General features: G+C 31.9%; 13 protein-coding genes, 1 long non-coding RNA gene and 7 pseudogenes across 18 annotated transcripts in view; 6 read left to right on the forward strand and 15 right to left on the reverse strand.

The window, feature by feature from the left end:
* The window catches only part of LOC123202768 (geraniol 8-hydroxylase-like), a 2,523-nt gene extending 603 nt beyond the window's left edge, over positions 1–1,920 (forward strand). Inside the window, exons 1-2 of the mRNA XM_044618887.1 lie at positions 1–304; positions 924–1,920. The exon at positions 1–304 is cut by the window's left edge and continues 603 nt beyond it. Coding sequence (XP_044474822.1) covers positions 1–304; positions 924–1,532 — 913 coding nt within the window. The 3' untranslated portion in view covers positions 1,533–1,920. The remainder of the gene's footprint in view (positions 305–923) is intronic.
* Positions 1,921–2,994: 1,074 nt separating this feature from the next.
* Positions 2,995–5,776, forward strand: LOC123203487 (flavonoid 3'-monooxygenase CYP75B137-like). The gene is made up of 4 exons (XM_044619837.1): positions 2,995–3,091; positions 3,883–3,948; positions 4,421–4,495; positions 5,523–5,776. Exons 1-4 carry the CDS (start codon positions 2,995–2,997, stop codon positions 5,774–5,776), a joined length of 492 nt encoding a protein of 163 aa, XP_044475772.1.
* Positions 5,777–12,130: 6,354 nt separating this feature from the next.
* Positions 12,131–13,290, forward strand: LOC123203489 (annotated as a pseudogene).
* A 9,169-nt stretch (positions 13,291–22,459) lies between these two features.
* On the forward strand, positions 22,460–23,702 carry LOC123203709. The gene is made up of 3 exons (XR_006499338.1): positions 22,460–22,873; positions 22,981–23,212; positions 23,296–23,702. It is a non-coding gene; the product is annotated as an uncharacterized LOC123203709 (long non-coding RNA).
* Positions 23,703–52,594: 28,892 nt separating this feature from the next.
* LOC123203729 (geraniol 8-hydroxylase-like) lies at positions 52,595–68,412 on the reverse strand. 2 transcript variants are annotated; one of them, XM_044620190.1, is made up of 3 exons: positions 68,280–68,412; positions 53,466–54,010; positions 52,595–53,338 (listed from the first exon to the last, which is right to left on the reverse strand). In XM_044620190.1, exons 1-3 carry the CDS (start codon positions 68,410–68,412, stop codon positions 52,730–52,732), a joined length of 1,287 nt encoding a protein of 428 aa, XP_044476125.1. In that variant the 3' UTR covers positions 52,595–52,729. The 2 variants fall into 2 exon arrangements, with proteins under 2 accessions (XP_044476125.1, XP_044476124.1); XM_044620189.1 differs by lacking the exon at positions 68,280–68,412 and having other exon boundaries at positions 53,466–54,382.
* On the reverse strand, positions 66,827–86,829 carry LOC123203730 (annotated as a pseudogene).
* Positions 85,036–86,081, reverse strand: LOC123203733 (cytochrome P450 76T24-like). The gene is made up of 2 exons (XM_044620191.1): positions 85,982–86,081; positions 85,036–85,674 (listed from the first exon to the last, which is right to left on the reverse strand). The coding sequence occupies exon 2, from the start codon at positions 85,628–85,630 to the stop codon at positions 85,205–85,207; it is 426 nt and encodes a 141-aa protein (XP_044476126.1). The 5' UTR covers positions 85,631–85,674; positions 85,982–86,081; the 3' UTR covers positions 85,036–85,204.
* A 1,270-nt stretch (positions 86,830–88,099) lies between the features above and the next one.
* LOC123203732 lies at positions 88,100–90,397 on the reverse strand (annotated as a pseudogene).
* An 11,429-nt stretch (positions 90,398–101,826) lies between these two features.
* Positions 101,827–106,489, reverse strand: LOC123203734 (annotated as a pseudogene).
* Positions 106,490–110,498: 4,009 nt separating this feature from the next.
* On the reverse strand, positions 110,499–128,338 carry LOC123202840 (annotated as a pseudogene).
* Positions 128,339–132,943: 4,605 nt separating this feature from the next.
* On the reverse strand, positions 132,944–134,733 carry LOC123202949 (geraniol 8-hydroxylase-like). Its single transcript, XM_044619097.1, has 2 exons — positions 133,815–134,733; positions 132,944–133,686 (listed from the first exon to the last, which is right to left on the reverse strand). The coding sequence occupies exons 1-2, from the start codon at positions 134,697–134,699 to the stop codon at positions 133,078–133,080; spliced, it is 1,494 nt and encodes a 497-aa protein (XP_044475032.1). The 5' UTR covers positions 134,700–134,733; the 3' UTR covers positions 132,944–133,077.
* Positions 134,734–154,304: 19,571 nt separating this feature from the next.
* On the reverse strand, positions 154,305–155,904 carry LOC123202841 (annotated as a pseudogene).
* Positions 155,905–158,610: 2,706 nt separating this feature from the next.
* LOC123202820 (geraniol 8-hydroxylase-like) lies at positions 158,611–159,860 on the reverse strand. Its single transcript, XM_044618969.1, has 2 exons — positions 159,569–159,860; positions 158,611–159,440 (listed from the first exon to the last, which is right to left on the reverse strand). The coding sequence occupies exons 1-2, from the start codon at positions 159,824–159,826 to the stop codon at positions 158,802–158,804; spliced, it is 897 nt and encodes a 298-aa protein (XP_044474904.1). The 5' UTR covers positions 159,827–159,860; the 3' UTR covers positions 158,611–158,801.
* A 10,535-nt stretch (positions 159,861–170,395) lies between these two features.
* LOC123202821 lies at positions 170,396–174,269 on the reverse strand (annotated as a pseudogene).
* A 10,627-nt stretch (positions 174,270–184,896) lies between these two features.
* Positions 184,897–185,461, forward strand: LOC123202709. Its single transcript, XM_044618752.1, has one exon. The coding sequence runs from the start codon at positions 184,941–184,943 to the stop codon at positions 185,241–185,243; it is 303 nt and encodes a 100-aa protein (XP_044474687.1). The 5' UTR covers positions 184,897–184,940; the 3' UTR covers positions 185,244–185,461.
* A 4,061-nt stretch (positions 185,462–189,522) lies between these two features.
* Positions 189,523–190,495, reverse strand: LOC123203684 (protein DMP2-like). Its single transcript, XM_044620129.1, has one exon. It carries the CDS (start codon positions 190,400–190,402, stop codon positions 189,761–189,763), a length of 642 nt encoding a protein of 213 aa, XP_044476064.1. The 5' UTR covers positions 190,403–190,495; the 3' UTR covers positions 189,523–189,760.
* A 2,059-nt stretch (positions 190,496–192,554) lies between these two features.
* LOC123203501 (putative 1-phosphatidylinositol-3-phosphate 5-kinase FAB1D) lies at positions 192,555–202,399 on the reverse strand. 3 transcript variants are annotated; one of them, XM_044619857.1, is made up of 14 exons: positions 202,133–202,399; positions 200,714–201,008; positions 200,575–200,608; positions 199,800–200,486; positions 199,214–199,358; positions 198,798–199,139; positions 197,859–198,054; positions 197,161–197,783; positions 196,537–196,871; positions 196,051–196,177; positions 195,766–195,921; positions 193,785–195,209; positions 193,426–193,692; positions 192,555–193,174 (listed from the first exon to the last, which is right to left on the reverse strand). In XM_044619857.1, the coding sequence occupies exons 2-14, from the start codon at positions 200,943–200,945 to the stop codon at positions 192,875–192,877; spliced, it is 4,869 nt and encodes a 1,622-aa protein (XP_044475792.1). In that variant the 5' UTR covers positions 200,946–201,008; positions 202,133–202,399; the 3' UTR covers positions 192,555–192,874. The 3 variants fall into 3 exon arrangements, with proteins under 3 accessions (XP_044475792.1, XP_044475791.1, XP_044475790.1); XM_044619856.1 differs by having other exon boundaries at positions 197,161–198,054; positions 202,137–202,399; XM_044619855.1 differs by having other exon boundaries at positions 197,161–198,054.
* Positions 202,400–212,204: 9,805 nt separating this feature from the next.
* On the reverse strand, positions 212,205–216,960 carry LOC123202662 (angio-associated migratory cell protein-like). 2 transcript variants are annotated; one of them, XM_044618661.1, is made up of 13 exons: positions 216,590–216,718; positions 216,124–216,240; positions 215,993–216,043; positions 215,806–215,847; positions 215,295–215,414; positions 214,943–215,088; positions 214,719–214,866; positions 214,542–214,622; positions 214,178–214,293; positions 213,705–213,763; positions 213,510–213,600; positions 213,162–213,389; positions 212,205–212,550 (listed from the first exon to the last, which is right to left on the reverse strand). In XM_044618661.1, the coding sequence occupies exons 1-12, from the start codon at positions 216,645–216,647 to the stop codon at positions 213,162–213,164; spliced, it is 1,257 nt and encodes a 418-aa protein (XP_044474596.1). In that variant the 5' UTR covers positions 216,648–216,718; the 3' UTR covers positions 212,205–212,550. The 2 variants fall into 2 exon arrangements, with proteins under 2 accessions (XP_044474596.1, XP_044474597.1); XM_044618662.1 differs by lacking the exons at positions 212,205–212,550; positions 216,590–216,718 and adding an exon at positions 216,778–216,960 and having other exon boundaries at positions 212,999–213,389.
* A 2,046-nt stretch (positions 216,961–219,006) lies between these two features.
* On the forward strand, positions 219,007–219,942 carry LOC123202705 (ATP synthase subunit delta, chloroplastic). Its single transcript, XM_044618744.1, has one exon. The coding sequence runs from the start codon at positions 219,143–219,145 to the stop codon at positions 219,839–219,841; it is 699 nt and encodes a 232-aa protein (XP_044474679.1). The 5' UTR covers positions 219,007–219,142; the 3' UTR covers positions 219,842–219,942.
* Positions 219,943–225,282: 5,340 nt separating this feature from the next.
* Positions 225,283–232,245, reverse strand: LOC123203347 (somatic embryogenesis receptor kinase 2). Its single transcript, XM_044619689.1, has 11 exons — positions 231,704–232,245; positions 230,675–230,807; positions 230,503–230,574; positions 228,546–228,689; positions 228,020–228,091; positions 227,846–227,917; positions 227,650–227,762; positions 226,999–227,130; positions 226,578–226,919; positions 226,027–226,421; positions 225,283–225,881 (listed from the first exon to the last, which is right to left on the reverse strand). Exons 1-11 carry the CDS (start codon positions 231,786–231,788, stop codon positions 225,567–225,569), a joined length of 1,875 nt encoding a protein of 624 aa, XP_044475624.1. The 5' UTR covers positions 231,789–232,245; the 3' UTR covers positions 225,283–225,566.
* Positions 232,246–246,649: 14,404 nt separating this feature from the next.
* LOC123203028 (ethylene-responsive transcription factor LEP-like) lies at positions 246,650–247,093 on the reverse strand. Its single transcript, XM_044619185.1, has one exon. It carries the CDS (start codon positions 247,091–247,093, stop codon positions 246,650–246,652), a length of 444 nt encoding a protein of 147 aa, XP_044475120.1.
* Positions 247,094–251,523: the final 4,430 nt, after the last annotated feature.

A 251,523-nucleotide genomic window follows, 5' to 3' on the forward strand; every position in this document is an offset into this window, starting at 1 on the left:
TTTAGCCGCTAACAAATCAGAGTTTAGGGAGCTGGTGTGGAATATTATGGTAGAAGCAGGAAAGCCTAACGGGGCCGATTATTTTCCTGTGCTGAAAAAGATTGACCCCCAGGGAATAAAACATCGCTTGACCATTCAAGTTGGGAAGATGTTGGAGCTCTTTGATCGCGTGATTGATCAACGCTTGAAGCTGAGAGAATTCCCTGGTTATGTTAAAACCAATGACATGTTGGAGACTCTTCTTAACATCATGGAAGACAAAACTGAAGCTACCAACAGGGATTATATCAGGCATTTATTTCTGGTTTGTATTTTTTTAATTTAGCTTGTATTTTTTATGCTTATAAGTCCATATAATATTGTTCTGGCTAGAAATCTCTCGATGTGGATTAACATTAATTATGGGTTTAGTTTAATAAAATTGAGTAATTAAATAGTTCAAATTCAGTTTATAGATGAACTTGGGTGATCAATAAGGATAAGTCTAATACACTTAAAAATTATGATCTGGGTGGATAACATAAGTGTGAACCTTAAAGTTTATTAGATCTTGATGGGGGTTCAATTAACTTATTATAAATTGGCTAGGTCTTTGCTCCAAAACCTAATGTAGTATGATTATGTTTACCCATACAAAATTGTCATTCAAGAAGGTTTCTAGAGTAGAAGATCAAGTCAGGTTGAGAGGTGATCTCGATAGGTAATTTAAGCAGTTGTATGAATTCAATTTGCATGGCGATTCAAATATTTTTAAAACCTTAAAGTTTAATTCATTATTTTATAATCTATGTGTTGATCTTGTGCATAATAATTGTATGATTTAATGTTTGTTCGTGCATAATAAATCTTACGGTTCTCACTCTTTAGTCCTACAATATCTTTACACTGGAATGAGGAGTTATATATTCTCTGTCTGTTAACAGGATTTGTTTCTTGCCGGTACTGACACAACTTCCAACACACTGGAATGGGCAATGGCGGAGCTCCTCCGTAGTCCTGAAGCCTTATCAAAAGCCCGATTAGAGCTGGAGCAAACTATAGGCAAAGGGAACCCAGTTGAAGAGTCAGACATCCTTCAATTACCTTACTTACAAGCAATCATCAAAGAAACTTTAAGATTGCATCCACCAGCTCCCTTTTTGATTCCCCGCAAATCCTCCATAGAAATGGAAATCAACGGCTTCACAATCCCAAAGGACGCCCAAGTTTTAGTGAATGCATGGGCAATTGGCAGAAACGAAAACATATGGGACAACCCCAACGCTTTTCTCCCGGAAAGATTCTTGGAGTCGAACATTGATGTCAAGGGGAGAAATTTCGAGCTCATTCCGTTCGGTGGGGGGCGGCGAATGTGCCCTGGATTGCCACTGGCAATCAGAATGCTGCATTTAATGTTGGGTTCGCTTCTTCACGCCTTTGATTGGAAGCTTGAAGATGGCAATACGCCAGAAGAAATGGACATGGAAGACAAGTTTGGTATCACTCTACAGAAGGCAAAGCCACTTCATGCCATCCCTATTGCGTGCAATTAGAACAAGTTTGACTTCCTAGCAAATAAATAATCTTCATATTTTCAAGTTTAATTAATTCATTGTAGTTTTTCTTGATTTTGGGGTGTGTAGTTTTGGTTTAGTATAGTTTAAGAATTTTTTTAAACCAAACTGAAAAACAAAATTTGAACAAAATTTTGATATAAACTGATCCTGAAAGTTAACGTGCTGGAAGATATGGACATGGAAGACAAGGTTGGCTTCACTCTACAGAAGGCAAAGCCGCTTCTTACCATCCCTGTTGCGTGCAAATAGAATGAGTTTGACTTGCGTGCAAATAAATAATCTTTATATTTTCATGTTTAATTAAGTGATGTAATTCTTCTTGATTTGAAATATAATCACATATATTATGGATTAGTGACTTTAATCAGCCCCACTGGTTTATAAAAATACCATAATTGAGGATTAATTAATATGTAAATAGAAGAGATATGACAAAGTTTATGTGATAATTATGTTTGCAAATTAGACAAGTTGATAAATAATTAAATTCTGTACTTTAATTTTTAATAAGTCATTGTGATTCTTTTCTTTTCCCGATAGTCATCAGGCTTTCCTCTAAGATCGAGCATCCTTATGTGCTCATTGTCACGTGTTAGAGACTTAAATAAAAAGAAAAGAAAAAAAGTCTCACATCTAATGAATAGAACATAAAAGAGTGGCATATAAGTGTGTGGATTAGACTTTAACACTAGCTAATTGGTTTTGTGTAATATGAGTTTCAATCTACATACTTGTAAACCAAATATATCTTTGTAACATGGTATCAGAGCATGAGCAAAAGGTTTAACAACGTAAGTGTTCCTAAATACAAGTGACAATGCATCCAGCCAAAAATCGGCTGAACCAAATGATAGGTCTAACAACCTAGGTGCTTGCACTTAAAGCGGGGGTGCTAGAGACTTAAATAAAAAGAAAAGAAAAAGAGTCCCACATGTAATGAATAGAACATAAGAGAGTGGTATATAAGTGTGTGGATTGGACCTTAACACTAGCCAATTGGTTTTGTATAATATAAGTTTCAATCTTTATACTTGTAAGCCCAATATATATTTTCGACATCACGGACACCAACCTTCTTTCCTATTTTATCGAGTTTTTGAACACCTTCTCAAGTAGTTGAGCTTCTTCTCTTGTTTAAGACTTCTTCACTAGCACAGATAAGCCTCTGGCAATTCAAACAATGTTCTTCTATAGTTGATTCAAAAATTCCTCTTATTACAAAAGCTCTTGGCAATCCACCTCTTGAATTTCCCTGGCTAGCAGCCACTGATCTTGGATTTCCATTGGTGACGGTTGCACCTCCTTTGACACCACTATAGTTTCCAACCATGGCTTCTAGTTTCGTCACTATGGTTCATCTTCTCCACTGCCCTCATTAGTTACAATGTTTAACACTAGAAGCTATTTTTCTTCTCTTATGATATGCGATACTTATTGCATGTGGAAGTCCCAGTTTCTTGATGTTTTTCTCATTCACAATTTGCATAATATAGTTATTGGTGATGCACCACCTCTACCACCTTTTCTTCACAATGGTACTTTTAATTCGAATCATTCTCATTGGTTGCGAATGACAAATTAGTTTTGACTTGAATTAAATCAATGATCACCTAAAATTATTTAGTATTTCTTGTTGCCATGTGTTATTGTTGTTGAAGCATGGTCTCTTCCTGACTGACGTTTGAATCTAGTTTATGGGATTCATCTTTGGTCCATTTGTGATAAGTTACGCATTCTCCAGAAAGCTTTGGATCAGACAACAACTAATTACCTCATTGATTGCAAGTCCATATTTGATTTACTTGCTAAAACTAGGTCTCCTATCTAAATACTGATTTTGTGGACTATGTTATTGATGGTTTTGGTCTTGAGTGTAGTTTTTCATCACTTCCATGCATGTTTGTCCGTCTATTACTTTTGATGAACTATATGATCTTTTCCTTCGAGAAGAAAACCTTCAACAAAAATACTCTGGTACATTTTCTCTAGTTGTTGTTATGGTTATCACTTGATCCTCCCAATAATCATTTGGTTAATCTAACTCTTTTGGCAAGAATAACTCTTGCTATTTCGTTGTAATAATCGTGGTCGTGGTCGTGGTGGTAAATCTAATGATCGACAACAACCATGTCCCTCATATCATCCTCCTCTACTTCCGACTTTGGCTAGTGTTTTTCGTCAAGGTACTTGCCAAATTTGTGACAAACATGGGAACTTTACTTGTGTTTGTCCATAGCACGAAAATTTTGCCTATATAGTAGATACAGTGAACACTCTTTTTGTTGCTATGTTTGTGTGTGCTTCATTTGACTGAATTGCGTTTTAGACTCTAGTGCTACACATCATATGATACCAAATGCTTCTATCTTGTCCTCTCCTCCACCTCATACTGGTATGTCTTATGTGATTTTTGTGAATAGTCATTCATTTTTTATTCACATCAAGGGTTTGTGTCTATCTAAATCTCCTCATTATGCAGTTATCTTATTTGATGTATGGTGTGTCTCATCGTTACACAAAAATTTGCTATCCATTCAAAAATTTACCTTTGATATTAATTCTATTTGTATTCTTGACTCGTTTGGTTTTGTGATTAAGGCCAAATAGATGGGACAAATTCTTCTTTCTGGTCGTAGTTGTAGAATTATTAATTGGGTTGTGAACCAAATTAATATTATTGATAAAACATTGTATAATATATAGTATTAAAGTGTAGTCAAAACTAAATTCTAATTCTATGAAATAGGAAAAATAAGAAACAACAAATAAAATTCAAAATCAATCAGAATTAGATTAAATTAGAATCAGATTTGATCATATTCAGATCAAATAGGAATATATTTAACACTTTTTTGTAATTGCAGCGAGAGAGCTCTCGCTGTTGCAATTGGAAATAGAAGCTGAAAAGTCAATGGCATCAAGAGAGAGAGAACACATCAGTGAGAAGGCCTAAGTTGATGTTGGCTCAAGCTTGAGTGGCCAAAGATGAAGGAAGAATGTTGTCAAAAAGAGAATCACAAACCATTGAGACAACGGGGATAATGGGAAAATAGAACCATAGCAATAGAATTAACATTGACTGGAAAAAGCTTCGAATCAACCATCAAAAGAAAAAATAGACTAACAGTGAACATAAAACGTGGTCAAGTTTGAGAACAAAGAAAGGTTTGGATGTCACCGATATAGACTAAAAGAATGCCAATAGGAGAGAGACGAGAACAAGTGCTTAATCATTTAAGAGATGAGAGTAGATACTCAATTGTGAGAGAGATGAGAGTAGGGGCTCAATCATTAGAGAGACGAGAGCAAGGACTTAATTGTGAGGGATACGAAAGCAAGGGCTCGATCATCAAAGAGACAAGAGCAGGGGCTAGGGAAAAAATAGTTCTCAAAACTACAAGGTATAGGAGGATATTAACTGCTTTAATACTATGTAAAATTATGAATTGAGTTATGAACCGAATTAATATTATTTACAAAACATTATACAATATATAGTATTATAATCTAGTTAAAATTGAATTTCTAATCCTATGAAATATGAAAAATAATAAATAACAAAACTAGAATCATAATCCTATAAAATAGGAAAAATAATAAATAGTAAATCAAAATCAAACAATAAATCAAAATCTGACTTAATCAGAATAAGATCAAATAAGAATATGTTTAACAAGTAGTAATTATCTCCTCTTGTTATTGTAGTGTATTTGTTTGTTCATGTTTCGTCTAATGTCTAGCACTGTTGTCTTGATCATCCACTTCCATGGTGCTTAAGATTGTATTTGCTTTCGTGTCTAGTCCAATTTGAAGTTCATAGGATCTTTCATCTGAATGTCCAGTATGTCCTCTTAGGGAAAATCATCCCCTCCCTTTCACCAAACGTACTTACACTGCTCGGGAGCTTTCTTGAGCTTCTTCGCCTTGATGTATGAGGTTTGGCTCCAACACTTTTCTCCTGGAAAGATTCTTGGGGTCAGAATGTTGATGTTAAAGGCAGAGATTTGGAGCTCATTCCGTTCAGTGGGGGACAGCGAATCTGCCCTGGATTACCACTGGCAATCGAAATGCTGCATATAAAGTTGGCTTTGCTTCTTCATGCCTTTGATTGGAAGCATGAAGATGGCATTACGCCAGAAGAATTGGACATGGAAGACGAATTTGGCTTCATTCTACAGAAGGCAAAGCCGCTTCTTGCCATCCCTGTTGCGTGCAAATAGAATAAATTTGACTTTCTAGCAAATAAATAATATTTATATTTTCATGTTTAGTTAAGTGGTTGCAATCCTTCGTGATTTGAAATATAATCACATATATGATGGATTAGTGATGCTAATTAGCCTCATTGGTTTATGAGAATACCATAATTGAGGATTAATTTGTAAATAGAGGAGATGTGACCAAGTTTACGTGATAAATATGTTCACGTTTTAGACAAGTTGACGAATAACTTCTGCTCTTTAATGTTTAATAAGTGATCACAAATCTTCTCTGAGTTGAATAATGAATGTTTTTATTCGGAAATTGAGCAATCCTTTTCACCTAATTCGACCTCAACCTAATACTTAATCAGGTTTGATAATGTCTGATGACAAACTCCACTCAGTAATAACCCAATAATAACTTCTTTTTTTTTTTACCTGAATGATAATATATTGAATCGTTAATAGTAATATTTTTTACAGTGGAAGGATAATTGCTAGTAACAATCTCTTATTATTTTTAGTCACATTGAACAAATTTTATATTATATTTATTACTTTTTTTTAAGTGAATTATTATACATTAAAAAAAGCGTTAAATCCGAATAAATATTGGAAATAAAGTCAACTTAATTTAAAGATGTTCAAATTAGTCCATCACTATGAAGATTTGAGTAGAAGATCAGAAGTTCAGAAGGTTCAAGGGAGAATGAGAATGTAGTCTTTCATAGTTTTAGGAGGAGCTGCTTGGGGTTAGAACTTAGCATTTAAGCTATGTGAATGAATTTTCCATAATATTTTGAGTGGGAATATTATTAATTAAGATACTTTGACAAACAAAACATAGAAGTTACAAATGATTCAATTAATAAACCTCTAATGATTATTTACCCTTAACTTTGATTGAAAATAATAAGTAATTTAAGTGCTATAGAATCTTTTTTCTTCTTTCAAAGTTAATTTAGTTCATGAAAATATAAATCTTGTGAATAAATCTAAAAAAAATAGAACCAATATCTTTTTAAGGGAAATAAAAATTAATAAACTAAACATTTATTGGAAAATAATAGTGCGTAATTTTTTGGTTTATTTTTTTTAATTCCTTTTTAATGTTTTCATTGGTTTGATGAAATAAAATCATGTAAATTCATTCAATCACGACTTTATCCTTATATGAAATTAAATCAATGCTTAACTAAATGTAATTTTTCCCTATCTTAATTGAAGGATTGACACAGTATACTTGAAAAAGGAAATTTCAAACCTTGTGTATATGCATTCTACGGTTAACAATTCAAGGTTAATAGATTTATACGAGCAAGAAACAATTGCATCATAACTTCAATTATTTTCTTTTGGCATTTACTTTTCCTTTCGTTTGCATGCTTGGATCAAACTATTTTATATGGCGCTGATTTTCTATTACTTTTAGATGCGGACAAAATTTTAAGTTGCAATCACAAGCCTTTTTTTTTTTTCCTCTCAATTCTGCTCGTTTGAAGTTCATTATGTACTTAAATTCTTTAAATACGGATTCAATTAATCACTTGAATCATGGCCTTCTGGTCTGTGTTGTTTTTTTTTCTTATCGGAACCCTGTCCATTTAATTGGACAGGTAAATCAAAGATTGATACTGAGATTTTTTTTTTTAAGTTTTAAAGTTCCACAAATTTTGTTAATATCAAAGTCTGTTTTTTTTCATTATTATTAGTTATATTTTTTTTTCTTTTTCAAAAACTAGGTTCTTTCTGCTTGAGGAGTTATCGATTAACCCAATAAAATTTAACGTTAACATTAACCCGGCACAAAAAATGTTGGGTTAGGATTATATTTTTTTACATAAAAAAATAGTTTAGATCTAGTTTTGATTGACCCCAACAAAAATAGTTGTATTCAAATTGACACAAAGCCAATCCAAAAACCCGAATTAACCTGAAAATTGGTAATGCTATTATTTAATTATTATTATTATTAGTAACACAATTACAAAAAATTAGTATTTATAGTTAAAACAATGTAGTTGAAACACTTACTTGCAATAGAAATTTGTTATTTGATCAAATTGGTAATCCTACTATTGAACTATTATTATAGTTTCAAATATGATTTACATATTTATTTTCACTATTTCCTTTTTATGTTGATTAATAAGATAATGACTTTAATTTGAATTAGTTTACAGAGAATATTACTAACACTAATATAAACAAAGAAGATATTCAATGGAGACAATACTCTAATACTTTTCTGTATTAGGATTTTTCTGATTAAAATTTAATTTTAATTCTTTTATTAGCTTAGTTATGATAGTTGATTTAAATTAACCTTTTAAATGGTTTTGCTCCTTAAAACATTGTGCAAGTTTACTGGATCTCTACTTGGAGGAGCTAGTCTTAGGCTTTTTGGCATAAATTTATCATCTTCAACTTTAGATATTCGGTTGAATATAACAACTCTTTCTAGCAAACTTATAAAAAACTATTTGGAGTTTATTTATTTTTTGGTTAGTGCGTTATAAATACTACTAATTTGAATTTATTATGTTTGATATATCATATTTATATACTTATTAATAATTTTAGTATTTATGATAATAATATTCATCATATGGATTGAAAATTAAATTTCATAAATATTTGACAAATTGTTAATCTCGTTTATTATCGATAACATGATTTAAAGTTGAAGTTGTTGACTTATTTGAGTTATTGATCATGATATTTTTTTTATCCCGATAATTAATCATATAAAGAAATAATAAGCATACTGTTAATATTAACGTAAAATAGAACCGTTTTATTCTGACAAACTATCGTTTTATTTCAAAATATTTTTGTGTGTGTTTTTTTGTAAGAATTGTGTTATTCCATAAATATAGTACAAAGTATATTATTTCATAACAAATCATATTGTTGCATGTTGTATTTTGACACAACTTTGTTTGTTATATAGTTTGGGTTAATTCATATCGGGCCAGGTTAACCTGAAAAATATTTAGATTTGGTTTAGAATAGAAAAATGTTAACACGATTCTATTTTGAATTGAATATGTATATATTGTTTATATATATAATGTTAACGCGATTCTATAATTTAAAACTACCTAATTGTATATATTGTTTATGTATATAATACTACTCTTATTAACACATGAATGCTAACCAATAAAATCGACATTTGGTAACTAAAGCCATGAACTGCACTTGGCTACCATATCCAACTAGAGTTTAGGAGAAGAAAAAAGTTTGAAGTTTAAGAAATTAGATTTTTTTTAATTTCGCTGAATTAAGCCATTTTCTAAGTTCTCACTTATGATGACACCTTCGTAAGAGATGAAGATAGAATAAATAAATAATTTCGTCTTTTCTATCTGTTTGGGAAGAGTGAAAAAGAAAATATCGTTCTTAGCATTTTTCTCTAATAAATATTATACTACTTTACTTAGAAGTTCTATTGTCTTGAATAAAAATTTAAGCGATATTATATATATTTTTTGTATACAGTTTGAATATATAAATGATATATCATCATATAAATGAATATTAATTTATTTTTAATTTAAAATCATCAGATTATATAATAACACATTATCTATATACTTAAATTGTGTATAAAAAATATATACGCATAATTGTATTGTATAAATTTTTGCACCTTTTTTTATAGATTTATTTTATGCTGTTATAAGTAATTCTCATGCAAAACACATTGCAATAAATGTCACTTAAAAAGGAAATTCTTATTGATTATAGTTTTAAGTGTAAACAATTTTGTTTATAGGAGCAAGCAAATTCAAGTTATCACCATCTAACATTAAATTGTTATTTAGGAGCCAGATAAATTAATCCTTAACAAAGGTATGATAAATTTTCACTTTTTAAGTTTTACAAAGTCAAAGTCACACTCATCATATATTTTAGTTAGTAAATTTTGTTAAGTAAAAAGGTAATAAGGTTATTTGATATAAATTTTTCAATTCACTTTTTATCTCTTATTTTTTTGTATATTCTCTTTTTCTCCTTATTCTTTTTATTTTTTCCTGTTATTTTTTATTTATCCTTTTAAAAAAGTTTTGAAAGTAAACTATAATTTTTAAAAATATTAGAAGTGTTAATAAAAATTTATAGTGATTGTTGGAAATTTGAAAGAAGTTTAGGGTTGTTTTTGCTTTGTCAAAATCTCAATAGGACCATGGTAGTTCCAAAATGACCAAAAGACTTATTCCCACCCAAGGTTTGATGTTTTCCCAAACTATCACCCATTACTTTTTGAACCCAAAGTTTCATCCATTAGTTATTAAAGTTAACAAAATTTGTTAGTACTGAAAGTATAACCGTCACTTAACTAGTAATATTAAAAAAAATAAAAATTTATTTTATTTTCACATCTTATATTAAAAACTAATAATTTTCTCTGATTTAATTTTGAAAACCAATGATTTGAACAACAATATGGTATTCCAAGGTGAAAATCACAGATTTTAGATATATCTTTCAAATCATCCATTGATGATGTAAATGTTTCCACAATTTCCCTCACTTCAGGAGAATTCTCAACAGCAACAGTGAGATATTCTTTACCCTCTTCACTAGGTTCCTTCGCAACAGTCAACTCTTCACAAGCAAAGTTCTAGTTTTTCTTCATTAATTATGTATGTTTATCTTTTCATGAGTTTAATCTTTCTTTCTTCCTTCCTTTTTCAGTTCGTGGCTCTTTGCACGTTTCTTCTTGTTTTTGTGCTCAGTTATTCAAAATATCTAATTTGTTTGTCTCGTCTTTCAATTATCTTGTTTTCACTTTTTCTTTTGCACGGCTCATTTGGATTTCTTTCTTTTAGGACTTTCTTGATGTTTTAATTTAACAGGTAGAACATCAAGATTAATTCGCATACTCTTCTTTTATTGCTTAAATTATTCTTTAAAATTCATAATTAATATATGCTAAATCTTAGAGTTTTTCAGTAGAATTAATTTTTAAAATATTATAATTATTTTGTGATTCTATATAAGCTTCATTGGAAAAACCGGAAATTCCAAGAATTCATGAAACTTGAACTGAATTTGATCACTTAAGTCCCTTGGACTATTCAATCATCTGATTTAATTAATGTTAGCATAGATTAATAAGTTTTCTAACAAACCAAAATTTTATGATGATATTTTTGAAGAGTCCTAATTTGTTTGGGAGCTTCAAAGAGTTTAATTTTGAGTCTATGTCCTAATATGGTTCATTTTTAGTTTTTCAAAGAGTGCTAATTTGTTTGGGAGTTTTATTGAGATTAGGAAAGATAAGTTTTAATAAAAGTATATGTCTTAGAGTTTTTTCTACACTTGTGCTGCATGACTCTATTTCGTATTGAAATTATCAGATTATCACTTAACTTCCAAAATCATTAAATGTTTGTATTCTGATGTAGCCACTTGCAACCACAAAAAAGAAAACCCTCCAATTATACTCTTTTTTTTCAAATATATTTTCACAAAAACAGCAAACACATGCTAAGAATAGATCAATCATATCCAAAATAAGCAAAACTTAATGAAATTAATTTTTTGTTTTGTTTTTAATAGGAGGGTTTCTTGATTCGATATTTGGTAACCTGAATTAGGTAATTAAGTGTGCATGAGTTTTAATTTTAGTTGAGTTTTGCTTATTGTGGCTAGATTTTGTTTATTACTAATGGGTTTTGCATAAATAAATTTGGAGGAAAAAAAATGTTAATTTGAGACTTTTGCGGGCTGTAATTATCTTTATAAACTTTAAAATTGTGCACATTAGTCCTAAATTGTAAGTGAACCAAGAATTATCACCATTTATAAATTAATAAAAAAATTAATGTCATTAATTTTTTACGATATAAGCGGTAAGACTCATTTTTTAATGACAAAATATATGTTTGATCCCTTAAATAAAAAAATTGAAAATTTTGAATAATTTAATAGTAAAAAATTAAAATTTAGTTATTTTAATAATAAAATGTGGTAGTTTAATACTTTCATGTGCAATTAAAAAAAATTTTGAGGTTGAATTTTGACATTTAAAAGAGAAAAATCCTCCTCTCAATTAATATTTTACCTGAACATTTGTTAAATTTCAGAGATATAAATCCTATTTTTTCAGAACATGAAACCTAACCGACTTGAGATATAAATCTCTAAGTCGACAAACGAATAATTTCCATGAATATACAACATGAATGCAACAAATTAATGAAATATCTCCAACTTCAATTTGCTATTTGCTGTTTGCTGTTTGCTCCAACTTGTTTGATGATGACCGTTTGATTACGGTACGTTAAAAAGATAACAATTGTGTGAAGGAAGAGAATTCAATTTACAGTTTTCATCGCTATAAATAATCAAACCTCGTCCATTTGATTTAATCTGGTATTTCTCTAAACAAGAAAAAATGGATGTCATATTTAGCTGTATAATATGGCTTCTCTTCACATGGCTTTCAATAATAGCTCTGAACTCCATTTTCAGAAGAACCAAACAAGCTTCTACGAAGCTTTCGCCTGGACCGTACAAACTCCCCATCATTGGCAACCTCTTAGCTCTTGGTAAAAACCCTCACAGGTCTCTAGCCAACCCTCACAACTCTCCATAATGAGTCTTCAACTGGGCCAGTTGACCACTATAGTCATTTCTTCCGAATCCATAGCCAAACAAGTCCTTCTAACTCACGATTCAGCCTTCTGTAATCGTTCCGTTCCAGACGCCCTGCTCGCTCACCGACATGATGTTTTCAGCATGGCATGGCTTCCGGTGTCCACCCCGTGGAGAACTCTCAGAAAAATCAGCAACTCGCATACTTTTGTTACTTAAAAACTTGATGCCAATCAAGACCTCCGGCGCAAGAATGTGCAGCAACTCCTTTCTTATGTTGAAGAGAATTGCCATGTCGATAAAGCCATAGATATCGGCAGAGCCGCTTTCAGTACTAGTCTTAATTTGATATCAAACACTATGTTCTCCATTGATTTGGCCGATCCCAAATCAGAGTTTAGGGAGCTGGTGTGGAATATTATGGTAGAAGCAGGAAAGCCTAACATGGCCGATTATTTTCCTGTGCTGAAAAAGATTGACCCCCAGGGAATAAAACGTCGCTTGACGATTCACTTTGGGAAGATGTTGGAGCTCTTTGATCTCATGATCGATCAACGCTTGAAGCTGAGAGATGTCCCTAGTTATGTTAAAACCAATGACATGTTGGAGACTCTTCTCAACATTATGGAAGACAAAACTGAAGCTACCAACAGGGATTATATCAGGCATTTATTTCTGGTTTGTATTTCTTTAATTTAGCTTGTATTTTTTATGCTTGTAAGTGCTTATAGTATTGTTCTTACTCTTAAGTCCTACGATATCTTTATGTTGTAATGAGGTGTTATATATTCTTTGTTTGTTAACAGGATTTGTTTGCTGCAGGTGCTGACACAACTTCCAGCACACTGGAATGGGCAATGACTGAAAAAGAACTTCACTTCTTATTCTTTAGAAATATGCAAGAGTTAACTTTTATACAATAAAATTCCCGCCAAACAATTGCTAGCTGTTGACAGCTGTCAATCTTTAATCTTTGCCATTCACTGGAGATCATATCCAACGATGACCTGACCTTTACATCTGAAGAACCACAAACGGTAGTAACTGCATGTGGAAATCGCATTATTAACTCTCCAAAAGGCACCATATCGCTAAAGTTAAAACTCTGCTACTAACACTACAACTTCACTCTACTTCTGCTACTACAATCAAAATTTGCTCTTTTACATCCTCCCTCAATTCTAACTAAGAAATAGTTAGAATTACAACAAAAGAGTAACTCAAATCTTCCAACAGCTCTCTTAATTCTGCTTAACTCAACTTCTTTACAAATAATCCTCCCTCAGCTCTCCTGAATTTCTGTAATTTTTCTTCCAACAGTTTCAGTTTCTCCTGTAATTCTCACTACTTGAAGTCTATCTCTGAGTAACTCAAATCTTGCAGTTGACAGTGCTTTAGTAAACACATCAACTACCTGATGTTGTGAAGGCACATATTGAATTGCCACAGATTTAGAAACCACTTGCTCATGAATAAAATGCACATCCAACTCAATGTGCTTTGTCCTTCCATGAAACACAAAATTCGCTACCAGTGAAGCAACACTCATATTGTCACACCTTATTACTACTTGACCAAACCACTCCAAATCCAATTCACTGAATAGAGATCTTAACCATGCAACTTCTGTAACTGCCTGACTGAGTGCCCTATATTTTGATTCAGTGGAGGATAGAGCCACCACTCTTTGTTTTTTAGAGCTCCACTGAACCAGATTACCTTCAAGGTAAATGCAATATCCGCTTGTGGATCTTCTATCCTCCAAATTTCCATTCCAGCCCAATCTGTATCTGAAAAAACCTCCAAATTCAATATCAAAGAAGGCCTAAACATCAAGCCATACTCTAGTGTACCTTGAATATATCATAACACTCTTTTTACTACCTACCATTGAGGTTGTGTTGGCTCCTTCAAGAACTGACTTAGCTTATTTATTGCATAAGAAAGATCAGGTCTAGTAAGGGTCAAATATTGCAGTGCACCAATAACACTTCTATACATCGTTGGCTTATCAAATACAAGACTGTCTCCAAGAAACAATTTGCTACCTACGACTATAGGTGTGGAAACAGATTTGCAATCCTGCATGTTCACCTTATGCAAGAGATCAGAAGCATATTTTGTTTGGCTCAATAGCAAACCTTTCTGACTTCTCTTTACTTCCAGCGCCAAGAAAAAATCCAATTCACCCATTTCTTTAAATGCAAATTGATCATTTAGATCAGTTATTAGCTTTCTAATAAAATCAGAATCTGGCCCTGTGAGCAATTTGTCATAAACGTATATGAGTACATATATTACTGATGTGCCTTGTTTAAAAACAAATAAACTAGAATCAGCCACTGAGTTCTTGAAACCTTTATTTATTAACACCTGTTTTAGCTTGTCATACCAAGCTCTTGGGGCCTGTTTTAGGCCATATAGTGCCTTCTACAATTTGCAAATAAAACCAGGTCTCAACTTGTCTTCAAACCCTTTTGGTTGAGTTATAAACACCTCCTCTTACAAATCCCTATTGAGAAAAGCATTGTTGATATCAATTTGGTGAATTCTCTAGTCAAAAACCACTACCAAGGTGAGCATAACTCTTACTGTTGTTGCCTTTATCACTGGACTAAATGTATCAAAAAATTCCACTCCTGGAGTTTGCTGAAATTCCTTGGCAACAAGCCTGGCTTTTAGTTTTGTAGAGTTCCATTAGCATTCATTTTTTTCTTAAAAACCCATTTGTGATCAACAACATGAGTAGCCTGAGTAGGTGGCACTAACACCCAAGTTTGGTTCTTCATCAAAGCATCAAACTCTGCTTGCATTGCTTGAACCCATAATGGATTAGCAAGAGCATCTGCTACTGACTTAGGCTCTGCAATTTGTGACTCTGCTGTATAGAGTTTTGGTTGAGGCAGACTACCAGTTTTTGGTTTGGTGACCATAGGATGAATCGAGCAACTTGGTGCTTGAACAGGAGCTAGATCATGACGACTCTTATAATCAGCATTATTATCACACCTAGATTTGGCTGTTGAACTCTCATGTACACCATGAACATCAACTTCCAAATTAACAATGGTAAAAGTGTCATTCGAATCAAGTGTTTCAGGAGATGTATATGTGTAAGAGATACTTTTTGAACAAGATTTTTCTGAATTTGATAAAGAAATGAACAAATCTGGTGACATTTCAGAGGATATGTGTTGATCCTTAGAGGTGTTTTTGATACTATTAGAAGAAGGATCTGTGACAGCAATGATTTGTGAACTAACAAGAGGAATTACTGAGATGTGTCAATAGCTTTAGAGAACTTTTTAGTGCTTTTCGAATTCACCTCAAGAGCTATATCAGAAGAGTATTCAGGAATAAACGTACTCAAGGTTGGAACAATTTTAGTAGACTCAAACATATGGTTATTGGCACACTTGGTTGCAAAAACAGAATTAGATTTAAAAAGATACTCAGACTCATCAAACCTCACACTAGCAAAAATATAAATTTTTCCACTTAGACTTAAGCATCGATACCCTTTATGACTCAAACTATAGCCTATGAAAACACACTTTTGAGTATGGAACTCTAGTTTATGCTTATTATAAGGTCTCAAGAAGGGATAACAAGCACACCCAAAGGCTCTCAGTAGTTTATAATCAGGAACTTCATTAAACAAGGCTGATAAGGAGACATAAACTCAAGAACAGAAGATGGTTGCCTATTGATTAGAAAAACTGCTGTTTGGAAGGCACACCACCAATATGACAAAGGCAAGAAAGCTTGGGCTAATAAAACAAGGCCTAACTCAACCAAATGTTTGTGTTTCCTCTCGGCCCTCCTATTCTGTTGTTGGGTGTATGGACATGGATGTCTAAACTCTATCCCATGAGTTTGCAAGTAATTCACTAATGGTCTATACTTTCCCCCTCAGTCACTCTGAATGACTTTAATTTTTTTGTCAAACTGTTTTTCAATTTTTTTGTGAAATTGGGCAAAGACTTGATAAACCTGAGCCTTGGATTCTAAAGGATAAATCCAAGTGAATCTAGAAAAGTTATCAACAAAGTGTATGTAGTACTTGAACCATTCTTGAGACAATACAAAGGCTGGTCCCCATACATAACTATGAACTAAATCTAAAGGTGTTTTGGCTCTTGAATGAGAAACAGGAAAACTTGACTGGCAACTCTTACCATATTGACAATCCACACAAAAAAAACTTCTATTCTCAACATTAGTAGTACATATATATATATATATATATATATCTTTGTTTTTCTTTTGTAATTGCTTTTTATATAACCCACACACATACATTTCAACATATACATTTAAAACTAGAAATTTCTCAACGTAGGACCAAAAGACACAAATACCCTTAGCATGTACCTAAGGGTATTACACATGTGTAGAGTGGCTTAGGCTAGCTTTAAGAAGAATACACTTGTCATGGCCAAATTGAAACAAATGGGTTAAAACTTCATCTCGTTAGCTTTCTTTGTAGTTTGTTGATTTTTGTGGAGGTTGACCAGTGGTGATGAAGTAAAATTCCCATCATCCTTCATGAGTTAAAGAGGATTTGCCCTAAAAAATGTGGTTATCTTTCAAATATGGAGATAAGCCACCAACAAATGAAAGCGATCAAAACATTCTTAAACTCAGTTGGCAAGTCAACCTTATAAGCATTGTCTCCAATCTGGCCTCTTAAGGACTTCAAATGGATCATCAGTTCTTGGGGTAAGTTCACTCTTCCTATTAGAAGGAAATTTTTTATTTCTTAAAAGAACTCAAACTAAGTCACTAGGTTGGAATAGGTTGGCTTTCTATGTTTATTAGCCCTTTTCTTATACATTTTATTGGTTTTCTTAATTTGAGCCTTAATTGATTCATGCAACTTTTTCACGGTCTTAGTCTTCTCACAGGCATCAATACTAACTTGAATGTCTATAGGTAATGAAGATAATCCAATGAAAGTGAAGGAATTAAGACCATACATTACCTCAAATGGTAAGTCTCCGATTTTAACGCTTGCACTCCTATTGTAGGCAGACTTAGCATGAGCAAGTTTCATATCTCAATCTCTCATATGCTTAATTGCCAAAGTCCTTAAGAGAGTTCTCAAGGTTCTATTAGTGACCTCAATTTGACCATCAGTTTGTGGATGGTGATAAGTATTAAAAAAATGCTTCATTCTAAGTTTTTCCCATAATGTCTTCCAAAAATTATTTTAAAACTTTATATCTCGATTGGATACAATATTCTTTGGAACCTCACCATCTCTTAAAGAAAAAATCAACTACCTTCAATGCATCATCAATTTTGTCGCATAAAATGAAGTGAGTCATCTTAGAAAATCAAACCATAACCACCATGAGAGTACTATAGAGAATTTTCCCACTAAAAATTGATGGTCGATTTTATAGCTTATGAGCCACCTATGATTGATGTACTTGTAAAACTCCAATAACAAGATTTAATAGAGAAGAATGATTTGCCATTATTAAGTATTACTATGTATTTCTCAGTAAAGAAGATTATAATATTAGTTAGATTGTTGAGGACAATGATCCATTTTGAAGCTATCATGAATTATCAATCTGACAAGCAATAAAATACCATTAAAGAAAAAAGAAAGTATATAGCTAATAATGAGGTAATGGATCTTATAAAAAAATTTGATAACTATAAACTTGAAGGTTGTGAATGTGTTTACAAGACCAATAGACACTTCAAAGGTAGAATAAATAGGTCTAAGGCAAAATAATTTGCAATGGACTTCACTTGGAGAAAGTATATTGATGAGACATTCCCTTTAGTTTCTATCAAAGACTCATTTAGAATTATGACTATATTGATAGCTCATTTGGATTAAAGCTTCATCAAGCAGTTCTGAGTGACAATCTTTGTGAAAAAGTCTATAAGGTGCAATTAAATTACTATAAAGCATAAGGAAAAAAACTTTTGATATAAAAAATTAAAGAAGTCTATCTATGGGACCAAATTAATCTTCACATGACTCATAAAGAACACACTGATATAAAAAACTTTTGTAGACTTTTTGTATCTCAGTTTTGATGAAGTTGTAACTTCATATGACTCATAAAGAACATATTTGGATCAGTATGTGCATAAAAAGATCAGTGGGAGCAAATTAATCTTCACAGTTTAGTTTTTGTCCAAGACTTTTAATGTAAAAGATTTTGGAGATGCATCATCTATTTTTGGTATTAAGATCCACTACAACAAGAATCATAAATTTATTGACTTATCTCAAATGTATACTTGAAACGTGTGTTTAAGAGGTCTAACATGCAGAATTGCAAGACAAATTGTGTGTCTATTATTTGAGAAGATAAGTTTAGCATCAAACAATATCCAAAGAATAAGATTGAAAGAGAATCCATGTAAAATATCTCTTATAATGGTGTTATTGAAAGTCTGATGTATGCACAAGCATCATGCTTAATGTATACACAAGTATTCAAGGTTGTGTAGCACAAGTGTTCAAGGTTATGTAGTTCAAAGATTACATTTTTGGGCTACTTGATGTTAATTTTATTTATTGTGGTAGTAATGCAATTGTGTTGAAAACCACATGCAGTTTGAGACATATAGAAATAAAATATTCTAGAGCCAAGAATTTCATAAAGAAATGAGACATTAGGATACAATACATATAAATACAAAGTCTTTATAGGCTAAGCCCTTGACCAAAAGACTAAGACATGTAGCCCTAAAGTCATATTAAAAACAAGAAAGTGCTTATGGTTTTTGGATATTAGTGAGAGTTTTATACTATGATTTGTTGACATATTTTTATCATGGTCATATCAATATATTTATTTGTATGTGGATATATATGCATATATATAGTTAAAGTATAATATGTGTCAAGACTTAACTTTTCTCTTGAGTATGACAATTGTAAATGCATTTTTCATAATATCTTCAGTAAAGTTGAAATATACATATTTCATTGAAAGTCACTAGCGATGTGACTCTCACAAATGAACTATAAGACCCTACATGAAAGAACGCTAAGAACCCAGAAAGGCTAAATTAGATTTCAAATTAAAGAAAACTTTGACCCAATGCCTATGATTATGGATAATCACAAACCAAAGCTACAAAAACATTGACCCAAAGTCTATAATTAATATGAACCAAAGGTATAAATTGACGTTATACTCTATAATAGAAAAGAGAGTGACAAGTCATATTGAAACGCTACAAGAAAGTATTCTTGACAAATTCATGAGTTTTCAAAAGAACCAAGAGAATAGATCTCCAATTTCATTATACCAATGTGTATCCTCTATGTCAAGGCTTACACGTTTATTTATAGTCATAGTCTAAATAGAATAATAACAAATCTAATCTCTAGGATAATAACAATCCTAATCTAAATAATAATCCTAATTTAAATAAGATAATAATAATCCTAATGTAATTATAATTACTAAAAAAACTAAAACTAAGACTTTTAAAACAAATAAAACTCCTAAACAACTAGAAATAGGAAGTTAAACTTCAATTGAATTCTCTTGCTTTCTTCATATGAATTTTTGCCTATTCAAGCTTGCCCTTCGTCTTTTGACAAGTAAAAACATCACAAAGGATATGTCATATCATTTCCCATGTGTTTGATGGTCTCTACATTATTTGTTATGTCATCCTTTGAGTGTCACATTATGCTACTTACCTTTAGCTTATGTCTTAACGTTTTCAGTGTTATCCAACCTACCACACTCTTGTTATAGTTCTTCATTATTGGATCACATGTTTTTGGTCTTCTATGAATCACATCAACTAGTTTCATTAAAAGTGAAAGGTTTTCTCTTGTTCTTTTGAAATATGAATGTTAAAGGAAAATCATAAAGAGGACAGATAAAGAGATAACATTGTTTGTGATCACTTGATTAGGTTTTATTATGGCCACACTCCCAGGTCACTAATCCGTATTTGTATTCATATTAACTAGATAAATTATTATAATATTATTTATCTTTAGACTATTTTGTTTTCTAAATTAGTAGTCACTTTAAAGTTAAATATTAGTTACCCGAGAATCAAAAATTGTTTTTCCTTAAAAATAAAATAAAATAAAATAATCAATGATACCAAAATGGGAGAATATTAGAAACTTTCCTACTATGGGTAAATAATAATTATAATTTTAGTTTAATAAAATCAAGTAATTGAATAGTTCAATAATAGTTTAGAGATGAGAATGAGTGATTAATAAAAATAAACTCAATACATTTAAAGGCTATGATCTAAATAAATGGAATAAGTGTGAGTATTAAGATTTATTATTGATTTCGATAGGTCTAATAACCTATAATATATTAGTTAGATCCCTTCTCTAAACCTCTAACAATACAACTTAACTAATTAAAAATTATATTTCAAGGAGGTTTTAAGGGAAAAAGACTTGTCACTTTAATGTAAGAAAATTTCAAGAAGTTGACACTGTTAAGATAAATTAGCTAGTCTTTTATATGGGAAAATTTTAATGTGTATATACTATAACAAGGTTTATGTCATATTGGAAGGCAACGTTACCCTACACTAACAATTAGATTTCTCTGATGATATTTGATTGTTTGAGGATAAGAGAAATTAATCTAACGGTTTCTAGAGGGTAATTAATATTACAAAGTGAGTTATCGGTATAACATGCAAATGTTATAAAGTAGGATGAAGAAAAATTATCTTATAATAGATAGGGCTGGATTTGAGTCAAGCCGAGCTCGAGCTCGACTCGATTTGCATGTAATTGAGTTCAAGCTAGAGCTTGCTTCACATGAGCTCAACTTGGTTCATCTTAAGCTCAAGTTCAGTTCGAGCTCGAATTTTTAATTAGCTTGTTATTAAAATGATCTCATTTTAATATACATTGGTCAAAATAACATCGTTTTATATCAAAATTTTTAGTTAATGAGTTGGATGAGCTAAACACTCCAAAGCACAAGCTAGAAAATGTTGAATTTGCAAGCTCGAGTTTAAGCTCGAGCTCGTTTGAGCCGAGCTCAAGCTCGAACGAGCTTGGTTCAAATCCAGCCCTAACAATGAATGTGTTATGTAACCAATGAATCATGAGTCATTTATATCACATTTGTATTGATAACTCGCACAAGATTATCAGGGATATCATAAGAGATCTTGTCTCCAAGGGTAATTTTTTAAATAAATTGATCATAATATATAAAAGTACTGTTATATGCATAACTTTTGTGCACAAATACAAACGTATTATCATATGATTAGATAATTAAAAATTAAAAATAAAATAACACCCAATTACATGGTGACATATCATTGTTTAGATACAAAATTATACTCAAAAGTTATGCATATAGTCTTATTCAATATATAATCACTTCATTAATCCAAAAGGATTTTTCAATTGATTGGACTAATATTTTTACAGGATTTAATTGTGTGCAGAAGGAGCATTCCTGTTTTCTTTGATGGGTTATATCCAATAGAGACTGTTAATAGGCAAATAGCTAAAAAGACTTTGATTCTTATAATAAGAGCTGAAGTTTATCCCATTAATGTCATAGCACTAGCAAAACTTTAGAATTCTCCTCTCATTAATTCTGTTTAATAGTCAATGTTGCAGCAGATGTTCATGGTTTGTAATGCTTTTCAAAATTTAATTAATTTAGCCATCATCCTTATGGTTTCATATATTGGTGTGTAATGTTAAGTATACCCAATCACTGAGAAACACGCCACATATCATGCAAAGCCTGTTCACATTCATGTTAATTTGTGATTAGTATTTTTTTAAACCAAATAAAATGGCAATTGATCTTTTATTTAAATGCATATTGATAAATAATAAGTGATAATTGAAATCAATCTTTCCAAGTATTTGGGACAAATTAATATAAAACACCGCCCATTTCATTATTTGGTTCTTGTTATCATTATTATTATTTTATGCATACATTAACTTATTCAAATTTGACTTCACTTCTTGTCAAAATCAGACTATAAATAGCATTAACAAAATTTGACTTTGCGCAAGGAAAAGAGCGTTCTTAATCTAATTGCTACCACACACGATTTATATATAAATCCCCATTTGTTTTCCTTTATTCTCCACCCATAATTCAATCCAAAATAATGACTACTGATCTTCTTCTTCTTTGCCTCCCTCTCTTTACCAGTTTCTTGCCACGCAATTGCCAATCCAACAAAGATAATGCCTCTAAAATCAAAGGGATGTTCGTGTTCGGAAGCTCTCTAGTTTCCAATGGAAACAACAATTTCTTCCCATCACATTAAGAAATAAACTTTCTTCCATATGGAAAAGACTTTCCCGATGGACCTTCTGGTAGAGCCACCAGTTGAAAAAATGTAATTGATTTTTTTGCAGAAAATTTTAAGCTTTCTCCTTTCAGTCCACCTGCATTTTATGACCCTTCCACAAAGGGACCTCAAATACTCCATGGTGTCTCCTTTTCTTCTGCAGGCTCTGGCATACTTGATAATACAAGGCCATTTGAGGTATGGATACTCAATCTTAATGTGATACCCCCGCCCATTACCCTAGATTTTGTGATTACAATTCATGATGGATTTAAGACTAACTAATACAATATTTGTTGATGCAGAAGTTGTACAATTTAGGAGCAAGAAAATTTGTGTTGATCTCAATGTATCCAATGAGTTTTCTGCCTCTACTCAGAGAATGCTTTCCTATTTTGAACATGTATGTACAACTCTTCAATGCTCGCATGAGGCAAGTCGTGGATTCCTCCAAGACACGATTTCCTGGTTCTACTTTTGTTTATGTCAATTCATACAAGATTCTCTATGATATCATTAATGACTATGCCTCCCAATGTAAATTTTCTTTCTCTTAATCTCATCAATTTATGTATTTCTTATTAATGATTTTAAAATGCTCGTTTTATAATGATCTGCAGGTTTTGAAGATGACAGAAATGCTTGTTGCGAAACGCAATTCGTTAAATGCAAAAAAGATGGCAAGGTTTGTGAAAACAGGGACAAATATGTATTCTTTGATGGTCTGCATCCAACAGAAGCTACAAACAGGATCATCGCAACCAAGGCCTTTGATTCGCTTGATCAAAGAGAAGCTGATCCCATTAATTGCAACCAACTAGCTCGATCTTAATGTGGCTAATGCATAAGCATTACAATAGACATATTATTTCATATGTATGGATATTGTAATAAAATGTTCAAAACGTGTTGAGAATGTTATTAGATTTTTTTTAATTATTTCATATGTATGGATATTGTAATAAAATGTTCAAAACATGTTACATTTTTGAAAAAAATTAGTAAGATGAAATGGATGATTAAATCATATTATGTGATAGCTTACATAATGTAAAGACAGATTTTAGTTACCTTCTCAACCTATACTAAGAGGAAACAATTGTGTATGATTAATATACATATTAAAATTTTTACTTTGACAAATTCTTTGATTATATGAATCCTGATAGATTATAATTTATATGCCTAATCAAACAATTATCAGACAAAACCCCTTTTAAAGATGATGACACTTCTGAAAAAAAATACTAGAGATATAAATAGCACTCATCTACGGATATTGAATTCGGAAATTATATTGATTGAAGATTTATGGTTTATATATTTCAACATTATTATGATGAACTCCAAAATTTTAGCTTTGTCAATCCTGTGTAATATATCAACAACAATAAGGAATATTATTTCTAGAATGATTGTGTATTAAACAAAGAGTAATTATATATATATCCACTTGAATACACACACGATGTGTCAGCATATAATTGAATATTATTTTATTATTAATTCAAAATAACTCAATTACTTTATGACACATATGTGTACACCCATTTATTTCATATCGATATAGCTTTCCCGTTAAAAGTTTATTTTTTGTTGTTGTAGTTTCTTCCGTTAAAAATATTAACAATAACAATACTATTATCAGGGAAAACAATAGCGACAAACAACAATAAGATCTTTTTAATCGTTAAAACTTTTTGATAATAATGAAGAGATTTTTAACAATTATTTTCTCATTATTAAACTCATATATTTATTTAATTTTTAACAAGAATATAAATAATTAATTATTAAAATTATGAAAATAACACTAATAATGATTAGATAAATTATTTTTCTCTCGCTAATACCAGTTTTTTTTTTTTGTAGTGTGAAGCAATATGGGACAGTATCACAACTCACTTCTAATATACATCAATATAATGATATTTTTTAAATAAGAAATCAAACCTTGATAGATATGTTTTGATCAATGATGATTTTAACCAATCTACTTGCATCATTTTGAAGTCATGACCTCGAAATTGCAGTACATAAACCTTGTATGAGCAAAAGTTCAATTTGACTTATTTAAAGGTTCGGCCAAATATACAAGCAACTAATCTAAATGACAAAATTAAATAACCCAATACCCAACTTAACCACATCTAAATATAAAAGCAACTATTTATTTCATATCGTTATAACTTTCTCATTAAAAGTCTATTTTTTGTTGTTGAAGTTTCTTTCGTTAAAAGTATTAACTACAACAATACTGTTAACAAGGGAAACAATAGCGACAAACAATGATAAAAATTTTTTATCATTAAAGCTTTTTAACAATAAAAAATAGATTTTTAACAACTATTTTTTTATTAAAATCATAAATTTATTTAGTTTTAATAAAAGTACAAATAATTAGTCATTAAAGTCATAAAAATTGCACTTATAATGATTGGATATATTATTTTCCTCCCGCTAATGCCAATTTTTTTATAGTGTAAATCAATGTGGGATAGTATTACAATACACTCATCCTAATATACATCAGCATAATGGTATTTTTCAGATAAGAAATCAAACCTTAATATATATGGTTTGATCAATGATGATTTTAACCAATCTACTTACATCATTCTGAAGTTATGCCCTCAAAATTGTAGTACATAAACTCTGTATGAGTTGTAGACTAAACAAAACTTCAATTTAACTTTGGTCAAATATTAAAATAACTAATCTAAATGACCCAATTAAATAACCCAACACCCAACTTAACCCCATCTGAATTAGCTGTGGCCCAAAAAAGTTCAGCTCTGAAGTGGCTCAAACTGAAATGCCCACAAAATAATTTAGACTTGTTTTAATTCAAAGGGACATGAGCTAATACTCAACATGGATTTACCTAAAAGAACATGGGCCAACCAAGCATAAAATTAATTAGAAGGGAAATGAGCTGATTTAATATAAATTTACTTGAATGAGACATGAGCTAAACCCATCATAAATCTACTTAACCCATTAAAAAAAACATAATGAAAAATTTTTTAAAAACAGCAATTAGTTCATCTAGATATGGCAATGGATTGTGCCAAGTCAAGTTGGAGAAATTTCAATGTGACTCACCATGCCTGTGGGTTATGCAAAGCCAAGGTCGCACAATAGGGGGCCTTATGAGCGAGACTAACTCACAAAAATATTAGAACCCACAACACAACCCGCTCTTTCGGAGGTTGTGCTATGTCAAGCCCTTAATGGGCTCACCAAAAGACTTTTAGTGGGCAAAGCCCATGGGTCAACCCATTAATTTTATTAATAAAATAATTTTTTATTTAATAAAATTTTTAAAAATTATGTTTTTTTAATAAAAGAAAACATGTTAGAAATCAGTTTATTTATAATAAGTGAGTTGAGTTCTTATAAATAATCTCACTTATGAGGGATAATCAAAACTTAAATTGGTTGAAAAAATAAAGTTAGTACATAGCCTGTATATAAATTTTTAATATATTTGTTTTTAATTCCATTAAAAATATATTGGTTCTAACTCTTTTTTTTTAAAATTTTTTTAACAAGATTCAGATTTTTATAAATTAAATTAACTTTAAAAAAAGAAAAGAAAAATCAAGAATATTAAAATTATTGGCCAAAGGACTTATTCCCATCCAAAGTATGTTGTTATCTCAATTTTACCCCATTAACTTTGAAAATCTCCTTTACCCAACTATGGAAGATTAAAATTATCTAAACTTTAACCACTTTAAAATTTATCTCTTTCGCCCCCCCCAAACCCTAAAAACTAACAATTTTTTCCTAGGCTAAGTTTTAAAAAATGACATTCCCCCTCCTTTGGGTTTAGTTTTCAATCCTTGACGTTAAATACAGTGTCATCTCTGGCGATGAAGCTTCCTCGATGTATCACCATGCTCCGACGGTCTCTCTCCCCTCCTCTGAAACGTCGACTGATGTAAATTCAGCTTAGAAAGATGAAGAGCTTCGTTAAAAGACAAAGACAAGGTTTTCATTTTTGTTTGGGAAGATGAAGAGCTTTGTGACAAAGCTTTTCGTCTTTCTAGGCCAGATTTATATTTGTCAACATTCCAGAGGAGGGGCGAGAGACCACCAAAGTATAGTGATGCATCATGGAAGCTTCGTCGCCAGCAATGGCACCAGATTTGGAGCCGCGAATTAAAAATTAAACCCTAGGGGGAGGAATGTGATTTTTTAAAACTTTGCCTAAGAGAAAATGGTTAGTTTTTATGGTTTTGAAGGGAAAAGAAAATTAAATTTTAATTTATTTTTAATATTACAAATAAAATGATAATTTTACCTTTAAAACCATTAATTTTAACTATTTATAGTAGATAAATGGAATTTTCAAAGTTAAAAGGTAAAAACTTGAGATTAGAGCATACTTTGAGTGGGAAATAGTCCTTTGGCCAAAATTATTTATCATTTTCTGTTAAATTTGTAACTTGTACCTTTTTTCTTTGTTAAAGTATTTTAATTAATAATATTCCTGCTGAAAATATTGAGGAAAATCCATCACATAGCTTAGATTCTAAGTTCTAACCACAAATAGCTCCTCCTAAACCTATGAAAAATTACATTCTCATTCTCCCTTAAGCCTTCCAAACTAGTAATCTTCTACTCAAAAGTTCAAAGTGATGGCCTAATTGAGTAATTTCAACTTCTTTAAATTAATTTTATTTTATTTCAAATATTCATTCGAATTTAAGACACTTATTCATGTATATGTCTAAATCAATTTGCTATCAAACTAAGTAATAAATATAATATAAAATTTGTCCAATCTGACCAACAAATAAAAAATGGACAGATTGTTAGCATTATCCTTTCGCTACAAATATATATATATATATATATATATATATTATATCTTTCCTGTTAAATTTCTTTTTTAAAAAAAAGAAGTTGCATATTCTCACTCAAGTTTTGATACGCTGTCAAAATTCTATCTATAAAGTTTAAAAAACTCAAATATCTATTCATAGAGTTGGATACAAGTCGAATCGAGCCCGAACAAGGCCCAACTCATTTTCGACTCATTTTTTATGAGCCCAAGCTTAGGCTCGGGTTCAAGCTCATCAAGCTCGTTAAACACATGTTCATGTTTGACTCATTTCATAATTTTAGTGTTCAGGCTTGTGTGTTCTGGCTTAGGCTCGCATTTCAAGCTCGGAAGCTCGGCTTTAAAATGGTGTCGTTTATTCCAAGTTAAATTTTTTTTTTTCATTTGAGTATGCGGCTCACGAGCCAAGCTCAACTCACTAAATCCATGTTCAAGTTTGGGCTCATATTTGTTTTTCACTTAAAATCTAAGTTCGTGTTCGTATTCGAATTCATTTAAGGAAAGCTCAGCTCAGGCTCAAAGCTATTTTCAAGCTCAAATAAGCTCACTTCAAATCCAACCCTACCTATTCATTAGCTCTTAACCTTAACCAAAACCCTTGGTTATAAGGAATAAAATTGTTATTTTACCACTAAACACTAAAACTCTAATTTTGAAAACTAACAATTTTCTCTCACCCAGAAGTTTGAAAAATTTATCTTTCCCCATAAATTTTTTTCTTCATACTCCGACAATGGGAATCCATTGCTACCATTGGCTAACCACCCCAGCATCTTCATCTCCAGCTGTCAGCCTTTCCACCGGAGCAAATTCATTAAACGAAGAGATGAGTCTTATCGTCTCTTCGGTTAGACAAAAATGATTTATCTTCATTCAGCTAACAAATCGGCATTAGGCAATTCTTCTGATATCGATCCATTTGTTGGACAAAGACAAATCGTCTTTGTCCATTCAAAGAGACTCTTTGTCTCTTCGTTGGACAGAGACGATTTGTTTTCATCTGACGAACTTGCTCTAGTGGAAAGGTCGACAGTCAGAGAAGAAGATGTTGGGGTGGTAGGCTAATGGTGACAATTGATCCTTGTTACTAAAGAATGGAGAAAAAATTTTAGGAGAAAAAGTGAATTTTTCATACTTTTAGATAAGAGAAAATTATTAGTTTTCCAAACTATAGAGGGGGAAAATAATATAAAGTCTTAGGTTTTCAGGTTTAGTAATAACATAACGATTTTATATCTTTTTTTGGTTAAAGTTAACAGTCTATGAGTAAGTATTTTGGTTTTTAAAACTTCGTAGATAGAATTTTCTAAAAGCATCAAAACTTGAGTGGTTACAAGTGCTTTGGCCTATTAAACCTGGAAATTGTCCTAATAAGAACAATATTTGGTGCTCATTTTCCCAATAAAAACATCCATTTACCTATTTATTTGTCGTTATTAAACTCTCAAAAAGATTTGTGATCACTTATTATGCATTAAAGGACAGAAGTAAATTAGTCAACTTTTGTCTAAAACGCAAACACATTTATCACGTAAACTTTGTCGCATCTCTTCTATGTACAAATTAATTGTCAATTAAGGCGTTCTTATAAACCAGTGGGGCTGACTAGCATCACTGATCCATTATACATGCGATTATTTTTTAAATCAAGATAAGAGTATGGATAATTTGATTTAAATTATAATATAAAATAAAATAGTTTAAAAATTATAATTTGATTTAGTTAATAAAATGATTCAATTTGGCTTGATAATTTTAAAAAAATAGTTTACCGTTTTGGTTGGGGTTTGAAGGGTTTTCTAACTAAATTAAATCATTAACTGCATTTCTTTAAATACATATATGTACAACTGCATTTAACAAAAATTTTCAATAAATAATTAGTGTTACCACTTGTTTATATATATATATATATATATATATATATATATATAGTGAATGATTCTTAATAGATTTAAATCATAATTCAAACCTTACCAAACCATTTTTTTTATTTGGTTTGGGTTAAAACCTAAAATAATTTCATTAGAAAAACTACAATGACTTGATTAAACTTGAAAATATGAAGATCATTTATTCGCTAGCAACTTCAACTTGTTCTATTTGCACACAACAGGGATGGCAAAAAATTTTAACCCAATAAAAATTTATTAAGAAAATTTATAAAAAATCACAACCAATAAAGTAAATTCAATAATATGATCAAACAATTAAGCAGAAGCTATATTCAAAAACTTATTAAGCATACAACGCATATGTAAGCATAACATTAAGAGAGTAAGGAAAGTAAATATTCAAGATTTATAGTGGTTTGAAGCTTTCTCTTCCAAGTTTCATACACCTACTTTTTCAAACAAACACTTAAAGTTCTACTAGTAAAGAATCCTTTTTTACAATAGTTCTCTGGGATTTGACCTATGTACACTAGTTGCTCTAGGATTACACCTACCACAATAGTTTATCCAAGATTTCTCCCAAAAGAGTTTGAATACAAAAAATAGTATTTGTGAATGCATCTACAAGGCTGATAAATGAAAACGAGCACAATTATACCTCTCAAGAATTTGAGTTATGAGCTTGTAAGAGAAATTGGAGAAGAAAATGAGTATAAGATTTTACATAAATGATATCTAACCTATTCCCCACCAAAGACTGTTTAATTTATAGTATTGGATGGTTAGAATGGCTCATATGACCAGTGGTTAGGATAATAGATCCATTGAACATTAAAATTAGCATTTTCTTCATGAATCTATAAGGCACACGGTCATGTTTTCAAGGAAAACAAACGTGTGTCATTTAAAATTTTGCTTTTTGTGTTTGGTCATTTCTTTGATCAAAGCTCCCAACAATAGGATTTTCTTCTTGAAAGACATATGCACAGGTGGCACTTTCTTGGCATAGGCAGCTTGCGTCATTTCTTTGTTTTTGTAAAAATTCCATAAGCTTAAATGGCTTGCATGTTGATTTGTGCACAATTGAAGTACGGGTTTGATTTTACAAAAGGCGTGGTTGGCATAATTGAAGCACGACTAAACAAGACTTTGATGAAGTCTTAATTTCATAGGTGGAATCTTTGCTTTTTAGGAAGAAGCGTGATTGGAACTATAAAGAGCATGACTAGAATGAATCTTACATGGTTGGCATGATTTGGCATATACACGCGTATGTGTCTTGTTTGACTATGATTGACTTTGCCCAAAATTGCATGTGAAGGCTACACAGTTACTTCTCATCGTGTTTAGCTTGACATAAGGGCACGTATACTCTATTTTCTACATTTTTCAATTCATGTTCACTTGGTAATGTTTTTCACACATTCTTTGGACAATATTAGGCATTCAAACTTGTGTTTTTAGCATCACCAAAATACTTAGAAGTCCAACAACCATGAAATTTTTTACTGAATAAGAAAATCTTGTAATTGTTTAATGCATATACATGTGAATTTTCAATAAGCCTACGCATTATTATAGATATTGGGTAACTTAAATGATCATGCCAAAACATAAAGAATTTTGGTTCAAAGAATTTTTAGTTCGATATTACGTATGTTTAAATTATCTTTATGATTGTATAATACAATCCAGGTGATAAAGCAAATAATTTTTCTAGTACAAGCCTTCTTCCAGAGTCATTATCAGTTATACAGAGAAATTTTGCACTATTTTCATTTATGATTTCAATGTGATAACCATTATTTCCTATATCTTTAAAATAAAGTAGATTTTTACTGTATATACTTGAATATAATGCATTATCGATGTTTAATTTGGTCCTATTTTTCAGCAAAATTGTAACTCTTTCAAAGCCTTCAATAAGATTCATTGACCTTGAAATTATGTTTACTTTAGTATTAAAGTTAAGAAAAAGTTTTTTTCCTTAAGAACTATGTTCTTTATTGCACTATCCACTAAACACATATCTTTATCATTAGCTTTTGAAGTCAACGCTTCAATTTTTAAATTCATTTTCTTTCATTTAGAAATTATGTTAGTTATAATATATACAAAATAATAAAAGGAATTAGTACATGATAATAAAATAATATTCATGATTCCAAAACAATTACATATGATAGATTCTAATTATAAAAATATTAGTATTCACATCATTAGTCAAGTGACCTATATTTTTATTCTTGAAAGAAGTCTTTGATGGGGGATAAAGTCATTCAGCTCAAGGAAGGAAAACAAGGGTAAGACATGGAAATAAAATAGGTCAATAAAAGAGCAAAGACAAGAGAGAGATTGGGTAGAAGAAACGAATGAAGAGAAGATTGTTGTTAATGACATTAAAGACCCATGACAAAAGGGTGGTAGGGTGGAAAGCATTGAAGATAGTGAAGAAACAAGCCAAAGTCGAGATCATGATGTGCCACATGATGTGATAGCCAAGAATGACATGGTAAAGTGAGGTGGCATGAGGTGAAATATTTCTTAGTTGTGAAGAGTTTAATTTAATTAAACTTTTCTAATGTTATTGAATCTTTAATTTAAAGTCAATTTACTATTATTTTGGGTTAATTATTAAGTCTTGAAAGAATCCTATTTTTATTTAGGAAATAAACAGTTTTTTACAATTATTTATTTAGAAAAGCTTAATTTTAATTAGGAGTCTATCAATATTATTCCTAGAATTTAGAAATAATTAATATTCTTAATTCTAACTAAACTATTGTCCTATTTTAGTAATGTTTCTATTCTAATAGAATTAGAATTTATATTTTAATTAAAAGAGTCAATAACCTATATAAATAAAGGGCTTAAGTCTTTAAATCAATCAATTCATCAATTATCAATAAAATTCTTATTTGAGTTTTCTTTGTTTTAAATTGTTTTTCAAATTGTATTGAATTCTTGTTTATCTTTTTGTGTCTATTAAACAATATCAACTCTAAGCGTCCTTGTGAATGATATAAAATCCCCATTAATGCTTGTCTTGTGTCAATCTTGAAACATCAAAATTCGATAGGTCGACAAGATCTAAATTATTAACAAATTTAATTCTATTTTTATATATGTTTAATTAGATCCACTGAATGTTTGTGCGTACGACAGGTACGCATCTAATGGCATTTATGACAACATATGTTATTTTGTTATTTACTCTGTATTACTCTTTATTTTGTTTTAGTCTTAGTCTACTTCTAGTGGTATAACTAAGATTTTTTATTATAATCATCTTCAGATCAAAAATTAATTAATTCATGACCTTAATCACACTTTTGATAATTACTATTGGTACTTGCATTCACTTAAGAGAATGATGCAGTACCGATGAGGCAAGTTTGATGGTTTTTCATCAAGGAGCAAACATGATATTAATTTATAATTTCTTTTCCCGATATTTCTACTACAAAAGCATATTTTAAAGATGAAAAATAGAAAATATTTTCTTTAACATATTCTCAAATATTTTCTCCCTACATAACTTCAATTGGGGGGAAATTCTTAATATAGTAGAGTTATACTAAGTTACAAAGCCATTGACAGTTAAATCTGATATTCAAATCTATTTTTCAAATTTCTCCACAATTTTATTGGGTCCACTATTATATTTACATATTCAACTCACAATTCTTCAGAGGTGTAATACCAAAGAAAAAATAGTAGTTTCGGATTTATCTTTCTAGAATTTTATTTAACTATTTTTGCAAGGCTTATACATTCAAGGCAGACATTTTATTTAATTGCTTTTTTAAGGTTTATATATTTAAGGTGGTGAATTGAATCAAAAACTCATTTAATATTATTTATTCAATTTTGAAAATTTTAAGTTCAAATATTATCTTACATTCACAAAACTTTTAGTTTTATAAAGAATCTGTTAGGATTAATTTTTGAAGATTATTATCTCATATTTACAAAACTTATAGTTTTGTAATTAATTTTCAAAATATTATCGTATTTAAAACTTTAATTTTGATTATATTTTAGACTTTAAGTATATAATTTTCACAATTTATACAAGTTTCAAGTTGCAAATGAGATATAATTTTTATAAGACAAATAAATATTTTGATGAAATTTGGGACTTCTTTTATATATATTCCCCTCAAACCTCAACACCAATGTACTAATATGAGCTTCCCTAGGCAAATCTAGAAAAGGAATGTCAAGCTTAGGATCTTTGTCCTCTACAAGATCAAAAACTAGTGGATGAGGTACATTTATAGCGGACACAACATTGATCACAATAACTTGTTGGGTGTGACATGAACCACAATGAAACGTTTTGGCTCCTAACTAGTAGCATGGACTACGAGCTTCCACCTCTCGACTATTAGCCTTACTACATCTCTCTTATACTACAACATTGGGTAGAACATATGACCCTTAAAACCATTCGTAAATATTTTGTTTTTGCCAAGCACCAAAAACTTGCATCTCTCCTCCAAGGAGAGCACCCATTTGGGATCTCGCCTATGCCAATCTGTGAGCAATTCAAACACAGCAAAATTCTCACCAAAATGAAGGACATCTAAATTTGGAATTTTATCAAGCTTTATTTATGTCATTTCTTCCTTATCATTTTACACATAAATGACCCTTATTGAAGACCATAAAATATCATTTTTTTCATTTATCTCATGAAAAAATATCTCTACCATAGAAAATGAAGGTGATAGCTCTTTCAAGAACTTTACAATGTCAGCAAACTCCACCACAATAGAGTCAACTTGACCTATGGAAGAGGAATTTGAATCTGAACTCAAACCTTTACACCTTGTAGCATGAAACCAGACATCTACACATAAGGCATACATGTTTACACCACTAAAGTCTGGTGAGCATTTCTTTAACATTGAATAGAGAGATACATCTATTAGAAATTTCCTGATGTGGGAATTAGAGTTTTGGTTTTATAAAATTGGATAATTGGATAGTCTAATGCCAGTTTATAGATAGACTTGAGTGACCAATAAAGATATGTCCAATACACTTAAAAGTTATTGATCTGGGTAGACGGTTTAGTATGAGCCTTCAGTTATTAGACTTTTAATGGGAAGGTCTAGATAATTTCTTATAAATAGCCTAGGTCCCCACTCCAAAACCTAATTTTTTATATGCTTACTCATTCAAAGCCATCATAGGGAGGTTTCTAGAATGGAAGAACTGTCATAACAAATTTTCAAGTTTCAAGTGGTATTCTGAAGATCTTTGGTTTCAGAGATATGACTCAAACAAGTTTTTTTATATCCCTAATTATTAATTCTATATTCAATTTAATATAAGAATTCAGTATTCTATAGTCTATGCATGTTTGTATTAAATTTTGTTCTTAATTAAAGTTTTACATGTGGTATTAGAGCCAATCAACATAGATATAAAATTTGGATTTATGATAATTGAAATTAGGGTTGTTTTTTTTAAATTCAGTTAGGGTTTATTATGATCATTATTATTTTTGTTTAATTATTATCTTGATTAAATTATATCTTATAGAATAAACCCTAAGCAATCTGTAATAGTGGACGTCAGCGATGGCACTGTAGTATTCTTTACCGATGTGAGTCACAGCAACCACGGTGACCTTTCCCTATAATTGGAGCGTTGTCAATGACTATTCCCCATGTCAGATCTTCAAGTTTGGATCTTGAATGCTATCGTGAAATCATGGCTAAATATTGTCAACAGTGGCTTCCATGATGCTTAAAAAGTGACGGTAAAGTGATTTGCTATCTTCAGGAATCCGTCTGGTGGATGATCGTGGCAAAATCAAGAAGCAAGAGTGAAGAATTTGACGATTAGGGTTTCTGCAATCGTGGGTCAGATCCAGGTTTTTCAAACTCGATTACTTAACCCGTAGGGTCAAATGACCTGTTTGAGCAAATTTGGTCAAACTAGGTCATTTGACCTAAATAGCTGTTGGGCCAACCTGGACCGGCCAAATCAGGTATCGCACATGCAATCATGGGCCATAAAGGTGTGCTAAGAGTGTGAACATGCGCTTGGGCCCGTAATGGCACGTTTGAGTGCATTCGAGCATATGAAAGCACGTCTGAGCATGTGTATTATTCTAGTGGCACGTGAAACTTTTTCCCTACTGAGTGGTGGCACATGTAATAGTGTTTTGTTACTGTGTTGGCGTGTTTTACTTTGTTAGGGCTTGAAATTGTTAAAATTCAAATATTCTAGATAAAAACTTTTTTATTATTGTTCACAAAATTAGATGCAACAAACTTAAGAAGGATTGTCAAAGATCATAAGGTATTAGGTCTCATGAAATCTTAAAACTAGAGCAACATGATTTTGTATCAGGGAATAATTTGTGAGTTCTTAAAATATCGATCGCTAAAATGACACATTTTGAGGCTTACAAAATGTTCCCTTTAGGAATGATACATTCAGTAATTTTTAATACATATAATTTCTTGCCTAAAGTGGTTATTGTGTGTATTAAATATAAAGGAAACATAAGGTTAATTTTTGAGGTCAATCAATCTTATAAATTAGAAGATGAACTATGATCTAGAAAATATATCTATTTAAATGTGATATTATTTTCGAACATCATATATTCAAAAGGTCCTCATAAAGTTGTTACCCTATCAAGAAGAAGATGAACTATGATCTAGAAAATATATCTGCCCAAAAGTAATATTATTTTTGAACATCATATGATTTAAAGGTCCTCATAAAGTTTATATATATATAACCTTGTGTTTGGGACCTTTATTGCATGTCATTTTCTTTGCCCAAAGGTGAGTTAATGATGATGCCAAGGAATCCCTATAAGGTGTAGTTTATCAAGTTTCATTATTTATTTTAAAGCTACTTTAATTAATTATTGCTCATATTTTAATTTGTTGCATTATCTTTTTTTAGTCTCCATTTCTGTGAACAATAGCAATGTTACCATTGAGGTCTTGACTGGAAGTAATTACAAGTAATGGAAGCAAGATATTGAGTTTGCTATAGCTATAGGTGATTGGAATATGGCACTTGTTCAAGATAAGCCAACTGATACTATTGATAAGAGTACTATTGAAGAGAAAGATTTGTTTGCTAAGTGGGAGAGGTCGAATCGTTTATGAATGATGGCTATGAAAAAGACTATTGTTTGAACATCTTCTTAGTGGACTACCAATTGATGGGACTGCCAAGGAATTTTTCACTGTTATAGGGAAACGATTTCAGATCTCTAACAATGTTGAAGCTTCATCTCTTGTTACTAAGTTGATTAGTATAAGATACACAAAATATGAGGGTGTTAGGGACTATGTATTGAAGCTTACTCATATCCAAGACAAATTGAAGAATCATAAGATCTCTTTACCTGATGAGTTTGTTGTTTGTTATGCCCTAACTACCTTACCTTAAACCTTTTCCCAGCTCAAGACAACTTATAACACTACAAAAGGAACTTAGAGCTTGGATAGTCTTATTACTAAGTGTGTTACTAAGAAGTGTAAGATCCAGAGGGAAAATAATGATGTGGTTCTTTTGGTCTTTCATTCTAAAGATGATTATGGTAAGAAAAAGTATAAGAAAGGCAAGTTTAATCCTACTGCTCTTAAAAATGTTTGGAATAAAAGGCATAGTCAAGGCCAAAAAAATTCAAATGCAATATAGGAGAAAGATCTTGGTAAGTGCTTCTTTTGTAAGAAGAAAGGTCATATGAAGAAGAATTGCATGAAATATAAGTCTTGGTTAAAAAAGAGAGGTAGCCCACTAAATCTTGTGTGTTTTGAATCTAATTTTGTTGATATATCTCCAAATTCTTAGTGGCTTGATAGTGGAGCAACTGTGCACATTGCTTTTACTTTACAAGGGTTTAAAAGCAAAAGGAGACCAAGTGAGGTTGAGATAACACTTAGAGTTAGAAACCATGCAGAAGTTGAAGTTAAATATATAGGAGTTGTTTGCCTTAGGTTGAAAAATGGTTTTGAGTTAATTTTAATTAATACATTTTATGTACCTTCATTTAGAAGAAATTAGATTTCGGTTTCAACTTTAGATAAATGTGGATTTTGTTTTAACTTTGAAAAATCTTTCGTTGCATTATCTTTAAATTCTAAAGTTATTGGTGAATGTGTTATGGACAATGGATTATATTGTATGTGTCTAGCTCCAGCCAATACTCCTACTTTTATGAATATTGAAAAGAATGCGAGGAAAACATCCTTGATTGATGAAAAATCCTTTTTAGGGCATATCTTTAAAGAAATGATAGAAATACTGAAAAGAGATAATATTCTTCCCTCATTAAATTATGATGATCTAGAAGTTTGTGTTGATTGTATTGAGGGGAAATTAACCAAGACTAAAAAGAATGGGGTAACTCGCAGTTCAAATTTATTAGAAGTAATTCATACTGATATTAGTGGGCCCTACTCTACTACAATTTGTGGTTGTCAATATTTTATCACTTTTATTGATGACTTCTCTCATTATGGTTTCTTCTATTTGATTAAAGAAAAATCTATCGCTTTGGAGAAATTTAAAGTCTTCAGAATTTAAATGGAAAAACAATTGGAGAAAGTTATTAAGATAGTAAGATCTGACCGAGAGGGTGAGTACTATGGAAGACATGGAGATTCAGGCCAACATATAGATCTGTTTGCCAAGTACTTACAAGAATACGGTATAGTTGCTTAATACACTATACCCAGGAGTCCTGATCAAAATAGTATGGCTAAAAGGTGTAACTGTATACTTATAGATATGGTAAGGAGTATGATAAGTAGGCCTAACTTATCTGAATATCTTTGGGGAGAGTCAATCAAAACAACCTTATACTTTTTTAATAGAGTTTCTAGTAAATCAATTCCTAAAACACCTTTTGAATTATAGGTTGGTAGAAAGCCTAGCCTTAACCACTTTCGAGTTTGGGGTTGCCTTGCTGAGGTTAGGATTTATAATCCTACTCCATCAGGTGTTACTTTGTTGGATACCCATCTCATTCTAAGGGATACAGGTTTTATTGTCCTTTTCATGGCACAAGCATAATTGAGTCTCAAACTACTAAGTTCCTTAAGCTTGATATTTATGATGCTTCAGTACTTGCTAAGATTCTTGCTATTATTGGTTCCTCGGTCAAGGATCATAGAGAAGTTGTCACATTCCCCCTGCCTCCTTCCTCTGGGATTAATGATTATGTGATAAGACAAACAACTAAAACTCAAGAAACCCCTATACCATAAACTGAAATTTCTGAAAATATAACTCAAGATCCTATGGTTGAGGTACCCCTTAGGAGATCATTAAGACAAAAAAGGGCTACCATTTTAGATATATATATATTTATTTGGCTGAAAATGCATATGATATTAGAGATATGACTGATCTAGTTTCATTTCCTAAAGCAATTAAAAGCTTAGGTGCAGACATGTGGATGAAAGCTATGGAAGATGAGATGCAATCTATGAAAGAAAATAAGGTCTGGGATCTTGTGGAGCTACCTGAAGGTTTCAAGCCTATTGGTTGTAAATGGGTCTTTAAAACTAAAAGAGATCTTAAAGGAAAAATAGATAGATTGAAAGCAAGATTTGTTACAAAAGGGTTTACTCAGAGAGAAGGGATTGACTTCAAGGAGACATTTTCACCTATATCCTCAAAAGATTTGTTCAGAATCATAATAGCCTTAATAACACATTTTGATTTGGAGCTTTATCAGATGGATGTAAAGATAACTTTTCTGAATGGTAATCTTGATGATGAAGTGTATATGAAATAACCAGATGGTTTTATGGTTGATAGGAAACAATATATGGTATGTAAACTTAAAAAGTCTATCTATGGTTTAAAACAGGCCTCTCGACAATGGTATCTTAAGTTTGATGAGGTTATGACCTCATATGGCTTCACTGAAAATAAATTTGATTAGTGTATGTATATGAAGATCAGTAGAAGTAGGTTTATTTTCTTGGTACTCTATGTTGATGACAGTTTGCTTGCAAGCAGTGATCGTAGTATGCTTTTGAGACTAAGTAGTTTTTGTCAAGAGCCTTTGACATGAAAGATCTTGGGGAAGCTTCCTTTATTCTTGGCATTGAAATCCACCAAGATAGAAATCGTGGTTTGCTCAGCTTATCTCAAAAGACATATATTGAATGTGTTATTAAAAGATTTCAAATGCAAGATTGTAGAGCTAACGATGTACCTATTATAAAAGAAGAGAGGTTTAGTAACAAGCAGTGTCCTCAAAATGACATTAAAAGGGCATTCATGAAAGATAAACCATATGCCAGTATGATTGGGAGTCTGATGTATGCTTAAGTGTACACAAGACCTGACATAACTTTTGCTATGAATGTTCTTGGTTGATATGTTATTGATCCTAGTTTTGATCATTGGGTAGTAGCAAAGAAAATCATGAGATATTTGCAGAGGACTAAAGATTTCATGCTTGTGTACAGAAGAATGGAAACTCTTAAAGTGGTGGAATATTCTGATTTAGACTTCAGTGGATGTTCTGATGACTTCAAATCCACTTCAGGGTATATCTTTATGCTTGTAGGTGGGGCCATACCTGGAAAAGTGTTAACCAGACATTAGTAGCATCTCCAACCATGTATGTAGAGTTTATTGCTTGCTATGGGGCATCTACCCATGCCACCTGGTTGAAGAATTATATTTATGAGCTTTGAATGGTTGACTCCATGTTTAGACCACTTGTGATCTACTGTGATAATTATGCAGTTGTGTTTTTTTGTAAGAACAATAAAGTCAGTAGCAAGTCAAAACATATAGAGCTAAAATATGTTACAGTCAAGAACCTCGTACAGAAAAGAGACATCATGGTAGAGCATATTAGTACAGATGCAATGTTAGCCGATCCCCTAACCAAAGGACTTAGACCCATTATTTTTAAAAGTCATGTGATGAATATGGGTGTGTTAGAATCTTTTGATGTCTTAGGTTAGTGAGAGTCTTAAAGTAATTTCTGGTTATTTTCTGTTTGACTTTATAACATTGTTTTATTCGGTGATTTATTATAATTATGAGTTTTGCAAAACTTATTATATGAATGCTTGATTATATATTTATCTGTGTATAGATATATGTGCATGTATAAGGTTCAAGTACAACATGTGCCTCAAGATAAAGTTTCCTTAAGAATGACAGTTGTATGAGTATGTTTCATTAATCTCGAGCAAAATTGAAACATACAGGCTTCATTGGAAGCAAAGAGATTTCTTTTGTTTCTTTCGAAACATAAAGGTTAGAGAGAAATCATAAAGATGACTGATAGAGATATAACACTATTTATGATTACCTTGTTGGGTGCTATTCTGCCACACTCCAAGACTTGATTTGCATTAATTTGATGATTAGTAATTGTAATCGAGGATGATCTTGTGTCGATATAGTGCATAAGTGATGTCTTGGTTCGTTATTGATGATCATATCAACTAGATTGTTTATTATAATGTAATTTATCTTTGGACTATTCTGTTTTATAAAATAATGGTCACTTAAAGTTAAAATCATTGATTACCCAAGAGTCAAAATTGTTTTCTTTTCTTAAAATAAAATAAAATAATTAATGTTGCCCAAGTGGGAGAATGTTGAAAATTTCCTAATGTGGGCTAACATTAATTATAGTTTTGGTATTATAAAATTGGGTAATTAAATAGTCTAATACTAGTTTATAGATGGGCTTGAGTGATCAATAAAGACATGTCTAATATACTTAAAAGTTATTGGTCTGGGTAGACGGTTTAGTATAAGCCTTTAGTTATTGGGCCTTTAATAGGAAGATCCAGATAATTTCTTATAAATAGGCTAGTTCTCCACTCCAAAACCTAATTTTTTATACGTTTACCCATTCAAAGTCGTCATAGAGAGGTTTCTGGAGTAGAGGACCTGTCATAACAAATTTTCAAGTTTTAGGTGGTATTCTGAAGATCCTTGGTTTTAGAGATATGACTCAAACAGGTTTTTCTATATCCCTAATTATTAATTCTATGTTCAATTTAATATAAGAATTCAGTGTTATATATTCTATGCATGTTTGTATTAAATTATGTTCTTAATTAAAGTTTTACAACATCCTCATGCAATTTAAACTTTTCGATCATGTCTTTAAGGACCCAATCCTTCTTGCTTGCACCAATAATAAATAAGTCCTACGTAGAATCATTTAGACCATCAATCTTAGCAAGTCTTTGAGAAGCTGTTTTATCCATAACATCCCTAGAATCCCTAGATGCACCACGAGCCAGAGCGAGCGAATTACATTTGTCAAGAAGATAACACACAATTGAGTTGATTCGACCAATTGGAAAATGTCTCTCATCACCACAACAATACTGGTTGCACTAAATTCACTAAAAGTTTTTGGCAAATCTTCTTCAATCATTGCTTTTGAGAGGTTTTGCTTCAAGTCATTCCTATTAGAAAATGGTTGTCATCCCTTTCGCCATTGCAACAAATTTTGAGTAATACCTTTTCCTATTAGAGTATCATCAATGAGGATTAGAAATTCTAGTCGTGGGTGGGATGGGTCCGCACAGTTACCTTCATGCCTCTCTCTACTCATCTTTGTAAAATGATAAAGAAATTGGAAGGTCAAAGTGATATTGTTTACTCAAGTATGAGTTAAGGTTGATAGATGACCAGTTGGTTGTGCTGCTAATAGGTGGATTTTGACTAGGAAAAATTTAGTTTTTATAACTGCTTTGGTTTAAGAAAGAAGAAGATGATGGATTGTGAAAGATTCAGGGTGTGTTAAATGGAATGGGGTTGTGATGTTTAAAATAATTAGGTTGGGTCTAGTCAAAGAGATTGGGATTGGGTTAGGTAGAATTAAGTGAGTTTAGGTAAGAGTTTTATTTGTAATTGGGTTGGATGGTGTAAGTGGGCTAATTTTAGTGTTGGTTAGATGGGTTAAAAAAATAAATTTAAATTGGAGAAAAAGTAGTCTCATAGTTGGTACGAGCCAAATGGGTTTGGGTTTGGTATTGGACTTGATTTTTATTAAGTTTGATAGATTAGGTATTGTGATTTGAATTTATTAGTGCAAGGGTTTTTAGGTTGGAATATACAGTGTATAGGTTTAGTTAAGTTTGGACTGGATTGGGTGTTTGAGAATTGGGTTGTAATGGATTTTGTTTTAATTGTAATGGGTTTGGATTGTGGACGCTTGAGTTATTCTAATTTGGTTTTAGATCAGGCCCAATAGTTGGGCTTGATTTTGAGTTGAGTAAAAAATGTTTTGGGCTAGAATCAATTAGTGTGGGTGTGATTAGGTATTGGCCTAAGTTTAATAGTGATGGATTTATATTTAATGAGTTGAGTTTGGATTGGGTAAATGGGTTATTGGGTCGATTAGGGTTATAAACCTTTTTTCCTTCTTCTCTTTCTTCATTAACTCTTCGTTCTCTACATTTCACCATCTTCATTTTAGAAACACTACAACCAGGTGAGAAAGTGAACTCTAACGGCTAGATTTCATCGGAATCATCCACTTTTTCATCGTATCCTATAGATTTCTTCTCTAGTTGCTAGAATCAACTATTTTCTCACTAAAAATTTCAATCTCAACTTATTTCCTTTTTTTTTCACTATCAAATATGATTAGGACGCCTTTATCATCTGAATCATCTTCTTCTACCATAATAGCAACCTATGACTTATGTTTACAATCATGGTATAACTCCTTTTTGTCTTCATAACATAGATACATTCTATTCACCCTTAGTTCTCAAATTTCCAACTGTGTGAGTCGTCAGACAACTCATAATTGTCCACCATCTTTTATGATATTGGTTTTTTCCATTTTTAGAATCAGTGCTCTAATACCAAGTGTTAGGAACCTAAAGCAATTCTAGCAACACTTCCTACTATAAAATGGCCTATTGTAATATAATGAAAAACTCTAACTCCTTTATAATCACTTTACAGAGCAATAAACTGAGTTTCTCTTCTTTTTATCCAATTTCTGGTTCAACAATATCAATAACATAAATTTCCAGCAACTCAAGGCATAATAATGATTCCAAAGAAACAGTACAAAAATTATCCAAACCCAGCAACTCTTGCAAAAATCAAGAAATATTCATTCTGCATTAATGAAAAATAATAACAAACCTAATCACCAGTTCAATAGTTCTTGGATCAACAACTTACATCAAAATCACTGTTCCAAAATAGCAAGAAAACATAAATGACAATTAACATAAACTCTAGGCTTTCGAGAGGCCTAGTCTTTCTCTATTTCCTACTAATCTTCTATAATTTTTCCTCCCCTTGCTACCTTTCTTTTTTCATTTTTATATACTGCTTTTGTGCTCCTTCCTTTACCTCTAATGGTCCTAGCAATTGTGAGTTTGCCATTTGTTTAATCCCATGTTGTCATGTGTCTTTAGTTGCTCCAATTTGTTGCTACCATCTGTCTCTCTTACTTGGGTTTCTTCTTGTGAGAAAAGTGTATGTGAGACCTAATATTACCCCTTCCATCAAAAGGCATCTTGTCCTCAAGGTGAAAGTCTAACAATTGTTCAATGTTTAAACAATATACCCAAGAATCCTTCCTCCGACTTAACTCCTGAATTACTACTTTCATCCACATATTGTCCTCTAAAGTCGTAATAGGGCACTTGCTCATAGCAAAACCCAATTAAGATATAATTTGATGTAGTAGAATATAGAGATAACTCATATAGCCAAGGTGTCAAATCTCTGTATTTGATCTAAACCGATCAGCTTAGTATACTATGCCAATTATAGTTATGCTATATAGAAATCTGGGGAGTGATTCTTTAGTGATCGAGTGAGACATAGTTCAAGACAAGAGTTAAGAAATGCAACGTAGACCTTCCCTAGAGTTCAACATAAACACAAAGATTATAGTACTTATACATATATCTGTATATATGTGTGTGTGTGTGTGTGTGTGTGTGTGTGTAAGGCACCATGATTATACATTCCTTGCACCGGCTATAATAGGGCACGTCCACAACAGAACATAAAACCAGCAATAGAGTACTTGCTCACAATAGAGTCCAATATATATATATATATATATGTGTGTGTGTGTGTGTGTGTGTGTGTGTGTGTAAGGCACCATGATTATAAATTCCTTGCACCGCGTATAGTAGGGCACGTCCACAATAGAACATAAGACCAGCAATAGAGTACTTGCTCACAATAGAGCCCAATATATATATATATATGTGTGTGTATGTGTGTGTGTGTGTGTGTGTGTGTGTGTGTGTGTGTGTGTGTGTGTGTGTGTGTGTGTGTAAGGCACCATGATTATAAATTCCTTGCACCGCGTATAGTAGGGCACGTCTACAATAGAACATAAGACCAACAATAGAGTACTTGCTCGCAATATAGCCCAATATATATGTGTGTGTGTGTGTGTGTGTGTGTGTGTGTGTGTGTGTGTATGTATATATATGTGAAAATTTGCAAACTTCCAGTTGCAAATTAGGTAAAATTACTATAACACAAATAAATATTTTAATGATATTTGTGACTTCGGATTCATATTTATGATTTTGCAAACTTGAAGTACGAATGTGATATAATCATAATTTGAATTTGCAAATGTAAAATAGTTAAAATAACATAACTACAATGTCTTTTTCACAAATAGAAAAATAAATATAGAGTAATATTATGTATATCTATTTTAAATACACAATTGTATATGTATTTTTATGTGTCATCACATGGTTGAGATTATTTTATCTTTAATTCAAAATTATCCAATCATGTGATGACATATAAATGTGTGCATATTTATATATTCAAAATAAGTACACAAAGTTCTATTGATAAATATAATAGAATAATAACTAAAATATTTATAGTTTATATTTTACAAATACGACAATATCATAATTGAAATATTAATATTTGTATTATATAAATAAAACAATAATATAATTGAAAAATAACTAGTCTTAAAATATATTTGAGCGAATTATACTGATAACATATAGTAAATATAATTAAGAAAAAATTAAAAAAAGAAAGGCGAAAGATGCAATAGAAGCAAAGCGGAGGAGAAAATATACAGGTAGAAGCAAAGCGTTCAATTAATTTGATAAAAATGATGTGTCTATGAATAAAAGCAAATGGGCGTGTCTTTCTTCAGTATCAAAATGAGAGAAATACAAGACTATTTATAATACCTCCTTCCAAGACTTTTTAGTAACACTCGATTATTGCCTTGGTGGAAAAACACATGGCTTAGATTCTAACCACAAGTAGCTACTCGTAAACCTATGAAAAATTACATTCTCATTCTCCCTTAAACCTTCCAAACTAGTAATCTTCTACTCAAAAGTTCAAAGCGATGGCCAAATTGAGTAATTTCAACTTCTTTAAATTAAGTTGATTTTATTTCAACTATTCATTCGAATTTAAGACACTTTTTCATGTATATGTCTAAATCAATTTGCTTTAAAACTAAGTAATAAATATAATATTAAATTTGTCCAATCTGACCAACAAATAAAAGATTGACAGATTGTTGCTATTATCCTTCCACTAAAAAAAAAAAAATATTAATATTAATATTATCTTTCCAGTTAAATTTAAAAAAAAAGAAGAAGAAGAAGATGTTAAATTTTAGGTTATTGATGACTGAGTTTGTCATCAAACATTATTAAACCCGAAAATTGTCCAAATAAGAAAAGTATTTGGCGCTCGAGCCTCGAGATTTAGGTAAAAAGCATTGCTCATTTTCAGAATAAAAACATTCATTTGTTATAAAATAATGAAATTTATTGAATTAATAGAAGAAAAGCTTCCGAAATTATGACAAGAAGCAAAGGAAGAAGCAAGGAGAAAACTTTGTGTGAAGAAAGTGTCTCCATTACATGAAGAGAGGGGGGTATTTATAGGAGAATTGCCGCCCCTCCAGCCAGCAAAAACGGTTTCCTTCTAAGCCAAGTTTCCAATGCCATTAATGTTTTCATACTCCTTTAGTCAAAATTTCTTCTCCTACGTCAGCCTCTCCAATAAATGTTTTCCCACCCATTTTCTTGACTTTATTGGTGGAAAGTCACTGCATCTGTAACACTTCCCCTTGGATTTTCACCACTTACAGATAATTATATTAACCTTGCTAAGAAAAAACTCAATGGGATAAAAACCAAAGTAAAGAAACATAATTATTAAATGTTCTGTAAGTTGGTGTTGGACATGCTTAAACTGCCTAATTAAAAACCTTACTAGGAAAACTCAGTGGGATAAAACCTAGTGAAGGAAAAAAGAGTACAGTGCATCTTTTGTTCAATATTTAATAAACTTCATACTTTTGCCTGATGAATGCTCCCCCTGATGAACGCTCCCCTTCTTTTTAGTAGGATTAACTTGGTTGCTTATTGAGCTGCCGCATACCGATATTATACACTAACTTCTCAAAGGTCGATGTCGACAATGTCTTAGTGAACAAATTTGCAAGATTCTCACTGGATCTTATTTGCTTGACATCAATCTTTTTACTCTGCTGGAGCTCATGAGTGTAAAAGAACTTCGGTGAGATATGTTTGGTTCTATCTCCTTTGATGTATCCACCTCTAATTTGGACAATACGCGCTGCATTGTCTTCATATAATATGGAAGGAATATCTGTTGTCGATGGAAGACTACATGTATGTTGGATATGATGGATGATAGACCGCAATCATATGCATTCTCGGCTAGCTTCATGGAGAGCTAGAATTTCTGAATGATTTGAGGAAGTTGCAACCAAGGTCTGCTTAGTGGAGCGTCATGATATAGTTGTGTCATTATAAGTGAAAACATATCCCGTTTGTGAACTAGCCTTACAGGGGTCAGAAAGATAACCAGCATCTGCATATCTAACCAAACTAAGATTTTTAGGGGATTTAATAGAATAGAATAATCTCAAATCCCTAGTTCCACATAGGTAACAGAGTATATGTTTGATTCCATTCTAGTGGCGATGAGTTGGTGCAGAGCTAAATCGGGCCAATAAATTAACTGCGAAGGATATATCCGGTCTCGTGCATTGGGCCAAATATAATAAAGCTCCAATGGCATTAAGATATGGTACTTCAGGACCAAGTATCTTTTCATCTTCTTTTCATCTTCTTTTTTAGGACGAAATGGATCCTTTTTTGGATTAAGAGACCGAACAATCATTGGGGTGCTCAAAGGATAAGCTTTATCCATATTAAAGCGTTTTAATAATTTTTCAATATACATTGATTGATGGATAAGTATTCCATTTGAATTGTGCTCGATCTGCAGGCCGAGACAATATTTTGTTTTCCCTAAATCCTTCATTTCAAATTCTTTTTTCAGATATTCAGTAATTTTTGAGAGCTCTTTAGGAGTTCCAATTAAATTCATGTCATCAACATAAACTACTACAATAGCAAATCTCAATTCTGACCTTCTGATAAAGACACATGGGCATATAGGGTCATTCACATAGCCTTTTTTTTTCAAATATTCACTGAGGCGATTGTACCACATACGTCTGGATTGTTTTAATCCGTACAATGATCGTTGTAATTTAATTGAGTACAAGCCTCTTGAATTGACCCTTTTTGCTTCAGGCAATTTGTATCCTTCAGGGAGTTTCATGTAAATTTCAGTGTCCAAATTTTCATACAAATAAGCAATAACTACGTCCATTAGACGCATATCCAATCCTTCAGAGACTGTTAAACTGATTAAATATCTGAATATGATTATATCTATCACAGGTGCATATGTTTCATCAAAGTCTATACCGGGCCTTTGGGAAAAGCCTTGGGCTACAAGCCTGGCTTTATATCTGGCAATTTCATTTTTTTTATTTCTTTTTCTCACAAATACCCATTTATATCCAACCGGTTATACGTCTTGAGGTGTTGGACCTACAAGCCCAAACACTTGACGTTTTGCTAGAGAAGCTAATTCTGCTTGAATTGCTTCTTCCCATTTAGGCCAATCATGTCTTTGTTTGCACTCAGCCACAATACGTGGTTCAAAATTATCATCATTCAGAATTTCATTAGCTATTGCAAATGAGAATATATCATCAATTATAATTGTTTCACGATTCCACATCTCTCGTGTATGAACATAATTTAAAGATATTTCAATATTCTCATTTTCTTGTTCATCAGGATTTTGTACTACTTCAGGGGTTTGTGTCACTTCAAGGGTTTGTGTCACTTCAGGGACTTGTGCCACTTCAAGGGCTTGAGTCTCTTCAAGGACTATAACCTCTTCTGGAGGAATATTAGAGAGTGTAAATTTTTCAATTATCTTAGGATCATCATGATTGATATTTGTTTGATTATTTGTCTTTCTTTTTCGAGGAACAGTGTCCTTCAATCCAACAGGTCTACCACACTTCTGACGTGCAGTAGATTGATCAGTCACGGCTCGAATAGACTGTTCAACAGTCACATTGATTCTTGCTGGTGCATTAGCAGTTGGAACATGTGATCTTGTCACTTTTGTTGTATCTACAAATGCATCAAGCATTTGGTTGACAATAATTTGTAATCGCACTATTCGTTGTACTTCAGTTTCACTTTAGGATGTGCGAGGATCTAAATGAGACATGGTAGGTACATACCAAGTAAGTTCATGCCTAACTTCATGAGACATTTTCTTTTCCCCTAAAGATGGGAAAATTGTCTTATCAAAGTGACAATCTATAAATCGTGCAATAAAAAAATCACCTGTTAATGGTTCCAGATACCTAATAATGGATGGTGAATTATATCCAACATATATTTCCAAACAACATTGGGGTCCCATTTTTGTGCGTTGAGGAAACGCAATAAGGACATATACAGCACAACCAAATATTCTCAAATGAGATACATCAGGTTGGTGACCAAGGACCAATTGTAAGGGAGAATATTGATGATAAGAAGAAGGTCACAAGCGAATTAATGTTGTAGCATGTAATATAACATGTCCCCACATAGAAGTAGGTAATTGACTTTTTAGTAATAAAGTACGTGCAATTACTTGGAGTCGTTTGATAAGAGACTCAGCTAATCCATTCTGTGTGTGGACATGCGAGACTGGATATTCAACCTCAATCCCCATAGACATGCAATAATCATCAAATGTTTTGGATATAAATTCACATCTAGCTGTATTGACTTGATCGAATAATCTGCGAAATGTGCTTTTAATTTGATAATTTGTGCTAACAGTTTAGCAAATGCAACATTTCGAGTAGGCAATAAACAAACATGAGACCATCGTGCAGATGCATCAATTAAGACCATAAAATAATGAAATGACCTACTTGGTGGATGAATGGGTCCACATATATCCCCTTGAATCATTTACAGGAATGATGGGGATTCACCTCCAATTTTAGAGGTAGATGGTCTTATTACTAATTTGCCTTGAGAACAGGCAGTGCATAATTGTTCACTAGATAATAAAATTTTATGATTCTGTAATGTATGTCCATGTGAATTTTCAATAATCCTACGCATCATTATAGATCATAGGTGGCTTAAACGATCATGTCAAAGCATAAATGCTTTTGGATCAACGAACTTTTGGTTCGATACTGCGTAGGTTTCAATTGCCTTTATGATTGTATAATATAATCTAGATGATAAAGCATATAATTTTTCTAGTATAAGCCTTCTTACAGAGGCATTACTAGTTATACAGATGAATTCTGCATCATTCTCACTCATGGTTTCAAGATGACAACCATTTTTTCTTATATCTTTAAAACTTAGTAGATTTTTTCTAGATCTACTTGAATATAATGCATCATCGATGCTTAATTTGGTCCTATTATTTAACATAATTGTGGCTCTTCCGAAGCCTTCTATCAGATTAATTGATCCTGATATAATATTTACTTTAGCTTCAATTAATGCTAAAGTTAAAAAAATTTCCTTTCTTTGAGAATTGTGTGCGTTGTTGCACTGTCCACCGAACACGTGTCTCCCATATTAGCTTTTGAAGTCAACGCTTCAATTTTGAAGTTCATTTCCTTTCATTTAAAAATTATGTTAGTTATAACGTACACAAAATATTGAAAGGAAGAAAACATGATATTGAAAGACAAAATAATATTTATGACTCCAAAATAAATATATATGATGGACTTATAACAATTTTGGGAATCTTTGTCACTATACTAATGGATTTATTATTATATTCATATTTCGGCTTGTAATCTGTCAAGGATATGACGCCGAAGAATAATAGCCTTGTATTTGTCCTTCTGGGATATTTATTTAGTTAGTTTTCAAGGCTCATAAATTTTTATGTGGAGATTCATGCAAAAGCCCATTTAATATTATCCATCCAATTTTAAAAACTTCAGGTTCAATTATTGTCATATTTACAAAATTTCTGGTTTTGTAGACAACATATGTGAGTTAATCTTCGAAACTTCAGGTTCAAATATTATCTCATATTTAACATAGCTGATTTTTGTAGGAGAAATATTGAGACTAATTTTGGAAGCTTCAGGTCCATATATTATCCCATATCTACAAAACTTCTGGTTTTGTAATTAGTATTTATAATAGTATTCTGACTATATTTTGGACTTCAAGTCCGTATTTTTCACACTATATGCAAACTTCAGGTTGCAAAGGTGATATCATTATTTTAAAATAAAGATTTTGATGAAACTTGGGACTTCTGGCCCATATATATGTATTCTCATGGTTTTACAAACTTCAAGTTGTAAATCGTAAAACTTGAGACTTCGCCCATATATATATTCTCACGATTTTACAAACTTCAGGTTGTAAATCGGATATAAATAAAAATAAAGATTCAAATAAATATGCGAATAAATAAATATTCAAATAAATAGAAGACAGTAAAAATAAATATTTAAATAATATCAAGACTTCTGGCCCAGATTCTTGATTTTTGTAAACTTCAGGTTACAAATGATATTTATGACTTCAGGTCTAAATTTATGATTTCGTAAACTTCGGGTTACGAATGATATTCAAGATTTTAGATCCAGATTCATGATATTCAGGACTGCAGGTTCAGATTCATAATTTTGTAAACTTCAAGTTACAAATAAGATTCAAAACTTCGGGTCCAGATTTATGATGTTCTAGACTTCAGGTCTAGATTCATAATTTTATAATCTTCAGGTTATAAATAGTATTTATGACTTCGGGTCCAGATTTATGATATTCCAGACTTCAGATCTAGATTCAAGGATTTCAAGACTTCAAGTCCAGATTTACAATTTTACAAACTTCGGGTTGTAAATAGGATACAATTATAAAGAAAAAAACATAAAAAGATAACCGAGATATCACAACTGGGATATTCATATTTATAATATTTAAGTAGCATAACGATATAATGGAAAGATATAATATACCTGAACTGATCGTACTGATAACGTGTTATAAAATAATGAAATTTATTGAATTAATAAAAGAAAAGCTTCCGAAATTATGACAAGAAGCAAAGGAAGAAGCAAGGAGAAAACTTTGTGTGAAGAAAGTGTCTCCATTACATGAAGAGAGGGGGGTATTTATAGGAGAATTGCCGCCCCTCCAGTCAGCAAAAACGGCTTCCTTCTAAGCCAAGTTTCCAATGTCATTAATGTTTTCATACTTCTTTACCAAAATTTCTTTTCCTGCGTCAGCCTCTCCAATAAATGTTTTCCCACCCATTTTCTTGACTTTATTGGTGGAAAGCCACTGCATCTGTAACACATTTACCTATTTATTTCTCATTTTTTCAACTCTCAACAAGATTTATTATACATTAAAGCATTGATGTAAATTAGTCAACTTTTGCCTAAAACTTAAACTTTGTCACGTCTCTTCTATGTACATACAAATCGTCAATTATGTTGTTCTTATAAACCAGTGGGGCTGACTGGCATCACTAAGCCATTATACATGTCATAGTGGGGTTTTTAAAATGAACCAAATTATAAATCATATTTCTTTAAATATATATATATCCAACTATATTTAACAAAAATTTTTAATGAATAATTAGTGTTACCACTTGTTATATATATATTAATTTTCGTTATATATTTATTGAATCTCATATTCATTTACACATTTATTTCATATATTTCATGACTGTAACTCAATCATTATTTCTAAAGTGTAAAATATTTGAAAGTAAATTATTTTTTATAAATTTAAATCATAATTTAAACTTAATTAAACTGTAATTTTTTTATTCAATTTGGTTTTAAACTTAAAATGGTTTCATTAGAAAAACTACACTGACTTAATTAAACTTGAAAATATGAAGATTATTTATTGGGAGCAACTCCAGCGTGTTCTATTTGCGCGCAACAGGGATGGCAAGAAACGGCTTTGCCTTCTGTAGAGTGATGCCAAATTTGTCTTCCATGTCCATTTCTTCTGGCGTAATGCCATCATCAAGCTTCCAATCAAAGGCGTGAAGAAGCGAGGCCAACATTAAATGCAGCATTCTGATTGCCAGTGGCAATCCAGGGCAGATTCGCCGCCCACCACCGAACGGAATGAGCTCAAAATTTCTGCCTTTGACATCAACATTGGACCCCAAGAATCTTTCTGGGAGAAAAGTGTTGGGATCATCCCATAAGTTTTCGTCTCTGCCAATTGCCCATACATTGACTAAAACTCGGGCGTCCTTTGGGATTGTGAAGCCGTTGATTTCCACGTCTGTGGAGGATTTGCGGGGAATCAAAAAGGGAGCTGGCGGATGCAATCTCAAAGTTTCTTTAATGATTGCTTGTAAGTAAGGCAACTGAGTGATGTCTGATTCCTCAACTGGGTTCCCTTTGCCTATAGTTTCCTCCAGCTCTAACTGAGCATTTGATAAGGCTTCAGGATTCTGGAGGAGTTCGGCCATTGCCCATTCCAATGTGTTGGAGGTTGTGTCAGTACCGGCATCAAACAAATCCTGAAACAAAGAAATAATATATAACACCTCATTCCAGCGTAAAGATATCGTAGGACTTAAGGGTAAGAACAATAATATATGCACTTATAAGCATAAAAAATACAAGTTAAATTAAAGAAATACAAACCAGAAATAAATGCCTGATATAATCCCTGTTGATAGCTTCAGTTTTGTTTTCCATGATGTTGAGAAGAGTCTCCAACATGTCATTGGTTTTAACATAACCAGGGACTTCTCTCAGCTTCAAGCGTTGATCGATCATGCGATCAAAGAGCCCCAACATCTTCCCAAAGTGAATCGTCAAGCGACGTTTTATTCCCTGGGGGTCAATCTTTTTCATCACAGGAAAATAATCGGCCACGTTAGGCTTTCCAACTTCTACCATAATATTCCACACCAGCTCCCTAAACTCTGATTTGGGATCGGCCAAATCAACGGAGAACATAGTGTTTGATATCAAATTAAGACTAGTACTGAAAGCGGCTCGGCCGATATCTATGGCTTTACCGGCATGGCAATTTTCTTCCACATAAGTAAGGAGTTGCTGCACTTTCTTGCGCCGGAGGTCTTGACTGGCGTCAAGTTTTTGAGTAATGAAAATATGCGAGTTGCTGATTTTCCTGAGAGTTCTCCACGCGGTGGAGGCCGGAAGCCAAATCATGCTGAAGTCATCATGCTGATGAGCGAGAAGGGCGTTGGGAACTGAACGATTACAGAAAGATGAATCGTGAGTTAGAAGGACTTGTTTGGCTATGGATTTGGAAGAAATGACTATGGTGGTCAACTGGCCCAGGTGAAGACTCATTATGGAGCCATGAATCTTGGCGAGCTTGGCTAGAGACCTGTGAGGTTTTTTACCAAGAGCTAAGAGGTTGCCAATGATGGGGAGTTCGTTGGGTCCAGGAGGAAGCTTCCTAAAAGCTGGTTTGGTTCCTCTGAAGATGGAGTTCAGAGCTATTATTGAAAGCCATGTGAAGAGAAGCCATATTATACAGCTAAATGTGACATCCATTTTTTCTTGCTTAGAGAAACAATAGATGAAATTAAATGGACGAGGTTTGATTGATTGATTATTTATAGCGATGAAAATTGTAAGGCCAAAGGATCTTATGATTTTATTTTTCCGCTGGGCTGCCGATCTCAGGTCATTTGGTGGCAAGGGGCAACGATTTCTTATCCAAATTAGGAATTGTTTTGACTTGTGACTAAAAGGATGGGCCGTGTCGAGTTGGGATCATAATTTTTTTTTTTTAATTATTGTGGTGGGCCATCTGAAACCGACCTATGGGTTTGATTTTCAAGCCTAAACGTGACCTATCTTTCATTGTGGTGGGCCGTGACTACAAGGAAGGTTGTAGTGGCCTAGCCCCTCTTTCATTTTTAATTCAGACCATTTACAAACCCCATGCTAGGGCATCGGTAAGCCAAAGCATTGCTATCACAAGACCAAAAATAGTCCCTCATTAATTTGCTGTTTCTCGAGCGTGTTTGATGATGACCATTTTATTATGATAGATTAAATTAAGAGATAACAATTATATTCAGTAAGAGAATTCGATTTACAATTTGGCCAAAGGACTTATTCCCACCGAAAGGACTAATTTGACAAACCTTTATAAACCTTTTAACTTAATCAAATTTTTACAACTCTAAATATAGTAAAAACGTGTATAACATTATTTATCTTGTATAATTAAATTTATTAAATGAGAGACACATACAATATAAAATAATTTATCATTAAAAGGTAGATTTAAATGTCACAACTTTAACTTGATAGCTTCATCATTGATGATGAATAATGAAATGTGATAGAAAAAATTTACTTTTCTGTTACACAATTAAAAATTTTATAATTTAAAATACATAAACTAAGTGATTTTGTCAGAAAAATAAGATTGTATTGATAAATATTATTTTTATCAATTAAATTAGTTAGAGGGTCAGTAAATCTACTAAAAAAATTTATTAATCAGATATAATTAGAGTTAAATCCGAACTGAACTGAGTCAAACTCGAAAATTAATTCGATTTGATTCAAATTTGTTTACTTTAAATAAGAACTTAGTTCAAATTAAAAGGTTTGACGCATTTTAAAACTAAATCAAATTTGAACTACTGAGATTTTAGTTCATGAGTTAGATAGATAATTTAATCTGATTTAAATATAAATTGTAATTCAATTTGAATTATATTAAATAATTATAAATAATACTATTTTATTAATATATTATAAATTAAAATTAAAATTTTTAATTATATATTTAAATTATAAATTGGAGTTAAAAAATATTTAAATTCAATTCTATTCATGTCTGAATGTACCACGTGCATCATTAATTGAGTCTAGCTTCAATGTAAGGGATCTCCTTCACGCAACTTCAATGGGAATCCGTTTAAAACAGGCAAAAATTTTATATTTTTAATAAATTTTTATGAAATGTATTGGGTATAATTTCGTGGATATCTACAGTTTACCCTTTTTTTTTCTTTTTTTAATATCAAATTTATAACATATGTCATACAAATTTTATATTATTTTTTTCTTTTAATATATAATAAATTTAAATTTATCCTAAAAATTAAAAATTTATTATATTAAAAACAAATTTAAAAAATATGAGTATTAAATACTTTGTTCTAAATATTTATTTCGATAGATCTATCAATACTAAAAAAAAATTTATCAATAAAATCTTAATTCTCCAAATAAATCACAGAATTTTTGTACTTTTAAATTCTAAGATTTTCAATTATGTAACAAAATATATATAAGATTAAGGGTTTTGATCAATACTTACTTAAATTAAGATAACTTGTATGTAAGATTTTTCTTTAAATAAATGTTATTTTGTAGTGAAAAGCCAATTGAAGCTTGTGTTTTTAAGGTTGAAGGCGGAAGTAACCTCGGTATTATAACTCACTTTATGGTAGATATGTATAATGAGAAAAATGTTGAGTAAAATTGAATAAGGAGGCTTAAAAATGGGTATAAATTTCAATTTTCCATTGTTTTTATTCCAATGATAACTAAGGATGAGCGGGTCTTGAGACTTTACCGAAAAAATAGGAATCAAAATCGAAACCAATTAGTTTCGAAGATTTAACAACTGAAACTGAAACCTATACATATATGTTCCTACCTAAACCTATCCGATCAGTTTTGATTCCGAGTACCCGATAAATATTTATGAATATAGTCAAAACAAATTACCATTTATTTATTTATATATTAATTAGAAAAAATCCCTAATCTCAGAGTTCTCTTTCTTCTCAATGAGAGAAACGGAGAAATTTTCATTTTTCAAAAACAGTTCTGAAACCAGCAAAGCAAAAAGACACAACTAACAACGAAAACAAGACAAATAAAATTCTATAGAATTCTCACTTTTTTTTTTTCTTTTTCTCTCCTGATGAAACTCTGCAACCAGGCATAAGTAAATATGGGGTGGCTCAGAATTCTTCGTGTCAATAATCAGAATTAATCCCATCAATGAAAACAACTATCTGGACCTGATGAAACTCTACCTCTTGTTTCTCAATAAATTAAATCCTTTAACATCAATTTTCTTGTTTCTTACTTTTCTTTCCCCTTCTTTTAGCCCAGTTTTCTTTGGAATTCCAAAAAAATTATTATAAAATATAGAAACAGGATAGAATTAGATTGGATTCATTATAAAAAAATGGGTTCTAGTTCCTATTCTGGTTTTTTTTAAGACAAAATCGAAGTCAGATTTAAAATCAGAATCAAAATTAGTTGGTTTCACAAAATTGGAATGGAACCTTACCCTTTATAGACTAGTTCTGGATAGAAACAGAAATAGAAAGGTGTATACCCATGATTTTGATTCCAATTCGATTTTTTTCTCACCCATGGCGCTGACAGCTATGAGTGTGGCTCTTCATTAAAGTATTGATTTTCTTTGTTGTTGAAATAATTTAAAAATAAAATTTATTTGAATTATAAATCGCTTTGAAATAAATTTGAGGAAAGAGGATAAATTATTAAATTAAATAAATATAAAAATAAAGGCCAAAGGACTTAATCTCACCTACAGTATGATGTTTTCTAATGTTTCTCTTCATTAACTTTAAAAATCTCATTTACCTACCCATGAGTAGTTGAATCAATTAGTTATAAAGACAAAATCGTTTTTTTATATTTAATATTAAAAATAAACTTAAATTTCATTTCATTTCCTCTTCCTAAATTCTAAAAACTAACAATTTTTCTTTAATCCAAGATTTTAACAATAGCATTTTTCTCCCTAAGATTTCCAAACTTTCAAATTCAATCTTTTCATCAATGACAAGACTTCTCTAACTATCTCCAAGCAATGTCTCTTTCTCTCTAGTGTCTCCTCCTTCTAGTCATCCTCTTTCTGATGTAGTGCGACATCATCTTCTTCAGAGATGAAGATAATGTCTTGCATTATCGAAAGGAGGATACATTGGATAGGAAAAAACATTATCTAGAGATTGTCAAAAAAGTTTTTTCGTTGATGAAAAAATTAAATCTAAAATTTTGAAAACCCTAGATGGAAAATACTGTTTTTGAAAACTTAGATTGAAAAAAAATTATTAGTTTTTAAGGTTTTAAGGGAAAAATGATATAATTAACGGACTCAATTAATTTTAACCACTCATAAATAGGTAAGTAAGATTTTCCAAATTAATAGAGGAAAATTTAAGAAAGCAACATTTTGTAAGGTGGGGATCGGTTGTGGTGGCACAACGTGGTGGAATAAGCCCTTTATCCTAAAATAAAATAAAAATAATTGAGAAATTAAGGGAGATTACCTGAATTTGACTTAAGAAAGAGTTGAAAGATTGAGAAGGTTGAGAGAATTGAGAGCTAACTTTAATAAATTTAGTGTTGTAATTATAGAAAAAAATTTAGAAAAGTTAAAGAAAAAAGAAAAAATTAGAGTAGTCATTCGCAAGCAACAACTATTTGATCAAGAGGTGATAGTTCATATCATTGAATCGTATTTATATCTTATTAATTTGAGTATTATATCGAAGACTCTAAATTCTAACATACCCAAAATAGAATTATGTCAAATTTTTAATCCTAAAAGAAACCGAAATATTTTTGAAAAGGTTGAGAGAATTGAGAGTTGACTTCAATAAATTTAGTGTTGTAATTATAGAAAAAAATTTAGAAGAATTAAAAAAAAAATTAGAGTCGTCATTCGTAGGGGACAACTATTTGATCTAAAGGTGATAGTTCATGTTATTGGATCGTATTTATATCTTATTAATTTGAATTTTTTATCGAAAACTCTAAATCCTAACCTACCCAAAATAGGATTATATCAACAATTTTCAATCCTAAACATAACTGAAATATTTTTAGATTGACTTAATCTGATTTGAATTAACCCAAACTATGTAATTAGTAAAGTTGTGTCAAAACAGAACATATAACGATACAATTTGTTGTAAAACAACATACTTTGTCAAATGTCAAAGAATAATACAATTTGTTATGAAATAATGGATAAAAAGACATTTTGATATAGAATGACGTTTCGTATAAAAAGACATAATATCATAATCAAGTTAATATTAATTATTTGTTTGTTGTCTCTTTATATTGTAAGGATAAAAAGACATAATATCATAATCAAGAATCTAAATAAATATACAATTTCAACTTCAAACATAATACAATTGATAATTAACGTGATTAATAACGACTTGTAAAATATTTAAAAAATTTAATTTATAATTCATATGATAAATGTGACTATTAAAAATTAAAATCATGGAGGGGCATTTGGTTGGGGTCACCATTTATTATTATATTGGTAATATATTTTTTATTATTTCTATTACTTTGTTTTATTTGTAAAGTAACAAATGATTTTGATAATATTTTATTACTAATAGTGATGTAATAGATCATATAAGAGATAATATGATTACTATATTTACTTTATTTATTAAAAAATTACTAATATACTATAAATTTTGTCATTATTTTATCTTTTTTAAGACAAAAATTCTCTCAATTTTCAATTAAAGTAATAAGTAATATAAAAAATATTTTTATAACCCTTAATTTTTCATATAATAAATAAAATAATATATTAGTATTTTTTTATTACTTTCAATTAAATATAATAATTATTTATACATCAATTTTATCAATTATAATAATATATTTATACCTAGTAATTTTTTAAATAATTTATCTTAATAATAATATTTCATTTTCAGTAATAAAATATTAGCTACACCAAACACCACCTAACAAGTATAATGTTACCCAAACTCACACATGTTAGACTAGATTTGAAATGTTTTACAATGTATATCAAAATATTTTACCATCAATATTTCTTTTGTACAACTAAAATAATCTCAAACGTTAACTATTGCTTTTGGCAAAATTTAAATTTTTATCATATTATTCTCTCATCTATACAAATATACTCACATTTTTACTCATTAAACATTAATACCACAAAGTCTAGTATAATACCAATGTTACCTTTACATTCAATTTGATAAGCATAAGCTTCAACCGGCTTTTCACTACAAAATAATAACTATTTTATAAAGATCTTATATAAAACTCATTTTAATCTAAATAAGTGTTTATTTAAACTTTTAATCTAATATTTTTTTTGTTATATAATTAAAAATCTTAATGTTTAAAATACACAAATTTTTGATCTTATTAAACAAATAAGATTTTATTGATAAATTTTATTTTTCTTAATTAAATTGGTCAAAATACCGATAAATTTTAGATATTTAAATTTATATTTGTAGATAATAAATTTTTTTTGAATAGATCGGGAATGTTTAGGCTACCCATGGATCATTTTTCCTTTTTATTCATGTTCTTTTTTTTTTTAAATATCAAATTTATAATACACTCAATATAAATTTCATATATTTTCTCTTCTCTTTACATAAAATAAATTCAAATCTATCCTAAAATTAAAAAAATTATCGTATTTAAAACAAATATAAAGATTATAAGTACTAAACACTTTATTATAAATATTTATTCCATATTTAATATTAAAATTCTTCAGACCTATAAAAAAATTTTTATAATTTGAGATAAATTTTTGTTCCTCTATAAAATATTTATGTACTTGAATAGAGAAATATTAAAAATTATGAAATGAATACATTAAAATATAAAAATAAAAGAGAAATAATAATAAATTAATATTAGGGAGTTACCTGCTAGTCTACTTGTATCAGCATGCCCAAGTACAGATCTTAGAAAATATTACTCGCATAACTCGATTCGTACCCGTTTTACCTGCCCCTTATTGACACGACCTACACCCAGCTCAACATGCCTATTTGCCAGGTTTACTCCTTCGTCTAACTCTCCAGTCTTAGTTTCTTTTCCAGCCTTGCCTACCTGCCTAGGTGAAACTCACCTAAGCGTGGCTCACTTAACTTTCGTTCTTCATCGGTCACCTTTTTGGCATCAATTTCATGTCAAACACATCATAAATATGCATTCTATCTAACTAATAATTTTTTTTGGTAAATCTCATTTATCAATAAAATCTCACTTCTTCAACAAAATCACAGACTTTGTGTACTTTTAAATTCTAAAATTTTATTTGTGTAACAAAATGTATACAATACTAGGGGTTTGGATCAACACTTACCCAGATTAAGATGAGTATTATGCAAGATTTTATGTAAAACAAATTGTTATTGTCAGGGGTAAAATTATTATTTAGCAAATATATTTAAAAAACTAAAAATCTATTAAAAATTTTCCCTAGGTTTAAAAACTAACAAATTCCCCCCCCCCCCCCCCCCCCCCCAACCCAAAGTTTAAAAAATAAGTAATTCCCCTTAAGATTTTTCTAACCACCGTTGCCCGCGGCTAGAGATAGCAATAACAATGGCCGCATTCTCTCTCCCTCCCAACTTTTCTTTTAGTCTTCATTTCATTCCCAACCATCAGTAACCAACAAAACCAATCGATGAAGACTTGTCTTCATCTTCAGTCGAAAACGATAAGGGTGCTCTATTCTTGATGCTTCTCTTGTTATGTCAGTGTCAATGCAAATTGAGCCGAATTTGAGTGAAATCTCTAGCTTGATTTTGTTGGATTTTACGTCAAACGAGAGAGAAGTGGGGGCGGTAAAGGGAGGATGCAATGTTAGCTAAGTCTCGGTAAAGGAGGATGCCAACAACAAAGGGAGAACAACGCTGGAGCTAATCTAGAAACTGATGTTGTAGGGGGGGGGGGGGGGGGGGGGGGGGTTGAAACTGCCATTTTTTAGAAGGTTGGGGGGAAGGCTGCATACAAGAAAAAGATGAGAGATTGGAATCCCAGACTTTGGGGTAGGGGGGGGGGGAAGCAGTTTTTAACCTAAAAAATATGATATTAAAAGGAAAAAATAAAATTTTAAAACTTAAGGATAATTCTAAAATTTGAGTTTAAATAAAATTCTTCAATAATGATTTTACTCATGATAGAAACAATAAAATTTAATAGGTGAGTAGGTATTTGAGTTTTCAAAAATTAACGGGTAAAAGTTTGAGTTTATACTAAACCTTGAATGGGAATAAGTCTTTTGACCTATTATAAAAATAAAATTGTCTCTATTCCAACTTATTTTTAAATTTTATCTTTATCCTATATTAGTTTTAAATTTAAAATTATATCAACTCTTTGATATTTTCTAACAATAAAACTCACCCTAAATATGGGGATATTAATTATTTTCGCCTTTTTTTTGTTTTTTATACATATGTAATCATTTTTTTTTCTTATTATACAAATATACCTACTTCTTAGTTTGACTTTATCTTTAGAATGAGAAAAATCACTTGATAAAAAGCAAGGTTTAGCAAAACAAAACAAAAAAAAACAAAAAAAGTTGTTAAAATATTGTTTCAAAGTTAAATTAGATAAAATACTGATTAAATAATCGGAAAAGTTTAGTAAATTAAGTAAAAAGAAATGTTTTTGTAATATTATGATGTTTGATAATGAAAATGTGTCAAATTATGGGTTTTGGGTTTGGCCGAGTGGCTCAACCGACTGGCCAAGTTTGCATAAATTTATTTTTAAATATTATTATATTTAAACTTTGAGGCTTGGTCAAATGGATTGATCGGGGTGACTTGGCTAGATGGGTTGGTCAGGTGGCTTGGCTAGGTGATTTGACTGGATGGGTTGATCGAGTGGCTTGGTTAGATGGTTTGGCCAAGGGGTTTGGTTGACTTACTAAGTTTGTATAAATTTATTTTTAAATATGATTAAATTCAAGCTTTGAACAACAAAATCTTTGGATATCTGATTTGATCCAACATAACAGTTACAACAATAGATGGAGTTGACATGATATATTCAAGCGTAGAGACACATTCCATGTACCTTGAAGGGAGTTAGGATCTGTGTCACTTTGAGATAGCAGAGTTTGCAACGCTTCCACATTTTTACAGCGCATTTCCTTTGGTGCATGCAAGAAAGTAAATTTGAAACAAGTAAAAAAAGTTGGCTAAAATAATTAAGGGTAATCAATAATGGGTAATTCACCTTTTCCCACCCAAATTTTGGTGCAAAAACCCGTTTCCACGGTTACCATTAATAACATTTTCCCACCCAAAACACTTAGTTAATAGAATAGTACACTAAAATATACAATTACTACAATACCATTTTGGGCTTTTTATTATTTTACATTCTTATTAATATAAATTTACTAAAATACCCTTAATTTGTATTTTACTTTCCCTATTTATCCTTATATAATATGTTTTTTTTATATAATTAATATAATGACTTAAATTTCCTTAAAAGAGGCATTTATTAGAGAGGGGTATCATTAGAATAAATATTAAATTTATTTAAAAAATTAAATTCATTAAATATTTACTTTAAAAAGTTTATATGTTAATTTTTATGTCTATTTTAATTAATATTCCTTTTTGACTTCTATATTTTTTTTTAAATTAAAACATGTTGTATCAACATTGGATCACAAGAATCTTTCTGGGAAAAAAGTATTCGTTTCTGCCAATTGTAAATGCATTCACTAAAACTCGGGCGTCCTTTCGGATTGTGAAGCCGTTGATATCCACGTCTGTGGAGGATTTGCGGGGAATCAAAAAGGGAGCTGGCGGATGCAATCTCAAAGTTTCTTTGATGATTGCTTGTAAGTACGACAACTGAGTGATGTCTGATTCCTCAACTGGGTTCCTTTTGCCTATAGTTTCCTCCGGTTCTAACTGGGCTTTTGATTAGGGATGACAATTTGAACCCGACTTTAGGGGTCCCGACCCTCTCTGACCCTAACACAGAGGGGATTCTCCGATACAAACGGGAAAAGGGGCAGGGATGGGGATGGAAAAAAATCTTCGTAATCGGGGACGGGTCGGGGATAGGGATACATATGTCCCCGCCCCGCCCCTCCCCTCCCCGCCCCGCCCCATCCCCTCCTCACCCCACCCCCTAAATCTAATATATTAATATAATAATTTCTAAATTATTAAGTTTTAGAAATTTTTACATTATGATTTATTAAAACTATAACTTTAATTTTACTAATTTTTGAATTATCAATTATCAGTTTTTACTAATTTCTGAACTATTAATCTAATATATTTAAAAAACCCCAGAATCTCATTATCATAAAATGCAAATGTACCAAATTAATTCTATTTCAACTTCAAAACTTAGTTAGTCAATCCACGAGGTTTTACACAAAAAAAACAAATTATAAACTTGATAAAATCAATTGAAGTGAATAAAAAGTGTTAAATCTAATGTTATTATAAAATTACCTTAAATCACATACATGAAGAACTACTAATGAAGAGATTAATTATTGCATATTGTTAAATTTTATGAAAACTTTGTATTTGAACTAAAATAACAATGAATATTTTGTAGCTCTTGTAACAAGTGATATTTTGGGAAAATATGATTTATTTTATTTATTGAAATACATAAAGGAATTAAAATTTATATTTACGGGTATGAGGAGGGGATGAGGAGGGGATTTTTCTTCGCGGGGAGGGGACGATGATTCTTTTTTATCCCCGAAACGGGGACGGGGCGGGGACGAGGATTGATATCCCCTACGGGGACGGGGATGGGGATTGCCATCCCCTCCCCGCCCCTCTCCATTGCCATCCCTACTTCTGATAAGGCTTCAGGATTCTGGAGGAGTTGGGCCATTGCCCATTCCAGTGTGTTGAAGGTTGTGTCAGTACCGGCAGCAAACAAATCCTGAAACAAAGAAATAATATATAACATCTCATCCCAGTGTAAAGAGATCGCGGGACTTAAAGTAAGAACAGTACTAAATGCACTTTTAAGCATACAAAATACAAGCTAAATTAAAGAAATACAAACCAGAAATAAATGCCTGATATAATCTCTGTTGGTAGCTTCAGTTTTGTTTTCCATGATGTTGAGAAGAGTCTCCAATATGTCATTGGTTTTGACATAACCAGGGACTTCTCTAAGCTTCAAGCGTTGATCAATTAGGTGATCAAAGAGCTCCAGCATCTTCCCAAAGTCAACGGTCAAGCGACGTCTTATCGCCTGGGGCTTACCGGCTTCTACCACAATTCTCCACACCAGGTCCCTAAACTCTGATCTTGGTTCAGCCAAGTCAACGGAGAACATAATGTTTGATATCAAATTAAGACTAGTTCTGATAGCGGCTCGGCGATATCTATGGCTTTACCGGCATGGCAATTTTCTTCAACATAAGAAAGGAGTTACTACACTTTCTTGCGCCGGAGGTCTTGACTGGCGTCAAGTTTTTGAGTAATGAAAATATGCGAGTTGCTGATTTTCCCGAGAGTTCTCCACGCGGTGGGGACTGGAAGGCAAACCATGCTGATGAGCGAGAAGCGCGTCAGGAACGGAACGATTACAGAAAGATGAATCGTGAATTAGAAGGACTTTTTTGGCCCTGGGTTCGGAAGAAATGACTATGGTGGTCAACGGGCCCAGTTGAAGGCTCATAATGGAGCCATGAATCTTGGGGAGCTCGGCCATGGACCTGTGTGGTTTTTCACCAAGAACAAAGAGGTTGACGATGATAGGGAGTTTGTTGGGTCCAGGAGGAAGCTTCCTAGAAGCTGGTTTGGTTCCTCCGAAAATGGAGTTGAGGGCTGTTATTGAAAGCCATGTGAAGAGAAGCCATATTTTACAACAAAATATGGCATCCATTTTTTTCTTGCTTAGAGAAACACTAGATTAAATTAAATGGACGAGGTTTGATTATTTATAGCGATGAAAATTGTAAATCGAATCCTCTTACTTCACATAATTATTGTCTTTTGACATATTACAATCAAACGATCATCAGTCATCGTCAAACAAGCTGGATAAAACAGCAAATTAACGAGGGGTTTGTGAATGGCCTAACTTGATATGGCAGACGGCTAGGTCAGCCCGAAGCCCGGCTCGAATGCTTCTTTTTTGACCCGATCAGCAAAATTATAAATTGTACTGAACCGATAGATTAAGTGGATCGTGCTTAGACTTGAAAACTAGATTTACAAGTCAGTTCAACATGGCCCATCATTGTAGCCATAGATTTTTTTTAAAAAAAAAAATCATGATTACCCGACGGCTTGGAGGCCAATGGCCATTAGAAAAAATTACTTTAAGGGGGTATTTGGTTTGGATAATATTATATTACCAAAATAGAAAGATTACCTTGGAGATAGATTATTTTGAAGATTATTAGATATAAATGAGTATTATGTTTGATAAAATTTAATAGGTATACATAATTATTGTATTCGGCTAAAGGTAACAAAATAATACTAGTAAATCATTTTACTTAAATGCCTTTAAATATTTTTATTTTAAATATTTTTTATATTATTTGTTATATTAATTAAAAATAAATGTATTTTTAACATCAGATGATATACGTCTTTTTGGCCTATATTTCATATGGAGGTATATTTCTAGGGAGGGATGTTACATATCCTATGTTGTAAGTGTTACAAGCAGATTTAAGGCCAGCCCAAAGGAGAAACATTGGTGGACTATAAAATCGATTCATAAAAACTTAAGAAGATCTATGGATTTAATTCAGAGTTACGAATGTTTAGAGTAAAACATTCAGGGATACTAAAACTCTAATTTTTAGTCAAACATTGATAATAGAAAGTCTACGTCATGATTCATATTCATATATAATGGAGCCACAGTTAGTTAAAAAAGTTTCAAACAATCAACCATAGTTGATTCTACTACAAAAGTTGAATATATTATTGTTTTAGAAGTAGCAAAAAAAGTTGCATGAATGCACAAGTTTGTATTTGAATTTGGTGTGATTTCAAACATAATTTATCCAATAACTATATTCCCTGACAATACTGATACTATTACATAGGCAAAGAAACCAAAACCATATTAGAAGTCTAAACATATTAAACGAAATTATTATATTTTGAGATAATTTGTTAGAACTAAGGGGATATTAATACATAAAACACCTCCACTTACCAAGGTCATAACATCGAAGTAGTTGGACCATTTTATTGAAAAGATAGATATGAGATACAACAAATGCCTATTTAATAGTTCAATTTTGAAGATTATTAAATAGTCTTTTTTCATAGTCTCTCCAAATTTTGCAAGAGTTGATTAACAAATGACTGTTTTTTTTGTTTTTTTTCCTGTTGGGGACTCAAACTTGTTCTATTTGCACGCAAAGGGCATGGCAAGAAGCGGCTTTGCCTTCTGTAGAGTGATGCCGAACTTGTCTTCCATGTCCATTTCTTCTGGCGTAATCCCATCTTCAAGCTTCCAATCAAAGGCGTGAAGAAGCGAGGCCAACATTAAATGCAGCATTCTGATTGCCAATGGCATTCCAGGGCAGATTCGCCGCCCCCCACCGAACGGAATGAGCTCGAAATTTCTGCCCTTGACATCAACATTGGACCCTAATAATCTTTCTGGGAGAAAAGTGTTGGGGTCATCCCATAAATTTTCGTCTCTGCCAATTGCCCACACATTGACTAAAACTTGGGCGTCCTTTGGAATTGTGAAGCAGTTGATTTCCATGTCTGTGGAGGATTTGCGGGGAGCCAAAAAGGGAACTGGTGGATGCAATCTTAAAGTTTCTTTGATGATTGCTTGTAAGTAAGGCAACTGAGTGATGTCTGGTTCCTCAACTGGGTTCCCTTTGCCTATAGTTTGCTCCAGCTCTAACCGAGCTTTTGATAAGGCTTTAGGATTACGGAGGAGCTCCGCCATTGCCCATTCCAGTGTGCTCGCAGTTGTGTCAGTACCCGCAGCAAACAAATCCTTTTAACAATCAAAGAATATATAACACCTCATTGCAGCGTAAAGATATCGTAGGACTTAAGGGTAAGAACAATAATATATGCACTTATAAGCATAAAAAATACGAGGTAAATTAAAGAAATACAAACCAGAAATAAATGCCTGATATAATCCCTGTTGATAGCTTCAGTTTTGTCTTCCATGATGTTGAGAAGAGTCTCCAACATGTCATTGGTTTTAACATAACCAGGGACTTCTCTCAGCTTCAAGCGTTGATCGATCATGCGATCAAAGAGCCCCAACATCTTCCCAAAGTGAATCGTCAAGACGTTTTATTCCCTGGGGGTCAATCTTTTTCAGCACAGGAAAATAATCGGCCACGTTAGGCTTTCCAGCCTCTAACATAATATTCCACACCAGCTCCCTAAACTCTGATTTGGGATCAGCCAAATCAACGGAGAACATAGTGTTTGACATTAAATTAAGACTAGTACTGAAAGCGGCTCGGCGGACATCTATGGCTTTACCGGCATGGCAATTTTCTTCAACATAAGTAAGGAGTTGCTGCACTTTCTTGCGCCGGAGGTCTTGACTGGCGTCAAGTTTTTGAGTAATGAAAATATGCGAGTTGCTGATTTTCCTGAGAGTTCTCCACGCGGTGGAGATCGGAAGGCAAACCATGCTGATGAGCGAGAAGGGCGTTGGGAACGGAACGATTACAGAAAGATGAATCGTGAATTTGAAGGACTTGTTGGGCCATGGATTCGGAAGAAATGACTATGGTGGTCAACTGGCCCAGTTGAAGACTCATTATGAAGCCATGAATCTTGGCGAGGTCTCACCAAGAAGTAAGAGGTTGCCGATGATAGGGAGTTTGTTGGGTCCAGGAGGAAGCTTCCTAGAAGCTGGTTTGGTTCCTCTGAAAATGGATTTCAGAGCTATTATTGAAAGCCATGTGAAGAGAACCATATTATGCAGCTTAATATGACATCCATTTTTTTTCTTGCTTAGAGAAACAATAGATTAAATTAAATGGACGAGGTTTGATTGATTATTTATACCGATGAAAATTGTAAGGCCTAAGGATCCCATGATTTTATTTTTCCGCTGGGCTGCTGCGCTCCTGGTCATTGGGTGGCTATGTGGCAAGGAGCAACGATGCCTTGTCCAAATTATGAATTTCTTTTGACTTGTGACTGCAAGGATGGGCGTGTCGAGTTGGTATCATAATTTTGTTTGTTATTATTGTGGTGGGCCGTATGAAACCGACCTATGGATTTGATTTTCAAGCCTAAACGTGACCTGTCTAGCCTATCGATTTGACACAACTTATAATTTACAAATTGTCTCACTCAGGGTTTGAGCCAAAAAGGAAGGTCGGAGCGGCCTAACCCTCTTTCATTTTTAGTTCAGACCACTCACAGACCCCATGCCTAGGGCATAGGTAAGCCAAAGTATTGATATCATAAGACCAAAAATAGTCCCTCATTAACAGAGGTGTCAATGGGCCAATCTAGCTCCGGCTCGATCCATCGAACTAATGAGTTAAGTCAGACCCGAAGTCTAAATAGTAATGAGTTTTTGGGTCGGGTCGGCCCATAATATATAAAAGCTCAAGACCTGGTTTATATAATAATGGATCTTATCGGGTCGGGCCAGGGTTTAAATGGGCCAACCAAGCCCATTTAATCAATATTTAAAAAAGATCATTTAAAATTTTTAAATATAAATTATTTTTTAATTATTAAAACCGAGAATACTATTTCAAATATTTTATTTATAATCTCTCACTTATAGTAGAAGAATACAGTAGTTACATCATAAAAAATATTATAAATTGATGACATGGTATAAATAAATTAATTTACATAGGTATAAATTATAAAACATAAATAAATATATACTATGATAATATTCAAATAGATTGAATTTATTTGATACCTAATCCATTTGTAATATTTTGTAATGATAAAATAAAAATAAAAATAAAATTATAAACACAAAAAATTATTATTTGTGAATTCATATATTTTTTGAAAGAGAGTTGATGAGAAAAAATAAAATTAAAAATATAATAAATTAATTGAGATTAAGAAATTTGTAAATAAAAGTGAAAATAAAAAAAATTGAATGAATTTATATAAAGAAAAAAATAAACAAATTAAAAAACTTTAAAAAATAATTAAGGAGGCCAAGGCTTCTACCACATAGCAGAAGGAAGCACATAAGGAGAGGAGCAAGAAAAAAAATATTTTTATTTTTAAACAGTATCAAGTCAGCCAGAGTTAGCCCATGGGTTTAATATTAAACCCCGAGACCTAACCCAATAGGCTCATGGGCCTAGCCCGATATGCTACAATAACAAACCAAGTCTTCTGGTGTCGTGTATTTTTTTTTTTTGTAATTCGTGCTAGATTTCTATTCGATCTGACTCAATTGACGTGTCTACTCATTAATTTGCTCTTTTTCGAGCATGTTTGATGATGACCATTTGATTATGATAGATTAAAAGACAACAATTACATTGAGGAAGAGAATTCGATTTACAATTTGGCCAAAAGACTTATTCCCACCCAAATTTTTAAGGAAATTAAAAGTTTTACCACATTTTTCTCTCACTTATACAAATATACTCATCTTTTTACTTGTTAAACAATTATACCACAAGAGTATTCTTACATTCAACATTAAAAACACAAGCTTTCGGTGGATTTCTACTACAAAATAGCAGTTGTTTTATAAAATTTTGCATAAAACTCATTCTAATCTAAGTAGGTGTTTATCCAAACCCCTTAATATCTGCCCATTAATAGAATGCATATTTATTATATTTTTGACAGAACCCACCCAAGCCAGCGAGCTGAAACGACCAAGAAAAGAAACTGGACCTGGAGAGCTGGACGAAGGAGCTTCAATGTCTTACGCTACAATGATATATATTAAAGCACTGCAAATGTACCAAATGCATCATTAATTGAGCCTACGAAGAAAAGGAAAGAAAGTTCTGCAAATGTATGTACCGCATCCATCATTAATTGAGTCTAGCTTCAAGGAAAGGGATCTCCTTCACGCAACACACACCATTACGGTCTCTTTCAATTTAACTTTACGTCCCTTTCTCGTCAGTGAGGATACCCTTGATTAGCTCCTTATCCGACCTACCCAAAAGAATGGGTTGCCTATGATGGGAATCCTTCTAAATAAAGGTATAAATTAGTTGGTTTCACAAAATTGGAATGGAAACTTACCCCTTATAGACTAGTTCTGGATAGAAACTGAAATAGAAAGGTAGACACCCGTGATTTTGATTCCAACTCGATTTTTTTCTCGCCCATGGCGGTGACAGCTATGAGTGTGACTCTTCATTAAAGTATTGGTTTTCTTTGTTGTTAAAATAATTTAAAAATAAAATTTATTTGAAATATAAATCACTTTGAAATAAATTTGAGGAAAGAGGATAAACTATTAAATTAAATAAATATTAAAATAAAGGCCAGAGGGCTTATTCTCACCAAACATATTTTGTTTTCTTAAGTTTCTTTCTATTAACTTTTAAAATCTCATTTACCTATCTATGAGCAGTTGAATCTGTTAGTTTTAAAGACAAAATCGTTATTTTATATTTAATATTAAAAATAAACTTAAATTTCATTTCATTTCTCCCCTTAAACCCTAAAAACTAACAATTTTTTTTCAATCCAAGTTTTAAAAATAGCATTTTTCCCTTTAGGGTTTCCAAACTTTCAAATTCAATCTTTTCATCGATGACAAGACGTCTCTGACTATGTCCAAGTGATGTCTCTTTCTCTCCAATGCATCCTCCTTCTAGTCATCCTCTTTCTGATGCAGTGCGACATCATCTTCACAAGAGATGAAGATGATGTTGTGCATTATCGAAAGGAAGACGTGTTGGAGATGAAAAGACGTTACCCAGAGATCGTCGAAGAAGTGTCTTTATTGCCTAAAAAATTAAATCTAAAAGTTTGAAAACCCTAGAGGAAAAATATTGTTTTTGAAAACTTAGGTTGAGAGAAAATTGTTAGTTTTTAAGGTTTTAGGGGAGAAATGATATAATTAACAGATTCAGTTAATTTTAACCACTCATAAATAGGTAAATAAGATTTTCTAAATTAATAGAAAAAAATTTAAGAAAGCAACATTTTGTAAAGGGGGTGTCAGTTGTGGTGGCACGACGTGGTGGAATAAGCACTTTAGCCTAAAATAAAATAAAAATAATTGAGAAATTAAGAGAGATTATGTGAATTTGACTTAAGAAAGAGTTGACAGATTGAGAAGGTCGAGAGAATTGAGAGTTGACTTTAATAATTTTAGTGTTTTAATTATAGAAAAAAATTAGAAAAATTAAAAAAAAATTAGAGTAGTCATTTGCAAGCAACAACTATTTGATCTAGAGGTAATACTTTATATCATTGGATCGTATTTATATCTTATTAATTTGAGTTTTATATCAAAGACTCTAAATTCTAGCCTACTCAAAATAGAATTATGTCAAAAATTTTCGATTATAAACAGAACCGAAATATTTTTGAGAAGGTTGAGAGAATTGAGAGTTGACTTTAATAAATTTAGTGTTGTAATTATAGAAAAAAAATTAGAAGAATTAAAAAATAAAAAAAATTAGAGTCATCATTCGTAGGCAACAACTATTTGATCTAGAAGTGGTAGTTCATGTCATTGGATCGTATTTATATCTTATTAATTTGAGTTTTGTATTGAAAACTCTAAATCCTAACCTACCTACAATAGAATTATATCAAAAATTTTCAACCCTAGACAGAACCGAAATATTTTTGGATTGATTTAACTTGATTTGAATTAACTCAAATTATGCAATTGGTAAAGTTGTGTCAAAACAGAACATATAATGATACAATTTATTATAAAACATTATACTTTATCAAAATGTCAAGGAATAATACGATTTGTTATGAAATAATACATAAAAAAGACATTTTGATATAAAATAATTTTTTGTATAAAAAGACATAATATCATAATAAAGTTAATACTAACTATTTGTTTGTTGTCTCTTTATATTGTAAGGATAAAAAGACATAATATCATAATCAATAATCTAAATAAATATACAATTTCAACTTCAAACATAATACAATTGATAATTAACGAGATTAATAATGACTTGTAAAATATTTAAAAAATTTAATTTATAATTCATATGATAAATGTGACTATTAAAAATTAAAATCATGGAGAGGCATTTGGTTGGGGTCACCAATTATTACATTGGTAATATATTTTTTATTATTACTATTATTTTGTTTTATTTGTAAAGTAATAAATGATTTTGATAATCTTGTATTATCAATAGTGATATAATAGCTCATATAGGAAGTAATATGATTACCATATTTACTTTATATATTAAAAAATTACTAATGTACTATAAATTTTGTCATTATTTTATCTTTATTTAATTTTTAAGACAAAAATTCTCTAAATTTTCAATTAAAGTAATAAGTAATATAAAAAATATTTTTATAACCCTTAATTTTTCATATAATAAATAAAATAATATATTAATATTTTTTTATTACTTTCAACTAAACATAATAATTATTTATACATCAATTTTATCAATCATAATAATAAATTTATACCTAATAATTTTTTAAATAATTTATGTTAGTAATACTCTTTCATTTTCAATAATAAAATATTTGCTACACCAAACACAACCTAACAAGTATAAGAATATAACATATCCAACATAATTATACTCAAATAAGTAAAACTTATTACACACTAAAAAAAACAAAGGGAAATTATATTAAATGGCCAAAATTAAGGGGGTTTAAGCGAAATTGCCTAAAACAATCAGGTTTAAGTAAAAATGCCCTTATTTTATGAAATGACCAAACTACCCTTATATATAAACCAAGGATTTTACTTATTTTCCACATAATTTTCCCACGGTTTCATTGTGCAAAATCAAAAATTTTCACTGGTCCCACGGTCATTTCACAGGCGACAATCAAAAATGGCAATGAAGGTTAGTAAATCTTCCCTAATGTTGTTTGAATGAATTTATTGTTAAGATTATTGAGATTTGAGGGAGATTTTGCGGATTGAAATTCTAAGGTTCCAATTTTGAACAATGCATAAAATATTTTAATTCTTGGTTGTTTTGATTGAATTTCTTAAGGGTTTTTATGTCATAAGATATGGACATTTGATTTGTGTTGAAATTGGAGGCAAAAACAATGATTTTTAGTTTGGAAAAGGGGTTAGAACAGTCGGCACTCCTGCTGTGGGAACAGTGGACCCATGGTCAGGATGAATTCCCTTACGGTCAAGAGATTGACCATGGGTTAGAGGGTGAAGAAGCTATTTCAAAACATTAGGGAGCTAGGGGAGAGAAATTAGTGCACGACGGGTGTTTGTGAAATTTGGCATGGCACAGTGGGTGAATACCATGGTTTGGGGGAAAATTTACTTTTTTGAAACTATAGGGGCGCTAAGAGATTAGAAAATTGTTTAGGGGGTAAGGGATAAATATTAGCCCTGATTGTAGTAGAAATTTTCTGAGAGAGTAAATTGATATTTTTCATATCTAGGGTTTCTCAACTTATAGTTTTTAGATTTTAGTACCGTTTTTTCTGTTTTAGGGATTTTCGATGTGTAGTTTTCGAATTTGAAATTGGGTTCTTCGATTTTTGTGCTTTTTTTGGTCATATTTTATGATGAAATGACATAATTTCAACTCGATATTTTGGTTTTTTCGTTTATAGGATATATTGATTCGTATTTTCGAATTTTAATTTCATTTTTTCGAATTTTACCGTTTTATGATATATCGACTCATATTTTCCAAATTTTCGAATGATTTTTTGATTGGTGACATTCTAACGTATTTCAACTTATAGAATTCGAATTTTAATTCCATTTTTTGATTGTTGTTGTTTTATGATAAATCATTCGTATTTTTCAGATTTTTTAACAATTTTTCAATCATTGACATTCTAGGGTATTTCGATGTATAGAATTTGAATTTGAGTTCTGTTTTTTCAATTTTTACAATTTTAGAATATAACGACTTGTATATACAGATTTTCGAACGTTTTTTTTATTGTTGACATTTTAGGGTATTTGACCCTATAAAATTCGAATTTGAGTTCTGTTTTTTTATTTTCACCTTTTTAGGATAAATCGACTCGTATTTTTAGATTTCTAAATAAATTTTTGATTGTTGATATTTTAGAGTATTTCAACGTATAGAATTTGAATTTTAGTCCCCTCTTTTTTTTTATCTTTGCCGTTTTAGGATATATCAACTCGTATTTTTAGATTTTCAAATGATTTTTTTGATTATTAACATTCTAGGGTATTTCATTATATAAAATTTGAATTTGAGTTTCATTTTTTTTATTTTGACCTTTTTGGGATAGATCAACTCGTATTGTTAGATTTCTAAACGAATTTTTGCTTTTTCACATCCTTGGGTATTTCAACGTATAAAATTCAAATTTTAGTATCTTTTTTTCATTTTTGTCATTTCAGGATATATCGAAATGTATTTTCAGATTTTTCAATGATTTTTTGATTATTAATATTCTAGGGTATTTTAATGTATAGAATTCGAATTCAGTTTCATTTTTTTGTTTTTCATCCTTTTAACATATATCAATTCGTATTTTCAGATTTTCGAATGATTTTTTGATTGTTGATATTCTAGGGTATTTTGTTGTATAGAATTTGAATTTCAGTTTTATTTTTTCGATTTTTGCCTTTTTAGGATAGATCAACTTGTTTTTTTTCAGATTTCTTAAAGATTTTTCTATTATTAACATTCTAGGGTATTTTAACGTATAAAAATTGAATTTCAATTTCATTTTTTTGATTTTCGCCATTTTTTATTGTTTTTCTATTTTTTATCTTTCTATGTTTTTTTCATTTGTCATTTCTGCATTTGTTTACAAATTTGGTTTTTTATGAATGTCTTACGAATTTTTAAAAGTTTTTGTAGGACACTTCTCGCAAAAGGAAACGTGTCGAAGGCGAGCTATGAATCCTCAATGAGTCCACATGCTTCTATGCAGAGGTTATATGTCATGCATAACATGCCATATTGTCAAGGATTACTTCTATACTGACCTTGGCTCAGCTTCAATTATTTGAAATACATGTTTTGGGCATCTACTTCGTGTACTCGAAACCAAATTTTCTAGAGTGTTAGTTCATGCACTTCTCCTATGACAACTACATCAACCCTCTGTCAAAGACGAGTTATGGTTTAGGGTTAATAAGGTTGCCATGAGATTTAACCCGTTTGAGTTTTCTTTGGTGACAAGGCTATCATTTAGCTGATACACTGCTCTTTCATTGTATATTCCCTGTTTATCTAGATATAGGATCAGAGATACATACTTTCGGGATTGTCAGAAGGTCTAAACATAAGATCAGACATAGAATGTGTCTTTTTGGCCAGGCCACCGGGGGACGACGATATTGACACCATTAAGATGGTCTTGTTGTACTATCTTCATATGGTGTTATTAGGGAATGATTGACAAAAGAAAGTATCTATCGAATACTTATAATTGACTGATCATTTGGACGGGTTTAATTCCTACCCTTAAGGCATTGTCGTTTGACAAATGAAATATGAGTCTATGTCACAAGCTATCATTTGACAAATAAAATACGAGTCTATGTCACAGGCAAGTGACAAAGTCTACTCCGAACGGATGCCTGAAATGTTTAAATATGAACTCTATGGATTCCTTTCACATTTAAGATAAGTTTAAATTTATTGATTATATATAATAATTGACAAAAATAGAAATTGATTTATTTTAATCATTAATGGTTATATTGCAATATTTGATATATGAGACCGCTAGAGACCTTGTATGATTGAGTTGATATGATTGATATCCATACATCTTTACGGATGTTTAAGTGACGTACACGAGACATCCCTAGTTGGGGTCATTTGGGCACTATTTTCACTGGTGATCTGATATGTAATCGTTAATTAGTTAGTTAATTGATTCTGTAAATATTACAATTATTTTGAGTTATATATGTTTATGAATAAGATGATGTCACATTCCCATTCCCACTTCATCTGTCACCAATTGAGGATGGTCTACTATGATATGCAAACATCTGTGAGTATACTGGTTTGCCAAATGTGCATTCCTTTTCATCCTTTTCGATGCCTCCCCCGATAAAAGACGGGGCTCTTCCTATCACGCCACTTTCAGATATACCCGATGATACTCATGGGACACTTGAGAAGCCACCTCTGCCTCTTGTTATGGATCAACCTTCATGTCCCTTTGTAGTTTAGAGCCTAGTGGCTGAGACCGTAGATGTACCTGGGGTTAAGGATCATGCTACTCATTCTATCACAGAGGAGTGTCCCCCTGTCTATCCATAGTAGATGCTATATTGACACACTCAGGTGCTATAATTTTATGTGAGATTTCCTATTTTTGCAATGAGATGTCTTCATAGATGACTCAATTATGTGACGATATGTCTTCTCAGATGACTTAATTAGAGGATCATCTAACTCGTTTGGAGAAAATCGTCACATATACATGTTTAGCCCCAGTTAATGAGGTTGTAAAACCACATCTCATTTATTACTTATAAAAATTATATTTTGTTATTACTCTGACAACTATATTAATTTCGTACAAGATAGGCAAGACGGTGTTGGGACGACCTCTCCTATTGACAGGTCAATACCATCCCATCAACTATATGAGGTTTGTATTTATTTGCTTAGAAATATCCAAATGTTAAATGTTGTTACTATATTTTGATTTTGTTTTATATAAAATGTCATTGATCAAGTTATTATTACTATTACTTTAAGGTAGTCACTATGATAGGGTATCGGTTAGCCCATTTGTTGTATCACCTTTCCAATTTGAGGCATGCACTTATCGGTGGAACTCTATTTTTCAATTAATTGTCATCGATTAATTCATTTTATATATTCGTATAGAGTTTTCCTCATAAAGGCCTTTCAATCAGATCTTCGATTACTTCAAATCCCCCATCTGAGGTATGAAAAAATTGTAGTTATTATATTTTATATAAAATATCATTTACCATTTTATTCTTTTCATGGGTACAGGGGATTGGCATTAAGGTATTATCGATCGAGGATTCTCCCCGAACACCTTCCCCGACCGTAAAAGTAGTGTTTTTTTAGGAAATGTCACTGAATGATTTGTCTTTATAGTTGTTATGTTTATTTAACAATGTTTTGTCTCCTTTTTCATGATGAGTGATTATGGTTACTTACTGATATCCCCAATTCCAACAAAAAGACAGTGGATATTAGTTCACAAAAAGAGGACGTACAAAAGGACGTTTTTGATACAATCTATATTGAAGTATATCCATTATAATTAGTATATAAATATTCAAATATTAACAACACGTGTGTTAATAACAAACATAAGGGAATAAGTACATGATCAAATACATAGGTATTAACAATTGGGTACATATTTTTTGCATGGTTTTTCCTCTTGTAAAACCATCACTGCATAGTATCACGAATGAACTCAACAAGCATTGTGATAGGTAAGCCTCATGCATGTCTAACGATGACATTAAATGACTCTGCAATATTAGTTGTCATGATGTTGTATCGATAGCCCGGAAAGTGTGCTTTGCTCCAGTTTTCAAGTCTGACCTCACGTAGATAAACCCCAACTTAAGGGTTCATCAAATCAAGAGATCACATCATAGCCTCAAATTTTGCTTTTATGTATGATTTCGCGGCGTTCCAATATGTATATGTAACCTATAAGGTGGTAAATAATATGAGAACTTTATGATCAAAATGTATGAAAAAGTTAAACATTTCAGAATTTTCATACTTGTTTGAACACGTTACCTTTAAGTCTCGTTTGTACTTTGCTTGCATATTACACAAAAAGTGATGACAACAATATCTATGGTAGACATCTGGAAAGATTTCAGCCATTATAGAGTATATAGCATGATATGATGTTGATATGAGATTATCATCAACTCAGAGAGATCATAGATGCATTCTTTAATCTTCTTAAGAAAGCAACACCATGTGTCATGATCTTTTTTTTTATCGATACCAAAACCAACGGGGTATATCTGGTTATTATCATTGAGGGCCACCGTAAGGAATAAATGACCTAGATATCGACATTTAAGGAAAACAACATCAATGCAAATAACATGTCAGAGATATTCTCTGAATGCATGAACGAAACATTCTAATGTCATGAAAAAATACTTAAATTGATGGTCATCGTCTATTTCAATAGTTGTAACGGTGCTCAGATTAGTATGCTATAAATTGTAACAATACTCTGGTATGTGCATAAATGATTCCTTTAGTAAGCCCTTTAATGAATTTAAAGCCTAGTTTCTTACCCGTCAAGCTTGTGAATATGAAATGTTAATTTTATACCAATTAGCGATATCCATAATTATTTCCTCAGGCTGATAAATTCAATCAATCAACATAAACTTTGACCTCATTAATTGACCTAAAGCTCGGGCCCTAGTTTGTCTGTGATGTGGCATTATTTGATCAATTGAATATATGTGGATTGGATTCATTTGGTTGATTTGAAATACTTTACCGACTTTGGACTTGCTTGCATGTGTATACCACTGACAACTTTCAGCCTTGCACTTAATTTCCCATCGCCCTATGTCAAACTTCTTGACTATGAATTAAAATCCTTTCAATAAGGAAAATTGTTTCACAACATCTTTCAGTTGTACTTTATTATGAAAAATATCACCAAGTTTTATACTATTCTCCTCTCGGATCAATCTTGTATCACCTAATAATGTTGATGGTCATAGAGGAAAATCAGAAAGCCACATAAACTGATCAGTCAGGATATTGTCAAAAAATAGGCCAAAATAATTTCTACTACTTGAAATAAGATCTTCAAGCTATAAACTATTCATACCCTCGGTAACAGGTGACATATTAGGCATATCATTTCCATCAAAGTCACCCCAGTTAGGAACCTTATCTTTCTTTCCATAAGCTGATGAGTTTACAATGTACAATGGATTATTACTGAACTTCTTCTTCCGCCTGTCTTTCAATTGGGGTATATGTAACAAAAATAGGAATACATTCCTATAAGTATTAAGACATATCAATAAAACCCTAGACATTTTCATCATTTTGGATCTGTACAGGGCAATCGAGCTCAATTTTTCTTGGCTTCATTGATAGTTGAAGATAGTTTTTCATTGGATCAAGACCACAAATCTCCTTCAAAAGCTGAATAAATTCCTCAAATGTTGTTCCATAAGGAATTTTAATCAATTGTTTGGATCCTCCAACATATTTCATTGTGCTGTCATCACCTTCAATCCATTCTCCTTGATAACGAACCGATGTATAACCATCCATTTTAATTATCAATCCTGCAATGACAAGTTTTTGGAAAAAAATATTCATTTATAACAAAAAATCTGTAATAACTATTTAAAATAATCTTACAATTATTAATATCAAAATACCCCTTATATTTTTTTTAATATTTCATTTAATCTTCTATAATTATGTAACATTCTATAATTATTTAACATTTTATATAACACCTTTGTATATTATCTTGTATTAAAATATATCTATTTATTCTTAACATACCATTTAAAACGCTTTTACAGTGTTTAAATCAAAATACCCCCTATACTTTTTAATATTTTATTTAAAACCCTATAATTATCTAATATTTTATTTAACACCCTTGTATGATATCTTGTATCAAAATGTATCTATCTATTCTTAATATTTCATTAAAAACGTTCTTACAATATTTAATATTAAAATACCTCTATATTTTTCTAATATTTTTTAACTCCCTATAATTATCTAACATTTTATTTAATAACTTTGTATGTTATCTTGTATCAAAATATATATATATCTATTCTTAACATTTCATTTACAAAGTTCTTACAATGTTTACTATTAAAATACCCCCTATATTTTATAACATTTTTTTAGCCTCCTCATACTTATCCAATATTTTATTTAATACTCTTGTATATTTTTTATTATTAAAATATATCTATTTATTCTTAACATATTATTTAAATCCTTCATATATTATATACTATCAAAATCCCCCATAATTTTTTTAACATTTTATTTAACCCCCTATAATTATCTAACCTTTTATATAACACCCTTTTACGTTGTCTTTTATCAAAATACATCTATCTATTCTTAACCTATTATTTAAATCCTTTATGTATTATGTAATACCAAAATACCCCCATATTTTTTATATTTTTTAGCCCCTATAATTACCTAACATTTCATTTAACACCCTTGTATATTGTCTCATATCAAAATACATCTATCTATTCCTAAAATTTCATTTATAATTCTCTTAAAATGTTTAATATCAAAATACTGCTCATATTTTTATAACATTTCATTTAACCCTCTATAATTATCTAACCTTTCATTTAACACCTTTTATATTGTCTTGTATTAAAATATACCTATCTATTATTAACATGTTATTTAAATCCTTTAAATATTGTATAATGTCAAAATGTCCTCCATATTTTTTTAACAATTCATTTAACCCCTATATTATTATTATCTAATATTCAAATACCCCCTTTATATAATATACAAACTAGATTTAATAAATAAAATTATGTTTTGAGTTAAGATTCGTATAAATACTTTTTTTTTTACGAATTGACTTTTTTCAATTCGAATTTAGAAATACAAACTTTTTTCGTCCAAATGAATCCTACTAATTGATATTGAGTAAAAATGAGAGTAGGTGTTTGAGTGATATCAGAAGTGTGCGTAATAAAAGTAAGTAAAAATGAGAGTGAGAGTGACTGTTTGGTATTTTAAAAAAATTTAGGGCATTTTTTCTTAGGAATAGGAAAATTGGGCATTTTTGCTTGAAAATAAGAAAATTGGGCTTTTTTGCTTAATAGAGGGGTAAAAAGGGCATTTAATGAATAATTATATTTAACAAAATTACCCAATTTTTAATGAATATACATATATCCAATTATATTTAACAAACTAAATCATATTTCTTTAAATATACATATATCGCATTATATTTAACAAAATTTTTTAATGAACAATTAGTGTTACCACTTGTTTTATATATATATATATATATTTACTGAATTTCATATTCATTTACATATTTATTTTATATATTCCATGACTTTAACTCAATCATTATTTATAAAGTATAAAATATTTGAAAGTAAATTATTTTTAATAAATTTATATCATAATCTAAATCTGACCAAACTGTATTTTTTTTATTTGATTTAGTTTAAAGCCTAAAATGGTTTCATTAGAAAAACTACGCTGACTTAATTAAACTTGAAAATATGAAGATTGTTTATTGCTAGTAACTCCAGCTTGTTCTATTTGCACGCAACAGGGATGGCAAGAAGCGGCTTTGCCTTCTGTAGAGTGATGCCAAACTTGTCTTCCATGTCCATTTCTTCTGGCATAATGCCATCATCAAGCTTCCAATCAAAGGCGTGAAGAAGCGAGGCCAACATTAAATGCAGCATTCTGATTGCCAGTGGCAATCCAAGGCAGATTCGCCGCCCACCACCGAACGGAATGAGCTCAAAATATCTGCCCTTGACATCAACATTGGACCCCAAGAATCTTTCTGGGAGAAAAGTGTTGGGATCATCCCAGAAGTTTTCGTCTCTGCCAATTGCCCATACATTGACTAAAACTTAGGCGTCCTTTGGAATTGGGAAGCCGTTGATTTCCATGTCTGTGGAGGATTTGCGGGGAACCAAAAAGGGAACCGGTAGATGCAATCTTAAAGTTTCTTTGATGATTGCTAAATAAGGCTTGTTATTTAGCAGATATATTTAAAAACTAAAATTCTATTAAAAAATTTTCCTAGGTTTAAAAACTAACAAATTCCCCCACCCCACCCAAAGTTTAAAAAATAAGTGTTTCCCCTTAAGATTTTTAGATAGCAATAACAATGGCCGCATTCTCTCTCCCTCCCAACTTTTCTTTTAGTCTTTGTTCCATTCCCAACCATCACTAACCAACAAAACTGGTCAATGAAGACTTGTCTTCATCTTCAGCCAAAAACGATGAAGGTGCTCTATTCTTGATGCTTCTCTTGTTATGTCAGCATCAAGGCAAATCAAGCCAAATTTGAGTGAAATCTCTAGCTCGATTTTGTTGGATTTTACATCAAACAAGAGAGAAGTGGGGGCAGTGAAGGGGGGATGCAACATCAGCTAAGTCTTGATAGAGGAGGATGCCAACTACAAAGGGAGAACAACGTTGGAGCTAAGCTAGAAACTGGTGCTGTAGGAGGGGTTGAAACTGTCATTTTTTATAAGGCTGGGGGGAAGGCTGCATATGGGAAAAAGATGAGAGATTGGAATCTAGACTTTGGGGTGAGGGGCGGAAGCAGTTTTTAAATCTAAAAAATATGAGATTAAAAAGCAAAAATAAAATTTTAAAACTGAAGGATAATTCTAGAATTTGATTTTAAATAAAATTTTTAAAAAATGATTTTACTCATGATAGAAACAATAAAATTTAATAGGTAAGTGGATATTTGAGTTTTCAAAAATTAACTGGTGTAAGTTTGAGTTTACATTAAAGCTTGAATGGGAATAAGTCTTTTGACCTATTATAAAAATAAAATTTTGTTTCTATTCCAACTTATTTTTAAATTTTTAAATTTTATCTTTATCCTATATTAGTTTTAAATTTAAAATTTTATCACCTCTATGACATTTTCTAACAATAAAACTCACCCTAAATCTGGGGTTATTAATTATTTTCGCCTTTATTTTGTTTTTTATACATATGTAATCATTTTTTTTCTTATTATACAAATATACCTACTTTTTAGTTTGACTTTGTCTTTAGAATGAGAAAAATCATCTGATAAAAAGCAAGGTTTAGCAAAACAAAAAGAAAAACCAAAAAAGTTGTTAAAATATTGTTTCAAAGTTAAATTAGATAAAATATTGATTAAATAATCGGAAAAGTTTAGTAAATTAAGTAGAAAGAAATGTTTTTGTAATATTATGTTGTTTGAAAATGAAAATGTGTCAAATTGGGTTTTGCGCTTGGCTTGGTGGCTCAACCGACTGACCAAGTCTGCATAAATTTATTTTTAAACATTATTATATTTAAACTTTGAGGCTTGGTCAGATGGGTTGATCCGGTGACTTGGCCAGATGGTTTGGTCAGGTGGCTTGGCCGGATGGGTTGGCTGGATGGCTTGACTAGATGGGTTGATTGAATGGCTTGGTCAGATGGTTTGGCCAAGGGGTTTGGTTGACTAACCAAGTCTGTATAAATTTATTTTTAAATATGATTATATTCAAGCTTTGAACAACAAAGTCTTTGGATATCTGATTTGATCCAAGCATAACAGTTACAACAATAGTTGGAGTTGACATGATATATTCAAGCGTAGATACACATTCCAAGTAGCTTGAAGGGTATTTCCTTAGAGATAGCAGAGTTTGCAACGCTTCCACATTTTTACAGCGCATTTCCTTTGGTGCATGCAAGAAAGTAAATTTGAAACAAGTAAAAAAAGTTGGCTAAAATAATTAAGGGTAATCAATAATAGCTAATTAACATTATCCCACCCAAATTTTGGTGCAAAAACCCTTTTCCACCCTAAGCATTAATAAAATTTTCCCACCCAAAACACTAACTCTGTTGGTCGAAGTGGAACAGAATAATGGGTAATTAACATTTTCCCACCCAAAACACTAACTTAGTTAATAGAAATAGTACACTAAAATATACAATTACTATAATACCCTTTTGGGCTTTTTATTATTTTACATTCTTATTAATATAAATCTACTAAAATACCCTTAATTTGTATTTTACTTTCCTAATTTATCCTTATATAATATGTTTTTTTTTATATCATTAATATAATGACTTAAATTTCTTTAAAAGAGGTATTTACTAGAGAGGGGTATTGTTAGAATAAATATTAAATTTATTTAAAAAATTAAATTCATTAAAAATTTACTTTAAAAAGTTTATATATAAATTTGTATATCTATTTTAATTAATATCCCTTTTTAACTTCTGTAATTTTCTTTTAATTAAAACATGTTGTATCAAACTAATTAACAATTTTACCGGCCTGGCGCAACTCGGGCCGGGCTTTTTCAATAGGGGTCTTGTCCGCCTTTGACAGCTCTAATTCCATCCCACTAACAACTTTAACCAAAACCCAAAACAAAAACGAGTTCGGCTTTCAGTGTTGGACTGTTACCGAGTCCATGTCCAACACCAACACAGATTTCTTCAACTCGTTAATGCAGGCAAAATCCATACGAGGCCAAATCCATCCCAATTCCAGTTCAAAGCGTGTTTCTGTATTTGGAAAAACTACAATGACTTATAAACTTGAAAATATGAAGATCATTTATTTGCTACCAAGTAAAACTTGTTCTATTTGCACGCGGCAGGGATGGCAAGAAGCGGCTTTGCCTTCTGTAGAGTGATGCCAAATTTGTCTTCCATGTCCATTTCTTCCGGCGTAATGCCATCTTCAAGCTTCCAATCAAAGGCGTGAAGAAGCGAGGCCAACATTAAACGTAGCATTCTGATTGCCACTGGCAATCCAGGGCAGATTCGTCGTCCCCCACCCTTTGACATCAACATTGGACCACAAGAATCTTTCCGGGAAAAAAGTATTGGGGTCATCCCATAAATATTCGTCTCTGCCAATTGTAAATGCATTCACTAAAAATCGGGCGTCCTTTGGGATTGTGAAGCCGTTGATTTCCATGTCTGTGGAGGATTTGTGGGGAATCAAAAAGGGTGCTGGCGGATGCAATCTCAAAGTTTCTTTGATGATTGCTTGTAAGTAAGGCAACTGAGTGATGTCTGATTCCTCAACTGGGTTCCCTTTGCTTATAGTTTCCTCCAGCTCTAACTGGGCTTTTGATAAGGCATCAGGATTCTGGAGGAGTTCGGCCATCGCCATTCCAGTGTGTTGGAAGTTGTGTCAGTGCCGGCAGCAAACAAATCCTGAAACAAAGAAATAATAGATAACACCTCATCCCAGTGTAAAGAGATCGGAGGACTTAATGTAAGAACAATACTATATGCACTTTTAAGCATGAAAAATGCAAGCTAAATTAAAGAAATACAAACCAAAAATAAATGCCTGATAGAATCTCTGTTGGTAGCTTCAGTTTTGTTTTCTATGATGTTGATGATACGAACATTAGGAGAACCATACTTCAAAATCTAGCTATTGAGATGGGAGAGTCTAAGGTCATATCAACCTCACTCTAGTTGTTCATACTTCCAATGTGAGATCCAAGTCTCATACCTTACACTGGGAATCCTAACAGTTGAGAAGAGTCTCCAATATGTCACTGGTTTTAACATAACCAGGGACTTCTCTAAGCTTCCAGCGTTGATCAATTAGGTGATCAAAGAGCTCCAATATCTTCCCAAAGTGAATGGTCAAGCGACGTCTTATCCCCTGGGGATCAATCTGTTCCAGCGCAGGAAAATAATCGGCCACGTTTGGCTTACCGGCTTCTACCACAATTCTCCACACCAGGTCCCTAAACTCTGATCTGGGTTCAGCTAAGTCAACGGAGAACATAATGTTTGATATCAAATTAAGACTAGTTCTGATAGCGGCTCGGCGATATCTATGGCTTTACTGGCATGGCAATTTTCTTCAACATAAGAAAGGAGTTACTACACTTTCTTGCGCCGGAGGTCTTGACTGGCGTCAAGTTTTTGAGTAATGAAAATATGCGAGTTGCTGATTTTCCCGAGAGTTCTCCACGCGGTGGAGACTGGAACCAAACCATGCTGATGAGCGAGAAGGGCGTCAGGAACGGAACTATTACAGAAAGATGAATCGTGAATTAGAAGGACTTTTTTGGCCCTGGATTCGGAAGAAATGACTATGGTGGTCAACTGGCCCAGTTGAAGACTCATAATGGAGCCATGAATCTTGGGGAGCTCGGCTATGGACCTGTGTGGTTTTTCACCAAGAACAAAGAGGTTGCCGATGATAGGGAGTTTGTTGGGTCCAGGAGGAAGCTTCCTAGAAGCTGGTTTGGTTCCTCCGAAAATGGAGTTGAGGGCTGTTATTGAAAGCCATGTGAAGAGAAGCCATATTATACAACAAAATATGGCATCCATTTTTTTCTTGCTTAGAGAAACACTAGATTAAATTAAATGGACGAGGTTTGATTATTTATAGCGATGAAAATTGTAAATCGAGTCTTCTTACTTCACATAATTATTGTCTTTTGACATATTACAATCAAACGGTCATCCATCATCATCAAACAAGCTGGATAAAACAGCAAATTAACGAGGGGTTTGTGAATGGCCTAACTTGATATGGCAGGTGGCTAGGTCAGCCCAACGCCCGGCTCGAACGCTTCTCTTTTGACCTGATCAGCAAAATTATAAATTGTGCTGAACCGATAGATGAAGTAGATCGTGCTTAGACTTGAAAACTAGATTTACGAGTTAGTTCAACATGGCCCATCATTGTAGCCGTAAATTTTTTTTTAAAAAAATCATGATTAACCGACAGCTTGGAGGCCAATGGCCATCAGAAAAAATTACTTTGAGAGGGCATTTGGTTTGAGAAATGTTATATTACCAAAATAGAAAGATTATCTTGAAGATAAATTATTTAAAAGATTACTGAAAATAAATGAGTATTATGTTTGATAAAATTTAATAGGTATATATAATTATTGTATTCGGTTAAAAATAATAAAATAATACTAGTAAATTATTTTACTTAAATGCCCTTGAATATTTTTATTTTAAAATATTTTTATATTATTTATCATATTAATTAAAAATAAATTTATTTTTAACATCAGATGATATACATCTTTCTGGCCTATATTTCATATGGAGGTATATTTCTAGGGAAGGGTGTTACATATCATATGTTGTAAGTGTTACAAGTAGATTTAAGGCCAGTCCAAAGGAGAAACATTGGTGGACTATAAAATCGATTCGTAAATACTTAAGAAGATCTAAAGATTTAATTCAGAGTTATGAATGTTTAGAGTTAAACATTTAGGGAAACTAAAACTCTAATTTTTAGTCAGACATTGATAATAGAAAGTCTATGTCCTAATTCATTTTCATATATAATGGAGTCACAGTTAGTTAAAAAGTTTTAAACAATCAACTACGGTTGATTCTACTACAGAAGCTGAATATATTATTATTTTAGAAGTAACAAAAAAGGTTGTATGAATGCACAAGTTTGTATTTGAATTTGGTGTGATTTCAAACATAACTTATCCAATAATTATATTCCCTAACAATACTGATACTATTACACAGGCAAAGAAACCAAAACCATATTAGAAGTCTAAATATATCAAACGAAATTATTATATTTTGAGATAATTTGTTAGAACTAAAGGGATATTAATACATAAAACACCTCCACTTACCATTGAAGTAGTTGGACCATTTTATTGAAAAGATAGACATGAGATACAACAAATGTCTATTTAATAGTCCAATTTTGAAGATTATTAAATAGTCTTTTTTCATAGTCTCTCCAAATTTTGCAAGAGTTGATTAACAAATGACTGTTTTTTTTTTTTTTCCTGGCGGGGACTCAAACTTGTTCTATTTGCACACAAAGGGCATGGCAAGAAGCGGCTTTGCCTTCTGTAGAGTGATGCCGAACTTGTCTTCCATGTCCATTTCTTCTGCCGTAATGTCATCTTCAAGCTTCCAATCAAAGGCGTGAAGAAGCGAGGCCAACATTAAATGCAGCATTCTGATTGCCAATGGCATTCCAGGGCAGATTCGCCGACCCCACCGAACGGAATGAGCTCGAAATTTCTGCCCTTGACATCAACATTGGACCCTAAGAATCTTTCTGGGAGAAAAGTGTTGGGGTCATCCCATAAGTTTTCGTCTCTGCCAATTGCCCATACATTGACTAAAACTTGGGCGTCCTTTGGAATTGTGAAGCAGTTGATTTCCATGTCTGTGGAGGATTTGCGGGGAGCCAAAAAGGGAACTGGTGGATGCAATCGTAAAATTTCTTTGATGATTGCTTGTAAGTAAGGCAACTGAGTGATGTCTGGTTCCTCAACTGGGTTCCCTTTGCCTATAGTTTGCTCCAGGTCTAACCGACTTTTGATAAGGCTTTAGGATTACGGAGGAGCTCCGCCATTGCCCATTCCAGTGTGCTGGAAGTTGTGTCAGTACCCGCAGCAAACAAATCCTTTTAACAATCAAAGAATATATAACACCTTATTCCAGCGTAAAGATATCGTAGGACTTAAGGGTAAGAACAATAATATATGCACTTATAAGCATAAAATATACAAGGTAAATTAAAGAAATACAAACCAGAAATAAATGCCTGATATAATCCCTGTTGATAGCTTCAGTTTTGTCTTCCATGATGTTGAGAAGAGTCTCCAACATGTCATTGGTTTTAACATAACCAGGGACTTCTCTCAGCTTCAAGCGTTGATCGATCATGCGATCAAAGAGCCCCAACATCTTCCCAAAGTGAATCGTCAAGCGACGTTTTATTCCCCGGGGGTCAATCTTTTTCAGCACGGGAAAATAATCAGCCACGTTAGGCTTTCCAGCTTCTACCATAATATTCCACACCAGCTCCCTAAACTCTGATTTGGGATCAGCCAAATCAACGGAGAACATAGTGTTTGACATTAAATTAAGACGAGTACTGAAAGCGGCTCGGCGGACATCTATGGCTTTACCGGCATGGCAATTTTCTTCAACATAAGTAAGGAGTTGCTGCACTTTGTTTCGCCGGAGGTCTTGACTGGCGTCAAGTTTTTGAGTTGCTGATTTTCCTGAGAGTTCTCCACGCGGTGGAGATCGGAAGCCAAACCATGCTGATGAGCGAGAAGGGCGTTGGGAACGGAACGATTACAGAAAGATGAATCGTGAATTTGAAGGACTTGTTGGGCCATGGATTCGGAAGAAATGACTATGGTGGTCAACTGGCCCAGTTGAAGACTCATTATGGAGCCATGAATCTTGGCGAGATCAGCTAAAGACCTGTGAGGTTTTTCACCAAGAAGTAAGAAGTTCCCGATGATAGGGAGTTTGTTGGGTCCAGGAGGAAGCTTCCTAGAAGCTGGTTTGGTTACTCTGAAAATGGAGTTCAGAGCTATTATTGAAAGCCATGTGAAGAGAAGCCATATTATACATCTTAATATGACATCCATTTTTTCCTTGCTTAGAGAAACAATAGTTTAAATTAAATGGACGAGGTTTGATTGATTATTTATAGCGCTGAAAATTGTAAGGCCTAAGGATCCCATGATTTTATTTTTCCGCTGGGCTGCTGCCCTCCAGGTCACTGAGTGGCTATGTGGCAAGGAGCAACGATGCCTTGTCCAAAGTATGAATTTTTTTTTTACCTGTGATTGCAAGGATGGGCCATGTCGAGTTGGTATCATAATTTTTTTTTATTATTGTGGTGGGCTATATGAAACCGACCTATGGGTTTGATTTTCAAGCCTAAGCGTGACCTATCTAGACTATCGATTTGATACATCTTATAATTTACAAATTGTCTCACTCATGGTTAGAGCCAAAAATGGAAGGTCGGAGCAGCCTAGCCCTCTTTCATTTTTAGTTCAGGCCACTCACAGATTCCATGCCTAGGGCATAAGTAAGCCAAAGTACTGATATCATAAGGCCAAAAGTAGTCCCTCATTATCAGAGGTGTCAATGGGCCAGTCTAGCTCCTGCTTGACCTGTCGGACTAATAGGTTGGGTCCAATGGTATATATAAAAGCACCGCAAATGTATCACCTGCATCCGTAATTGAGCCAATGAAGAGAAGAAAAGAAAAGAAAGTTCTGCAAATGTATGTACCACATCCATCATTAATTGAGTCTAGCTTCAAGGCAAGGGATTTCCTTCACGCAACTAACACCATTACGGTCTCTTTCAATTTAACTTTACGTCCCTTTCTCGTCAGTGAGAATACCCTTGATTAGCTCCTTATCTGACCTACCCAAAAGAATGGGTTGCCTATGATGGGAATCCTTCTAAAAAAAGGTATAAATTAGTTGGTTTCACAAAATTGGAATGGAAACTTACCCCTTATAGACTAGTTCTGGATAGAAACTGAAATAGAAAGGTAGACACCCGTGATTTTGATTCCAACTCGATTTTTTTCTCACCCATGGCGGTGACAGCTATGAGTGTGACTCTTCTTAAAGTATTGATTTTCTTTGTTGTTAAAATAATTTAAAAATAAAATTTATTTGAAATATGAATCGCTTTGAAATAAATTTGAGGAAAGAGGATAAACTATTAAATTAAATAAATATTAAAATAAAGGGCAAAGGGTTTATTCTCACCTAAAGTATTTTGTTTTTTCAAGTTTCTTTCTATTAACTTTTAAAATCTCATTTACCTACCTATGAACGGTTGAATCTGTTAGTTTTAAGAACAAAATCGTTATTTTATATTTAATATTAAAAATAAACTTAAATTTGATTTCATTTTCTCCCCTTGAACCCTAAAAACTAACAATTTTTTTCAATCCAAGTTTCAAAAATAGCATTTTTCCCCCTAGCGTTTCCATACTTTCAAATTCAATCTTTTCATCGATGACAAGACGTCTCTGACTATCTCCAAGTGATGTCTCTTTCTCTCTAGTGCATCCTCCTTCTAGTCATCCTCTTTCTGATGCAGTGCGACATCATCTTTATAAGAGATGAAGACGATGTTGTGCATTATCGAAAGGAGGACGTGCTGGAGATGAAAAGACGTTACCTGGAGAGATCGTCGAAGAAGTGTCTTCGTTGCCTAAAAAATTAAATCTAAAAGTTTGAAAACCCTAGGGGGTAAATATTGTTTTTGAAAACTTAGGTTGAGAGAAAATTGTTAGTTTTTAGGGTTTTAGGGGAGAAATGATATAATTAACGGATTCAGTTAATTTTAACTACTCACAAATAGGTAATTAAGATTTTTTAAATTAACAGGGGAGAATTTAAAAAAGCAACATTTTGTACCGGGGGGGGGGGGGGGGGTGCAGGGTGTCAGTTGTGGTGGCACGACGTGGTGGAATAAGCCCTTTAGCCTAAAATAAAATAAAAATAATTGAGAAATTAAGAGAGATTATGTGAATTTGACTTAAGAAAGAGAAGGTTGAGAGAATTGAGAGTTGACTTTAATAAATTAAGTGTTTTAATTATAGAAAAAAATTTAGAAAAATTAAAAAAAAATTAGAGTAGTCATTCGCAAGCAACAACTATTTGATCAAGAGGTGATACTTTATATCTTTGAATCGTATTTATATCTTATTAATTTGAATTTTATATCGAAGACTCTAAATTCTAGCCTACCTAAAATAGAATTATGTCAAAAAATTTCAATCATAAACAGAACCAAAATATTTTTGAGAAGGTTGAGAGAATTGAGAGTTGACTTTAATCAATTTAGTGTTGTAATTATAGAAAAAAATTTAGAAGAATTAAAAAATAAAAAAAATTAGAGTCATCATTCGTAGGCAACAACTATTTGATGTAGAGGTGGTAGTTCATGTCATTGAATCGTATTTATATTTTATTAATTTGAGTTTTGTATTGAAAACTCTAAATCCTAACCTATCCAAAATAGAATTATGTCAAAAATTTTCAACCCTAAACAGAACCGAAATATTTTTGGATTAACTTAACTTGATTTTAATTAACTCAAATTATGTAAAGTTGTGTCAAAACAGAACATGTAACGATACAATTTATTGCAAAACAATATAATTTATTAAAATGTCAAGGAATAATACGATTTGTTATGAAATAATGTATAAAAAAGACATTTTGATATAAAATAACTTTTTGTATAAAAAGACATAATATCATAATCAAGTTAATACTAATTATTTGTTTGTTGTCTCTTTATATTGTAAGGATAAAAAGACATAATATCATAATCAATAATCTAAATAAATATACAATTTCAACTTCAACATAATATAATTCATAATTAACAAAATTAATAACTACTTGTAAAATATTTAAAAAATTTAATTTATAATTCATATGATAAATGTGACTATTAAAAATTAAAATCATTGAGAACATTTGGTTGGGGTCACCATTTGTTACACTAGTAATCTATTTTTATTACTTTTATTACTTTGTTTGATTTGTAAAGTAATAAATGATTTTGATAACTTTTTATTATCAATAGTGATGTAATAGGTAATATAGAAGGTAATATGATTACCACATTTACTTTATATAAATAAAAAATTACCAATGTAATATAAGTTTTGTTACTATTTTATCTTTATTTAATTTATAAGACAAAAATATTCTCAATTTTCAATTAAAATAATAAATAACATGAAAAATATTTTTATAACCCTTAATTTTTCATATAATAAATAAAATAATATATTAATATTTTTTTATTACTTTCAACTAAACATAATAATTATTTATACATCAATTTTATCAATCATAATAATAAATTTATACCTAATAATTTTTAAAATAATTTATGTTAGTAATACTCTTTCATTTTCAATAATAAAATATTTGCTACACCAAACACAACCTAACAAGTATAAGAATATAACATATCCAACATAATATACTCAAATAAGTAAAACTTATTACACACTAACAAAAAAACAAGGGAAATTATATTAAATAGCCAAAATTAAGGGGGTCTAAGTGAAATTGCCTAAAACAATAAGGTTTAAGCAAAAATGCTCTTATTTATGAAATGACCAAACTACCCCTATATATAAACCAAGGATTTTACTTATTTTCCGCATAATTTTCCCACAGTTTCATTGTGCAAAATCGAAAATGGCAATGAAGGTTAGTACATCTTCCCTAATGTTGTTTGAATGAATTCATTGTTAAGATTATTGAGATTTGAGGGAGATTTTACGGATTGAAATTCTAAGGTTCCGATTTTGAACAATACATAAAATATTTTAATTCTTGATTGTTTTGGTTGAATTTCTTGAGGGGTTTTGTGTTATAAGATATGTACATTTGATTTGTGTTAAAACTGGAGGCAGAAACGACGATTTTTACGTTAGAAAATGGGTTAGAATAGTCGGCACTCCTGCCATAGGAACAGTGGATCCCATGATTAAGATGAATTCCCCTACGGTCAGGAGAGATTGACCGTGGGTTAGGGGGTGAAGTAGCGTTTTCAAAACATTAGGGAGCTAGGGGAGAGAAATTAGTGCACGACGAGTGTTTGTGAAATTTGGCATGGGACAGTGGGTGAATACCATGGATTGGGGGAAATTTTACTTTTTTAAAACTATAAGGGCGCTAAGAGATTAGAAAATTGTTGAGGGTGTAAGGGATAAATATTATACCTGATTGTAGTAGAAATTTTTTGAGAGGGTAAATTGATATTTTTCATATCTAGGGTTTCTCGACTTATAGTTTTTAGATTTTAGTACCATTTTTTTCTGTTTTAGGGATTTTCGATATGTAGTTTTCGAATTTGACATTGGGTTTTTTGATTTTTGTGCTTTTTTTGGCATATTTTACAATGAAATGACATAATTTCAACTCGATATTTTGGTTTTTTTGTTTATAGGATATATTGATTCGTATTTTTGAATTTTGCCGTTTTATGATATATCACCTCATATTTTCCAAATTTTCGAATGATTTTTTGATTGGTGACATTCTAACGTATTTCAACTTATAGAATTTGAATTTGAATTTTGTTTTTTTGATTTTTGTTGTTTTATGATAAATCGACTCGTATTTTTCAGATTTTCTAACGATTTTTCGATCATTAAAATTTAGGGTATTTCGACGTATAGAATTTGAATTTGAGTTCTGTTTTTTCAATTTTTACAATTTTAGGATATAACAACTCGCATTTACAAATTTTCGAACGTTTTTTTGATTGTTGATATTCTAGGGTATTTCACCCTATAAAATTCGAATTTAAGTTCCGTTTTTTTTATTTTCACCTTTTAAGGATAGATCAACTTGTACTTTTAGATTTCTAAATAAATTTTTGATTGTTGACATTTTAGGGTATTTCAACGTATAAAATTTAAATTTTAGTTCCCTTTTTTTTATCTTCATCGTTTCAGGATATATCAACTCGTATTTTCAGATTTTCAAACGATTTTTTGATTATTGACATTCTAGGATATTTCACTGTATAAAATTCGAATTTGAGTTTCATTTTTTTGATTTTGACCTTTTTGGGATAGATCGATTCATATTTTCATATTACAGAATGAATTTTTGATTTTTCACATTCTTGGGTATTTCAACGCATATAATTCGAATTTCAGTACCATTTTTTTATTTTTGTCATTTCAGGATATATCGAAATATATTTTCAAATTTTCCAATGATTTTTTGATTGTTGATATTCTAGGGTATTTCAATATATAGAATTCGAATTCAGTTCTATTTTTTTGTTTTTCATCCTTTTAGGATATATAAACTTATATTTTCAGATTTTCGAATGATTTTTTGGTTGTTGACATTCTAGGGTGTTTCATCTTATAGAATTCGAATTTCAGTTTTATTTTTTTGATTTTTGCCTTTTTAGGATAAATCGACTCGTTTTTTCATATTTCTTAAAGATTTTTCTATTATTGATATTCTAGGATATTTTAACGTATAGAAATCGAATTTTAGTTTTATTTTTTCGATTTTTGCCATTTTTTATTGTTTTTCTATTTTTTATCTTTCTATGTTTTTTTTATTTGTTATTTCTACATTTGTTTACGAATTTTTTTTTTTATGAATGTCTTATGAATTTTTAAAAGTTTTTGTAGGACACTTCTTGCAAAAGGAAACGTGTCAAAGGCGAGCTATGATTCCTCGATGAGTCAAAACACTTATGTGCAGAGGTTATATGTCGTGCACAGCATGCCATATTGTCAAGGATTACTTCTATACTGACCCTGACTCAACTTCAATTATTTGAGAGGACATGTTTCGGGTATCTACTTCGTGTACCCGAAACCAAATTTTTTGGAGTGTTGGTTCATGCACTTCTCCTATGACAGCTACATCAACCCTCCGTCAGAGATGAGTTATGGTTTAAGGTTAACGAGGTTGACATGAGATTTAGTCTGTTTGAGTTTTCTTTGGTGATAGGGCTATCATTTAGCCGATACACTGCTCTTTCATCGTATATTCCCTGTTTATCCAGAAATAGGATCAGAGATACATACTTTTGGGGTTGTCTGAAGGTCCAAACATAGGATCAGACATAGAGCGTGTCTTTTTGGCCAGGCCATGGGGGGATGACGATATTGAGGCCATCAAGATGGCCTTGTTGTATTGTCTTCATATGGCGTTGTTAGGGAATGATCGATAAAAGAAAGTATCTATCGAATACTTACAATTGGCTGATCATTTGGACGGGTTTAATTCCTACCCCTAGGGCATTGTTGTTTGGCAGATGAAATACGAGTCTATGTCACAGGCGGTCATTTGGCAGATGAAATACAAGTCTATATCATAGGCGAGTGACAGAGTCTACTCCAGACAAATGCCTAAAATGTTTAAATATGACCTCTACGGATTTCCTTTCACATTTAAGATAAGTTTAAATTTATTGATTATATATAATAATTGACAAAAATATGAATTGATTTATTTTAATCATTAATGGTTATATTGCAATATTGGATATATGAGACGTTGGAGACCTTGTATGATTAGGTTGATATGAATGATATCTATACGTCTCTACTGATGTTTAAGTGGCGTACACAGGACATCCCTAGTTAGGGTCATTTGGGCATTATTTTCACTGGTGACCCCAGTATATAATCGTTAATTAGTTAGCTGATTGATTTTGTAAATATTACAATTATTTTGAGTTATATATCTTTATGAATAAGATGATGTCACATTCCCATTCCCACTTCATCTATCATTGATTGAGAAGGGTCTACCATGGTATGCAGACATCTATGAGTACACCGATTTGCCAGATGTACATTCCTCTTCATCCTCTTCGATTAGGCCACCTTCAGATATACCCAATGATACTCATGGGACACTTGAGGAGCCACCTCTGCCTCTTGTTATGGATCAGTCTTCATATCCCCTTATAGTTTAGAGCCTAGTGGCTGAGACCGTAGACATACCTAAGGTTGAGGATCGTGTTACTCATTCTATCACAGAGGAGTGTCCCCCTCTGTATCACCTTGTCTATCCATAGTAGATGCTACATTGACACACTAAGATGTTATGATTTTATGTGAGATTTCCTGTTTTTGCAATAAGGTGTCTTCACAGATGACTCGATTATGCGATGATATGTCCTCTTAGATGACTCGATTAAAGGATTGCCCCAGTCAATGAAGTTGTAAAACCACATCTCATTTATTACTTATAAAAATTGTATTTCGTTTTTACCCTGACAACTATATTAATTTTGTATAGGATAGACAGGACAGTGTCGGGACGACCTCTCTTATTGACAGGTTATTACCATCCCATCAGTTATATGAGGTTTGTATTTATTTTCTTAGAAATATCCAAATGTTAAATGTTGTTACTATATTTTGATTTTGTTTTATATAAAATGTCACTGATCAAGTTATTATTACTATTACCTTAGGGTAGTCATCATGGTAGGGTATCAGTTAGCCCTTCTATTACATCACCTCTCCGATCTGAGGTATGCACTTATCGTCGGAACTCTATTTTATATATTCATATAGGGTTTTTCTCATGAAAGCCTTTCAGTCAGATCTTTAGTTACTTCAGATCCCCAACCTAAAGTATGAAAAAATTGTAGTTATTATATTTTATATAAAATATCATTTACCATTTTGTTCTTGTCATGGGTATAGAGGATCGGCATTAAGGTATTATCGATCGAGGGTTCTCCCCGAACAACTTCCCTGACCGTAAAGGTAGTGTTTTTTTAGGAAATGTCATTGAATGATTTGTCTTTATAGTAGTTATGTTTATTTAACAATGTTTTATCTCCTTTTTCAGGATGAACGATTATGGTTACTTATTGATATCCCCAATTACCAAAAGGATAGTGGATATTAGTTCACAAAAGGAAGATGTACAGAAGGACGTTTTCGATGCAATCCATATTAAGGTATATCTATTATAATTACTATATAAATATTCAAATATTAACAACACATGTGTTAATAACAAACATAAGAAAGAAGTACATGATCAAATACATAGGTATTAACAATTGGGTACATATTTTTTGCATGGTTTCTCCTCTCGGAAAACCATCACTGTATAATACCACGAATGAACTCAACGAGCATTGTGATAGGTAGGCCCCATGCATGTCTGACAGAGGCATCAAATGACTCTGCAATATTAGCTGTCGTGATGTTGTATCGATAGCCCGAAAAGTGTGCTATACTCCAGTTTTCAAATCCAACCTCACGTAGATAAGCCCTAACTTGAGGGTTCATTAAATCAAGAGATCGCATCATAGGCTCAAATTCTGCTTCTATGTATGATTTCGTGACTTTCCAATATGTACCCATAACCTATAAAGTGGTAAATAATATGAGAACTTTATGATCAAAATATATGAAAAAGTTAAACATTTCAGAATTTTCATACTTGTTTAAACACATTAGCTTTAAGTCTCGTTTGTACTTTGTCTACATGTTACATAGAAGGTGATGACAACAACATCCATAGTGGACATCTGGAAAGACTTCAGCCATTGCAAAGTATATAGCATGATATGATGTCGATATGAGATTATTATTAACTCAGAGAGATCATAGATGCATTCTTTAATATTCTTAAGAAAGCAACACCACGTGTCGTGATTTTTTTTTTATCGATACCAAAACCAACAAGGTATATCTGGTTATTATCATTGAGGGCCACCGCAAATAATAAATGACCTAAATATCGACATTTAAGGAAAGCAACGTTAATGCAAATAATAAGTTAGAGATATTCTCTGAATGCATGAATGAAATATCCTAATGCCATGAAAAAATACTTAAATTGATGGTCATCGTCCATTTCAATAGCTGTAATGGTGTTCGGATTAGTACGTTGTAAATTGTAGCAATACTCTAGTATGAGCATAAATTATTCTTTCGGTGAGCCCCTTAATGAATTTAAAGCCTAGTTTCTTGCCCGTCAAGCTTGTGAATATGAAATGTCAATTTTATACCGGTTGGCGATATCCATAATTATTTCCTTAGGCTGATAAATTCAATCAATCAGTATAAACTTTAACCTCATTAATTGACCTAAAGCTCGGGGCCCAGTTTGTTTGTGATATGGCATTATTTGATCAACTGAATATGTGTGTATTGGATTCATTTGGTTGATTTGAAATACTTCACCGACTTTGGACTTGCTTGCATGTATATATCACTGACAATTTTCAGCCTTACACTTAATTTCCCATCGCCCCATGTCAAACTTCTTGACTATGAATTGAAATCCTTTCAATAAGGCAAATTGTTTCACAGCATCTTTCAATTGTACTTTATTATGAAAAATATCACCAAGTTTTACACTATTCTCCTCTCGGATCAATCTTGTATCACCTGATGATGTTGATGGCTATGAAGGAAAATCAGGAAGCTACCTAAACTGATTAATCGGGACATTGTCAAAAAATAGGCCAAAAATAATTTCTACCACTTGAAATAGGATCTTCAAGCTATATACTATTTATATCCTCGGTAACAGATGACATATCAGACATATCATTTCTATCAAAGTCACCCCAATCAAGAACCCTATCTTTCTCTCCATGAGCCCATGAGTTTACAATGTACAATGGGTTATTATTGAAATCAATCAAGTTTTCCAAATCATATTCTTTTTTCACCCTACTAATTTCTTTTTCACCATCATCTTTCTCTTCTTCTTCTTCTTCTTCTGCTTGTCTTTCAATTGGGGTATATGTAACAAAAATAGGAATACATTCCTATAAGCATTGAGACATATCAATAAAACCCTGGATATTTTCATCATTTTAGATCTGTACGGGGCAGTCGAGCTTAATTTTTCTTGGTTTCATTGATAGTTGAAGATACTTTTTCATTGGATCAAGACCGCAAGTCTCTTTCAAAAGTTGAATAAATCCCTCAAATGTTGTTCTATAAGGAATTTTAATCAATTGTTTGGATCTTCTAACATATGTCATTATGTTGTCATCACCTTGAATCCATTCTTCTTGGTAATGAACTGATGCATAACCATCCATTTTAATTATCAATCCTGCAATGACAAGTTTTTGAAAAAAATTATTTATTTATAACCAAAAATCTGTAATAACTATTTAAAATAGTCTTACAATTATTAATATCAAAATACCCCTCATATTTTTTTAATATTTTATTTAACCTTCTATAATTATTTAACATTTTATGTAACACCTTTATGTATTATTTTGTATCAAAATATATCTATCTATTCTTAACATTTCATTTAAAACACTTTTACAGTGTTAAATATCAAAATACCCTTTATACTTTTTTAATATTTTATTTAACCCCCTATAATTATCTAATATTTTATTTAACACCCTTGTATGATATGTTGCATTAAAATGCATCTATCTATTCTTAACATTTCATTAAAAATGTTCTTACAATGTTTAATATTAAAATACCCCTATATTTTCCTAATATTTTTTAACCCTCTATAATTATCTAACATTTTTTTAACAACCTTGTATGTTATCTTGTATCAAAATACATATATCTATTCTTAACATTTCATTTAAAACGTTCTTACAATGTTTACTATTAAAATACCCCCTATATTTTTATAACATTTCATTTAGCCCCCCTCATACTTATCTAATATTTCATTTAATACTCTTGTATGTTCTCTATTATCAAAATATATCTATTTATTTTTAACATGTTATTTAAATCCTTCATATATTATGTACTATCAAAATACCCCTATAATTTTTTTAACATTTCATTTAACCCCTTATAATTATCTAACCTTTCATATAACACCCTTTTATGTTGTCTTCTATCAAAATACATCTATCTATTCTTAACCTATTATTTAAATCCTTTATGTATTATGTAATACCAAAATACCCCTCATATTTTTTTATATTTTTTACCCCCTATAATTACCTAACATTTCATTTAACACCCTTGTATATTGTCTCATATCAAAATACATCTATCTATTTCTAAAATTTCATTTATAATTCTCTTAAAATGTTTAATATCAAAATACTGTTCATATTTTTATAACATTTTTTTAACCCCCTATAATTATCTAACCTTTCATTTAACAGCTTTTATATTATCTTGTATTAAAATATATCTATCTATTCTTAACATGTTATTTAAATCCTTTATATATTGTATAATGTCAAAATGTCCCCCATATTTGTTTAACAATTCATTTAACCCTTATATTATTATCTAATATTCAAATACCCTATTTACATGACATACAAACTAAATTTAATAAATAAAATTAAGTTTTGAGTTAAGATTCGTATAAATACTTTTTTTTCATGAACTGACTTATTTCGATTTGAATTCAAAAATACAAACTTTTTTCATCCAAACGAACCCTACTAATTGATATTGAGTAAAAATGAGAGTGAGAGTGAGTGTTTGAGTGATATGAGAAGTGTGCGTAATAAAAGTAAGTGAGAAGGTTTATATAGATGTGGTGAAGGGTAATTTTGGTATTTTAAAAAACTTTAGGGCATTTTTGCTTAAGAATAGGAAAATTGGGCATTTTTGCTTAAAAAATAAGAAAATTGGGCTTTTTTGCTTAATAGAGGGGTAAAAAGGGCATTTAATGAATAATTATATTTAACAAAATTACGCAATTTTTAATGAATATACACATATCCAATTATATTTAACAAACTAAATCATATTTCTTTAAATATACATATATCCAATTATATTTAACAAAAATTTTTAATGAATAATTAGTGTTACCACTTGTTATATATATTTATATATATATTAATTTTTATTATATATTTATTGAATTTCATATTCATTTACATATTTATTTCATATATTCCATGACTTTAACTCAGTCATTATTTATAAAGTATAAAATATTTGAAAGTAAATTATTTTTAATAAATTTATATCATAATCTAAATTTGACCAAACTGTATTTTTTTAATTTGATTTAGTTTAAAGCCTAAAATGGTTTCATTAGAAAAACTACACTGACTTAATTAAACTTGAAAATATGAAGATTGTTTATTGCTAGTAACTCCAGCTTGTTCTATTTGCACGCAACAGGGATGGCAAGAAGCGGCTTTGCCTTCTGTAGAGTGATGCCAAACTTGTCTTCCATGTCCATTTCTTCTGGCATAATGCCATCATCAAGCTTCCAATCAAAGGCGTGAAGAAGCGAGGCCAACATTAAATGCAGCATTCTGATTGCCAGTGGCAATCCAAGGCAGATTCGCCGCCCACCACCGAACGGAATGAGCTCAAAATATCTGCCCTTGACATCAACATTGGACCCCAAGAATCTTTCTGGGAGAAAAGTGTTGGGATCATCCCATAAGTTTTCGTCTCTGCCAATTGCCCATACATTGACTAAAACTTAGGCGTCCTTTGGAATTGGGAAGCCGTTGATTTCCATGTCTGTGGAGGATTTGCGGGGACCAAAAAGGGAACTGGTGGATGCAACTAAAAAAGGCTTGTTATTTAGCAAATATATTTAAAAAACTAAAAATCTATTAAAAATTTTCCCTAGGTTTAAAAACTAACAAATTCCCCCCACCCAAAGTTTAAAAAATAAGTGTTTCCCCTTAAGATTTTTAGATACCAATAACAATGGCCGCATTCGCTCTCCCTCCCAATTTTTCTTTTAGTCTTTGTTCCATTCCCAACCATCACTAACCAACGAAACCGGTCAATGAAGACTTGTCTTCATCTTCAGTCAAAAACGATAAAGGTGCTCTATTCTTGATGCTTCTCTTGTTATGTCAACGTCAATGCAAATCAAGCTGAATTTGAGTGAAATCTCTAGCTCGATTTTGTTGGATTTTACATCAAACAAGAGAGAAGTGGGGGCAGTGAAGGGAGGATGCAATGTCAGCTAAGTCTCGGTAGAGGAGGATGCCAAGGATAGAGGGAGAACAATGCTGGAGCTAATCTAGAAACTGATGTTGTAGGAGGGGTTGAAACTGTCATTTTTTATAAGGTTGGGGGGAAGGCTGTATATGGGAAAAAGATGAGAGATTGGAATCTAGACTTTGGGGTAGGGGGTGGAAGTAGTTTTTAAACCCAAAAAATATGAGATTAAAAAGCAAAAATAAAATTTTAAAACTTAAGGGTAATTCTAAAATTTGATTTTAAATAAAATTTTTAAATAATGATTTTACTCATGATAGAAACAATAAAATTTAATAGGCAAGTGGGTATTTGAGTTTTTAAAAATTAACGGGTATAAGTTTGAGTTTATACTAAACCTTGAACAGGAATAAGTCTTTTGACCTATTATAAAAATAAAATTTTGTCTCTATTCCTTTAAATTTTTAAATTTTATCTTTATCCTATATTAGTTTTAAATTTAAAATTTTATCACCTCTTTGACATTTTCTAACAATAAAACTCACCCTAAATCTAGGGTTATTAATTATTTTCGCCTTTATTTTGTTTTTTATACACATGTAATCATTTTTTTTCTTATTATACAAATATACCTACTTCTTAGTTTGACTTTGTCTTTAGAATGAGAAAAATCACCTGATAAAAAGCAAGGTTTAGCAAAACAAAAAGAAAAACCAAAAAAATTGTTAAAATATTGTTTCAAAGTTAAATTAGATAAAATACTGATTAAATAATCGAAAAAGTTTAGTAAATTAAGTAGAAAGAAATGTTTTTGTAATATTATGTTGTTTGAAAACGAAAACGTGTCAAATTATGGGTTTTGGGCTTGGCCTGGTGGCTCAACCAACTGGCCAAGTCTGCATAAATTTATTTTTAAATATTATTATATTCAAACTTTGAGGCTTAGTCAGATGGATTGATCGGGTGACTTGGCCAAATGGGTTGGTCAGGTGGCTTGGCCGGATGGGTTGGCTGGGTGGCTTGACTAGATGGGTTGATCGAGTGGCTTGGTCAGATGGTTTGGCCAAGGGGTTTGGTTGACTAACCAAGTTTGTATAAATATATTTTTAAATATGATTATATTCAAGCTTTGAACAACAAAGTCTTTGGATATCTGATTTGATCCAAGCATAACAGTTACAACAATAGTTGGAGTTGACATGATATGTTCAAGCGTAGAGACACATTCCAAGTACCTTGAAGGGTATTTCCTTAGAGATAGCAGAGTTTGCAACGCTTCCACATTTTTACAGCGCATTTCCTTTGGTGCATGCAAGAAAGTAAATCTGAAACAAGTAAAAAAAGTTGGCTAAAATAATTAGGGGTAATCAATAATGGCTAATTACATTATCCCACCAAATTTTGGTGCAAAAACCCTTTTCCACCCTTAGCATTAATAACATTTTCCCACCCAAAACACTAACTCTGTTGGTCGAAGTGGAACAGAATACTGGGTAATTAACATTTTCCCACCCAAAACACTAACATAGTTAATGGAAATAGTACACTAAAATATACAATTACTATAATACCCTTTTGGGCTTTTTATTATTTTACATTCTTATTAATACAAATTTACTAAAATACCCTTAATTTGTATTTTACTTTCCTAATTTATCCTTATATAATATTTTTTTTTTATATAATTACTATAATGACTTAAATTTCCTTAGAAGAGATAGTTACTAGAGAGGGATATTGTTAGAATAAATATTAAATTTGTTTAAAAAATTAAATTCATTAAAAATTTACTTTAAAAAGTTTATATATAAATTTTTATATCTATTTTAATTAATATCTCTTTTTAACTTCTGTAATTTTCTTTTAATTAAGACATGTTGTATCAAACTAATCAACCAACAATTTTACCGGCCTGACGCAACTCAGGCCGGGCTTTTTCAATAGGGGTCTTGTCCGCCTTTGACAGCTCTAATTCCGTCCCACTAACAACTTTAACCAAAACCCAAAATAAAAACGAGTTCGGCTTTCAGTGTTGGACTGTTACCGAGTCCATGTCCAACACCAACACAGATTTCTTCAACTCGTTAATGCAGGCAAAATCCATACGAGGCCAAATCCAGCCCAATTCCAGTTCAAAGCGTGTTTCTGTACTTGGAAAAACTACAATGACTTATAAACTTGAAAATATGAAGATTATTTATTTGCTACCAAGTCAAACTTGTTCTATTTGTACGCGGCAGGGATGGCAAGAAGCGGCTTTGCCTTCTGTAGAGTGATGCCAAATTTGTCTTCCATGTCCATTTCTTCCGGCGTAATGCCATCTTCAAGCTTCCAATCAAAGGCGTGAAGAAGCGAGGCCAACATTAAACGTAGCATTCTGATTGCCAGTGGCAATCCAGGGCAGATTCGTCGTCCCCCACCCTTTGACATCAACATTGGACCACAAGAATCTTTCCGGGAAAAAAGTATTGGGGTCATCCCATAAATATTCGTCTCTGCCAATCGTAAATGCATTCACTAAAAATCGGGCGTCCTTTGGGATTGTGAAGCCGTTGATTTCCATGTCTGTGGAGGATTTGCGGGGAATCAAATAGGGTGCTGGCGGATGCAATCTCAAAGTTTCTTTGATGATTGCTTGTAAGGCAACTGAGTGATGTCTGATTCCTCAACTAGGTTCCCTTTGCTTATAGTTTCCTCCAGCTCTAACTGGGCTTTTGATAAGGCTTCAGGATTCTGGAGGAGTTCGGCCATTGCCCATTCCAGTGTGTTGGAGGTTGTTTCAGTACCGGCAGCAAATAAATCCTAAAACAAAGAAATCATATGTAACACCTCATCCCAGTGTAAAGAGATCGGAGGACTTAAAGTAAGAACAATACTATATGCACTTTTAAGCATGAAAAATACAGGCTAAATTAAAGAAATACAAACCAGAAATAAATGCCTGATAGAATCTCTGTTGGTAGCTTCAGTTTTGTTTTCTATGATGTTGAGAAGAGTCTCCAATATGTCATTGGTTTTAACATAACCAGGGACTTCTCTAAGCTTCAAGCGTTGATCAATTAGGTGATCAAAGAGCTCCAACATCTTCCCAAAGTGAATGGTCAAGCGACGTCTTATCCCCTGGGGATCAGTCTTTTCCAGCGCAGGAAAATAATCGGCCACGTTTGGCTTACCGGCTTCTACCACAATTCTCCACACCAGGTCCCTAAACTCTGATCTGGGTTCGGCCAAGTCAACGGAGAACATAAAGTTTTATATCAAATTAAGACTAGTACTGATAGCGGGTCGGCCGATATCTATGGCTTTACCGGCATGGCAATTTTCTTGAACATGAGAAAGGAGTTGCTACACTTTCTTGCGCCGGAGGTCTTGACTGGCGTCAAGTTTTTGAGTAATGAAAATATGCGAGTTTCTGATTTTCCTGAGAGTTCTCCACGCGGTGGAGACTGGAAGCCAAACCGTGCCGATGAGCGAGAAGGGCATGAGGAACGGAACGATTACAGAAAGATGAATCGTGAATTAGAAGGACTTTTTTGGCCATGGATTCGGAAGAAATGACTATGGTGGTCAACTGGCCCAGTTGAAGACTCATAATGGAGCCATGAATCTTGGCGAGCTCGGCTATGGACCTGTGTGGTTTTTCACCAAGAACAAAGAGGTTGACGATGATAGGGAGTTTGTTGGGTCCAGGAGGAAGCTTCCGAGAAGCTGGTTTGGTTCCTCCGAAAATGGAGTTGAGGGCTGTTATTGAAAGCCATGTGAAGAGAAGCCATATTATACAACAAAATATGGCATCCATTTTTTTCTTGCTTAGAGAAACACTAGATTAAATTACATGGACGAGGTTTGATTATTTATAGCGATGAAAATTGTAAATCGAATCCTCTTAGTTCACATAATTATTGTCTTTTGACATATTACAATCAAACGGTCATCAATCATCATCAAACAAGCTGGATAAAACAGCAAATTAACGAGGGGTTTGTGATTGGCGTAACTTGATATGGCAGGGGGCTAGGTCAGCCCGAAGCCCAGCTCGAACCCTTCTTTTTTGACCCGATCAGCAAAACTATAAATTGTGCTGAACCGATAGGTTAAGTGGATCATGCTTAGACTTGAAAACTAGGTTTATGAGTCAGTTCAATATGGCCCGTCATTGTAGCCATACATTTAAAAAAAAAAAAAATCATGATTACCCGACAGCTTGGAGGCCAGTGGCGGTCATACAAAATTTACTTTGAGAAGGCGTTTAGTTTGAGTAATGTTATATTATCAAAATAGAGAGATTACCTTAAAGATGGATTATTTAGAAGATTACTGGGTATAAATAAATACTATGTTTGATAAAATTTAATAGGTATAAATAATTATTGTGTTTGGTTAAAAGTAACAAAAGAATACTAGTAAATTATTTTACTTAAATGTCCTTGAATATAATTATTTTTTAATATTTTTATATTATTTATCATATTAATTAAAAATAAATTTATTTTTGTCTCAAAAAATTAATAAATAATAATATAATTATAATAAAATCAAGATTACCTTGGTAATCTTTTAATATTTAAAGTAAAGGTGGTAATGAATGTGGATATTACCTGTCACGTCAACATTATTAATAGAAGATTATTGTAATTTTTTATTAATGACAAACCAAACAAGATAATAAAAAATAAATTACTAAGGTAATCTTTACATATTAAAACTAAACTGCCTCTAAGAGTTGTTTTAATCAGGTCGTTTATTTTGGAATGAAATAAAGTCGTGATCACATCCCTTTTATAGAATTTTAAATCATCTAATTTTAAATCATCTAATTGTTGGAACGGACGTTATCTTATATATCTGTCTAGCACCTACTAAATGAGCATTCACCCCCCAAGAATTATTGTTCAACTGTCTAATTTTATAAACTTTTTAACTTAATCAAACTTTTATAACTCTACACGTCAATATAAACTCAACTTAACATAAAATGACAAATTATAAGTTGTTAAAATAACTTCATTAATTCACAAAATTCTTTTATAATTTTTAATTTTATTAGTTCATAATTTCTAACAATATTATATCTTAACGTGTTCCTAGAAACTCATTCAAAAATAAGTTGTATACTTTACATAAACCATTCCAAATGACCATCATCACCAAATGTAAAATGTTGATCAATTGTGATAATGTACATAGTTATATAATCTCTCATGTTTTGTTAACCATATATGAAATTAAATATCTCACTTATCGCCGAAGTGGATGGACTAGCAGAAAATGACTCACATGCCTATCTTGACCATGTAAAAGAAATTTATTATTACCCTTTATGACATTTTTTTACAATTCTTGTTAATATGCATACTAAGATGTTTTATACTACCCAAGTGGACACATGTTAAACTGGATTTATAATGTTTGTACAATGCACGTAGAACTATTTTACCACTAATATTTGATTTTGTTTGACTAAAATGGTCTTACACTATTTATTATTGTTTTTTTCTAGCAGTGCAATTATGAATGTGGCATTTTATCAAAGTATTGGTTTTTCTTGTTATCAAAATAATGAAAAAGATTAAATTCATTTGAATTATGATCCAGTTTGAAATAAATTTCAAGAAAGAAAAATAATTGATTATATTAAATGAACATTAAAATAAAATAAAAATAAAAATTATTGATAAATTAAGAGAGATTATGCAAGCTTGACTTAAGAGTTGATAGGTTGTGAGAGTAGGGTCCAATTCTTGTTAATGTGCATGTCAAGCAGCTACATGAAGGTGAGTGACAAAATCGTTATTTTTGGATTTTGTGTCATTTATGTATTTATGTTTCAATCATTCACTTCATGGATTTCAGTTTGATCTCAGACACCAATTGGCATTAATGAAGGATTTCTTTATGCATTTAATGTACTTATTAAGTTACACTTTTTTGCAAGCCTTATGTACCTATTCAATATTATGCATTTAATTCCACTATTTTTAATTAAAAAATCATATGATGCACGACTTTTTGCCCTATATTTCATATGGAGGTATATTTCTGGGGAGGGGTATTACATATTCTATGTTGTAAGTATTATAAGCAGATATAAGGCCAATCCAAGGGAGAAACATTGGTGGACTATAAAATCGATTCTTAAATGCTTAAGAAGATCTAAGGATTTAATTCAGAGTTACGAATGTTTAGAGTTAAACATTCATGGATACTAAAACTCTAATTTTTAGTCAAACATTGATAATAGAAAGTTTACGTCATGATTCATTTTCATATATAATGGAGTCACGGTTAGTTAAAAAAGTTTCAAACAATCAACCACTGTTGATTCTACCATAGAGGCTGAATATATTGTTGTTATAGAAGTAGCAAAAAAGGTTGTACGAATGCTCAAGTTTGTATTTCAATTTGGTGTGGTTTCAAACATAACTTATCCAATAACTATATTCCTTTACAATATTGATACTATTACATAGGCAAAGGAACCAAAGTCATATTAGAAGTCTAAACATATTAAACAAAATTATTATATTTTAACCGAATTTATTAGAACTAAAGGGATATTAATACAAAAAACACCTCCACTTACAAAGGTCATAACATCAAAGTAGTTGGTCCATTATATTGAAAAGATAGATATGAGATACAACAAATGTCTATTTAATAGTCCAATTTTAAAGATTATTAAATAGTCTTTTTTTATATCTCTCCAAATTTTGCAAGAGTTGATAAACAAATGACTAGGGATGGCAATGGGGAGGGGCGGGGGAGGGGATATCAATCCCCATCCCCATCCTCGTTGCAGGTATAATAAAGAATCTCCGTCCCGTCCCTACGAAGGAAAATCCCCTCCTCATCCCCTCCCCATCCGTGTGGGAAAAAATCTCCTCCCTGTCCCCAAGGGGAAAAATCCCCTCCCCATACCCAAGTAAATAAATTTGCTTTATTCTCTTGGATGACCAAATTTATGTTTCTTTTTCCCTTTGGTTTTTTGTTTCTGCATATTGTGAGGCATTAAATATTTTTTTAACCAATGCATGATCTGAATGATATTTGTTTTCCATTCCACTGGAGTGGCCAATAGTTTCTGACTTTATGAGAAGTTGTGTATGCTTCAACTTTGACTTATCTCTGTCTTCTTCTTGAAGAAGCATCTGTATATCTTTTAATTGTATTTATATGTTTGACTCTGTAGATGAAGGCTCTACCTTTGACGCCCTGCAGACATTGGCAGATCTGTCATTGATGATGCCCGAAACAACTGTTGACACTGGTAAGAAAGATATCAAGGGAGAAAAAATTAAAAAACAAAGGTATCACTGGATCATGTTTCAAAGAAAATGTTAAAGAAAAAAACTGAGAAATAGAACTCCACCGAGGTAATCATAATACTTTAATTTACATATAGACAAACGAAGAAGAATTAAAAGATGGAAGGAAGAAGCTTACCTCCAACTACAAGACAAAGAAGCTTTGGCTGGGAGAAGGAGTGTGCGGCTTTGGAGTGAAAATTGGAAGCTTTCGCTGGGAAAGGGAGTGTGCGGCTATGGAGGCAAAAATAGAAGGAAAAGGAGATTTAGATTTAGGGTTAAAATATGGGTGGGAATTTAATAATTCAAAAATAATTATATTAATATGTTAGATTTAGGGGACGGGGCGGGAAGGGGCGGGGATATATGTATCCCCGTCCTCGATTATGGAGATTTTTTTCGTCCCCATCCCCGCCCCTTTTCCCTTTTTTAACGGGGAATCCCCTCCCCGTTAGGGTCAGGGCCCCTAAAATCAGGTCCAAATTACCATCCCTACAAATGATTGCTTATTATTATTATTTTTTTCCTGGCGGGGACTCAAACTTGTTCTATTTGCACACAAAGGGCATGGCAAGAAGCGGCTTTGCCTTCTGTAGAGTGAAGCCGAACTTGTCTTCCATGCCCATTTCTTCTGGCGTAATGCCATCGTCAACCTTCCAATCAAAGGCGTGAAGAAGCGAGGCCAACATTAAATGCAGCATTCTGATTGTCAATGGCATTCCAGGGCAGATTCGCCGCCCCCCACCGAACGGAATGAGCGCGAAATTTCTGCCCTTGACATCAACATTGGACCCCAAGAATCTTTCTGGGAGAAAAGTGTTGGGGTCATCCCATAAGTTTTCGTCTCTGCCAATTGCCCATACATTGACTAAAACTTGGGCGTCCTTTGGAATTGTGAAGCAGTTGATTTCCATGTCTGTGGAGGATTTGCGGGGAGCCAAAAAGGGAGCCGGTGGATGCAATCTTAAAGTTTCTTTGATGATTGCTTGTAAGGCAACTGAGTGATGTCTGGTTCCTCAACTGGGTTCCCTTTGCCTATAGTTTGCTCCAGCTATAACCGAGCTTTTGATAAGGCTTTAGGATTACGGAGGAGCTCCGCCATTGCCCATTCCAGTGTGCTGGAATTTGTGTCAGTACCCGCAGCAAACAAATCCTTTTAACAATCAAAGAATATATAACACCTCATTCCAGCGTAAAGATATCGTAGGACTTAAGAGTGAGAACAATATTTTATGCACTTATAAGCATAAAAAATACAAGCTAAACTAAAGAAATACAAACCAGAAATAAATGCCTGATATAATCCCTGTTGGTAGCTTCAGTTTTGTCTTCCATGATGTTGAGAAGAGTCTCCAACGTGTCATTGGTTTTAACATAACCAGGGACTTCTCTCAGCTTCAAGCGTTGATCGATCATGCGATCAAAGAGCTCCAACATCTTCCCAAAGTGAATCGTCAAGCGACGTTTTATTCCCTGGGGGTCAATCTTTTTCAGCACACGAAAATAATCGGCCACGTTAGGCTTTCCAGCTTCTACCGTAATATTCCACACTAGCTCCCTAAACTCTGATTTGAGATCGGCCAAATCAACGGAGAACATAGTGTTTGATATCAAATTAAGACTAGCACTGAAAGCGGCTCGGCCGATATCTATTGCTTTACCGGCATGGCTATTTTCTTGAACAAAAGAAAGGAGTTGCTCCACGTTCTTGCGCCGGAGGTGTTGATTGGCGTCAAGTTTTTGAGTAATGAAAATATGCGAGTTGCTGATTTTCCTGAGAGTTCTCCACGCGGTGGAGACCGGAAGCCAAACCATGCTGAAGTCATCATGCCGGTGAGCGAGAAGGGCGTCGGGAACGAAACGATTACAGAAAGATGAACCGTGAATTTGAAGGACTTGTTTGGCCATGGATTCGGAAGAAATGACTATGGTGGTCAACTGGCCCAGTTGAGGACTCATTATGAAGCCATGAATCTTGGCGATGTCAGCTAAAGACCTGTGAGGTTTTTCACCAAGAAGTAAGAGGTTCCCGATGATAGGGAGTTTGTTGGGTCCAGGAGGAAGCTTCCTAGAAGCTGGTGTGGTTCCTCTGAAAATGGAGTTCAGAGCTATTATTGAAAGCCATGTGAAGAGAAGCCATATTATACAGCTTAATATGACATCCACTTTTTTCTTGCTTAGAGAAACAATAGATTAAATTAAATGGAGGAGGCTTCATCGATTATTTATAGCGATGAAAATTGTAAGGCCTAAGTATCCCATGATTTTTTTTTTTCCGCTGGGCTGCTGCCCTCCAGGTCAATGGGTGGGCTTTGTGGCAAGGAGCAACGATGCGTTGTCCAAATTATGAATTTTTTTTGACTCGTGATTGCAAGAATGGGCGTGTCGAGTTGGTATCATAATTTTTTTTTTAATTATTGTGGTGGGCCGTATGAAACAGACCTATGGGTTTGTTTTTCAAGCCTAAGAGTGACCTATCTAGTCTATCGATTTTACACAACTTATAATTTACAAATTGTCTCACTCACGGTTAGAGCCAAAAAAGGAAGGTCAGAGTGGTCTAGCCCTCTTTCATTTTTAGCTCAGACGACTCACAAACCCCATGCCTAGGGCATAGGTAAGCCAAAGTATTGATATTATAAGACCAAAAATAATCCCTCATTAACAGAGGTGTCAATGGGTTGGTCCAGCTCTGACTCGACCTATTGGTCTAATGGATTAGGTCAGACCCAAAATCTAAATAGTAATAGGCTTTTGGGTTAGGCCGGTCCCATAATATATAAAAGCTGAAGGCCCGACCTATATAATAATTTCTCAGGCTAGGCTAGGCTTTAAATGGGCCGACCAAGCCCATTTAATCAATATTAAAAAACAAATTATTTAAATTTTTAAGTACAAATTACTTTTCCATTATTAAAATCGAGAACAATACTTCGAATATTTTATTTATAATCTCTCACTTATAATGGAAGAATACAGTGATTACATGATAAAAAATATTATAAATTGATAATATAGTATAAATAAATTAATGTACATATTATATAAATTACAAAACATAAATAAATATATACTATGATAATATCAAATTGATTGAATTTATTTGATACTTGATCCATTTGTAATATTTTACAATGATAAAATAAAAATAAAAATAAAATTATAAACACAAAGAAATATTATTTGTGAATTCAGATATTTTTTTAAAGAGAATTGATGAGAAAAAAATGTAATTAAAAATATAATGAAATAATTGAGATTAAAAAATTTGTAAATGAAAGTGAAAATAAAGAAAAATTAAATGGATTTACATAGAGAAAAAATAAATTATTTTTTATCACATTTTTCTCTCACTCAGACAAATATACTCGTAGTTTTACTTGTTAAACATTTATACCACATGATATAGCATAATATCAAGAGTATTCTTACATTCTAACATTAAAAACACAAGCTTTCATTGGATTTTTACTATGAATTAGATTGGATTCATTATAAAAAAAAAAGGTTCTGGTTCCTTTTCTGGTTTTTTATAAGACAGAATCAGAGTCAGATTTAAAATCTAAATCTAAATCAGTTGGTTTCACAAAATTAGATTCGAAACTTGCCTGTTATAGACTAGTTCTGAGCAAAAACTGAAACAGAAAAGTAGATACCCATGATTTTGATTCCAATTCGATTTTTTTCTCACCCATGGCGGTGACATTCTATGAGTGTGGCTCTTCATTAAAGGATTAATATTCTTTGTTGTTAAAATAATTTTGAAAATAAAATTTATTCGAATTATAAATCGTTTTGAAATAAATTTGAGGAAAAAGGATAAATTATTAAATTAAATAAATATTAAAATAAAGGCCAAAGGGATTATTCCCACCTAAAGTATTTTGTTTTTTCAAGTTTCTTTCTATTAACTTTTAAAATCTCATTTACCTACTCATGAACCGTTAAATCTATTAGCTTTAAGGATAAAATATTGTAGGCATGTTTCAACTTATGCGAGTATCCCAAAAGAAAAACTTAAAAAAATATAGTTTTTTTAATTAAAAAAATTGTTAATTTTTTAGTTAGGAGTATGTAAACTATCTTACTAATAATAATTTATTAAATATGATTTTGATATTAAAGATCTTCTAGGTCAAACTTATAAAATAAAATATGAATACCTTTTAGAAATTTTACACTTCAAATAATTAGTTCAAAACAAGGTATTATACAGAGAAGTTCATAAAATAATATATTTAAATTTCTGTAAGTTTTTTTTTAGGCCAGACGACTATTTCCCACCCAAGGTTTGATATTTTCTCAAGTTTCCACCCTTTAACTATGAAAACACCAAACACCCACCCATGGCCGGTTAAATTTAACAAAACTCTAACATCTAAAACTTTTATCTCTTTTTGCCCTCCTAAACTTTAAAAACTAAATTTTTTCCTCAACCTAAGTTTCAAAAAAATGGCAGTTTCACCCTAGGGTTTGGTTTTGAAATCTCCGGCGACCTCTCCGGCTCCGTTGCTGACAGCATCTCCCTCCCGAAGCATCCTCTCCTTTCGGTGATCCTTTTCCTCCCATTTGGAGGTCCGATCGGTGTCAGAGACGCCTTGGGAAACGAAAAACTTCATCTTCCCCGACAAAGTTCTTCGTCTCCCAAGATGTCTCCAACGTCGATCGGACCTCCAAACGGGAGGAAAAGGATCGCCAGAAGGAGAGGATGCTTCGGGAGGGAGACGTCGTCGGCAACGGAGCCGGATAGGTCACCAAAGATTTCAAAACCAAACCCTAGGGTGAAACTGCCATTTTTTAAAACTTAGGCTAGGGGAAAATTTTAGTTTTTAAAGTTTAGGGGGGCAAAATTAGTTTCTATTTTAGTTTATTTTTAATATTATAGAATATATGATAATTTTACCCTTACCACTGTTAGAGTTTTGTTAAATTTAACCGGCCATGGGTGAGTGTTTGGTGTTTCCATAGTTAAAGGGTGGAAACTTGAGAAAACATCAAACCTTGGGTGGGAAATAGTTGTTTGGCCTTTTTTTTATTACAAACAACTAGTATAAATTTATGCACAGACAATGATATGTCACTATATGATTAAGTGATTTTGAAATAGAGATAAGACAATTTACAATCACATAATGATATGTCATTGTTTGTACACAAATATATGTTCATGGTTTATACACACAATGCTATTCATACTTTTATAATGTAAATAAATAATTTAATTTTGTAAGAAGAATTTATAACTTAAAATAAGCTCATTTGATTAGTACTTTAATCTAACTAAATACACTATGTTTTGCCTAAAAGAGTATGCATACCATAAATGGCTTTGCATTATCGAGTTTGTCAGAGCCTGCAAAAGAAAAAGTGACACCATGGACAATTTGAGGTCCTTCGATGGAAGGGTCATAAAATGCGATTGTACTGAAAGGAGAAATCTTTAAATTGTCTGCAAAAATATCAGTCACATTTTTTCCCTTGGTGGCTCCACCAGAAGGTCCATTGGGAAAGTCTATTTCATATGGAAGAAAGTTTAGTTTAGCATGTGATGGGAACAAATTGTTGTTTCCATTGGAAACTAAAGAACTTCCAAGCACAAACATCCCTTTGATTTTAGAGGCATTATCTTGGTTGGACTGGCTATTGCATGGCAAGAAACTAGTAAAGAGTGTGGAAGGGTCATTATTTTGGACTGAATTTTGGGTGGAGAATAAAAGATAACTTATGAGGATTTATATATCAATTGTGTGTGGTAGAAATTAGTTTAAGAGTGCTTCTCTCCTTGCGCAAAGCCAAATTTGTTAATCCTATTTATAGGTTGATTTTGACAAAAAGTTAAGTCAAATTTGAATGAATTAATGTATGCATCACATTTGCTCCCCTCACTCCCCCCCAAGTTTAAAAACTAACAATTTACCCTACCTTCCCCAACCTAAAGTTTGAAAAACTTATATTTCACCTTAGGATTTTTGCAGTAGCTATCAACAACTGAAGATGATAGCATTCTCCCTCCCTCCTACCTTCTTTCTCAGCCATGGTCCATTTCGAACCATCATCAATCGTCTCCTCCCCTCATCGGCTAATGCATGAAGAGACCAAGATCTATGTCTCTTCATCGCATGATGAAGAGACCTAAATCTCAGTCTTTTTGTATATTGGCTGGTGAGGAGATAGAATGGTCGATGATGGTTGGAAATGCACCACAACTGAAAGAAAAGCTAGGAAGGAGGGAGAATGTCATTGTCACCATTGTCTCCAATTGTCAGCAGCTACTACAAAAACCCTAAAGAGGAATGAAGGTTTTCAAACTTTAGGTGGGGGGACTTTGTTAATTTTTAAACCTTGGGGTGAAAATATGATAAATTTTTAGTTTTTAAAATATTTTTGTTAAAAAACAGTTTTACCCTTAACAATAACAGTAAAATTTACCAAAATTATAGGTATTTGTAGTTTCAACAATTAACGGATGAGAAGTTAAATTTGCACCAAATTTTAGGTGGGAAAGAGTTGTTTGGCCAAATAATAATAATAATGACAATGAAGTAACACTATAAAAAATAACTGACAATTGCGAGAGAAAAATAAATATATGATCATTATAAGTATTATTTTTATAATTTTAATGATCAATTATATATACTTTCATTAAAAAATAAGTAGATTTATTATTTATAACTTTAATAAGAAAATAGTAGTTATTAAAAGTGTATTTTTCATCATGAAAATATTTTAATGAGAAAAATTTTATTGTCATCAGTCGTTATACTTTTAACGATAGACGACAACAATTATACTTATAACAATTAGATATTTATCCACTTGTTATTTTACTTTCACTATTTTCACTTTTTTTAAAAATATAATTAAGTAGGAAGTGTTTTTATATTAATTTGTTCTAAATACTTGGAAGATTGATTTCAATTAGGCCAAAAGACTTATTCCCATCCAAGGTATAGTGAAATCCCAAACTCCCACCCTTCAACTTTCAAAAATCCAAACACCCACCCACAACCAAATTTTCATTAAAAATTTTAATTAAGGTTATGGGAAAAATTGTCATTTATCAAAAAATTAAGTTTCATTACATTTTCCTCCCTTATATTTAAAAACCTATATTTCCCTCAAACTAAAGTTTGCGAAGTGACAAAAACCGCTTTAGGGTTTATTCCTCTTCCTTCGATGTCAAATTCTCTTTCCATGACCGTCTGTCGTCCTCTCTTCCTTTCTTATCTCTCTTTCGGTCTATTTCCCTTGCCTCTCTAATCATCTTCAGTTAGAGACAAAGATGACCGATCTCCATCTCTTAGACGAAGATGATCAATCTTTGTCCCTTAAATGAAGACGCGTCGTCTTCATCTCTCAAATAAAGACGTATCGTCTTCATCTCTCAAACGAAGACGATAAGTTTTCATCTCTCAAACAAGGACGATGAGTCTTTGTTAGAGAGATGAAGAAGATGTGTCTTTATCTTAGCAAAGATGATTTCATCTTTTTCTCCTGCTAAAGACAGCAAGAGAGGCAAGGAAGAGAGATTGGAGGAGAGATAAGAGGGGAAGAGAGGACGACCGACAGCCAAGGAAGGAGAATCGATGTCAAAAGAAAAGGAACAAACCCTACGAGAGTTTTTATCACTTTTCAAACTTTGGGTTGGGGGAAATGTAAGTTTTAAATATAGAGGAAGAAAATGTGATGAAACTTTAATTTTTTTGGTAAATGACGGTTTTAACCCTAACATTAACTGAAATTTTTAACAAAAATTTGGTTGTGGGTGAATATTTGGGTTTTTGAAAGTTAGAGGATAGTTGTTTGAGATTTCACTATACATTGGGTGGGAATAAGTCTTTTGGCCTTTCAATTATCACTTGTCATTCATCAAGTCATTTTCATCTCATTTAAAAATACTATTCACAAATCAACATGTATGTGAACAGGCTTTGCATAATATGTGGCATATTCTAAAGTTTGGCTAGGATTGTGACATTAATGGGATAACCTTCATCTTTATTATAAAAACCAAAAGCCTTTTTAGCTATTTGTATGTTCACAACCTTTGTTGGATATAACCCATTAAAAAAAAACATAAAGGTTTTTTCTGCACTCAATTAAATCCTCTAATATAATCAGTCTTTCATGCTAATGTCAATATTATAAAAATTACTCTTGGAGATAGGATATCTTATGATATCCTCGATAATCTTATGCGAATTAGCAAACAAGAAAAGAACCAGATATTTATCGCCTGATGAAATCAATTGTGAATCTCAAAGGATCATTGAAGATGTGAGCTGTTTGATTCAAAACCTAAATGCAGTCACTCTTACCTATTGGCTTAGATGCCCTAACCATAGTATTGCACCTAGTGGATTTACTAACATTAACACAAATTTTTAGCCTCCTTAGTTATACAACTTCTGCATGAACATAGGATTGATGAATTCAAATAAATGTCAAAAAATAGGCAATGATATAATGAGAAAATTCAGCGTGACATATAATTATTCTTATATATAACATTTTACAAGTCTGTAAGATTTGTATTCATGTTATGAGAAAGAAATTTCTTACAATGAATGCAAATATAATCAACCAATAATAAGGTATTTTATCAATATGTACATGAAATAAGTGACTCATGATCGATTGGTTACATAATACATCCAATGTAAGATAATATTTCTTCATGCTATTATATAAATTAAATATATTTACATATTATACATATAACTCGTGTAGTAATATTGATGTGAAATTATGTAAACAAGAGTGAGTCTAATGTAATCTAGTATTAATCATAGTCATCAATCATGCAAATTTACCAAACATCTCATAATCCTTCTCTTCCAATGCAGAATTGCGTCCTACTTCAACCTAATCATCATCAACATGCATAAACAATCAACAAACTATCATTTATAGGATGACTGAATTTGTTCAAACTCAAAAGAATTCATAATAATGGTAAGTGGCAAGTTACAACTCAATACGACATAAATGCAAGCTTACAAATAAAAGCCAAATAATCCTCCAAGCATAAAGGTTGGTCCACCAACTTGGAATTCACTGTCAAACCCATGGTAAAATCTGGATAAAGGAAGACAAATTCAAGAGAAAACCTCTCAAGAAAAGTTTCATTCAAATTTTCATAAAACTACTTTTTCCATGAGAAAGAAAGAACTTCATATAGATCTTACATGGGATGTGCCACTTATATGATATGCAAAAATTGATTACAATAAAATATTACAAGTCCCTTGAAAAATGGTTAGCTATTATGGAATACTTCAATCTTACTAATTATTCCTTAAATTGAAGAATATTCTCTCATTGACTTTATCAACTTGAATATCACTTTTCCTCATAAATAAAGTATATCTGAAAGAAAAAAAATGTGTTCTAGGCTACTGTTGTCATGTGTAGAGTGGCTTAGGCTTGCTTTGAGAGGAATGCTATGGCCAAGTTGAAACAAATGGGTTAAAACTTTATCTCGTTAGCCTTCCTTGCACTTCGTTGATTTTCATAGAGGTTGATCAATGGTGTGGAAGTAATATTCCTATCATCCTCCCCAAGTTAAAGAAGATTTGCCTTAAAATCTGTAAGGTTATCTTTCAAGTATGGAGATAAGCCATCAACATTGAAAGTGATCAAAACATTCTCAAACTCATTTGGCAAATCAACCATATAAGTATTGTGTCCAATCTGGCCTCTGAAGGACTTCAAACGGATCATCAGTTCTTGGGGTAAGTTTACTCTTCCTATTGGAAGGAAATTTTTTTCTTTCTTAAAAGAACTCAAACTAAGTCACTAGGTTGGAATATGCTGACTTTCCATATTTATTAGGCCTTTTCTTATACATTTTATTGGTTTTCTTAACTTGAGCCTTAATTGATTCATGCAACTTCTTCATGGTCTTAGCCTTCTTATAGGCATCAATACTAACTTGAATGTCTATAGGTAATGAAGATAATTCAATGAGAGTGAGGGAATTAAGACTATACATTACCTCAAATGGTGAGTCTCTAGTTGTAACACTCGAACCCCTATTATAGGAAAATTTAGCCTAAGTTTTTGTGCCAATCTCTCATATGCTTGTTCACCTAGGTCCTTAAGATAGTTCTCAAGGTTTTATTAGTGACCTCAGTTTGACCATTAGTTTTTGGATGGTGATAGGTACTAAAAAGACATTTCGTTCTAAGTTTTTCCTATAATGTCTTCTAAAAATTATTTTAAAACTTTATATCTCGATAAGACACTATTGTCTTTGGAACCTCACTATCTCTTTAAAGAATAATTAACACCTTTGATGCATCATCAGTTTTTTTGCATGAAATGAAGTGAGTCATCTTAGAAAATCTAGCCACAACCATTATGAGAGTTCCATCAAGAATTTTCCCACTAAAAATCGATGGTCAATTTTATAGTTTATGAGCCATCGATGATTGATATAGTTGTAAAACTCCGATAACAAGATTTAATAGAGAAAAATGATTTGGTATTATTAAGTATTACTATGTGTTTCTAAGTAAAGAAGATTATAATATTAGTTAGATTATTGAAAACAACAATCCATCTTAAAGTTATCAATTTGACAAGCAATTTAATACCATTAAAGAAAAAAGAAAGTCTATAGCTAATAATGAAGTAATGGATCTTATAAAATTATTTGATAACTATAAACTTGTAGGTTGTGAAATTGTTTACAAGACAAATAGACACTTTAAAGGTAGAATAAATATGTCCAAGGCAAAATAATTTGCAATGGGCTTCACTTGAAGAGAGTATATTGATGAGACATTCTCAATAGTTTCTACCAAAGACTCATTTAGAATTATGACTATATTGATAGCTCATTTGGATTAAAGCTTCATCGGGTTGTTCTGAGTGATAATCTTTGTGAAGAAGCTTATAAGGTGCAATTAGATTAATATAAAGCTTAAGGAAAAAAACTTTTGATATAAAAAATTAAAGAAGTCTATCTATGGTTTGAAGTAGACTTTTTGTATCTCAATTTTGATGAAGTTGTAACTTCGCATGCTCATAAAGAACATATTTGGGTTAGCATGTGCATATAAAGATTAGTGGGAGCAAATTAATCTTCATGGTATAGTTTTGTCCAAGAATTTTTATATAAACGATTTTAGAGATGCATCATTTATTCTTGGTATTAGAAACCACTATAACAAGAATCATAAATTTATTGACTTATCTCAAATACATACTTGAAGCGTGTGTTTAAGAGGTCTAACATGCAAAATTGCAAGACAAATTGTGTGCCTATTATAACATGCAAATGTTATAGAGTAAGATGAAGAAAAATTATCTTACAATGGATGTATTATGTAACCAATGAATCATGAGTCATTTATATCACATTTATATTGATAACTCGCACAAGATTATCAAGGATATCATAAGAGATCTCATCTCCAAGGGTAATTTTTAAAATAAAATAATAATAATATATAATAGTAATGTTATATGCACAATTTTTATGCGCAAATACTGACGTATCATCATGTGATTGGATAATTAAAAATTAAAGATAAAATAATATTCAATTATATGATGATATATTATTGTTTGTATACAAAGTTATGAACATAGTCTTGTTCAATATATATTCACTTCATTAATCGAAAAGGATTTTTTAATTGATTGGACTAATATTTTTACAGGATTTAATTGTGTGCAGAAGGAGCATTCCTATTTTCTTTGATGGGTTATATCCTCTATAGGCTGTGAATATGCAAATAGCTAAAAAGACTTTGATTCGTACAATAAGAGATGAAGTTTACCCATTAATCTCATAACACTAGCAAAACTTTAAAATTCTCCTCTCATTAATTATGTTTAATATTCAATGTTGCAGCAGATGTTTATGGTTTGTAATGCTTTTCAAAAATTAATTAATTTAGCCATCATCCTTATGGTTTCATATATTGGTGTGTAATGTTAAGTGTACCCAATCACTGAGAAACATGCCACATATTATGCAAAGCCTATTCATACTCATGTTAATTTGTGATTACTACTTTTTAAACCAAATAAAAATGGTAATTGGACTTATATTTAAATGCATATTGATAAATAATAAGTGATAATTAAAATCAATCTCCAAGTATTTGGAACAAATTAATGTAAAACACTAGCTATTTAATTTTTTGGTTCTTGTTATTATTATTGTGAAAAGAGATATTTGTGGAATAATTTGATGTATTGATTCAAAGAAAAGAATAACATTATATAGGAAGTGAATTCGACTAATCTAAGAAAACTATTAGTTACATCTATCTAACGTAAGAAAGATATCTTAGCATTCCTATTTCACACAATGTATTCCCTATTTATATGATATTACAACAGATATTTCAACACTCCCTTTCAAGCTAGAGCATATAAGTCATATGCATCAAACTTGTTATAAATATAATTAATTTGAGATCCCAAAGAGATTTAGTAAGAATGTCAGCAAGTTAATTGTTTGAACTGACATAACTTGTGGTAATGCTTCATGACATAATCTTCTCACGAACAAAATAACGATCAATTTCTATGTGCTTTGTCATTTCATGAAAAACTAGATTAGAAGAAATGTGAAGTGTAGCCTGGTTGTCATAAAGTAATGACATTTGTGAGATATCTACAAATTTCAACTCCTGAACTAACTACTTCAACTAGACAAATTCATAGGTAACTAAGGCTATAACATGATACTCTGCTTATGCATTTAATCTAGCCACAACATCTTGTTTCTTACTTTTCTAGGATATGAAATTTTTTCCAATGAATACATAACACCCAAAAGTAGATCATCTATTTGATGGTGAACTTGTCTAATCAGCATCTGATTATCCAACAACTTATGTATGACCCTTATTTTCACATAATAGACCTTTTCCTAAGGCTCCGTTGATATACCATAGAATCCAAACAACTGCATCTTAATGATGATCACATGGAGACTGGAAAAACTAACTCATAACACTGATTGAAAACGAAAGGTCAGGTCATGTAATGATGAGATAATTGAGTTTACTAACTAACCTTCAATATCTCTCGTGGTCTGCAAGAGGCTCTCTTTGTCTAGGTAAGAGCTTAGTACTAGAATCCATAAGAAAGTTTATGGGTTTTCAGTCTAACATTTCTATTTCTTCCAGAATATCAAAAGTATACTTCCTTTGAGAGATAACAATTTCAGACTTAAATTGTGCAACTTCTATGACAAGAAAATATCTTAGTGACCCTAGATCTTTTTTTCTAAAAGTGTCTAAATAGGTGTTGCTTTAATTATTCAATGTCATTTTGATCACTTCCTGTTATAACAATATCATCCACATAAACAACCATATAAATGCATTGTCCTTACAAGGTATGTGGTAAGTGTTGTCATCGACACCCAAATAAAAATCTTAAATTCCTACAACAAAAATGTAACAAAGAAAAGTATGGATCATTCCCTCAAAAAGTTCCAATTATTATGTAGCCACAAATCACTCAAAACAAGGAAATAAAGAGGTTTTGAATTGAATACAAATTATAATTAAAAATAGTAAATAAAATTCAACAAAATAATCTAATCTAAAATAAATATTCAATTGAACAAACCTTGATCTACGGCCACATCCACCATTGAACTACGATTGATCATCGACACCCAAAAATATCAAATTAATTATTCAAATATTCGTTGTGATATTAATTACCTATCATTCCTTATGATTAGTTAACCAAAAATATGTATTATAGTTAACCTTTATTGATTAATAATTCAGATACGATCTCAAATTTAATTAAACAATAGTATTAAGAATTAGAAAGACCAACGAAACAAGACAACACAAACATACAACGTTGCATTTAATCTAGTTGATGATTTTCCTAGGAATTATTGTTCCTGATGTAGCAAACAATAAATCCTAGCTGCCACTTCGATTAGACAGATTGAACAATTATAGAATCAACACCTAAATTAGCAGTAGAGTATATTAATTGATAAACTAATCGCATGCCTTAGCACTCAACCAACACAATCATGAAAAATAATTTAGAAAGATAATTAATACTTGAATAATTAAAAGATGTATTAAAGAACAAAAATCTCACAACTTGTAGTTCATGGTTTTAGATTCCTTCAACCAAGAGAAAATATTCAGCCAGTGTAAACCATATTCAGCTTTCTAATCCTCCAATTATGATAATGATGGTCAAACAAAATAAAAATAAATATATAAATATATTTTCCCCCCACTCAGATCTGAAAATAAAAGTTAATAATAATCTTTTAATCCAACCAAGCAAATAGGATATCTATCTTCCCAAAAAAGAAAGGAAAAGATATATATCTTGATATATATCATTCCTTATTTATCTAAAATAATCTTCTTTTCTAGCTAATAATCACCCCTTTTTTAGGAAGTAAATCTTGACTTTTGTGGAATATCTTAGCTAATCTGGACATCCAGATTTAAATTTTGAATTTTGCTCTCGTCATTTCACGTGCCCACGCCTAATCAGCATCACAAATTTTGTTAACTGGTAAGCCTACTCCAATTTTAGTCTTTTTGGCCTAAACTTCACTCCAAAAATATTCAAAGCTTCCTAAATACAAAAAGATAAATAATTCAATTAGATTAAATTAAATTTTCACACAAAATAAGGGAATTAGAAATCAAAATAACGATAATTAACAATGCTATCAGTATGTCTATAGAACATAGAATGATCAGACTCACTCCTTCGCATGCTAAACTCTTGAATCACAATGTTGAAACAATCAAACTAGACATGAAGAGACTGTTTTGAGCCATACAAAGAACAATGAAGTTTATATACCAATCCGGACTCCTTCTGAGCAACAAAACCAAGTGGTTGCTCCATATAAGTTTCCTCTTGTAGTTTACCATAAAGAAAAACATTCTTAATATCCAACTGATATAGTGGCCAATGCCAAATAGTAGCCATAGACAAAAAAAGATGAACAAAGGACATTTTAGCCATAGGAGAGAATGTATCATAATAGTCTAGGCCATATGTCTGAATGTAACCCTTGACAACTAACCAAGTTTTCAATCTATTAACTTTACCATCCCAACCAACCTTAACAGTATATATCTATCGACAACCAATAATTGAGTGTCTAAGAGGAAGAGGAACCAATTCCCAAGTACCATTGTCATGTAAAGCAGTCATCTTATCAACCATTACTTGTCGCCACCCAGGATTAGAGAATGCCTCACAAACAGTGTTGGGAATAGAGACATAAGACAAAGTAGACACAAAGGCATGAAAGATAACAATAACCAATGAAAACTAAAGAAATTATAGATAAGATAAAAATTTTGAGTGGAACGCATACCTTTATGAATGACGATAGGGAAATGATTAGCATGTTGCAAGACCTCAGTAGTGGAAGAGGTTAGAGAAGGAAATGGTTGCACAAGATCAACACGGTCATCTAAAGGTAGAGGAACAAAATCAAGACCAAGTAGGGAAGAGAGTTTCATAATGATAAAAGACACAAGAGATGAAGGAGCAGACTGAGAAAGGAAATTTCAAAAAAAGACAATAGCTAGTAACAAAAGGATTTCTTTAATACATGGACCATCTAACGAAGAAGAAAAGTAAAAAGATGACTTAAAAAATGTGACGTTAGTAGAATAGTATCGATAACCTTTCTGGAGATGAAAGTAACTAACGAATACACATTTGAGAACACGAGTGGTTTACTTGTCATAACCAAGAGATAAGTCATGAGCAAAACAAATGCACCCAAAAACACAAGGGGAAAAAAAATATAATGGTTGTTCAGGATATAAAATAAAGTGAGGCATCTAGTGTTGCAACACTGAAGTAGGCATATGATTTATCAAAAAACAAACAGTGAGGACTATGGCCAACCAAAATTGGAGGGGAACATTATTATGGATAAGAAGGGTGTGAGTAGTCTCAATGAGATATCTATTCTTACTTTCAATAATCCTATTTTGCTAAGGGATATAAACATAAGAAGATTGATGTAAAATACCCTAAGAAGACATGAACTTGGTGAAGGGAGTAGAAAAGTACTCACGAGCATTATCACTACGAAGGGTACATATAGTAGCAAAAAATTATGTTTTTATCTCAACATAAAAGGATTTGAAAATAGAAAATAACTCAGAACGATTTTTTATTAAAGACCACCAAGTGCAATAGGAATAATCGTCAATAAAAGTAGCAAAATATTGAAACTCTAAAATAGATGTAACTCAATTAGGATCTTAGACATCTGAGTAGACTAACTCAAATAGAAACGTGGCCTAATTATTGACTCATTTAGAAAACAATTTTCAAGAATGTTTTCTAAGTTAACATGACTCACATTGAAAAGACAATAAAGAAGGAAGACCAAGAACCATATTTTGTAGTTTGAAAATACTAGGGTGTTTGAGATAATTGTAAAGAAGTATCAGAGACTCAATAAAGACCCTATGACTTATGTCTTATGCTAATCGTCTGGCCTGTACTATGATCCTGTATAATAAAAGAGTCATTAGTGAAGGTAATGACACAATTTAAGGAACAAGTAAGTTTACTAACAGAAATGAGATTAAACGGACATGTAGGTAGATAAAAATTCAAGTTTAAAGGTAAAGAAAGAAAAAGATAAGCGTGACCAAGGGTTGTTGTGTGGGTGATTGATCCATTAGCTAATTTAGTACAACAAGAGAATAAATTAAGGTTACTAGAAATGTGCTCAAAAGCACCAAAATTGAGGATAGATAGGTCAGGAGGGGAAGATTGACTAAGACACACTACTCGAGGACTCGTGTGTAACTGAAGCAACATTGGGAAAAAACTAGTTGGAAGCTCAATATTTGAGGTATTCATCATAATCGACACCTGTAAGAGTCAAAGAATGTTGAGATGGAGAGTTAGAGGTAACAAAAAGGTTTATCTAAATCACATTGGCTACTCGAAGAGGACGACCATATGTGGCAATAATTACACTATGGCTGATTTCCTTAACTAGCACGATCTCTTATTATGTCTGAGAGGCAAGAATAGATGTGTTGAGGTTGGAAGAACTCGAGGAACTTATTACAACACCTAGAGAGGACACAAGGAGCAATCAAGCAAAGACCTTATCAAGGATCTGATCCTAAACAGAATCAAGTTTAAGATTGACAACATCTAAAGTCAACACCATAAAGCATGTGCGTGTATATATGTATATGTGTGTGTGTGTGTGTGTGTGTGTGTGTAGACATACATACATACATATATATATGAGATTTTGTGAACTTCCAGTTTGTAAATTAGATACAATTACTATAATACAAATAAATATTTTAATATTATTTATGACTTCAGATTCATATTCATGATTTTGCAAACTTCATATTGTGAATGTGATATAATCATAAGTTAAATTTGCAAATGTGAAACAGTTAAAATAACATAACTAAAGTTTGATTTTTGTAAACGGAAAAATAAATATAGTCATAATCCAACCTCCTAATGGCAATTGTTGCTTGAGTAGAGTCATTAAATATAGCTAATGCATGATGTCATTCAACCATACTAATTCATATTCCCCTCCAAACCTCAACACCAATGTACTAATATTAGCTTCCCTAGGTAAATCTAGAAAAGGAATGTCAAGCTTGGGATCTATGTCCTCTACAAGATCAAAAGCTAGTAGATGAGGTATATTTGTAGTGGACACAATATTGATCACAATAATTCGAGGTAAGGGCTTAGATTTGGGTGTGATATAAACCACAATGAAACATTTCAACTCCCAACCAACAACATGGACTACTAGCTTCCACTTCTCAACTATTAGCCTTACTATATCTACCTTATACTATAACATTAGGTAGAACATGTGACCTTTAAAACCATTCGTAAATATTTTGTTTTTGCCAAGCACCAAAACCTTGCACCCCTCCTCTACGAAGAGCACCCATTTGGGATTTCACCTATTCAAACACAACAAAATTCGCACCATAATGAAAGACGCCTAAATTTGGAATTTTATCAAAGTTTATTTATGTCATTTCTTCCTTATCATTTTGCACATAAACGACCATGAAATATCATTTTTTTCATTTATCTCATGAAAAAATATCTCTGCCATAGAAAGTGAAGGTGATAGCTCTTTCAAGACCTTCACAACGTCGGCAAGCTCTACCACGACAAAGTCAACTTGATATATGAAAGAGGAATCTAAATCTAAACACAAACCTTTATGCCTTGCAACATGAAACCAAACATCTGCACATAAGGCGTACATGTCTACACCACTAAAGTCTAGAGAGCATTTCCTTGACATTGAATAGAGAGATGCATCCTCATGTAATTTAAACTTTTTGGTCATGTCTTTAAGGACCCACTCCCTGTTGCTTGCACCAATAATAAATAAGTTGGTGGAGGCATTATAGGAGCACCAAACCATCAAGGAGATCTACTACACATTCTGGTTGGGCCAACTATGAGGAGCGAAGTTAAGAAGATTAAATAAGTCTTAGTTGGGCTCGTGGAGGGCTTAGAGATTAAAACTAACTCACTAAAGGATGATTGGCTGGTTGAAGGAGCTAACAAAAAGGTCAACCTGATTCAAGCCCAAGCCCATGGAGAAATCGAATCCAAAACACGCAAACCAAATTTGAACGACCATAACTTTTAATCTGAGAGGAGTTACAAGGCTTATAACCTATCAACGTGAAGCTCATTTTGAGCTTCATAAAACAACCAATTTTTCTGGTGCACCCAATTTGTAGGCCCAAATAAAGGCCATTTAAGTGTGAATTACGCAATTTTGTTTTTACCAATTTAAGATTTTTGGGTTTTTATGAAGTCTTTCTTGTGACCGGGCTAGACTTTAATGAGCCTAATTGTCATATTACATTTTAACTAGTGTTTTGGATAGTTAATTAGGTAATGGGCTTTGGAAGTTTGGAAGTTCATTGGGTTGTGGGTAGTTTTAGGGTTAAGTTGGCACTGTATTGTAAATACTTAATTTTTTATCATGAATGGAACTTTGGCCGACTTTTGCATAATATTGAAATTACCAACCTTGAACCTATTAAGATTCATCTTGTGGCATTCACCATTAACGATACCAAGGTTCATTAGATTTCATATCAATTCTGGTCAAGGGTCATCTAAGTGAGGAAATCAATTCAATTCTAGGAAAATATCTTCTTAAACATTGGGTTTTGCGTCACACATCAAGGTTCGCGTATAAGTCTTGTGTAAAATCATTTAGACCATCAATCTTAACAAGTCTTTGAGAAAAAACTTTATCCATAACATCCCCGAAATCCCTAGATGCACCACAAGCCAGAGCGAGCAAATCACATTCATCAAAGAAGATAACACATGGGCAAGCTGATTTGACTAATTAAAAAATGTCTCTTATCACTACAACAATACTAGTTGAGCTAAATTCACTAAAAGTTTTTGGCAAATCTTCTTCAGTTGCTTTTGAGAGGTTTTACTTCAAGTAATTCCTATTAGAAAATGGTTGTTGTCTTTCCCACCATTGTAGCAAACTTTGAATAATACCTTTTCTTACTGAAGCATTGTCAACAAGGATTAGAAATTCTAGTCATGGGTGGGACGAGTCCACACAATCACCTTCATGCCTCTCTCTACCTCTCGTCTTTGTAAAATGATAGAGAAATTGGAATGTCAAGGTGATATAGTTTACTCAAGTATGAGTTGAGGTTGACAGATGATCGACTTGTTATGTTGCTAATAGGTGGATTTTGACTAGGAAAAATTTGGTTTTTATGGCTGTTTTGGTTTAAGAAAGAAGAAGATGATGGCATATGAAAGATTTAGGGTGTGTTGAGTGGAATGGGGTTGTGATCTTTAGAATAATTGGGTTGGTTCTGGTCAGAGAGATTTGGATTGGGTTAAGTAGAATTAAATGAGTTTTGGTTAGAGTTTTATTTGTGATTAGGTTGGATTGAATAAATGGGTTGATTTTAGTATTGGCTAAATGGGTTGAAACAGTGAATTTGGATTAGAGAAAAAGTGGTCTCATAATTGGTGTGAGCCAAATAGGTTTCGGGTTTGGTATTGGGCTTGAATTTTTATTAACTTTGATAGATTGGGTATTGTGTTTTGAATTTATTGGTATAGGAGTTTTTAGGCTGGAATATATAGTGTATAAGTTTAGTTGAGTTTGGACTAGACTGGATGTTTAAGAATTGGGTTGTAATGGATTTGGTTTTAATTGTAATGGTTTTGGGTTGGGGCCTCTTGAGTTATCCCAATTTGGTTTTGGATCAGGCGTAATAGTTGGGCTTGATTTTGAGTTGAATAAAAATGTATTGGGTTGGAATCAATTAGTGTGGGTGTGACTGGATATTGGGCTATGTTTAATAATGATGGATTTATATTTAATGAGATGGGTTTAGATTGGGTAAACAAGTTATTGGGTTAGGTAGGATTGTAAACCCTTCTTCCCTCTTTTTTTCTTTCTTCATTGACATCTGCTTCTTCAGAATTCACCATCTTTATTTTAGGCACACTGCAACCAAGTGAGAAAGTGAACTTCAGCAACTGGATTTCATCAAAATTATCCATTTTTTCATTGTATCCTGTCGATTTCTTCTCTCGGTTGCCTAAATTGACTATTTTCTCACTGAAAATTTCAATCTCAACTTCTTTCCTATTTTTTTCACCATCAAATACAATTAAGACAACTTCATCATATGGATCATCTTTTTCTACCACAAGAACAGCCTATGACTTATGTTTACCATCATGGTACATCTCTTTTTTGTCTTCACAGTGCAGACACATTTTGTTCGCCTTAGTTCTCAAATTTCCAATTATGTGAGTCGTCGGCTAACATAATTGTGAGCATGTGAGTACGTGCTCACAACAGAGCCCAATTGAGATATAGTTTGGTGTAGTAAGATAGAGAGATAGCTCACATGGCCAAAGTGTCAAATCTCTATATTCAATCTAGAGTGATCGGCTTAGTATACTAAGTCAGTTATAGTTATACCATATAGGAATCAAAGGAATGATTCTTTAGTAACCGAGCGAGACATCATTCGACTCAAAAGTTAAGATATGTAGCCTAGATTTTTCTTAGAGTTCAGCATGAGCACAGAGATGATAGTTACACACACACACACACATATATGTATATGTATATGTATATGTATGTATGTATATGTAAGGCACCATGATTATATATTCCTTGCATTGTCTATATATATGAGATTTTGCAAACTTTCAATTGCAAATTAGATACAATTACTATCATACAAATAAATATGCTAATGATATTTGTGACTTTGGATCCATATTCATAATTTTACAAACTTCAGGTTACGAATGTGATATAATCATAATTTGAATTTGCAAATGTGAAACAGTTAAAATAATATAACTATAGTTTATTTTTCACAAACAGAAAAATAAATATAGAGTAATATTGTATGTCCATTTTAGATACACAATTATATACATATTTGTATGTATTATTATATGATTGGGTGTTATTTTATCTTTAATTCAAAATTATCTAATCATGTGATAATACATATAAATATGTATATATTTGTGTGCCTAAAATAATTATATAAAGTTTTATTGATAAATATAATAGAATAATAATTGAAATATTCATGGTTTATATTCTACAAATGTGATACATCATAATTAAAATATTCATATTTATATTATATAAATAACACAATAACATAATTAAAACATAATTAGTTTTAAAATATATATGAGCAAATTATACTGATAACATATAGTAAATATAATTAAGCAAAAGAAAGGAGAAAGATGCAATAGAAGCAAAACAGAGGAGAAAATATATAGGTAGAAGCAAGGCGTTCAATTAATTTGAGAAGATGATGTGTACATGAATAAAAGCAAGTGGACGTGTCTTTCTTCAATATCAAAATGAGAGAAATGCACCCAAGACTTTTTAATAACACTCGATTATTGCCTTCTTGATGGAAAACCACCTTTCATTTCAGGCATCAAAATTTAGGATATTAAAATTATATATCATTTTAGTTAGTCAGCCGCAATAATTATTAGAGGTTCATTAATTTAATAATTTCTTTGTCAAAGTATTCTAATTATTAATAATAATAATCGGCGCTCGAGCCTCGAGGTTTCGGTAAAAGGCGTTGCTCATTTTCTGAAAAAAAAAATATTCATTTATTTCTCATTTTTCAACTCTCAACAAGATCATACATTAAAGCATAGATGTAAATTAGTCTTTGTCACGTCTATTCTATGTGCATGCTAATCGTCAATTATGGTGTTCTTATAAACCAGTGGGGCTGACTAACATATTTCTTTAACAAAAATTATACATGTCATAGCTGGTTAGATTTAACAGAACCCTAACGCCTAAAATTTTCATCTTTTTTTGCCCCCCTAAACTTTAAAAACTAAAATTTCCCCTCAGCCTAAGTTTAAAAAAATTGCAATTTCACCTTAGGTTTTGGTTTTGAAATCTTCAGTGACCTCTCCGGCTCCGTTGACGACGGTCTCTCCCTCCCGAAGCAATCTCTCCTTCTGGCGATCTCTTTCCTCTCATTTGGAGGTCCGATCGGCGTCGGAGACGCCTTGGGAGACAAAGAACTTCGTCCGACGCCGATCGGATCTCCAAATGGGAGGAAAGAGATCGCCGGAAGGAGAGGTTGCTTCAGGAGGGAGAGGTCGTCGTCAACGGAGCCTGAGAGATCGTCGGAGATTTCAAAACCAAACCCTAGGGTGAAACTACGATTTTTTAAAACTTAGGCTGGGGAAAATTTTTAATTTTTAAAGTTTAGGGGGGCAAAATTATATTATATTTTAGTTTATTTTTAATATTATAGCGAAAATGATGATTTTACCCTTACCACCGTTAGAGTTTTGTTAAATCTAACTGGTCATAGATAAGTGTTTGGTGTTTCCATAGTTAAAGAGTAGAAACTTGAGAAAAAATCAAACCTTAGGTGGGAAATAGTCATTTGGCCTTTATTTAATTTAGTTTAAAGCCTAAAATGGTTTCATTAGAAAAACTACACTGACTTAATTAAACTTGAAAATACGAAGATTATTTATTGCTAGCAACTCCAGCTTGTTCTATTTGCACGCAACAGGGATGGCAAGAAGCGGCTTTGCCTTCTGTAGAGTGATGCCAAACTTGTCTTCCATGTCCATTTCTTCCGGGATAATGCCATCATCAAGCTTCCAATCAAAGGCGTGAAGAAGCGAGGCCAACATTAAATGCAGCATTCTGATTGCCAGTGGCAATCCAGGGCAGATTCGCCGCCCACCACCGAACGGAATGAGCTCAAAATTTCTGCCTTTGACATCAACATTGGACCCCAAGAATCTTTCTGGGAGAAAAGTGTTGGGATCATCCCATAAGTTTTCGTCTCTGCCAATTGCCCATACATTGACTAAAACTTGGGCGTCCTTTGGAATTGTGAAGCAGTTGATTTCCATGTCTGTGGAGGATTTGCGGGGAATCAAAAAGGGAACTGGTGGATGCAATCTTAAAGTTTCTTTGATGATTGCTTGTAAGTAAGGCAACTGAGTGATGTCTGCTTCTTCAACTGGGTTCCCTTTGCCTATAGTTTGCTCCAGCTCTAACCAAGCTTTTGATAAGGCTTTGGGATTACGGAGGAGCTCCGCCATTGCCCATTCCAGTGTGCTGGAAGTTGTGTCAGTACCCGCAGCAAACAAATCCTGTTGACAAACAAAGAATATATAACACCTCATTACAGCGTAAAGATATCGTAGGACTTAAGAGTAAGAACAATACTATATGCACTTATATGCATAAAAAATACAAGATAAATTAAAGAAATACAAACCAGAAATAAATGCCTGATATAATCCCTGTTGGTAGCTTCAGTTTTGTCTTCCATGATGTTGAGAAGAGTCTCCAAGATGTCATTGGTTTTAAAATAACCAGGGACTTCTCTCAGCTTCAAGCGTTGATCGATCATGCGATCAAAGAGCTCCAACATCTTCCCAAAGTGAATCGTCAAGCGACGTTTTATTCCCTGGGGGTCAAGCTTTTTCAGCACAGGAAAATAATCGGCCACGTTAGGCTTTCCAGCTTCTACCATAATATTCCACACCAGCTCCTTAAACTCTGATTTGGGATGGGCCAAATCAACGGAGAACATAGTGTTTGATATCAAATTAAGACTAGTGCTGAAGGCGGCTCGACCGACATCTATGGCTTTACCGGCATGGCAATTTTCTTCAACATAAGAAAGGAGTTGCTGCACATTCTTGCGCCGGAGGTCTTGATTGGCATCAATTTTTTGAGTAACGAAAATATGCGAGTTGCTGATTTTCCTGAGAGTTCTCCACCGGGTGGAGACCGGAAGCCATGCCATGCTGAAAACATCATGCCGGTGAGCGAGCAGAGCGTCTGGAACGGAACGATTACAGAAGGCTGAATCGTGAGTTAGAATGACTTGTTTGGCTATGGATTTGGAAGAAATGACTACGGTGGTCAACTGGCCCAGTTGAAGACTCATTATGGAGCCATGAATCTTGGCGAGCTTGGCTAGAGACCTGTGAGGTTTTTTACCAAGAGCTAAGAGGTTGCCAATGATGGGGAGTTTGTTGGGTCCAGGAGGGAGCTTCCTAGAAGCTGGTTTGGTTCCTCTGAAAATGGAGTTCAGAGCTATTATTGAAAGCCATGTGAAGAGAAGCCATATTATACAGCTAAATGTGACATCCATTTTTTCTTGCTTAGAGAAACAATAGATTAAATTAAATGGACGAGGTTTGATTGATTATTTATAGCGATGAAAATTGTAAGGCCAAAGGATCTTATGATTTTATTTTTCCGCTGGGCTGCTGCCCTCAGGTCATTGGGTGGCCATGTGGCAAGGGGCAACGATTCCCTCTCCAAATTATGAATTATTTTGACTTGTGACTACAAGGATAGGCCGTGTCGTGTTGGTATCATAATTTTGTTTTGACTATTGTGGTAGGCCGTATTAAATCGGTCCCTCAGTTTGATTTTCAAGCCTAACCGTGATCTATTTAGTCTCTCAATTTGACACAACTTAAAATTTACAAACTCACGATTAGAGCCGAAAGAGAAAGGTTGGAGTGGCCTAGCCCCTCTTTCATTTCTAATTCAGACCATTCACAAACCCCATGCCTAGGTTATCGGTAAGCCAAAGCATTGATATCACAAGACCAAAAATAGTCCCTCATTAATTTGCTGTTTCTCGAGCGTCTTTGATGATGACCATTTGATTATGGTAGATTAAATTAAAAGATAACAAGTACATTTAGTAAGAGAATCCGATTTACAATTTGGCCAAAGGACTTATTCCCACCCAATGGACTAAATTTACAAACCTTTTAACTTAATCAAATTTTCACAACTCTAACTACTATTATAAACTCAGCTTAACATAATATAGTAAAAATGACTTTATTATACGCAACTACCTATATAACATTATTTCTTCTTGTACTAATCTTATTCATCTTGTATAATTAAATTTATTAAATGAGAGACACATGCAATATAAAATAAAATATAGATTTAAATATTGCATCATTAACTTCGTAGCTTTATCATTGATAATACATAACGAAATGTGATTTTTTTTTTGTTACACAATTAAAAATCTTATAATTTAAAATACACAAACTCTGTGATTTTGTCCAAAAAAAAATAAGATTTTATTGATAAATATTATTTTTTGTTAGTTAAATTAGTTAGAGCATTAGTAAATTTATCAAAAAAATTTATTAATTAGAAATACTTAGAGCTATATCCAAACCGAACTAAGTCAAACTCAAAAGTTAACTCGACTCTATTTGAATTTATTTACTTCAAATATGGATTTATTTCAAATTAAAAAGTTTAACTCATTTTAAAACTGAATCAAACTTAAATTATTAAGAGTTTGACTTATAAATTAGATAAATAATTTAATTCAGTTTATACTTAACTTATAATTTGATTTAAATTATATTACTATCATTTTATTAATATATTATAAATTTGAATTATAAATTTAAATGATAAATTTGAATTATAAGAATATTTAAACCTCATGTGATTCATGTCTGCCCAGCAATGGAACTGTAGCACGTGCATCATTAATTGAGCGTATGAAGGAAGTTCTGCAAATTTACCACATCCATCTTTAATTGAGTCTAGCTTCAATGTAAAGGATCTCCTTCACGCAACAAACACCTCTTTCAAATTAATTTTACGTCCTTTTCTCGTCAGCGAGCATGCCCTTGAATAGCTCCTTATCCCACCAGCCCAAAGATAAGTTGAAGCTCTCATACTAGATATTTTTTTGAAAATTCAAACCTCGAACTCATAGTTTTATAGTTTAAATTTTAGAATTTAGAACACCACTATTACAACAAAGTGCTACAAAACATTGATATTATTTTGTAGTAACAATTATGATGCAGCCGGCCGGGGAATCAATAAACTGCATTTTGGGATCAAAGTGTAATTTTTGAAGAATGAGAGGATCAATAATATTTAAAATTACATATATCAATTAATGACAAAAAATTACCTATATATTTAATAATTCTAAAAAAAAAATTATTTGGAATTCCGTATTACACAATTATAAATTGGTATGGTTAATAATAATAATAATAATGATATTTCCATGAGCTATAAAAATCAAATCTAATAAATTCCCCTAAGTCCATAAAAATCTAAAGGTAACACTTAGCGTCAGGACGAAAATGTAGTTTTCATAAACCTAAGGGATGGAAATGTAATTTTCAAAACATTGTGCGCTCACATAAGGGCCAAATGAGAGAGCTGGCCAGCCCTTGCTCTACAATATACTCGAATATTTTAGCGGAAATGCTACTGAACAAGAAGATGAAGAAGAATCTAGAACTACTCCTACTTTCATCTCTTTTCTTCCCTTGCGTTTCCTCTGAAATCTTCTCGTCAATGATGGGAATCCGTTTAAAAAGGGATAAATTTTATATTTTTAAACTATATTTATATATAATAAATTTTTATGAATGAACTGAGTATAATTTTCATGGGTATCTATGGTTTACCTTTTTTTCACTTTTTTTTTTTTAATATCAAAACATATCCCATATAAATTTTAAATTTTTTTTCTCCTTTAATAAAAAATAAATTAAAATTTATCTTAAAAATTAAAATTTATTATATTAAAAATAAATTTAAAAGAATATAAACATCAAATACTTTATTCTAAATATTTATTTTGATAGATCTATCGGTACTCTATTTAATTTAACTGACCAAAAAAATATTTATCAATAAAATCTTAATTCTCCAAATAAATCACAAAATTTTTATATTTTTAAATTCTAAAGTTTTCAATTATATAATAAAATGTATATAAGATTAGGGGTTTTGATCAATACTTACTTGGATTAAGATAAGTTGTATGTAAGATTTTTTCTAAAATAAATGTTATTTTATAGTAAAAAGTCAGTTGAAGCTTGTGCTTTTAAGGTTTAAGGCGAGAGTCACCTTGGTATTATAACTCACTTTATGGTAGATATGCATAATTTAAAAATTATGAGTAAAATTGAATATGCAGATTTAAAAATGGGTATAAATTTCAATTTTTCATTGTTTTTATTCCGGTGATAATTAAGGATGAGTGGGTCTTGGGACCTTGCTAAAAAAATGGGAATCAAAACCGAACCAACTAGCTCCTAAGATTTAACAACCAAAATTGAAGCCTATACATATAAGTTTCTACCCATAACTTATCTGACCAGTTCTGATTATGAGTACTTGATAAATATTTATGAATATAGTCAAGACCAGTTACCAGTTACCATTTATTTATTTATATATTAATTAGAAAAAATCCCTAATCTCAGAGTTCTCTTTCTTCTCAATGAAAGAAAAGGAGAAATTTTCATTTTTCAAATACAGTTCTGAAACCAGCAAAGCAAAAAGACATAATTAAGAACGAAAACAAGACATAAATAAAATTCTATAGAATTCTCACTTTTTGTTTTTTTCTCTCCTGATGAAACTCTGCACCCAGGCATAAGTAAATATGTGGTGGCTCAGAATTCTTCTGATTTCTTCATGTCAATAATCAAAATTAATCCCATCAATGAAAACAACTATCTGGACCTGATGAAATTCTGCCTCTTGTATCTCAATAAATTAAATCCTTTAACATCAATTTTCTTGTTTCTCACTTTTCTTTCCTCTTCTTTCATCATCAGTTTTCTTTGGAATTCCAAAAAAATTATTATAAAATATAGAAACAGGATAGAATTAGATTGGATTCATTATAAGAAAAAAAAAAGGTTCAGGTTCCTATTCTGGTTTTTATAAGACAGAATCGGAGTCAGATTTAAAATCCTAATCTTAATCAGTTGGTTTCACAAAATTAGATTCGAAACTTGCCTGTCATAGACTAGTTCTGAGCAGAAACTGAAACAGAAAGGTAGATAACCATGGCGGTGACAGCTATGAGTGTGGCTCTTCATTAAAGTATTGATTTTCTTTGCTTTTAAAATAATTTAAAAAATAAAATTTATTTGAATTATAAATCGTTTTGAAATAAATTTGAGGAAAGAGAAATAATTATTAAAATTAAATAGATATTAAAACATAGACCAAAAGGCTTATTCTCTTCCATAATATGTTGTTTTCTTAAATTTCTTTCTATTAATTTTGAAAATCTCGTTTACCCACTCATAGATGGTTAAATTTATTAGTTTTAAAGACAAAATCGTCCTTTCATATTTAATATTAAAAATAAACTTAAATTTGATTTCATTTTCCCCTCAAACCCTAAAAACTAACAATTTTTCTTCGACCTAAGCTTTTAAAAATAGCATTTTCCCCCCTAGGGTGTCCAAACTTTCAATTTCAATCTTTTAATCGACGAAAAGACTTCTTTGATTATCTCCAAGCAATATCTCCTTCTCTTTGGTGCATCCTCCTTCCAATCATTCTCTTTTTGATGCAGTGCGACATTGTCGTCTTCAAAGATGAAGACGGTGTCATGCATTATCGAAGGTAGGACGCGCTAGAGAGGAAGAGACGTTACTTGAAGATCGTCAAAGAAGTCTCTTCATTGTCGAAAAAATTGAATCTAAAAGTTTGGAAACCCTGGGGGAAAAATACTGTTTTTGAGAATTTAAGTTGAGAGAAAATGGTTAGTTTTTAGGGTTTTGGTGGAGAAATAATATAGTTAACGAACTCAGTTAATTTTAACTATCCATAAATAAGTAAATAAGATTTTTCAAATTAACAGTGAAAAATTTAAGAAAACATCATATTTTTGGGAGGGGGGTGGAATAAGCCCTTTAGCCTAAAATAAAATAAAAATAACTGAGAAATTAAGAGAGATTACATGAATTTGACTTAAGAAACAGTTGAAAGATTGAGAAGGTTGAGAGAATTGAGAGTTGAGTTTAATAAATTTAGTGTTGTAATTATAGAAAAAAAAATTTAGAAGAATTAAAAAATAAAATAAAATAGAGTCACCATTGGCAGGCAATAACTATTTGATTTTTTAAAACCCCAAACTTTAGTCTTGTTTGTTGTAATGGGGTAACTTTGAGAAAGAAGAGGGAAAGAAGAAAAAAAATTAAAAAGAAGGAAGAAAAGAATAAAGTGGTTAAATGAAAGGAAAGTAAAAAATAAATAAAAACCTCTAAAAAGTAATTTAAGTGGTAAAAGTGGATAATAAAGTATAAGTTAGAAATTAACTGACAGCATATCAAACTTTTGACGTTCTTAGTATAACGGTTATAAAATTCGGGGTTTTATTTAATTGATACGATTAATATCATCTTTTGTTGAACAAAAAATAAATAAATAAAGTTTTTATTTTTAATTTTTTGAATTATTGCAATATTTGTTGAAAATAGCCAAAATTTCTGTAAATTAAATTCATAATAACATACCCAATGGTTGATTCTTGTCTTTTTCAAATTGAATGCGATCCGAGACATGATTATAAATTTTTTTTGCTTGATAATAGCATTTGGATTATGTGGATGCCTTTTAGGAGCACTTCTGTATTAGCATTCTCTAAGTATTTGCGTTAGAATGGAAGAGAAGAAAAAACTTCCATTCTATAATTTTCAGTTACAACTATTGAATGCGATAGTTTTTGTACATTAAATATATTCTCAATTGTCACGGACTACCTCCATTCAATATTCAACTGCTTTTCAACTATCACCAAGACACTTCATATATATTAGGTCGAATCGACTTATTATGAGTAAACCCAAACCTAAAAATACCCTTTCATATAGTTGAGAGTATCGTCATTTATTAATAAAATAAAATAGTCATGTCATTAGATCGTATTTATATCTTATTAATTTGAGTTTTGTATTAAAAGCTTTAAATCCTAATCTACCCAAAATAGAATTATATCAAAAATTTTAAACTCTAAACGGAACCGAAATATTTTTGGATTGACTTAACTCAAACTATGTAATTGGTAAAATTGTGTCAAAACAGAATATGTAAAGATATGATTTGTTACAAAACAACATGTTTTGCCAAATGTTAAGGAATAATACGATTTGTTACAAAATAATGCATAAAAAGACATTTTGATATAAAATGACGTTTTGTATAAAAAGACATAATATCATAATCAAGTTAATACTAATTATTTGTTTGTTGTCTCTTTCTATTGTAAGGATAAAAAGACATAATATCATAATCAAGAATCTAAATAAATATACAATTTCAACTTTAACATAATACAATTGATAACTAACGAGATTAATAATTACTTGTAAAATATTTAAAAAATTTAATTTATAATTCATATGATAAATGTGACTATTAAAAATTAAAATCATTGAGGGGCACTTGGTTGAGGTTACCATTTATTACATTGATAATTTATTTTTTATTATTTTTATTACTTTATTTGATTTGTAACATAACAAATGATTTTGATAATATTTTATTATCAATAGTGATGTAATAGAGAATATAGAAGATAATATGATTATCATATTTATTTTATATATTAAAAAATTATCAATGTAATATAAATTTTGTTACTATTTTATCTTTATTTAATTTTTAAGACAAAAATATTCTCAATTTTCAATTAAAATAATAAAAAAATATGAAAAATATTTTTATAACCCTTAATTTTTCATATAATAAATAAAATAATATATTAATATTTTTTTATTACTTCTAACTAAACATAATAATTATTTATACATTAATTTTATCAATTATAATAATAAATTTATACTTAGTAATTTTTTAAGTAATTTATCTTAGTAATAATTTTTCATTTTTAATAATAAAATATTAGCTACACCAAACACCACCTAACAAGTATAATGTTACGCAAACTCACACATGTTAGACTAGATTTGAAATATTTTACAATGTATGTCAAAATATTTTACCATCAATATTTCTTTTGTATAACTAAAATGATCTCACACCGTTGACTATTGTTTTTGGCGAAATTTAAATTTTTATCATATTTTTTTCTCACCTCTACAAATATACTCACATTGTTACTCATTAAACATTAATATCACAAAGTCTAGTATAATACCAAAATTACCTTTGCATTCAATCTGATAAGCATAAGCTTCAACCGACTTTTCATTACAAAATAATAACTGTGTTTATTTAAACTTTTAATCTAATATTTTTTTGGTTATATAATTAACAATCGTAATATTTAAAATACACAAATTTTTTATTTTATTAAAGAAATATGATTTTATTGATAAATATTATTTTTCTTAATTAAATTGGTCAAAATACCGGTAAATTTCAATTTTCCATTGTTTTTATTTTAAGGGTGGCAACTATGAATATGGTTTTTCATTAAAATATTGATTTTATTCCTTATTAAAATAATAAAAAATAAATTTATTTGAATTATAATTCATTTTGAAATAAATTTAAGGAAATAAATATAATTATTAAATTAAATAAAAATTAAAATAAAATTAAAACAAAAATAATTGAGAAGTTAATGGAGATTATGTGAATAGAACTGGGAGTTGATTTTAATAAATTTAGTGTTGTATTTATAGAAAAAATTTAGAAAAAAAAATTACCGTAGTCATTGGCCAGCCAACATCTATTTGATCATTGCTTACCTAAAAATTAAAAAATAACCTTCAGGACTTTTACTTCAGCGATTGAAAAGATTATTTTGAAAATATATATTTTATTTGATAATAAAATATTCTGATAATCTTCTATCATCAATAATGATGTGATAGATAATATAAGAAGTAATCTAATTGTCACCTTTATTTTAAGTATTAAAAAGTTATTAATATAATTTTGATATTATTATAATTATACTCTTATTTATCAATTTTTTAGGATTAAAATAATCTTATTTTTAATTAATATAACCACTAACATAAAAAATATTTAAAAATAATTATACTTAATGATATTTAAATAAAATAATATACTAATATTTATACTTACCAAATTTTATCAAATATAGTAACTATTTATATTTAATAATCTTCTAAATAATCTTGTAATTTTGGTAATAAAACATTAATCAAACCAAACACCTCCTTAGTCTTAAGGTTAGATTCGAACCGAACCGTTAGCTCGGCTCTACTTAATAATAATATAGCTCAGGCTCGTTGAGCTCATTATGCTTGAACTCAAACTCAGCTTGAGTTTGGCTCAGCTCGTTTCGAATTTGAATATTTGTTATTAAAACGATGTCGTTTTAATATATATTAGTCAAAACGACATCGTTTTGTATAAAAAATTTTAATTTACAAACTTTGACAATTAAGCTCGAGCTCGAAAACATTGGCTCGAGTTCGCTTAGGGCTGGCTCATTTCGAGCTCATTCTTGACAAAATTCTACTGACTTAGGGCTAAGTTAGTCTATTGACAAAATTCTATTAGTTAATTTTCAAAAATCTTTACTAAATAATAATTTTACCCCTAACAGTAATAATAAAATTAAACATATGTGTGGGTATAAATTTAGATTTGTACTAAACCTTTGGTGGGAAAAAGTCTTTTGACTTCTATAATGTTACTGAGTTCAATGACAATTATACTTTTATTGCAAACTCTGTAAAAATGTGGAAGCGTTGCAAACTTTGCTATCTCTAAGTATAAAAAGATGATTAATATCCCCAGATTTAGGGTGAGTTTTATTGTTAGAAAATGTCAAAGAGGTGATAAAATTTTAAATTTACATCTAATATAGGATAAAGATAAAATTTTAAATTTTAAAAATAAGTTGGAATAGAGACAAAATTTTATTTTTATAATAGGTCAAAAGACTTATTCTCATTCAAGGATTAGTGTAAACTCAAATTTATACCCGTTAATTTTTAAAAACTCAAATAACCACTCATCTATTAAATTTTATTATTTCTATCATGAGTAAAGTCATTATTTAAAAATTTTATTAAAACTCAAATTTTAAAATTACCTTTAAGTTTTAAAATTTTATTTTTACTTTTTAATCTCATATTTTTTAGGTTTAAAAACTGCTTCCGCCCCCACCCCAAAGTCTAGGATTCCAATCTCTCATCTTTTTCCCATATGTAGCCTTCCCCTGAACCTTATAAAAAATGACAATTTCAACCCCTCCTACAACATTAGTTTCTTGATTAGCTCCAGCGTTGTTCTCCCTCTGTCGTTGGCATCCTCCTCTACCGAGACTTAGCTGACGTTGCATCCTCCCTTCATCGCCCCCATTTCTCTCTCGTTTGACATAAAATCCAACAAAATCGAGCTAGAGATTTCACTCAAATTCTGCTCGATTTGCATTGACGCTGACATAACAAGAGAAGCATCAAGCACAGAGCACCTTCGTCGTTTTCGACTGAAGATGAAGACAAGTCTTCATCGACTGATTTTGTTGGTTAGTGATGGTTGGGAATGGAACAAAGACTAAAAGAAAAGTTGGGAGGGAGAGAGAATGCGATCATTGTTATTGCTATCTAAAAATCTTAAAGGGAAATACTTATTTTTTCAACTCTGGGTAGGGGGGCAATTTGTTAGTTTTTAAACCTAGGAAAATTTTTTAATAGATTTTTAGTTGGGAAATTAAAATAAATGCCCTTTTTATTGGGGTAGTAAAAAATTTACCCTAAATTTTGGGGTTAAAGTAAAAATACCCTTAAATTAAAGTATTTAAAAAAAATGCCCCAAATATTTCCTTAAATACCAAAACTACCCTTCTAATTTAAATTACTATTTTATTTAAGGGTAATAAAAAATTTACCCCTAATGTTGGGGTTTAAACAAAAATACCCCTAATCTAAAGCATTTAAACAAAAATGCCCCAAAATAATACCAAAACTATCATTCCTCTATTTCTATATAAACCACATATCTTCCTTCATTTTTAACATATCTGAGAGAGATTTTCGAAGAGAGAAAATAAGTTCGTGTTCAAGATTTTGGGCGTGAAGAGAAAAGTTCATCATTTCGAGGTATTTATCCCTGTCATTACTTCAATCGTTATTATTTTATTAATAATGCAATTATATGTGATATTTTATATAATAAATTATATAAAATGTGTAATATGTAAAATAATAAAAATTAGATAGGTTATGTTGTAAATATTATAGTAGCATAGGATAACATGATATTACTTCAATCGTTATTATTTTATTAATAATGTAATTATATGTGATATTTTATATAATAAATTATAGTTGTGTGTAATAAGTAAAATAATAAAAATTAGTAGGCTATGTTTAATAATATTATTCTGTCAAATTGAATTATGAAATAGGTATAATTGTGTAATAGACATCTATAAATAGTATTTTCAATCATATTATTTATGTTGATTATATATTTTATTTGGGCGATATACAAATTTACCCCCAAATTTTGAGATTTAAGCAAAAATACCCTTATATTAAAGTATTTAAACAAAAATGCCCCAAATATCCCCTTAAATACTAAAACTACCCTTTTAAATTAAATTATTATTTTTTAAAGGGTAATATCAAAACATGATATATTTAAGTAGTCACAATATATAATTGAATTATGGAATAGGTATAATTATGCAATAGACATCTGTAAATAGTATTTTTAATCGTATTATTTATGTTGATTACATATTTTATTGTATGATTAATCTAAATGGCTGGATATGTTTCAATTAGATATGGGAAAAATTGGATAGAAAAGGGTGACAATGTTATAAAATATGTTGGAGGTAATAGGAAATTGATTAAAATTCCAGAATACACATCATTCGAAGAATTAATCGAAATAGTGAGCTTCAAGTGTAATATAGATCGACGGATATTTAACATTCAGTTAAGCATGAAACTAAGGCATCTCGACGACGGTGTTCAGGTAAAAATTTTGAATGATGAAGATGTTGAGGTTCTTAACGGTCTATCTAACCTCTTCAAAGAATGTATTCCAGTTTTTGTTATAACTACAGTTACTGATGATAGTTATAAGGATCAACAAGCAGATGAAGATTTTCAAGGTGGTGAGCCAAGCAGTTATCCAGAAAATCAAACTATTGGTATAGAAGAGATTCAAAATATCGAGATCAATCCGAAACAAGAATTCTTAGAGGAAGATTTTGCATATATAAATGAAGTTAATGTTGATGCATTGTATCACACAGAAGAATTTCTTAATGGGGATGAAACAACTTTTCCAAAGTGGAGTGAATTTAATGGAAATGTTGTACATGATATTCCAATTGAAAAACCAGAAATTGAAGAGAATACCTATGTTAATAATGATATTGGAGGTACAAGTTATTTTCCAGAAACAAATTCTGCTGGTGGGAATGTTCGTACTGATGCATTTCATTGGTTACCATATTTTCCTGATCAACCATCTACATCTAGAAACTCTAAAGCATCGATCGATACTAATTCTCCAAAAGTTGGTACATTATTTCCTAGTAAACAACATGTCATTAATGCGATCCATCAAGACGCGCTTCGTAGGGGATATCAATTTTTCGTGGACAAATCCGACACGATTAAATAGGTGATTAAATGTCACAACGAAGAATGTAAATTGCGTGCATAGGCAGTTAGGGTGGGACAAAGTAATAACTTTGAATTACGTCATATGGATAGCTGTCACACATGTTGCAGAGATCAGATATTACCTAATCATAGGCAAGCAGGTGCTCGAGCTTTGGGACAAATTTTGAAGACCAAATTCATTTTAGTTGATCGTGTTTATCGATCGAAAGAGATCATTGCTAATATCACCGACCGATATAAAATTGATATATCATACGCACAAGAAGGGAGGGCGAGAAATTGAGCACTTCAATCATTGAGGGGGACACCAGAAGAGTAGTTTATGTTGCTGCCGGAGTATTGCCTCAATTTAGAATGTTGTAATCTGGGGACGGTGACACATACATTAACGAATGAACACGATCGATTTAAATACTTTTACATGGCATTCGATTATAGTATCTGTGCATTTTAGCAACATATTCGACCAGTTATTTGTATTGATGTTGCTTTCTTAAAGGGTAGATATCTAGGTCAACTATTTATTGTTGTTGCATTTGATGGGAATAATAAGATATATCCAGTTGGTTTTGGGATTGGTCCCAGGGAAGACCATGACACATGGTGCTGGTTTTTAACAAAGCTGAGGGATTGTATTGGTGAAGTACCTCATTTAGCCATCATTTTAGATCGACATGTCAACATATTTTCTGCAATGGTTGAAGTATTCCCCAGTGTGCACCACGGTTATTGTTGTCACCATCTCTATTGTAACATGCGGTAAGAAGACTACCAAAGTCACATAGATGTATTGGAAAACAACTAAGGCATACACAAAGTATGAATTCCAGCAAGTAATGAAGTCACTGGCGCGTATGCACCCTGAGGCAGCTATGTACCTGTGCGAGGTTGGTTTCGAGCGATGGGCATGAGCATATTTTTCAGGGCATAGGTACAATGTAATGACTACCAATATTGTTGAGTCATTTAATGCCTTGGTCAGACACGCTCGAGGCTTACCTATTATGATGTTGATCGAGTTTATCAGAGGTACATTGCGACAATGGTTTTATGAAAGAAGAAATCATGCCAGTAAGTTCATATTCAATAATATAATATGTTATAATTGCGTGTTACTAAACTTATACTTGATTACTAACCAAATGTGTTTATATTTATATGATTTACAGATGTTTGTACCAGCCCAGTCACACATTGGGTTGAAGATAAGATTGCAAAACGTGTACGGAAGTCTTCAAACTTGAAGGTGCATCCAATAACATCTTATCGATACCAGGTCCTTGGTAGTGGCCAATATAATGCCCTAGTAGACCTGATGGAGCATAAATGCACCTGTGGAAAATTTCAATTATCACAGATTCCCTGCATGCATGTTATTGTTGTAGCCAGATATATGAAGCTCACAACCTGCATTTAATGGGTGTATTGATACTACAACATAACTTTTTATCGTACAGTTTATGCGGACGTAGCCAATCTATTGGGAGATCAGTCAGAATGGATTTATCCTAAGGAGGCACGTGTTATCCACCCATCGTATGTGCATCATCGTCATGTAGGTCGTCCAGCTAATAAAAACAGATGTCCTTCTCATGGAGAAGTTGTTGAACAACTTATCTATAGCTGATGTCACCAACCAAGACATACAAGACAAAATTGTAGAAGCCCTATTCCAGTACCTAGTTCTATACCATCAAGTTCAAGAAGAAAGATGGAAAATAGTTGCACCTATCAATTGTACTTGTTAATTTTAATATAGATGTTGTTTTTGTACTTGTTTTTGTAACTCTAATGTTTATAGCTGTTAATTTTAACATAAATGTTGTCCTTGTACTTGTTTCTGTAAACCTAATGCTTGTAATTGTTATAGAGGACAAATTCTGACTATAAGATGTTATCTTTTTATGTCATTTTTTTTCCATTATATTTGTCGCTTACAGTAACTATATAAAAGACAAATGCATATAAATGAATCAATATATGGATAAACATAATAAACATATATACAAATACAAATAACATATAAAATAATCGTCAATTAATATCTTGAAAATATAGTTGCATGTCTAAACGAGTGCGCAGGCGTAATGAGTCCTCCCCCTCAAAGGACAACGATCGGTGAAAGTGTTAAACACTCGATGTATAGTAATATGAATACCCCACAGTCACCTGATAGGGGTGCTTGTTACGGTATATCTATCACTCTATGCAATGCAAATGGATCTTCCCGTAGACTCTGGCGGTCTCAGCCCAAAATGATGTCACAGCTAACAAATATGGTATCATCGACGTATATCCCAACATTTTTTGCCTAAATAGCTCCGGGTCAATAGTGAAACTCTATAAGGAGTCGTAAACCATAATCTTCCACTTATTCAAATCCAACACCTTTGTTACCCAATGAGCATTATCGAAGTTTATTGGAATAAAACCCTGCACACGTTGATATAATTATACTTAGATCTTAATCAATTATTCTTCGAAAGGTACTTGAGATTCAAATACTAATCTCATCGATCATACCCTAAGGTTGCAAATGCAACTCAGATGGATAATTTGCATCCACCATACATGTTAAGAGTGGAAGGAACTGGTAGCTATCCGGATCTCTCGTCTAGGTCGTATACTCATGATGGATGTATCCAACAAAGTAACTCAAAATCGTCGTCCAGTTCTGCCAAACATTCATAGTATCATCATGCTGGCGTCGACATAATAACCCCAAGAACGAATCAACATGCTGAAAAAACAGAAGATATAATGTCATCAGACCATAAAAGGATTATCTAACCAAAATATGAAATTCATTTGTTAAAGTGAACTCACCTCATCAACAACCATCCGGAGGTGTCCATGAGTAAGGCTAGATTCAAGCTGAGCCAGCTCGAGCTCGAGCTCGACTCAGCTCGGTTCGAGCCAAAAATAAGTCGGGCTCTGCTCGGCTCGATCAAGCTTGAACCGAGCTCGAACTGGCTCAGGTTGGCTCGGTAATTTTTGTAAAAATTTTTTTATACAAAACGATGTCGTTTTGATCCATATATATATACAAAATGGTACCGTTTTGATATGAAAAAATAGTCGAGCCGCGTCATAAAAGAGCTGAGCCAAACTCGAGCCGAGCCGAGTTTGGCTCATGTCGAGCTCGAGCCGGCCATAAAAAAATCGAGCCGAGCCGAGCCCGAGCTGGCTGTGAGCTGAGCTCGGCTCGGCTCGAATCCAGCCCTATCCATGAGTGTACCCCAAAATGCAATTTTGGTCCTCTCACCTATATCATACACATGACATTTCTCAAATAGGTTCGACTTTGCATACCACTTCTTGAATATTTTCTCATGCTTAGTGCTCGATAACTGCACAAGTGGTCTCATTCGTTGGCTCCATGGTTTAAGAGGATTCGTGTATGGACTACGAATGAGGGGTCCTTTCTTGACAATCCTACCATGAATTGTACGAAAATACTATACCAAAACAAATAATATGTTAGGTAAAATGAATAATAAATTATTCCAACCAAACTTAATAAATTTATTAAAAATCTAAACTTTTTAATACCTTCTGTAACACTGAAGTTATAGTTGGAGAATTCGCAAGTGAAGCTATATCAAATACATTTGCTTTCGGGACCGACTGCATTCAAATACAAGAATTGACTAAATGAGATGATATATTATTTCAATTGTAGTTATTAAATTTCTTGAAAATTCAATTACCTGCTCCTGGTCCTCGTATGTAGGGATTTCAACAACATCATCATTAGTGACCTCATCATCCTGAGAGACAATATCGATCACCTATTTTCCTTTGCTTGGAGTGTTGAGATAGACCAAACGGAGATTCTATTGTAACAGGAAAGAAAGGGTAAACGACTGTTGAACTTAACAAATGTAACAATTAATAGATGAAATTTCTGACACTTCACCTCAACCTCCTCCCAACTCGATACTGGAGCATCTGCATGTGGTGATCAATTGATATCGCCAATATCCTATGACAACATTAACATTTAATATTAGGAAATCAAACTATTGAACAAAAAAACAACAAAGTATTCATTACATAATGTACGTACCTCTAATGTCGAAATAGACGTCACAATGGGATCTACAATCGGTGTAGCCGTAGAAACGTCAGGCCGCTGGCACAATATCGATAATAACAAGTTTAGAGAAAATCAAATCGTAGATGTATAAATGAGATATAATATTGTATATCCATGTTATACTAACTGGAATAATCACAAAAGGTGTAGACGGAGAAGACCTCATGTGAAGTGATCCATCGTCACCGACATCCTGTATCAATATTAGCAATTAATATTAATTAATCAAGGAGTTATATTTAACGGGATTATTAGATGTACAATCAAAGAATCCAATATAACATTTATTTTAAAAGGACGTTACAATTACTTGAACCATCGTAGAAGGTGTCATCAAGAAAACCTCATGCGATGATATATAATCATCGATATCAAGAGTCAATATCTGATCTTCTCGGGATGGTCTCTCATCAAACAACTGACGCTGTAATAATTTTAACAGATTAAAATTTATTTCGAAAATAACATTCTTAAAACACTTGAAACAATTAACACTTATATCGATAACAAGTGGAGACGGGAATGTCAGAGCCCCTGTCGATAGTCTATCACCATCGTCCTAAGAAGACTATAATAACATGTACAATTATTATAAGGTTACAGATGATTGCGTATATAAATAGATGAAATATCTTATAAAGTATTAACTTTTTTACCTGTCCGACAGTATCTGTATGGTGATGAGAGTGTCTGGCCTCTGTATGAGTCATCGTATCCACTATACGACTCAATCTATCCTCCATCAGAGTCATCCTACCATCAATGCGACTAAACCTATCCTCCATCCTAGCCTCTAACTTAGTAAGTCGAGTTAAGATAAGATTTCTCCATCGAAGTGATGAATGGAGAAATCTGGTCCAGTGACAGGAGGATTATCTGATATCTGCTCAGTGGTAGGGGGCATATACACAGGATCCGGTGATATGTGCTCGGTGGTAGGAGGCATAGACATGGGATCTGGTGATATGTGCTTGGTGGTAAGGGGCATAGACATGAGATCCGATGATATATGCTCGGTGGTAGGGGGCCTAGGCATGGGATCTGGTGATATAAGTTCCTTGATAGGGTCGTTAATAAGGCACGTGGAAGGGGGCTGAACACGAGCATCAACAAGAGAAAGAGCAACGATCAGAGAACTAACGTCATAAGGACTCGATGATGCATCTCTTGACGCCAAAGAAGATCGACTATCTAACACTCCTGTATATTAGACGATATCCTCATACCACTTTGTATCTCTCTCAACCGGAGATAAATCTAATAGAAAATTAACATCATCATACAAAATATTTATTTTCAGTATTCATTATTGTTATATCCAGAGTATATGTTAATGTTTAATAAATTAGTACTTATTGTATCTCTAGTGAAGATAGTTGAGATAGAATCCCATCCCGAAATTTTCTTCATGTGCCATCTCAACATTCGGGCGGCTCCTACAATCGGCGACATATCTACCCATCGAAATAACGAGTCCAATGTCTCATAAATCCAAAACTACAATATCAATATAAATCGGTTATTGTATATATTTACAATCATATTAAACTAATTTTATTTTAAACACAAATTTTTTGTTTGAATTAATAAATACCATAATTATTTGAAACGCTAGTGGAAATCTCATGATGCCATACTGCTTAAGCTGGTTTTCCTTTTTCTTTTTTAGGCTGAAATCTATAGAAATTCGAGAGATGTTATCTCATATAGAGCGATATGTTATCTGCCACACTCGTACTCCCCACGGGTATGCATTAAATCCATCAAAATGATCAGCTAATTGTAATATCTTTTGGGGAATTGTTTTTCTCAAATCACTCCCTAACAACCCTATGTGAAGATAAAACAACAGTGCTAACTTCACTGCATCAGTGTCATCCTCCCTCCATAGTCTCTACTAGAAAACACGACTCAGATCAGCATATGTAACTAATTTACACTCGTGAAAATATATTTGAAGGATCCGATCTGTGGCCTTCAATGGAATGTAGAGGTCGATATCTACCAGATGACTGAATCGAAGGCCTGTCATAATAGCAAACTCATATGCACTGAATCTGACATCTACATCATTAACCTGAAACCATAACTCCTCTCCTGAGGTCACCTTATTTACCGCTTGAAGGATGAAGGAATGTATTAGAACCTCATTAAATCGACTATCCTTCAAGTTCAGGAAGTGTCTGAAACAGGTACGCCGAAACATTTGTAATTGCCTCTCTGTTAATAATTTTTTGATCACGACTCCCATATCTCTATATCCACGTATAGTAACTTGAGCCTTGAAGTGTTTTTCAAGAGGAAATCGCAATTCATCTTTGCTTTACAGCTTCTTGTATGAAAATTAAATTACAATTATATTAAATTTATATAAATTTTAGAGAATAAATTATTCAATTCTATACATAGAGGCCTTATTCGAAAAAACAGATATCAAATTCGAATTCGACACGTCAAAAAACCTTAAGATGGATAAATTTTAATTTGATCCCATATGGAAAATATCAAAAAAGCCCTAAAATTTAATATAATCGCATTCTGCCCCCCTGATTCCAACCACAGGAAACGCATGCTGGATAACTCTAGAAAATCGTAATTTGCCCCCTCCATGCGAATTCGCACGTCAATCGCACGAATTCGGGGGGTTGATTGTAATTATGCAAGTCCACAAAGTTTTCTAATTTTTATTATGCCTTACCACACGATGAAAACGAGCAGTTTCACCCCCCAACCACATGATTACATGTAGTCCACGAAGTTTGAAAAGTGTAAAAAACAACCCTGTCTTCAACAATTCTCACCACACGAATTCGTGTGGTCATTGTGCCATTCGCGTGGTGACTACCTAATTCGTGTGGCCACATTTCACCCTCCAAATCTACACCTAATATAACACAAAAGCCCTAAGAATATTCATCAAAATCACAAAGAAATCAAGCATTTTCGTCAATCATACCAAATTGAAACCCTAATGCTAAACTGGGTAATTTCACATCAAATCGCTCAAATCATCAACCAAAATGCATGAAGAGATGACAAGGGTTGTTTTACTAACCTTTTTGTCCATCTTCATTGCCAGAAACGTCGCAAAAATCGTCGGAGAAAATCCATGTTACCGAGTACGCGAAACGCGCATTCGAAAATTTTGTTTTCGTGTGTTTGGCTGAATGCGCGTGGTTAACGCCCGTTTCGTCTCTGAGGGGCAAATTCGTCTCTTCTGAATTTTGAGGCATTTTTGTTTAACAGTGAAATCCAGGGATAATTTCGTTTTAGTGCCTTAATTTTGGGGTAATTTATTAATTTCCCTTTTTACAGCGCATTTCCTTTGGTGCATGCAAGAAAGTTAATTTGAAACAAGTAAAAAAAGGTTGGCTAAAATAATTTAGTGTAATCAATAATGGGTAATTAACATTGTCCCACCCAAATTTTGGTGCAAAAACCCTTTTCCACCCTTAGCATTAATTGCATTTTCCCACCCAAAACACCAACTCAGTTAATCGAAGTGGTACAGAATAATGGGTAATTAACATTTTCCCACCCAAAACACTTAGTTAGTAGAAATAGTACACTAAAATATACAATTACTATAATACCCTTTTGGGCTTTTTATTATTTTACATTCTTATTAATATAAATTTACTAAAATACCTTTAATTTGTATTTTACTTTCCTAATTTATCCTTATATATTATGTTTTTTTTTATATAATTAATATAATGACTTAAATTTCCTTAAAAGAGGTATTTATTAGAAATAGGTATTATTAGAATAAATATTAAATTTGTTTAAAAAATTAAATTCATTAAAAATTTACCTTAAAAAGTTTATATGTAAATTTTTATGTCTATTTTAATTAATATCCATTTTTTACTTCTGTTTTTTTTTTTAAATTAAAACATGTTGTATCAAACTAATCAACCAACAATTTTACCGGCCAGACCCATCTCGGGCCGGGCTTTTTCAATAGGGGTCTTGTCGGCCTTTGACAGCTCTAATTCCATCCCACCAACAACTTTAACCAAAACCCAAAATAAAAATGAGTTTGGGTTTCAGTGTTGGACTGTTACCGAGTCCATGTCCAACACCAACACAGATTTCTTCAACTCGTTAATGCAGGCAAAATCCATACGAGGCCTAATCCATCCCAATTCCAGTTCAAAGCGTGTTTTTGTTTTTGGAAAAACTACAATGACTTATAAACTTAAAAATATGAAGATTATTTATTTGTTACCATGTCAAACTTGTTCTATTTGCACGCGGCAGGGATGGCAAGAAGCGGCTGTGCCTTCTCTAGAGTGATGCCAAATTTGTCTTCCATGTCCATTTCTTCCGGCGTAATGCCATCTTCAAGCTTCCAATCAAAGGCGTGAAGAAGCGAGGCCAACATTAAACGTAGCATTCTGATTGCCAGTGGCAATCCAGGGCAGATTCGTTGTCCCCCAACGAACGGAATGAGTTCGAAACTTCTGCCTTTGACATCAACATTGGACCACAAGAATCTTTCCGGGAAAAAGGTATTGGGGTCATCCCATAAATATTCGTTTCTGCCAATTGTAAATGCATTCACTAAAACTCCGGCATCCTTTGGGATTGTGAAGCCGTTGATTTCCACGTCTGTGGAGGATTTGCGGGGAATCAAAAAGGGAGCTGGCGGATGCAATCTCAAAGTTTCTTTGACGATTGCTTGTAAGTAAGGCAACTGAGTGATGTCTGATTCCTCAACTGGGTTCCCCTTGCCTATAGTTTCCTCCAGCTCTAACTGGGCTTCTGATAAGGCTTCAGGATTCTGGAGGAGTTCGGCCATTGCCCATTCCAGTGTGTTGGAGGTTGTGTCAGTACCGGCAGCAAACAAATCCTGAAACAAAGAAATAATATATAACACCTCATCCCAGTGTAAAGAGATCCTAGGACTTAAAGTAAGAACAATACTATAAGCACTTTTAAGCATAAAAAATACAAGCTAAATTAAAGAAATACAAACCAGAAATAAATGCCTAATATAATCTCTGTTGGTAGCTTCAGTTTTGTTTTCCATGATGTTGAGAAGAGTCTCCAATATGTCATTGGTTTTAACATAACCAGGGACTTCTCTAAGCTTCAAGTGCTGATCAATTAGGTGATCAAGGAGCTCCAACATCATCCCAAAGTGAATGGTCAAGCGACGTCTTATCCCCTGGGGATCAATCTTTTTCAGCGCAGGAAAATAATCGGCCACGTTTGGCATACCGGCTTCTACCACAATTCTCCACACGAGGTCCCTAAACTCTGATCTGGGTTCGGCCAAGTCAACGGAGAACATAATGTTTGATATCAAATTAAGACTAGTTCTGATAGCGGCTCGGCCGATATCTATGGCTTTACCGGCATGGCAATTTTCTTCAACATAAGAAAGGAGTTGCTACACTTTCTTGCGCCGGAGGTCTTGACTGGCGTCAAGTTTTTGAGTATTGAAAATATGCGAGTTGCTGATTTTCCTGAGAGTTCTCCACTTGGTGGAGACTGGAAGCCAAACAATGCTGAAGTCATCATGCTGATGAGCGAGAAGGGCGTCAGGAACGGAACGATTACAGAAAGATGAATCGTGAATTAGGACTTTTTTGGCCATGGATTCGGAAGAATTGACAATGGTGGTCAACTGGCCCAGTGGAAGACTCATAATGGAGCCATGAATCTTGGCGAGCTCCGCCATGGACCTGTGTGGTTTTTCACCAAGAACAAAGAGGTTGCCGATGATAGGGAGTTTGTTGGGTCCAGGAGGAAGCTTCCGAGAAGCTGGTTTGGTTCCTCCGAAAATGGAGTTGAGGGCTGTTATTGAAAGCCATGTGAAAGGAGTTGCCATATTATACAACAAAATATGGCATCCATTTTTTTCTTGCTTAGAGAAACACTAGATTAAATTAAATGGACGAGGTTTGATTATTTATAGTGATGAAAATTGTAAATCGAATTCTCTTACTTCACATTATTATTGTCTTTTGACATATTACAATCAGACGGTCATCAATCATCATCAAACAAGCTGGATAAAACAGCAAATTAACGATGGACTGTGTTTGGTCCTGTGGTACTAATAATTCGGCTTGGCTAGCCATGGCACATGGGGTTTGTGAATGGCCTAACTTGATATGGCAGGGGGCTAGGTCAGCCCGAAGCCCAGCTCGAACCCTTCTTTTTTTACCCGATTAGGAAAATTATAAATTGTGCTACACCGATAGGTTAAGTGGATCGTGCTTAGACTTGAAAACTAGATTTACAAGTCAGTTTAACATGGCCTGTCATTGTAGCCATAAATTTTTTTTTAAAAAAAATTATGATTACCTAACTGCTTGGAGGCCAGTGGCCGTCAGAAAAATTTACTTTAAGTAGTTTTAAGTCAGGTCGTTTGTTTTGGAATGAAATAAACTCATGTAATCACATCCCTTTTATAGAATTTTAAATCATATAATTGTTGGAACGGACGTTATCTTTAGTAGAATAATCATTCAACATTTAATTTATTTATATCATGACACGTTATCTTATTTATCCGTCTAGCACTTACTAAATGAGCACTCACCCCCAAAAATTATCGTTCAACTATCAAATTTTAAAGACTTTTTAGCTTGATCAAATTTTTACAACTCTACATGTCAATATAAACTCAACTTAACATAAAATGACAAAAATGATTTTGTTACGAACTTGTGGGAATTACATGTTCCTCTTTCTTCTTGTACTAATTTTATTTCATCTTGTATAATTAAATTTATTAACTGAGAGGCATGATTAACATGAAATAATTTACCATCAAAAGGTGGATTTAAATGTCACAACATTAACTAAATAATTTATCATCTAATAATGCATTATGAAATGTGATTGAAATATTTTTCTTTTTTTTTAATTATCAATAAATATGGGAGCTAATTCTCCATGAATGGTTACCACTATATAAACATTCTAAAACTTGAAATCCCAAAATTTTCTTTTGCAATTGCTAATTAGACTTAATATAATGATAACCTGCACAAATATATTGTAAATCTTGGATACTAGATATTTATAAATTAGAAGTCGTTAAAACAATTTCATTAATTTACTTAGTAATATTATATCTTAATGTGTTCCTAGAAACTCATTCAAAAGTAAGTTGTGTATTATTTTATATAAACTATTCTAAATGACCATCATCACTAAATGTAAAATGTTGATCAATTATGATAATATATATAGTCGTATAATTTCTCATGTTTTGTTAACTATATGTGAAATTAAATATCTTACTCATTACTGAAGTGGATGGACTAGCAGAAAATGACTCACATGTCTATCTTGACTATGTAAAAGAAATTTATTATTATCTTTTTAAGTGTTATGACATTTTTTTACAGTTCGTATTAATATGCCTATGAAGATGTTTAATACCACCCAAATGGACACATGTTAAACTAGATTTATAATGTTTGTACAACGTAGAATTATTTTACTACTAATATTTCATTTTGTTTGACTAAAATGTTCTCACAGTATTTATCAAAATAATGAAAAAGATTAAATTCATTTGAATTATTATCCAATTTGAAATGAATTTCAGAAAGAAAAATAACTGATTTTATTAAATAAATATTAAAATAAAATAAAAACAAAAATAATTGAGAAATTAAGAGAGATTATGCAAGCTTGACTTAAGAGTTGATAGATTGTGAGAGTAGAGTCCAATTCTTGTTAATGTGCATATCGAGCAGCTTCATGAAGGCGAGCAGCAAAATCATCATTTTTGGATTTTGTGTTATTTATGTATTTATGTTTCAATCATGCACTTCATGGATTTCAATTTGATCTCAGACACCGATTTGCATTAATGAAGGATTTCTTTATGCATTTAATATATTTATTAAGTTACACCTTTTTGCAAGCCTTAAGTAACTATTCAATATCATGCATTTAATTCTGCTGCTTTTAATTAAAAAAATCAAATGATACACGTCTCTTTGGCCTATATTTCGTATGAAGGTATATTTCTAAGGAGAGGTGTTACATATCCTATATTGTAAGTGTTATGAATAGATATCACGCTAATCCAAGGGAGAAACATTGATCAACCATAAAATTGATTCATAAATACTTGAGAAGATCTAAAGATTTAATTCGAAGTTAGGAATGCTTAGAGTTAAACATTCGTGGATACTAAAACTCTAATTTTTAGTCAAACATTGATAATAAAAAGTTTACATCATGATTCATTTTCATATATAATGGAGCTACGATTAGTTAAAAAAGTTTCAAACAATTAACCACAACTGACTCTACTATAGAAGCTAAATATATTATTATTTTAGAAGTAGCAAAAAATGTTGTATGAATGCACATGTTTGTATCTGAATTTGGTGTGGATCCAAATATAACTTATCCAATAACTATATTCCCTAACAATACTGATACTATTACATAGGTGAAAGAACCAAAGGCATATTAGAAGCCTAAATGTATTAAACGAAATTATTATATTTTGAGAGAATTTGTTGAAATTAAAGAGATTATAATATAGAAAACACCTCCACTGACTAAGGTCATAACATCGAAGTAGTTAGACTATTATATTGAGAAGATGGATATGAGATACAACAAATATCCGTTTAATAGTCCAAATTTGAAAATTATTAAATAGTCTTTTTTCATAGTCTCTCTAAATTTTGCGAGAGTTGACAAACAAATAACTGTTTATTATTTTTTTTTTTTTTTCTGGCGAGGGCAATTTTGAAGATTATTTATTTGCTAGCAACTCAAACTTCTTCAATTTGCACGCAAAGGGAATGGCAAGAAGCGGCTTTGCCTTCTGTGGAGTGATGCCGAACTTGTCTTCCATGTCCATTTCTTCTGGTGTAATGCCATCTTCAAGCTTCCAATCAAAGGCGTGAAGAAGCGAGGCCAACATTAAATGCAGCATTCGGATTGCCAGTGGCATTCCAGGGCAGATTCGCCGCACCCCACCGAAAGGAATGAGCTCGAAATTTCTGCCTTTGACATCAACATTGGACCCCAAGAATCTTTCTGGGAGAAACGTGTTGGGGTCATCCCATAAGTTTTCGCCTCTACCAATTGCCCATACATTGACTAAAACTTGGGCGTCCTTTGGAATTGTGAAGCAATTGATTTCCATGTCTGTGGAGGATTTGCGGGGAATCAAAAAGGGAACTGGTGGATGCAATCTTAAAGTTTCTTTGATGATTGCTTGTAAGTAAGGCAACTGAGTGATGTCTGCTTCCTCAACTGGGTTCCCTTTGCCTATAGTTTGCTCCAGCTCTAACCGAGCTTCTGATAAGGCTTTGGGATTACGGAGGAGCTCCGCCATTGCCCATTCCAGTGTGCTGGAAGTTGTGTCAGAACCTGCAGCAAACAAATCCTGTTGACAAACGAAGAATAGATAACACCTCATTACAGCGTAAAGATATCGTAGGACTTAAGAGTAAGAACAATACTATATGCACTTATAAGCATAAAAAATACAAGGTAAATTAAAGAAATACAAACCAGAAATAAATGCCTGATATAATCCCTATTAGTAGCTTCAGTTTTGTCTTCCATGATGTTGAGAAGAGTCTCCAAGATGTCATTGGTTTTAAAATAACCAGGGACTTCTCTCAGCTTCAAGCGTTGATCGATCATGCGATCAAAGAGCTCCAACATCTTCCCAAAGTGAATCCTCAAGCGACGTTTTATTCCCTGGGGGTCAATCTTTTTCAGCACAGGAAAATAATCGGCCACGTTAGGCTTTCCAGCTTCTACCATAATATTCCACACCAGCTCCTTAAACTCTGTGTAACATCCCATTCTGGAAACGGACCTTTAATGGTAATTGATTAATTTATTATTATTATTATTATTTTAATAATGATAACCATCAAATACAATTTGATGTTTATGAGAAATCATCATAAAATACTTATTGGAATACAAAGAAAATGTGCCAAAATGTCTCAAAGTAAAATTCAGTGAATATAAATAAATTGATGGTTCCGGAATCCATGGATTTCATAAAATAAATTATTGTGAAAATGATTGAAATATAAGTAAAATAATTATAGCCAAAGCGCAGTTCAACGTGCTGATCCACTTGCCTCCCTGCTTGCCTCGTTATTTTTCCTACCTGCAACACCCCAAAATAAATATATAAATTGTAAGATTCAGTAGACCTTTGTAATAAATCTGATATTTCATATGGATATTTTCGACGGAGTCTCACCGTCACATCCATCCCTGATTTCCTCAACTGGACACCCATCTCAAGTGCCTCTTACGTCATCATATTTAAGGGCGTTTATTTTAGTTTCATTATATATCCATTTTCACCAAATCCGAACACCCGTCTTAGGTGTCGTTCATGTTAACACCCTATGTCAAAATAAATTTTTTTCTTTATCTTCACTCGAAACCGAGACATATCATCTATCGGTTTGAACATACTCAAGGCTAGCACATGGCATCCCAACCCAAAAAGAAATAGCTTAAATGGTGCAAGTACATCTTAATTTCTGCGGGCGTGCACATAGCATATCAGCCCAATGCATGACTGGCATGCAAAGCAGACTTCAATTTCCATCCAAAAATTTCACCATACCATAACACTCCAGTTTCTAGAGATTTTATTCTGTCTGGCGTGCGCAACACTACTCGGCATCCTTGTTGCACGTCCGACAGGTGCACAGCCCATCCGACAAGTGCACAACACGGTGACAGTGAGAACATCACCAGAGGCGCTACACGTTCGACGTACGTGTTGTACGCCTTCTATATATATATATATATATATATATATATATATATATATATATATATATATATATAGGCACACATGCAAACCAACACCAGCACCCATATAATTATTAAATCCTTCAGAAATATCATCACACAGCCACGTAATACGTACGACCATTAGCAAATACATATACGCTTATAGCAATAAGAAAAATCAGTATCACCAAAACTGAAAGTGCAGAAAAGGAACAACTAAGCGCCTACGTTTCTTTCTGACATTCTTTCTCAGATTTTCTTTCTTTACATGCCTAAGCACCGAATCAGACTCCATCAATTTAAACAAGATTATTTCAATTATTATATTGCAATCCATCATCACCGCTTAATCAATTCCGAATTCACGATGCATTTGTATGTCTATCTCCTTTTATATATATACACACACACAAAACACACAAAACACACGTATATATATATATATATATATATATATATATATATATATATATATATATATATATATATATATATATATATATATATATATATATATGCAACAAATTATCAACTAGTTTTACAGTACACAAATTGCAACAGGGAAGGATAGATCAAAAGCCTACCTCTCCTCCGGCGATGACGTCCGTCTTCGCGTGGCAGTAATCCCTTCAAAGACCTCTTTTTCCGACCAGAAAACGGAAGATTCTTCTTTCTCTTTGGCTGCGTAAGAAATGGTTGTTGGCTATGTAACAATTATGTAGTAAGAATTCCTTTCTTGGTGCAAAGGAAACAAATAAGAAAACCCAACCGAGAGATCTTTAGAAATCTGTCTCTTTTCTTTTATACTGCTCTCCCTCCGAAACGTCTTCCAGGAGAATTATATCCAGCAGGCGTTACTCAGTCTAACATAATTGGCAGGAAGAGTGCGTTACGCCTGCTCACAATTGATGGGAAAAAGGATATGCGTTTCCCATATGCAATCTCTTACCTAAACAAGCGTCTTATATATATATAAACATATATATATTTATATATATTAATTCAAACATTTAACAAAATGACTAAATTGCCCTTTTATTAATTTAGGAATATTACATTTCTCCCCCTAATAAGAATTTCAGCCTCGAAATTCACTCAAATAGTTTAGAAAATCTCTGCCTCATATCTTCTTCTAACTCCCAAGTAGCCTCTTCGGCCTGGTGATTTTGCCATTGAACCTTGACTAAAGGAATCTGTCGATGCCTAAGTATCTTAATTTGTCGATCCACTATTTGTGTAAGGCGCTCCTCATATACCAAATTGGCTGCTAACTCAACGTCTTCTATTTTAACTACTTAGGATGGGTCACCAAGACATTTACGCAACAATGATATATGAAACACATTATGAATACGTCTCATGTTTAGTGGCAATGCAAGCCAATATGCCACCTTACCAATCCTCTCAATAATTTCATACGGGCCAATATATCGCGGTGCTAACTTTCCTTTTCTGTCGAATCTCATAACATGTCGATATGGAGCAACCTTGACAAACACATAGTCACCAACCTCAAACTCCAAGTCACGTCTCCTCTGATCGGTGTAGCTCTTTTGTCGATCTTGGGCCTGTTTTATCCTTTCTCAGATCAACCTCACCTGATTAATCATTTGTTGGGTCATCTCAGGCCCTAAAGCGCTAGCCAATTCATCTCTTTCTCCAATTTCATCCCAATGCAATGGTGATCGACATTTCCTCCCATAAAGGGCCTCGTATGGGGCCATTTGAATAATTGTCTGATAGCTATTGCTGTAGGCAAACTCTATCAGAGGCAAAACATTAATCCAACTCATCCCATGATCTAGACAACATGCCCTTAACATATCTTCAATTACTTGATTAACCCTCTCTGTTTGACCATCTGACTGGGGGTGATATGTTGTACTAAAAGATAATCGAGTACCTAATGCCTTCTGTAAACTTGGCCAAAAAGCTGAAACAAGTCGTGTATCCTTGTCCGACACGATCCTCCTTGGCACTCCATGAAGTTTGACTATCTTTCTTACGTAGATTTGTCCTAATTGATCTGTGCCCATATTATCTCTAACCGAAATAAAGTGTGTCGACTTAGTCAGTCGATCCACAATAACCCACAAGGCATTGAATTCACCTCTAACCTTTGGTAATCCCACCACAAAGTCCATTGAGACCTCCTCCCATTTCCACTCGGGTATGGTTAAAGGTTACAACAATCCAGAGGGTCGCTGATGCTCTACCTTAACCTGTTGACAAACCATGCACTTTGATACAAAATCTGCTACTGCCTTTTTCATACCAAACCACCAGTAAATTCTTCTCAAGTCCTGGTACATTTTCACACTCCTAGGGTGAGCAGTGTAAAGTGTAATATGTGCTTCAGTTAGAATTTGAGTTCTTAAGTCATCATCTTGAGGAATGCATACACAATCTCTGAATCTTAAGACCCCATTAACTACTCCGAAGTTCGATTCAAGTCCTTCAGCAACCCTTTGTATCATTTGTGCACACCACTCATCAGAAGTGTAACATCCGAATTCAGGTGTGTCAGTAAACTCCACTTCCAAAATTACCCCTAGAGTTGATTTTATAACTTGTGTAAAGAAATTGCAAAAGAATCATAGAAAACTACTAAATGAGCAATATTTTTCAAAGGGGGTAAAATGATCATTTTATAAAGATTCAAGGGACAAAGTGGGAATTAAAATTGAAGGGCACACTTGAAATTATATGGTGGTGCTAAGGGTTTTTGGTAATTGGCTAAGGATAAAATAGTAATTTATGGAAAAGATTAAGGGCAAAATGGTCCAATAGGCTTATAAACTTATGCCTATTCATTTTCTCTCCCATTTTGCCGAGAACTGTAACACCCCAGGTCCAATAGCCCGGCCCACTGTTAAGATATTGTCCACTTTGGACACACAGTCCATCATGGGTTTGCTTCTGGGCTTTGCAACCCAAAACGCGTCTTAACAGTTAAGGAGCTCACAGACTATTTAACCAATACAATTCTCCCACCACTAACCAATGTGGGATCCAAAGACAGAGCACACACAGACCCAGCATCTCTCCCGTGCTTTGTCGATGTGGGATTCGCCTAAGGGTATCACATACACCCCCCCTTACGGGACTCAGCGTCCTCGCTGAGGTTTGCCCCACCATCGTTCAAGAGGACACGCGAAGTTGCTCTGATACCATTTGTAACACCTCAGGTCCAATAACCCGGCCCACTGTTAAGATATTGTCCACTTTGGACACACAGTCCATCATGGGTTTGCTTCTGGGCTTTGCAACCCAAAACGCGTCTTAACAGTTAAGGGGCTCACAGGCTATTTAACCAATTCAATTCTCCCACCACTAACCAATGTGGGATCCAAAGACAGAGCACACACAGATCCAGCATCTCTCCCGTGCTTTGTCGATGTGGGATTCGCCTAAGGGTATCACATACACCCCCCCCTTACGGGACTCAGCGTCCTCGCTGAGGTTTGCCTTAACAGTGGGCCGGGCTATTGGACCTGGGGTGTTACAAATGGTATCAGAGCAACTCCGCGTGTCCTCTTGAACGATGGTGGGGCAAACCTCAGCGAGGACGCTGAGTCCCGTAAGGGGGGGTGTATGTGATACCCTTAGGCGAATCCCACATCGACAAAGCACGGGAGAGATGCTGGATCTGTGTGTGCTCTGTCTTTGGATCCCACATTGGTTAGTGGTGGGAGAATTGAATTGGTTAAATAGCCTGTGAGCCCCTTAACTGTTAAGACGCGTTTTGGGTTGCAAAGCCCAGAAGCAAACCCATGATGGACTGTGTGTCCAAAGTGGACAATATCTTAACAGTGGGCCGGGTTATTTGACCTGAGGTGTTACAAGAACCTCCATTGTTTTTTAGCTAAAGCTTCCCTTAACCAAAATTCGTCCAAAAACCTAGCTAAACCACCTAATTTCCAATGCCTCCAGTTATAAAAAATGTAGATCTGTCAATTCTGATCAGTTTTAAGGTAAGAAATTTAAATTTTAAGATATGTCAAGTTTAGGGTTTTGATGGATGATCATATTTTTGGTTGATTAAGGTTGCCAGAAAGAAGAAAAGAAGGTGAATAAGCTTAAATCATCTATTTAGCAAATAAAATGTAAGAATTTCATACTTTACATACTTGAAGTAAATTTGAGTTAGGTTATTTAAATAACCTTTACTTACATAAGTGTGTAAGGTATTAGAATTAAAGTGATTTATGCTTAAAAGGATAAAGAAATTCATTAGGATTCTGGATGTAATTTTTGGCCATAAGGGTAAAAAGGTAATTTTGGCCATAAGGGCAAAAATGTCATTTTATGTGATATAGGTTAATTTTGCTTAATTATGTGCATAAAATGTGTGATAACCCTTATATTAAGCCTACATTGTATATTTTGAAATTAATTAAATGTATGAGATATATAAATGCATGAGAGGAGAATATGATATTTGATAAGGAATGAAAAGAATAAGAGAAAACAATGAATGAGCATATTTCATATTATGATTATATATGCATACATGAGAAATCATAGCATATGCATGATTTAGACAAAAAAAGAAAGAGGAAAAATATTTTCTAAGTCATGCATACTTTTAGAAAATGGAAAATAAGTATTTTTGGTTTTATAATGACTCATATGATACAAGAAAGCAGAAAACATACTAAAAATCCTTACACGCCAGCTGTACTGTGTGGACAGCAAATAAAATAATCAGTTGTACTGTGTGGACAACCAGCTGTATTGTGTGGACAACAAATAAAAATATTAGCTGTACTGTGTGAACAGCAAAGAAAAAATATCAGTTGTACTGTGTGGATAGCAAAGAAAAATATCAGTTGTACTGTGTGGACAACAAAAGAAAAATATTAGTTGTACTGTGTGGATAGCAAAGAAAAAAAATATATGCGTGTAAGAGAGAATTATACTTTGTATGGTGACTGCAAGTACTGTCATATGTAGTCGAGACCGATCAATGAGAAAGAGAGAGAGAAACAAATTAGTAAATATTTTATGAAACTCATTTGCATTAAAACTATGCATACAAGCCTGTGTGGCTGATAAAAAGTTGAGAAAGATGTACGATCAGAAAATAGAAATGTCATGGCACTCATACATGCATAAATCATAATGAGTGAATCATATCTATATAGTAAAGAAATGAATAAATGTGTGAAAGAAAAGAATTATGATACGTGTTAAATGCGTATTCTGTGTCAATTATTTTGTGGTAAATAGCTCAGACACGCTGAGTATGGAAAATATTAGTACTGGTATAAAATACTTTGAGTATTGAGTATGATTTTTTTACTGAGCCATAGTCGCTCACTCCGTTTAATTTAATATTTTACAGTTAAAGAAATACAGCAAAGGTTCCCGGAGAGCACTAATGAGACATGAGACTGAGGGATGAAGGCACCATATTGTTGTTGATTTATATGTTTTGATGTATATGTGAATATATGCATATATATATACTTGATGTAGATATTGGTGGATATGTATATATTTTGTTTCCTATATCTATATATATATATATATGATTTTGTATAGCTATATCTATATATATGTATATGTATATATATATGGCTAGTTATGAAAATTGATTATAAAGTTCTGTGGGTGATAATTTTTATAATAGTTATTATTATGTACTTATTTTTGTAATTGTGATTAAGTTGATAAAAATCCAGTCGGTTGGTAGGACTGTTTGTGTGAATTGTTAATTGGGAGTGTTACAGGGCATAATTAAAAAGAGAAAAAAATTTCCCGGGCCCTCTAAAATAGGGGAACTCATGCCGTTTTTCTGTAACACACCCAATGGTTATGAGAGGTTACAAGAACCCTGCCTAACTTTGATTTCATCTAATAGAGTTGATCTGATATCCAATCCAGCCAATAACCCTGTGACCAACTCAATTTGCTTGTGAAGGATATCCCGTTGTAACTCAGGGGATATAGCCATGTGAGACAACATTACCTTCCTACTTAAAGCATCGGCTACTACATTAGCCTTACCTGGATGGTATTTGATGTCCATGTCATAATCTTTAACCAATTCTAGCCATCCACGTTGTCGCATATTCAACTCTTTCTAAGTGAAGAAATATTTCAAGCTTTTGTGATCAGTGTACACGTTCGTTTTCACCCTATACAAATAATGGCACCAAATCTTAAGAGCAAATACCACTACAGCCAACTCTAAATCATGAGTTGGATACCTGTTTTCATAATCCTTTAGTTGGCGGGAGGCATATGCAATTACTTTGCCCCTTTGCATCAAGACAACTCCAAATCCTTGATGTGATACATCTGTATATAGGTCATATTCCTCACCATCAATTGATAAAGCCAAAACTAGAGCCGTAGTCAATCTTTGTTTCAAGGCTTGGAAACTATCCTTATAATTTGAAAACCAATAAAAGGGAACATCTTTACGAGTCAATTCCGTCAATGGTCGAGTTAATTTGGAAAATCCCTCAACGAACCATTGGTAATAGCTAGCTAACCCCAAGAAACTCCTAACCTCCTTAGCTGATCTTGATCTTTGCCATTCCATCACAGCTTCCACTTTACTTGGATCTATGGAAATACCATTAGCTGAGACCACATGTCCTAGAAAGATCACACGATCCAACCAAAATTCACATTTAGAGAATTTGACATATAATTGTTGATCCTTTAGTCTTTGCAAAACTAATTTCAGATGTTGCTTATGATCTTCTCGAGTCTTGGAATATACCAAAATGTCATCGATAAAGACTACGATGAAACTATCCAACTAATCTTGAAACACCCTGTTCATAAGATCCATGAAAATTGCTAGGGCATTAGTTAACCCGAAAGGTATCACCACGAATTCGTAATACCCATATCTAGTTCTGAATATAGTTTTTAGGATATCCTTTTCTGTAACTCGAACTTGATGATATCCAAACCTCAAGTTTATCTTTGAAAACACTGTAGCTCCTCTCAATTGGTCAAACAAGTCATCGATTCTTGGTAGTGGGTATTTATTTTTAATAGTCACTCAGTTAAGCTCTCTATACTCGATACACATACACATTGATCCATCTTTCTTTTTTACAAAGAGGATTGGTGCACCCCATGGTGAATGACTCGGTCGAATAAACCCACTATCAAGTAATTCTTGTAGCTGCTTCTTTAATTCTTGAAGTTCTGCTGGGGCCATACGATAAGGTGCCTTCAATATTGGTGTTGTTCCTGGGGCCAACTCGATGCTGAACTCTACCTCTTTTTTAGGTGCTAGTCCTGGCAAGCTATTAGGGAACATGTTTGAAAACTCACAGACCACTGGAGTGTTTTCCACACTTAGAGTTGACTCAGAATTAGATTTATCCACCACATGTGCTAAATACCCAATACATCCCTTACTCAACATTTTTCTAGCTATGATACTGCTAATCATCATGCTTAGTAGTCGACCTTCACCAAATGAGAACTTATCACCATTATCCAAGTTGAACTTGACCTTCTTTTTCTTATAGTCGATCTTAGCCCTATACTTGCTAAGAAAATCCATTCCCAAGATCATATCAAAATCAGACATCTCAAACACGATCAAATCTACTATTAATTCCCAGCCTTTTAACACCACTGTCTGATGTAACAACATACTATCACTTAATATATTGTCACCATCTGGCATTTCGATGCTAATATAGTTTACTTTTGTGGGCTTTAGTCTTATTCTCTCAACTAATCCTTGAGCTATAAAACTATGTGTAGCACCTGAATCAGTCAAAGCATACAAAGGAATAGTATAAAAATGTAACTGACCCGTCACAGCTGATGGGTGGGCCTCAACTTGTGTCTGTGCAATGGTATATACCCTGGCTTATCCTCCACCTGTAAAATGCTCTGGTCTTGCTGGAGTCATACCAACTCTAGTAGAGTACTCTCTGGCAAAATGCCCTGGTTATCCACACCTGTAACAAATTCTTTGACCAGTCCTGTATTCACCCGGGTGCTTGTGACCATATCTTTGACATGTGAGAAATTCCTCTTGATGGGGCCTTTTGTCTCTATCACCTCTTCATAGCCCTTTCAACTCAAAGATTCTTTTTCCTCTTCGGTCTTTGTTTCTACTAATTCCCTCATTGGTCATCTCTCTTGGAACTACTCTATGACTAAACCCTCTGTCTATTATCTGCGAGTCCTTTTCTTGATTTATACGTTCCAACATAATCTCTGCCCGTATGGCCCTATTTAAAGCCTCAGAATAAGTAGTGAGGGCATGCTCCCCCATCATCACCTCTTTAGCAATGCTAGCTCAGAGTCCTTGAATAAACATCTCTATCCTACCTTGAACCGTACCAGTTACTCTTGGGGCATACACAGCAAGAGCATTGAATCGAGCAGAATATTCTCGAACTGTCATGTTACCCTGTCTTAAACTGAAGAACTCCTGAGTCTGAGATCTCATAGAATCTGCTAACCTGTACTCTTCATCAAACATCTGTCTGAAATCGACCCATGACATACCCTCTACAGTCCTAGTGGTACACATGAGTCTCTACCAAGCCTTGGCATCCCCCTTGAGTAAATATGTAGCATACCTCACTTTTTCCTGATCAGTCATAGTAAACATGGCCATAGCCTCCTCCACAGCCTCTATCCATTCGAGGGCCATAATTGGATCCGTGGTACCCCTGAATTATGGCGGCTGATATCTACTTGCTAATCTATAAATTGGGTGTGTTTATCCCCTCATGTCAACCATCCGTTGGGTTGGAGGCTGAATCGGCTGCTGAACAGGTGATTGTTGAACTGTAGCCATGGGTGCCTCAACTGAATGCCCAACACTAGCAAACAATTCTCGATGCTCTCTTAACACCTCTTGAACAATATTTCTGATCTCGGATACCTCAACCATCCTTGGTGCTAGGTTCAGGGCCATTGTTGGTTCTGGTGCCTCTGAATGGCTTTCCTCTGGGATGGGAGTACTCAATCTGCTAGACCTTCTCATATTCTTTATATTTTTGCAAAACCACATAGCAATTTGAATAAGGTCTATCAATAGCTACAACAAGTATTTACTTACAGAGGTTAAGCCGTGGGAGCGATCAACTCTGCTTTAGCTACTAAAATGTTATGAAGGAGATCATTTTCAAAACCCTTTTTTTTTTTTGGGTCCCAAAACCATGCTCTGATACCAAAAATGTAACGTCCCATTCTGGAAACGGACCTTTAATGGTAATTGATTAATTTATTATTATTATTTTTTTTTTAATAATGATAACCATCAAATACAATTTGATGTTTATGAGAAATCATCATAAAATACTTATTGGAATACAAATAAAATGTGCCAAAATGTCTCAAAGTAAAATTCAGTGAATATAAATAAATAGATCGTTCCGGAATGCATGGATTTCATAAAATAAATTATTGTGAAAATGATCGAAATATAAGTAAAATAATTATAGCCAAAGCGCAGTTCAACGTGCTGATCCACTCGCCTCCCTGCTTGCCTCGTTATTTTTCCTACCTACAACACCCCAAAATAAATATATAAATTGTAAGATTCAGTAGACCTTTGTAATAAATCTGATATTTCATATGGATATTTTCGACGGAGTCTCACCGTCACATCCATCCCTGATTTCCTCAACTGGACACCTATCTCAAGTGCCTCTTACGTCATCATATTTAAGGGCGTTTATTTTAGTTTCATTATATATCCATTTTCACCAAATCCGAACACCCGTCTCAGGTGTCGTTCATGTTAACACCCTATATCAAAATAAATTTTTTTCTTTATATTCATTCGAAACCGAGACACCTCATCTATTGGTTTGAACATACTCAAGGCTAGCACATGGCCAAACTTGTCTTCCATGTCCATTTCATCTGGTGTAATGCCATCTTCAAGCTTCCAATCAACGGCGTGAAGAAGCGAGGCCAACATTAAATGCAGCATTCGGATTGCCAGTGGTATTCCAGGGCAGATTCGCCGCCCCCCATCGAAAGGAATGAGCTCGAAATTTCTGCCTTTGACATCAACATTGGACCCCAAGAATCTTTCTGGGAGAAAAGTGTTGGGGTCATCCCATAAGTTTTCGTCTCTACCAATTGCCCATACATTGACTAAAACTTGGGCGTCCTTTGGAATTGTGAAGCAGTTGATTTCCATGTCTGTGGAGGATTTGCGGGGAATCAAAAAGGGAACTGGTGGATGCAATCTTAAAGTTTCTTTGATGATTGCTTGTAAGTAAGGCAACTGAGTGATGTCTGCTTCCTCAACTGGATTCCCTTTGCCTATAGTTTGCTCCAGCTCTAACCGAGCTTTTGATAAGACTTTGGGATTACGGAGGAGCTCTGCCATTGCCCATTCCAGTGTGCTAGAAGTTGTGTCAGAACCCGCAGCAAACAAATCCTGTTGACAAATGAAGAATAGATAACACCTCATTACAGCGTAAAGATATCGTAGGACTTAAGAGTAAGAACAATACTATATGCACTTATAAGCATAAGAAATACAAGGTAAATTAAAGAAATACAAACCAGAAATAAATGCCTGATATAATCCCTGTTGGTAGCTTCAGTTTTGTCTTCCATGATGTTGAGAAGAGTCTCCAAGATGTCATTGGTTTTAAAATAACCAGGGACTTCTCTCAGCTTCAAGCGTTGATCGATCATGCGATCAAAGAGCTCTAACATCTTCCCAAAGTGAATCCTCAAGCGACGTTTTATTCCCTGGGGGTCAATCTTTTTCAGCACAGGAAAATAATCGGCCACGTTAGGCTTTCCAGCTTCTACCATAATATTCCACACCAGCTCCTTAAACTCTGTGTAACATCCTATTCTGGAAACGGACCTTTAATGGTAATTGATTAATTTATTATTATTATTTTTTTTTAATAATGATAACCATTAAATACAATTTGATGTTTATGAGAAATCATCATAAAATACTTATTGGAATACAAAGAAAATGTGCCAAAATGTCTCAAAGTAAAATTCAGTGAATATAAATAAATTGATAGTTCCGGAATGCATGGATTTCATAAAATAAATTATTGTGAAAATGATCGAAATATAAGTAAAATAATTATAGCCAAAGCGCAGTTCAATGTGCTGATCCACTCGCTTCCCTGCTTGCCTCGTTATTTTTCCTACCTGCAACACCCCAAAATAAATATATAAATTGTAAGATTCAGTAGACCTTTGTAATAAATCTGATATTTCATATGGATATTTTCGACGGAGTCTCACAGTCACATCCATCCCTGATTTCCTCAACTGGACACCCATCTCAGGTGCCTCTTACGTCATCATATTTAAGGGCGTTTATTTTAGTTTCATTATATATCCGTTTTCACCAAATCCGAACACCCGTCTCAGGTGTCGTTCATGTTAACACCCCATATCAAAATAATTTTTTTTCTTTATCTTCATTCGAAACCGAGACATCTCATCTATCGGTTTGAACATACTCAAGGCTAGCACATGGCATCCCAACCCAAAAAGAAATAGCTTAAATGGTGCAAGTACATCTTAATTTCTGCGGGCGTGCACATAGCATATCAGCCCAATGCATGACTGGCATGCAAAGCAGACTTCAATTTCCATCCAAAAATTTCACCATACCATAACACTCCAGTTTCTAGAGATTTTATTCTGTCTGGCGTGCGCAACACTACTCGGCATCCTTGTTGCACGTCCTATAGGTGCACAGCCCATCCGACGAGTGCGCAACACGGTGAAAGCGAGAACATCACCAGAGGCGCTACACGTTCGGCGTACGTGTTGTACGCCTTCTATATCTATATATATATGTATGTATATATATATATATAGGCACACATGCAAACCAACACCAGCACCCATATAATTATTAAATCCTTCAGAAATATCATCACACAGCCACGTAATACGTACACCATCAACAAATACATATACGCTTATAGCAATAAGAAAAATCAGTATCACCAAAACTGAAATTGCAGAAAAGGAACAACTAAGCGCCTACGTTTCTTTCTGACATTCTTTCTTAGATTTTCTTTCTTTACATGCCTAAGCACCGAATCAGACTCCATCAATTTAAACAAGATTATTTCAACTATTATATTGCAATCCATCATCACCGCTTAATCAATTCCGAATTCACGATGCATTCGTATGTCTATCTCCTTTTATATATATACACACACACTCGCACACACAAAACACACGCATATATATATATATATATATATATATATATATATATATATATATATATATATATATGCAACAAATTATCAACTAGTTTTACAGTACACAGATTGCAACAGGAAAGGGTGGATCAAAAGCCTACCTCTCCTCCGGCGATGACGTCCGTCTTCGCGTGGCAGTAATCCCCTCAAAGACCTCTTTCTCCGACCAGCGAACGGAAGATTCTTCTTTCTCTTTGGCTGCATAAGAAATGGTTGTTGGCAATGTAACAATTATGTAGTAAGAATTCCTTTCTTGGTGCAAAGGAAACAAATAAGAAAACCCAGCCGAGAGATCTTCAGAAATCTGTCTCTTTTCTTTTATACCGCTCTCCCTCCGAAACGTCTTCCAAGAGAATTATATCCAGCAGGCGTTACTCAGTCTAACATAATTGGCAGGAAGAGTGCGTTACACCTGCACACAATTGATGGGAAAAAGGATATGCGTTTCCCATATGCAATCTCTTACCTAAACAAGCGCCTTATATATATATAAACATATATATATTTATATATATTAATTCAAACATTTAACAAAATGACTAAATTGCCCTTTTATTAATTTAGGAATATTACACTCTGATTTGGGATGGGCCAAATCAACGGAGAACATAGTGTTTGATATCAAATCAAGACTAGTGCTGAAAGCGGCTCGACCGATATCTATGGCTTTACCAGCATGGCAATTTTCTTCAACATAAGAAAGGAGTTGCTGCATATTCTTGCGCCGGAGGTCTTGATTGGCATCAAGTTTTTGAGTAACGAAAATATGTGAGTTTCTGATTTTCCTGAGAGTTCTCCACGCGGTGGAGACTGGAAGCCAAACCATGCTGATGAGCGAGAAGGGCGTCAGGAACGGAACGATTACAGAAAGATGAATCGTGAATTAGAAGGACTTTTTTGGCCATGGATTCGGAAGAAATGACTATGGTGATCAACTGGCCCAGTTGAAGACTCATAATGGAGCCATGAGTCTTGGCGAGCTTGGCTAGAGACCTGTGAGGGTTTTTTACCAAGAGCTAAGAGGTTGCCAATGATGGGGAGTTTGTTGGGTCCTGGAGGAAGCTTCCTAGAAGCTGGTTTGGTTCCTCTGAAAATGGAGTTCAGAGCTATTATTGAAAGCCATGTGAAGAGAAGCCATATTATACAGCTAAATGTGACATCCATTTTTTCTTGCTTAGAGAAACAATAGATTAAATTAAATGGACGAGGTTTGTTTGATTGATTATTTATAGCGATGAAAATTGTAAGGCCAAAGGATCTTATGATTTTATTTTTCTGCTGGGCTGCTGCCCTCAGGTCATTGGGTGGCTATGTGGCAAGGGGCAACGATTCCTTATCCAAATTATGAATTATTTTGACTTGTTTCATTTCTAATTCAAACCATTCACAAACCCCATGCCTAGGGCATCGGTACCAAAAATAGTCCCTCATTAATTTGTTGTTTCTCAGGCGTGTTTGATGATGACCATTTGATTATGATAGATTAAATTAAAAGATAACAATTACATTTAGAAAGAGAATTCGATTTACAATTTGGCCAAAGGACTTATTCCCACCCAAAGGACTAATTTTACAAACCTTTATAAACCTTTTAACCTAATCAAATTTTTACAACTCTAAATATTACTATAAACTCAGCTTAACATAATATAGTAAAAATGACTTTATTATACGCAACTAAGTGTATAACATTATTTCTTCTTGTATAATTAAATTTATTAAATGAGAGACACATGCAATATAATTAAATTTGAGTTAAAAAGAATATTTAAATTCCATCTGATTCATGTCTGCAAATGTATGTACCACATCATCGTTAATTGAGTCTAGCTTCAATGTACGGGACCTACTTCACGCAACTAACACCATTACAGTCTCTTTCAATTTAATTTTACGTCCTTTTCTCGTCAGTGGGAATGCCCTTGAATAGCTCCTTATCCCACCTGCCCAAAGGGCTGGGTTATGACTGAAGTGAGTACAGTTTACCTTTTTTTGACCTTTTTTTTTTTTTAATATCAAAACATATCCCATATAAATTTTATATATTTTTTTCTCCTTTGATATAAAATAAATTAAAATTTATTATATTAAAACCAAATTTAAAGAATATAAACAACAAATACTTTATTCTAAATATTGATTTCGATAGATCTATCAATACTCTATTTAATTTAACTGACCAAAAAACTATTTATTAATAAAATCTTAATTCTCCAAATAAATCACAAAATTTGTATACTTTTAAATTCTAAAGTTTTCAATTATGTCACAAAATGTATATAAGATTATGGGTTTTGATCAATACTTACTTAACCAAAACTGAAACCAATTAATTCCTAAGATTTAACAACCGAAACTAAAACCTATACATATAGGTTCCTACTCATAACCTATCTAACCAGTTCTGATTCTAAGTACTTGATAAATATTTATGAATATAGTCAAAAACAAATTATCATTTATTTATTTATATATTAATTAGAAAAAAATCTCTAATCTCAGAGTTCTCTTTCTTCTCAATGAAAGAAAAGGAGAAGCTTTGCTGGTTTCAAAAATAGCTCTAAAACCAGCAAAGCAAAAAGACAATTAAGAACGAAAACAACACATAAATAAAAGGGAAATTGAAATTTTTACCTTTTTTTTTTAACCGTGTATACATATATAGCACCCATCTCAAAGCCTAAACAAAAATACCACAACAGTTTTTTATTTTTCCAAAATACTCGTATTGATGTAACTCCTACATATAGAAAAAGAGAATCTTTTTCTTCAACCTTTTAATGAGAAAAGAATTTCTGCAGCATGAGAAAAACACTTCTTCAACAGAGAACACATGTAATTGAACAATAAAACTTGTGAGAAAGTCATTATAAAAGATTCAAATTAGACACAAGAGATGAGAGACGAAAATTGGCAAATTTATTTAGAGAATTAACATTTGTTGGAAAAATTTCACAGCAAAATCATCCATATTCAAGTCAGTCTTAATTCAAGTTTATATGTTATATGTTTTCTTTATGAATAATTGAGAATCAAATAATGTATGATATATTCATGTTCATGATTTCATATGAAATTTAATTTCGTTGTGATTTCATGTTGTTAGATTGTTTAATGTTATTATTTCATGTTGTTTTCATTGTTTAAAGTTGTTATAATGTTGTATTAATGGTCAAAAAAATAAAAAAATTATGTCTAAAAAATTTCCAAACGAAAAACGGGTTGGCGACGCCAACCCCTACATTGTTTTTCTCCTCCCATTCCACTCAATTTTATATTGTTTTTAATGCTATTATTTAATGTATATTCTAAACGAAAATAATTAAATTTACCAGTATTAGAATTCTCACAAACAACCATAAAATATATTATATTATATCAACATGGAGTTCAACATTTCCATAATTCAAAGAGGTTCAATATCATAACATATTAATAAATGAACAAATATGCACGAAAATAAATTTGGACATGAAATTCAATGATTATGACTAACTTCTGAACTATCTTTGGCTTGAGATTTGTACGATTTAAAACATGGCATCTTGATAATCAAATGTTTTTCATATTTATAGAGATTCGATCTCCACCAATCAGATTGAAAAAAGACATTTTCTTTATCTCTAACAATATTAGGAGTAACTTTATCTAAGATAAAGTTATTATAATGCTTGCAATATTCTACATGCCTCGAACTTCGTTGATTTGAGAAAATAGAGAGAGATATTGATTTTCTTATATTCATTACAATTATGCGTTCTTCAACGAGTTGTAATTCATCCACACATTGCCAATAATTCTCGAATTTCTTATTCCGAACAAGATTAAAAATTATTGAAGTTCAATAATCTGATAATGACATTAGTAATCTAGATATCCTCTTATTTTCAATTAATTTTAAACGCTTGTCTTTTAAATCATAATATCTCTCATGCATAACACCAAGGTGAGTGAAAAAGTTGTGCATTGGATTTATCTTATAATTCAAATAATAGTCCTTAGTCAACATATTCATCCTATATATGAACAACAAATAGACAATAATAAATTATACATACATAACAATATAAAATTTACTCTAAACAAAATATATATTTATTTAAATATAAACGAATTAAGTCAAAATAAAAAATTTTAACTTAATGAAAAATAAAGGGGTTGCCGCCAACCCCATTTTTCTAAACAGGGGTTGGCTTGCCAACCCCTTCAATTTACATTAAAGGTTTGGAACCCCCTTCCCAAAATAATTTTTTCAGTCAAAATCAGTTTTTTAATATTTTTTTCATTTTTAAAATTACAACAATTGACTAATTAACAATATTGTTAAAATTGTAATATTTGACAATATTTTGATTTACTTAATTGAATTATAATAGAATTAAATTAAATTAATATAAGCAGAATTTAAATTGAATTAATTTTGATACAATACAATATATTTATGCTTCTATTTAATAAAAAACTCACCTATTGTCCTGCCGTTATTTCGCCTCTGCAAATCCTACAAGTTTCGTCCGCCGATTGCTCACTGAATTTTTTTTTGTATCTAACTGTGCTAACTTTAGATCTCTCTTTATGTTTAAAATAGATGTGCTAAAGATGAATATATCTATGCTATATATATATGTTAAAATGAAATTTTACTTTACATGAATACTATTGCACAAATTATTGCATTATCTCTCCTCTGCAATTATTCCCTGCAAGCCCCCGTGATTTTTGTTTTGATTCTTAGGATATATATATTCATGTATTCTTTGCATATTCAACACCAAATACTTTAGTGCATGCTTTTCATGGGTGGTTTCCTAGATTATCTTTTCATGTGCTGCTTTAATATGAGATTGACCCCAACCAAAATTTCAACAGATAAGATCAATTAAGTTTACAATTTTTATATATTTAATCTAAAAAATTTAAACTCAATAATTTTAAATTTATTTGATTTTATCTAACACATATATATAAATCTTGTTTTAAATATTGATACTAAATATTTACACATATTCTCTCTCTAGAGTGTATTAAAAGCAAGTAATACTGTAAACTTTATTTTGGTTTCTCAAGGTTGAAGATAAGGGTAATTTAGGTATTTTATCATATAAAATGGTAAAAATATTTAGAGTATAAAAAGTGCAGTATAAATGTATACGTAGGATCAAATAAAGGTAAAAATTTCAATTTTCCTAAATAAAATTCTATAGAATTCTCACTTTTTTTTCCTCTCCTGATGAAACTCTGCAACCAGGCATAAGTAAATATGGGGTGGCTCAGAATTCTTCATGTCAATAATCAAAATTAGTCCCATCAATGAAAACAACTATCTGGACCTGATGAAACTCTGTCTCTTGTTTCTCAATAAATTAAATCCTTTAACATCAATTTTCTTGTTTCTCACTTTTCTTTCCTATTCTTTCAGCATCAGTTTTCTTTGGAATTCCAAAAAAATTATTATAAAGTATAGAAACAGGATAGAATTAGATTGGATTCATTATAAAAAAAAAAAGGTTCTGGTTCCTATTCTGGTTTTTTATAAGACAGAATCGGAGTCACCCGTGATTTCACAAAATTGGAATGGAAAGGTAGACACCCGTGATTTTGATTCCAATTCGATTTTTTTCTCACCCATGGCGGTGACAGCTATGAGTGTGACTCTTCATTAAAGTATTGGTTTTATTTGTTGTTAAAATAATTTTAAAATAAAATTTATTTGAATTATAAATCTTTTTGAAATAAATTTGAGGAAAGAGGATAAATTATTAAATTAAATAAATATTAAAATAAAGGCCAAAGGACTTATTCTCACCTAAAGTATGTTGTTTTCTCAAATTTCTTTCCATTAACTTTAGAAAACTCATTTACCTCCCATAAGCGGTTGAATATATTAGTTTTAAGGACAAAATTATTATTTTATATTTAATATTAAAAATAAACTCAAATTTGATTTCATTTTCTCCCCCTAAACCGTAAAAACTAACAATTTTTTCTCAATTCAAAGTTTTTAAAAATAGTATTTTCCCCCTAGGGTTTCCAAACTTTCAAATTCAATCTTTTCATCGATGGCAAGACTTCTCTGACTATCTCCAAGGAATGTCTCTTTCTCTCCAATGCATCCTCCTTCCAGTCATCCTCTTTCTGATGCAGTGCGACATCATCTTCTTTAAAGATGAAGACGATGTCATGCATTATCGAAAGGAAAACGCATTGGAGAGAAAGAGACGTTACCTAGAGATCATCGAAGAAGTCTCTTCATTGCCGAAAAAACTAAATCTAAAAGTTTGGAAACCCTAAGAGAAAAATATTATTTTTAAAACTTAGGTTGAGAGAAAATTGTTAGTTTTTAGGGTTTTAGGGAGAAATGATATAATTAATAGATTCAGTTAATTTTAACCACTCATAAATAGGTAAGTAAAATTTTTCAAATTAATAGGGGGAAATTTAAGAAAGCATCATTTTGTAAGGGGGGGGGGGGGGGGGGGGGGTGTCGTTTGTGGTGGTGCAGCGTGGTGGAATAAGCCCTTTTGCCTAAAATAAAATAAAAATAATTGAGAAATTAAGAGAGATTACATGTATTTGACTTAAGAAAGAGTTGAAAGGTTGAGAGGATTGAGAGTTGACTTCAATAAATTTAGTGTTGAAATTATAGAAAAAAATTTAGAAAAATTTAAAAAATAAAAAAAAATTAGATTAGTCATTCACATGCAACAACTATTTGATCTAGAGGTGATAGTTCATATCATTGGATCGTATTTATATGTTATTGATTTGAGTTTTATATCGAAGACTCTAAATTTTAACCTACCAAAAATAGAATTATGTCAAAAATTTTCAACCCTAAACGGAACTGAAATATTTTTGAGAAGGTTGAGAGAATTGAGAGTTGACTTTAATAAATTTAGTGTTGTAATTATAGAAAAAAAATAGAGTCGTTATTCGTAGGCAACAACTATTTGATTTAGAGGTGATAGTTCATGCCATTGGATCATATTTATATCTTATTAATTTGAGTTTTGTATTGAAAACTCTAAATCCTAACCTACCCAAAATAGTATTACATCAAAAATTTTCAACCCTAAATGGAATCGAAATATTTTTGGATTGACTTAACTCGATTTGAATTAACTCAAACTATATAATTGGTAAAGTTGTGTCAAAACAGAACATATAATGATACAATTTGTTACAAAACAACATATTTTATCAAATGTCAAGGAATAATACGATTCGTTATGAAATAATGCATAAAAAGAAATTTTGATATAAAATGACGTTTTGTATAAAAAGACATAATATCATAATCAAGTTAACACTAATATTTGTTTGTTGTCTCTTTATATTGTAAGGATAAAAAGACATAATATTATAATCAAGAATCTAAATAAATATACAATTTCAACTTCAATATAATACGATTGATAATTAACGAGATTAATAACTACTTCTAAAATATTTAAGAAATTTAATTTATAATTCATATGATAAATGTGACTATTAAAAATTAAAATCATTGAGGGCATTTGGTTGGGGTCACCATTTATTGCATTGGTAATCTATTTTTATTATTTCTATTACTTTGTTTGATTTGTAAAGTAATAAATGATTTTGATAACGTTTTATTACTAATAGTGATGTAATATGTAATATAAAAGTTAATATGATTATCACTTTTACTTTATATATTAAAAAATTATCAATGTAATATAAATTTTATTACTATTTTATCTTTATTTAATTTTTAAGACAAAAATATTCTCAATTTTCAATTAAAATAATAAGTAATATGAAAAATATTTTTATAACCCTTAATTTTTCATATAATAAATAAAATAATATATTAGTATTTTTTTATTACTTCCAACTAAACATAATAATTATTTATACATCAATTTTATCAATCATAATAATAAATTTATCCCTAATAATTTTTTAAATAATTTATCTTGGTAATAATCTTTCATTTTCAATAATAAAATATTTGCTACACCCCACACAACCTAGCAAGTATAAGAATATAACATACCAAACATAATATACTCAAATAAGTATAACTTATTACACACTAACAAAAAACAAATACAAAAATTACAAATAGTTTTTTTACAAGTCTGTCGAAAAAAGTTGTTAAATTAAAATAAATGTTTTTGGCATCAGCAACACCTATAGTGCCGTATCGAAGTCCGTTGAAGTGGCGCTCCCTTTTCCATTGGCATCGCCAACGACATCTCCGGCTAGGCGTGAGATGGTGAGATTATTGTTGTGCTTGGCGCCAGCGCTTCTGGAAAGTTGACGCTTTGGGTCTTGCAGTAAAGAAGTTGAGGATCTTTTAACCGAAGTGAATGGTGGTGGTGGTGGTGGTGGAAATGAGATTATAAATTTGTTAGTGAAGGGTTTGGTTCATTTGGAAGTCAGTGTTGGTGTGGGAAATCTGCATGTTTTAGTCTAGATGCTGTCGGAATTCAAAGCATGTTTGGTGAATTATCATTTGGAAATGGAGGTGGAACTCCTTGCGTGCATCAGCCTGTAAATGGTGCAGAAAATGAGAGGCCAAAGGGTTCAAAAAATAAGATTAAAGTTTTTGCGTCTCAGGATTGTATTGAAGCAGGGGTTCCTGAATCTCTCCCAATCAAGAGCTCAGATGCCTGCCTGAGAAATATACTAAGGGAATTAGATATTCAATAGAGATTTGGATTTGAGCTATTTTATGTGTATATATTTTTAATATATAATTTAAATATATTATACTATCTAATTACATGATAATACATCATTTATATAATAAAAAGAATATATATATAAAAAATTTTATGGATTGGATTATGGTGGGAATAAGCTTACAATCCACCTACAATTTTACGGGTCATACCCATCTTGAGCTGGGTTTTTTCTGTAAGGGTCATGCCGGCCTTTGCCAGCGTTAATTCCCTCCCACCAACAACATTAACTGAAACCCAAAATAAAAATGAGTTTGGGGTTCCACTGTTGGACTGTTACCGAGTCCATGTCCAACACCAACACAGATTTCTTCAACTCGTTAATGTAGGCGAAAATCCATACGAGTCCAAATCCATCCCAATTCCAGTTCAAGGCGTAACCCAATTTAGAATACGAGTGCGCACCTAAACTCCCGGTTTAGCGCGTGCATGTGTGTGTGTGACAACCACTTACCTGTCTTTGTCTGCAGATTCTGATCCCCTCTTTACACTCTTCTTCCCACACCTATATAACCTTCAGTTGACGCCAGAATCGAAACTATCAACGAACGAACCCATCATCAGTCTCTTCTGATTTAAAGGTTTGCTTTTGACGGATCTCAGTGTCGTTTTTGTTGAGAATTTTATGTTTTGTGAGGATTTGTGTGGTTGGGTAATTGACTTGCTTAATTTGAATTCTTGAAGTAGAATTTTTTTGGGTTTTGGTGATTGTAGTTTTAATTCCTATTGGTTTTCATTTGTTTGTGCAATTGCTGAAAATTTGTTGTTTGGAGAGATGGGTCTCTTGTTTTAATGGTAAAATGATTATTAGGCTTGAATTTGAATGTGTTTGTCAATATTAGGAATTAGCTGTTTGAGATTGCATTCTAACGTCCAGATTTATTAAAAGTTGAATCATTCATCACAATTATAGAAATTATGCTCCTGTTCATTAAGTTAGATTTGAGTTTTAGAAAGCAAAAGAACAATTGCTTATTATTGGTACCATCTTCATCTTTAGTTTTTTTAATCTTAAGGCCTGTTAAATTGTCAAATTTTTTTACATTCCTCTTTTGGTACCTTATTTCTATTTATTTTTATCGACCATATATTTCGCCCTATGTATAAAGATTGGTTTTTGTTGAATTTTTTGGATGACTTGTGAATAAAGCTGGGAAGTTTAGCTTGGAATGTTGTAACTTTCAAGGAATTAGTCTTCTATTTTTCTCGATCATGTGAAAGGTTTGAAGTCGTTACATCAAATAGGTCAGTTAGTGTTAAATATCTATACTTACCCAAAAAAAAAAAAAAAAGAAAGAAAAATGTTAAATATCAAGGAGGATAGCTGGTTTCTAAATTTTCAAACGAAAAGTACTCTACTGAGGATTCATTACTCATTAGCTTGGTGTAATGGAAAAATAATGTTTCTTTTTAGTCAAGATTTGGCAAAGAGGGCTAGTTTGTTTGTTAACATAGTAAGCACTGTCAAGTTTTAGAATCGGAGGTTTGTAAATAAGATATATCATTTCCATTATGATGTTTCTTTCAAGAATTGAGAATTATCTGGCCGGGATTTCAATTTTTTTAAAACACATTTTCCTGGATTTCACTTGCTTCTAGTTTAAGGTTATTCTTAAATATAGATTTCAAAGACTGTTTGTCAATATAAGGATAGGAGTTGTTGATCTATTTAAGTAAGGGGTAGATTTGTTATTTGACACAAACTTGTTTCTCACTATTGGTGAAACCACTATTGTCAAAGCTGAGAATCCAGTTTTCTTGCCCTGTGGGAAGAGAGATCGGTTCAAAATTTATTCCTTTCTCTGGCTATGTTCTTGTATGTTCTTTATTCTGGTGGAGGAGATTCTTGCTGTTCCTCTTAATGAGATTAAAAAAAAATTCATCTGTTTTTGTGCAAATGATTACACAAGTTTATGATCCACTTAAGTGTTTTGGCCCACGGGGTTTGTATATATGGAAGCTGAAAGGGTCCAAAGAAAAGGTTAACTAGCAGGAGGAGGAAAGATGCCAGTAATACCAGGTTAGAGTAGCAAACTTGGGAATATTAATGAAATCAATGCCTACATAAATATGTAAGTGGAAAAATTTGTAATGATCCTTCTTAAGGTTGAACGTCTGTTCGGTTTGTATGAAAATTTCAAGAGGAAGAATGTCCCATTTGATTGAACTTCCTATCTGGGAAAAAAAAAAAAAACAATTTCTAGTTTCTGTTCCTGAATTACTGTTGAATTGTTGTCATAGTGTTCAGGCTTTGGTTTTGGCTGAAATTTTGAAGGAAAGTGATAGAAAATAATAACATCAAAGTACAGGTATATATAGACAAGGAATCATCATTGATCTATTCTTGATTGATTCTCGGATATTGATTGAGCTTTGTAGTAGAAGTCAAAAGCATTGATTTTGTATGTGATACAGAGAAAAGAGTTGTCCAAAGTTCCAGAATATCAGTAGCATTAATTACTTTTTAACTGTAGTCATGCGTGTACTCACTATGCACCATTTTCTTGTGAACTCTGTAATAGTAAAAGTCTAAAAATTGATAAGTTCTGATTAGCATAGCAACTTCATGTTTGTTAAGTTACTTATGATTCCACTGAAGTTTTTGTTGTTCAGTGGTCATGCATGCTTTGCTGAGAACATTTAGATATATAATTTCACCATTTTATTTGAATCATGTTATTAAATTGATTGTCAGTCTCAGAATGATAGATATAAATGCATACAGCAGGTATATATGTTTACTGTGTTGCAGCTGATCTCTTATAGTTTTTCTGAAATATTTATATAGAAAACAAAGTACATAGCAAACTTTAAGCTCCGTCAAGAACTAGCGAATACCCTCATTAATTTGTCTCTGAGATTCTTGTGAAATATTTATATGAAAACAAAGTACATATCATGTGATTGTCTCAGAAGGGTATGAATAATTTTGGAAAAATCATGTGATGTAGACTTTTTGGTGGCAAACATTTTCTTAGCTTTTTTGTGTTGCCAAAGTAGTCTAATTTGTGCATTACAAAACCGTGAACGCCACATTCAATCCAAATCTTTACTGATTCTTCTTTACACCAGATGAATTGCATATATTATCCTTCTGTTACCGATATTACTCATTTGTTCAATCGTATCATCTACATTGCAGCAAAAGGGTATCTGCTGTTTTATTAGATTCCTCTGAGACTAAACATGAGTCTAGCATGTCTTGTGTGCCATAGTGTCGAAAGTCCATCGCACTCATTCAGGAGTTACTCTGTCTCAAGTTCAGACAATGAAGGGAGATGTTCAGCCATAGCTAACTGCATAGCCAGGAAAGCTCTCCCAGCCCCAAGATCAGCTTCTTCAGTAGGTTCCACGTCCAAAGTCACCCCACAACCTTGTATTCAAGGCAGCATGGAAATGGAAGGCGCTCCACGATTAGTACGAAGTCGTGCAGTTAGAAGGGACCTTGTTCGAGACTGGAATTTTGATGAGGTGGCAAGGGATCGATAATTCTTTTTCTTTTTTCTTTTTTCTTTTTTTAAATCCAAGTTAGAAGATAAGTGGACTCTCTTCTTTAATGTTGGGATAGTATTAGAGCTTTTGTGTTTGATTTTCTATTTTAGAAATTGTATTGATGCAATTGAACTCACTTTTCCTTCAAGAAGAGTTTGAGTATTTGTAACCATTTGAAAATTTTTGAATGTGAAGCATTGTTCATATTATATCCATTTCTGGTATCCTTGTGTTGGATTGAGTGGATCAATACATAGAAACATGGCCAGGTGTTTTTTTTTATTTTTTAAAAACAAAATTTACAATTTCATATCTAAATAATTTAATGAAAATAAGCAAATTTGAATAAATAGAGTAATACTATTTATCCTAAATATTTATTTTAAATTTTATATCCCAAGTAAAGTTTTGTTATATATTTATCTATGGTCTTGTTATATAAAATCAAGCGTTATCATTTAATTTTTTATTTTAATGTCACATATTATGGCATATCTTTTTAGTAATAAATTTTGAGAACAACAATATCAATAAAAATATGTATACATTTTTAAGCACATAACTGAGTACATAGATAGTATCGTTATGTAATTAGATTATTTTGAATTAAAGATAAAGTAATACTTAATCATAGAATAACATATCATTTTTGTATCAAATTGTATATTTAAAAATATGTACATATCGTATTACTTAAGTGATATTACTTAAATAAGTAATGTACAATGTTCTACATAATGTAGAATTATATTATGCTATTCATTCTAACATTTTACAGTTATTTAAATAAAAAAGAATAATACTCTAATGCAGAATAATTGATTTAAATGAATGAAAGGTAAACGAAGGATAAATTAAACAATCTAATAACATGATAATTGTAATATAATAGTGCAATACTAGTTTATCATTTATTTAGAAAAACATCATATATTACTATTTCTGTATTTCAATAGGAGTATTTATCAAGAAATTATATTTAATGATATTATTTCACCCTTGAATTGATAAATAAAAAGTATTATCAAAATTGAAAAATTACTTTAAAGATAGATTACTTAAAAAATTACTGAGTATAAATAATTAACTTTAATAAGTATAAATAATTATTGTATTTGGTTATAGGTAATAAAATAATATTAATATATTATTTTACCTAAATACCCTTGAATATAATTATTTCAAAATATTTTTTATATTATTTGAAAATAAGATTTTTTTCTTAAAAAATTAATAAATAAAAATATAATTATAACAAAATCAATATTACCTTATTAATCTTTTAATGTTTAAGGTAGAAGCAGTATTTAAATTATCTCTTATATCACTTACCATATCACCATTAATAATATAATATTATTAAAATTTTTTATTATTTATAAACCAAACAAAATAATATAAATAATAAAAGGTATATTACCAAAGTAATTTTTATCTACCATTAATCAAACGCTCTGTTAAGGTAGTATTAACTATTTTTACCTCTAAAAATACTTTTAAATCTAACGACAAACATTTTTCCTATTTATTTCATCTTCACATCTCTTCGTCTTGGCTCAGGCTTCCAATCTAAAGTTCCAACTAAATAATTGATTTTTTTTTTTAAATTTGGAAGAGTATTTTTTTTTTTTTACAAATTTGTTTATATATTGACTAATTTAATGAATCCAAGAGAGAAGATGTAAGTAGTTTTGGTATTTGAAAGTTGTTTGAAATCATTACTAATTATATTTATGTAAATAGGTGGTTAATATTGGTTGTTTGATTTTACTCTTAGAGGGAAATCTTGAAAATTAAAGGATTTTAATCATTTGTTGTTGGTGGGTAGAAATAATTTTTGTTATTTATGTGATGAATGATAAAAAGAGTGAGTTTGACTCTAAATGATTTATCAACTTTAAACCGAAATTAAATCAATATTATTTTATTTTATTTTTAGGTTATTTTCCCTAAATAATTTGTGTCAGTGATTCATTTTCATCAGTATATTTTTCTTTTAAGGTTTATTAATAAATAACCATTTTAGGGGCTATAAAAATTAGCCAAGAATTTAAGGACTAAATGTATAGTAAATAAATTACAGTGACGAAAATGCTTTTGTATATAAATTGAATTTTCAATCTATTATCTCTCATTTTTTAAATTTTAGTCTAGTTTTCATCGGGTTTTGACTTAAAAATTTTACCACATTCACTTTCTAGACCCTTGAAGGTGTGTGTCTCGTCCATCTCTTTTTTTTTCAAAGTTGTTTTCCTCCACCATCAATCTTCATTGTTATTTTTTGTCATGGTTGTTGAGCCTGTTTTTTAAGATGGGAAACACATTTCAGTGTAAAAATAACGAAAAGTGTTAGTTGCAACTTTTTAAATTTTTCATTGTACATATTTATGATAGTTTGTTGTGTTAACATGGATTATTTTGGGTTTATGATTGAAAGTTAGTCTTTTTGGTTTAGGATATGGTTGTTTTAGTGAAATTGTTTAAAATTTATTGAGTTTAGAGTGTATTTGTACAAGTTTAAAGTTTAAACGGGCCAATTTTGGCTTAGAAAAGTTCAACATATACATTAAAATTTGAAGAACATCCGGCGTACTTGTTGAACTTTCAATAGGGCTAAATGATATAGATTTATAAGCTAAGGGATTTTATTGTAATTTGCCTTAGCACACTAAATTATCCAATTTGGGGGTCTATATGCAAAGTTTGTAAGCTAGGGGGCTAAATAAATGTCTGGTACTTATGTATACATCTTTAGTGTGAAATTCCAAGTTTTTTTTTTTTTTTTTTTTTAAGTTTTGCTTGATTAGAGGCTTAATATAATATTTTGACACTAAGGGGGATAAATGAAGGATTTTAAACATTTAGAGGGGTTAGGAATAATTTATATTTTAGCATAAATCGCACTAGTAGCATGGAATTTCAAGAAATTTTTTTATTTTCTTTTTTTAATAACTTTACATTATTTGTTGAATTTGTACATTTTTGTGTCACTAAGCTTTTTTTTTTTTTTCAGTGTTTTTTAACCTAACGTAGCATATTGCTAGAAAGGGAAACCTAAGCAAGTGGATTAGAACTTGTCAACTTCTCGTCATTTTAGAGCACAAGTGGTGATGCAAGTTCAAAAGAAAATTATTAACGAAGTTCAAATAAGGTTGAACATATTAATGTTATTAAAAGAGATCAATAAAAGAATCTTGAATGAGGAGTTTTGGATGCCACTAAACTGGATCGACATTCGTTTTAATTGATACAAATGCGCTCTAATTACGGTATTGATATTCAACCACTAGACCAATATGTCAAGGTATATTTTGACTTCATTCGAAGAAGGGTTAAGGAATATATATTCTCCAAATAAATCGGCAATGATGTATTGTGATTTGATTAAGACTTTCCAATCCATGGCATAAGAGCATATTGATGATGACTCCTTGCATGTTGAGACCAAAATGGTCATCCATTTGCTATGTGGTCTTCTTCCTTGATATTCATTGTGTGATACTTAATTGCACGATGCAATTATGAATAATATGTTAATTTTTGAGTTCATTTAATTCTATAATGGGAATTGGATATACAAAGTGTTGAACAGAAAATATAACCACCATTAATATAGGTTCAGCTCATGTTTAAAATCCCTCAATTAAAATTTTGGATCCGCCATTGGTTGAGGTTAAGGGGCATCGGATCAGTCTCATGTGCTTAGATCAATCAAATGTTCCTTGTATATAAAAGGAGGATTAGTTTAGGAAAAACTCTGGGACTTGTTGGTTATTGAGCCCGGAATTTTCACTGAAGAGGGCTTCCCCAATGCCACCGGGAGGGAAGAATCGATTAAAGGGATGAGATCATCTGAATTCTGTTTGCACCCAGGTGGGAGTACCTTACTTCATGCCGGCTTTTTGATGTAATCCAAAGTCTCTGTATAGTTAACATTGAGCTTCCATTGGAAGGGATGGTGGATGATTCAAAATTCTCTGTTTTTTGTGGCAGTTGATGATGCATTGAAACCAAATTGGCTTCTGGGTCATCTTAAAAGTTTTTCCCGGGAGCAGAGAGACAATTTCCGCTGCAAAATGGCTGAAACTCAGTCCATTTTTGCCTTTGAAAATGGTCATCCTGGTGGGATTAGGCCAATTCCCCCAGATGGTGCAGTAAATCATGCTTGGAAAAAGGTCCACCAAAAGTGTGCCCATGATTAAGGAAGCTAATGTTCCAGAGAGGAGAAAACTGCCCGGTGTGTCTATTCCATTACGATGGCAAGTAATTCATAGTATTTTTTTGTGCAATTGAATCAGTTTTTACTTTCATTCCCATGTTTATACATGTTGAAATACAATTCAAACTTCTCTGGAAAAACAAAATGATATTCCTTGATTATATAATTCAGTTACAAAGTACCGATGCTCATCAACTATCCTGTTTCGACAGAAAGAGGGAAGCTTCAGTTTTACACCTTTCTTTGATAATTTTTCATCCTTACTGCTGTGTGTAAAGCAATGAAATCCTTCTCACTATCTACTGTACGAAGCCTTTTTTAGAAGCAACAAAGGGTAGCCAATGCCCCTTCTCCTGGAAGGAAACATCACAAACAACACACTAATCACAAACCCAACAATCAAAGGAACACTGTTGGTGATCTTCCTGGGCAATGCTGGATAGTAGCATGCCACAACATCACTATGTGATCCTGCAAAAGTAAGAAATGCAACCAATGAAAATAATGCATGGAAGAGATCAGCCCAACTCAGCCTATAATCAGATGGAATAAGTGGTTTCTTCCTGCTACCATTGAAAGTCCATATCCCTCTGAATGTGGCTATCCCATAGTACAACCTTCCGGTGGCTGTTCGAAAGCTGTCAGTGATTGTGAAGAATATGCAAGAGGCAGCCAGAAAAGCAATGAAGTAACCTGTCAACCAGCGGCTGAAATTGGTGCATTTGCCATCATTGGTTGTGAGAGGAGCAAGTATGGTGAAGGCAAGGATTGTAGCTGTAGGTAAGAGAACATTTAGCCGGGCAGTACCACTTAGGATGGCATTCATGACATATATGTATTGAGATTCATCGCCGTCATCGTCGTCATCTTGAAGGCGGTAATAATCATGGTTGCGTTCGCCATTCTCATTAAGTTCTTGGCAGACTGAGTTCTCCATCTCTGAACAAACTTTGGCTGCGGATTACAAAGTGCATATAAACTGTGAGCACATAAAGGAGAAGGGGATTCTTTTTTTAGGTGAGGAGGACAAGTAAATTATGTTCTGTTCCAATGTTCTAGCTACCATGTTTGATTGGCATTTGCTTCTGGTTTAAGTAAAGCATTTCCTTTTACAAATATTCTTTAGCGCTGGCCATGGCTGCAAATTGGTGAACTTTTGAAGCAGACAAAATATGCGCAGATTAAATACACAATTGAGCCTGATGCTAGGCAAATTCGATTATTCTCCTGTTGAAAGCTTTGCTCATTAATTCATACAAAACATGTTCAAGTAAGTATTTTAGAAGTATGACTGAAAATCTAGGAAGCACAGACAGGGAAATTATGAAACACCGAAACCGACACGGCAAAACCATACTTCTGAAAAACATTGAAAGGGAACTAAGGAAACGAATAAATATAAAAAATGTATAGAGTTTTATTTGTAAATATAAATTTTTAATAAATTTTTTAATAAAATAATGGAAACAAATATCACATTTTACTTTAAAGTAATGACAAAAAAATATCAATATAAGTATTGTTAGTGTCCCTTATAATTAGAGATGATAATAGGGAGGGGTGAGAAAGAGAATTCCTATACTTGTTCTTGTCTTTCTAGGAAATATCAATCTGTATTTTTGGTTGATTCTTTAACGAGGATGATAATAATTTTTTATCTCCTTCTTGCAAAGAAAATTTCTCTCCCCATTGTCTCTTCCTCTTCACGAGATAAAATCTTCTTCTTATACCCTCTAGTTATAATATAAATATATTGAATAATAAAATTAACTAAAATTAAAATCAACACATTATTTCAATTATCATAAATATCATATATTAATCATTTTAATATGTATCACAAAAACATAAATAAATTTAAAAAAAACATAAATGATTTAAAACTATAAGAATATATTAGTATTTTCAACAAATATATTAACATAAAAGGATAAAGATGAGGACGGGGACAAAGATGAGGGCAAGGCAACACAGGACAGGGACACATTTATCTTTGTTCCTAATTGTAAGGATATTTTTCGGCTCTATCTCTATCTTAATTTCTATCAAAAAATCTTCTCTTTGTTAAAATTGAAAAGGATTAAATATTTTAAATTTAGGTCAAAATTAGCATCTCCACTTATAATGCCTTCAAGCATGAACCCAAAAGGGTTCGGCAACAAGCCCGTCATAAAGAGAATCAAAAAACTCAAAAAGAAGAGTAAAACCACAAAACCCTTTCTCATAAAAGAGACTTCGAGAGAGAACTTGTAAGTGAAGAGACTGAAGTGAAACAATTAGATTAGTAATATTTAATATGTTGTGCTTTAATTTTCCCTTTCTTTTTTTTTTTTAAAGGAAGAAGCATGTTTCTAAACCAGAAGCGAGTTTCGGAAACTTTTTTTTTTTTTGTAGAAACTGCTGCAACACCTTTCGTAGAGATTTCGGAGCTTTTCTGTTTCCGAAATGTTTCAGAAACCTGGAAACTATGCCCACCCAACGTTTCCATGCATCATAGCTGAAAACCTTTAATATCTTTGCTATGATTCTGGTAAGTCTTGGCAAATGCAGAGAATGGTAAGTCAGCAATCACAATATAGATAACTTAATAGTTGTCAGCTATGTCATCATCATTGTTGCTCCATTGTCCCACATTACCATGCCAATAAAACCGCATACCTATTTTTGGTTTATAATTTGTATACATAATTAATATATTATTATATGATTAAATTATTTTAAATTAAAGATAAAATAACATTCAACTATATAATAACACATTCTCTATATGCATCAATTATGTATCAAAAGCGAATACACATAGCAACACTCTTACTACATTCTTGTGAAATAGGGAACTCAGTAAATTAAGCCATCTTTTGTACTTTCTGTTACCATATCTTGAAAGTAAGAACACCTTATATCACTGATCCTGTTTATGTAGTTTAAACTACATTTGGGATAGAACTTCAGCCCTTTCAATCTCAGTTGCATTGAATAAACACCTTTCACCAAACATCATTACAAGATGGAAACAAATTCTGATAAGAATTGGGAAAAAGAATAGCATCAAATGTAAAGAGCAGTGAATACCAGTACAAACTAGAAAATATTAATGGAATATAGCTGAAACTTTTCATTAACTCAAAGTAAACAGTCTTTCAAACACTGCAAGCTCTAAATTTTCCCGGCCAACTTCACCCAAAAAAAAAAACCTATTTTAAGCCGGACAAGGCAGACCTATAGATACACGGTAAACCCTTGAAATTTGCTAAAAATTGCAGAATGACAGGGTGGGGAATCGAAATTTTGACACTGAACTATTTACAGTAATTTACTCGTTGTAAAATGGTTGAACTAAATAAATGAATTTAGAAACAAGATACAAAAAATGCAGGAAGGAAAACCCTTTGGCTTCTTTCCATGTAGGTTACTGAGGAGAATTATCATCATCAGTGCCAGAGTTTACACAGGCTGCATGACTCTTCCAGCACCAATGATCTGGCACACTAAGGAAGTGTGTCGACATGAATTTTCTGAATCTCTTCTTGTAATCTATTGGAGAAATAACAGTAGGCAGCACGTTTTTAGGAACAAGAGAAGACTTAACCCAAGTTTCTAAGTGCTTGTCCCAGGTATACTGCCTAAGATAATCTATTATACCGCAAACAAGCTCTTGGTGCTCAGTATCTACCCCCACAAGTAAAGAATAATCCATCACATCTATCGACTGCAAAACAAAAGCAAATCAGTGAGTTAACGACCTATATTAGGAAATGTTTTGTGCATGAAATCAGAAAAAGAAACAATGTGAGATCTTGCGACTGACCAGGGCAATATTACCTGTAGCCAATTAATTCTAGGAAATGAATTACAGAACTCAATAAAAAGACCAAAAGAACAAAAGCAAGAAATTAAACTAGATAAAAAATAAAAATGTCATGATGTATGTTCATTCATTCAAATTAATAGTTCCCTTACAGTGAGGAAAGTTGTGTCATTCCAAACAGCTCGTTGCAAGATACGCTTCAAGTTATTACTAACATAAAGTGGAGAGGAATTCATATCCTTGACAAAATTCTGATCCAACAGAACATTCCCTGAACCATCAACAACTGAATTATATCGAGCATGCAGAGCCCCTTTCAGATCATACTGGCGAGTAATCTTTCGACCAAACATAAGATTCTCCATTACCATCAGATCATGTCTCATCTCTTTCCCACTTTTTGTCTGTCTTACAGTTACCTAGAAAGACATCAAGCATTCAGAAGGTTCAAAGAATAAAAAATATCACAAGGAAACTACCCCCAAAAAAAGAAAAAATCAATTTAACAAACCTGATAAATCCCAAGAACTTTTGCCAGGCAAGTTTGGTTTCCTAAATCAAATGACTCATTCATATACTTGAAGTAGTCCAGGGCAAACTTGTCAAATGAATCAAATTCAGTCTTCTTAATTTCCTTAATAATGAACCTGTCATCAAGTGTTTTGGCAAAGAAAGATTTGCTCTTCCCACCTTTGGCATCCCAGTTTTTACAACGACTGAGAGAATCTATATAATAAAGCTCAGATGGGCAGCATCGACTTCGTAGATCATGGAACTGGTTTGCATATAGACACTTGACAGAGTATTTAGCCTTTCCAAGAGTTTTTGCAACCCCAAGAGAAACCTCTGGACTAAGGACTTCAGAATCTGAATCTATAGACCCACTGATAGACCACCGAGGGCACTTTATGGTGGGAATCTGATTCAGGCTATGTAAGCATTCAGTTGTTTTGACAGCCATTTCGCTATATTTCCTATTATCTGCATCCTTTAATGCTGTTGATACAGGTACATCTTTCAACAAGGACAATGCACATGCTATAATGCTTGAGAGTTCACCCTCATAGTCTGACACCATATAATTATCTGTTCCCAGAGGGATGTGCAGCCTTGAGCCTTCCTCAGTTATTAGTTGATAGAGAGCACGCAAGTTTTCAAAAGTGTATCTGCTGACAGGTTCAAACTTTGGCATATAGCCCTTCTGAAGATCTCTCGTGTATATCTGTTGGAGTTCTAAAAATGGCATCCAGAACCATCCATTAACTTTTTCTAAGTTGGATAACCCCTCTACAATACAGTTTTCAGAAGTATTTGAATCAATTGTAGAGTGGTCATTTACAGTCTTTGCACAATTTGGAACGGTTCCAACCTTTTTAAAGTTTTCAGGGAAAGGAACTTTCTCTGATTGAAAATCATCATTCCCTGAATGATTTTGGGTAGAACCATTATTTCTTGCAGCCAAGTCATCACTGGTTAAACTGTTAGGTCTTAAACAACCAAGAGCTAGTGTACCAGCATAATCCGACAATTTAGGTGCCTTCTTATACATATCCTCCCAATCTTTGGATTCCATCAGAGGACCATCAATTGGAGTTTCCTTGACTACATCTTCGATTGCTTCAGCTGATAAATCCAATTTATCCTTCGAATTGCCACTACCATTGGAAAACTTGTCACCACTTCCAACATCATTTTCTGATCCCTCGTTTCCTATAGTAGGTCCCTCCATCTTTGACTTTGATTGCTCTTGCACCACTTTCTCAGTGGCACCAGTAGGAATAACCACTGTAGGATCAGGCAAGATAAGTGAATGCAGTCGCCTATCCCAAATGCATGATTCAAGCAGAATCTTCCATCGTAATCTGTTCAAACAGAGAACTTTATGGACAGTTTCATCTGGATTCCCATTCTTAGCAACAGCATTTTGAATATCTCCCTGTTATCACATTCCAACAAAAACCAAACCAAACCAAAGAGCAAAACCATTTTAGTTTTTTCTTGAATATAAGGAAAAAAGGACATTGTTGTATTTTAAACCATGGTACAATACAGTAAGGGCATAGCTGAATAATTTAAGCAATTTTCAATTTCTTTAAAGTTACAAGGAATGACAAATTCCTCAAGTAATCATCAATCCCAGTTTTATCTGCAAAGCAGTTCTTCCTATATTTATTTATTAATTTTTCTTTTACATTAAATAATCGCATTTAATCAGCACGAATTCTATGGCAAGGTTTCTAAATGACCAAGTTTTACCCATATTTCATGTAATAAAACTGAATCCTACCAAAATAAATGCTCATGATAAATGGATCAATAAAATTAAAAAAAAAAGTAAGTGCTTTCAAAGATGTCTATTGGTGAATATTTAAGTCAAAGGTTGGTCTGGCTGTGTGCAATACATTTTTTTGTAATACTTCTAAACAAAGGAAAAAGCAAGCTATAAAATTCCTCAGAGCCAGAATTCCATAAATGAGCACTGAGAGACTAACCTCAAACGCAGCATGTTCCCGCTTCAACATCTCTAATATAACAGAGAATTCTTTCAATGAGCCTTGGATGTTTAGCTTTGAGCCCATCAACCGAGATCCTATCTTCTTTAAAGAGCTTTCAACTTCCATAAATAGCAACATCCCTTTGGCATATAACTGAAGGTTGAAAAAAAACATTGCCAATTTCAAAATATACTATAAGCAGGTCTGAAGAGAGAGAGATAATATTTTCAAAACATTCAAGCATAATCAAATATCAAGAATAAAGGTAGATTAGCCACGTACATCACAAACTTCTTCATTGAGCCATTCCTTATTGACTGGATTGCTGAATTGCAGCTTCTGAGGTGGGACAGAAACAGTATAAGTTATGACAGGAGTGTACCTGAACATCGCAACCATTGGGCCCAATCTGGAGTTCAACAAAATGCCATAAATTACAAGTTAATCAAAAAGTAAAATATAATTATATGCAGAACTAATATGCAACACAAGGCTTCAACAGTAATAAATGTAAGAAGAAGCAAGATAATACATTTCACTAACAGTGAATCAATAAAGCACCGCATTAATTTCCCCATTGTAAAGAACTTTAAAATCCTAAACCATTCTGTTTACAGGCAATAATATAGGATAGTAAATTGAATCATTTGGTAAGTGAAATGCCACTGGAGTAAAGGCCATGGCCAATATGTTCTTTTTTTCGTTTAGAAAGAAACCCAAAAGCACAATAGATGTTTCATCGAATAAAGCATACATAGGAATCCATACCCGAAAAAGTAAAAGAAGTCTTTGCTCAAAGAATGTCCACAGCTTGATGCTTTATCAGATAAAGAATGGTGAGAAAAACTGAGTTCCAAAAACTTTCCAAATGACAGATTACAGGCAGCTGTGGAAATCAACACTCTCTTTGTTGATTTTGAAACACCATTCTTAGTTTTACATTTACCACAACAACTCCACATCCAAATTTTTCCTTCCACTTCTCCAGCCAAGCCCTTTCTATCAGGAAGCCGTTTCACTTGTATCTTAAGCTGGTTCCTATGATGTGCATAACAATAGAAGTGAGCTTCAGGCAATTCGCCACATGTGGCACAGTGGGTTCTCTGCACGATATTGCAGTTTGTATAAGTGTCCAGTACAAGTTGGTAGAACCTTAATCTTAAAACAATTTGGGAACATATACATCAGGCCATGTCACTCAACTAATCCTACTTGTGTGACAGTTTACTAAAAGTGTTAGCTATAACATATTCACAGTAGGAACACTTGACAAAATGAGAATATTGTCTTAAATAGAACAATAGTGATGAAACACCATTAAACTAGATAAATCACATCTAAAATGAAAACTACAGAAATATATATTCCTTAATAGAGGCATATCTGTGTAACCTGATTGAGTAAATTATCTTGAAGAAACTTCCCAAGAGGAATATCAAAATTCTTGTAGAACATGATGTGAGAAAAATGACTTTGCTCACATATAGAATCCCTGAAAGCATTCCAGCTGGACATCAAAACCAAAATACTCTGAGAATCCAATGCCACATTTGAATCCTCCTTAGTTTTCACTTCATCTTCGTCATTAGCATAATCTTTCCTAGTGTTCACAAAGGCCTTCTCTTCATTAGACATAGATGGTGATTGTCCATGTTCTTCAGATAATTTCTCTTCATCAGACATAGATGGTAAACGACCATGTTCTTCTGATAATTTATCTTTATCAGACATACTTTTAGTTTTCGTTTCATTCAGGTGTGAATCAACCATGTCTAAAACTGGAACCACTTCTGTGACCTTACCATTGAGAAACTTTCCACTAAAACCAAATAATGATGATAGGGACTGATATGAAGCAGCATTGGCAGGAGGGAAACTATCCCCTATGACTTTCTTTAGAGAGGCTGAGAGAAATGAGAACCCAGAAAATATGGCTGGGTTGTACGGCTCATAAAATAATACAGAATGTCCTTCTAATCCACCATTTGCATTGGTACTATCTTCATGAAACACATCTGAAATGGCAATATCAATTGAACATGACCCTGTTTCAACTGTGGTATCTTCAAGACAAGGTACTATAGATTTACCATCTTCTGAAACAGGGTACTTTTGATCTGTTGGCAAGACATCTGCTACATCACCAAAAGGAACGGTAGAAAACATTGCTCTCTGATCAACAAGGAAAGATGTCTCAAGAATTAAATGATAGGCTATGACAAAAGCACATTGTACCACATATTTAATCCTCTTCAATTCGTCACTGTTGCTTCCTTTCAACAAAACCTGCAACATTGTGTCATATATTCACTGAAGGAAGCACTTCATACGTTATAAGAGGAAAATAAAATTGTAAATGAAGAAAGCTGCTTCCACTAGCTACAGGCTTTTTTATAATTTCAAGGCTAAATTAATAAAAGAAATAATAGTAACTCTTTCAAGGACCAGAAAGGCTGATTGTAGAGAGAATCATAAAGTTAGGATTGATATCTAGGTTTGCTCACTTTCAAGTTTGATAATCAACTGAGATGCTTACTTATTTTGCATTTGCTTTTCTGAGAGGTCTCAAAATATAATACGTGAAAATAATAACATATTATTATGAGGATGAAGTCCTAAGATTTTGTTCTGGTTATCCACCATTGAACTAAGAGTGAAGAGATATGTCTCTTCAGTTCATTGGCAAGAATAGTTTCTTAACATATAAGATTTTGACAGGTTGTAATATACCAGTCAATTGATCAATGTTCTTCAAAATTCCAATGTTTGCATTTGCTAGGCAAATATGCTAATCCTAATTATGGCTAGAAATCTTACTTCTCTTTCCTGAATGAATGCTTGACTAATACTAACACTTTGTGCACAAAACTTTAAAGCATCCACTATTAGTATCCACTTGCATCAGTAATCTATGCCTGTACACTAGTAAAACTTTTTCTGTAGGCAAAAATTTGCAATCCAGAAAAAGCCAGCATCTCTTCAACCACTCAGATTAAAAATCTATAAATAAAAGAAAGTTAAAAACTCACTGTACAGCCCAGGTGTGTTGGGCAGCCCTCAATGAACAACAATGTTTTACTTGGCCGCTTTCCACTTTCAGTAAACCCAGCAAGTTCTTCTATGAATTTTTCAATGTGAAAAGAATCACAGTGCTTTAGCTTTGGACTCGTCAATGTCTCAGCTGATACAATTGGTGCACCAGTACAACGAGCAACTCGTTCTAGCCGATGGAGCTTCATGTCTAAGACCAACGTCATTCCTTTCGCAAGAATTGACTCTTGGATATCACGAGAAACTGTTTTTTCAACTAGAACCACATTTGGATTGCAGATTTCAATCATCTCCATCACAGATTTAACTTGACCCTTTTCCTGCTAGCAAGCAAGATTAGAACAAAATCATATACATTTATCACAAAAGATTGTGAGCATTCTCATGAAATTACCTGCTCCATTGTGTTAAATGATGACAACCCACTATGAGATTGACCAAGCACGCCCTGGACAAGCAACAACCTAGGCTTCTTGTACTTGGTTGGCATGTGCTTGTGAGCAGCATGCTTCTTAAAAACCGACCCTTTGATTACTTCACTGAAAAGCAAAATATTGACTCAGGATTCAAAATAAATCAGATTTATAATATGCAAACTATGCTGGAGGCTACTTGAGATTGCTGTTAATTTATATGATTCTTCACTACATTGAAACTGATGGGTAATAAAGAGCACAAGAACAGGTATAAAAAAAAATTTTGTAACAAGTTTCTTTTCTATACACCTATACAAGGAGAATAAACAAATATACTCAATGAATACTCATTGAGAGAAAAAGCATCAGTTTGTTCAACGTATTTACAGCTATTAATCTGTGGATGGAAAATGTATATAAAAGAAGTCATCAATTGTACTATAACCTGTATGAAAACAATGTAAAACCAAATTATTAAAAAAAAAAAAATTTCTTGACCTTATTCAGATATCTATTAGTTTTTCAAAGGAACATCTACATAAATAAATTGTTTCGTAATACCACCTTTGGCTCCGAGAACCAGTTGCAATGCATTTTACTTTTACGAAGTGATTTGGATCCCTTACTTTATCTATAGCATTGGGCTTCAAAGAGGAAGCAGCTTCCCATGATAACGAGGTAACTATATTCACCCAACTTTCTCCATCTTTTATACAAGAGGAAATGCCAACAGATTTGAGAAGTTGATTCACTATGTCCTTGAACTTACCACTCATCACTGCTTCCATTGCTCTCTGTTTTTTCTCTTTGAACTTATATTTCCCGCTGCCTTCATCTCTGAGGTCACTCAAAGAACTTGGCTTACCCCACTTTGTGCCATCACCACATTCATCATCATCATCATCATAACCCACAACACCCTCAATGTCATCCTCTGGGTCTTCTGCTTCTGGAGGTTCCCAAATATTGGCAGCCATTTCTTGTTCACATGCATTATTGTGGGATCTACTAATAATTTCACAAACATTAACCTTTAATTCTTGAACTTTGCTAGCTGACAATATTTCAACATCTATCATTATGTCATTATCATAGCCACTACTGCCATCTTTTAAACTGCCACATGTCATATTATTTGATCTATCATGTCCATTCACTGGACCTTCTAAGCATGAGCTTTGCATCTGGCTACTCACCCTAAAACTAGGATCCTCTTTATTAATGTTCGTTGCAGCTTTCCCTTGTACACTCCTAACAAAAGTCATACAGACCTTCAATTATTCCAAAAGCTTGAAAAAATGGTATATCAACAAGGCAATTGAAAAACAGAGGCACTTACCGGTCATACAAGTTTCCATCAATTGAAAAATCACCTGAAAGTGCAGAGGATAAAATAAAGTATTAGACTACAATGACATGATCAAAGCTTTATTACCACGTTAATCTAATTTCTTGGAGAAACATGAATAAAAACTTACTGCAGCTTGAGAAAGAGAGATCAATGCTTGATAAAGAAGTCATCGGACTAATCAGTGGTGTTGATAAGGGACTCAAATTATCCTGCTTCATGTATTCTTTTAAATGCTTCTCCCTACAGACTCTACAGGACCAAATAGGGTCTTCACAATTTAATCTCAAAGAATTTCCATTCTCCTGTTTCCTCTGCTCCTCCCTTTCCCTTCTCAGTTCAGCACCACAATATTGGCACATACTACAGATACGATGCAAATATCCTCCAAGTAGTCACTTTTATAAGCCTCCAACCTTTATCACCTAATTGGTAAAAGTAAAATATTTAAAATTAATACAAAAACATATCCAAGCATTGAACAAAAATCAAAAAACCATTTACTCTGAATGAAAAACCACTTGACAACAGAGATACACACTGAAGGAAAGAAATGATAGTTAAGAAAGATGATTACATAACAAACAAATAGTAAATCGGTTTTTCAGAAACCCAGAGAATTCTCACAGTCTGCAAGTCAAATTTTCATTAGCAATCTAGTCTCCACATTCTCAAAACCCAGTATCAGTAAACTAACCTATGGAAAATATTAGAAAATCCCAGCAATCAAAAAAAAAAAAAAAAGACATACATTCTTTTCAACCGCACCAAAAATCCTGCCCAGCCAAAAAATTAGATAACCGTTATCTAATGGCCATCATCTAAGATAAAACATGGTCTATACTTCATTAAATAAACTCCACAAATCCTTCTAGATGATTTAAAATTTGATAAAATTGATGACAATCCTAATGAAATCTGATGGCATCATAAAAAAAATAAATAAGAAAAAAGATCAGAAGTTGAACAACAGAAGAAGTAAACCAAGGCTGACAAACTCGAATTTGTGTAAAACCCAGATCATTACCCACTTAACCACTGAATAACAGAGCGGAAAAAATTACTTTCAAGTAGAAATAAATACATAAAGATCAGAACATGCTTATTCTCTAACTGTAACACAGACTTGATCAAATTCAACGGAAAAAAATATTTAAAAAGAAAAATCAACGAATTACACGTAAGGACATACATATAAATTTATTCAGAAAATATTTTTAAAAAGAGTCAAGTTATATGATTCAAAAAGAAAAGAGAAAGAAAATCGCTACCTTTAAAATCATAAAGAATAGAATGTAATAGCAAAAGAACAAAAATATGAAAAAGAAAAAACACCGTCATCCCACTTTATATTTACACTTAATTGGTCTACAAACAAGGAAACAAAATCTTCAAGTGAATATCCTGAATCCAAAATGACCACCAAATCAAAATCCTGAAAACTCATTAAAATTTTATTTTTTAAAAAAATATATTACACTTACCAATTTACAACCGCTAACCAAAAAAATAAATAAATACACAAAATGCAAATAAAAGCATAACTTACTCACAAAGCAATACATAGAACAAAGATTTTGCAGCTTGCTCTGTCATCAAACTCAATCCCAAACATAATGAAAACAATTCAAAGACACCATTTTGCTATTGTTTTCTGAAAACAAACGTATTTCTTTCAATGCTTCGAGAAACAAAAGCAGTCCAACAAGTGTAGAAACCAATACAAGAAGAACGGAGAAGAAGAAGATGACTTAAATCCAGAATTACAAGAAAGGTATTTAAAAGTACTTCACTGTTCTGTTTTGACAATTTTTTTTTAAAGTTTTGTAGAAAAAACAATAATAATACGCTGCCTGTTCTGCCATAAACATACAGGAATGCTTTATTTGCAATTATGCCCCTATTTTTATCTAATATTACTTCATAGCTCTTGACACCTGGTTAGTAAGAGTGGACCATTACTCTCATCATTTATTTTTTATAATTAATATTATTTTTTATTTATCAAATAATAAAAAAATTTAATAATTTTTAATATAATAAATAATATGATCATCATATTTAACTTACATATTAAAATTTTACTCATATAATCCTAATTTAATAAATAAAAATGCTTTCGTTTTAAATTAATACAATAATTAACATGGTAAATATTTTAATATAATTATATTCAATAATTTTTAAGATATTTATATAAAATAATATTTTAATATTCTTTTATTATATCAAACTAAATAAAATAATTATTTATATTTATTAATTTTTATCAAATATAATAGTAATAATTTAAATTTAATAATTTTTTAAATAATTTATTTTTATGATATTTTTTATTTTTATAATAAAAAATTAATCCAACCAAACGTATACTTAAAATAAAAATAAATGAAGGAGAGCGGAGAGTAATTACATGGATGAATGACAGTAAACTTGGAGAAAGGGATGTCGGTGGTGAAGTATTGAAATTTAGGTTAAGTGCGTTTAACTTTAATTAAACTTGGATTAATGGTAATTAAAAGTCAGGATTAGTTTAACTTTGACAAGTAATTTAATTATATAATTTAAAAAATAAATATTAAAAAATTCCCAAATTGGATTATTTAATAATTTTAAACAGAAGTCAAGAAAAACCCGAAAAGGACGCATGGAAAACGTAATTCAGTCATTGGATTAAGAAGACATTTTGCGCCTTTCTTTCTACGTACATTCCAACATTTATTTCCTTATGCGGATTTTTCGTGTAATCAACGGGCACCCTAAAAGTATTGCTTTTTTGCAATTTAATCCCTATCTGCCAGCTGGCATCCTAATCCATATATATATATATATATGCCAAAAAGCCTCAAAATAAAAAGCACTTCCTGAAGCTGCATTTTGATAAAGCACTTTTGTTTCCTCCTAATTCCCATGTTTTCCATTCAATGTTTCCCCTGTTGGGGTTCTTTCTACAGTTTGGTTTTTCGATGATTTCTTTACGTTAAGAAATATGAATTATTATAGAATTTGTTGTTTATCATCAAACATCACTTTGTAATATTTATTTTCAAACATTATCTCAACTGTCTCTCATAGAATATTTACCCATTAATTGATTAAAAATTCAACATAAAACTAAAAATATGTTTATTGTTATTGAAAACCATCATAATATTTTCATAAATGAATATATGCTGACATGGCAGATTATGGCCGAACATGGGTAATTTTGGAAATGAGGTGGCAGATTTTTTTATGCTGATGTGGTCATTTTACTGTATTGAAGTGATAGAATGACATGGGTGATAAACGATATGAAAATAGTTCAAATTTATGCTAACAAATAAATAATAAAATTATGTGTACTCATTTTTTATATATAATTTATGTACACAGATGAGATGTTATCATGTGATTAAATATTTTTTTATCATATAATGATATATATTTTAAAATCACTTAATTATATGATGACACATCACTGTGTATATGAATTGTGTATCAAAAATATGTACATATAACATTGCTCATAAATAAAATCAAAAGCTTCAGTCCTACGCAACTAAATAAAACAATAGCAGCCGGCACTCATTGGGAACTAAAGCATAAGTAGAAAATTGTAACATAAAACTTAATGCAGCAGCTTGGGTAGCCTGCCTCTTCCTTATCTTCTTTGATGATATATAACTTGATACCTTCTTCCCTTATGAAGTGATACCCATGGCTTTATTCCTTCTCTGATGGTAAACACATTAACATATTATCAAAACGAGTTATCAGTGATATATCAAAATTAAATTCTTGATAAAAATTGATTTATTAAATATAGTGATTGTAAGATTTAAATATGAAATTTTTATCAGTTAGATGTGATTGGTTCAAATTCAATTAGATTAAAAAAATAATTTTAAATTAAATATAAAATATGATTTATCTCAAATAAAAGTTTTTCATTACCAAAATAATGGTAAATACATTGTCACGATCAGTTCCAAACTCATAACTTTCATATCTTGAATATGAATGTTATCAAAACTAACTTTTTGCTTCTCCCTATTCTTGATTACTCTAACACTACCTCTTTCCTTCCTCCAATAACAATGAAACTATGAGACCAAAAAAGTTGAGCGTCGTGAAGATTGAAATGAAGAAACGAAAGGGCTAGATTCAAGGGATGAGTAATTGATATATGGAGATGTGAAACCCAAGCTTGGGGAGTTGATTGCTAGCTACCATGAACATGGGATGTAGAAAGATAGCTAATTTTTTCAATAAATCTATATATACATATTTTTTATACATAATTTGATATTATATAATTAAATAATTTTAAATTAAAAATAAAATAACATTTAATCATATAATGAAACATCATACATGTACTTAAATTATGTATTAAAAAATATACACATAAAATTATATTTATTTTTTATTTAATATTTGGTTTTATGCATTTGGAGATTTAAAAGTATAGATGTGTTTTAATTTTTGTTGGGTTTTATTTATTTTGAATAGATTTAGTTTATTTTGGATAAATTTTGTAAAAATAAATTTGAGAAAATGACTAATTGAGGATTTTTGTGTATCATAATTATTTAATTAAGAAAAAGTTATCTTAGTTATTAGTTGTTCATTAATTTTTAAAAGCATTTGAGGTTAAATTCATTTTTATATGCCTTGTAAGATAAGTAAACCCCTTCAAAATAAAAATGAGAAAGTTCGATTTATCTATTAAAAAAATAACGATAGCTCGATGTCTTAATGTGTAATTATCTCTGAACATTATGGGCAAATGAAAATAAATAAAAAGTACAAGTCCTTGAAACGGCGGAAAATTGAAAAATTAGTTAAACGGAAGTCGGCTTTGTCTCGTATAGAAAGAGAAGTCGTATTGAAAAATTATGGGCATTATGTGTCGTGGCTTTTAGGAGGCTTCATTCAACTTCAATTGTCCGACTGTCTCTACATTTCCCTTTTCACCCCTGATTCACAATTCTCTTCCCAATGGAGTCCATCCAAAATTTTCAATATTAACCACAAGATCAGCCACGTGGCTGCAGTTCTGCATTCAAGGGGGGAGCCGATTTGTTTGGCCGCTAAATGATTGGAGCAAAACCAGCCAGATGTCAGGCAAGGAGGACAAGTGGCAGATCAGATTCATGTCTGTTACCCTACCGTGATTGACCAAGCTACCCTCTTTCGTAAAGAGAAGGAAAAGCCTGTCTAGCCATGAAGTGGCGGATTCTGATTGGTTAGGAGTCCTTGTATTAAACGGAAAGCAATAATTGTTCTCAATTTTACGAGAGTATATAGATTAAAAAAAATTATTTAAGCTTATCTTATATATTATAAAATATAAATATTTCTTGTAACATACAATATATTATTAAAATTTATAAATTAACTCTAATTGATATCTTCTTTATATGAATTCTATTGCATTTTAAATGATTAATCTTTTTTTTATAATAAATTATAATAAAAAAAAGTTATATTTAAAATTTAAAAGTTTGAGCCCTCTTTAAAATTTCAAATTTGATTAAGAATAAGCAGTTCACAAATTTAATATTTAAAATTTAGGCTCCCCTTGAAGGGGTTACTGTTAAATGGTTGAAAATTACGGTGCAATTTTTTATGGAGATTGTTTGTTCAGTCAAAGACCCACCAATTGCCCCATATGTTTTTTACTTTGTATAATTGTATAATTTACCCTCTTAATTTTTACTTTGAGGTGTAAATTTTATCAAATAGAAAAATAAATCAGCCTAAATTATTGAATAATTTAAGTTAATTAATATAATAATTATTGACTTAAGATGGATCGACCTATGTCCAAGCTACAGCTTAGATTTTAGACACGAAAGTCTGTTGTTGACTGACAATGAGACTGGATTAAGATTAAAAATATTTTTTTTCTTAAAATAATTAATTAAAATTAAAAATATAATTAATAATTGATTATGATCATATATTAAATTAATTTAGAAATTATCCGGAGACAAGACACATGGGCATGTTTGAAAAATTGATACAAAGTTGTAACATATATCTACAACTTAGAAGGTGGAAGCAATTAATTATTATTATTTTTAGATCTTATAAAAAGACAAATTTTCTAACATCATGTGATTAATTAGTTGGTTCAATTGCGTGCAACCTTCTCCGTGTTTGATTCCAAATATTTTCTTAGTTTAAACGTTTAGGTTTTTTTTTTTTTTTTTGAGTAATTTTATGTATATTTATTTTGAATATATATTTATATTTATCATTATGTGATTAAATACTATTTTATTTTTTATTTAAAATCATTAAATTATATAATAATATATATAAATGTATTTAAAATAAATATACGTAGTTTTATTTTATTTTATTTCTAAAAGCTGGAAGTTTTGTCAATTTTTTTACAGTAGTAATTTTTTGAAAAAAAAAAAAGAACTGGCTATCATAAAAAATAGTCAATTTATATCCGGATTTTCTATATAAATTTGGATTATGTATATAATTTAAAATAACTATATCATAGTAAAATTTGAATTTATTTTTTCCTTAAAGAAAATTATATACATATAAATGAACAAGAGAGAAAAAAGATAACCGGAACACAAACATAACACAACAAAACATCAAATCAATAAAACTATAAATATAGTCATTTTGATCGTTGGGTTGAATCACATTAAAAATTTTGTATTTTATTTATTCATTTGTTTCTTTTATTTGTAGTATTATAGTAAACTTACTTAAGTCCTTTCAGATATATCGTTATTTGTATATTTAAATTGTATACATAGATTTATTAATATTTAAATATGCAATAATAAACATTAATTTATTATTTGGATAATTGATATGCCATCTATGTATGAAATTTGGTTTTGATTTTTTTTTTTTAAAGAAAAATCATATGGTATTTTTTTCTAATGTCTATAAAACATAATATAATCAATTTCCAATTTGAATGTCTTGAAGTATTTAGGGTACAAACTATATGTAAATTATTTTTAATTATAATTGGTATAATGAATAATGGAAGTATGAAAAAATAAAAAAAAATTGCATATTGGTATAAAAATAAAATAATATATAATTACATGACAACACATTATCTATATATATTAATTACGTATAAAAAAATGAATACATATAACATCGCTTTTCTATATGGAAAAATAAGTATTTAGACATGTAGGGTCAAAATCAAACATAACAACACATTATCTATATATATTAATTATGTATAAAAAATGAATACATATAACACCGCTTTTTCATATGGAAAAATATGGAAAAATAAGTATTTAGGCATGTAGGGTCAAAATCAAGTTCGGTTGAAAAGTCTCCACAAAGATGCCGATATTTCATCCAATAAAATCCCTCACATTTCTAGCTTTACAAAGTTAGGTTTCATATCTTGCCTCTTAATCTATATATTATTCCTATTTCTTAAGAAAAAATTTAACCAAAAAAAAGGAGATTTTCATTTTAATATATCATGAAAAAAAAAAAACCCTTCGCATTTCTTGAAAATATCACTTTTTTGGGTTAAAAAATAAGTTGACTTTTTTTTTTGTATTGAAAAACCTCATTCGAGGTAGATTTTCGTTTTGGAGTTAAATTGACCACGCTAAATAGGTAAAATTTTGAGTCTAATGACCAATTCTATAACTATTGAAGCAGATAAATCAAGAGTTTAATATTAAAAAGACGTCGACATCTTAACCTAGGTATAGTTTTGTCACATTATAAAACATCATAAATTCATAACATAACATATCATATTTTGTTATAATTAAAATTGAACATTAATAAAAACAAGGCCAAAAAGATTTATTCCTACTCAAGGTTTAGTGAAATCTCAAAGTTATATTCTTTAATTTTTAAAAACTCAAATACTCATTCATGATATAATTTCTGTTAAAAATTTCAATTAAGGTCAGAGATAAAACCATTATTTAATAAAAAATTTAAAAAGCCAAACTTTTATCAGATTTCCCCCCTCAATTTTAAAATTTCACAATTCCCCTTTCAAAATTTCCTTCAAAGTTTGAAAAAAAACAATTTTTTCTAGGGTTATTTCTCTTTTCTCTGGCTAGGATTTATCATCTCTAGTCATTGACTGTCTTCCCTCTCATCTTATCTTTCTCTCCTGATCTCTCTTTGACCACCAATCAACAAATTCAAATGATTTTCGTTTGGATGTCGTCGTCCAAATAAAAATTGTCTGATTTTTAGATAGAAATCATCTAGATTTTCATACAATTTTCATTGATTGGTGGTCAAAGAAAGGCTAAGAGGGAGAGATAAGCCATGAGGGAAGACCATTGACAGCTGGAGATGGCAGATCCTCACCAGAAAAAAGAGGAAAAAACCCTAAGAGGAAATTATCATTTTTCAAACTTTAGGTAAGGGAAAATTACAAGTTTTTAAACTTGAGAGAGAAAAATGTGATAAAACTTTAATTTTTAATTTTTTTTTAATAAATAACAATTTTATTCTTAATTTTAACTGAAATTTTTAACTGAAATTATCTTATAGATAGTTATTTGAATTTTTAAAAATTGGAGGGTATGCCTTTTAGATTTAACTATCCTTTGCGTGGGAATTAGTCTTTTGGCCTAAAAACGAAGATAAATAATTATGGCAACATTTTGATGAGGTGCAAGACACGAGAATTTGATAATGAAGAAGAATGGAAAGGCTGGTTTGTACGGCAAACAATAAAAAGAAATTGGAATGAGAGGCATTTGGCACCAAATGTGAGTCACATTTTTCATTTTGTTTTTTATTTTGACACAAATTCTCAACCACTTTTTTATTTTTAATATATGAAAATAAAATTATTTTGCATATGTTAAATTTGGTTGACATATGGCACAAGAAGGCGTGCTGAGAAAAATTGAATTATAATAGGGTAGTCATTGTCTTAGTACGTTTCAAGTACTTGCCTTTCTCATGTACCTAAAAAACTTTATAATAAAAAAGGTGTGTTACTTATATAAAAAGTAACGGGACCCTATAAAAATATAAGGATATTGTAATTATATATATAAGAGGCAAGCCAACATTACCCAATAAGTATAATCCTAATTATAATAAGGCCAAGTGTCTTTTCCCACCCGAGGTTTGCTTAAATGTGAATTCTTACCCTTTAAGTTAAAAATGAAATATATTTTCATCTGTCATCCACTTTTTTTTTAATGAATTTTGTTAAGTAAAATGATAAAAAGATTATTTTGAATAAAGTTTTTTATTTTCTCTAATTTTTCTTGTTCTTAAAATTTCATTTTTTCCCCATTTTTTAATTTTTATTTCGTCATTTTTTCATTTTCCCTCTTCAAATGTTTGAGGATGAACTATAATTCTTAAAAATATTGGGGATGTTAAAAATTTTTTTAAGGATTTTTGGATATTTAAAAATTAGTTTGGAGGTGCCTATAAAATTTTTAAAACTTCGATACACCCTTTTTGATAGTTTAAAAAATAAAAATTACACCAAAAACAAAAAGTCAAAATACAATATTTTATAATTAGTTAGAGTTTTGATAGTTTTTAAAAGTTTAAATGATAAATTTTTAAATTGATAATAATATATTAATAATTTGATATTTATATTAAGTGTTAATGATAGTTTCGTAATTTCAATAAAAGAGCAAAACCACCATTTGCATAAAATCCAAATAGATTTACTAATAAAAGTCAATGACGAATGAAAATTTATTTTGTTTTTTTAAATTTCAAATGATGAGAATTTGTAATTTCATCAAACCTTTGGTGGAAAATGGCAATTGGGCTTCTAGTAATTTTGAAAATTAGATTGAAGAAGTGGTGGCTTCTCTCATTAGTGATTAGTTGAATGTCATAATCCCTAAATATGCTTTTCCATTCAAACTTGCAATTAAATACAAAGCATTATTATCCTTTCATCAATGTCCTATCAACTAAAATTCTATAAACTTTCTAGTGAATTATCTCGTTGAAAATTAAAATAACGATAAATCTATGTGTATATATTTTTTAATATATAATTGATATATTATTATATAATTGAATGATTTTTTAAATTCAATATTAGGTAATATCCCATTACAAATATTCATATTATTTATATACTTAATAATATACTCGAAAGTTTATACATATAGTACTTACTGCTTTTGAAATAAATGGGTGGCCATGAAGATGGTAGTGTTTCCCATTTTGCAAGACTCAGCTATGGAGCACTTGAAGCTCACCATAACTGTTTTGCATGGAAAACAAGGTTCACAGCATGGAAGGTGCAGATGAAATACGACCACATGATCCACGGCCTTTTTTTTTTTTTCACGTGTTTTGCCCGCTCTTCCTCAAACCCTATTTTCTTTTGGAGCTTCAAACTGCATTTATTGTAAATATGTCTCTCCTCGCTCACTGTGTGTGTATAAGTACATATAGGAAGAATAACGTTACATTACAAGTACATAAACGTGAAGAGTGAGGTGATTGGGGTATAGCCTTTAATGAACCTCCAACCTTATCTTTTAGAATAACGTCAAGACATAATTTTTGTTATCACAATTTTACCCTTTGCTAAAACGAGTGGGGAAAATGTCCATTAAAATCTTGGGTTTATAATATATATAAAAGTATATGATTTGTGTAGGAGGGAATAGTATTATTTTTTAATTAAATGTTATTTTATTTTTAATTTAAAATAATATATATGTTATTGTTATTGTTTAAATTAGTATTCATTATTAATATATATAGTTTTATTATAAAAAATACTTTTTTTTTATGAGTAGATCTGATTCGGATTGATTTAATTTAAACCTATAACTCAGTTTGAATTAGTCGATCTTGAATTAAAATTTTAACTTGACTAAAGATCAACTTGTTTGTTTATACAGTAATATTGTTCATTATATTGATAACATTTTTTATCTCTCTAACGGTGTTATTCACTTGTTAGTAACCTTTCAGTGGATCTAATAAACAATACTATGTGTATCTATTTTGAATATATAAATGAGTATATACTTAAATATATCATCATGTGATTGATTATTATTTTACTCTTCATTCAAAATTATGTAATAATATAATATATATATAAATATATACCTATTTATATACTAAAAATATATAAATATAATTTTTTTATCACCGGAAATGAGTGTGAGCTCATATCCTTATAATTGTCATCAAGCAGTCCGGTATATCGAGGCTCAGCCCATTATCTCCAGCCCACTCTCTTCAAAGCCATCACTGTTAACCGGCCATCATTTCCCCTTGCTGCTCTGTGCTCTCGTTTCACAAACCAAAAGCTCCAAACACTTTTCATTTCCTTCATTACCATATTTCTCTCCTTAAACACTATTATCATAAATGATCTTAAAACTCATTTTTATTTCAACTCATTCCTATGCTGAACTGTTGAAGCTTCTCTCACTTCACTACCGAGGTCAGCCAATTTTGTAATTTCTCTTAATTTGGTTTACATGATATATATTAAATAATATGTGCTCAACTTCGATTAATAGAACAAAAATCTTAACCATATTGAGAAACCATAATGTATTTTACACTCAAATCAAAACCCTCTGAACCTTTGTCCCCAATGTAAACTTAATTGAGAATATAATTTAATATAAACATCTATAGAATATAAATACTGAATTCTTATATCAAATTAAATATGAAATTAATAATAAGAGATATAGAAAAACTTGTTTGAGCCATATATCTGAAATCAAGTCTTCAGGACACATGTATCCCCATCTCAGACCCATCCCCGATTGTGAAAATTTTTTTCATCCCCATCCCCATTTTCATTTCCGTTTCTATTGGGAAATCCCTTCCCTATTAGGGTTAGAGAGGGTCAGAACCCCTAAAATCAGACCCAAATTGCCGTCCCTAATAACCACCATAGTCATTTCTTCTGATTCTGTGGCCAAACAAGTCCTTCAAACTCACAATTATCTTTCTGTATTGGTTCCGTCTCTGACACTGGGATGGGCAAAAAAGTAAGTTAATTAATATTTTATAATAGGCATAATTAGGTATTTTTTTATATTTTTCTAAACGTGAACAACTAGAGTTAATTAATATTTTGTAACAGGTGTGATTGTTTTTTTATGTAATTTATTACACACTCCTGCCTAAGAGTTAATTGATATTTTCCATTAAGCGTATTCAAGTCACTAGTAGTGCAAAATCTCGGGTGAAAAATATGATTTTCCAATTTCAGTAATGTTTTTTTTTTCAGATATTTTCTTAATTTGAGTCAAAATTTGATGAATATTTTTTTTTTAAAAATAGCTTCCTAAGTATTGTTAATATATTTTTAGAGTAGGATTTTGAATTAGCCTAATTAAAAAAATATCTAGTTGATCTAATCAGGTTATAAAATTATCCTTTTCAGTTCCACACTAAAAAATAAAAAGAAAAAAGAAAATTATCCTCCTGAAAACTTAGCAGAAAACTACTATAATATTTGGTAACATTAAGGGTCTGGAAAACCTAGCAAATACCAAACATGATATATATAACAACAGATTTTCATGCTCACAAGAAGGTTTTTAATATTAAACCCAAAAAGGCTCACAGATTTTGCTTACTTATCGAAACTCTGCAATCTCAAACACTCTTGCAGTTCCATCAACAGACACTGAAATGACGAACCCCTGATCGGCAGATAAGGAAAGAGCCTGTATGGCATCAGTATGCCCACTGAATATCCTAACGCATTCACCGGAGAGACTATCCCATACTCGTACTTTCCCATCTACACAACCTGAAATTAGAAATCTGGACTTGCCAAGCCAAGTCAAGCAAGTCACTCCGTCCTGCTAATAAAAAGATTCTTTATTAAAACAATGACGACAATAAAAAATTATGAAGTTTGGTTAACTACACACAGCTTTTGTTATTGATTTAGGTTCATACAAAATAAAACTAAAACAGACCTCATGGTCACAAGTGTAGCGGGGAGATGAATGCTGCAGATCCCAAATAATCAGTTTCTGATCCATGCTACCTGTTGCAGCCCATGGTGCACTGCCATGTATAAAAGCCATCAAATTAGAACAAAAAGTTTCATTTCTCCTTCTGTAGGGGGAGTGGGTTGTAGAAGATAGATTTAATGATAAATTAACATATACCTCGGGGCAAATGCAACACATTCAATTGAATCTGTATGAGATGCCAGAGAACTTACAACCTGTTAGTGACACATACAAGCCCATTACAACCAGATAATTGATTGAAAATAACAACCACCAAAATGATTAACAACATTGTATAATCAGACAAAAAATTATGCAAATGAATTTCAATGTAGGTAGACATAGACCATGTTCACTCATAAGCCAAAAAGATAATTGATGGGGATGAAAAATCATTAGAGCATTTAATTATTTAAGGAGAAAACAACTCTATTTACAAGGTGAACAATTGAGGTCACAACTTAATAATTGATCTGAGGGAAGCACAGTTTGGAAACTTAAGTCCTTGAGGAGTTTACCCCATGATACTTACACTGATCTAAAAATTTGGACACCAACATAATAACAATAATAAAATATATAATGAATAAAGACAACACAACAGAATAGAGGAGCATAAATTTACAAACCTTTCCAGTTGTAATATTGACCAAATGGACCGAACTATCCTTTGAACCAGAAAGAACAAGCGTTGAATCAGGACTTATGGTTAAGCATGTCAACCCCTCAGTATGATATGGATGACCTGTAGAGGGCAGTATTTGAAAAATAATCACTGTCAATAAATATGAGATCTACTATTAAAAAGAAAAAGGATTTCCTATAAAAACTACTCGTCCATCCATCTATCACTTATTTTAGTACAGAACATCATTAAGTAAGATAGACTTGGAGCACCTTAGATGCGAACAAGGTTAGCAACTAGAATTGTCATGTATTGCCTCTACTTGCTATTTTTCCAGATAAATTTCAAACTGAAGTCCAAATGAATACCTTTTATGACTTGATTTTCCCCACCTTTTGGATCCCATATTCTCAAAGTTGCGTCATCGGAACCAGTACAGATTCTTTTACCTTAAGCAACCAACAGAAAGTATATAGTCATAAACTAAATAACTGAAGCCCATAAGCCTAAAAATTGAGGGCCAAAAAAGGATTTAGAGTTAGTACCATCAGGGGTGAAATCACCACAAGTCACGCTACTACCATGACCTGAGAACATATTGAGATAGGCACCTCTATCCGCATTCCACATCCAACTAGTGGAATCCTCTGAGCCAGCCAATAATAGATGTCCCCTTGGATGCCATCTGACCCACTGAGAAGTAACATGTTTAATGCTTAATTTCCAGTAAAGGGAATAGCAGCATCTGTCAAAACCTCAATAATTATACCTCAATGCCCCCTCCAGGTCCATCAAGAGCACATTTGAGTTCTCCGGATGATGTGTCCCAGATTTGAACAATTCCATCAAAGCCTCCTGAAGCAAGCAACTGCCCATCCATACTAAAAGCCAAACTAGACACGGAATCTTTATGACCTGCATAGAAGTTAACAAAGAGGAACAAATAAGAAAAAAAAAGTGATGACAAAAAAAGAAAAACATGTGTGCGTGTTATCATTTAATCAAAAAAGTAAAGAAGGAAGATTTGGTTTCAGTCCCAAATCTTCAGATACAATAACAAACAACTTAGAAGAGAAAACAGTGCAACCAATACATATTGTAGTTGTTATATGGGTATCTACCTTTTATCTCAGAAACCCAATCTCCTTGATTAATTCTCCAAAGAAACCCTTTGTCATCTCCACCTCCAGTTGCCACAAGTGTAGCATCCACTGGGCTGCATGCAACTGCATAAACTTCACCTAGAAAGAAAAAGGGCAGAAAAATTCTGCATAACTAAATTTTCTCGCTCATAAAACGAAAAACAGCATACATTATGGAAATACAATCTGTCAATTCTGAAGCTACTTTGAATTCCCTTACCGCAAGGGAAAACAAGACTTCCAAAGAGAAAGAAACGCTCAAGACTAGTATTTTACTTTTATTCAAACTAAATAAAAAATCTCAGTGTTAAGTAAATCTGATCAACCAATTCTAATGAACATGATGAAGCTTGTCAATTGTTGTACATATTAGCTTTACATAAAAGTAAAATAGCCAACAGCAATGTAACAAGTTACCTCAAAAAAATGAGAATTTGGAATCAACTGAAAATACTGAAAGATAATTAAAAAGAAAATGAAGCATCATTACCAGTATGACCAGTGAATATGTGCGTTGAATCATCAGGTTGATCTGGAAACACCATATACACATTAATAAAATAATAATAATAATAAAAGAATTGAGTTTCAAAATTACTATTAAAGATTAAAGGAAAAAAATTACTCCCTATAGACAAGGAGCTTTCAAGCCAGCAATGTTAATATGAATTTCATACCTGCATTTTCAACATCAGAATCATTTTCATCGTCTTCCACATCAGGAAGCTCTGCACACATCAATCGACAATCATAAGTATTCAGTATGTTTAATAAATGAAAACATTGAAAGGGAAGAGAGCAAAAGGACCTTCATCATCAACTGTGACTTCATGTATGATATCAGATTCATCAAGGAAAACCTCGCCTTGATCGTCTTCATCGTGGTCTGGATTACTCATCTTTTTTATCTTTGAAAGTGATTTTCCTAATGAAAAAGAACATAATTTCCAGCTGTCAGTTTCACAAAGAGTTAGAGAATGAACCAAAAGAGGCATATAAAGAAAAGCAATTCATTTTTTGCATAACAATTAAAAATAATAGTCTTTATTTTTTGGGGTCAATTTTAAAGAAAAACAATCACCCAAAACTTGAAACCAAAAAAATCATCCAAAGCTACAAAACGAAAAGCACATCAAACTCATCTTATTGGAAACTTAGCACTGATAAAAACTAAGAGCTTCAAAATAAAATAAAAAAATTACAACAATCCATAAATCTTTTTCTACATTAACATAATGAAACCACCCCTAGCTTAATATTTGATCATTATCAACCATCACAAACTATTCTAACAATTGTTGATTGCTTATTCTCCTGTTTCAGACATTTCATCAAACACCTTACGAACAGGAAAAAGTTTTTGAACCCAAAAGTTAATCCACGAGAGAGAAGTAACTTCTCTCGGTCATTCCATCGAACAACCAAACAACTAATCCTCTGGAGAGAAATTACAGAAACTTACAGTGAGTTGAGGGAGAATCCGAATCTATTAGGTGTGTTCTTCTGAATACGGTGGCGTGGTCGTTTACGAGTTCTTAATTCCGAGTCAATTTAATATGGTGGGAAACTTTTGGCGTCGCAGCGGCCGCTAATTCGGGTTCTTGTACCCGATCCGACTACAATATTGCATCAGAGTGCTTTTACCACACAAAGTTTGCCCTATAAACCCTTTTTCATCTCTACATTATATAAATCACCGTTTTTCCGTTTAAAATCAGATTTCATTTTAAAAAAATAATGTCACCACCCAAGAATTTTTAAAAAATAAAAAAGAAAAACCGTTTACATATCCTATTTTAATGTTCTAAATATAATGATTTAGCATTTTATAAGTTTGAAAATTTTTAAATTTTTTTTAATTAAGATTGATGTATAAAAAATTTGATATCGTGTGACAAATAAAATAGTTAAAAATAATATTGTAATTTAAAATTTTAATATTGTAACATGATTTTTTTAATAGTAGAATTTAATTTTAGATTAAAAAATATAATTCATACAATTATGAGATGGAAAAGATTAATAAATTATATAAAATTATTTTCAAATAATTTATCGATTCTGCCAATAAAAATTTGTTTTTTCTATAAACAGAAAACAAATAATGAATTTTTTTTTTTTATGAATTTTGCCTTTTTAATTCTTTTCCTTTTTGGAATATAAATTTCATAATATTTCATATTTTAAAAAAAAGGAAAATTAAAATAATCACCCTTTATTTGGTGTAATAAAAACTTTATTCATAATTTTGGGGTTTAAAGAAAAATACTCATACTTTAAAGGATTTAAACAAAAATATCCTAAATATTCTATAAAATACTAAAACTACCATTATTTTATTCTATATTTTGGGAAATTATTAAATTACCCTTTTTTTAAAGCAATAAACAAATTTACCACTAATTTTAGAGTTTAAACCAAAATACTCTTATTTCAAGGGGTTTAAAAAAAATGTCCCAATAAAAAACCAAAACTACTATTCCTTTATTTTTATAGAAACCATATCTCTTCAATTATTTTTAACATATCTGAGAGAATTTTCTAGAAAGAGAAAAGAAGTTGATATTTGAGATTTCAAGCGAGAAGAAAAAAGTTCGTGATATCGAGGTATTTATACCTACTATAAAATTTATATCAATTTTATATTATAAATTATTCAATTTTGAACATAAAGCCCTTATTCAAAAAAACAAATATCAAATTCGAATTTTACATGTCAAAAAACCTTAAGATGTGAAAATTTAAATTTGCCCCTTATATGGAAAAAATAAAAAAACCCCAAAATTTTGTATAACATCATTCTGGCCCCTAAATCCAACCACACGAATTTGTGTGACGGATAACTTTGAAAAAACGTATTTTGCCTCCCACCACACAAATTCGCATATCAACCAACTTTTCAAATTTGTATTCCACCCCACCACAAGATTAAAACTCGCATTTTCACCCCCAACCACACGAGTTCGTGTGGTCCAAGAAGTTTGAAAATTGCATAAAATCTCCCTGTCTCCAACAAATCTCACTACATGAATTGGTGTGATCAGTGCCCCATTCACGTGGTCAATGTCGAATTCATGTGGTGAGATTTCAAATCCCAAACTTAGTTTTTTAAACGTCATTTCAATAACAATCAACTTCTACACCTAATCTAACACAAAAATTTAAAGAAATTTATCAAAATCACCAACAAATCAAACAATTTCATCAAAACTTTCAAATCAGAACCCTAATGCTAAACACGTAAATTTCACATCAAATCAACTAAATCTTTGAATTGAAATACATAAAGAGATGACAATGAGTGTTTTACTAACCTTTGTATCTATTTTCGTCATAAAAAATATTGTAAAAACAGTTTGAGAAAATTGATTGCACTGATTGTGCAAAACGTATGTTTGAAAATTCTGTTTTTGTGTGCCAATTTGCTAAACGTGTTGTTTTTTTCGTTTTTAAAATGAGGAGTATTTTCGTCTCTATAGAAATATAAGGCATTTTAGTTTAAAATTCAAAAACAAGAGTAATTTTTTTTCCCCCTTAATTTTCGGACAAGTTTTAATTACCCTTTACCAAAAGACGTTGAATTTTTTTAAAAAAATTTTAATGCCACTTAAGTCACACGTAAGATTGCAATGCTTCAACTTTATCCACGTGTCACTCTGTAATCTCTTCAAATATAAGTGGTTTATCCTTCTCCAATCTTTCCACTTTCAAGATAATATTTTTCATCTCCACCGTCCATTCCACCGTACCCCTCTTAAACCGAATCCATTCCCCTTCCGTCTTCCTCGCTGTCCGCAAACTCACACCGAGCTTCAAACTCTCCATCAATGGCCTCTCTCCGGCAAACACCAACGGCTCTCTCCCTCAAGGCCAATCTCCTCTCACCCTCCCTCTGTCTCCCCAAAAACCCTTTCATCCTCAAAATCTCCGTTCCGCGCCGCAGCTTCACTGGCGTCAGGATGTCGGCTACAGTAGCTGGAAGCTACGCGACCGCCCTCGCCGACGTGGCCAAATCCAACAACACGCTCGATTCCACCAGCGCCGACATCGAAAAAATTGAAAAAATCTTTGCCGACGAGTCGGTCTACGACTTCTTCGCCAACCCTACCATCGACGCTGAGAAGAAACGACAAGTGGTGGACGAAATCTCCAAGTCGTCCGCGCTGCAGCCGCACACGGCAAACTTTTTGAACGTTTTGATCGACGCGAAGAGGCTGGACGCGATCAAAGACATAGTGAAGGAGTTCGAGATGGTATACAACAGCATAACGAATACGGAATTGGCGGTGGTGAGCTCTGTGGTGAATTTGGAGCCGGATCAGTTGGCGCAGATAGCGAAGCAGGTGCAGAAGCTGACGGGGGCGAAGAATGTGAGAATAAAGACGGTGATTGAGCCGAGTCTGGTGGCGGGGTTTACGGTAAGGTACGGGAACGGGGGGTCGAAGCTGGTTGATATGAGCGTGAAGAAGCAGCTGGAGGAGATTGCTGCGGAGATGGATTTGGGAGATATTCAACTTGCTGTATGAGAAATTGGCTGAAATTTATGAGGCTAAATTTGTAAAACAGGTGTTAAGATTTTATGTGGAAATTAAGTTTTGGAATTAATTGAGGGCTCTTATTGCTTTAATTTGTAAAAGATTTTTGGTACATTTTTTATTTTATTTTTTTAACTTGTTGGAGTGAATAAAATCCGAAGGATTCCATCACTTCACTCTGTTCTTCTCTAAAGCATTACCCTTTTTCTCTTCTCTCCTTCATTCTTTTTCGTGCCAAACTTTTTTCCTAATTTAATTTGATTTGTTATATAAGAAGATGTTGTTTATATGTTTAGATTAGATTTTTATATAAAAAGATGTTGTTTATATGTTTGGATTAGATTTTGTAACCTTTTATCAGAATAAAAACCATGGTTTTGAAATCCCAATTGAATCTAGAGTTGGATTCGAAGTGAGTTTGTTCGGGTTCAAAATGAGTTTAGTTCGAACGACTCTAAACATGAGCTCGAGACAACGAACACAAATTCAAGTATAAGTTGGGAAGTATAACCAGAAACAAACTAGAGTTCAAACCCGAACTATAGTTATGATTGGCTCGCGAGCCAAACACGATTCGCTTGAACTTTTAGCAAACCACATCATTTCTAGCCCTATCTAAAGATAAGGCTAGATTCAGAGTCAGCTTATTCAGGCTCAAGACCAACTTAGTTCGAACGAGCCCAAACACGAACTCAAGACAATGAGCACAAATCCTATCATGAACATATAAGTGAGCGAGTTCGACGAGCCCAAACCTAAACCCGAGCCAAACCTAGTCCAAAGTGAGCTGAGCCTTATAAAAGCTTGGCTTGGCTCGTTTTTAGCCTTAATTGAACCGATTAGTTTAACAGATCTGATCAAAAGCCATAAGAATTTACTCAACAGAATAGCAACTAGATAAATGACATAGTCGGCATACAAAAAATTAGTCAGTACACTCTCATTTCATCAATCGACCATCTTCCCTAAATTCAAATTACCCAATACTCCCTTTCTTCGTCGTTGTCGTCAGTACCACCACATAAACGTCTAGCTTTAACTGATACAACATTTACCTTTATCTCAACCTTTCTCTCAAAAGTCAACTCCACACTCAACAATTAGGGGTGAATACGAATCGAATTGAGTCTAAACACCTCTTGACTAAAGTTCAATTTGAATAAAAAATAGCTTGTTCAAAGTTGTTGAGCCAACATTAATGATAGTTTAAATTCAGTTTGAATGAAAAATGATTTAGTTTGAGTTCGATTCAAGTTTGACTCAAATTTATAGGTCAAATTTGTGGTGTGAATTCGTGATATATTGACAAAACGACATTATTTAATAATTATTTACTATAATTTAAATTTAGTTACAAGTCAAGTTTGAACTGAATTGAGTTATTTATCCAATTTGTGAGCTAAACCGAATCAAATTTTTTATAGTTACAGTTTGACTCGATTTTAAAACAGACCGAATCTCTTAACTCAAGGAAGAAGGTGAAAAAGGGTGAAGCCTGATCATTTTAGAAAGCCCATCTGATCCACCACCATTTTGTGTGTTGTGGATTTAACAAAACTTAGAGTTTAGAAGAAAGCAAAAGAGATAAAACTCAACAATTCTTTGACCCTAAAGTTTGGAGTGCAATTCTAAGGGTAAATTTGAGTGGTTAAACTAAACAATCCCTCATAAAGGCCATGGTTCGATGAGCATGTTCATTCATATGAAAAACTTGAACTTTAATCATTGTGTCTTGAGATTTATTTATCTAGGTTTCCTAGTTATTAAAAAAAAAAAAGTTTAAAGTGCCAATGTTATCAATTTTATTAACTAATCCGATTGTATGAGATTCAATCTGACCCAATCCTTACCCGGGTCAAGGCCCAATACCATTAGAATTTGCCTTGATGGGCCAAACATTTGTGTGTCTAGACTAGTACATTCTTGACTCTACTTGTATGAGCCCAAACAACATATCAATAAATAATCTTAACTAGAAGTTAAGTAAAATATATAACTAAAATATACAAAGGAAACGAATTAAAATTTTGTAACAAACTGATCTTATTCCCCTACACATTCCACCTGCATCACATGTACAAGTTTAGAAGGAATCATTTCTTTTGCAAATCCACATCCCAGATAAGAGAAATATTATGTATACAATTATTCTACGTTAATGATTACAAGTATGAAGCTCATTGGAAAGTGGTTTGGAGAGCTCAACAAAGAAACTTATGGGATATACATAATAAATGAATAACACAAATGAAGAGAATGTTATTCCTTTGAACCCACGAAAAAAAAATCTTTTGAAAATAAATTGACAGTGCAAGAAGATGAGTTAAATAGTAGACAATTCTATAGAAATGATATTGATTCAAACTTAGTAAATTCAAGTAATTTACATAATAATATTAAAGTAGTAGAAGATGATGCTAATGTTGAGGAAGAAGATGAAACAATTATTGTAATGATATTGAAGAAAACTTGATTAGAAGGTGAAATAAAAATGGTATGTAAAGAAATAGTACGTTAGTTTTTTTTTACTGAATAATTGAATATTTATATAATCTTCAAATTTAATACATTGTTCTTGATATTTCTATTTCTAATTTATCTTTTATAGGTTATGATATAGCTCCTAGTACAAGAAGAAACCTTGCAAAAACATAAAAATCAAGTTACGAGAATAAAGAGTTCATCATCTTCTCCTCAAAATGATGAAAACATAGGTAAAGATATGAGAATAATTTATATATCAATGTGTTTTTTAATTTATGTAAATCATGTACATTTTAATATAACAATAACTTACTGATGGAGGTATCGTGGGAGCATCAAGCTATCAAGGAGATCCATTACATATTTCGGTTGGGTCAACTATGAGGAGCAGAGCTAAAAAGGTGCAACATGCTTTAATAGGGCTTATGGAGGGCTTAGAGACTAAAACTAGCTCACTCAAAGATGATTGAATGCTTGAATGAGCCAACAGAGAGGTCAACCTAATTCAGGCCTAAGCCCATGGAGAAATCTAATCCAAAACACGCAGACAGGCTTTGAACGGCCAAAACTTTTGATCCGGAGGAGTTGCGGGGCCTGTAACCTATCAATGCTAAGCTTGTTTCAAGCTCTATATCAAAAACCGAATTTGTAGGCCTAAATAAAGACCGTTTTATTGTGTATTATGCAGTTTTTGTTTTACCAAATTTAGGATTTTCGGGTTTTTGTGAATTTTGATCTTTTTTGTGACCGGGCTATACTTTAATGAGTCTAATTGTCATATTATATTTTAATTAGAGTTTTGGGTAGATAATTAAGTAATGGGCTTAGGAGGTTTAAAAGTCTATTAAGTCATGGGTAGTTTAGGGTTAAGTTGGCACTATATAAATTTAATTTTTATCATGAATAAAGATTCTTTGGCCGACTTTTGGTATAGCTGGCCTATTGTCAAATTACCAACCTTTGAATTTATTAAGATTCATCTTGTGGTATTTACTATTGACGATACTAAGGTTCGTTTAATTTCATATTGATTCGGGTCAAGGGTCATCTAAGTGATGAAACTGATTCAATCATAAAAAAAATTCTTGAACGTTGGGTCTTGCATCATATCATCAAGGTTTGCGTCACTTATACTTTCTTAATTGTTTATGTTGACAGATCAATTGCTCATACATTCTTGTGTTTTCATTTTCTTGTTGGTTTTGGGAAGTTTGTCCCATCATGCCCTCTCTGCATGTGATATTGTATATTTAATATTTTAATTTAAAAAAATTCTTGAATTTAAAATTTCTTTCATAATTTAGATATTTAAGAAATCTCAATAATCAAATAGTAGAAAACTTAAATAGTATCATGTGGAGTTCTTTTCTATTATTGTGGAATGTGTATAGATATCATTTGTAAAGGTTATTTTGACGAAGAATGTGCAAGAAAACACTCGAGGAGTTGAATGTAAAAGACTCCTACATGCAACAAAATATTGACTTGATTATTGAAGAAGTACCCACTTGAGTTATTGCATCTAAATTGACAAATGAAATAGGTATTGTGGTGACGAACTTCACACCAGTATGGGCTTTAACTTGAGTTAATGCATCTATTACGGTAATTACTTTCATAACTTTATTCTTATTCTCATTTGAAGAACCTAAAAATAATATCTAATAAATTTATATAGATTTATTTATATTATATATGATTTTAGAGCAAATTTGACATCAATATCAATCAATCGCATATAATAATAAAATCTCTCAATTATGCAATGTCAAAAGGATTTGACAGTTTAGGAATGTAGTGCACAAGAAATTCAAGGAACATCCTAGTAAAGTAGAAGCATTACAAAATCAACTAGAAGAAATTAAAAATTAAGAGAACTAAATATATTTTTGCAATCTTTTTACTAGTGAAAAGTCTAAGATATGAAAATATCCCTCTTTCTTTTTTTTTTCTTAAAAAAAAAAAAAACCATTTTCCTATTGTTATATATTAAAAGTGGAGCACTCAAACAACAAAAAATGTATGAGTTTAAAATCTGTTAATGACATATCAAAATTAAAATTTTAGTTTATCGAATGTAATGGTTATGAAGTCGGTTATTGAATTTAAGGTTTTACTTGTGTTGATGTAATCAATTCAACCTTGAAGTGCAGACTAACTTAACTATTAATAAGAAAAATTATTTGTATTATTTCTTTTGCTTAAGGTTTTTTTTTTTTTTTAATTTTCATTAATTGATTGACAAATATTGACAGTGCATAATTAAGGTTGGATTCGAACCGAACTTAACCTCAGCTTGACTTACATATAATAGAGCTCGAACTCAAGTTCAGGCTCGTTATACTTAAGCTAAAACTCGGCTTAGCTTATTTTGAGTTCGAATTTTTAATTAATTCATTATTGAAACGATGTCGTTTTAATACATATTAGTTAAAACAACGTTATTTTGTATCAAAATTTTTAATTTACAAACTTTGATGAGCAAGCTCGATTATGGCTGGCTCGTTTGAACTGAGCTCGAACTCGAGCTTGAACGGGTTCAGTTCAAATCCAACCCTATGCATAACTGTGCCATGAACAAATATAGATAGCCTGTAATATTCTCAAATGGTTCTTTATTTAAGTATAAAAATTAATCTTTATATAGGGGAACATGATCCATGTAATTCTCTTTCATTACGTGCGGCATGCTTGCTTTCCACCTGTTGTCCACCGCCATACTTCCACCAAGAATGTGTTGATGGATTTGGAGTACGAAGCTCATGTTGGACTCAAGGCTCAATGAACAGATTGTCACACTTCACTAATTGGCAAATAAGTTTCAGTCAAATTTACAATATAAATATTAACATATCCAGTTGAATGGCAAGACAAGAATAAAATTTCTTCAGGCCGTGGTAATTCAGGGGCCCTAGACAAAATATTTGGCATTCATATCAAAAGCATAATTGGAATGAAAACTGATAGTGGATGCAAGAATCAATTTTGGGCTGCCACAGCTGCAAGAATGCATACATTTAGAAACATTAAGACTCTTGTCAAACTGCAGCAGGTGATACAAATTACAACTTAACAAACCTGACTAATATTCACAACTGTAATCAATAATAAAATGCAGAATTGGGCTTACAGAAATTAGGATACGGTCATTAAATTAAATAAAAAGGGAAAAATTATGATTAAAAAGGAAAAGTAGTAAATCTTTACTCTCTTTACTTCGGTTGTGCCTGGGTCACCTTGGACCTGATAACTCAACTGCATGCAGATTTTCTGTCGAGTCAACGATCCAATCGGAATTAGGATGTGGGGCAAGTTCCACCTCCTGCCGGAGAACTTCCACCTTTTGCCACTCATCCCACCTCTCTGCCAACCCATCACCTTCAAGCATTCTCACCACCTCTGACATCTTTGGTCGCTCCATAGGAGAGCCTTGAGTACAAAGCAGTGCAACCTGGATTAGTTGCTCCACCTCAGATCCTACATACTTATTCTGGAGATCAGGGTCAACCAACATTTCTAACTTTTTCTCCTTCAAAAGCCCTTTCACCTGATATAATTCTTACTGAAATCAGAGTCGATTTCTATGATTCCAAGGAAATTTTCAACAATTGAAAAAAAAAAAAAACAATCTCATCTAATAAGATTCACAAACGTACAAAATATCATATGTAAGAAGTAGAGAGTGTGCATACCCAATCAAGCAACATGACATCGTCATCATTTGCAAGTCGAGCAAGATCAAAGGCTCTTTGTCCAGTGATTAACTCTAAAAGCATAATCCCATATCCAAAGACATCAGTTTTCTCCGATGATTTTCCAGTCGATAGGTACTCCGGAGCTATATGACCAATGGTACCTCGGACAGCAGTAGTTACATGTGTATCCTTGTAGTCCATAAGTTTAGCCAACCCAAAGTCCCCAACAACAGCCTCAAACTCCTCATCCAACAAAATATTAGCTGCTTTCACATCCCTGTGAATGATCTTTGGATCACAATGATCATGCAAGTACGAAAGACCCCTAGCAGATCCCAATGCAATCCGCTTCCGTGTTGGCCAATCAAGAGGAGGTTGTGATGGAGGGCGTTCTACAAGATTCCATTAAGAAAATCACCAGTGCATATTGATGATAAACATAAGATTTGATTTTAGAAGTTCAGTTTTCTTTATGAAAATTGACAAAAAGGAACCATGAAAGTAGAAAAAAGTAATTGATAAATGTAACACATCCTCAAAAGCTTTACCTCTTAAGCATGATGCAACACTTCCATTTGCCATATAAGGATAAACCAGTAGCCGCTCAGTAGGTGTCATACAAAATCCACGCAAACGAAGAAGATTACGATGCACAGCCATACTGATCATCTCCACCTCTGTTTGAAACTGCAGCTCTCCACCAGGTGTACGCTCTTCTTTCAATCTTTTTACAGCGACAAGTGAACCATCTGCCAAGCGTCCTTTGTAGACCTTGCCAAATCCCCCTCTCCCCAGAATGTTTTTATTGCTAAAACTATCTGTTGCAACTTGCAATTCTCGTAGTGAAAACCTTTTAAGCTGCCCCAGATGAACTTCAGGATCCTCTTCAGCTGCAAAGACACATAAAATTTGATGTTTCTATTCATCAGACAAATCTGAATCCACTGAAGTTTAAAGAATAACACATACCAGGAACATCAAAGAAAAATTCTTGAGGTTTTCTCCTACGCCACCAAGCAAATGCAATTGCAGGGGCTGCAAACAATAAGGCAGCACCAGCAGCAACGCCTCCAGCAATCGCCCCAGTAACACTATTCCCACCTGAAATTTTATGCATTGGAAAAAAAGAGAACACTCAAAAAACTCATTTACAAGCATCATTCTAACATTGACAATCTTTCATCATAATGTTAAAGAATTAATCAAAATCAGATGCAATATAGATTAGCAGAAAAAGATCAAATGTCAATCACATTCTATTATATTTTAAATTCAAAAGAATGACAACTTTGTTTTGGCTTTAAGACAAGCATAATATAGGGTGAGTAGCAATAAAGATGAACAATCTATACTGCCTATGCAAGATGAATTCTATGTAGATAATGGAGAGGATAAAGCTTCTAGCAGGTTACCTAACACATCCTTGGCAAAAAAATATGGAAACTGATGAACTATACAAAAATAAAAATAAAATGTAATACAGTATAACAACATGCTTAAATGACCAAACATATTCTGAAAGCTTGGATCCATCACACCTTGTTGAAATAATTCTATCATTCTAATGGCAAGCACAATCCACAAATCAAAGGTCCAAACTAAGATAAATGATTTGATTACCCGGTGAAGAAATCGGTGGTGATGGGACAAATGGAGGAGGAGGAGAAAACGGAGGAGATCCTGGGCAAGGACGCCCAGTAACCGGACCACATAGATTTATGTTGTTAGCAAAACTGCAAAAGGAACAAGTTAATTAATAAAGTTCTTCACAATGCATCAGTCAAGATGATTAAATTTCAAATTATTAGCAAATAACCTGATGGGAGTAAATAAGGAGAATGAGCCATTGTCTGGAACCACCCCAGAAAGCTGATTATTTGACAGATCCCTGTGCCCCACAATACAATTTGATAACATGTCATTTTAAAAAATCATGATGCCTCAGACAGGGATTTCTAAAATAGAATCAAATTGGCAGTTTGGCACTCACAAAACTTGAAGCGCTGAGATATTAGTCAATGACATTGGAATGGGACCAGTCAGGCTGTTGTTATTAAGCCGGCTATCCTTACACAAAATCATCCAGGAAAAGAAAATTGTTAAGAACTAACCCAATCAAGGGTTATAACTAGTATTAGTATTATACAGACACCAACATATTATGCTTAAACATAAAGTGCTCTTTTTCATATTTTGCTTTTGCATTACAAAATCAAAAAAGCTCTTGAATCTTTGAACAGTTGTGCTCTATGAAATCGTAAAACATAATGAACTGTCATTTTTTGAAGTATACCTTATCAAAGCCCTAATTTTGAATACCAAAATGCTAAATGAGGAACCATCTATACTTCTTTTATATAATTAATAAAAATAGCAATATATTATTTCTATTTCATTCAATTTATTCTGGAGATTATATATCAAACAACATACAATGAAAACAAATACAGAAATTGATTATTAACAAAATAATATTGAAGATACATAAAGAATCAAATGTGGGGTAGCATACTTACAGAAATCGCAACTTAGATAACTTTCCCAATGTCCCTGGGATGGCACCTGTGAAACTGTTCAAGTAAAGATCCAAGCTCACCAAGCTAGTCAAATTTCCGAGATCACTAGGAATGGGTCCACTAATGTTATTACTGTAGAGCTCCCTGTAAAAAAATATAAATAAATAAAAAGCTAACTGTTTCTGCAAGAAAAAGGTCCAAACAAGAATAGGACATGCTTGGTATAAATGTAAATAACTAGGCTTTTAATTATTTGCATCAAATTTACAAGCCAAAGTTAAAAGATTCTCACAATGGCTGTTTTGGAAGACCAATGAGATTTGATTCAAAACCATGTTCCAAACTTGCTTGGTCTACTCAAGGGAAATAAAATCACCATCTAGATGTATTCACACAGATGGTTTTGAATTTTATTTGGACCTACATAAGATATCATGCACTCTATTTCCAACTTCCCAAACAACAACTAAATCAAACATCTAAAGATGAACACTAAGGGATGAGTAAGTTAATATGAGAATATCATCTAGTTCAGCACATATAAAGGATCCATTATGTAAGCTCACATGTACATAAAAGGTGTCCCATCCTGATAGCTAACATTCATGAAACTTCCATATGTAGGATGACAACTACAAGTTTATTAGAAGACACCCTCTCATTCATCTTGAATCATGTCACATTCCAGAGATGGAACAATCGGACAGAAAATAAAAACATTTCAGTGAAGAATTTCTGCTAAACAGATTAAGTTCAAGTACCAAAAGCTGAATACATGACAATCACCTTCACGGTGGTTAACCCAAGCATGCCAACTTTGGCCAATTATCCTACAACCCCTAGGTTTGCACATGGGCTTAATTAATTCAACATAGCATCTTCAAGTGATATTACAATTTTGATAGAAAAATATTTTATGCATGTTTTGTTGAGGGTATAGCTGCCTTGCGGAAATATAAAAATGTTAAAGTTTCTCTGAATCAATTCATGTATGAGGATAAAATTTCACAATCTATGGAAAAAGAAAAATGAAACAAAGATCAAGAAGTTTTTTGTTATCATTGAACATCAATTTTTTATTTCCGTCATACTGAATCAAACAGAGGAAAGTCTCTCACATTCCCACTAAGCAGAGTTATAATATTTTTTTTTCTTTTTGCCAGATGTAATTCCTTTGATATTATACAGATACATACCAACACATTTGTTTCATTCTAACTAAAATTAGAGCCTGTTTTCTTGGACTTATCTACCGGTTAAAAGAGCTTATTGAAAGTCATAAGAACTTTTTAAATTTTTTGGTTGTTCAGTTGCATTTCAAAAACACTTATGAAATTCAAAATAAGCTATTTTACAGTTTGAGCTTCTCCCATAAGCTTGGTTTTAGCTTATATAAACAGATGAAATTTAAAAAATATTCTTACTATATTATAAATGTAACTTGATTTATTCTTGTATATTTAATCTCTTTTATGTTTATTAATACTATAAAGCTCTTTTACAATTTTCTAACCAAACAACTAACCTCATTTTCATAAAAGCTATATTTCCATAAGCTCTACTCTAATAGGCCCTATTTGAATAAGCTGTAACAAATGGACCCTCATACTGATACCTATTCTCATCCAGTGGGTAAAATTGTCCAGAAACTAAACTAACCAATATTGACAGATTCTATTTCAAAGAAAACTAGATGAGTTTGTTCACCTAAAGGGAGGAAAAAAGTACTCCATACTTGATATCACAGATACATATCGAATTCTGACTCCAAACAGATCAATGAATTTTATTTGCCTGTGCTCAACTACAGTTTCTACTTTCCAACAAAAAGATGAATGTAGAGTTCCTAAGCTGCAGTCTATGGAAACTTGCGACATGAGGCAAAAAGTACAACTTGGTAAAAACACAGTTTCTCAAGAAAAATAGTGATAATTTGAAATCATGAGACATATCATACAAGTACTGCAAATTCTTTAGCAATCCCAGCTGTGGAACTAGTTGACCTGACAAAGCTGCATTTCCCAAATCACTGAAAAGTGGAACAAAAACTAACATTATACAAGGTATAGTTTGCATAAAGAAAAATAGAACAAATATCATGTACTTGGAAGAAATCTAGGAGAACTTACACTCTTATAACACTATTATCATTATTGCAGGTGACATGAAACCAGGTGCAGGGATTGACAAGAGTAGGATCCCAACTCTGTAGAACATTATTAGGATCCTTCAAGTTTGTCCTTAAGCTATGCAATGCATCACCTGTTCCAAGATACAAGCCAATATAATAAAGCACTGACCCATGCTGTATCAAAGCCAAATCTACATGGATTATGAAAGAAATGTCATGTCTAATTTCCGCATTACTAGTAAATTCGTTACACAAACAGAATTTGGAAGCTTGAGGCAATATACTGGATACATAAAAGGTTTCAAAAAGACAAAATCTTCTAAGTTTTGAAGAAACTGATGCCAAAGGTGTCAAGGATGATGAGCATTCATGCATTGAACTAAATAATAAAAAGAACATTCTTTTAGAATTAGTGAGGGTTTAAGTCTCCCTTTGGCATGGACTGGATAGGCATGTTGAAAAGTTGCAAACTCTTGACATGGTCATTATTGTCAAAGTATCACCTACTCATCAATCAATGTATGCCAAAAGCACCCAACCACCGAAGATTTAAACTCAAATTCTCAGTATTTGATGATAATAGGCCTTCATCAATAAGCATTCCCGTAAGATACATTATCAGGAAACCAAAAAGCCATTCAGGGGTAATAAAAGAAAAGAAAAGAAACTTTTTAGGCCATAAATGGCCAAGTAAAGGAATTATTTTCTTTTCTACTAAAAATTAAACATCCATCTCATAAAATTAAAATTACCAACATTAATTCAGAACTACAAAGATATCAAGAACTGAAACAAAAGCATTGCCATCCATTCATTTTAACGTAAACTATTAAACGACCAACTAATAACCAATTTCTCACCAACCATATACAAAAAAAAAAAAAAAAAAAATAGCAAACTTCCCGTTTTCAGAAATCAACATATAATGCAGAAACAGAGATAGAAAACTCCAAAAAATATAAAAAAGCTTAACAAGAGCATACACAAAACACAAAAATAAACAAAAAAATAAATCAAACAAACAGACCTTCCACGTTAGCAGAAACCAGCCATAATTTATGTAACCCCAAGATCAACCAAACCAAACACACAACCCAAACCTTTACCTCCATTTGAGCTTTCAATCACTCACTATCCACAGATTCAAACAAAAACCAAAGCCCCAACAACACAACATATCACTAACTAACCCACAAAACCCTAGCTCCCAAATCCCACCAAACTCCCCACCACCATTACCGCTCTAGATCACATCCCATCAAATCTTGATCCCACTCAAGCAATACCCACAAATCAAAATCCAAAATTTTCCCGAAAACAGTTGTGGGCTTTAGCAACTCGTCTACTTACTCTATTGGCAACAACAAAAACAAAAACACCAAAAATGAAAAATTAAAACACTTTCCCTTTTTCTTTAAAACTTTTATTATTTTACTTTTCTAGTAAGTAGAGTACGCAGAGTGATAGAAAGAGAAAACAGACTGTTACTCGAGTTATGTATCTTTTTAAACTTGTGTTTTTTGTTTAAGCGTGCAGAAAGACAGTGGTGGGGAGGCTGACCGCTGCCCGAACGCAGTCAAAATGCCATCGCGCTACACCGTGGAAAGTGACGTGACGCTTTCGGTCAAACATTTTTAGTTTTATAATTTTGAAAAGTGGGGTCTACTTGATTGCTACGTAGGATATCGATCCAAATCAATATGATCTCTGATAAGTTTTCAACAACGTTTTTTTAAATCGGATCGATGATAAGTTGTTTCTTTAATTTATAGTTTAACTAATTTAATCGATTTAATTGAAAATATATCAATTCAATTTATTATTAAATTATAATAAATAAATTTTATTTAAAAATTTATAAGAAATAAAATTAATCAAGATACACATATCTATATAGATTAGAATATATCATTTTTAAGAAATAATAATTATTCATTTAATTTTAATAAAACAATTAAAATAAAAAAGTCGTAATCTTATGATACAAAAAAAACATAATTCTGTAAATTATTGTGTATAGAAGATATTTTAATGGATATGAGATATTTTTTCTTTTATATTTTATTTTTGAACTTATTTTTCTTTACAAACTTTTAAAAATGCATTTAATCTAATAAAAATAATCAAATTACTCAAAAATAATTAAAATTTCAAAAAAAAATTCTAAAATTTGATCAAACCTTGTTAAATCTGGTTTTGACTGAGTTAATGACTAAACCGTCTTTTTATATTAACAGAACCGAACTTAAAATCGGTTTTCGATTTAACTGGTTGAATCGATCGGTCCGATCTAGTTTTAAAATCATTAGTTTTTAGTGCTACTATTCAATGTTCTTAAAATTGGACTAATAATCGAATTGATCATCTCATTAGTTTATAATTCAACTAATTTAATGGTTTGATCAGTCTTTTAATCTATTATCAAATTATAATAAAATTTATAAAGATAATATCATAATAATTGACAAATTTTACACATAAATAGGAAAAATCAAAATAAAGTGTGTCGATTTCTTAAAAATTTGTAAAAAAAAAAAATCAATCAATTAAGATAGCAAGACATATGGTGATGAGAATATATATTTTTCCAATGAGTGAGAATTATTTACCTGATTTCAACGAAATAATTATATAAAAAAATGTTTTCATCCTATGATACAGAAAAAAAAACATACTTCTGTAAGATATTACCTATATAAGATATCTCAATAGATATATAATGCTCTTTTATAAATATTCTAATGTCACGGTCACATAATATTTCAAAACTTTAAAAATTGACTTATTGTGTTATGAAACGATAAAACTAAAGTTATTTTATACTTCATGAATTAGTTATTTCAATGGATGAGATACTATTTTTACTTTTTTTTCATTTTATTTTTGATCTTTTTTTAAAAAAAACATTTAAAATTAATATAGTTAATATAAAATAATTAAATTACTAAAAAATAATCAAATTTTATAAAATATAATCAAAATTTGGTCAAACTCAGATCTGTTGATTTTAACTGACTTATCTAGTTCATTGATTTTGATCGGGTTTGGCCGAGTCGAAATCTAAATCAATTCTTAAGGTGAATTAGAGCAAATTTAGAGCTGATCATTGATTCAATCTGTTAAATCAGTTGATTCGATCTAATTTTTAAAATAGTGTAATAATAACATAAATAAATAAACATTCCGGTTTCTAATTGAAAAGAGGATTGGTTGATTTGGACAGGTAGATAATTAAAGTTGATTTATTAGAATAATTAATTAAAAATAACTTAATTTGGGATAACATAGATTTTAGTAACACTTTATAGTTATATTTATATAATTAGTAAAATGAAACTGAAAAAAATTGCTCTAATATATAAGAAAATTTTGAACAAAGTTGGCTTATATTCAAACTCAGCATGCTCCAGAGTCAAAGATTTTTTAATAAAAAATTAATCATCTATTAATTAAATTTTTCTAAAAATATATTCAAAGATTAGTATAAATTGTTTAATGTTTATGACAAAGAGTTTGTGTGTTTAGAGTTAGAGTTTGGGATTTTTTTCATTATAAATGTTATATTTTTTGGGTTAAAACTTCTTAATTGTTGATGGATAAGTGATTTAGGAAGGTATTGGTTTTTACTTTTTGTAAAAAAAATTCTAGATTTGACTGGAAAATGGTTAAAATGAAATTTTAATAGACAAAATAAAAAGGTTAAATAATATTTTACTAGGTGCTAAAACTTAGTGAGAGGTAATTGATATTTTATAATATGGTTTATAGGGGAATGTTTGACATTCTCTTAGGTGCAATGTTTAATGAGGGTAATTGCTATTTTATAATAGACATTGTGGGTTTTTTTTTTTTTTAATTGTACTAGACATAATTTTTAATGAGGGTTAATTGATATTTAACTAGGTAATAAGATCGAGTAGAGTTAATTGACATTTTACAATAGGTGGAGATGGGGTTTGTCTGATATCTTATTAGGTGATTGTGCCTAAAGGATTAATTAATATTTTTCACTAGGGTTAATTGATATATTTTTGGTGCATAATTGTCTTTTCAATTTTAAGTGTTTTTTTACTTATTATTTTCATAAATTGCGTTTTATTTTGATGAATGATATTTGAATTAACCAAAGTTTTATAAAAATTTTCAAAGATCTAGATTTGGGGTGAAAATAAATAGCACCTCTTATATAGTTATTTTGGAGTTGGGGTTGAGAGATTCCATCTCAGATCACTTTAGAGTGCAATTGATATTTTGAAGGTACAAGGATGCAATAGTAAAGATCCATAGAACGCTTACAAATACCAAAAGAAGCTTTTCCATGAGGTATGTTTATATGCCTTTCTAGATGTTGATAAGTTTATATTCAATGTTGATGTGAATCTAATTAAATTAGGGAGAGTTTTCAACTAACAAACCCCTTTAGAACAAATTCGGTCAAGCAAGAAGAAAAGGAAATGCAACAAACTTACAAATGAAAATGTAAGGAAATCCAATTTTAAAGCAAGGCCACCATCAAACCAAGGCAAAGATTTGAATAAAGGAAATAAAACTCTGTTAAGAGCAATTTAAAAGTTTCATTTAAATATCATTCAAGTCTAAAGGATTACAAGTGAAAATAAGGTCATATATAGAGGTCAAATACAAAGTGGTGCAATAAACAAGTAAAGACACCTAAAAAAGGACAATACAATGTTTGACATTTGGAATAAACACATGATCATAAGTAGGAAACCTTAAAACTAGACAAAAGATGAATCTTAATTCAAATTCAAATGTTTTGCTGCAAATGGAGTAAACAAGTATTTGGCTAGGAAAGTCATCCTTATCTTTGCTTAAAATGAAGGTCAAACCAAATTTAAATACTATGCCATGAAAGGAGTGAACAAGTGGTGGCTCATAAAGAAACTTTCTCTATAACTAATATGAAGCTCTCATTTAATGTTTTGTGACATAACTTTATTCTATTTGAGCATAGTATAATCCAAAGTTGGATTTAGGCTATTTAAGTTACCAAAGATTTAGGTTGGATCGGTGGAGCCTAATTGGAGTGAGTTGGGTTGTTTGCAAAGCTATCCTTCACCTTAGTTTGGGTTGAATAAAGATTTGTTGATAACTTTGGTTTTGAATCCATGCCAATTGTTGTATATTCATTTTGTGCTCTTTTGGTAAATAAATAAAGGGGACCATTCTTTTGAGTTTTGGTTTCGATCAAACAGAGTGGATGTTTGCCATTGGAGTTTGTAATGGTCACGAGATTGAGCTTTAGTCATTGCATTGACATCTAATCTTTTGTGTCAGTGTTAAGGGCAAATAGAATCAAGAAGACATTTTCTTGGATAAGGTTTTGTTAGCTATGAGAAATTGATTATAGGTTTCAAGGAAACTTTATAAGGGATGACGGTGAGGGCATCGTTAAGCTCATCTTAATGAATTTTTTACACTATAGATCATTGGGTACATATAATAAAAAGATGATTCTAGATTGCCTTCTTATGTTGGTAGACAACCTAACAACTTTTAACAATAATGGTGGGGTTTCTTTGTTTAGAACATGATAATAGGCTCTAAGAAAAAGGTTGTACAAAGGAAATATAAGAATGTTGCTTGCACTCATTCTTAGCTATGAGAAATTGATTATAGTTTTCAAGGAAACTTTATAAGGGATGACGGTGAGGGCATCGTTAAGCTCATCTTAATGAATTTTTTACACCATAGATCATCGGGTACATATAATAAAAAGATGATTCCAGATTGCCTTCTTATGTTGGTAGACAACCTAACATCTTTTAACAATAATGGTGGGGTTTCTTTGTTTAGAACATGATAATAGGCTCTAAGAAAAGGTTGTACAAAGGAAATATAAGAATGTTGCTTGCACTCATCCGTCATGTGCAAAGGTCCCTTTGACATGACGTTATACCTTGATGAGCTTTCTTGTAGTATTCTAGGTAATCATTTCCCATTATTGTATTTGATTTAGGGTGATCATTTGATGTATATGTATGAATTTGCTAACAACATCAATTTTCCCTACATGGGTGTGGATTCTAGTTAATAAAGATAAGTACAAAAAAAACATAGGTATGAGAAACATACTAGTACGATATGGTGAAAGTCATTCAGAGTAACCTACTCAAGCTTTGCTTTTTGTATATAAAAGTTTTTCCCAACAAAAAAAAGCTAGTTAGCCTTTCCCTCCTTACATAAAAGTCACCTTAGGGTTTAAGGTGTGAACCTAACATGAACAAAAAGTCCATAGCACGACATGATAAAGAGTATGTCATGACACAAAATAGTGTCTCAAAAGTAAAGTTATATTAGTATTTGATGCGAACTTTGACAATTTGATGCAAGACCCAACACTCAAGAAGATATTTTCTTAGGATTGAATCAGTTTCGTCATGTAATTAAACCTTGACCCGAATCGATATGGAATCGAACAAACCTTGGTATTGTGAATGGTGAACGCCACAAGACGAAGCTTGATAAGTTCAAAGATTGTAAACTCAACAGTAAGCAATCTATTTGTGAAAGTCGACCGAGAGCTCCATTCATCAAGAAATGTTTTGTTTTTATAGTACAATGCCCACTTAACCCTAAACTACCCATAACCCAATAGACTTCCAAACTTCCCAAGCCCGTTACCTAAGTAGCTACCCAAAGCACTAATTAAATTAAAAGAAAATATATCACTTGAGCTCAATAAAGTCTAGCCCGATCACAAACAAGATCAAAATCATAAAACTGAAAATCCTAAATTTGGGTAAACAAAAAACTATGAAATACAGATTGAAATGATGTTATTTGGGCCTCCAAATTGGGTGCAACCGACAAAGCCTATTATCATTATAGAGCTTGAAACGAGCTTCGCATTGATATATTACAGGCCTCGTAACTCGTATCAGATCAAAAGTTATGGTCATTCAAAGTCTGTTTACACATAAGTTTGGGCCTGAATCAAGTTGACCTCTCTGTTGGCTCCTTCAAGCATCCAATTGTCCTTGAGTGAGCTGATCTTAGTCTCTAAGCCCTTCACGAGTCCAATTAAGACCTGTTGTATCTTCTTAGCTCTGTTCCTCGTAATTACCCTAACCAAAATATGTAACGGATCTCCTTGATGGCTCGATGTGCCTACGATGCCTCCATCAGTATCCAATCTATTTTAGGACCTCCACATGTTACCTTCCAAGCTTTAGAAGAAAAAGAATGAGTTAATAAGGTGTAGATAAGAGCAGTTCAAAAATATAGGTATTGGAGTTGATACTTTATAACCAATTTTCTTGATGATATAAATCCATATTAAGTCATATTTACACAACTACTAGTGACATAATTTTTCTGTAAATGTATATGTTTACATGTATGTCCAGATACATGTCTTTAAATTGGTAGATTCATGATAAGAGGATCAATTTATAGTTTGATTGGGAGAACCCTAAGTTCACATATGATGGTCATTTTGGAAACGTTCATAGTTATGAAATTATCCTGATTTAGGGCACAAATAATATGGTTAGGACTATCATAATGTTAAACGACCATATTAAAAGGTAGTGAAATAACTAGTATGTTAAGGTTATTTGCTTACGACTTGGTGCAACATATGAGTATATGTTGTGTAGACGTGTTTACCAGATTGACCTATCAAAAGGATTTCATATTGATGGCTACTTTAGTATTTGTGAAACATATCTTTTAATAAATGGTGGTATATATAATCCTTTGACTTGAGATCTTTAGACCATCATAGATAAAATTGATATGGTTTGACACCAATATTATATAGTCTTGAGATAGGATTATCAGATAATGAAAATTGGCCATATTAAGAGATGTATAAAAGTTATAGTGGATCAATAAAGAATTTATCATTATTGGGTAAAAGAGTAGATATTTGTGTTAAACCTATCGATAGATGTCAATGACCACTTAAATCTATATCATAGTGGGATTGGGTTGTCACTTAATCAATACCATTTGGTTGTTGATTCTAATGTTAGTTAATACATATCAAAAGTTCTTTGAGGTAGAAGTTGTTTCAATGCCTTGACCTTAAAATAATATTGGTTGATGAAATAATCAAATTGTATGGTACATGTATTGTTGGTAAATACATGTCTATTATTAACACTTCATCATTTGGGTGGCCATAATACCTTACTAGAAGCAAATTTTGGTTTGTGTATAGATGATTGATGAATTTTAATTTTCCATGAATCCATTCACTACCAATATAAAGAATAGCCTAAGGGTCACACACAAAAGGGGTGGATCATAATATATAGAGCCTTTGAGTTATACAGAGTGAATCTTCTCAACATTTGGGATGAGATTTCGATCTTCATCGAATAGTTAGACTTAAAGGTGTCGATAAGTCATGCCAAGATGGGTCGAGCAAAAATTTACGCGATTGACTATATGATGAGCCATGTCGAGCTAAGGCTTGTAAAAATAAATATAAGATCAATGTAAAGATGTTTTTAAATTTGGATCGAATATTAACCCAATAAAAGGATTGATCTGAATCAATCGATCATAAGATTGATGAATTTTTTAAATAAATATAAATATAACTTCTAAACAGTTATGTCTATTTAATCATAACATATAAAATATGAACTACATTGGATTAAAGTGAATTTGACCGATGGTAACATGTGATCATCTTTACATGCAACATCTTACATGGTTTCAAGTTCAAGTTCTAAAAATTACAAAATTTGTTCAAAAAAAAAAAAAAAAAGAAATTCCTTTAGATAAAACATGTTAAAATAAAAAACAAAATCACAAATACATAACTAAATACAAATGTAACTGGGTGCTTGGGGTAGCCACTAGTACTTGATCAAATCGGTTGATTTGATTTATCCGGTTTAGGTTTTAAAACCATGCTTACAAGTATAAAGTTTATTAAAATTAATTTTGTATCTTATATATCCAAAAGTTGATTTTTTTTCTTGTATAAGATAGTTTAACATCAAATTTATTTATATAAAATACCTACGAATGAAAATTAAGTTTGACCATCCATGTGAATTTATAGTGTAAACAAGAGGCCGAATAGCTATTTTCCATCCAAGATTTGATAAAATGATATATTTTTACTAATTAAGTCTAAAAAAAAAGTATACTTTCCTATACGTATGTTAAATTTGTTAGAAAAATATATTAAATTATTTATAAAGTTATTGAAAAAACAAAAAAACTCTTAACATAAATAACATTTTATTCTCAAAATTTTATCAAGTAATTTTTGTACCCTAATTTATATAAATTTCAATTAAAATGATAAAAATAATTTATTTGTATAAGTATAAATAGGGGCGTGTAATGAGAAAAGTTTTATATTTAAAGGTGAATTATAATTTTTAAAAATGTTTAAAGTGTTAATAAAATTTTTTCAAGGGCTTTGGAAATTTTAAAAAGTTCAAGGATGTTTTTAAAATGATAATTAACCCCAAAAAACTGAATATATTATAACAACTTATAAGTATAATTGTCATATTATAAACTATTACGATTATAAAATATTTTCAAAATATATAAAGATGTAAAAGTGATATTTACACCATCACAACACTGTTGATAACTTAGTTTGACAAAAGTGTTATTATAATATTTTAAACACTGAAGACAAAAAAACAATTAATTATATCTCTACTATAATATTTAGATGAAATAACATAAATACTTATTAATTATTAAAACTAACGATTGACTTCAATAATTGATTCTTTCAAATTCAAAATGTTAAAATATTTCCTTTTATCAAATCTTGAGAGAGAACAATTATTTCGTGTAATCAAGAATAAATTAAAAGAGCAATTTGATTGGGCTTTAATATTTATATTTAAGTATAATTAAATCGGTATTAAATAATTATGAACCAAGTCTTAATCACATTTCATCAACCTACAATATTTTCTTTAAACCCTTGTAAAAGTTGAAACAGAAATAAAGCAATATGGATTATTGAATCCTTGACTTGCATCATGACTAGTAATTATAAAAATTAAGCATGCTATATATGTAGGACCAATCTTTTGTAATTTTATATTAATTGTCTTTTACATCCTCAAACTGGACCACTTGGCTCTTCTATGATCTACATAGTATACAACAGTTATAGCAATTAATTGATTTTTATTGAGATTAGAACAGATCTTGAGTCATATTAATCTTATATTTTCTTTAAGAAATATTTATTATGAATCTATAATTTTGTCTTAGAAGCTTTTATCAATTTTATAAGTAGCTTTATTAGTTCAAAATTGGATTATAAAAATTTGAATAAACAATGTGACGATATTTTTTAATATATGCATATTTTTAAAATAAAGATATATTACTAATTTAATATGTACGTTATATAGTAAAATTTTCCTTTAATCACACTCATAGAATAATAAATAAAACGACAAGTTATATGATTATCAACTAGACATATATTAGTTATACGCGGATTAATTGGACATTCACGTAGAAGCTCTAACTCGAACTTCACCACCCAATTTTGTATTGCATGAGATCACATTCCTAATATTATGTTTGTCCTGTTGAGACAAATTTCCATATCAATTATATATTATGTAAATCTTGGGTATAAAATGAAAATATATTACATTATCTAATTATATATTAACTAAAACTTGTTACCCTTTCTAGCATTGTTGAGGGGTACTAATAAGATTAAATTATAGTTGAAAAAAGACTGAGTAAAAAATCTAGAAAATTATAGTAAGAAGCATGATGAATGAAAAAGACTGAATACAACATGTTGTTTGTCTATTTATTTATTTTCTCAAAATGAATGATTGTAGTCAGAGGTGTGGGACTCAATTTACAACACAACATAGATTTTTAATGTTCTAATTTCAGATAAAGGTACAAAATATAACATTATTGGATGATTTGATAATATATTAGTATAATTTTTGTAATATGCAATGTTCTTTAAAATTGGATTGGTAATTAAATTGATCATCTCATTAGTTCACATTTGACTGGTTCAATTGAATAATGAATCGGTTTAATTTATTATCACATTATTATATATTTTTAAATAATATCAAATATTTAACATCTTTTTTAAACATAAAATATATATAACATAATTTTAAATATATTAATTAAACAACTGATACTCTATTATATAGATAAAAAAATCAATCACAAATGGTTAGTTTTAAATAGTTTTTTTTGGTCTAACGGGTTTATTGAATTTGAAATAACTTTAAACAAATTAATATTTATATATAGATTTTATCGAATTGTGAAGTGATTCACGGTTTAATTAGTCGAATAGATTAGTCCGATCCAGTTTTATAGACGCTCGTATTATGTTTTGATAAATTGTAGTACTGACTTTTTTTTAAAAATAAACTTCATATTTAAGTACAAACTATATATTTGCCATCTAGTTTTTGTTTTGGTTCAAACTTAATACGCATGAGAAAATAATTATCCAAATAAAATAAAAAATAATTAATTAATATAAACATAGCGAGTGTTATCGTATTGTATTAATTAATTAAATATTTGACTGAAATATTTTGTTTGACCCAATATTAATATTTGTTGTCAAACATCTTGTTTCTATCGTGAATGACCGAATTTACGAATAGGAAAAATAAAATAAAATAAATAAAAAAGTAAAGAATATGCCTTCAACTAGAGCATCAGATGGTATAATTTGAGCACCAAATCCACAGATATTTTTCGTTGGTAATTATAATAAATTCTCTTATTCAAACCCAACTTAGTCAAATGCGATAATCTTAATTAGAAAACTTAAACTATCACAAATGACAGACCCCCAATTAATCTCCAAGCTATAGCAAATTAGCAATGGTGGAAGGCCATGATGGAAAAAGGTATGTGCCTTTTGCAATATAAAGAGGAGCAATGTTATGTACATGTTATTGAATATACAATATGTAGATGATGTGACATTATATAATTAGATATTTTTGTGACCTTTGAGATTGAGATCATTGCAAATGTCTTTCTTTTTATATTTTCTCTTACGTTTTCATGTGGTAGGCAAAAAATATTGATATTTGTCATATGTGAAAAAAAAAAATTTGTTAATTTGACCCACTTTAGTTAATTTATAGGATAACGCCGAACCCATTTTGATAAATTATTGTGTATAATGTAAAATATACTAAATAGCTTGTTCTTGAATGAATTGTAAAATATATTAAGATGCTACACCAGAAAAAGAGAAAAAGAAGATAACATTTGGTGTCAAAGTCTCCTCTTACACATGAATACTTACTAAATAATTCAATCTTTTTGAGTTCTAATATTAGTGGGAGTGGAATCTTTGATAATTTTATTTGATTGCGTGATTTAATAAATTAAGTTAAACATATATTTTATGTAGTCTTTTCAAGTCTCCTTTATTAGAATATGGCTGTCTAAGTAAGTGGCTTTGGAGTTATTATATATTACTATTATCTGATAATTAATAGTTATATTAGTTATAAGGATAAAAATATTATTTAACTAGTAATATTAAAAAAAATAAAATTTTATCTTATTTTCTCATCTTATCTTTAAAAACTAACAATTTCTCCCAACGTAAATTTTGAAAACCCATATTTTCCCCTTTAGGGTTTTATTCTCCCATTTACTTTTCTAGCAACCATTTTTTGATCAACCCACCATATCTTCTTATCTGTCAACCACGAAGATGGTAACCTCTCAATCAAACATGCACATATCTGCCTCCTGCCTTCTTGACAACCAAGGGGATTGGCTGATGCACAAAAAAGATGCATGAATCGAAGATCTTGATGACCTATGCTACAAATCTGGATGGCCATAAAGATGGCGGTGCACGATGAAAGGCAAAAGGTAGAGATGGATCTCAACATGACGAAGTGGGAGAGAAAGTGTCGCATTCATGGCTACCATCTTCAGTTTGTCTTCATTTAGGACGTATATGGAAGGTCTGTTAGAGAACAGTCATCGAAGAAGGATAGGGGAGAATGAAACCCTTGGGGGGGGGGGGGGGGGGAATATGGCTTTTCAGAACTTAGGCTAAGAAAAAATTATTAGTTTTCAAAATTAAGATAGAAAAATGCGATAAAATTTTATTTCTTAAATGATATTTTTTTCCTTAAAACTAACCGAAAATTTTAACATAAATTAGATAATGGGTGGACATTTGGATTTTTGAAAATTAGTGGATATCACTTTGAAAAATAGACTAAATCTTAGGTGGAAATAAGTCTTTTGGCCTATATTAAAAGAATATTATTAGTTAGTCTAATTTTAGTAGTGTGAATGGTGTTGTATCATAATTATATTAATTTTTCAAAACAAAAACTTATCTGTGATTAATCTTTTTATTAGTATAATGCTACCATATTTTTGTAAATATAATATTACTTTAAGAATATGCAAATAATTATAATTTCCTTAAATTTATATATTAATTTAACGACAGAAAATCGTATCAAAATTGTTTAATTAGGATGTCATCCATTATTTTTAGAAACCAATACTAACCCATATAATTTTTAAATTCCCTTTTAAAACAATGTTTTATATAAATGTTTACATAATGTTATTTAATAATTATAAAAGCATTTCTTTTATAATTTTTGAAAACTTAGACATCCTCAAATTTTACAACCTTACAAACATATGTGAAGTTAATGCTGTGGTGAACGAAATTAATCTGGAGGGATATTAATTCTTGAAAATTAATAATAAGACCTACGGAGTAATAAATAAAAGTTGGGGATAGTTTTGTACTTACACACAATGCTAAAAAATATATTAGGATAACAACACCTAAAGTTATTAAATTATCATTTTTTTTAATTGAAAGAATTGAACTTTAAAGGAATTGAATTCTCAAATTTTTTATTAACTTTCAAAATTTTCTATAAAAAAAACAAAACTTTCAATATTTTCTGGTAAACGTATCAAACAAACACAATTATGACTGTTTTTTTTTTTAAATTTTATTTTGAAAGAAAAGTGATTAATTTCATACTTTTAATAAAAAAATAATGAAAGTTTAGTTTATTCTATAGAAAAATTTGGAAGTTTAGGGGTTCAGTCAATGATTGTGGTTATGGATTTGGTTATTCTATCTTAGAGTTTTTTTGTCCAACCAATTTGGATAGAACCACACTTTTAATTTTTTGTTTGATAGCTATCAAACAAAAAATTAAAAGTGTGGTTCTTTCAATAAAAAATTCTGAAAGTTTAGTTTTTTTAAAGAAAAAGTTTGATTTTTTTAATAAAAAAATTAGATAGTTCTATACTTTCAAGTATTATTATCCTAAAGTATATTTATGTTGTTGCAACAATAGTTGAAGGAAGGCCATATTAAACTACAGATTGAAGCATTTAAGATAAGAGTTATTAAAGGAGACAAGGAGAAGATTGACAACACTAATGCAAAAAAGAAAAAAGAAAAAAACGGAGGATTCATCATCATCTTCATTTTAGGAGAACATTCAAGAAACACTTGTTGTATGTAAATCATTAGTTATTCAATATTCCCGTATTTGTATATCTTTCTAAGAAGCTTTACTTCAAGAGAAATTTTTAGAGCAATTATGATCAACGACTAGTTGCAAGACCACCTTTGTTTGCATGTCATCTAAGATCTTAAATAGACTTTTCATTTCGTGATAATGAATAAACCTTCACTTCGTAGTAAATCCACTCAGTATCTTAGAGGATTTTCCTATTCTTAGGTGTTAATAATAAAAAACTATTTCCTCTTTCCCAATCAAGACAATTCTATTATTGTAAGTATTCTCATTTAATTCAATTAAAATATGAATAAATCTTTTAAATTATACTTTAGTCAAGAACCTTGGTATATTCACATTTTAATATAACTCATTCTCTCAAGTTCTAACATTGAGATTAGTACCTGACATACGTATGTAGTGCCATAAATACTATGTACGAATGACATCATTACAACTTTTGTTAGCCTACCCTAACATTCCACATGTTAACCTATAATGGGGTAGAAAATTCCTTTAAAATAAATCTCAAACTTACAAATTTCAATGATCTAAACCTTGCCACCCTGTAGGCTTAATGTTCAATTACAATAAACAAGATGACTCAATTCATCAAGCTTGAAGCACAAAACATTGATCAATGGATAATGCCGTTCATTTATGGAGTAGGACTCCTAGTCGAAGGATAAGATCTGCTTAATACCCTGAGCATTGGTGTTATATATGACTTCAACAGATGAGACAACAACAATCATCAGACATAAAGTCAGGATTTCATAAACACCTAAATATCTGTCAATCTTCTCTAGAGAAGGTGACTGAATGTATACTCTTGGAGTTTGTTCTACGCATGTAGATCATAACTTACATCAACAAAGCTGTTGTTGTTAGTGTGTGGAGCACATTCCGTCCACAACGTTTGCCAAAAACTCACTGCACAGTTAGGCGGTTAACGCACCTGAGTTTGATGTTTAAGAGAAAATTGACATCAAGTCACTTATGTGGGAGTACGCTCGAGAGCTCATGCTCAGCTCTCATGGCTCAAGCTTGATATAATTCTAAAATCATGACTTGAGCTGAAGTTATGACTGCTTATTTCAAACTAGTTCAGTTTAAATCCAACCCTACTTATAAACATTATGATGTGATATGATAATTTCTCAACACAGTTTTTGAGTTTCAAAAACCCAAATTTCTCCTGGTGCATGATCAAATGATTTTATAATGAATTACATTAGCGTGATATTATTAACTTGAAATAAACTTATGATCATCGGTAATACGTTTAAACTCAAATGAGGGATTAGGTGATAATTAATGTTAATGCTAAAACAAATTTAAATAGAAAGACAGAACTAAAATAAAGAAGAACAGACAAGGAAAGCAGCTACTTGGGTTAGACGTCAACAAAGCTTTATATGTTTGGCCCAACTGAAAATATCAAAGTGCAAATATTAATTAGTTCTTGGAGTTTAGGGACAGAAGGAATTGTTATTGCTAGCAGATTGGTAAAAACTCTGCAAGATAGAAGCAATAACAAGAGATTCATCATCCTCTTCCATTGGACTCGCGCACTCAATACAAAACTGATCACCCTCTTTCAACGCAGGCGTAGGCAGCGGGGGTGGAGGTGGCAGAGGTGGCGGAAGTGGAGGAGAGGGGAATGACATAAACGGGTAGTAAAAATTCGTCCGAGCATTCTCTATACCACTGAAAGATATGGAAGAAAGATCATAAGCGATTGCAGCTTCTTCAGCAGTGTCAAATGTGCCTAGCCAATGCCTCGCTTTTGTATGAGGGTTTCTAATCTCAGCTGCGTATCTTCCCCATGGTCTCCGCCGCACTCCGAGGTATAGGCTTGACTGTCTTGAGCTCCTCTTGGGGTTCCTGTAAAGCAATGACGGGAAGTTTTCCATAATAAAAATGCAGCTCTTGAGGGCCTTACAAATAACTAAGAAAATGAGCTGACGAACAAAGGAAAGGAGTTCGAGTTTATAAATGAATGGGAAAATGCATTGTTTATTAAATTTGTAAAGTTCTTGATCCCACTGAGGGGATTAAATAATTAGAGCTGGTTTAATATTTAGTCAGGTGGGGCAGGTAAGAAGGAAAGGCTAAGGAATGAATTAAGTAATAGATTATGTGTGAGATCTTGTTTCTGTAATGGTTGTTTTGATATGATTTAGACCCTTAAATTCCTCGCAAGCGACATACTTGGGGAGAGCATAATGCGAAAATTATGAAAGCCATGATATATTATTGCTACCTGTTTTTGCTTTAAGAGATCTTCTTCTAGCTCTGAATTTTGTATTCTGATTTCAAAATAAAAGACCATACAAAAACTATTCTGCCAAAAATCGATATTTCAGTTGCTTTCACGTAATATTGGGTTGACCACTCAGTAGGGACAGAAATAATTACAAATTTAACATTATAGTACAATTAAAAAAAATGTAAGTAAAGAGATTATTCTAACATGATACATGATTTAAAACAGATTGATCGATTCAATCATTCCCACCGAGACTTGAAGGTAGTAATAAATCATAGTGACAGTCCAATTGCTAAACCTTTAATTGTTTTATAGGTAACAGATAATAATTCAGGAAATGGTATCGTTTTATTTAAGTTTATGTTTTGTGGATTTGTGTACTAAACACTGTTTTATGAGTATTATGTATGATAAAATCTTTTGACACATATTTTTGGATGTTTTTAATGTAAAGGATATTTCAATAAATTTTATGATATTTTAATTTCATACAAGTTAAACTGAGTTATATAATGCATGTTTAGTCAAGTGATGTAGCATCTCTTTTTGGAAGACAATATTTCTAAAAAGGGGATTAAAACACTTGCACTCCGCTTTTTGACATTCCCTTGATGTGAGTTATTTTTAACTTATTGGGGATTACAAATACATGTGACATGCTCACCATGCAAAAATTAATCTTGTCAGGTTGTGAGTTATGAGTTGCACAATGTGGGTTAGTATAGTCAAGTGAGTTCAACTTTGCACCCTAAGTGTTGATACCATGATGAAGTATAATAGGTTCGTTGCGTGAGTTTTACACAACATATTGGACATGGCACATATCCTTTGTCACGGAGGATACCTGTCATCTTCCTTTAGGGGTAGGGGGATGAATAATTCATTTGAGAAGTGTGGGGCCTTTCATTAACTGCTTGTGGGAGAATTATTACCCTTACAGGTGTTATTGAGATAACATCGCCAAAGGCATTGTGTGAGTGATTGGATAATGCTGATTAATCCAACTATCTGAGTTATATACAGTCAGAGGCGCAAAATTTTGCCCTTTTGCCTTAGAAATAGATTGATCCTTTGGAAGTGGGAGAGGTGGTGAGTTATAACCTTCATCTTCTACAAAATTGGCAATAGTTATAGATAAAGTAATTCTTCTTCCTAGTAATGTCATATGAGTGAAATTAAATAGAATATAATAACAAAAGCTCAACTCACTTGTTGCAATCTTACTTAGCGTATTTCATCCCAATTCACTGTCTATATTTACAGTGAAGAGGTTGCATTCGAGTAAATGTAATTTTTATGTGGTCAAATTAAACACTTTAAAGTTAAGTCTCGAAGTACAATCAATTGTTATCCAGTAAGTTACTGTTCACCAGATTATCCTTCAAGGGTTAACTTGATTTTTAATGCATAATACTAGTTTAACACTTGTTACTGTTTTGGATATGGGACGTTAGCAGTTTTAACTACTTTACTGTCATTACCCAAACAAGTAAATAATTTTAATCAAAATTTAGGTCTTTAGTATCAAGATTTCAACCTTACCTATATATAGAATGAATGTGCTCCATTGAATGGAAAATAAATGATTATAGATGTTACATATCCAAGTGGCTTTCCACCTAATCAAGTCAAGAAAAAGTGGTGGGAAATCATTTATTATTGCAAGCACATAAAGAAAGAAAAATGGTGAGGACTGACGCAGGAAGAAGAAATAAAGGGAATAAGTCAATTGTATTAGGTGATAAGGGTAGCGGCAAACTGCTATATAAACCCCATTTTTTATCACTTATGATATATGAAAAAACATTCAACTCCCTCTCATAAAACCACTCCTTTAATTTTCATTTTTGCTTCTGCTTCTTTTCTCTCTTTAATTCTCTTTTCTCTTTATATATATTTACAATTATCATTACTATTAATTAACTTTATAACAATAGAATTATTCTCTTCCATAAATTATCAAAAATCACACATATTATGACATTCCCTTCCCCGTCAAAGTTCTCACCTATGAATCCACGCCTCAAAAATATAAATATCTTCTAATTTGGTTCAACTTATCATTGGGTAAAACTAAACAATCAAGAATTTTCATTTTTTTTTAGCCGTCATCCAGATTCTTTGAACAAATCAAATTTTGCTGCCGGATTAATTTCTTCTTAACTAAGATAGGTCAGTAAGCATACACCTTTTTTTTTAATTAAAATATGACCAAAATTATACAAACTTAAATAAATAAACTAACTTGTTGGGTATTAAACGGATATACTTGATTCTTTACATATTGATGAAAATGTTTATATATTAATTAATCTTAAATTTATTTCCAACTTTGAAATCTCGCATTCTCCCCCTGCACGCCTGCAACTCACCACATGTGCATTGTTCACCATTTAAAAATCTGATGATTTTGTTATTTTTTTTTACTGAAAAAAGGCCAAAAAAAGAGTTAGTAAATCATTTTTTATCATATTTAATGGTTTATAGTGCATAAATCTTAGTATTTTGATATAGATTTAGGGCATTTTAGAGCTCAATAGTGTCAGTTTTGAATGTTTGTGGAATAACTTGATTTCTTTGCAATTTAGATTAAATTTGTTAATGAATTAGTGCTAGAATAAGTGTATAATCGATTGATGATAGAATTGGTTTGAAAATGGGAGATTTAGGGTGATTCAATCAGCATGGATGATTTACAGGCACCACGCTACTCACTCCTAGTGGTAGGATTGAAAATGAGTCTTTGTGATATTTTTCAACCACATATGACCCATGTGGTGAAAGTTTTTTTTTTTTTTAATTATTTTTAACTACATCGGGAAGGTGGTTTTTTATATGAAACTAGTACATGCGACTTGCATGGTGGGGTTTTCGATATTTTTAAGTAAGCAGGTAGACACGTCAATTGGGCCGGGCTAAATGGAGGCCCGGCCCAAAGCACGAAAAAAGGCCCGGGCACGATAAAGCCCAGCCCGACACTCTACAGTGTCGGGCCGGGCCTAGGGGCTTTAATATTAGGCCCATGGGCTGGCCCGACCCGATACTGTTTATATATATATATATATATATATATATATATATATATATATATATTTATATATATATTTTTTTTTTTCCTAGGCAGCATAAACAAAAGGCAGCATAAACAAAAGGCAGCAGAAGCAAATTTTGGCTTCCGCTGCCTTGCGGCAGAAGCAAACGGCAGCAGAAGCTGCCTTGCGGCAGAAGCAGATTTATGCTTCTGCCAGGCAGAAGCCTCTGCATAATTAAAAATTTTTTCTTTTTTAAATAAATCTATTTTATTTCTTTTTATTTTCACTTTTATTTATAAATCTTTTAATCACTCAATTTCAATTATTTCATTATATTTTCAATTTCATTAACTCTCTTTCAAAAAATATCTAAATTCGTAAATAATAATTATTTATTTTTGAAGAATTCAGAGATTTAAATATAAAAGATGAGTAGATAAATATTATATAGTAGATATATTTTATTTATGTTTTGTAATTTATACCGTATGTAAATTAATTTATTTGTACTATGTTATTAATTTATAATATTTTTCATCATATAACTACGGTATTCCTCCGTCACAAGTGAGAGGTTATAAATAAAATATTCGGGATACTGTTATCAGTTTTAATAATTGAAAAAAATTTATGTTAAAAAATGTTAATTAAAATTTTTTTTAAAAAATTGATTAAATGGGCCGGGTCGGCCTGATTAAAGCCCAACCCAGCCCGACCCCATTAAAGCTCAGCCCAACCCGATTAAGACCCGTTATTATATGGGCCGGGCCTTGGGCCTTTATATTTTAATGGGTCGGCCCGGCCCAAAGGCCCGTTACTGTTTGGGTCTTAGGCCCGACACGACCCATTAGCCCGATGGGCCGAGCCGGAGCCAGCTCGGCCCGACCCATTGACATCTCTATAAGCAGGGGAGTTTTCAAACTCCACCATGCGAGGCATGTTTGGTGAGAGTTTTTTTTTGTTATTTTCCATCATGATTGTTTTATAAGGTCTGTACATCGCGTGAGGTGGCTTTTTGTTTTTTGATTTTCTAATATTGGGG

Source organism: Mangifera indica, chromosome 19 (genome assembly GCF_011075055.1).
Source record: "Mangifera indica cultivar Alphonso chromosome 19, CATAS_Mindica_2.1, whole genome shotgun sequence".
NCBI classification, from domain to species: domain Eukaryota; kingdom Viridiplantae; phylum Streptophyta; class Magnoliopsida; order Sapindales; family Anacardiaceae; genus Mangifera; species Mangifera indica.

Excerpts from the sequence above, each read along its gene's own strand:
- LOC123203487 (XM_044619837.1), top strand. The coding sequence starts at position 2,995 with ATGTGGAAGTCCCAGTTTCTTGATGTTTTTCTCATTCACAATTTGCAT. Across the intron at positions 3,092-3,882 it reads ACCACCTTTTCTTCACAATG|ACTCTAGTGCTACACATCAT; the intron begins GTACTTTTAATT and ends ATTGCGTTTTAG. Across the intron at positions 4,496-5,522 it reads AAGAGAGAGAGAACACATCA|ATTCTTGGGGTCAGAATGTT; the intron begins GTGAGAAGGCCT and ends TCTCCTGGAAAG.
- LOC123203729 (XM_044620189.1), bottom strand. The coding sequence starts at position 54,350 with ATGGATGTCACATTTAGCTGTATAATATGGCTTCTCTTCACATGGCTT. Across the intron at positions 53,339-53,465 it reads ATATCAGGCATTTATTTCTG|GATTTGTTTGATGCCGGTAC; the intron begins GTTTGTATTTCT and ends TCTTTGTTTCAG.
- LOC123203733 (XM_044620191.1), bottom strand. The coding sequence starts at position 85,630 with ATGGCGATGGCCGAACTCCTCCAGAATCCTGATGCCTTATCAAAAGCC.
- LOC123202949 (XM_044619097.1), bottom strand. The coding sequence starts at position 134,699 with ATGGATGTCACATTTAGCTGTATAATATGGCTTCTCTTCACATGGCTT. Across the intron at positions 133,687-133,814 it reads ATATCAGGCATTTATTTCTG|GATTTGTTTGCTGCGGGTAC; the intron begins GTTTGTATTTCT and ends GTTTGTCAACAG.
- LOC123202820 (XM_044618969.1), bottom strand. The coding sequence starts at position 159,826 with ATGGTAGAAGCTGGAAAGCCTAACGTGGCCGATTATTTTCCTGTGCTG. Across the intron at positions 159,441-159,568 it reads ATATCAGGCATTTATTTCTG|GATTTGTTTGCTGCAGGTTC; the intron begins GTTTGTATTTCT and ends GTTTGTCAACAG.
- LOC123202709 (XM_044618752.1), top strand. The coding sequence starts at position 184,941 with ATGAGTCTAGCATGTCTTGTGTGCCATAGTGTCGAAAGTCCATCGCAC.
- LOC123203684 (XM_044620129.1), bottom strand. The coding sequence starts at position 190,402 with ATGGAGAACTCAGTCTGCCAAGAACTTAATGAGAATGGCGAACGCAAC.
- LOC123203501 (XM_044619856.1), bottom strand. The coding sequence starts at position 200,945 with ATGTGCCAATATTGTGGTGCTGAACTGAGAAGGGAAAGGGAGGAGCAG. Across the intron at positions 200,609-200,713 it reads TCTCTCTTTCTCAAGCTGCA|GTGATTTTTCAATTGATGGA; the intron begins GTAAGTTTTTAT and ends CTGCACTTTCAG. Across the intron at positions 198,055-198,797 it reads CAACACACCTGGGCTGTACA|GTTTTGTTGAAAGGAAGCAA; the intron begins GTGAGTTTTTAA and ends ACAATGTTGCAG.
- LOC123202662 (XM_044618661.1), bottom strand. The coding sequence starts at position 216,647 with ATGAAATGTCTGAAACAGGAGAATAAGCAATCAACAATTGTTAGAATA. Across the intron at positions 216,241-216,589 it reads TGTTAGAATAGTTTGTGATG|GAAAATCACTTTCAAAGATA; the intron begins GTTGATAATGAT and ends CTTTTTCATTAG. Across the intron at positions 215,415-215,805 it reads CATATTCACTGGTCATACTG|GTGAAGTTTATGCAGTTGCA; the intron begins GTAATGATGCTT and ends TTTTCTTTCTAG.
- LOC123202705 (XM_044618744.1), top strand. The coding sequence starts at position 219,143 with ATGGCCTCTCTCCGGCAAACACCAACGGCTCTCTCCCTCAAGGCCAAT.
- LOC123203347 (XM_044619689.1), bottom strand. The coding sequence starts at position 231,788 with ATGGAGGTAAAGGTTTGGGTTGTGTGTTTGGTTTGGTTGATCTTGGGG. Across the intron at positions 228,690-230,502 it reads CTAAAGAATTTGCAGTACTT|GGAGCTCTACAGTAATAACA; the intron begins GTATGATATGTC and ends ATTTTTTTACAG. Across the intron at positions 226,920-226,998 it reads ATTTTTCTTTGATGTTCCTG|CTGAAGAGGATCCTGAAGTT; the intron begins GTATGTGTTATT and ends GTGTCTTTGCAG.
- LOC123203028 (XM_044619185.1), bottom strand. The coding sequence starts at position 247,093 with ATGGAAAACTTCCCGTCATTGCTTTACAGGAACCCCAAGAGGAGCTCA.